Genomic DNA, 236501 nt, shown 5'->3' on the forward strand with positions numbered 1-236501 from the left:
AAAGGAAGTGAAAATCACCCATGAAAGCACAGCACACAGCTCTCACTATAAAGGGACTGGGCTGTCCCCTCCTTCCTTCCCACCCTGTTCTTGCAACAGGGTCCCTTATAGTCTAGGATAACCTTGAACTCCTTAATCCTCCTGACTCTGCCTCTAAGGGCAGAAATTATAGTGGACACCAACAAACCCGCAAGAGATGATATTTATTTTGAGCCAAATATGAATGAACCATGGTCCAGGAACACATTTGTGTGGTTTCCAATGACACAGGGCACTGTGGAAGTTATTTTCACATGATTCTTTTATAGTCACAGGAGAAAAGAAAGTCACAGGGGCTGGTGAGTTGGCTCAGTGGGCCAAGGCACCTGCCTCCAGGCCTGATTACTGGATTTTGATCCCCAGGATCCAAGTGGTGGGATGAGAAAAGTGACCCCTCACAGTTTCCTCTGATCTTGCCTGACATGTGTCATGGCACTAACACATGCATAGTACGCACACACATAAATGTAGTAATTTGGGGGCTGGAGAGATGGCTCAGCAGTTAAGAGCACTGACTGCTCTTCCAGAGGTCCTGAGTTCAATTCCCTGCAACCACATGGTGGCTCACAACCATCTGTAATGAGATCTGATGCCCTCTTCTGGTGTGTCTGAAGACAGCTACAGTGTACTCATGTACATAAAATAAATAAATCTTTAAAAAAAATAAATAAATGTAGTATTTTTAAAGGTATAAATCAATGTACTACTGTTCTTCAGATATGACAGATAATCCAAAGGCGTGTGGACAGAAGCATTTAGGGAATCAGAGCAAATGATAAACAGATTTATTGAAGAATCTGTTTTGTCTTAAAACATTGCAAGGAGAGATTCAGCAGGCAAATTCTCAGACAATCCTGAGAAGGACTGAGAAGTCTTTTAGACTAAGAGAACTTACTCAGTCTTACATGTAACTTGTGTGGCATCAGAATCTGAATAGATGCATTGCCAAACGCTTTCTCAAAATTGGCTGTTTGAGGTGAGGCACCATGGGGCACGAGAGGTTAGACTCCCAGCATTCATTTAGATGAGACTCCACACATCACTGATGTCAGGCTCCGAGTAGTCCGGATCTGATGTTAAAATATGGGAACGTCTGCTTCTGTTTCGGGCCATTTGGTTTTACACCTCCGCCTGACAGACCGGCCAGACCAAATCACTGATAAGGAACAAAGATTGTCTTCTGGAGCTTTAGAGCAGAGACTGGCATCGGGTGACATTAGTTGGCATTTGACTGATGGCTGATCTGTCCCAGTGCTGTAAGAGGTGCGGAAAGCAACTGTTGGGAGAGGTTGAGTGCTGGGTGGTGACAGCACGCGGTCACTGAGAGGCCCTCATTGGTGGGAGACAGCTGTCAATACCTAGTCATGGTTGATGTCCCCAAAAAATGTAAACAGACAAAAATCAAAGTCCCATATTATACACATTATACATATAATATGCATATTATACATTACCATTATTAAAGACTAATACCAAATACTAATGCAATGATGGACCTGTTTGTGTTCCACAACACAATCCAGTGATATTCTAACTTGATGGATGAATGAAGATAGCACGATATTAAAAGTGTTTTTCTGGCTGGGCAGTGGTGGCTCATGCCTTTAGCCTCAGTACTCAGGAGGCAGAGGAAGACAAATATTTATGAGTTGGAGACCAACATGGCCTCCAGGGTGAGTTTCAGGACAGCCAAGGCTACAGAGAAAGAGCCTGTCAAACAAAACAAAACAAAACAAAAACAAAAAAAACAGCAAAAACAACAACAAAAAACCCACCAAAGGTGTCTTCGCTCTTAAGCTTCCATTATGCCTGTAAGACTTTTCATTTACAGCACAAGGTACTGCAATCCTAACGGCTGAGAGTCTCAGCTCCGAGCCCACGTGTTTTGACGTCACTTGCATTGCCTGTTGTGGCGGCTGGCCCAGAGCAGGCTGATTCTTCCAGAGGCACAGCTTCAGTCATGAGATCCCTGAAGGAAGGTGTTAGAAATCCAGTCTTCCCAGATCCAGTTGGGAAGCCATCAGTTGAGAATGCCAACAAACATCTGAATCCCTTAAAAGAAGAATTGTGTGAAGTCTATTGGCCAGTCCTTGCCTGGTCGATGTCCACGAGGCTGGGATGGAGCCACTATAGGAGGGGTCTAGACCTCCAGGACGGTTCACAACATAGGACATTCGATAAATGGTTTTACAAAGGCCAGTGCCACCATACGGTTATTTGCAAGTTTCTTATAATCATATGGTTCCTTGGTGATTTGAGAGCATGGAGGGCCTTTTCTGGCTATCCTCAGATTTAAAACTTCTACTGCTAGGTCTAACCATTGACACTATTTTCTCTGGCTTGCAGCCTGAGATGGAGTTTAGCTAGTAACTCCTCTGTGGTGAACGCTTAGCTTCCTGCCATCTGCCTTCAGTAGTCCAGAGCTGAATGTGTAAAAGAGACGGTGAGGAAGCACAAGACCTTAGAGAAATAAGAGTTTTACCTGCTGGGGGAGATTAAAGGTGCAAGAGGCTTATGGAATATTGGCCCCTGGTAGGCTAGCTACCTTTAATAAACTTTTTTTTTCTTTTCCCACATGGCCAGCTTAGACAACATGGCCTTTCTCCCCACTTCTCCACGCTCATCCTCTAGGCTGCTGCTAGACTTACAGCTTGCCTATTTTGGGTTTTTTTTCTTTCACCTCCTGAATTGTCTCCGAGGCTTCTGTTCTCCCATTCTTTTACTAATGAGATTAAGGATCCCAAGAAGGGACCTTGATTTCCTGGGAATCATATGGTGGCTCCTCTGGAACTCCCCAGGTTGTCTGGTAACACTTTTTGCCCTACGTTTTAATTCTTTACTAAGTGGATAAAAGAATTTTCTTCCTGCATCCAGATAACATCAGTACTTTCTGCTGTGGACCTGTGGGCCCCTGACGGTAGGGTACTGAAGACCCCGGGGAAATCTTTGCTATGTATGGAGGCAGCGGGGCTTACTAAGACTCTTGTAAGCCGAAAAGGAGGTCCTCTGGAGGTCCTCTAAACGATGGTGGCAAGGACAGGGGCAACATCTGAGGACCGTAGGCTCAGCCCAGGAGCAGGACACTTTCCCCAGTGAAGAGGCTGTTCTGCAAAGCTACACAGCTCCGCCCCCCTTCCCTCTGTCCACTGACCCATCTCTCACAGCAAGATTCCCAGGGCAGGAACAGCTATCAGCACAGCGTGTGGGGGAAAGTTCAAGACACGGCCCTTTAGTTGCTACAAAAATGCCGGAAGCCAGTGCAGTTGACACTGTACCTGCTGAGGTCAAGCTCTTTGGTGAGGCCCAGGAACCTGGGGACCACTTTCAGAGGACTTTGAAGAAAAGAGACTTCTCCGCTGCTTAGGGGCTTAGGGGCTTAGGAGCAAAGCTGCTGCAAGTGGAAATGGGGAGAACCAATGGGAACTTAGTGCAAATAAACTCCCTTCCACAAGGAAGGACTTTAAAAAAAAAAAAAAAAAAAAAAAAAAAAAGCGCAAAAACTCTAAAGACACACAGATGTAGTGACGCACAAACTCCTGCAGAGGGCGCCAAGAGCTAGAAATTCCATTGAGCAAAATTGACCCTTCTGTTTTCTGCTTTTTTGTTTTTATTAATTTCATTCCGAGAGGGTGGCATGCACCGCTTTTCACTTCACCCCCTCTTTTCCTTTTTCCTTATACCTTTCTTTTTTGTTGAAGCTAAATTCACATAGCATAAAACAAACCAGGTTGGCACTTAAGACATTCACAATGTTTTTCAACTAGCACCTATCTCTAATCTGAAAATAAATTCAGTGCCTTAAAATAAAACCCCCAAATCACCGTGCAGCCCAACAGCTCCACACCCGATTCCATCCCCTCCTTTATCATGCCGTCTTAGCTGAATCCCTACTAGACTCTGCCTTTTATGCTCTCAGACTTAAGCTCTCAGACGGAGGCTGAGGCACGTGGCTGGGTGTCTCTGGCTCCCAGCTGGAGCCTCCGGACCACGCACCACCGTGGTTGGTGCAGCGCACGCAGGTCTGAGCAAATAATAAAAGAGGGCACGCTCTGACTCAGTCTCCGTGGGCCTGGGGGAAAACAGCCTAGACAGTGGACCCATTAAAATCCCGGCATTTGAGAGGCAAAAGCCGGAGGGGGAAACCTCTTTTGAAAATAACTTTAAATAAATGATAAAAAATGAATTCATTTTTAACTGATATATTAGGATTATGCATCATTATGAGTTACCTCTGATGTGATGACGTACACGTGTGTAACATCTAAATTGGGACGAGCACCTATTTCCTCAAACATTTGTTGTTTCTCTTTTTAAAAGGATATTTTATTATTATAAATTATGTGAATGTGTGGCTGAGTGCTAGTACACACAGAGGCCAGAGGTGTTGGATCCTCTGGAGCTAGAGGTATAGGTGGTTGTGAGCCACCCACCATATGCCCTAGGAACCTTACTTGAATCCTCTGGAATAGCAGCAAATACACTTAACCTCTGACCCATCTTCCAGCCCTGTCCACTGTTCCTATGTGTAATCTGCGCGTCTTGCTACTATGTAACACTTACCTCGGCATCCATTGATCAACCCTTCTTGTCTCCAAACTCCGCTCCACCCCATTCTACTCTCAACTTCTCTAAACTCAACATCTTAGTTTCCCTGTACTAATGGGATGGTGCCGTACTCATCTCTCTGTGCCCAGCTCATTTTACAATTAAAAAAAAAGAAAACCTCCAGTGCTGTCCCTCTTGTTGCAAATGATAGATTTCACTCTGCTCTGATTGCAGTTTCCCACTGCCTAGCCTTTCATCCTCCAGTGGAATAGATTTATTTAATTTCTCTTGGCTATCCAGACCAGGGCTGGCCAGGCAGTGTTGGCACACACCTTTAATCCCAGCATTTGGGAGGCAGAGACAGGTGGATCTCTGTGAGTTCAAGACCAGCCTGATCTACAGAGTGAGTACCAGGACAGGTAGGACTGTTAGATAGAGAGACACTGTCTGAGGGTGGGGGGAATGAGGCTGCAGTGAATGTGGGAGGCACCCGCCTTTTTTACATACTGGTGACGGGAAGTTTCATAGGGCAGTGTTATTTCTAATTTTTTTTTTGAGGAATCTCAGTGGTTATTTCTCTGTGGTCGAGATGAGTCAATTCAAAGCAGATTAGAGTATATTAAAGGCAGGTTTATTGGGAAGCTGGTCTCAGGTGGGCGAGTTCACTGGCCCCAAGGACTAAGGCCAGGGAAAGTCACCATGAGGAACAGGTGGAGAGAAGAGAGAGAAAGAGACCAAAATGTCTGGATTATATAGGGAAAAGCCTCTGGGGAACGGTCACTACGGCCTCTAGGCAGGAAAGTTGAAGGTGGGGGCAGGGTATGCCAGGTCGGGACTGGGGGATGCTGGGAGAACCTGGAGGCCAGATCTGCTTTGATGTGTAAAATATGCATCTCAGTCCCTTGTCCCCGGGTTCGAAACCAAGCACTTAGTACTCTATCATGGCTACTCGGGGCTTGCTCTAGATACAGTCTAAGTCCTCCGGTCTGACTCACAGGGACCAGGGAGATGAGTTGCAGCCGTACTGTTGCCTAGCTACCACAATTCATATTTCCATGAGCGCCCCCTGGTGTTTGTACATAAAATAACTTGTTCACCAGAAGGTGCACCCCAAGGAGGCAAGGAGAAAAGAACTTGGGGCTGAACTTTCATATTAGCTCCTGGCCTAGAGCCCCTAAGAGTCCTACACCATCTGCTGTGTTAAAGTGAGCACTCCACCCTGCCGAGCCGAATGGCTCTCCCTGGGAGCTCCTTTCTTATCCAAAGCCCCCAGGAACACAAGTCCACAAGAAGGAAGATTAGGTCAAATATAGCCTGGCCAGTACCTCACTCAAGTGACAAGTGTAAGGCTGGCTTAGGTGACGCTTCCAGGACCTTACAGTGATGGGGCAGAGGGAAGAGATGAGGAAGGGTTTGCCCTGGATTTCTGGACAGGAGTCCCTACAAGCCGATGCCAAAATCGGGCCACTTTTGATACCAGGTCACAACGTTCCCAAAGGGAGCGGCACCAACGTGGCTGCTCTGAAGGTCTCACTAACGAGAGTTTATCTGAACTCCCCAACTCCTACGGCTGGCAGGGATCCCAGCACGGATAATGTCTGTCCATCTTCTTTGGGCTCCTGATGTCCTCAAGTTGGCCCAGCTGCCACCCTCCTACAGGCCACCTCCTTCATGGCCATGCCATCCCTTATCCCTCTTACCAGCATCTTTATCTTCTATGCTCAGTACAACTGGCCACGCCCCTTGGGGGGGTTGAGAGGTTGGGTTGTTTTTTTTTTTTTCCTTTTTTCTTTTTTCTGTTGCCACTGCCCTAAAGGTAAGAGTTGGTTATTTTCTGATGGCAGTAGCTGGACTCAACAGAAGCTGGTGAGCTTGTCTGTTCTTCCATTTCTAAGCTACCCTCACCTATTGCCAGAAGACAGGCTTGATCATTTGGATCGTGCCCTGTCTATCTGAAGTTTTCAGGGAACCAAACCAATTCCCTCAAAGTCATCAGAACCTGGAAAGCAGGCAGCAAACTCAGAGGTAAGTGAGTGGGGTGTTTTTGTTTTGTTTTGTTTTTTCTCATCCCTGCCAAGGAGGGAGCTGTATCCTCTAACCCTAGCTGGAGAGTTCTTTCAGGGTAATTGAACAGTGAGAGGTGTTATAGGGTCTTGATGACCCAAGAATTGCTATTGGAGCTAGATTTTCTCCATGTAACTGCAAAGGGCAAGAGCTTGGCTAAAAAGTCACACAAGGGTGGGTGGCGAAGTGTGGTTCACTCACACACAGGGTCAGCCTCAAGACTCTGCAGGTGGAATCTGTGGGAAACGACCCTGTTTCTAGAACCAAGAATTCATGTGGTGGGTGAGTGAACAGCCATCTCTCCTAAGCGGTTTCTCCATTCTCCTATTAGATTCCTAGCTTCTCTCTCACCATAACTAACATGTATCTAATTCTGTGTGTCCCCCATAGATATGGCCAGGGCACACCATGGAGATGCTACTCTGCCAAGCATCTTGGTCAACTTCATCTTCCTGCAACTCCTGACTTCTGGATATGGTAGGACACCCCTCCCTTTCTGACCCTAGGGGTGCCCAGAGTCAGGCTGAGGCTTACAACGAAGCCCAGGACTAAGGGTAACTCACAAAGAGGAAAATGGGGCCCACGGGGAGCCCCTGCCTCCTGCATGTGCCCTAACCTAACCCTTCCGTTTGCTTCTCTAAGGAAAATCAGATTTCCGTGTCCTTGGACCTCCTGACCCACTTCTGGCCACAGTTGGGCAAGACAAAGAGTTGCCTTGCAAACTGTCACCCAACATCAGCGCTGAGGGCATGGAGCTGAGGTGGTACAGGGACAAGCCCTCGTCAGCTGTGCACGTGTACAAGAACGGGAAGGATGTGTACGACGAACAGATGACGGAATATAAGGGAAGGACCACGTTCAACGGCAACCGTGTGGCCAGGGGAGAGGCCGCCGTGAAGATACACAATGTCACCATGTTTGATAATGGGACGTATCACTGCGTCTTCAAGGAGCACACATCCTACGACCAGGCCACACTGTGGCTGAAGGTGGCAGGTGAGGGTTGGGGGGGGGGTCTTCTACTCCACTGAAGAGCTTCTCTCAGCATCAGCCAGGACCCCAGACATTGATCTCCAGAGTCCTGAGTCCTAAAGCTGGAGAGGCCTTGGTGACACCTGCTTCCAAGCAAAGCTATTTTTCCCACAGGCTCTGTGCATCTGTAGTTCCAAAGAGAAAGTGGTTTCCCATCTGCTATCTCTTCTTCTAGTATCAAAAAGAGAGCACAGATGTGGGGGGAGGGAGTCAAAGTGTGGAAACAGCTGGGAAGTGGAAAGAGAGAGACCACCTTGAGGAAGAGTCAGAAACAGAAGAGCAGTGAACAGGAGACAGAAACAAAGGGAGGAGGAGAACAGTGGGAAAGTCAGGGACACGGAGATAACAGCGAAACAGGGAGAAAGACAGAGAGCCTGAAACCACTAGGGATGGGGAAAGTGAGCGGGAGACAGGAGGGAGACTGGGGTTGTTTGTAGCTATGGAGAAGTTTTTCTAGATGACAGACCCTAGCTCTTTCCTCGTCTCATATTAGTAGGAAGCTTCGGGGTGTTTCCTTAACTCCCCACCCCCGTTTCTCTCAACTGTTTTATTTGGGATTGAAGGTGCTGCATTAGTGATGTCATCACACAGACAGGTGGTCCGTGAAAATTGTAGAACTTACTAAACCCCTGAAAAACCTCCCTCCCCGCCCCCACCCCCAGCATCAACTGTAGCTGCAGGATCTGAGCTGATGTCTCTTCCTTCAGGGCGGGGCTCATCCCCCAGAATCCGTGTGACTAACACCCAGGACAAAGGCATCCAGGCAGAGTGCACCTCAGCGGGCTGGTACCCAGAGCCCAAGGTGGAGTGGCTGGACCTCAAAGGACGACCAGTGCCTGCTGAAACTCACTTCTCAGTTTCAACCAGCACTGGCCTCCTGGCTGTGCTATCCATTGCGACTCCCCAGGACAGGGCTGTGGGGGGGCTGACTTGCTCCATCTCCAATCCCCTGCTCCCGGGGAAGGTGACTGAGACTTACCTGCTTGGTGAGTATCTGTTCAGTTCTACCATCAAAGACATCAGAACCAGGCCCTGGGTGCCAGGGATGTTAGAAGAAGGCTATGCAGGCAGAACCAGAGAAGTTCCTCCCTTCAGCCTGGCAAAGAGGGTCACAAGGATGTTGGTTTCCAAGACGTTGTAGAGATAGGGATGCAGGGATATCCACTAGGGAAGCAAGAAAGATACACCCCGATACTGGGAAAGATACACCCCGATACTGGCTTTTTCGTTGCTCCTGTTGTTTTAATAGATCTTGGGGTTTTTTTAGAGAAGTTTTAATTGATGGCAAATTTAATCAGAAAGTGCATAGACTTTCTTACTTTAAAAAAATGTTTCTTTTTATTTTATGTGTGTGGATGTTTTACTGAGTGTGTGTACGTACAGTGTGTGTCTGCAGTGCCCCTGGAACTGGAGTTACAGATGGCTGCAGTGAGACGCCATGTGGGTGCTGGAAATGGGACCAGGGTCCTCAGGGAGGGCAGCAGAGCTCCTAACCACTGAAATGTCTCTCCAGCCCCTGGATTTTCTATATACCTCACCTCACGGTCATAACTCTCCCAGTTATGAACATCCAGAAAGGGAACATCACAGGAACGAACAGGCAAGACCCAGCAGGCTCACTCAGCAGGGTGAGGGCTCGCCAGTGCTGGGCGCTCTGGGGTGTGGACACAGGAGGGTATCTACTCACCGGTACTGCACACTGCCTGCAACTCCCCTACACTCCCTCCTCCTACTTAATTCCTGGAGAACCTGGACCTTCTTTTCTTTCTTCACATTTTCCTTTCCATGATTCACCTTTGCCTGGTGTCTTAGTTACTGTTCTGTTGCTGCGAGGAGACACCATGACCAAGGCAACTTAGATTGGGGGTAAGCATTTAATTGGGGGTTTGCTTACAGTTTCAGAGGGTTAGTCCTTTATCATCATGGCAGGAACCATGGTGGCAGGCAAGCAGGCAGAAATGGTGCTGGAGTAGTAGTTGAGAGACCAAGTTGCAGGCTGACAGACAGACACTGAACCTGGCATGGGATTTTGAAACCTCCGAGCCCAACCCCAGTGACACACCTCCTTCAACAAGACCACACCTCCTAATCCTTCCCAAACAGTCCCACTAACTGGGACCAAGCACTCAAACATATAATCTTTTTTTTTAATATTTATTTATTATGTATACATCATACAGCTTTCTGCCTGCATGTATGCCTGCAGGCCAGAAGAGGGCATCAGCTCTCAATACGAATGGTTGTAAGCCACCATGTGGTTGCTGGGAATTGAACTTAGGACCTCTGAAAGAGCAGACAGTACTCTTAACCTCTGAGCCATCTCTCCAACCCCAAACATATAATCTTATAGAGGCCATTCTCATTCAAACCACCACACTTAATAAATCATTTCTGTGGGACTGAATAACTGTTCCACCACCGGGATAGATGACAGTTTACCTGTTTAGCTACTTAAGGATATATTTAGCTTGTCATTTAAAGTTTTATTTCTTTAAAATCCTTGTTTTGTTCTTTGACTTTTTGAAAAAGGTTATCACTTGTGTAACCCTGACTGGCCTGGAACTCACGATGACCATCCTAGTCACGGGGCTCTACCCTCAGGACTGTCCCATCTCCTGCCTGCATCACCATCCAAGAGGCTGGGGTTTCAATGTTTTGGGGTATACAAACATTCAGGCTGTAGCACTGTGTATTGGAAGACAATTCACTTTTTTCTGAACCCTTTTTAGAAAGGTCTATAAATATTGTGTTCCTTGACTTTGGAATGGTGTGTGTGTGTGTGTGTGTGTGTGTGTGTGTGTGTGTGTGTGTGTGTGTGTTTTCACGACCTGTTATTCCTGATGCCTTTGGAATCCCCTTAGCCCCCCTATCCAGAAGACTTCTGTCCACGGAAATCGGACCAGCTCTGCCTTTGATCCTCACGGCACTAGGGCTGGTCTCGGCAGCAATCGCCTGTGCCTTTGGGAAATGCCACACAGAAGAGCAAAAAACAAGTGAGGAGGAAGAAGAACCGGGAGCTGGGGATGAAGATGAGCTCTTTCATGGTGAGTGAGCCCTGACTCTCGCACCACAGACCTGCATGCCAAGCTCTGCTCTGAGGTGTGTCTTTGTGGCACCCAAACCGGCAAGGACAGAATGAATGGCTAGTAGGGCTATCCCAGCTACAGCCCTCCCAGTGAAAACCCTTCACCACCAAGACAGTCCTTGGTCCGTTATTCTTCACACATAATTCTGGGCAGACTACAGGGCCTCCTTCTGGGAAATGGGTAGACAAGAGCTTAAAGCTTGGGTTTGCCCTTTTTCCACTACTGAAACAAAACACCCGAAGCTGGGTAGAGGAATGTTTATTTAGCTCACATTTTGGGACCTAAATTTCCAAGATCAGGTGGTTCGTGTGTCGAGGGCTCCCTGACTATGTCGTATCACGCTGGACAGCAAGACAGAAGAAACAAGGATTTGGGGGACATATGGGAACTAACCAGGGTCCTCAGAGAACTAAACGATCTTCCCATGAATTCATTACCTTGGATGAAGCTCTGAGTCTTAAAACTTCCCCACCCACTACTACTCACACTGAAGACCAGGCTTCTAACACACAAAGCCTGAAGACACATGCCAGTCACATGCAATCCACGGAAAAGCCCACATGTGGAGTGCTGGCTGTGGGGTGTGAGTGTGAATTCCAAGTGTTCTCTCTGCTGGAGATTGTCTCTGTGTCGATTCCTCTCTCTGTGTCTCTGTCTCTCCCATACAGAGCCTGGCCTCTGACCTGGCTTTAGTGCACACTGGGAGCTCTTCAAGTATCCCTCATCCCTGCCTCCCTCACTGCTTGGGACATGGGGAGCAATTTAAATGGGGACAGTAAATGATTTCTAGAGAGGGATGGGGAAGCTTTCATGTAGGAGACAGAGCTTGGATCCACTCATCCACACAGGGCCAAGAGGGCAAAAGCCCCATGTCTAAGATTTTCTTTTCTCTACAGTGAGTCTGTCCCTGGACCCTGAAACCGCCAGTCCCAAACTCATGGTGTCCGAAGATCAGAAAAGCGTGAAGCGGCTGCTCTTTGACCTGGATGTGTCCCCCAATTCCAGGAGATTTGACCAGGACCCCTGCATCCTGGCTCAAGAGAGATTTGAGGCAGGGAGACATTACTGGGAAGTGGAGGTTGGGAATAGGAGGGCCTGGATTCTAGGTGTGTGTCTGGAGAGTTTGGTTCGGGAAGGAAGGATCCCCAAGTCACCCCAGCATGGCCTCTGGGCACTAGAGTTTTACAAGGAGAAACTCCAAGCCCTCTCTTACCCCAGGACTTGCCTGTCTCCTGCAGAGCCCCTCCGGCGGGTGGGCATCCTCTTAGACTTTGAAGCAGGGGAAATCTCCTTCCGTAATTCAACCAATGGCTCCCTGATCTATGTGTTCTCTGGGTTGTCCTTTTCTGGTCCTCTACAGCCATTCTTCTGTCTCTGGACCCATGACCCCAGACCCCTAACCATCTGCTCAGTGGTCAGGGAGACCAAAGAAGACACAGGAGTCTCTGGAGGTCCTGACCTCCCTGGGGACTCCTGAGATGTCCTTAAGAGAGAAAAGTGTCTGCCCTCTTGCGGCCCCTAGCTCCTGGTATTATTTATCCCATTCCTATATAAAGATATGACAAGACACCAGGGGCTGGATATGCTCCCTCTGCCAAACCCTGTGCCAGATGCTGACACCGCCTGCCAGGGTCAGAGATTTCTGAAGGTGTTGCAATTTGGAGATGAGGCACTGAAAAATATTGTGGTTACGGGGATTCATTGATGTACCTTAACCCCAGAGATCTGGTATTCTTATAAGAGGGGAGAGTAGGACTTGGAGAGATGTCAGTCACTAGTCAAGGAGACCAGCAATGCCCTGGTCCCATATTTGTAGCCCCTGGGACTTAGAAAGTGGTTCCTGCCAAGTGATAATCGTGTGAATCTCCTGTGTTGAGTTTGTTATGGCTGCCCTTTCTCAGTGAGGCAAACTATACAGTCAGCACACCAGGGGGCATTTTCGCCATGCTCTTAGAGTCATGTGTGCAGGTGTGTATGTATGTATGTATGTATGTATGTATGTATGTATGTATGCATGTATGCATGTATGTATACATGTATGCATGAATGTATGTATGTATGTATGCATGCATGTATGCATGTATGTATGTATGCATGTATGTAGAACGGCCAGCCCGGTGGTGGCTGTGTTGTGGTTGCATAGCAAATGGTAGTCTTACCCTTCCTTCTCACTCTCCCTCCACCTTGTCCATCTCTCACGCACCCACTTCTTTTCTTTCCTCTCTCTCCTTCCCACCTTCTCTTTCCTTCTGTTCAATGACTTTCTTATTTTGAATTGCGTAGATGTGTGTATTTGTGCAAATGTGTGCAGTGCCCAGGAGGCCAGAGGGCAGCATCCGATCCCCTGGAACTGGAGTTAGAGAGGCTATGAGCTGACAGTGGGTGCTGGGCACCAAACTCAGGTCTGACTGCAGAAGCAGTCAGGACCCTTAATCCTAGAACCATCTCCCCAGCCCCTCCCCTTCTCTCTTTTCTCTCTCCTCCAATCTATTTCTACCTAAATCTCTCTCTCTTTCCCCATAGCAGACTAGTTCAAGCCACACAAAGGCAAAGGTGTCAAGATCCCTAAAGCTTTGGTCAGAGTCCACTGAGGACAGAAACCACATCCACATATTGACAGAGAAAACAAACTAGAAGTGGGCTTTAATGGGCACCTGAGAACACAGGAGCACAGACAGACGCTGGAACCTCGGCTGCCTGAGAACCTTCCACTCCAAGACTGCAGCCGTAAGGAGAAAAGAACCCAGGCAGCGGGGTGCTGTTTCACAGTGCTCGTTCCATAGGGACTGAGAAAATGCTGTCTGTCTGTCTGTCTGTCTGTCTGTCTGTCTGTCTGTCTGTCTAGTGCTGTAAAGCTGGTGGCCCCAAGAGAAAGAGTCACACTATCCACCCAGACCCAACATTTCCTCTTGCTGCTTGTTGCAAGTTCAAGCAGGGTGATGGATCTGTGTGGTGGTCAGGACCCCACTCCAGGGGGCCTGGGCTTTAGGTTAGGAGCTCTGGACTAAAAGCCACTAATGACTCCTCCCTTTACATTCTGGAGACCAGAAGTCTGAACTGAAGTGTTGTCAGGGTTGCCTTCTCCTGAAAGCATGGGAAAAATCTAAACCAGGCCTCCCCCTTAGTGTCTGGTGGAGTCCAGGCCTCCTTAGCTAGCAGGCACGCCACTGCAAATGCTGCCCCTATCTGTCATGGGGCCAGCTCTTCCCTGTTTCTCCTCAACATTTTTCTCTTAGCAATCCAACTCACAGCCCATGTTAGCACAGGCTGGCTCCACCCAGAGGTTTGGAACTTGATTGCATCTGCAAGGACCTTTTTCTCCAAAGGATCCTGGTGTGAGAGGTCCTGACTCCCAGCTATCTGGGGGGGGGGGGGGTTGAGGGAGAACACTCAACCTACTCCATAGTGGGTTGGGGTTGACAGGCACTGGCCGAGTGGTGGGCACCCATTTTGCATTGGAATGCCTCCTCATAATGAGGAGATCATGGTCCCTAAGGACTGTAGTAGTCTGTACATGTGTAAGAGAGACAAGGTCTTCAGACCTTGATCACCTAGTGTTTCGGGTTCACAGTCAAGAGCAGTTGTGGTGAGTCAGTGGATTAGCAAGGAAATGTCACAAGCACAGGTGGCCCCTGAGCTGGGCTTTGGAGAGAGGCTGGCATTTATATGGAAAGGGAGAAGAGATGGACTCAGTAAAAGACCCCTAGCCTCATCACCTGCATGTTACAGTTTTTCAACCTCGGGGTAATAATGTTTTAACTTTTTCCCCTTATCAGTGAGATACTTATATGTAACAAATTTGCTAGATTTAAAAAATGTGTACATCAGAGAGTCACCTGCCTCTGCCTCCTGAGCTCTGGAACTAAAGGCATGGGCCACCACTGACTGGCTAGGGGATGTTTTGGTCTTTTTTTTTTTTTTTTTAAGATTTTTGTATTTTATTTATGTGGGTGTTTTGTCTGTGTGCATGTCTGTACACCAGGAGGCGACACATGCCTTTAATCTCAAAAGGCAGACAGATTTCTGAGTTTGATGCCAGCCTCGTTTGTAGAGTGAGTTCCAAGACAGGCAGGGCTACACAGGGAAACAAACAAAACCCAAAACTTTACGTGTCTGTCTCTCTCATGTGTGTGTGCGTGTGTGTGCGTGTGCATGTGTGTGTGCATGTGCCTGTGGAAGCCAGCACACTGAAGCTTGCAGCTACAGGTAAGGCATTTATGAACGGCCCGCCATGGCTGCTGGAGTCAGCACTCCTGTGCTTACGATGGTGCAGTAGGTGCTCCTAATTGCTGAACCATCTCTCCAGCTCCAGGCGCTCTTGTTTGAAGGGTGTAGCATGGGGAACAGAATGTACAGTCACATGGTAGCACGATCAAGAGTTCGGAGTCTTTCTCCCTAAAAGTTCCCTTGGACCTGCTGGAACTTGATCCCCACGTACGACTCCACCCTAGCCTAGGCACTGACCCTGTAGATTGTGTGTTTGTTTTGATTTTTCCCTTTCTCCTCGTTGGACTTCATTTGAAGTCAGTCCTTTTAAGCTGTGGAGTATTACTGATACCACTGAGTTGAGAACGTTCATTTTCTCTTGTTCTACGTGATGCGGCTCCGAAATGATCCCTTTTCGCCTGTTCTGGAATTTAAAATAAGTGTAATCATACTATCATTAAAAAAATTAAAAAGTCGGGGCTGGGGATTTAGCTCAGTGGTAGAGCGCTTACCTAGGAAGCGCAAGGCCCTGGGTTCGGTCCCCAGCTCCGAAAAAAAAGAACCAAAAAAAATAAAAAAATAAAAAAGTCTGTGTTCATTTCCTGTTTTCATAACAAAATACCTGTAGCTGGGAGACATGAACGTTTCTTAGCTCACGTTTATGGGAAGCTCATAGGAAGACAACCGGAAGAACCCAAAGTGGCTGGCTGCCCCCTTTGCACCATCCAATCATCAAACAGCTTTTCTCGCTGCTCCCGCCCTAGTTAGGCTTTTGTTCTGTTGTCAACGTGACACAGGGTGGTTATGGGAAGAGACTCAACCGAGAACATGCATCCATCAGACTGCCTGCAGGCGAGACTGGAGAGCATTTTCTTGATGATTGACGTGGGCGGGCCCCGTGGATCCCTCCCACGTGGATGCTGCCACCTCCGAGCAGGTGGTCCTGGGTGCAGAGAAGGCAGGCTGAGCAGTCTAGCGAGCAGCGCTCATTCATGGCTTTTGCTTCAGTTTCTGCCCTACTTTTCTCTTCATGATGAATTATGCCTGTGAGTGTGAAATCCTTCACGTTGCTTTTGGTCGTGGTATTTTATCACTGCAATAGAAAAGCAAAGCATAACTTCTCAGTTCCCTTATGCCGGCTGGACCTGCCTGAGTGAGAAACGCCCCACAGGCTCATGTGTCTGAACACCGGGTCCCGGGTTGGCGATGCTGTTTGGGAAGAGTTAAGAGCTGGGGCCTTATAGAGGACTTCTGTTATTGGGGGCAGGTTTTGAGGGTTTATAGCTTTAATCCACATCCGGTTTGTCCTCTTTGTTTCCTATGTGTGGCCGAAAAGGGATCCTTTAGCTTCCTGATCCAGCTGCCTACTGCCATGTCTCTCCTGCCAATACGGACCCTCCCTCTGAAACTGTTAGCCTAAGGAAAACTTTCTTCAATTTCTTCTGGTCCTGACATTTTATCACAGGAACTGAAAAGTAGCTAACGCAGCAGCTGAACAGGGAGGCAGAGTCCAGCTTTCTCTTGTTTTCTTGTGAGTTGAGATAACTAAGCTAGACTGGACCTTGGGTTCTCCCGCTTCTACCTCTGGAGTGCCAGTACTGGTTTAGGACGGAGCTTTGCATCCAGGCTTTTCTGTTTGCCGACCCTAGCTCCAGCGAGGCTCCGACCACACTGGGTAATGGCCGACCACACTAGTGGGGTGGGCTCTTCACCTGCTTATCACTTCTTCAGTGCACTGTCATGGAGACACAGCGCAACAGTATGTCACCAAGTGACTGGGCATCACTGCTCAATTCTGCTGGCACCACCATGGCTGGCTCACCCAGACTTCATGGAAAGGTAGAAGGGTGGCATCTCTGTCTATGAGCACACCCAGTGGATCCCATGGGACCTTTAGCCTTTTACAACGTTGCTCTATCCCGTTGCTATAAAGCCATTCCCCCCCATCCTATTCCCTGTCTTCCCTTAATTCCACTTTCTCTCTCTCTCTCTCTCTCTCTCTCTCTCTCTCTCTCTGGTGTGTGTGATGTGTGTGTGTGTGTGTGTGTGTGTGTGTGTGTGTGTGTGTGTGTTCTGCCTGCATGGCGTTTGTGTACCAGTGTACCATGTGCATGCAGTGCTCACAGAGCCTGGATCTCCCGGAGCTGAATACAGAATACATAAAGAACATTGTGATCATCTCATGTGAGTGCCACAAACCAAACCGTGGGCCTCGGAAGAGCAGCCGGAGTTCCTGACCACTGAGCCATCTCCTCTTGCCTAACTATGATCCACATTTATCAGTAAAATAGTCGGCCACAAATATTCTCAAAAATGATGACCACTTTAGGGGAGGGTGAAAAGCAGCGGGCTCTAAACACAGGGAGTGCTCGCTTCCACCTCTCACAATCTTAAATTTTACAAATTGATGGGAATGGGCTAAAAACTCAAATACTTTAATCAAGAGTAAGTATTAGTATGCACTAGTATGCATGTTTTATTTTTTATCCTAATGTGGATGTAATGAAATAGCAATGGGAGATACTGCAGTGTAAATTTTCTCCAAGGAGAGCACCAGATCAAAAGGGTGATGTTTAGATAAACACTTGAGGGGCCTAATTCCTTTGCTCTTTGGCAGAAGCTGGAATTAAATCAAGGAACTGGCACCTGCTGGTTTTGTTTTGGTTTTATTTTGTTTTTTTTAATTAATTTGAGATAGGATCTCACTTTTGTAGAGTTGGCTGACCTATCCTAAATTCTGAGGTCAAAGCTGGGAACAGTGCCTCCCGCCTGAATCAAGACAACTGAACCTGTTTAAGAGTCCAAGAACTGTTTGAAGGAACCAGAGTCCTTTATTTTGGACAAACCCGGCTGTCTAGCTTGCTGCACGGTACTATCTCGGCCAGGCCACCAGGGGGAGACTCCCCACTCGGTCTCAGCTATAGGAGTCCTTTAAGGCTGGTCCATTAAGCTACCCAGAGCCTCCGGTTCTCTGAACAGCCTTTGGTATTCACTGAAGGGCCCCGAGGGTGGACAAAAACTCAGTAGCTTGTCGCCTTGTGGCCATCTTTGCACTGCTGAGCACTGGATTAGACAGTCTTGTGCTGTGATCAGCTACGCAGTTCACAAACCTCCATGAAGGAGGCGACAGCTGCAACACCTAAGTCACCAGAGTCCTCAACCTGATGAGGGACCGAAGGGGAGAGGTGGGAGATCCAGGAAGGAAGCTGCCCACCAGGGATGAATAAACAGGTTACAGCACAACTGACTCTTTTAAACGGCCAGACCCTTGTGCACGAAAAGTGGCCCACAAAGGTTTTCGTTGGCTGCTCTGTGGAGACTTGCCCAATCAGAAGAGCCCAGGAAATCACTTCATTTGCATACTAACGGGGAACCTACAAACTGTTCTCTGTATTTTTATTTCAAGGCACTGATCCCTCAGAAATCCTTGCTTCTCCAGGTTAAAGACAGGTGGTTTTCCTTCTTTGCCAGAACACAGAGCTATCCATAAGGATAGGGTGCCTCAGTCTCTTGACACCTACTAATGAGATCTAGGAGTGCATATATACTAGCTTCATAGGGCAGAGTGGGTAGACCAGTGTGTTTAGGAAAGAGCAGGCCTTTGCAAAGAATGGGAGGCATGACCCTTTATGATTGACCCAGCACAGTGTTGATCTCAAGTCTGTAATCAGAGGTCACCACTGGGGTCACCAGGCACCCATGGAACATCTTCCTCTGGGAGAAAGTATCTTCTGTTCTCATTCCTGTTCTCTCCCCCCCCTCCCCCTCCCTCCCTAACCTCTCCCTGCTTCTCGATTTCCAGGGATTACAAATTCAAGGTGAAACCAATCCAGGCCAGCATATCCTGAGGTTTGTTCATGTACCAAGACAAGCTGGCCTCTTAACTTACTCAAAGGAAACCATCCTTTTTACTGACTCACTTGACCAAGCAGTGAGCTGAGCACAGGTCATCAGACACCTGGTAGTAAGGCAGTGTGCTCAGTAGGTCTGGTGTAAGGGCAAGCAAAAGGCTTGACAGAGGGCTACATTGAGACCGTCTTACAGACCTGTTCAGTCTGAGGCCAAGGGATTGGATTCAGGAAACCCTGGCCATCAGAATACCACCTTCACACTTATAAAAGGAATCACAGGGACTCAGAAGCTGCCTGTCAAAAGAAACAAAAATTCCTCCTGTCCTGCCCCAAAATATAGTCTTGCTAAAAACCAGACTGTATGCGTCTTGTGAGAATTCAGTCCTGGCTGGCTTGTTTGCTCTATCAATGGTAGGGCTGCTTCTCTTCTAAAGTTGTATCAGAACTTAGCCTTGTTTGTTTCCTAAAAATTCCTTAACGGCACATTCCTCTTCATGAATGACAGTTTAACAGTGAATCTTTGTTTCAACTCAGCTATCAGTCTCCAAATTAAAATCCTTTTGGAAATAAGCCACTTCATGTGGGCAGCAAGTGGCACAAAACTTGTGGGAGCCAGCCTCTCTTTCCCAGGATTTTTAGCAGTCTTCCCATTGGCTGGGAGCCTTTACTTGAGACTAATAGGTGGGTGTGAGAAGGGCCTTTGAACTGACCTGCCTGGGCACAGCTGCCGCCAGTCCTCACTTAACCAGGAGGTCACTGGAGTGGAAGGAGACATTAGAGCCAAAGCCAGTTTTCACTGAGTCTCACAGTAAATCCCAAAAGGGAGTTAAGAACTTCATCTGCAGTCTTCAAGGGAGGTGCTGCCAGAGAGAGCCCTTGGATCCTCAAAGCCCAACTAAATTACTTTCATGTTGGAATTCAGTCTACAGTCAGCCTGCTCATAGGTTGGGTTCCACATCTATGGATTCAGTTAGAGATTAAAATAATAATAATAATAATAATAATAATAATAATAATAATAATCAGGAAGGGGGACAACCAACCAAAACAACCCTCATCTAGAATGCATTTTATACTTTTGACATAATTTTCCCCCAAACCATATAAAACTAGTCTATAGTACTAGTTATATTAGACATTAGAAGTAACCTAGAGGATGTATAGAGTATGTTTGTCTGTGGGTTACAGACAAGGACTTATACTCTTAAAGTTTTTGGTACCAGCCCCCAATGGGCAGGAACTGAATACATGGAATTCTTTATGAATCAGCTGTATTGACCTGTTACCTAGCATGCACAAGTCTCTCACAAACTTTGCCCAACATGACAGTACTGTTGCAGGAAACCCAAGCAAGGTCAGACTGAAATATGCCTTAAAACCAAGCTGGCTTCCATACAGGGAAGCCCACAGCAAAAAACAACAACAACAACAAAAAAAACCCTACTTGCTTTTCTCCCCATATCCCTTAAACATATGACCATACCCCTGCCTCAGCATCCTGGGTGTGGCCATGCCGAGCTCTTCCAACCTTTCCTAACCTTACTGTCCAGTGATTGTTTTTTAGCTTTTTTTATTTTATTTTATTTTATTTTTTGATATAGGGTTTCACTCTTGAGATCTGCCTGCCTGTGGACTAAAGGCATGCACCACCATGCTCAACTGTCTTTTCAAAGTTTGGAAGGCATCCCAATTGTCTCCATTCCCCACCCCACAAGCACCACCAGTGGCTGACATGTTCTCTCTCTTAGAAAATCCATCCGGCACCTTGTTAATCATGTGCAGGCAGAAGGTACTTATCAAATCAACACGGCCCACAGCCAAACTGTACGTCTTCTGTATACAGTGTCAAAAGGACAGACACATGTACAGGCCTATTTTTGACTTAACCATGGTACCCTGAAGTTCCACTCATGAAAACAAGTCCGGCGTATCTGTCTCATGGGCTCCGTTCTCCCTCCACCTTCCTTCCACCTCCCTAGCAAAGAAGCCCTGCTGGCCTGTCTTGTGATGGTGTGGTGAGGACCTGGGAATGACATCTTGGGTCACTGCGCCTCAAAACTCGTTAGGCTGAGCTGCCACTCACCGGCAAGAAGGGTGAGGAGCAGAGCACGCCATCTTGGGGAGTACGCCTTTAGGTTTCTGCTGTGTCCCTGTGAAATCTCTCACACAGGGTTAGTGTTCTCTATGTACCCTGGAGAGTCCATTCTTCCTTCCCCATGGGGCATGAGCAAGTGTCCTGTGCGGCAGCCACTTAGGTTGCTGTTGGTAGCATGTGTGAACCACAGGCTACTAACTGGTGAGCAGAGCTGTGGTGCAAACCTGAGGTTTTAACATAAGACTGAACTTTACACATCCAGTCTGCTGAGTCTTGGGGCCATGTCCATGGGGGTGGAGGTGTTTACTCAGACAAGGTCTGGACCAATCTAAGATCTGAGGGACACACCTACCACTTGTTTCTGAGCTACCACCAGGTGGCCAGTTCTCCACACCCACTAGCCTATTACTTAACTATCCATTTTGGTCCCCAACAGAGATCACATTCTGTCACTAAGGGCCACACTACTCAGGGCTGCTCTTGCTGCTACCTGCATCTGTTTCTGCTTTCCCCTTCTTCCTTGGCACCCACAGGGATGCCCCACCCTGGGCATCCAGTCACCCCGGATATGAATGTGACCAGTCTGTCACCTTCCACCCTGGGTGCATCTGCCCAGCTGGCCAGCCTTCTGCAGGGCCCTTCCAGTGGACTAAGCCAGAGTCCCCTCACCATGAAGTCTCCTCTTATCCTTCTAGCTATCCATGGATCTTGCTTCCCAGATACAATTCCCACAGCTAACGTTGGATTTGGGGTGACACCCACCCTCTAATCCTGATTGTCTTAGTGACAGTTTGCTTATCTTGCTTTCAAAAGTATCAAAGACCCTGGAACCTGGTCAGGAAAGGGGGAAGCAGCTGTGTGGACAAAGACTAGGACGTATGGACACAGAGAGGCTGGAGCAAACCACTTTATTCAGCACTGAAAACCCAGCCCACCTGGGAGTCAAGCTGGAGCCGGTCACCACATCCAAGGCTGGGGCCTTCTGAGGACAGAACACTGTTCCCCAAACCTAAATCCATCTATGTGTTTGGCCCTGGCCTGTGTCTGTCCACTCTGCTGGGTTTTGTCTCTTGGACTAGTTATCTACACACAAGATGCTGCAGGCAACCACGCTACCGCTACGTCACAAGTTCTGTGAGATTCACCTACTGGAGAAAATGAGGTGAGCAAAAGCCAAAAATACAGCGAAGTGAAGCACCCGGTGGCCTGGAGATGCCACCCTGCTGCTCTTCTGCAGGGAAGAAGGTCCTGTCCATGAGAGGTGGGGAGAAGTAGGGAGCACTCTGGGGACGCCAGTGACACCCAAGGGGCACAAGCTGGGAGGAAAAGAGGCTGGGGAAGCAAGGCAGAAGATGGCTCCCAGGACCTGGCACAGTGAGACCCAAAGAGAGAGAAGAGGTCCTCTGGAGGGTGGAGAATACTTTGTTAATACTCGGTTCCCAGCCATACCCCAGGGCCTCCTACATCCCTATTCCCTGGCACTGACACAGACTGACTGTAACTGCTATGCCTCAGAGCCTTGCTGAGGAATGTCTAGTGAGCCAACCCGGCACAGGCACCAATAGGGAAGGCGCAAGGTTTGGTTCCTAGATACTAGAGTGAACGCCACATAAGCCAAGCCATGGCAAAACAAGAAGCAGGGGCTTCAGAGCTGCCAAGTGGTCTCAGGCAGGGTTGGCACACACTGGGAAAGGAATCCCAGGACAGGTCGGTCTCTATGTGGAACAGGAACAGGCCCGAGCACATTCATGCCCCAAAGAAAACAAAAAACACTGCTGAACAATGGAACTATGTGCATGGCCAAAGCAGGGCACCTCTGAGGCTTCATCCCAGGCCAGCGCGCTGTCGGTGTTGATGGAGATAGGGGTCTGTCCAGGATGAAGAGATGCCAGGCAGAGGCCTAAGGGATGTAGGTAGGGGTGCTGCAGGCCAGCTGTGGAAGGTGGTTCCTTTTGCCTCGAGCTCCAGGGGGCCAGCCTGCTGCGCCAGCGTCATCACTGCAGGGAAGGGAGAAACAGACAGAGGGGAAAGACGGGGAGACAGAGAAAGTGAAGGGAGATACACAAGTAAAGACAGTGAGACAGACTGCTGCTCTCCCGAGTACAACGCACTCGGAGCCAAGGTGACTTGACAGCCCATCTAAGCTGTGTCTCTGAGGCCGTATAGCCCCAAACAGCTGATTGGTCTGTGGAAAGGGGATGATACCTCCGTTACAGGTGGCTGCTGATGCCACGTTACAAACCCAGGTTCTGACTGCAGCCTGGTTCCTGTGTTGGCCCAACCCTTGGGGCATGAGGTGAAGATGGGAGAAGACAGAGGGATGCCCTGGCTACTCTGCCCAGAGCCTTCCCTCGGGCATCTCCTATCTTCGTCAGTCCTAAGTTCCTTCCTACCACTTTTCCCAACCACCTACTCATTCTCTGATACTCAGACCTGAGCCACAACAGGGGAAAGGTGGGCGGTGGCTCCGAGCTTGCTCACCTCGGAGTGTCTCTCCCACTGAGGCTCTGAGCTGACCAGAGAGGTGCTGAGGAGAGAGGTGCTCACCCTACCCCAGTGGTACCTGCAGAAGCATGCTAAGGCCCAGGTTACGGTGCTTCTTCTCCAGCTCTGACACCGCCTGCAGCAGCGACCGGAAGCGATCTGCCGGGTCAGCCAGCTCATCGTCATCAGAAGCACCCTCATCCTTCTCAGCCTCTTGCAGAAAGTGTTCCTCCTCCTCCACGAAGAAGGCCCGAAGCTTCTTATAGTCAGTCAGGGCCTTCTTTCTTCGGTCCATAACATGCCCCTGCAGGGTGAGTGGGGGAAGGGACAGCAGTTCACATTGCCCATCCCCAGTGCTAACGAAGGTGTCTAAAGAACACTGCTCTAAACACCCACCAACTCTCAAAATAAGTTGGCTGGGTCTTTTGAATTAAATTCACTTAAAAAAAAAATCACAGGTAAGAGAGAGATGCTGTCACCCTCACGGCGTCTCAGCTTGGTTCTACTGTGGTGATGTGTAGCTGACAGGGCTTTGAAGAGGTGGGGATGAAGGGACAGTGGTTCCATCACTCGTGTGTGGGTACACCCTCTGAAAGGATTGATGCTGGTCTCACAGGATACCAATTGGTTGCCAAGACAACAACAGCTAGCTGTTACAGAGAGCAGTCTTGGGTCCACTCACTTCCACAAGGGACACACTAGACACCAGTAGAAAGAGCCTTCTGATCTTTGATGTTTAGCCTCTAGAACTCATGACTTCCCTTCTTTATACAATGCTCCAGTCTTGGCTGTCTTGTTAGAGAAGCAGAACAAAGGCTAACTCCTACAAAGCAATTCCATCAAGGACAAACGTGAGGGGGAGAAGACGCCACACAGACCTTGTTAAAATGCTTCCTTTATGCTTCCCGAATCACTTTTTTACAACCTGCTAATTTCTGTCCAATATTCTCAGTGTATTTGTAAGATGTGACATTCTTTGGGTCATTTCCTTGTGAGGCCTCCTGTACCATTAGAACTTCTATTAAGATAACATTTGTCTCCCCTGCACTGTCCTTCATGACTGATTCCAGGAAAGGCATCCCCAAGATACTAAAGTGTACAGATGCTCAAAACCCTTCTACAAAACAGCACAGCACTAATACATAAGCTATCTGAATCCTTCCGGTGCCTCAGATCATCTCCAGTGACACAATTTACCTCACACGACATACATTACTTTGTGAAGAGCTGACTAGAAAGGAGTCTACGCATGAAGTACAACACACGACAACCACAGGCCTGCTGTCTATCTGTGGTGCTTGCTTTGCACATTCAGAGCCTCTCACAAGCTGGGCAAGCATCCCACCAACCGTTACATTCTCACTTCTGACTGAAGTCTGGTAAGTCCTCAGACATACAACCCACATATACAATGCTCAGCTAATGAGAAGACCCCACTCACAGCTTCCCAAAGCTGGTCTCTGGGACTAAAGTCCTGTCAGAACACCTCGCTACCTTAAACCAGCCATTCTTCCTACTATAACCTGTGGTAAACCTGAGAGCAAAACTCCATTCTGCCTCCCTCAGCTACAATTCCAGCAGCCTAACCTAGATAGCAGGACTAGAAAAGGACACTCCTAACCGCACTCAGATCTTCCTCTGATCCTGGACCTCACAACATGTTCCTGAGGGAAGAATGCTTTTGCTGAAAGGATATAAATGCCAGCCAGATGACTGCTGTCTGGCCAAGCTCCTCCCTCTGACTACAGGATCCCCGTCTTCGTATTAAAAACCTCTATCTGCTAGAATCTGTCCTTGGAATTACTGTGGGCTCCTACAAAACTAGGTGTCCTCGATGCCTTCCTATTTTTTAAGGGGTAGGGCAGGTGCCTTTAGCCTTAAGGTGAGGGCCATCTGAGAGCTTTGGGGTTTTTGTAGTCCACAAAAACACTTTGGTTTTATGTTAAAAAAAAGAATGGGGGGAGGGGAACTATAATCAACTTTAATATATAAAAGGAAAAGTTGCCAGAGTTTAAACTGTGTGTTTTTATCGACAAGTAACCTTAAAAAACCAACTGTAACATGTCGTCCTCGTGTTCAATGCCATGGATGGCAGCCGATGTAGGCCAGCTGCTGAGCATCAGCCTTGTTTGTTCCCTAACGCTCTGTGCTAAAACCTCTAGGCCATGGTGCTAATGTGTGAAGTGGTCGGCCTTTGGGACGTGGTTAGTCCCACCAAAGTAGATGTGGATCAGTGCCCTAGTAAAGGGGACCCTCAAAGAGCTCCTGCCCCACTCTCCATGTGCTAATACACCGAGAAAGGCCACGGGAAACTAGCCCTGACTTGGACTTTCGATGGCTTGCCTGTGGTTTTGTGTGACAGCCAGAAAACTGCATGTTCTGCTGGTAACAGCTGGGGCTGGTCAGAATCTAGAGTTCGAGAACACGTCCTGTGTAGAACAGGAAGCTGACCCTTACAAATCATCCTTATGAAAAGCACACAGAAAAGAGGCTCCCTACTGTCACTCTGTCCAGCCAGCCAGGCAAACCCCAGCAGCTCAGTTTGGTTGCCCTGCTAGTTCCCAATACCCAGGAGAGCCCACTTACCTTCCACACAGCAGCAGCGGATTCTGCCTGACCATGCAGGTCCCGGGCATCATTTAAGTCCTTCCTCATGATTTCCACAGAGCCCTTGTTCTCCTGGGAGAGAGAAGCTGGTTGGAGGCTGGGAAGGATTTGGACACCCAGAACAGCAGTCTGGCCACCGGAACTACTCGCCCGCTCTCTGCTGGAAAATGGCTGCTTTCTAAAAAGGTCTCCTGTGCTTCCCGCCTCATCAGAACTAGGTGTGCAGCAGACAATTCAAGATTGCCTATATGCTTCCAGGTTTTCAGGTAGGTCCCCTTTGGGGTCGGCTTGATTTAAGACAGTGGCTTTCCTGACTTCTCTGTGTCCTTCTTGGACTCTGTGGAGATTGCTGTCTTAGTAAGGAGACAACAAACTGTTCTCCAGAGGACCTACCCCAGTCTGGGGCCGAGATTAACACTGGCCTCCATCTCAAAAGTGTTCTTCACAACCTATTCCATAGACTCATGGTGCATCATTCCAGAACATAGGGCTAACAGCACCCTCAGACACACTAAGCTACTAGTTCCTCCTGTCCGACAGGGACCACTGCTTTTCTACCTCGATACTCAGAAAGGCTTTGGGTTTTTTTTGAGTTATCATCCCTCTCTGGATCAGTGATGATACTCCAGATCCCTGCGACCCAGCTTCAAACACATTCTAATGGCTGGTTTCTGCCCAGTGGCAGGTACCACATGCAATGACCAAGAGAGCACAGCAGAGAAGGTTCCAGAATGAGGTGGACCGACAGCCCCTCAAAGGGCTGCAAATAGTAACTAGCAGATAGAAGCCCACTCTCAGGTCTCCACAAGCAAGTGGATGGGCGGGGCTTGCCCCGATGAGGTCACACCCAGGTTGGATGAAGAGGCCTTGAGGAATGGGATTGGGACTTGAGAAGAATCGAGAAAGATCAAAGTCTAATGGTTGTATAGAGATAAGGCACAGCTAGCCCACAGACCTGGGATGAAAAGGGGATAGAAAAGCATGCTCTAGAGATAATAGATCGAGGAAAACAGCAGGGTCCGGGAGACCGATAATAGAGATGGAGGAAGGGAGAATTCACGGACTCCAGGATTCAAGAGTCCTAGGCATGGCAGCGTCCCCGGGGAACGGAGGGTGCTGAGCACCCGAGGGATGCGGGAGAGGAGAAAGGGAAGAGGAGGTCAGCACACTGATCAAGAGACTGACTCCAGGTAGGGCACAAAGATTGACAGTGTGCGGGGCCGCCTCGCGCACCTTGCCACGCAGCGCCTTCCTCCAACGCGGTTCCCACTCAGGCGGCTCCGGACCGGCGGCCATGCGGCAAGCAGAGCACAGCGGATCTCCGTCGGCACGGCATAGCAGCTGCAACGCGGCCTCGCTAGCAGGGCCATCGCGCGCCGGCGCCGCGGCCGCCTCCTCGAGCGCCAAGAGGCGGCGGCTCAGTGGTGGGCGGCTGGGCTCTACCGCGCGCTGCCAGCAGTCATCGGCACACTCGGGGCATGGGAAGGGCCCGTCCTCCTCGGCCCAGAAGCGCACCACGCACGCCCGGCAGAAACGATGGCCGCAGTCAGCGCGCACCGGTTCGCGGGGCGCGCGCTGACACAAGGCGCAGATGGCCTCAGCGGGGCCCGCGGGGAGCGCCAGGGCTGCGGGCGGCGGCGCCGACGAGGACGCGGGCAGAGAGGGCGCAGAAGGGCCGAGGACCGGCCAGAGAGCAAGGCCGACGAGCCTCAGCCGACGACTCAGCCCCAGACTGCGCCAACGCCGGGCACGCGCGCGCGGCGGGGCGGGGTCCTGGCTGCCGTGCGCTCTGACGTCCAGGTCCTGGCAGTTGCGCGTTCTTCCATCCAGGTCCTGGCAGCTGTGCTCTCTCCATTCAGATCCTGGTAGTCGCTCGTGGCCCTGCCCAAGTCTGAGCTGCTGCGCTGTCTTCCACCCTGGTTCTGGTAGCTGCTCACCTCTTTGTCCTGATGGTGTCAGTCGTGGACTCCAAACCCAGATCCTCACAAGCATACTCTCTTGTGTTCTGTGAGATTACTCATACTGCAGAGTACTGTCCCAACATCATAGATAATTGCCCATCTCCCACAGATAATTTGGGAGGTGGTCTGTTAGGAAAGGCTTTTCTAGGGTGATTGACTTATTCTATACCTTTAGCCCTGAAGCTAGATAAAACAGAAGTAGACCGATGCCTATGTAGTTTAAGCAAGAGTATGACCAAATTAAAGAACATAGCGAGCGACACAGAATGAAGGAAGGAATGCTCAATGTGCACACAGAATAGCAGCACATTTTGCAGGAAAGCACGCTAAAGCATATTGTATTAATGTAGGTGTAGTCAGCTATGCACAATTTATGACTCTTCAAATTGAGATGGAAAATATACTGTGAATGTGATTGCAATGGTTTGAATATGCTTGGCCCAGGGATTGGTACTATTAGGAGGTGTGGTCTTGTTGGAGGAAGTGTGGCACTGTGGGGATGGGGCTTTGAGACCTTCCTCCCAACTGCCTCGGAAACAGTCTTATGGCTGCCTTGGATCAAAGATGTAGAACTCTCAGCTCCTTCTCCAGCACCATGTCTGTCTAGATGCTGTCATGCTTCCTGCCTTGATGATAATGGACTGAACCTCTGAACATGTAAGCCAGCCCCGATATAATATCTTTTATAAGAGCTACATTGCCCATAGTGTCTCTTCACAGTAATGAAACCCTAAGCCAGTGACGTTGCCACTTATATGTTCCAAACACTGTGACAGCGGCCACATCTACACTGAAGCTATGCAGCACTTTTCTGGTCATTATTTCCTAAACAACAGGACGAAGATTTGCAGAGTATTCACATCCTGGTAAGCATCATAAGTCATCTAGAAAAATTAAATAAAAGGATGCATGTAAATATTATGTTTTAGCTGGGTATAATGGTACATGTTTTTAATCACAGCATTCAGGAAATAGAGCTGGCAAATCTCTGTGAGTTCCAGGCCAGCCAGAGCTATATAGCAAGACCCTGTCTCCAAAGAATGTGTGGGTTTGTGTGTCTCTGTGTGTGTGTGTGAAAGAGAGAATGTGTGTGTGTGTGTGTGTGCGTGTGTGTGTGTGTATGAGAATGTGTATGTGTGTATGTGTGAGAGAGAGAATGTTTATGTGTCTGTGTGATGTGGTGTGTGTATGAGAAACATTTTATCTGAGGGATTTGAGTGTTCTTAAATTGTAGTATCCTTGGGGGTTTAGAGCCAACCTCTTCAACAGATATGACATGTGTGCATATATTAATTAACTTAAATTAATTAAATTAAAAATCAGTTGTAATTAGTCACTTTCACACTCATCTAACTGACCGTGGCCATATCCAACATGGTTCTGAAATTGTTACTGAGGTCTAGTGCTCAAACCCAGGGCTTTATACACCCTCGACAATGACCGTACTTACAATCCCAGCAATTGGGAGGTGGAGGCAGGGAAACTGAGTCCTAGGCCAGTTTGAACTACATGGCCTACCTTGATGTAAAAAAAAAAAAAAAAAAAAAAAACCAAACCAAACAAAAATAACAGCAAAAGCATAGTGGGGATGGGAAGCAGACATACGTTGTGTCCCGGAAGCTGGCTCAGCACATGGGCATCCCAAACACTGCCTAAGTATCATGACCAAGGTGTACCTGAAAGTGCACTCTTCTAATGCCATGTTACATGGGAAGAAATACACGAACGGCTAAGCTTTAGGATTAATTGCCCTTACCAGAATTCCACTCTGGGGATCAAATGAAGGGCCTCGTATATACTGGGGAAAACCTTCCACCTCTGGGATACATCCGAGCCTATGAACTGCCTCTAATATTTGATTCTAAAGATAAACATTTTAAAAAAAACATTTTATCTGTTTGACTTAAAAAATTCAGCAATTCCCTTGAGAATTCCACACCCACTTGACGGTGTGTGCTCTAACTGAGCCTCTCTCTTCTTTTTAAATTGTTTAAATTTTAAAACGTTTCTTTTTATGTTATGCGTATGAGCATTTGCCTGCAGGCATGCATACATACCGTATGAGTGCACAGTACCCAGGGGCCACTCGAAGGTGTCAGAATTGGACTTATAGACAGTTGTGGGTCACCATATGACAGCTGGGAACTGACCTAGGTCCTCTGTGGCAAAGTCAGGTGCTCTTACCACTGAGCCATCTGTTCAGCATCCTCTCTCCTCTTTACAGCCTGTGCTTAAATGTATACTACAGCCTTTTCTTTAAAAAAATATTTCATTTATGTTTATGTGTATGTGTGGTACCTGTGGAGACCAGAAGAGGGACATCAGATACCATGGAGCCTGAGTTATTGGATGTTGTGAACCACTCAACATGGGCACTGGAAATCCAGCACTAGTCTTCTGAAAGAGCAACTTAGGTACTGAGCCATCCCTACAGCCCCCCAAACTGTGTAATAAAATATAGAGTCTGCTTCAAAGAAAATTGCATCAAGCCAGTTACCTAATAACTATTACCTTTTAAATATTTAAGATGTGGAAATAAATATTCAGATGTTCAAAATTCATGAAATTATTTAAGATCCTAAAAATCAAAAAGCCAGGCTGTAATGATGCTCCTCACCTTTGACCCTAGCACTTGGGAGGCAGAGCCAGGAGCTCTCTGAGAGTTTCAGGCCAGCCTGGTCTACAGGGTGAGTTCCAGGTCAGTCAGGGCTACAGAGAAACTCTGTCCTGAAAACCAAACCAATCCAAACAAATGAACAAAAATCCAAAAGTTCAACTATACCTATGGTGTTTACAAATATAAATCGCCAGCAGCAACAGTAACAATGTGAAGCGTTTGCATTGTTCTGTATCTCTCTGAAACAGTTCCCTCAAGCTGACCAAAGCACTCTGGGGTTTTGTTTGTAAGGGCCTGCACAGACGAACAACAGGAGACTAGAAATGAGTCAGTTATAGGACTCTGAAATAAATGAGCAGTTGACCATCAAGTGGATAGATAGAGAGCCCTCATTTTAATGATGAACGGGACAATGAAGTGCAGGGAGAAAGTCTCGCCTGGGTGAGAGACAGGATCCAAGTGTGTAGACAATACAGAAGCAGATGGATGACAGGGACCTATCCATGTACCTTACAATTAGAACAAAAGTATCTGGTCTGATACAATGTTCTATATTTGTGATGGCAAAAACCCAAGTAACAACCAAAAGGGAGATTTCCTGAAGAATAGTATTTGGAAAGGGCAGCTCATCAGGAAGGGAACACAAGCCGTTGTAAACAGGGGGGCTGAGGCAAGCACGTTTGAAAGGCAGTAGAGGAGCATCACATGAAATACCCCCAAACAGGACTCTGTGGCCACGAGAGAGTTGTGGGCAATCCCCCTGTAGTACTCTCTGTATGTGGTGGCAGCACCCTTTGAGCCTTTTGAGCTACTCTTCATTGGGCGCACTGCTTTAGAATTACATGGTTTGGGTTAGAGCTGGACAAAACATTGTGTGGCTTCCTGGGAAGATGTGAGGGCATGTCTGTTTGTCCAGATAGGGCACTGCTATGTCAAAGAAATAATTCCACCAAGCGCAATATGTTTATTGGAATTACTGACAGGACACGGGAAAAGGTAACTTATCGACCGTAAGTGAATTAAGAGTTATATTCTTAAAAAGTCCCACGTCACCAGGGTGATAACTCAGGGAGGCTTCATCCCCACGGTTCCCACCTCCAGCCAGCCTTCTACTCTATATACTCCAGTTGGAACCCCCAAGACCATTGCAGCACAGATGCAGATGCCCCCTCGTACTATGAGTGACTATTAGCATCCCTACTACCTTTATTATAAACCCAGATGTCATTTAGTCTTCAGGTCTCTGCTCCGTAATGGCCGATGATCTTGTCAGGCCCAGAGGAAGTCACTTCGCTACAACGAAGAGAGGCTCCATTTTTGTTTCTGACAGCTTTCACAGTGTCATTGATTGGTCTCCTGCTCTGTTGCTATCACCATACCTGAATTTAAATGTGTGTGTGTGTGTGTGTGTGTGTGTGTGTGTGTGTGTGTGTGTGTATGTATGTGTATATATATAATTATGATTAGGAAATACATGTGTATACATATATATGTATGTGTATATATGTAATTATGATTAAGGTGTGTGTGTATGTGTATATATAATTATGATTAGGAAATACGTGTGTATACATATATATGTATGTGTATATATGTAATTATGATTAAGGTGTGTGTGTGTGTGTGTGTGTGTGTGTGTGTGTGTTCTTTAAGAAAAGGAACAAGGGTTGGGGATTTAGCTCAGTGGTAGAGTGCTTGCCTAGCAAGCGCAAGGACCTGGGTTCGGTCCCCAGCTCCCAAAAAAAAGAAAAAAGAAGAAGAAAAAAAAGAAAAGGAACAAAGCCCAAGTGAGAAGCAGCAAAGTCTCTTGTCTGCAGGATTAGGACAAAGAACACTTGGTGCCCTGTGCACAGCAGGGCCCTACCAGGTGGAGAGAAGCCGGTCGAGCAGCTGTACCTGGGGCTGCAAGGAGACTACCAGAAAGATGGAGACTCCAGGGCAGGCAGGGCCTTATCAGGTGTTTTCTGCAGCTGTGACCGAATACCACAGACTGCAGTTTACACATATGGAGAAGCTCCTAATGCTACTAAATTCAAAGCTGAGGGCTGCATCTGGCTGTGGGGATTCTGCAGAGCACTCCGAGCATCCTGCAGCGAGACTGACCCAGCAGTAGCTGGTTATAGCAAAAAAGACTCCAGTGGTAACCCATAAATCCATGCTTCCAAAAGTGGCTTAATCCAGGTCTGAGATGATTCCAGTGTGTCGCTCTCAGCCTCAGAGCTGCTCCGGCACTTCCCAGGGCTGTCTCTCATCCCACCGCCTGGCAGAGGCCTTCAGTTTTGTTCCCTGGTGAGGAATTAGTTGTATTTCCTGAGCATTCGTACCTTCGTATTCTCTCTTGTTCATAGACACCACAGTGATTTCCTCAGATATGTGTGCTCTGTGGAGTGGGGAAAGAAGACCCGGGGCAGGGCAGGCTCTGGTAAGGCCTGAGATGTGATCTCATCGTGCTTAAGGCTGCAGTCATTCCTGACTGTCTCCCTTCCCACCATCCCCAGCCTTCCTCCCTCTAGAGCCACTGGGACCCCTCTGCTCCTCCTCCCATCCCCCCAGCCCCACCCCACCCCCACAAACACTATGTCTCTTGAAAAGGTACATGCTCTCACAAGTTCTGAGACTGCTCAAAAGCCACTGGATCACTTTCAGCAGTTCCTAAGACATTTTATTACTGTTCTTAGGGGGAGAAGCATGAATTACCTAAGGGCTAGAGGAGGAAGTGATCACTTGCACGGAAGAAAATGTCACCAGAGTCTGTGGGGCTGGAGAAGCGAGGCTGGTGCACAGAGACACCAAACTGGCTGCATGCGGTTTGCAGGGCTAGGGATGTAGCCGTGCTTTCCCGGGCTGCTGCATCCATTGTGACAATTGACCTTAACTGCTCATTGCCTTTTATAACATTTGCTGATGTAAAAGAGAAATGGTCACACAGTCCAGAGGAAGAGGCCAGCTCCCCTCCTCACATCCCTATTCCTCGCTGCTGTCAGCTAAAGCCCTTGGATGCACAGTCAGAGAAAACAGCATTCTTAACTGAGGGACTTTCCAGCAGCCCAGAATCACACCACACCATAGATGTCCCCGGAAGAAAGGCTTCAGTGTAGTGGTGAGCAGGCCTTTGTCCAAAGGATGCCAGCTGGGAACTGCAGAGGACGGAGGACCAGGAAATCTTGTTCCTACTTTTAGGAGAGGAGAGGACTCAAGCTCACCACCAATGCCTGCCTCTCACTCCTGCAGCTCCAAAGTCAAAGGCTCAGCCATGCAGCGAAGCCGGTAACATGCCCTCTGCATCCTGCAACCCCTTTCTCCCCCAGGGTGCCAAGTGTTACTGCTCCTCCAACTATCAGCCTCTTTCAGGGACCCCCCTCCCAAATGTACATCTCATCTATTGACCATGACAGTGTGTGACCTATAATTAATTGTGGAAATTTATAAAGAGTCCAGCCTCGTGGTTGGGTGAGATCTTGCTCATAGTAGAAAAAAATGTATGCAGAGCAGAACCAAAGAAATCCAGGATGTCAAGGTGCTTATTGATGCCAAAGAAAGTCATTCTGCATGGGACCGCCAGCCGCCAGTGCCAGACACTAGGCTTTAGAACCAGTAAAGAAAAAAAAAAGAGGTGCAAACAAAACAAAGGGTTTCAGCATCCCCTTCTAAAGCTACCACCAAACCCAAATGTATCTGCCTTTAGTGGCTGAAACAGAAGTCATTGCTTCCCAGACTTTCCTTTTTCATTTTCTTCTCTTAATTTTTCAGAGCTACATTTTGATTCACATTGTGTGCCTTTATGGGTGGTCAGAGGACAACCTGTAGGAAACCCTTCTCTCCTTCTGCCCTGTGGACACTAGCTCTGGACTCTAGCCTTTAGGACTTGACACTTGATGTCTTTACACCCATTGAGCCACCTCTGGTGGCCTTCCGTTCTCACTTTCTTGTCTTCCTTTCTCCTGGGTTCTCCTTCCTTTCCTTTCCTCTCCTTTCCTTTCCTCTCCTTTCCTTTCCTTTACCAACCCTTTCTCCTCTCCTCTCTTCTTTCTCACAAACAAAACCCTCCAGTTTGCCAATGTTTTGCCTATAACCCAACAGGTTGGTCGAGTAACAGCAGGAGTTCTCCAGACCAACAATATTGCTTTATGAAGAATGGGATCCTCCATGGGAGAGCCAAGTGCTGAAGTGGGAACCCATGTCCTAAAGTGAGCAATGAATAGAACATTCAAAGAAGCTGGAGCAAGGGAACAGTTTGTTGTTACTCTTGTTTGTTTGCTTGCTTGCTTGCTTTTAAAGACATAAATGAGGAGGAATGTGCAGGATTATTAAGTTTTGGTTAAACAATAATCTTTGGCCAAAATTGCCAACAGCAAAAGAGAGAGAGAGAGAGAGAGAGAGAGAGAGAGAGAGAGAGAGAGAGAGAGAGAGATATGCATATTAATATTAGGCTCAAACTGTAACTAACTGACCTGTGGCACTTAGTCCCTTAGATGCATTCTTTAAGGTTTCTGTGGGTTCTGTGGAAACTCATGGTTCTAGAGTCTTTTTGACTGAATTTTATTTGGTGTGTGAGTAAGTTAACTCTTCCTTCACAACCTGTCTGCTCCACACCTCCACACCTCCACACCTCCACACCTCCACACCTCCACACCTCCCTCCACACCTCCACACCTGTTAAGAATGACAGGAAGTTACTGTTACTCTGACAACTTTTATACTTTATACAATTCCAGATCCATTAGGTATGGATTTGGGGTTTTTTGGGTTTTTTTTTTTGTCTTTTTAAGATTTACTGCCTTCAGACACACCAGAAGAGGGCATCGGATCCCATTACAGATGGTTGTGAGCCACCATGTGGCTGGTGGGAATTGAACTCAGGATCTCTGGAAGAACAGTCAGTGCTCCTAACCACTGAGCCATCTCTCCAGCCCTGTTTTTTGTTTTTTTTTTTTTTTTTTTTTGTCGTTTGTTTTTTTTTTTTTAACCACATTAAATGAACAGTAAAATAGAACATTTTTATTCAGGATCAACCCCTCCCCCATAGAGGAGTGGCCACTGCAATGTGGCCTTGGAGTGAGGGAGAGAGGTTTTTGTCCACTCTGAACACAGTGTAGACACACAACAACACACTGCCAAGATGGATAGAAAGTGACTTAGATGTTGACATCAATGCAAGGGATACTTCATGCAGTCGTGCTTATTATTAAGTTTTGATGAATATTATTCTCCCTTGTTAAATAGCCTCTAAAACAACATTTAATGAGCCAGGTTTAGCTGTCAACTCAGCCCACTGGAGAAGGAAGCAAGACCATCAGAAATGCAAGGCTAGACGAGCTACAAGAGCTAAGATGTCCTTTTTTGTTCTTTTGTTTGTTTTGATTTGGTTTTTTTGTTTTTTGGTTTTTTTGGGTTTTTTTTTTTGTTTTGGGGTTTTTTGTTTTTGGGGTTTTTTTGTTTTTGTTTATATTTTGGTTTTTTTGTTTGTTTGTTTTTGTTTTTTTTGAGGCAGGGTTTCTCAGTGTAGCGCCAGCTGTCCTGGAACTGGCTCTGTAGACCAGGCTGGCCTCAAACTCTGATCTGCCTGCCTCTGCCTCCCGAGTGCTGGAATTAAAAGCATGTACCACCACCGCCCAGATGAGACTTTAACAGTAAGAATAGCAAGCTCCAGGGTAAAAGTGAGCAGTAATTGATTCTACTTTGTATCTTCATACGCATGGTTGAGCCTCATCTCTTTTATATATTTTTTTACACACACTGTTTATGAAACTGTCCCCTTTTGCTTGCAAACACAGTCGTTACTTTGGGAGACTACAATTGACAGTGGGGTTTCTGGCTTAGTGTAGAGAATCTTGATATTTACTAATTTCCTCAGTTTGTTTGGTTTTTTTTTTTTTTTCAGTGTAGGGCAGTAATTTCGCATGCACTAGGCAGCTCCGGCCACTACCACTTTAGTAGGTGAAACATCTACCGTTGTTTGAAGGAGCATCTCTTTTATGTTAGTTTGATAGTAGTGTTATTTTTCAAATTTCTCTTTCCTATTCATATTCTTAAACAATTGGTAATTTTTTCTCTGATGTATAGAGGTCTGTAACATTAACCTTCCCACTCTCAGTACTTGCAAATTTAACCCAAGATCTGTTTACGTTAAGTGTTATAGGAGGGTTGACACCCAAAATGTTTTTTTTTTCCTTAAGTGATTTTTCTCTGTTTGGTTGTTTGCTTGCTTTTATTTTTCAAGACAGGGTTTTTTTGTGTAGCCCTGGCTGTCCTGGAACTCCGTCTACAGACCAGGCTGGCCTCAAACTCTGACATCTGCCTGCATCTGCTCCCCCTCCCCACCCCTCCCCACGCCGCACCACCCCTCCCCGCTTCCTCCCCGTGCTGGGATTAAAGGAGTGTGCCACCATTGCCTGGCTCTAATTTTTTTTTCTTACAATATTGCTTTGAAAGCAATATTTCTCTTCTTGATAACCAAGAATATGTTGTTGACAAACGACAGCATCAAGATAGCCAAGGCACCAGCAGCCAGCTGAATAGGCTCCCAGGTTTGTTCTTTTACCAAGCATTGGCTGGGCATCTGCCAAGTGCAAAATTATCTTTCACCCCGCAGACACCGGAACGACAGCCGCCTCTCTGTGTGGGAGATTATAATTCTCTCTGTATTTCGGTGGGATATTAAAAAAAAAAAAAGACTGTGTGTTGACGTGAAAGGAGCTCATAGAAATTATGCACAAGTGTGTGCAGGGCACCTTGCCTGCTTCTTCATCCACATGAACTGACAGCATCTAACAGGCATTAAGTCATCACATGAAGAAATAGAGACGCAAAGAAGTAGATTGTCTGCCCCAGGTATGGAAGCTAACTGGCCTCCAGACCAGGATTTGTCAGTTTATAAAAGCCAGCTCTCCAAGTGATGCTGAAATGTGAGCCATGAGAATATTCAGCCTTTTTATTTTCTCTCAGTACCATGCAGAGGGGGGGCGGGGCGGGGGATGGTACGCGAGAGCGCGCGCTGGGTAGAGTGTGTCAACCTGCTGTGTCCTGTAATTAATACCCTTCTCCAAATGAAAGTCTACCCAGCCACACACACTTCCAGTGAAACATCCTTTGTTTGTTTTCAGATTTCCCAATGAACTGTTGGAATTTGGTCATAGAAATGTCTTTGCTTTTGTTTCCCCTGGATGGAGAGTGACTAGAAACAAATGGAAGTCAGAAGCTGTCACCTCCTCTATCTAAGCAGGCAACAAGCTTCTCCTTCATTAGCTGAGGGTGAGAACGAAATGGCTAGCGATTTAGCTTAACAAGGATCAGACCCGGGCTGCCTAGTTCCCTCACAGCCAGGTCCACAGTCAGGGGAGACGCTAAACCATCTATGTTAAAACAAAGGGTTCAGACAAAGATAAGATACCTGAGCTTGCTCAGTCAATGCACTTTCGGATTGGTTGGGATAGAAAACCAATAGAAAAGAAGAAGCGTGGTCACCTAGTTACAACATTTTATGCTTGTCCAATCAGACGCGAGTACTTTGGAGCCTTCATTTAAATATAAAGATGACAAATATCCCTGCCTTCCCCGTATCCCTGTTCGTCTGGGTGCAGCCAGTGCAGCAGGATGCCGGAACCTTCCCGCTCCACTCCCGCGCCGAAGAAGGGTTCCAAGAAAGCCATCACCAAGGCACAGAAAAAGGATGGCAAGAAACGCAAACGGGGCCGCAAGGAGAGCTACTCCATCTACGTGTACAAGGTGCTGAAGCAGGTGCACCCGGACACCGGCATCTCGTCCAAGGCCATGGGCATCATGAACTCGTTCGTCAACGACATCTTCGAGCGCATCGCCAGCGAGGCCTCCCGCCTGGCTCATTACAACAAGCGCTCGACCATCACGTCCCGCGAGGTGCAGACGGCCGTGCGCCTGCTGCTGCCTGGGGAGCTGGCCAAGCATGCCGTGTCGGAAGGCACCAAGGCAGTCACCAAGTACACCAGTTCCAAGTGAGGCGCGGCGAGAGCGCCCCCAACCCAAAGGCTCTTTTCAGAGCCACCTTCCAGGCTCAAAAAAGGAGCGTTCTGCCTAAGATTGTCATTCACCTGATGAACATTGGGATGGGGTGGAAGAGAGGGAGGGAGGGGTTGTACTGGACCGCGGGACCCTGAGATATAATACCTCTTGTTCATAATGGTACATTAATAAATTTGTCTGGTTCAATTTTGGCCAAATCGAATGTAGTTTAATAGATGGCTCCTGGAGAAATTTGACATGGGTTGCGCGGTTGGGGGGGGGGGGCTGTGTCAGCAACAAGATTTCTCTCCATTCCCCTCCCCCTGCAGAGTACTGTGTGAGGCTCAGGGTGCTGCGCTCTCAGAGCTGATGCTCTCGGAGCCATCTTGCTCCATCACCTTGCCAGGATTAAAACATTCTGGCCAAAAACAGTTTAAGCAGGTCTTCTATTGTATTCTACTAGAAATGCCTAACAGTGGGATGTACAGCCCCTGCTCTCCAACCTTACCTAATTAGGCAACAATCTTTCCGGTGAAGACTGGTATATTATCCATAGACGTATTTAAACAATGAAAGGTCCTTTTGTTTCATCTCAATGTATGCGTATGTGTGAGAGTATATATTATATAAATGTGTATTTACATTGACAGAACTCTAGTAAATGGTGAAGCATCCTTTAGAATAGAACCTTTAAAATAACAAAAAGCTACGCACGTTGTATTCAGTGTAGGTTGCATAAATGAGTAAGGCTTGCAAGAATAGTCCAGGGGCTGGGGATTTAGCTCAGTGGTAGAGTGCTTACCTAGGAAGCGCAAGGCCCTGGGTTCAGTCCCCAGCTCCGAAAAAAAGAACCAAAAAAAAAAAAAAAAAAAAAAAAAGAATAGTCCAAACTATCCTTCCTCTAAAATTCAAATATCGGTGGTTCTTCACTATATGTCAGAGAAGCCCATCTTTCTTGAACTCCTAGTTGCCCCGGGTTCCGATTTCATGTTGGTTTCACTGGTGAACAATGGCAGTCTTCCTCCTCACATTGCCTCCACTCGTTTGTCAACATTTAACCTCTTCCTGTCTCATACAAGAAAGACCAGAGTCTTTCTATTGGCAATTTCTTCTTAAAGAGACAGGTTTTTTTTTTTCACTCGCTCAAAATTCTTGGTTGGTTCCCTACTAATTAGTAAATTGGTTTTGAACATCCAGTAAAGAGCAGGGAACAGCCATCTTATTGTTTCAGACTACGTGCCTGCAAATCCTCACCCCCACTCCCAACCTCACTAAAATTAAGTTTTTCAGGTCCAGAGAACTAGCCATTTGCATTGTCCTAATTCTTACGATTGCAGATTCTCATATATGTGTTGTACACTCCTAGCATTCTCCAATTTTCAATTTCACCTCTTAAAACATGAAACTAGAGACATTAATTTTGTATACAGTCGCTCTCAGTTTTCTATATTATAAAATCTCAACAGCAGAGACAAATTTCTTCATTAATTTCTCTACTCCTTAATGTTCACATTCTACGAAAGGACAGATCTTCCCCCATTCTGAGCTGTGGCTGCCGATATAATATACCTGGGCAGCTTATTCTGAACTTCCAGCTTTTGTTAAACACACACACACACACACACACACACACACACACACACACACACAATCCATTGCATTAATGACAACTATAAATGTGCTGTTAGAGAATTAATTATACTTGGAAATTGTGTGCTAGATTTGCTCATTGCTTTTCCCCCCTCCCCTTGGTAGTAAACAATGTTTAGGTTCATCTTTCTTCTAGAGGGAAAGGTTTCATTTTATTAAAATCGTGTGTTGTACTGTACTGGATCTAGAAGAACAACTGTAAATACTCCTCTAAAATTGGATACTTGGGTCTGGAGAAATGGCTCCGGGGTCAAGAATATATATTGCTATTGCAAAGGACCTTGGTTCAGTTCCTGGTATCCATATGATGGCTTTACAACCATCAGTGACACTAGTTTCAAGGGATCTGGCTCCTTCCTGTGACCTCCTCTTCTAACTTCTGCACAAATCCTGTGCATATAAATGCAGGAAAAAAAAACACTCATAGTTAAAATTTAAAAATGAATAGTTGGCACCAGAGGCCAGCCATGCAGCTCTGTAGTAGCTTGACTGTCATTTGGCATCAGCTCACAGAAGATCACATTCTATCTTTTTTTGAATCCCATTTGCATTTTATTTGGTGACAGGGTCTCTCTATGTAGCTCTGGATAGCCTGGCCTTGAGCACACAAAGATCCACCTGCCTCTGTTCCTCCCAGCTGCTGTGGTTACAGGTCTATGCCACCATGTCTGGCTTTCAAATCCTCTATTTTTTTGAGACCATTAAGAATACTGACAGAGGGGTTGGGGATTTAGCTCAGTGGTAAAGCACTTGCCTAGCAAGCACAAGGCCCTGGGTTTGGTCCTCAGCTCCGAAAAAAAAAAAAAAGAATACTGACAGAGTGGTGGTGCATGCCTTTAATAACAGCACTCAGGAGGCAGAGAAAGGAGGTCTCTGAATTCCACACCGGTCTGGTCTACACAGTGCAGTCTAGACCAGCAAATCTTACAGGAGTAATTGACAACTCCTCTCTCTCTCCCTCTCTCTCTCCCTCTCTCTCTCTCTCTCTCTCTCTCTCTCTCTCTCTCTCTCTCTGTGTGTGTGTGTGTGTGTGTGTGTGTGTGTGTGTGTGTGTGTGTCAGAGAGAGACAGAGACACAGAAAGAGATGGAGACAATGTTTCTGAAGATGGATCACGGCTTGTGTTTTCCACCATAACAGAGGAGGAAACGGATTGGCTGAGTCAGTTATGACAAGGCTTCCTTTACTATGTGCTTATTTCTATCTTTCCTAAAGATGTCAAGTGAAAGTAATGCTGTATACCACACACTGACTGCTTGTACCCAGGAGTGAACTTGAAATAATAATCTGGGCAGGCAGACAGAAGAGGACTGAGCTGCATCTCAATGGAGAACTTTGGCTAATACTTGAGGTCTAGGGTTCAAATCTTCAGCCAACCCCTCCTCCCATCAAACCTCCGTGAAAGACTAGCTTCACAAATTACCGAAACTTAATGATTTATGTCTTAAATGATTCTGTGCTGCTCCTGTGTCCTTTTTTCCAAAATACTGAGATAACTAGGTTGGCATGTTAAAATTTCAATAGACAATCTGGAAGCAGCAGTGAATTAAATGCAATATACATACAACTGCTGTTGGCAGAATTTGAAGCAGAAGGAATATAAGAGAGACATTCTCAGTGACAATAACCTGAAATACCTTTTTAAGAACCGGGAAGGGGAATAACAATCGAAATGTAAAAAAGAAATACTCAAGTTAATACAGATTAAAAAAATAAAAATAGGGGTTGGGGATTTAGCTCAGTGGTAGAGCGCTTGCCTAGGAAGCGCAAGGCCCTGGGTTCGGTCCCCAGCTCCGAAAAAAAGAACCAAAAAAATAAATACATAAATACATAAAAATAATAAAGAATTATTTTGACCTGACTCTGGTGTTAAATTGATAAAGCAATGGGTGTTTTAAAGACTGATTTTAAAAAATGATTAAAAAAAAAAAAGAAAACCTCTTGCTTTGTCATTTGCATCTTTGCAGTTACTTGAACTTAGGATAAAAAATACTTCAGATGCTAACTTTTAAAACACAGGACGGTATCAAAACCCCTTTTATGTGAACCAAGCTGGAAAGCAGAAGGTGGCACAGCTACTGTAGAAATTCCAGCAGAGATATCCTTCCCCCAAATGCCTATTGACATGAGCCCAGATGAGAGGGGCTCCCTTTGACAACTTGGTTTAAAAAAAAATCAAATTTACATAGTATTCCCTGTTGGAGACGAAAGGATTTTTCGACATGTCTCATAACAGCTCAAATAATTACCATGAGTCCTCTTTTCATAAACAGAAGCCAAACCAAACATCCCCGATAAAAAATGGCATTCCCATCTGGAACACATGGGCACTGGAAAAAATTTCCTGAACAAAACACCAATGGCTTACGCTCTAAGATCAAGAATTGACAAATGGGATCTCATAAAACTGCAAAGCTTCTGTAAGGCAAAGGACACTGTGGTTAGGACAAAACGGCAACCAACAGATTGGGAAAAGATCTTTACCAATCCTACAACAGATAGAGGCCTTATATCCAAAATATACAAAGAACTCAAGAAGTTAGACCACAGGGAAACAAATAACCCTATTAAAAAATGGGGCTCAGAGCTAAACAAAGAATTCACAGCTGAGGAATGCCGAATGGCGGAGAAACACCTAAAGAAATGTTCAACATCTTTAGTCATAAGGGAAATGCAAATCAAAACAACCCTGAGATTTCACCTCACACCAGTGAGAATGGCTAAGATCAAAAACTCAGGGGACAACAGATGTTGGCGAGGATGTGGAGAAAGAGGAACACTCCTCCATTGTTGGTGGGATTGCAAACTGGTACAACCATTCTGGAAATCAGTCTGGAGGATCCTCAGAAAATTGGACATTGAACTGCCTGAGGATCCAGCTATACCTCTCTTGGGCATATACCCAAAAGATGCCCCAACATATAAAAAAGACACGTGCTCCACTATGTTCATTGCAGCCTTATTTATAATAGCCAGAAGCTGGAAAGAACCCAGATGCCCTTCAACAGAGGAATGGATACAGAAAATGTGGTACATCTACACAATGGAATATTACTCAGCTATCAAAAACAACGACTTTATGAAATTCGTAGGCAAATGGCTGGAACTGGAAAATATCATCCTGAGTGAGCTAACCCAAACACAGAAAGACATACATGGTATGCACTCACTGATAAGTGGCTATTAGCCCAAATGCTTGAATTACCCTAAATGCCTAGAACAAATGAAACTCAAGACAGATGATCAAAATGTGAATGGTTCACTCCTTCTTTAAAAGGGGAACAAGAATACCCTTGGCAGGGAAGATAGAGGCAAAGATTAAAACAGAGACTGAAGGAACACCCATTCAGAGTCTGCCCCACCTGTGGCCCATGCATATACAGCCATCCAATTAGACAAGATGGATGAAGCAAAGAAGTGCAGACCGACAGGAGCCGGATGTAGATCGCTCCTGAGAGACACAGCCAGAATACAGCAAATACAGAGGCGAATACCAGCAGCAAACCACTGAACTGAGAATAGGACCCCCGTTGAAGGAATCAGAGAAAGAACTGGAAGAGCTTGAAGGGGCTCGAGACCCCATATGTACAACAATGCCAAGCAACCAGAGCTTCCAGGGACTAAGCCACTACCTAAAGACTATACATGGACTGACCCTGGACTCTGACCTCATAGGTAGCAATGAATATCCTAGTAAGAGCACCAGTGGAAGGGGAAGCCCTGGGTCCTGCTAAGACTGAACCCCCAGTGAACTAGACTGTTGGGGGGAGGGGGACAATGGGGGGAGGGTGGGGAGGGGAACACCGATAAGAAAGGGGAGGGGGGAGGGGGATGTTTGCCCGGAAACTGGGAAAGGGAATAACACTCGAAATGTATATAAGAAATACTCAAGTTAATAATAAAAAATAAATAAATAAATAAATAAAATAAAAAAATAAAAAAATAAAAAAAATAAAAAAAAAGAAAGGACCTATCATGCTTCCCTCCAAAAGACCCAACAAGGAGCTGAAAGAGTCAGATGCAGATATGTGCACCCAACCAATGGGCAGAAGCTGCTGACCCCTCTGGTTGAATTAGGGAGAAGCTGGAGGAAGCTGAGGAGGAGGGAAACCCTGTAGGAGGACCAGCAGTGTTAATTAACCTGGACCCCCGAGATCTCTCAGACACTGGATCAGGCAGCATACACCAGCTGAGATGAGGCCTCCAACACAGATACAGCAGAGGACTCCTGGGTCTGGGTTCAGTCAGAGAAGGATGCACCAAACCCCTCAAGAGACTGGAGGCCCCAGGAAGTTTAGAGGTCTGGTGGGGTGGGTGGGGTGGGAACATCCTTGTGGAGCCTGGGGTGGGGGCAGGTATGGGATGTGGAACAGTTAGGGGTGGACCTGGAGGGGAATAAAATCTGGAGTGTAAAAATAAATAAATATTTTTTAAAAGAAAAAAAATGGCATTCCCCAAATAAATGCTGAGTGTGGACTATTCTTCTACTAATGCTTCACACAAAACAACGCAGCTTTAGGGGAGCAACTCTTGCTCAAAACAAACAAACAAACAAACAAAAAACCCACAGAATTCTTTCCCATCACCCATCCCCTAATCACTGAAACTGCTGCTGGCAGTTCAGGCAGAATACATCATAGCTCCTGCACACAGGCATTGTGGTGTGCCGCACCTTCCCCCGCCCCCTTTCCAACATACAGCCAGTGCAGATTTGTTGACATGATATGTCAGAATGGTCGTTTTCAGGGAATCAAGACGCTCTCTATACCAGAAGAGGATGGGAAACGTACTAAAGGGATTGCAGGTTCGGGGACCACGAAGGGGTCGCACGCCCAGAATACCACTGCACTGTGACCTCGCCCACCGAAGCTCCAGGCGTGGGGAGGGGACTTACGCCCCTTGCTACTCGCGCGGCTATCGTTCACTACGCTTAGGAAGAGCAAAGCAGCCACATCATATTCCCTCGCTCAAAAATCTGACTTGGCCACACCCAGTGTCAGGGAACGTCTCAGGCGAGGGACCATTATCAGTGACCCACACTGTGTTCAAGACCCTTTTAACGACTGTATGGGTGGCTCTGAAAAGAGCCTTTGAATTGAGGGCACCCTCGCCGCGCCTCACTTGGAACTGGTGTACTTGGTGACTGCCTTGGTGCCTTCCGACACGGCATGCTTGGCCAGCTCCCCAGGCAGCAGCAGGCGCACGGCCGTCTGCACCTCGCGGGACGTGATGGTCGAGCGCTTGTTGTAATGAGCCAGGCGGGAGGCCTCGCTGGCGATGCGCTCGAAGATGTCGTTGACGAACGAGTTCATGATGCCCATGGCCTTGGACGAGATGCCGGTGTCCGGGTGCACCTGCTTCAGCACCTTGTACACGTAGATGGAGTAGCTCTCCTTGCGGCCCCGTTTGCGTTTCTTGCCATCCTTTTTTTGCGCCTTGGTGACCGCCTTTTTGGACCCTTTTTTGGGGGCTGGAGCCGATTTGGATGGATCCGGCATAATGTCTAGTTGCACTGGAGAAACCGGCGCAGCCCTCTACTAAGTGTATTTGTATGTCTTGTATTCAAATGAAGGATCAGGCATCACTCCTTTTGATTGAATACAATTTCACATTACGTCATCTCGGGGTAAGGCATATGCAAATTAGGAGGGCTCGGGCGTCCCTTCTGATTGGCTTATATTGGCATCCAATAGGAAGGCTCAGTCTAGCCTCCCTCCTGATCATATATAAGAGCTTGCTGGCGCTTACAGATTCGTTTTTTGCCAGCTTTCTTCTGTTTCTGTACTTTTGGTCGTTAGGGGAAGATGTCTGGTCGTGGCAAGCAGGGCGGCAAAGCTCGTGCAAAAGCGAAGTCTCGCTCATCCCGCGCTGGCCTGCAGTTTCCAGTGGGCCGTGTGCACCGCCTTCTCCGTAAGGGCAACTACTCGGAGCGGGTGGGCGCCGGCGCTCCGGTGTACCTAGCGGCTGTGCTGGAATACCTGACTGCTGAGATCCTGGAGCTGGCTGGGAATGCGGCCCGCGATAATAAGAAGACGCGGATTATCCCGCGCCACCTGCAGTTGGCCATCCGCAACGACGAGGAGCTCAACAAGCTGCTGGGCCGCGTGACCATCGCGCAGGGCGGCGTCCTGCCCAACATCCAGGCGGTGTTGCTGCCCAAGAAGACGGAGAGCCACCACAAGGCCAAGGGCAAGTGAGGCCCTGCTGGTCGTTAGAGCAACTTTACGGACACCAAAGGCTCTTTTCAGAGCCACCCCCAACCTCATTAGGAAGTGCTGTACACTGAGCCTGTCGCCAGTTACTGGCCGGCCAGGATCTCCCGACTCCTTTCCATGCGTTCCGGCATCCCAGTGCGACGCCTGGGGAGCTCATGGGAGGCTAACGGCTTCGCCTGCGGTCAGTTGGAGACGTTCGAGTTTCAACCCCGCCACTTCAGTGTCAGACACAAGGTTTCAGTTAACGTTCGTGTTTGGACTTTATTCTGTAGGAATTCGCATAAGGTTCTGGTTGGTAGACACTATAGTGTTTGCTTCTACTGAAACAGTAAATTGAGATGCTCAAATCAAACATGAAGTCCACTTGAATTAGGATCAGTTTAACGCCTTGGGGCTTCCAAAGGTTTCTGAGGAGAGGCTTGGGTATTTCAAAGCTACTTGTTTATATAAACGTTTTGTTATAAGGCGATTTACAACTTTGGAGTTTGCTGGTTTCTTTTGTGGGGGTGGGGAGCAGGTACTTAGAAGTAGGATTACAGGTGAGCATGGTGGTCCAGCAGGCATTTGGAATTAGTTAATTGGATCACTTAAGTAGCTTAATCTTGGGAAACAATAATTTGTATGATTTTGGTAAAACTAGGTTTGAGAGTACAGCAGTGTCCTTTGTTATATATAAGGAGAACGGCATCACACTAAATGTTTAGAGAGGACTGTGACTTCTACAGCATGAAGAATGGTTGGAGTTCCAGGTAAATCAACAGGAGCATGTAAGTGAGAAAGGGAGAAGAGGGTTAAATGAGTTGCCTTTAAATCCTTTAAAATGTCACAGAATCGGGCCTCTTTTCCCTGTTAACTGCTGCACGCTATTTAAATTTTAGCAATACAGGTCATCAAGACAATTATATAATATTATATAATTTATATTCTACCAAAACTGGATCTGTTCAAGCCTGGCTCCTCAGACACCATCTATAACTACAAGTCTGCTTATAAACTACCAACGTCTCAACCCATTTGCCTAAGGATAGGCAATTTCCTTAACAGTGAGTCTCAACACAACAGTGAAAACTGCACATAGATTATACATTTGCAAATCCTGGTCTCAGTAAAATAAAGCCAGAGGGTTGGACCCCCAGAGATCTTTTCCTTATGTTTTTTTGTTAGAATCTCTGGTTCTGGTTTTAGTTTGTGTTCATAGGTCATTGTGGTTGCTTAAACGCTTGAGTGGTGGTTAAACTTCTTAGGAATTGGGTAATGTTACCATTTCATGAGGATAGAGACATTGTGGAGGGAGGTGTACTCGGGCAGTTTCTCATCTAGTCTAAGGCTGCTGTCAGATGCACAACCACCTCCCAAAAGGAGTATTTAATTTCCCATTAGGTAAAATGTAATGCAAAGATGCAGCTCATAAATTGCCCAGGCATACGTGGCTACTAAATAATTAACAATGATTGTGAATGTGTCCAAAATTATAGAAAGTTGCAATTGAAGCAGCTGTGATCTAAGATCTGATCATCTGGATAACCATTTCCAGAGATGTAATGTACCAACAGCAGCTACCTTGAAAAGAGAATGTTCACTGGATTCAGGCACCCTGTGATCCATTCCTAGGTATATGCCCAATAAAATAAGAGTATGCATATAACATAAGCTATACAGATGGGAGAAACAGTATCATTCCTAAAACCTAAAAGGTAGAGGAAACCCAAATACTCATCAGCCAATGAATAGATTAACACACTGCTCTCATAAGGGACTGGACAAGATGAATGTCCGGAATCAGACAATAGATACAGGAGCTGAAGGAGGGAAAGAGTCCATACAGACCTTCCTGGTGTGGTCATGGAAGAAGGCATAAGAAATGTGCTAAATGTCCCTCAGCTGTTCACATGAAAAGGGTCACCGTATCTTGTGAATTTCACCCAAGTTTGTAAGAAACTCAGTGACTAAAGACAGGGGCTGCAGAGGTGACACAGTGCCTAAAGAGCTTGCTGTGCAAGCATGAAGACCTGAGCAAGTCCAGGACCCATGTAACGCAGGGCCAGGTTAGCACTTGACTAGTTCTAGTGCTTCCAGGGAAGAGCGGGGAATCCCCGGAAACTCACAGGCCAGCTGCTGTGGTCTAGACAGCAGCTAACAAGAGACTCTGGCTCAAGGTGGAGGTTGAGATTGTCCTCATGAGGACCTTCATACATGAAGACACGCATGCATGCCTGCACTCACACATTCATACATTCATACATGCACACACGTGGGGGTGGGGGCATGGGAGGACTAAGGAAACCTGGAAGAGCTAAGGACAGAAAGAAGACTGAGATGTAGTGCAGCGCTTCCTTTATAGAATAAAACCGGCCTGCCTCAGGTAAAAGGTGAAACTCATGTACCACAGCTGCCTTCATCGGAGACCATGCGGAAGGCCGGTGTGGACCCGATCCTCACACGGCTGTAGGTCTGAGCAAGCCTTAGCAGATAAGCTTGCCAGGTTCATCCTGTGTGAATGTCGTGTGGAGGTCTTTCCTTGGCCCACTGTGTCTCTGAATACAGGCCTGTATTAGAATTATTTCAGCCACTCTCCATATGTCCCTATGCACTGCTGTTTATTGAAGGCAAGAAAGAAGGTTCCAGAAGAATGTAGCTTGGAACAACCTCGGAAATAACTCTGGACATTTGTTGCAGCGTGTGGGAGCTCTCTCCGTAGCATCCTGTGTTCCTCTTCTGGGTGTGTGGGTGTGGGTCTTTCCTCCAGCCCCCGCTTCCCACATTTAGTCTCTACTTGTGGGGCCATTTCTTGCAGGTTCACCCACATATCCAATAATCTCCCACCTCAACAAAACTAAAAATAGACCTAATAATATGTCCCAGCTCCCCTGCTCCTGGGCATCTATCCAGACAAAATGAAATCCGTATGTGGGAGAGACATATGTACGGACATCTCATTGTGGCACTGCCGACAGCTAAGATAGCTAAACATGGTACTAACCTGAATGTCTATGAAGGAGCAGATAGAGATCTCCAAAATGTGGTATATACACAGATAAATACGACATAGGCTTAAAAAAAACCAAAATTTCATTTGTTGTCACATGGAAAAGCCTAGAGGATGTTTCAGTGTCTTTTGGCATCACAGGATTGGTTCCAGGATCATCTTCCTGCCCAACCCCCAGCCGGGCAGGCACTGAAATCTATAGGTACCCAGTATCCTTATATACAAAGTCATAATATCTGCTTATAGCCTACACATGTCCTGAGTGTCTTAAAGTATGCCACCATGACTCCTTGTAAATAATGCAATGTAACTATAGGGTAAATAGTTGTACTAGGTTGATCAAAAATCATTTTCATAAAGCTCTGTGCATATTCAGATAACTCAGGAGAAGAAAGCTGAAGAGCCAGGAAAGGTCACTGGAGACTCCGCAGGGATCAGCTGGAAAATGACAAAAGCTTCTCTGGTAGGTTAATGAGGTAGTTCAAGGACCACCGAGGCTGCACTTTGCCATATTGTCCCTCAAACTAAGCTCTGGGGCTCATAACAAGCTCCAGGCCAGTTGGACTCAGGCTGTGTAGACAGCTCCTTTCCTAATATGGTGAGTGGCAAAGCTGGATGGGTGTCTAGGAGGCAGGGGCCTCAGGCCTCCTTGCTGCACATCACAGGTCTGGCTGCTGACCTTGAGGGACCCTCCCCAAACTGCATGTTTATAGTACCTACTGGATATTCCCACCTGCTAAGGGCAGCCTGTCGTCCTCACTGGCATCATGATGGCACAAAGTTTTCTTCCTCCTCTAAACAGTTCCAACACATACACATGATTCAATTCAAAAATGGACAAAATATACCTGTCTTAAGTATTATTGAGTTGCTACAACAAAAATTTACATACAGAAGTAAGATAGGAACATTAAAATGCAACCCACAGAATAGGGAACAGCATTTTGAAGCCATACATTTGATCAGACAATATCCAAAACAGCAAAGCCCTATAATTTAATAGCAAACAGCTCGAATTTTAAAGAGGCAAAAAGGACCCACATAGGAATTTCCGTAAAGACTCACATGATCTCTGAAATCGCTACAGTTGCTGACCAATCAGACCATCCTGATTAGGATGACTGTCAAAAACAAAACAAGAAACAAAAGGCATGCCTCCTCTCTTTTCCAGTACCCTGCGTTTCTGCTTTGTCCCCATTCCTGCCTTGGGATAAACTACAATTTTGTGGCCAGCTCACAACTAGCTGACATCGACGTCGAAGAGTGCAGAGGCACATTTATGTCTACTGTCACTCTCACGTGTTAGTACGCCTTGCACATAGTGCTAAATATGTATTTGCTAAGTTAATTTTAAAAAGGATTTCTTCCCTGTCTAGCCAGTGATGAAAAGAAATTGACCCCCCCACCAGCAAGCAACACGGAGCTAAGAGGGCAACGCTGTTCTACTGCTGAGCTCCCCGCCCCCATCTTCCACCCCAACACTAAACCTTCATCTGATCCCTTCCCATAAGGCATAGATATGGATCGGATAATGAAATAGGGAAAAGAAACTACAGGCTCCAGAAAGAAAAGCTCCTTCCCAGATTCTGAGACGCTGCTCTGCAGTTGCATGCAGTCTTGTATGGCGCGACTTTTCTCTGAGAAGCTCAGCGCAGTCTAATTGGAATGAAACAAAAATCAAAACTCAAACCAAACCAAAATAAAAACAGATTTAAGATTATAGCACTGGCGCCCGTGGGTGCAGCGCACAGCTCGGGAACCACCGCGGTGACGGCTGCAATTTGGCCTTCCGGAGGTTTGGGGTGCGGGAGTGTGGGAGCGTGCTCGCCGCGGGGTAGGGAAGGTTTTTCCCGCATCCTCTGGTGGGCGCCTCGGCCTTGGGAGAAGCAACGTGCTTTGCCCTCTCGAGCTTCGGAACCTGGGCTTGCTCAAGGGCGTTTTCCGATTGGTCGGTGTGAAAGCTCTGGCTGATCCCATTGGCTGCGTGAGATGCGGGGAGCGGGGGGGGGGGGGGCGGGGAGGATGAAGGACTCCTTTCTCCCTGGCTCCGTCAGGATATCAAACACTGTGTGTCGCTGAAGTCTCACAGGGTCGTGCATTCCGGTTAGTTCTTTCTGAAAGTGAAGCCATTTTCCCTGTCACTGTGTCCATAGCTGGCACTAGTGCCAGGATGCCCCGGTTCCCGGGCACCACCAATGGACTACCCATGTCCTCCGGTTGATGTAGCGCCTCCCCGCGACCGCACCCCTGGGCTCTGTTTAAACTACACGTATATGTTTAGAAGCAAAACACCATGATTGTCAGTGCATTCTGTTTTGTTTTGTTTTTTAAACCAAGTCCGTAAGGATGCACCGCAGTTTGATTTCTTTCCTTTACTGGACTCACGTTTTTGAAATTATGTGGATGACCTCTGAATTATGTGGATGACCTCTGACGTGGTCTAAGTAACTAACCATTATTACTATTGTTTGATGTCCAGATTGTGACCTTTGGGAGATCCTTGAATACAACCCATGCCATCCTTAAAATCTTTGCTTCAGAAATCTTTTATGATTTTTTTCAGATCTAAAGGTGCTTTATTTTGTTTGATAAAGTGTACACTAAGCCTCAAAATTGTTATCTTTCTGTTCAGCCACCGAGTGCTGAGGTTATAAGCATGGGCCACTGTCCTTTGAGTCATTTCTTTCTTTCAGATTTTTTTTATTAATGCATGTTAACTGTGCTTAGTAATGGCTTTCATTTTGATAACTTTACACACACAATCTTTGTTCATATCTGCACACACATCAGCTCTCCCCTTTTCCCTCTTCCCTCTGGTCACCTTTCTCTCCATAAGTACCCATCCCCATTTTTATGATTAAAAAAAAAAATCTAGCTTCCACATGCTAGAGAACCCATGCCATGCATTTCTTCCTGGATCCGGCTTACTTAACTCTGTGATCTTGAGTTCTTCCCATTTTTCCGGCAAATAACATTTTATTTTTTCATTTTTCTTTTATTGAACTTTTCTAATTCTACCCCCCCATTTTAAAAAAAAGTGCTTTAATATGTAACCCCAGTTAGCCTCAAACACACAGATATACACCGTTCTCTGCCTCCCAAGTCCTAGAATTAAGCTTAACTTCCGAGCTACCTCCCTCCAGCCCTCACCCATGTCCACGCCACCCCAGGGGTGTCCTTAAACCAGGTGGGGTTTTTTTGTTTGTTTGGTTGGTTGTTTGTTTGGTTGGTTGATTGGGGGTTTTGGGGGGGGGTGTTCTTGTTTTAGTATTCCAGAACTCAGGAAAACTATGCCTTGCTGCAGAAAGGTTCTAGAATGTTCTTTGTGTCTTGGGGTCGAGGCAATGTTGGGTTTTTTTTGTTTGTTTGTTTGGTTTTTTGTTTTTTTGTCTGTTTGGGTTTTATTTCTTTAAACAACAACAACAACAAAAGGCTCTGAGAAAACAACTTGAGTTTTTCTACAGTCCCCACTGCATTCCTACCGAGCCTCAACTAACGGCTCTGGAAGCCACACCGCTCAGAGAGAATGTAAGAGGCAGGGTGTAAAGTAGAGACCCCAGTAGACCAATCAGAGTGCAGCATCCCATAATGCCACCTGGCGGGCAACCAATAGGAATGCAGCTGGGTCTATAAAAGCTGCGGTGCTCGCCACCCTCTGCACCTGAGGAGAGGAGGGAATACGGCCCAGGAAGATGGCACGCACCAAGCAGACAGCACGGAAGTCGACGGGAGGCAAGGCTCCACGCAAGCAGCTAGCCACGAAGGTGGCACGCAAGAGCGCTCCAGCCACCGGCGGCGTGAAGAAGCCGCACCGCTACCACCCTGGTACTGTGGCATTGCGAGAGATCCGGCGCTACCAGAAATCCACCGAGCTGTTGATCCGCAAGCTACCGTTCCAGCGCTTGGTCCGTGAAATCGCCCAGGACTTCAAGACCGACTTGCGCTTCCAGAGCTCGGCTGTAATGGCGCTGCAGGAGGCCTGCGAGTCGTACCTCGTGGGGCTCTTCGAGGACACGAACCTGTGCGCTATCCATGCCAAGCGGGTTACCATCATGCCCAAAGACATCCAGTTGGCTCGGCGCATACGCGGAGAACGGGCTTAGACCTCCACAGGCACTGCTCATCAACCAACCCAACGGCTCTTTTCAGAGCCACCCACAGATTCGGAAAACAGTGTTGTAACCAAGATTTCTTTGATCTCCTTCACTTCTGGAGATCAAGACACAGTGGCTGGGGATCCAAGTGGCTTCCCAGGGATAGGGTTAGCGAGGTCAGCAGCTGATCCTTGCCCTGTGGGCTGTTCAGCTTAAAGTACATCCCATTCTAACCTGCCTTCTCTTAACAGGTATCGTGGCCTGAGCCTTTGTAGTGCAACGTTAATAGCTGTATTGGTGACTGTCCTTGTCCAATGAAGGCAGGAGCCCAGCTCCTACGGGTAGTAAACATACTGTCACAACTATAGTGTTCGCATGGTGGATAGTACCCAAATGCGTCCACAACAGTTATCAATCAAGTAAGTTTTGTTAATTGCCTAGTGTTTTGAGTCAGATTTGGCCTGAAGTTAAAAAGGCTAGCTGTTCCTGTGCCTTAAAAGTTAACTTTGCCCGTCTGTTACAGCGGTGGCAGAAGTCAGGGAAATGCTAACTTACATAATTCCAGGGGACACATCCAGAAAATTCTGTATTAGAGGATTCCTGTAGGGTAGGAAAGCCCAGCTATTGTATTGACTCAACCTGATTGGTAAGCAATAGGAACCTCTTATCAAGAGGATGTTTTGCCCTGTAGTTTAATTCTCTGGGTGTTAGTATATTGTCCCTACAAAGAGCTGGTGGTGTTCTGAGATGACAGGCATGGAGACTAACCTGCTTGCTTACTCAGAAATCAAACTGAGAGCCTGGTTAGCTGAACTGTATAGTAGAGGGCTGAGGGGGAATAGCCTGAATGTGGCTGTGAAGTTAATACAGAAAACTTTACTTCTGCTACATAGTGGAATCACTTATTAATGGCTTTGTTAAATACATAGCCAAGTACTGCCTAACGTTGAGAATACTAAGTTGTCCCATGCTTGATTTGAAGATGCTCAATGTTAACTGTGGCATGCTTTGGTATCAGTGGTATAAATTACTCCCAGGGTGTGCAGATAATGTAAATATGCAACTGGAAAGTTCTGAAGCCCATTGTGTCTCCAACACCCCCCCCCCAGGCTCCAGCCCCAACTTCTTTTCTTTCTCTCTTTCTCTTTCTCTTTTTCCCTTTCTTTCTCCCTCTCCCTCTCTCCCCCTCTCCCTCTCTTCCTCTTCCCCCCTCCCCCTCTCTCCCTCTCCACCTCTCCCTCTCCCCCTTTCTCTCTCTCCCTCTCCCTCTTCCCGGTGTGTGTGTGTGTGTGTGTGTGTGTGTGTGTGTGTGTGTGTGCACACGCGCGTGTGTACCGGCACGTGCGCTGGAGGTTGGGGTGGGGGGAGTCTAAAGGCAGTTTCTTTGTAGACCTAGCTGATCTAGCTATCCTGAAACTCCCTCTGGCCTCAAACTCAGAGATGAGCCTACCTCTGCCCCTCTGCCTGTCAAGTGCTGGAATTAAAAGCATGGATCACCACTTCCCAACTTTCAATCCCTAATTTCTAAATTTCCCCCTTTCCTTTCCTGGTCTCAATCCATGCAAATCCGACCACACTTTCCCTGCAGTCCCCACCTGAATCACCAAGTCCCCACCTAATCTCTTTCCCCTGTCGATCTATTGGTCCCACAACTCTAGGGAAGCCATATTTCTGTCACTTCCCCTGACCCCACCCTAACCAGCGAGGTCCCGCCTCCATCACCGCCCCCCACCTCCCTTACCCCACTCTAACCAGTGAGGCCCCGCCTCCACCCTTCGGTGTACCAGCCTCAACCCCGCCCCTGCGGCACCTCCACCAAGCAACCAGCCTGCGTGCGTTGACGCCACAATGCCGGTTTGCCCCAGCTCCTGGTCTCTCTCAGTGCTGTAACACAAACCCAGCCTTTCCCCCACGCTGCGCACTTGGCCCTGGCACCCAGCGCAGTGCAAGGCTCCTTCCTTGTGAGTACTCGCCAGACGCTAGGGGCCCCTTCTCTCCTAGGTCGCCTAGCCTTCCTGTCTTAGCCAGCCATCCTTTCCCCAAAAGAAGTCACATTTCATAAGCTTCAAACCGTGGACCACTCTGACTACATGGGTCTCCTAGATGAGCCCTCATTGACAAAAGACCTTAGGTGACCAAAGCCCTGATGTCTCTCTCTGCCCTAGGGGAAGCCAGGTGACCTCGCCCTTTTGGCCCTGGTGGGCAGTGGTGAGGCTCTTGAGCTTCGTTCGGGAGGAGCTGATGCCCTGTACTCTGCTCATAGAAAGTTCAGATGAAATTAACATGGCAGCCACTCCGGAATATCCAAAGATGCCTTGGCTTTCAGGATTCAGAACAGAGAACAAAAGGGGGGACACTGAGAGTGGACCTCATTCCCAAACTCTCAAAAACAACCTTGGGAAGCAGGATAGGGACAGTTCAGGGTCTCCAACGCCTGGTTTAGCAGGACTCAGACTTGAAGGGTACATGTATATGTGTACCTGTGCACATGTGTGTTGTATTTGCCTTCAGAGTGCATCCGTGTTCATATGCCTGTGCTTGTATGGTGTGTAAGTGTGCTTACACATGTTTTCTGTGTGGTCGTGTTCATGTGTAGTTACAAACATTTACCCGTGTGCAAGCTTGTATATGTACATGTGCCTGCATATCTACATGTAGGCCCTGTATTTGTGTGTGCATGTGCTGGTGTGTCCATGTGTAACCCCTGCATCTGTGGGTTGTGCTGTGTCTTTTCTGCACGGCACCTTAACTGGAAGAGTCTGTATTCCTTTCTAAGTTTCTTCGTTTTACCAGGGGTGAGTTAAAGACATTATTCTGACACTTGACTATTGTACTCTTTTGGGGTGGGGATGTGGCTCCAGGGCATTCAAAGGGCTGGACTAAAACACCGAACAGGAGGTTGGGGGATTTAGCTCAGTGGTAGAGCGCTTGCCTAGGAAGCGCAAGGTCCTGGGTTCGGTCCCCAGCTCCGAAAAAAAAGAACCAAAAAAAAAAAAAAAAAAAAAAAAACCACCGAACAGCTGGGCACAAAGGCACCGGAGGGAGCGTGTAGCTAAGCTGACCTAGACACCAACTCCAAGCTCGACAGCTGAGGTTCAGCGGTCTGTCTGTCTATCACTTGGTCAGTGTATTTGCTCCCACATTTGGACACCAGCTTTTGTCCCCATCTGTGAAGGATCAACAGAGCAGACACGCATGCTATACAGGAGCCCAGGAGAGTTGAGCAGGCTGCCATTCTGTGATCCTGCTTGCTGTGGGGTTACAGTGAAAACTTTCCCCCTGTTTCTCCCCAGGAGCCATGGATGCTGTGGAACTTGCCAGACGGTTGCAAGAAGAGGCCACATGTTCCATCTGCCTCGACTACTTTACTGACCCTGTGATGACTGCCTGTGGCCACAACTTCTGCAGAGAGTGCATCCAGATGAGCTGGGAGAAGGGGAAGGGCAAGAAAGGGAAGAAGAAGCAGAAGGGCTCCTTCCCCTGCCCTGAGTGCAGGGAGATGTCCCCTCAGAGGAACCTGAGGCCCAACCGCCTACTGACGAAGGTGGCTGAGATGGCCCGCCAGCACCCTGGGCTGCATAAGCGAGACCTGTGCCAAATACACCAAGAACCCCTTAAGCTGTTCTGTCAGGATGACCAGACCCCCATTTGTGTGGTCTGCAGGGAGGCCCAGGAGCACCGTATGCACAGGGTGTTGCCTCTAGATGAGGCTGCAAGAGAGTATAAGGTGAGTGCAGCACCAGGGGTTGCAAGTCCAAGATAGGGAGTGTGAGTTCAGTCAAGTTGGCCTCAATGGGAACCTTCGCTTCATAATAAGATTCCTGGCACTAACAGAGTGGGTGGGGGAGGGGGAGCCTCGTGGGAAGAAAACTGTCTAGGGACAGCCACAACAGGAGGAAGTATCCTTTGCCTCCAGAACAAAATAGGTGTGTGACTCATCCACATGTTCCCAAGACGGTCTACAGTACCATGTTTTTACCATGTTTATTAATGAGCGGCAAGCAAGAGTGAGAACACACAGTGAGTAGCAGATACAAGCAGTAGATAGATGGTCATCCAATGAGTTTACAACGTCCAGCAGAAGCAATTGAGGGAGGAGCCTGATTGAGAAAGAAAAGGTAACATTGTCAAATGGGGGGTCTTACACACAGGGGTCAGCAGAATTGACAAGGGAAGTTGAGGCTGCAAAGGTAACCACTGGTTAACTGAGCTCTCCATGGATGTGCTTCTGCTGACTGAAATTCGGGCTTCTTTTTTTTTCCTACTGGATGCATTTTTACATCACAGGATAAAAGATAGTAACCTCTGTTGGGAGTGGCTTGTCTTATAGTTTTTAAGCACATAGCATTTTTAATCTTGGGCTATTTTGCTGTTTGTTTTTTTACTCCTACTTGTAACATCAGAGTTTGCCTGGGTGTAAAATAGATATGTGAGTGTGTGTGTGTGTGTGTGTGTGTGTGTGTGTGTGTGTGTTGTATGTGTGTTGTTTGTGTGTGTGTGTTGTGTGTGTGTTGTTTGTACTGTGTGTGTGTTGTTTTTGTGTGTGTGTCTGTGTTGTGTGTGTGTTGTTTGTGTGTGTGTTGTGTGCGTGTTGTTTTTTTTTGTGTGTGTGGGTGTGGGTGTGGGTGTGGGTGGGTGGGTGGGTGGGTGGTGGTGGTGGTGGTGGGGTGGTGGGGTGGATGCTGCTTCCAAAGCCAGCTTCTCAGTGAGTTCAGGCAGCATAAACAGTTTACCAGTACAGTGTATATTACTGTGAGCTAACCTCCAAAACCCAGGTCAAGAAAGGTCATCTCAAGGGCTCCAGCTTGGGGCCCTTGGCATGGCATAGCCACTGGAATGGGAAGCTGGACCATCCTGTCTAGGAGGATCTCTGGGGTCTGTACACCCTCAGACACTACAATCCAGACGTAGGCAGAGATGGGATCTGCTGATTGGAGGCCTGTGTTTGTGTGTCCAGCTCAGATTGGAGGAGGACATAAAATATCTTCGGGAAGAGATGATGAAGACAGAGACACTGCAAGCCAAGGAGGAGCAGACCTTAACGGAGTGGCAGGTGGGTGCCCAATGGCTGCTGTCCCGCCCTGTGTGCCCATACCCATCCTCATCCGTGACAGGAAGTGCCACACAGGGCTTCCAGTGTCTCCTGGCGGGGGTGGGGTGGGGTGGGGGGCTTCAAAGAGAAATAGGTTAAAATTTTAAAAGTGAGTCTCAGGTGAAGCCTGGTGGGACACTTGAAGCTTGTCAGAACAAAATAACATATCTAAAAAAATTTTTGACAGGTTATTCATAAATTCAGGTTAGTCTTGAACTCATAGGCTTAAGAAATTCTCCTGCCTCAGCCTCCCCAATAGCTATGTCTATAGGCAGGCACTGCACCTGGCTAGTTCAAATCTTTCTTAAAAATTATCCTAGTTTTATGTGTATTGGTATTTGCCTGTTTATATTTATGAACTGTGTGTGCAATGCTCAGCAAGGCCATGAGAGGGCGTCAGGTCACCTGGAACTATGGAAGGATGTGAGGCATATGTGGGTGCTGGGAATCAAACCCTGGTCCTCTGGAAGAGCAGGTGCCACCCTCAACTGCTAAGCCATCTCTCCAGCCCCCTTTTAAAAGAATCTTTTTATTCAGATCTTAAATAGCTCTATTTCTTTATTCTAAAATCCAGACAATGCTTTCATAAAATAAATGTGGGCTGTACATTTGACTTTAAAGACTGAGAAAGGCTACAGATTGGTCCTTTCATTTCAAAGTTATCTTCCTTGTAAAGTGGGATCACGGAGACATTAGTTAGTTGGTTGACTGCAGATCATCTTGTGGTACTGCTGGGCAAGGATTGACTTCCTCCTGTTCACTGGAAATGGGCTGTTTGGGTCAAGGGGTGGCTTGTTGGTGCTTTTTTGTGATCCCAGAACTCAGAGGCAAAAGCAAGATCTGTGTTAGTTTGAGGTAAGCCTGGACTACATAACCAGTTCCAAGCTACCCAGAGCTATATGGGAAAAGCCTATCTCAGAAGAAAAGGAAGACAGACAAGTACATCACACACACACACACACACACACACACACACACACACACACACACACATGGGAGGAAACACGAGGGAGGGGGGAGGGAGGGAGGGGGAGAAGGAGGGAGGGAGGGAGAGAGGGAGGGAGGGAAAGCAGGGATGGAGGGGCCTATTTGGGAAGTTTGTTGTCTCTGAAACTCTGATTTCTTACTAATTTTGATCAACAGCTTTAGGGACATGGGTAACTCCAATCTCATGTTTAGCCTGGTTATTAGGAGGCCCCTGTCCTTTTTACGAATCATGCCTGTGTCTTCCTTTGAGTTTGCATGTTCTAAAGCCACTGACAGCAGGACACATGGACATTAGAATGCATGGGTGATATTACCCAGGGCCTGTTTGTGTAACAGGGCTGGTGTGGGGAATCTCTGTCAAAAGTCCTGATTCCCAACTTTGCCCAAGAGTTGTAGGTCACCAGGCGTCCAGAATTGCTGTGTGTCAACACTGAAGGATTCCATCCTTCCTGGGCACATCTCATAGCCAGTTTGGGGTCCCCATCCCATGTCCACAGGAGAGAGTGAAAGAGCGGAGAGAACGCATCCTGGAGGAGTTCCAGAAGGTGGTCTTGTTTCTGGTGGAAGAAGAACGGAGGCTCCTCCAGATCCTGAAGAAAGAGGAGGACGACACCTTAGGGAAGCTGCAGGATAGCAAGGCCTCCCTGGACCACCAAAGTCGCTCCCTGGACCTGATCCTGTTGCAGCTGGAGGAGCAGACCCAGCAGGAGCCCCTCCAGATGCTGCAGGTAAGGCCAGAGCATGCTGAGGCATTCACATCCTTGGGATTTTCCATGTTGCCACCAACCCAAGGGTGCACCATGAGGTGAGGTGTGGCCTGAAGGTGTGCACTCAGCTCGGAGCTTGCTGAATACAGCCAGACAGACAGCGTGAGGCCGGGCTGACGTTTGAAAGTCACTGACCCATCCTGTCCCAGCACCTTCACAGCAAATGGCTCACACCGTACACAGTACGCACACTCTGAGAGAGAGACAACAAATACATTCTCAAAAGGGGTTTTAGCCCAAAGTTCTGGAAGTCTGAGATGAGAGCATGCTTCTGCCAACTGTTGATTCTGCTGAAGGCCTCACATGACAGACAGCCCCTGCCGGAGTGGGTGAGGGCAGGCTGACTTCAATATCCTTTCTCATCTCCCGTCACCATGGTGGACCTGTGACTAATCACCTCTTAAGCACCCTCCCACATTCTGTCTGCTCCATACCGTGACACCAGGAATTAAATTCCAACCTGGTGTTGCTGGGAATGTAACATAGCTAGCCAAGGCAGGTGGACCCTTGAAGTGTTCTAGGCCACGATGTTAATGGTGCTTGAGAAGTCTGCAGATTCTGGGCTTCTAGAAAATCTCCAGGGGCCCTAGGCTGTCATACACACATACACCCCAACCCTTCTCCCTCCTCAAACCATGTCCACTGTACTCTTTTCTTTGCCCCTTTGTTCTGTGCACCCTAACTGGATCTGCAAGCTGCCAGAGTTCAGAGGAAACTGCTCTCTCCTTATCCAAACAGCTTAACTCCCCGGATGGCTTCATTTATGCTCAACCTGAAAATACCAAAGGGGAAAATCCAGAAGTAAACAATCCTTAAGTATTAAGCTACTCTGAGGGATACGATAAAATCCACCTCGGGTGTGAATCGCCCTTTGTTGGATATATCTATGTGTTATCACCAGTAACTGTCCTGGCTATCAAAGCTCCTGTGAGGTGACCTGTGGGTGTGCACAAGTAACACTCCTAGGAGCACTGGCAATTTATATTGCCTCAGAGAAGCCTGAGCAGCCTCAGGTGAAGCTCTGTGAAACTCAAGTGCTGGGGCTGCTTAGGTGGATGGAAGCACAGGCTCACTGTAGTCCACTGTTAGGGATGGCTGTGCTATGTTAGCATTCTCTGTGCCAGCCTCGTAGACAGCATCATACACACATACACAAAAGCGTGATATGTGAAGGACTTCCAATTCGGGGTTTACTGTTGCAAGAGAAGAGGCACTGGGTAAGGAGCAGGGAGGTGTGGCTCGCTCGCTGGTAGAGTGCTTGCTCAGCAAGGGGCCCTGCTGTCTGTCCCCACTACTGTAAGTGCTGATCAGGTTTCTCAGGACTCCTCTCTGCTGACCAGACCTCAGGCTTGTGACCATGGACTGAGCAAATGCTTAAGGTCTGCCGAGTAGGAGTGGAAGATTCCAGGGTGAGCACGACTTTGCTATCTGGGAAGGGACTGCTCTCCAGCTGAGGACATGTCCCAGAGTAGTGGACAACAGAGGTAGCTTTGACACCAACAAGCAGGACCAGCTCTGAGTGCTCCTCCCTGTTGCTTGCAGGATGTGAAGGACACCTTGACCAGGTACTGTCTCTCACTCTCAATAGAGATAGTGGTGGAGGTGGGTGAGGGCAGAGCACATGGAGAGAGAGCCAGAGGGGACATGAGCCCGTGTTCCCTGGAGGAAGGAGAGCCTCAGCATGCAGTATCCAGAGGTGGTCCTCCCCGTGGCTATCAAGACTGTGTGCAGAGTTCCAGGACAGATAGAGGTGCTCAAAAGTTTCCAAGGTAAGTGGAGACCCAGGTTTCCAATGACCCCAGTTCCCTGGGCACTGCTCTGCCTTACCCAGATGCCACCCGGGACCAGGGCTACCAACTAGAAATTAGTGTCTTAACCTGGGTTTACCATCTTTCCAAACCTGATTGCTGAATTAAGTTTGCCCCATTCAGCCCTGGTGACTCACCATCATCAGTATCCACAGGGATTTGTCGAGTAGAACCCTTCGATAACCCCAACCAGCTGGGACTGGTGGAGGGGAGGCTTTTGGGTGGATACGGAAAAGAGCCATTTGGCCACCGTGCCCCACCCTGCCCATCTTGAGGGTTCTGACCCCTCCACCTTGAATGACCCCTACTTTTCTCTGTCCACCTGGACCCTCTGCAGAGGATGTGGTGCCGGACCCCAGCACAGCATATCCCTATCTCCTCCTGTACGAGAGCCGCCAGAGGCGGTACCTGAGCCCGCCGCCAGAGGGCAGCGCCCCCTACAGCAAGGACCGGTTCTTGGCCTACCCCTGCGCTGTGGGGCAGAAGAGCTTTTCCTCTGGAAGGCACTACTGGGAAGTGGGCATGAATCTCACCGGGGATGCACTCTGGGCCTTGGGGGTGTGCAGGGACAATGTGAGCCGAAAGGACAGGGTGCTTAAGTCCCCAGAAAATGGCTTCTGGGTAGTGCAGCTGTCCAAGGGGAAGAAACATCTGCCCCTGCTACCCAATTCCATTCCAGTCACACTCACGGAGCCTCCCAGCCACATGGGTATCTTCCTGGACTTCCAGGCCGGAGAGGTGTCCTTCTACAGTGTGAACGACGGGTCCCATTTGCACAGCTTCTCCCAGGTTGCCTTCCCTGGGCCGCTGCTGCCGTTCTTCTGCTTGGGGTCTCCAAAGTCGGGCCAAATGGTCATCTCCACAGTGACCATGTGGGTGAAGGGATAGAGGCTTGGAGAAGGGCACAGACACTGGGTGTGCTATGGTTCCCCAGAAGGCAGGGCGCTTCACCACCGTGGCCACCTACCTAGGATTCTCTGGATTCTCTGGGGTGCTAAGAGTTAATACCTGTGCTGGCAGGGCAACTAAGCAAAATACAATCAAGATTAAAATGCTCAAGTGAGAAAGACGACTACAGATAAAATGCTAAATGGGGGGGGCTTTGGAAAGAGTCTTGATGATCAACTCATTTCTAAATATATACGTGCTCACCAGGCAAGTCAGTCTTCTGTTTTGCTAGCCTTCACCTCCCCCAAAGCTTAATATCTTGGTTCCTGGTGCCCTTCTCTGGCTACCGGTCCTTTACAGAGAAAGTGGGGTCCTACCCACTCCAGCCCTCTTAAGATAATTGAGGGTTCCTCTCCCCTTCTAACACATATCCTTTCCTAACATGCACCCCCAAGACCCCCTCACTTCCCATTCCTGTTAGAAGTTACCAGCACCCCAGGACTCAGGCAAGGTGGTATACTGGCGTAGCACACATTTCCACTGTGACCCTCATGGGTCCACGGTGTGACACGTATCTTGTTCCCCACTGGGGTCACTCAGGTCTACCACAGACATGAGGGTGGTGCTGCAGGCTCTGAGCTGTCCAGGGGTGCTGTGGGCTATAGACACAGGGTAAACATGCAAAGAGAAACCACCAACTCCTTTGGCTACCACTCTCAGGGGTTTCTATGTCCTTGAGGTCGTCTTGTGCATCAGTACTACTCCGCATCCCTTTCTCGTGTTTTTCCTCATGGCCCCTGCTCCCAGGATAACTCTGAGAGTCAAATATATTTACAGATACCTAGGCCATAAACTTTGGCTACTCCCTAACTAGCTCATAAGTTAATCATCCCACTATTTCAAGTTCTGCCCCGGGGCCAATTACCTGGTCCTCAGTTTTTGCTGCTGTATAACATCAGTGTTCAGGGGTCAATCTTCTACTGTCTCTATCCCAGCATCCACCACCTCCTGCTGTCTGATGTCCCACCTAATTTTCCGCCTCAGCTCATTAACCGATCAGCCTTTTATTGACAGGCAAATGCTTTTACACAGTGATTCTCTCTACGTTTCCCCTTTTAGTCCAATAAAAGCCTCCTTTTCTTACAGAATAAACTATATACAATAACAATTATGAAAACTACTGGGTAAGATTTACATTCATAATGTTCAGTCCATATGTTTTGGCAACCTTGGACAAAGTATTCTATTATCTATCCTATGTTGGTGAGTTCAGAGTTCTGTACCTAAATCAATTTCTATTACAACTTGCATTACCAACTTAAAATCCTAAACAATTTAGGCTTAATTGTGAAGACTGTAACTATCTAGTCTTCAACCCCAGAGAACTGAGAAGGAATACATATTACCCGAATGTATAGGGAGCGCAGCCAGGCAGCTTCCAAAACCAGAAATGACAGGCTGACTGCTTGGAGTCCCCCCATTCCTGTATGAGGTGTGAGCATCAATCTTCAGATTTCTGCTCAGTATATCTGACAGACTTGTCTGTGAATCAGGAATTACGAAGGACTTGCCTACCTTGTTCTTGCAAAGCTCAGCAGCTGAGTTCCCTGCATCCCAGTTTATCCATTTTAGACAGCATTCTGTCAGCAGCTGAAGCATGGACAGGAAAATAAAAAGGGCTGGAGAGATGGCTCGGTGGTTAAGAGCACTCACTGACTCCTCTTCCAGAGGTCCTGAGTTCAAATCCCAGCAACCACATGGTGACTCACAAACATCAGTAATGAGATCTGATGCCCTCTTCTGGTGTGTCTGAAGACAGCTACAGTGAACTCATATATAATAAATCTTAAAAAAAAAAACAAAAAAACAAAAAAAAACAGTTTGTTGCCCAGTGGCAGCTGGCCACATTTGAAGCAAACTCCATAGGGAGGCTCTTTGATGCTCATATTTCTTTGAAGTAGAAAAACGACTCCTGTCAGGAGCAGATCTACTTCACTGCCAAAAAGCCTTTTAATAATAAAACATCTTTAAATGTCATATTCTGTATATGACATTTATATCTCTGATGTTTCTGAAAACCATTTATAACTGAATTGTCTGTTTCTAGCTATTCACTATCTGATAAACCTTGAAAACACCTACAGGGGACTAAATAAAACTTATTTTGAAAATAACTAAGCTAGTACCTATAAGACCATATGTTTGATTACTATTAACTTGTATTAATTATACTAATAGCAGCTTTTAAAAACAGGAACTTAATATTGCATTTTAAAGATTCACCTAGGTATAATACCACAAATAAGATTTGAAAACATAGTATGTTGTAGCAAAATATTAACCTCAATTTTGCATCAACGTACAAAGATATATACCTTTGTACAACAAAATGTAACCTCAATTTTTGTTATGGTTTGTATATGCTTAGCCCAAGGAGTAGCACTATTTGGAGGTGTGGCCTTGTTGGAGTAGGTGTGTCACAATGGGCTTGGGCTTTAAGACCCTTGTCCTAGCTGCCTGGGAGTATTCTGCTTGCAGCCTTCAGATGAAGATGTAGAACTCTCAGTTCCTCCTGCACCATGCCTGCCTGGATGCTGCCATGCTCCCACCTTGATGATAATGAACTGAACCTCTGAACCTGTAAGCCAGCCCCAATAAAATGTTGTCCTTATAAGAGTTACCTTGGTTATAGTATCTGTTCATAGCAGTAAAACCCTAAGACAATTTTGTATCAATATACAAAGATCTATACCAATGTAAGATTTTTGGCTTGTTAATATTCTTTGGTCTAAAAGTAGATTTAATAATATACCATTATTCCTATACCCTCCACCCCACTTTCCCCTCAACACTAGATTAGAAAGATAGAGGAAAGAAAAAGAGAAATCCCTGAGTCTAACTGTTGTTTCCTCCCTGATCTAAGACCATAGCAACTTGTAACCACTCCCCTTAAATGACAAACATCCATAAGCCATCCAACTACCAAAACAATCACCCACCCCTGCCTTTGGGGAATGGGGCACACTCTCTTAAAATTGTCTGCTGATTTGGGGTATAGTTTCCTTTTAGGGGGCCCAAGAAAACTGGGAAAATGGTTAAATCCTAAGAGAGCTAGCTGTAGCAGTTGTCCTTTTCTATGTATAGAGGAAGTTCAGGGCTTAGCTGAAGTCCTGACTACAACAGAACAGTTTGATGTGACCAACTGCGGTCAAGTAGCTTTCTTTGATGCTATCCTGGATGCAGAATTTTGAAGAAACATCGTTGAGGCAGTCTGAGGTAGGATCAGGCGAGGTGCTGGAATAGATACTGTAAGGGTCCATGACTCGCCAAAGAATGACACCCCGAACTCAGAGTACACAAAAGCACGAGCTTTATTCTGCACAAGCACGTTAGGGCCCACTGCTTGCCAAGATGGAGATGCCCGGGTGAGCTCACAGCACTAAAAGCACATTAGGGGGAATTCCAGGGAGGGGTGGGTAACCTTATCTTAATTAGTTGCCTCTATCTCTAGGGACATTCCAGAACCATTGTGGAGGTTGGGAGAGCTGGAAACTGTTGCTGGGGAAGCCTAGAAACTGTTTCTGACCATTGCCCTTGCCTCAGGCTAGGTGATGGACAGCTACTGATGTTGGGTTAGTTTCTGATTGGCTGCCCCAGGCCTGGAGCTTTTCCAGTAACTGGCTTGCCTGGATGTGCCCAGTTCTTGGAAATAGAGATCTAGACCTAGTCTCCTGAACTCCCAATTTGAAGCCTGTCATGGAGTCAGTCTGTCTCAGTCCTCTCACTACACCTCACCATCTCAGCATCCTCAAGGTGAATCTTGTCAGGGCTGCTTTTCTGGTGGTTTCTGTGAGCACACAAACTGTCAAAGGTGTGAAAGGAAAATTATACAGATTTAAGGTTTAAAAATATGAAGTTAAAAGAGTATGTTTCAACTCAGGACTAAACACTGTGAAAAGCAAGTCCAGGCAGCCCCGCCCTGCCGCTAGAACTAACAGACCATAAAAGGAAAGGAATGCAGAACAGACCAGGAGTACCTGATCTGACTCACAGGCCACCTGGCAGGAAGAGATAAGCCCCCAGCCCCCGACATCCAGGACGCCCCAAACCTGCCAATGTGTGTAGCTATACCTTATTACCTCATCATGTGAAATAGCCAATCATATGTGAACATGTCTATGTGCCTCGTTTGAATCCACCAATCCCCGTAACTATACATCTGCTTCTGTACGCCCGCTTCTGCTTCCCCACTCCCTATAAAAGCCCCATGCTGGAGCTGCTGGGCGTGCAAGTCTTCCGAAGAGACTGTGTGCCCGCAGGTACCTGTGTTTTCCAATAAACCCTCTTGCTGATTGCATCCGAGTGGACTCGGCTCGGTCATTGGGCGCTTGAGACTCCTCCTGAGGGAAAGGTCCTCTCCGGGGGTCTTTCAGGTGTTATACATTTCCACATTAACATAATGAGTATTCCCCAACAATGTTACCCTGTCTCTGCTGATCTACGGTCACTAGTCCTGTGTCAGCCTTTGCCACTTTTTTTTTGGCATGTTTTAGAAGGCTGGGGCTTCTTTTTTGATTATCTCTAGGAAAACATTGTTTCTGGGAACACCTTGCCTATAATCCCTTTTGAAATGACCTTATTTACCATAATTAAAAATATCCGACATTTTGATTTTTCTTAAAACCTTTCAAGATTTTTTTTTTCTATTTTAAAGTGACATCTGTTTTTGTGTCCATTAATCCTTTGATCTCAAGTCCATCCGACTGTAATTTTAACTTTGGTCTCTCACCATTTATCATAGTTTGCCGCAATATCTGGCTTTTGGTATCTTCAGAATCCCTCTGATCCGTAAGAGCAGCTCTATCTATTAAATGGCTTGCTTGAGTTTTGGGCAGTCTGTTGTATCAGGCTTAGAGTTTTATTCTAAATGTTTTTCGGAAGGAAAACAAATGGCTCAGGTTTTTGGTTGAGCCCAGAGCAGAGCCTGTTTTCAGGTGTTAAGGAGTTGCTCTGCATTTCTTTGGATGACCTGCATTCCCAACCCTTACATCCAGTCGGTTCCTGCCAAGCCTTCCACATTTCAAGGGAAAGTTCCTCCCAGAATCGTGATGACTGAAGAAGGTATCCTTTAGGAACCGTTTGCTTCCAGTCCTTAGGGAACGACAGGCTGGTTCACAGGCTTTTTGTGCTGTGTCTGTGCCAGCATAACTGGACTGTCAGTATTAAACTCTATATCCACAGCAGCTCTTATCCATGTATAAAGTACAGATCTGGACCTTAAATGCCTTTTTGCATTCAGCATTCGCATTTTTAAAAGAGTTAACAATTCAATTAAAATCCCTCTAGTAGTTGGATCTGACCTTGCTTTACTTAGAGCCACAGTTAATCTTTGTAAAAAGCCAGTGGAAGGCATTTGAACCCTGGGTTATCTTTATAAGTGACTGAACTCTACCCTGTTGTTCAACCTCATCCCATGCATGTAAGGTTATTATAAGGCACTGTTTTGGGACAGCATCATCAAGGGAAATCTGTACTCTCAATTCCCAATACGGGGACCTCCCCTTAGTAACTGATCCTTGACAATATCAATGCCTCTTGTCCTATTTTGTGGATTCATGATTGAAGCCTCATCTTTCCATCATGTCAGCCATTGTCACTGAAGGCCAGGCCCTAAGATGGCTGGCATCAAATCTCCAGTGGTTTGGATTACATGATGTTGTGTGGCCCAGTTATTACATAAGGTGAATGTAAGCCACAGATCATTACTGCTTCCTTAAACTTTAAAATCCTGTGCCTCTGTAAGTTCCGACTCAAATTCTTGATAACCCTGTGGATTTCAGGTTTTTTTGTTTTTTTGTTTTTAACAGATAGAGACTGCCCTTTTCAGTCTTGTTACATGCTGGTGCTTGTTACATTCTGGCCTTCCTCTGTCTATCTCACTACCTCTCTCAATTCTAATTTTTTCTAATTTTTTTCCTAAGGCCCATCTCCATTTTTTTTTTATATTTTTCTACTTGTAGCTCTGCTATCTTAGTATTTTCTTCATTTTATTTATAAATCTTTCCAATTTCTCTTCTATGGCTTGTCTCCATTTCTCATATCTCCTCTTGTATCTCTACTACTATAAAAATTTCCTCATTTTCATTTATATTTTTTCTAATTTTCTAAGGCCTATAACCTACCTACAATTCTATCTTCCAGTCTTATCTAAGTCTGTTTTCTTTTGATCTCTTTTTAAAAGGATATATAAAATTTTAACCGTTATTAAAAAAAATAATTTCTATGCTGATGTGTATTGTGAAATTATACGCACTCCAGATGCCCTGTGCCATTTTGTCTCTTTCCACTTTTAACATGGAAAATATTTTTCCCTTTAATCTCTAACTCCGTAAGGACTTCGACTTCCCAATTTTAAATAATCTATCATGTTTTATATTTAGTCTCTTTCCTCTTTTATTTTCAAACTTAATTCCTTACCAGTTCAGAAGTTTGGGGCTTTTTAGTTCCACAGCAGCTGTGGGAAAAAAATGTCTCTTTTGCCCTTTAGTTTGCAGGCTCCACAGACCAGCAAGTGTCTATGGCATTTAACTTCACCCACTCAGCTCAGTTCAGGAGGCTGCCCATTGGTTCCACCTTCTGCTGGCCCTACCCAGGTCTTCCCCAACTGCAGCCTACGGTCTAAAGGCTTTAGGTCTTTATTTGCAGCCACCGGCCGGAAGCCAAGCCTACTTCCCCAGCTCTGGGTCGCAAACTGCGTTTGGCTAGTGCAGCTCTGAGAAGTTGCTCACCTGCGGGACACACCAGAGGCTCGTAGCAAGCCGCTGCCTGACTCTGCAGCCGCGGTAGGACCGCCCGGGCCGCCGCACTACACAGGCTGGGGTGCGTTCCGGCTTGCTACCCGCAGTTGCTCAAGTGCTCAGCCAGCCGCTGCGGGAAATCTTAAAGGAGCCCTGCCTGGCTTTCTAGTTCCCTGCCGCTGTCCAGAACTTTTCTAAATTGCTGACCCCCGCAATGTCGGATGCACTCGCGGCAGAAGTTGTGGCCGGAGTCGGTCATCACCATAAACTTTGGCTGTTTCCTGACTATGGCATAAATTAATCATTCTGTTATTCTATTCTAAGTTCTGTCACATGTAACTGATTACCTGGTCGTCAGTTTTTGCTGCTATCTCCATCGGCTCTTCTGGGGCCTGTGTGGATCCCAGCATCCACCCCGCACCCTCTTTTCCAGCTATCCCACCTTCTAATTGCCTGCCTAAGCTCATTGGCCAATCAGCTTTTTATTGCCAGGCAAATGTTTTTTACACAATGCCCAAGATCACCTACAGAACCCACGGCCAAATTTGGCAGGACCCGGGTCTGGGGGAGCGGGGACACCACCTGCGGAAAACTGTCACCATGAAAATGCGATCTCTTGCACTATAATTCGATCCCATTCCCGAGCCGTGTGGTAAACAGCGACTAATCCAAGACAAAAGCGGGTTCTAAAAGAATAATAAAAGCCAGTTTTCTGCTTCCGCCGCGGTTCCTATTCCGGCGGAAGTCTGCGAGCCCAGTGCCGGAAGTACCCACTACCCAGGAGGCTAAGAGTGCCGCTATCTGCTCCGGGCCCGCTCCTCCTGCGCTCTCTCTGCGGAATAGCTTGATTGCCCCCCGGCACCACGAAGAGCCTGATCCAGGCGCAGCCGCTAGCACCATGGCCGCTCCAGACTTGTCCACCAACCTCCAAGAGGAGGCCACCTGCGCCATCTGCCTTGATTACTTCACCGACCCAGTGATGACTGACTGCGGCCACAACTTCTGCCGGGAGTGCATCCGACGTTGCTGGGGCCAGCCGGAGGGCCCGTACGCGTGCCCCGAGTGCCGCGAGGTGTCGGCGCAGAGGAACCTACGGCCCAACCGCCCGCTCGCCAAAATGGCAGAAATGGCACGGCGCTTGCACCCGCCTTCGCCCGTCCCCCAGGGCGTCTGCGCGGCGCACCGGGAGCCGCTAACCACCTTCTGCGGCGACGACCTCAGCCTGCTGTGCCCCACCTGCGAGCGCTCGGAGCACTGGGCTCACCGGGTGCGACCGCTGCAGGAGGCGGCGGACGACCTCAAGGTGCGTTCCATCGGGTGCAACCGGCCCATGCCTGGTGCGAAGGGATGTCCGGTTATTGCCCTGCCCAGAGTTGAGGGAGTGTGAGTTACAGTTAACTTGATCCTGTAAGGGGGTCAGGATTTAGCCTGTCTTCCAGGATGAGATGCACCGGCATTCTGGGAAAACCAGGTGTTGGTAGTCAGTCCTGACTGAGCTGGGAAAACTTGTGAAGGGGCCTACTGGCAGATCAACAGTTTGGCCTATGTCAGAGTTGATACTTGACCAGTGTGTTACCATCACAGCATGAACTCGGGTAACCAGAATAAACCAGGCACCAAGTCAACTTTGCTTTGGGTTTTAGCACAAAGGTTTGGAGCTTCTAGAGATCGTCCCTGTAATTTTTCCTGTTGTTTGGTCCATACCCGTTTAACAATTGTTGTAGCAGGTTTACCTTCCTGCCACCACAGGCCCCTTGATGGTGCCACAAGTGACATGATAAGCCCCGAAGGGACAACACTAAAGCTACTCTGTTGCCAAAGAAGGAAACCTTTGTCCTCTACCCTGTCAGGTTCACTGAACTTAACAAACTGACTAGACAGATCAGCAGGAAAAGCCACAGCTTAAGTAACACATTAAATTTCTCTTGCATAGGTCTTCACACAAGAAAAGAGAAAGAAAACCAAAGAGGAACAGTTACCCTAGGCCTTTTATCCCAAAAGGTGTGGATCCCAGAAAGAGACCTTGTGAACTGACTAGGAGATAGGCCAAGGGCAGAGAGAATCTCCCTCCTGTAGAGTTGATCTCTGTCTTCTGCATGTTAGGCATCGGTGGCTGTTCAGTGGCCTCACCTCCATAGCCTCACAGGAGCAGATGTGGGTGTGGCGACACCACCTGCTTTCTGGTGACACCCGGAAATCAGCAGATAGCTTTTACCTGTGACCAGTGAGGTCTACAGTGAGCCATTCCTCCACCCACTAGAGCTTGGGATGGGAGTTCTTTAGGCCAGGCTGGCCTACATGGTTTTGGTGACAGGTTCATTCTTGGCCTCTGGCCCCAGGGCCATGAGTGAGTATCCAGAGGGGAACCTTCCATCCTCCAGCAGAACCAAAGAGATGGGAGGAAGGTTCACATAGGCAGGAACTGGCAGCTGAGGGGAGAGCCCAGGCCTATCCCAGGGCCTCCTGGAAGGAAGTCTGCACCCTACCCTAACCAATGGTAGGGTTGCATGCAACTAGTGCTTGAGGCCTTTGCGGACACGTACGCATGCTGCTTCTGCTGCCCAGCCATTTAAACTACCGTTCCTGACTTCAGCATTGAGATAGGGGCTGGCAAGATGGCTCAGGCAGTTAAAAGCTCTTACTGCTTTTCCGGATTGCCTGAGTTCAGTTCCCAGCACTTGTGCTGAGCAGTTCCCAGCTGCCTGTGACTTCAGCTCTAAGGGGATCTGACCTGTCTGGCCTCTGCAGGCATGCACACTTAAGTGCACATGCCACTTGCTGACATACATGAGCAAAATAATGAAAATATTAAAAAAAAAAAAAAAAGAGAAAATGGCTGGATGTGGTTGCTTCTGTCTGATATCCCAGCTACTATAGAGGCTGAAGCAGGAAAATCAAAGTTCAGGGCCTATATAAATTCAAAGCCAGTGTAAGACCCTATTGCAAACTTAAAAAGGGCTAGATGAAACTCCGCGATAAGGCACTTCTTCGAGTACACAAGGTCCAGGGCTCCAGGAGCAAACACTGGAAAGACTCAGGCAGAGCTTGGGGCACAACCAGTAGGTGTACGTGATGATGGGGGTGGATGGATGGGATAGGCCTGAATTTTCAAAAGTAAGGCAGCCTCTGGGATAGGCCTGTGGCTTCTACCACAGCCCCGATGAGGGCTGAGCCCCCATAGCAGCTAGATTTCACCCCTTCTTCCTGAGCTGACTTCAGGATCTCCCCAGCACCTCGCCCAGGCCTGGAGGTGATGAGGATTGGATTGATATCACAGACCCTAGAGGAGACAAGCATGTATAGAGGTGTTTACTATTCCGAGATGCACAAACCTGCAGGAGAGTGGAAAAGGAAACAGGACTGGGTCCTGCCTGGGAAGATACAGCCCGACCCTGAGGGGCTCTGAGGAAAGGCACTGTGGGAAGCCATATCTAGTTTGAACTCCCATGGTACATTCCCCACTCCCATCTTACAGACAGCTATGAACACACGCTCCTGCATGCTGTCCAGGGTCAAGACGTGTCTCCTAAGGGCCGTTTCCTGGCTCACAGGCGACTGCCTTCTTGGTGTGTTCTCTTGTTTCCAGAAGAAGGAGCAGGAACGCTCTAATCCCATCCAGAGGACCTTACTCTCATGTCCCAGTCAGTCACCTTCTAAAAGTCTAGCCCACCACCTGGTGGTGGAATTGGGGGTGGGGGGAACACTCAAGCCTTAGCCTTGGGTGACCCTTGTGACCACAGATGGAAAGAGGAGGGGACAGTGTCTTGAAGGGAGAAAAGCTGGGTCTTCAGTGCCAGCTTGGTAGTTGTGTCCTATTGAGAGAGCCTGGACACTCCTACCGAGCACAGAACAAGCTATCTGCAGAGGTGAGCAGGGCTGGCTCAGGGTCATGGGGCTGAGAACTAATAATAAGGAGAAACCTCAACTGTGACGTTCAATGAATTTGGGAAAGGGGAGGGGTCCTAGAGGGGATCCCGCCAAATCAGGAGGATGCCTGCTAGTTAGAGGGCATTGTATCTACCATTGTCAGGGCAGATTTCATTGGGTCCAATGGGGAAGAGGGTGGGATAGGAGGTTGGGAGGGGAAAGACAGACTTCTATGTCTGGGCCCTACCTATAGGCCTGATGCCTCTTGGGATTCTCATGGCACCGCCTGGTCTCCATCCCACCAGGGGAGGCTGGAGAAGTCACTGGAGCACCTGCGGAAACAAATGGAGGATGCGATGCTGTTCCAAGCCCAGGCTGAGGAAACCTGTGCCTTGTGGCAGGCAGGTGCTGGGTCTGGGTTGAGGGAGGGATCATTGAATCAGTAGCCAGTTGCCAGACTAGCCTCACTGAGACACGCCAGCTGGAATGTGTGCGTACATGTAAGTAATATAGGATACCTGCATTGAGTACCTCTCTGGGGCCCTGGCGTGCTTGAGTTCGGGGTTACAGAGGGAACAGACAGGAGGATTCCCAAGGGTAGATTTGGTTGGTGTCAGGGACAGGCTAGGTACAGGGAGGTCTCCAGCAGTAGATTTAGGAGTCAGGGAGATATTTGGCATTGGGGTAGATTTAGTCTGTTTGGCTGTGGGATAGCATCTTTGGCTGGCTGACACCTGGGGCTAGGCTTGGAGCCTATGTAACTGATGCTGAGTGTGGTTGGTCCCAGAAGTGGATCTTGGTCTGGGTAGCCAAGGGTGGTAGATTGAGGTCTGAGGGCTTGAGGGGTGGTGGGTTCGGGTTGTAAATGGCCCCAAGTGGTGTCTGGGCAACTCTAGTTGACAGATGGGATGTGCTGTCAGATACTGGGGTCTAGGCAGCTTCTGGTGGTATATTCTGTAATCAGCCTAGAGTGGTGGATTTGGGGTGTGAGCATTCGAAGGGATCAGTCCCTGGTCTAGCATCAGGTGTCTCCCTCAGCTGTCCCTCTTGTGCCCTGCAGAAGATGGTGGAGAGCCAGCGGCAGAATGTGCTGGGCGAGTTTGAGAGGCTGCGCCGCCTACTGGCAGAGGAGGAGCAGCAGCTGCTGCAGAAGCTGGAGGAGGAGGAGCTGGAGGTTCTGCCCCGCCTGCGGGAAGGAGCTGCACGGCTAGGCCAGCAAAGCACGCAGCTCGCGGCCCTCGTCTCAGAGCTTGAGAGCCGCTGCCAGCTGCCAGCACTGGGTTTATTGCAGGTGAGTGGGCTGGATGGAGTGTCCCGGAAGTCCCTAAGGGGAACATCAAGTGTACACCCGACCTCCAACCCCACTGCTTCCTATCCAGGCACGCAGCAGGCCCTGTACCTGCCTGCCACTGGGCTGCCACTCGACTTGCAGTACGTCCCCAAGTCCCAGCCACTTGCAAACCTTCTGCCTCTCCCACTGACCATGACCATGCTGCCGCCTAATGAGCCACACTGTGCTCTATGGAGGGAGGGTGGCGAACAGACAGACATACGGAGAGACAGAGAGACAGAAGGTTCAGAATGAGAAAGCATTTGTTCACAACAGACTCAAGTCTGCAGAGAGCATGCCCTCCCCATCTCTCCTGTACACTCCACAGCAGCTAAGGCAGGCACCCCAGAAAAGTGCTCTTGGGTCTCCATGGAGATGGGCACAGCGGGGATGCTCCAGTTCCTTGAATAAAAGGGTGTAGTGTTGGGTATCAGCCATGCACGCCTTCCTTCATGACTGCTGACCTGAAATTCTGAATGTTCTGATCGTGCTGCTGAGTAGCTGCTGTGAGGTTGGGATAAGGAGAAGGGCAAGCGCCACGTGTTCCGCCCCCGTGGGCTTTTACTTTCAGTCTACAGTTGGTTGAGTCTGCAGGTGTGAAGCCAGGGCATTCACTGAGGTGGGCCACGTAAGAAGTCCCCCTCACTCAGCTTCTCCTTTTCTTAAGCTGACCACAGTTGCAGGCCCCAGTGTACACAGCCACGTGGACGTGGCTCAGCCTGTGTGCTTTCAAGGGAGGGGCAAGATAGAACTTGTTTCACTGGAGGAGTCTTGACATCTTCATCCTTGTTCTCGACCCCTGAGAGCTCTCAGTAGGGACTTCTGGCCTACCCCTTTCAGCTTGAGACACTCTTAGACTCTCCACTCACCCCTGGATGTTCAAGTATCTTTGTAGGGTGCTGCCTCCCTTTCTGTTACAACGATGTGAGACAGGGGAGTCGAGGTCAAACAACAGCCTCTGAGAGGGGCTCTCAGAACCCTCAGGACAAATCACCTCAGGAAAATGCTCCTCATAATCCCGCATGGTAGGGAGTACGTTGTGATGTGCATCTGGAGAGAGATATTCAAACTGTAGCTGGTCCCTTAGCCCTCAGCATATCTCTCGCTCTCGCTCTCGCTCTCCCTCTCGCTCCCCCTCCCTCCCTCCCTCCCTCCCTCTTCTGCTCCCTCCCAACCCTTGACCCATTAGAATTATTCCCAAGATGTGAGCTCCAACCCTGCTCTTCTCTAGATCTTGGCTTCTCTTCATGTTCCCTAAACCAGACCACTTGGTCCCCCTACACTGTCTCAGAGTACTCTAGATGACCATGAAACATGACTCTTAGTTCTAGGGCCTTTTAGCAGACTCAGGGCTTCAGTCTCCCCGTTTGTCCAGTAAACATTGATGAGATTCAGGGGATGACTGCTGAGAGGTCACTCAGAGGCTGTGGGGTTCACCGTCCCTTCCTTAGGGGCTCAGCTTTGCTTTGTCCTCCCCCACGCCCCAGTGCCATCTACCTGGTGTATGGATCCAGGCATCTGAGACTGACTCTTGGCCTTCCATGCAGGACAGAGGCAGTGTGTTCCCTCTAGGGCCCAGATGTCCAGGTACACAGCAGGGACTTCCTCATTGGGAAGAGACACCTAGGGACTTCAACCTTTACCAAGCTGTCATGGTTAGAGCCTGACAGACAAAAGGCTCTGCGCTCCTGGAGGGAGAACTAGGGAAGCGGAGAGGACTGAAGACAGAGGCCTGTGTCCGTAAAGCTCAGTCTCTGACAGCCAGAAGTGAGGAGAAGCCCTGGGGTGGAGTGCTGAGTGCCGAGAGAGTTTTGTGTGTGTAACTGACTGCTAATGTGCACAGGTATTTTATTTCTGGGGTACAGTGTGATGTTTCCCCATGTGTGTACAGACTCTGCACTGATTAAATCAGGGGTGCCTCTCACCTGGTCTTTTTGTCTTTTTTTGAGTGCTGAACTCATTCAAATCTTAGTTCTGGGAGAAGGTCTCACAAGGCCCTACCCCTCCTTGAAGATGTCTATACTTTGCTGTATGTTGGGTTTTTGAGTGACATACCCACTGATAAGGTGCCCATACTCTTGTACGCAGCCAGGAAGGCTCACTGGTACAGACAGTCAATAGGAAAGACCAAACTTGTTCTGTGGTGCATCGGATGTGATAGGTGCATATAATGTTAACCACAGTCAGCCTCCTGGGCTCTCTTAGGAAGACGGGGAGGCTTGGAAATGGGGGTCTATGTGAGCACCAGGTTTAGACTTGTTGCTGTGTATGTGGTTTCAGCCATCCACTCATGTCTCACTACCAGGCTAGCTGCCACCTGTGTCCCCATACGTAAAGTACTTTACACACGGAACTTTATTTCCTTATGATTCTAGGCGCCAGAAGTAGAAGACCAGGGTGTCAGTGGGGTTAGTGTGTTAACTTATTTTGTTGCTGTGAAACGCCCAAGGCTGGAGACTGAAAGTCCAAACAGCATGCTGGCAGCTTGGCAGGGTGGCACCTTGGTGTGTCATGTTATGGCAATGACATCATACTTTAAGGACATGAACGAGGGAGATTGCTTAGTGAGACAGGAGGCTAGAGGAGAAGAAAAGGCCAATGTGCTCTTAACTCTTATAAGAGCTAACCAGGCTCCTTGTGAACTGTATTATATTAATTCCTTCCAACGGTAAGCCCCCACACCTTCTTTTAAATTGTATCTCTTAAACGCCACACCACTTCTTAACATCTTCACAGGGACCAAATGCCTATGCATATCTAGGACAGTTACCACAAACGACTCATAGAGGTTGGTGTCTCTCAAGGCCTCCGTCTTCTCCCATGTTCTCACCTGTCACTCCTCTGCATGTCTGTCCTTGTGCAAGTCACCAATCACAGTTGTCAGTCACAGATACTGCTCTAGAGAGACAGATTCTGGGGTGGCAGGAGCTTTTATGTCCCTTCGTGTTTGGCAGGGGCGAGCAGTAGCGGCAGGCAGGAGGAGGCAGCAGCACATGGCCCTCTGGTGTCCTTGATGGATAGGTCCTGGACCTACGAGCGTTCTGGTGGGCCTAGGGAGTGGAGACCCCTCTGCTGTCCTTGTTGCAGGCAGTGCTGCGGCTGCTGGGCAGGCCTGGGTATCAGGATTCCGTGACCCTCAACACCAGCCAGTGTTGAGCTCTTGTCCCAACGCCACTTGGCCCAAGGGTCACTCAGACCCTTGACCGTAAGGATTTGACATCTCCCTGGATCTCTTGGCCAGGACCTGAGGTTTCTGGTATCTTTTTTTTTTTTTTTTTTTTTTTTTTTTTTTTTTTTTTTTTTTTCGGAGCTGGGGACCGAACCCAGGGCCTTGCGCTTCCTAGGCAAGCGCTCTACCACTGAGCTAAATCCCCAACCCCTGGTTCTTTTTTTTTTTTTTTTTGGTTCTTTTTTTTTTTTTTTTTTTCGGAGCTGGATGGTATCTTAAACCCATTTGTTTTTTAGCTGAGTCTCATTGCCCTCTCTCTGTCCCTCTGCGTATTGTATTGCCACCCATCCTCCTCCTCAGCCACCTGACTGGGCAGCATCTGCTGTCTCTGTTGCTGCCTTTCAAATATCACCAGCTCAGCCGGTGTCGCTGAATGAGGTGAGAAGAGACCACTAGAAGAGAGTCTTGTTGGCCTGTTGGAGTCCTGGAGAAGCAGACAGGAGGGTGCCTCTGAAGCCGGCACGCCACGGGAGCAATACAGCCTATTTCTGAAGTAGAGACAGGATTTCTCTATCACTAACAGCTTTGCCTCCAAGCACCAGTCGCAGCGTCCTGTGAGGCCACCAGGGGGCGTGCTACCCCAGGTTCCTGAAGGAGAGTCTCAGAGGCTGTTCTTGCCTCAGGAGCAGGAGGGTCTGTTGCAGTGTTTGCATAGCTGGGGACTATGGAGGGCTGAGATGACATGGGTGGTTAGGGCAGCAAGGGGGAGTCCAACAGCTGCAGTTAGGGAGTAAACGGCCCATCCTTCAGCATCTTTTCGAGTCTTCAGGAAAATGAATGTTAGAAGTGCTTAACAGTAAGACTTGGAACGATTAATGCTAATAGTGATTTTTTTTTTAAAGAGATTTTATTGGTTCAATACACCCATGCAGTAGATCTTGAGCTTGTCCACTCTGACTCCCCTCACACCCCGGCATCCCCTTCCCCTCCCTCCCCCCAGCACATACTCTTGCCACCTTCTTGTCTTCTTCTCTCCCTCACTGTCTTTATTTAACCTACTGAGTCCAGTTCGTGTTGCCCATATATGATGGGCAACCTACCAGCAGCCTAGTGCGCCCCTCCCCCACTGGTGCCGGACTTCCCGACTGGCTTGGTCTCGTGCAGGTCACCCCAGCTGCTGTGAGATCCTAAGTGGCATGTCCAGAAGCAGCATTTCCCAGCCCTCCTCTCCGTCCTCCAGCTCCGGCACCTTCCCCTCCCCATGGCCTGTGACGGGGAGCTGGGTGGGGATGTGCATGCAGACGTGAATGACTCACTTAGGGTTGAACACTCAGTGGTCACTTACTCTCGGCACTCTAACTAGTGTTGAGGCTCTGCATTGACTGCTGCGCACTGGAGAGAGGCTTCTCTAGCCGAGGCGAGAGCAGCAGTTATCTGTGGATATAAATGTAAATATTTGAAGGTAGTCGACAAAGCAACAGTAGTAATTTGTATCCCTCTAGGGCCTGTGGCCTCCCCAGCCTTACCAGGCATGAATCCCTTCCTCCTGTGGAACAGGCCTCACACTCAAGAAAGCAGTTAGCTACCCCGTGGCCTCCATGCTGTCTTGCCTTGGCATTGTACCATGGTCAGCCTCTGAGTGAGGTCGTTGATTTCGGTGCTGTGGAAGCTTGCCCCTAGGAGAGGAATTTCTAGGGCAGCTCAACTTGGTTTTCTGTGACCCACAACCAATGTGTGTTGACTCTCCAGCAGTAGGGGCTTACCTTCTAGTTATGATGGCTAACCAAGAGCAAATGGTGAGCCTGTGTTTGGGGGGCATATGGGGCTTCTCTGTATAGGGATGTATAGAAAAGTAATTTTTGACAGACTGGCTCTGTCTTGAAATGCAAGGTTTGAGGGAGAGAGGGACAGAGCTTGGTCACTGACTGTGAAGTACTGTTGTGGACTAGATAAATAGACACAGAAGGAAGAATATCAAGGAATGGGGCCAAGCTGGGGCACCTGTGGGACATTGGAGAGGGCACTGGGGCAAGGGGCAAAAAGACACAGTAGGGCCACAGGCTGGACTCCTGGTGAAAAGCCTGACCTTACACAGCACACCCCATCTAGGAGGCAAGTACACAGGCCTGTCCTATCCTAAGAGTGACAGGGAATCTGCTTGGGATTCTGTAGACAGAGTAGACAGTGACCCATTGTTTGCTGTAGGTGAGAGGAAGAGGCCGAACTTGACGTAGGCCTGGCCTCTCCTTTCAGGAGATATTGACACAGGTCTCTAGGTCCCCTACAGTGTTCCTATGTCTGAGGCGTTGTTAGACCCACTGTGTGTGTCTGTCCCATGGGGCTGGAGTGACCTGGGGAGGACCAGGTAACAAGCCTTTGTACTGAGTGTACACTTTCTTCCCCCTACAGGACATTAAGGACGCCCTGTGCAGGTATGAGCCTGGGCATCTGGGCAGGATGTGGGTGGGGCCCGGCTGCTGGCCCCAAGCGTGAAGCTGAGCTGTCCCCTGTAGGGTGCAGGATGTGAAGCTGCAGCCTCCAGCAGTGGTGCCCATGGAGCTGAGGACTGTGTGCCGGGTCCCAGGGCTGGTGGAGACCCTGCGGAGGTTCCGAGGTGGGTGTACAGTCCTGGGAGCAGAGCTGCCGAGCCCCAGGACGTAACATGGACCCAGTATCTTAGAACACCAGTCGTAGAAACTTCCCTCTGCTTTAGACACTATACCATGTATGAGTGTGTTCTGACCGAGCATTCTCCACAGGACTGACCGGCTTCAGATTCTACCTGTAAGACCCAGGAAAGGCCCATATTTCCATTTCCCTGCTCTTACTCCAGAGTCCTCACAACCCCTGTCTAATGTTAGGTGATTTGCGAGGTGGCTCACAAAATCCAGGAGACATTTTGCTCAGTGTTAACAGTTTGCTAAAGAATCTGCAGCTAAGGAAGAGGTGGTGGGTGAGGCTGGAGGGCAGCGTGAAGCCTTCCTGCGCTCACTGCACACTACCCTCCTGCACTTTGAGGACTGGCCCCTTGGACCCAACCTTTGAGGAGCTTTAGGGATGTTCTGTTCTGTGGGCATAGTATGCCACACCATGGTGAGCAAGCTTGACCCCTGACTCCTGTCTTCACTCTGAAGTCAATGAATGAGGCTGAACTTTCTTCTGTCGCACAGCTGGCTTGTGGTGGCCAGCACCATCCTGAAGTGATCAACAGACCCCACCTGAGCCACCTTAGCAACCTAAGTTCAAGTGATGATGTAAGGAGACTCTTAGGATTGGCAAAGCAGATTTCAGGTCTTCTCTGGAGCCAGGGGTGGACTCTGCTGTTAAGTCCTGGTTGTCCGGGGGACTGCTGCCTTTGGTTCTAGCCAAAGGTCGACTGTCTGTGGGCCATGCCAGGCCTAGAGGTAGGTAGACCAGAACCAGCTGGGCTGTGGTCTGGGAGGAAACCCTCCTCCTGAGCAGCTCTGTGTTACCCTGGGAGCCACCAGAATGCTGTGGGCGTAGGGTACGGCTGCAACCCAAACCCACAGTCTTCTGATGGAGATTGAAAGAAGGAACAAATGTAGACAGTGTTCAGGACATATGGGGGCAGATCATCCTGGGCTACATGAACCCTCTCTCACATAGGAAATAGGAATGCAGTCAGAATGCCGATACCAGAAGCAGATGCAGGGCTGCTTTCTAGAGTATAGAGCTGGGTCTTTTTCCCAGAGGAGGGAGGCTCTCCATTGGGGCGGAGACCTATGGCTCCAGCAAATGGCCACGTGGGCTGCCAGGAAAACTTTGGCTGATTGCTAGAGCAATGGGGGTTGACTCGGGAGTCTGGTTGACCTCAGGCCTTTACACAGGTGACATAACCTTGGACCCAGACACCGCCAACCCGGAGCTGGTCTTATCTGAGGACCGGAGGAGTGTGCAGCGTGGTGAACAGCGGCAGGCCCTGCCTGACAGCCCAGAGCGGTTCGACCCAGGCCCCTGTGTGCTGGGCCAGGAGCGCATTACCTCTGGCCGCCACTACTGGGAGGTAGAAGTTGGGGACCAAACCAGCTGGGCACTTGGCGTGTGCAAAGAAACTGTCAACAGGAAGGAAAAGGGGGAGCTGTCCGCTGGCAATGGGTTCTGGATCCTGGTGTTCCTGGGGAGCTTCTATAACTCCAATGAGCGGGCCTTCTCCCCACTACGGGACCCTCCCAAGCGTGTGGGGATTTTTCTGGACTATGAAGCTGGTCATCTCTCATTCTACAGTGCCACAGATGGGTCGCTGTTGTTTATCTTCCCTGAGACCCCCTTCTCAGGTACACTGCGGCCTCTCTTCTCACCTCTGTCCAGCAGCCCAACCCCTATGACCATCTGCAGACTGATAGGTGTTTCTGGGGACACCCTTGGTCCCCAGTGACCCAAACCTTCTAGGAGAGTCCCTTCACCTCTCCTGGTCCTTTGTCCTGGCCATGCAGAGACCCAGGAGCCAGCTGGCACCCTGTGAAGATTAGGAGGAGCACACAGTGCCTTTCTGACCACATGTGGGAAACCACAAGTTCTCAGTCTCAGGCAGTCTGATTGAGAGTATATTGGGCTGGGCTCTGCCCTCATGCTGGGGATCATTCCCACCCCTGATGCCTCTTAGTGCCCAAAGCTCTCACCAAAGCACTAAGTCCCATGTGTCACCAGCACCTCAGATTCTAGGTTCCTGTAATGCCATAGACTTTTCCAGAAGTAGTCAAGGCTTGTCCATGCTGCTGTGAGCAGTCTGGTCTGCCTGCCAAGCACACCACACAGTCCCTGAAGTGATACTGGGTAAGGTTAGGTAGAGCCAGCTTCAAGCTCACCAGCATCTCAGGACTTGGTCTAATACATGGAAGACTGCTCAGAGCTGCTGGGTGTGGCTACAAAGAGAAATTAGAAGATAACAGCCTGATCCCAGAGATGAGACAGTCTGGTGGGGGCTAATCCTAAAGGAGTATTCAACGTTTGTATTCAGCACATAAGGGGCCCAGAAGTAGAACTCAGAAGTGACACTTGAACACACCCTTCTATTCTGAGACTTGTCTGGTTTTGCCCTCAAAAGGGCTCCCCTGGTGGCTGTGGTACACTGCCCCTGCTTTGCAGACTGAGCTGCACAGTCCGGAGTGCACAGGAGCCAGTAGTGACTGCTTTTGTATACACTTCCGGGAGTTTTATAGTCTATTTATTGAAAGGGAAACATTTAAATAAACTCATCTGAAATAGTGTCCTCTGCTTGTCCTTGGGTAAATAACTGAGACCTTGGGCGGGTAAAAACACTGTTTATTGCAAAGTTTGAACTGACTGGTTCCAACTTCCACTGAAGGGAATTACAACCCAGCTTCTGAGGGCATCTTCAGTCATGCTGTATAAATCCCTCTCTTCAACACACTACTAAAAATATATTTGAAAGAAAACGTAAAGGAAAAAGCTGACATGCCAGGCAGATAGGTGGTTACTGAAGAAGCAAGAGGGTCATAGGCCACCAGACCTAAGACACAGCTCTTTCACACACAGGCACAATAAATTGGGGGTTCCATCCATGTGTTCTTTATCACGTGTGTTGGATGTGTATGACACACCTAAAGGACTTGGCTCCCAGGAGTTAGTGGGGACTTTGTCATACAGCTCAACTAGCCCTTTTCCTGTTACCAGCTTTATTTTGAGAACACCCTATGATATTTCCATGTGTTTGTCCCAGGCAGGGGAAGCGTCACCGGTGAGTACAACACCTGGGTTATGCAGCCGCACTGGCTGTGACTTGTAGACAGTGCTGCGTTTGTGATGTCTGGGGCAGGAAACCCTGGCAAACAGATGAGACAGCTGTGTGGTTGAGACCAATGTGTGCTCCTAGCCATGGCTTTGGAGAAGAGCAGGACACAGGTCCTGAGGAAAGTTCATGACCAAAGCCAAACCTTGGCTTCTGTACGTCTGCTGAGATGGGCCTTGTCCAGGGAATAGACTTACAGCCAGGATCTCCCATGTCCTGAGCAGGAGCAGATGCCATACAGTGAGTGAGATGAAGGACAGATTAATTGAGTGGGTGAGCTCTGCTGGAGCAGGGTCCAAGTCCTTTCCCAGCAGTGAGGGAACTCTAAAATGAGACACTGCCAGAGAACCAGATGTTGGTTGGGAACAATCACACGAAAGCAGTGAAACCCTCCGAGCACAGAGAGACTCCTTAAGGTTCCTGGGAGCTGCTCTCCAGTCGTACTCATTCTTGGTTCCTCAGACCTAAGTCAAAGTCTTGTCACACAGATTCCCAACCACACAATTTAGCCAACCTAAGTGAATTAAAATATTAGAATTAGGGGTTGGGGATTTAGCTCAGTGGTAGAGCGCTTGCCTAGCAAACGCAGGGCCCTGGGTTCGGTCCCCAGCTCCGGAAAAAAGAAAAATATTAGAATTAAAAGACTTCTGTAAGGACAGCACGTGCTTTTAACCTCTAAGGCATTGGTTCTCAACCTTTCTAATGTCATTTAATTCAGCTCCTCCTGTTGTGGTGACCTCCAACCATAAAATTGTTGCTACTTAATAACTAGCTTTGCTTCTGTTACGAATAGTGATGTAAATATCTGATATGCAACTCAGGCTGAGAACCATAGCTCTAGGCCATCTCCAGCTTGTTTGTTTCCTTAACAAGATAGAACTTCAGTGTAGTTGCTATTTTGAGGCTGAGTTTCACTATGCAGACCAGGTTGGCCTTGAACTCACAGAGCTACAGGACTCTGCCTCCAGAGCCACCACAGCTAGCCCCTCGATGGTTTGCATTTCCTTAGTAGCTAAGGATATTGAATATTTTCATGTGTTTATTGGTTGTTTGCATGTCTTTTGACAGTTGTCTGTTTAATATTTTCATTGATATTTATAGTTCTTCAGTCAGTCTGGCTGCTGACCCTTTGTCAGATGACTAGCTGGCAAAGATGGCTCTCCTGTCCTGTCAGGTCTTTTTTCTGGCCATTACTTCCTTTGCTGGCCAGAGCTATTTGATTTTATGTTGTCCATTTATATTTCAGAAGGTTCCTATCTTGCCATGTACCCAGAGGCAAGGAGAATCTGACAGGAAAGTGAGCTCTGAGAGAAATGCTTGATGTTCCTGGAAAGCTTGTGGCTGACTGTTGAGAGAGCTCATACATCAGAGCAAGTGCGCTTGAAGTCAGGGTTTCCACAGTATTTTTGCTTGTGTTGCTTTAGCTGTAGAGGGACTGATTTCTCTTAGCCCGTTCTCCTCCCACCCTCTAGTTTTCATAATTAACTTAAGGACATTTCAATTTGTCCTCTTATCAGAGCTGTTCACTAAGAAGTGACACAGTCTGGGGTCCTCACCAGAGGCAGTATCAGGGGGCACAGACTTCGACTTAAAGCTCCCACACTAAGGGTGCATCATCCTTTTCACATATTCAGCAGCCCCGGGTGCTACATTATAACAACTAAGAACAAACTAGGGGTGTGTCTGTGTGCATGGATCCTGGTGAAATCACAGGACTGCAGGAGGGGCAGTGGGAAGACTGAAGGGTGGCCTAGTTTTTACAATGGCCTTGAACCAGCAGTCCCAAGACAACCTGGGTAAAGACTCCAGGAGGTTCATAGCCATCTTGGCATTTTTTATCCAAGAACTAAAGACCAAGAGATTCGGGCACACACTACACACAAGGGCAGGAGAGAGGCCAGGAGGTTCTGAAGAGCAATAGTGGAGGCCCCAGAGGTCAACAGATGCATGGGCAGCTGGGAGGGGTATGAGAGAGGAGCCAAAGGTCCTGCTGATCTCCAGTTATCAGTCTCTGGCAGCAGGGGCGCTCTAAAGAGACACCGGGGTCTCTTAAATTTATCACTTGACCCCAAAGAAATGGGAGTCCTCCACTATCTAGAGGGGACTCTTGTCTCTCAGATTTCAAACAGTTCTAACACTGTCAGAGCATTTTACAAGATGAACCTGAAACCCAGATGACTGTGGTGGATGAGGCTGCTTCTTGACCAGCGTAGATGTGCATATCCTTAGCCCTCTATTTAAACTTTAATCCTTCAGACTCTGAAGAGTATCTCAATGTCCCTCTTCCCAATGGAGCCACATTTTAATTGGTTTATTGAGGATAGGTGGCTGGACTCGACTTGGTGCACAAGTCGCGATTCCCCAAGTTCCATACATAACGCTGTGAAGATCCCAAACACCAGGGAGGTGACTCAATGAAGCAGAACACTCTCTGGCTGTTTTGCATCTTTTATTGGCGGGCACATCTTGCTCTGTAGGGCTGGGCCTCAGCGCACCTGAGCCAGGTTGTGCTTCTTGTAGAGTAGCGCCCGGCGCTTCTCGCGCTCGCGCACAAAGGCACGCAATCGCGCGGTGGGGAAGGTCACGGGCGTGGGCCGGGAACCGGTGGGGCCCTCCTCCGTCAGCCACCCGCACTGCAAGCAGGTGGAAGCGCACGGGCGACCCCTGAAGCAGAGAGTGGGTCAGCGGGATCTGAGGATTAGGCTGAATGGGGCAGGGGTTGGGGGGTGAGAAAAGCCAAGAGGGGAGGGCTGTACGGGGGCGGGGCTGGTGATGTGGGTTCGACAGGCCAGAGCAGTGAAGGGGGCGGGACGGAGCGGAGCGCTGGTTGAGCTACTTACCAGGGCCGAGCGCACAATGAACTCTGCAGGAAGGCTACCGCACCCCCTGATAATCCTGCATAGCAGCGACTCAATTGAATGAGTCCCTTGCGCAGGCCTTTCTGCAGGTCGCGAGTCCCCTCGCTGCTCACTGGGTACTCGCCACTCAGCCTGAGTGAGTGAGAGGCACAGGAGACTCAGTTACCCTTGGATGGACAGGAGATACTGAGACATCGAGCCCCCATAGAGGATGGTGGAGTATAGGAACTAAATTCACCTCTGGATCTATTTGTGGGGGTGCACAGGGCTTGGTGTTTGTGGCTTGACCCGCCCACCTAGCACAGATTCCCGGGACACTCCGGAAGGACTCACATAATGAAGGCTGTTACACCAATAGCCCAGATGTCTGTCTGTGGAACCGCCCCTTGGCCTTCCAGAAGTTCTGGAGCTGCAGAGAAGCATGAGTGGACACGAGGTTGGGCACAGTTGTGTAGGTCAGGTGGTAGATGTCAGTGGAGGAGCCAGGTGGCATGCAAGGGTATCTGGCCCAAGTGAATAGTCACCAGCATGTGGCTCTAGTGAGAGCCTGGTGGATGGGATGTCAGTGGAGCTGGGCGTGAGAGGGACAAGTAGGGAAGAACTTCCTCTCTGCCCCAACAGATCAGGAGACAGATCAGGAGTCTTATATGTACCCATGGTCTCTAGGTAGTCTTTGAAGTTTTCAGGAGGTGGGACCTTCTCTTGGCTGAGACTCTGGGCGTTACCCAGGTCTATAACCTTAAGCAGGTTGTACTCGGTGACCATCATGTTCTCCGACCTCAGGTCCAGGTGCAGGATGTGTTGGGCATGCAGGTACTGGGTGGCACTGAGCATCTGCCACAGGTAGTCCTTCACATCAGACTCTGAGTACGAGTCCCTAGGGGCACAGATGGCTCAGAACAGGCCCAAGGTAGAACATATCCTAGCAGGGCTTGACACACATGGGAAGGCTGAGAGCACTGCCCTGACAGACCAGAAGGGCCATCAGGCTCTGCTGAGTCTCAGCTAGATGGGGTCAGACAGTTCCCACAGTCCCTCCCAGAGATCTCTGCTTACATGACTGTCTCCCTGGCAGACCATGCTACCCCTCACCTCTCCGCCAGAGAGGGTAGCAGCTCAGGGCCAGAGCACAGCTCTAGGATGAGCACCAGGTGCCGGGGACTGAGGTAGGCAGCATGGAGTTGGGCCAGATGTGGGTGGTGCAGTCTCTTTAGTGCCTCATATTCTCTTAGTACAGTTGTCTTGTCCTCAGGCTGGTAGGGAACGATCTTAGCAGCCAGGGCCCGCCCACTTGCTTTCTCCCTACACTGCCTCACCACACTGAAGCGGCCCCTGCAGGAAGGAAACATGGGGAACTTGTGAGTAGTCCCCACACACTTAGAGCAGTAAGGACCAAGCTCGGGAAGCAGATAAGGTAAGGGGCCAATGACAGACACGCTGGGCAGTTGCACTGGAGTGTGGGTCATAGAAAGCCCCCAGGAAGAGTCGGGGGGCAGTCTCTACCTTCCCACCCTCCACAAACACCCCGCACCTCCGGATCTGTGTCTGGAAGGCAAAAGTCTTTGTGCTGGGAAGAAGCTGGGCTGGTCTCCCCCGGCTGCTTTCCTCCTCAGAAGCTGTGAGAAGTGAGACAGGGGATCTAGTCATAGAGGGACATCCAGGCAGCCCTATCCCTCCCACCATCTCTCAGTCCCTTCCCAAGCTCTACAAAAATGGCCGTTTAGGCTCCCGTGCATTCTGACCTCCCGTTCCTTGAACAACTAACTTTGTGCGTGTTGGAGGAGAAACTTGGATAGGGAGGGGCCATGGCGGAATCTGTTCACTAACCGCAAACGTGGTAATGGCAGAGAGCATTCCAGGATGGGACGGGATAGCAAGCAAACATCACCTACCGTCCGTGAGTCTACACCATCCATTTCTAATCTACCAGAGCAGCACTCTTCCATCAGATGCAAACACAACACCCCGTAAAGTCAAAACTGACCATGGTCAACTGCAGCCAGGGCAACATGAGGAGGGGTGGTGAGGGGAGGACAGGAGGAGGATGGGGTCCCCCAGGGAGTGTAGGTTCTGAATGCTGAATGCAGGCATGTAGATCATTCATGGACAAGAGGGTGTCTGTGCCTGATCTGATGGCCCCTTATCTGCCCCATCCGCCCCAAAGCTCACCCAGGTGGTTGGGTCCTCCAAGGAGGACCTGTTCTGAGGGGCTACTGTAGGGGCCCATTCCTGCTTTGCTGACACATGCTGTCCGGAAGGTATACATGCCACCCCGGGGCAGCTTGCCAGTGAGGTAGCAGCAGTCGGAGATGTCAGAGGCCAGGGTTGTCCAGCTGCCTCCTGACCACATGGGAGAGAGTAAGAAGCCGTTGTGGAGGACCAAGGGAACCCCTCTCCTGAGGGCACCCACAGACAGAGAGCAGACACACCCACTTAGAACCTTTCCATGCCAACCCTTCCCACGCCTCAGGAAACCTATACCTTCTATACAGCACTGCACAATGTAGGTCACTGGGCCATAGGATTCCACAGGCTTCCAGACCAGCAACACTGCATCCGTGTATAGTTCCCCCACCTCCGGGCGTGGAGAAGATGAAGGGCGCTCTGCAAGGGCAACTCTGTGGTCAGCACGGATACTCAAGGAAAACCCTCTGGCCACACCCATCTCACTCGCAGCACCTGCCAGGCCTACCTTCCACTTTCTCTGTCATTTGATAGAGAGGGGCCTCAAGCTAGGATGAATAGAAGAGGCTGGTGCTTCTCCTAGTGGGGGTAGGAGGTTCAGGGATACCTGCCTGGCAATCTCTGTCTAGATCCCTATTGGCTGGCCACCTCACCGGGGCACACTCGAGACCCTATGGAGTGGCCCTGCTTAGTGCCTCATCTCTGCTGAGTGTCCTAGCCCAAGGCTAGCAGGCCAATCAGTGATGGACTGGTCCCACAGCTAGCCCAATAGTCCCTGTCTTCATCACCCTAGATGCATCGTCGGATGCTGTGTGGACCAGAAAGCAATACAGGAAGATAGGTGGTACAGTCAGGAGAGGAAGTTTATATCTCAGGCATGTATGTGTAAGGCTTTCTGTCCAGCAGTGGAGCACAGAAATAGACTCTTCGGCACTAGGTGTGGCATTAGTAGCTTTACTTACTTCTTTGATTTTCTTGACTTCCCTATAAGCCCCAAGTTCCATGGACCCTCAGATAAGAAACCAGTATTGTCCTGCTCACTAAGCAAAATCAGATGCCCTGGAACTCCCAGCCTAGCCCTCGTGGCCTGGTTCCAGTGTGGACCACACACCTGCTTTCCGGAGGACACCTGTGGTGACTGCTGTCCCTAGTGGGTTGCTCACACAGCAGGTATATGTGCCCAGATCCTCCTCCGTCACCACCAGAATGGTCAGCAGCTGGAAGTTCTTCAGGGTGGAAGAGATGAGGAGGTGGCCGCTGCTCTCCAGAAGGGCCCCATCTGTGACAAGACAAAACCAGCCTTGACTTTGCCCCAGGAGAGCCACAGCATGCCACTAGGCCTGCGACTGCTGCTCGGCCACACCAATCCAGCACCCAGACTCTAGGACAGCTCCTTTACCTTTGCTCCAGGTAGCCTGGGCAGTTGGCTGGGCCAACACCTGGCAGGCCAGTGTCACTGATTGGCCCAGGACCACAGCCTCATCAGAGAGTTCTCTTAGGAAGGATGGCGCTGAGAGGGGGCAAAAGAAGAGCTGTGAGAGGAAACTGCCTGACCAGACAGCCAGGTCTGGACCCTGGTCAGATTTCCAAGCTTAGAGCTCTGTACCAGAACCCCACCGTGCTCTCACACTGTTGTGATGCCTGCTTACCTTGGTCCCTGCCCTTCAGGCCTGATAGCCGGAAAGAAGCTAGGCCTGCCTTCTTTCTGGGAGGCCCTTCCTTCTCAGGACCTGTGGAAGAAAGAGGCCCAGGAGCTCAGGGGGAAGCAGGAATATGTAGCGAACCAGAACCACGCTTGCTGAAGTCATCCCCAACATCCTTTGCAGCAGGCCACCAGGACACTGAGGCCTGCAGCATAAGGCAAATACAGATGCCTGAGGGGTGGCTAGGAGGCTGGCCCTGGGCTTAGGAAAGTCAGAGGTCATGGAGGCTCTGAAGATGAAGGAGATCTGGGGTCACCGAGAGCTGTCAGAAGATCTGGGTTTGGGTGGCTCCTGGGCCGGAGATCTGGGTTCTGGTTAATTGACCCATGGACCCTCTCTCTCATCAGAGGCCTGCCCGTGCTGTTAGCCCCAGGCCTCTGTAGCCGTTATGTATCAGTGATGGTCTCAGATACCCAGTAAGGAGGGGTGTCACGGCTGCAGAGGGGAAATCCTAGGATTTGAGCCAAGACATATGGGGTCAGGCTGGGAGGTGTGGGTCATATAGAAGAGGAAGAGGAGGCCAATGGGGAACTCGAGGGGGCACAGGAGACCTTGGTAGCCCCATGGAAGCAGAAGAAGGGACATGTGGACATGCCAAAGGATGGGGGAGGTCACCTTCCGGCTTGCCCTTCAGGATCCTGGAGATGTGAGCCATGGAAGCCTTCACCCTCTGGCGCAGCCCAAGCTCCACGGGCTCCTCCCCTGACAGGCACCTCCCAGGGAATTGGAAGAGGCCACGGGAGGGGGACCACTTGCGCTTCCTGCCCACAGCAGCCTCGCCCAGCAGTGCTTCCAGGTCCCCTGGCTCCTGTGGCTCCTCTGTAATCTCCAGACCAGCACGCAGTCCCAGCTCGCCTGGCCAGGGCCACACAGCCTCCTCCAGGAACTCCGCCAGCCCTTGCCCCTCTTCAGTTTCAGAGCCAGGTGACTCTGGCTGCTCTACAGGTTTGGGGACCCTCCTGAAGATCATGAACTCAAACGGGAGATACTTGATGTCATATAGATCGGAGAGGTTGAGGTAGGCAGGATCTACCTCTGAAATGTCCAAGGAGATGGTGTCGGCTGCTTCTGCATCACCAGACAGATCCCGGATCTGTACCAGGGAAACCTGCTCAACTTCCTCCCATGGGGTGAGGCTTGGCGAGGTCCTTAGGGGAACCCCACTGGCCTCAGCAATGGGCCCTGAGCTGTCCAGAGGTTGAGGGCTCTCAGTCGCTGCTTCATCTTGCTCTTCTGAGGACTGGGACACAGCCCAGGCCATCCTGGCCCAAAGGGGACCCTGCCCTAACATCCCCCCTGCATCCCCACCAAAGGCGAAGGTGCCATATCCTGCCACCCCTGCATAGCCCCCACGGGATTCCAGAGAGAACTTCCGGGTGGTGGCCTGCTCCTGAGGCCGCTGGAGAGGAGGCGTGAAGTCACATGTGTCCCCAGCTTCCGACAAGCCTTCGGTATCCAGGGATGCATCTACTTGGGAGGCTGACCCTGGAGAACTGGAGGGAACTGGACATGGCTTTTCAGGTAGATAGCTATCCTGAGGTTCCTTCTGAGAACCCAGAAGGGGGCTTGCTTGCGCTGGGAATGGGGCTGCCTGAGGCTGTTCTGAAAAGAGTGGGCCACAGGGTTTTGAGAGCTCTTTCTTCGATGACTGTGGAGGTAAGGAGCCACACAATTGTGATGATGGAGAGCCACAGCCCTCCTGCGGACCAGAACCCAGTTCAGAGTGACAGGAAGAGGCTGGTTTCCCTCTACAGCTATCCTGGGATGACCCCTCTTGCTTAACAGGCCTCAGGTCACCACTGGTAGGTGAAAAGGGGACAGACTCCTGCAAGAACCCTTCTTTGTGTCCCATGCCCTTGGCGGTGGTTTCATGAGTCAACCCCGAGGAGGGTGGGGACAGGTATTGTTCCTTGTATGCCTCAGGAGAGGGGCTGGCTGTGCCTGGTGGGTTGTCCAGGGAGCGGCTTCGGCCTGGGACCTCTCTGACATTGGAACTAGGTAGTCGCAGAGCGGTCTCAAAGGAGGGTGTCTTGGTCATCAGAGAGGCCTGCTCCTCATTAGCAGCCTCTTCCTCCAACACACTAAACTCCATCAGCGGCTCTCGTAGCCCGGGCAGGGCCCTTGCAATGTACCCGCCCTTTAGCAGGTGGCGTCTCCGAGCTGGGTGCCTCTTGGCGCCCAACGCTTTGCTCCCACGCTCTGCACCCTCACCAGCTTGCTGGTAGAACAAGCTGCTGATGACGCTGTGCCGGGGCACACAACCTGGGCTTGCTGGAGGCCCAGCACTCTGGGGGGGTGCCGGCATGGCTGCATCAGCAGTGGACATGCTGGCCTCTGTCTCCTCCGGGAGGCTGGCTGAAGGCCGCAGAAAGCCCCGAGGGTGCAGCAGTGGCGAGTGAGTGACAGGGGAAGGTGGCAGTGACTTAGCCCTGGCAAATGGGGCAAGCTCATTGTCCGAGGAAGACGATGAGCTAGAGGATCCGCTGGCTTCCCCTCGTAGGTGCCGGGCCACTCCTAGAGATGGACTGTCTGGAGGACCCTGGAGCAGCTCAGGGATGGAGCGCATCACCAGGATAGACTTGTAGCTCATCAAGGAACGCTGGAAATGGGGACAGGGGGACATCCATTGGGCATGTCTAGGCATGGCAGGATGCTCATTGCCTCTTTGATCCCGTAGGGCCCAGAGGGGACATCCGGGTCTTCTGCACCTACTATTGCTCTGCCCCACCACCTGATGTACTTAAGGAAACCCAGAATCATAGAGCAGGCCAGCCCTACGTGGGGCACACAGCTAGGTTCAGGTTCCCTTCCCTGGCCTCAGCACCTCTTTCCTGGGAAAGGGGGACTCACCTGCCAGCGACTGCGAGCAAGAAGGAACTTGAGCTGTTTGGTGTTGATGAAGTGGGCCTCCTCAGCAGGCATGGACTTCTGCAGGGGGAGGGGAGAGGCTGTGGTAACAGGAAACGAAATGGACCCTGGTGCCCTGGTGGGTGCCTTCCAGGCATGCAGGCCCAGCAGGGTGGAGGCAAAAACTCAGAGTCTCTCCTCTCAGACACTTTGGGGTCGGGACACTGCAAACCCCTCTCTCAGATGCCCAGCAAGGCAGAAGGAACCCCTTGTTGTTAACTGTGTAGCGACTTTGTCCTGACCCCCTTGCCAATATGAAGGCACGAGTGTGCCTTCTGAATTGGGGGGGCCACAGGCCAGAATAATCCAAACTGATGAGAACTCTTGGCCTGTTTCCCTCTCTGCAGAGCAGCGAATTGAGCTCTAGTTGGGCCTACTTACCAGGAACCAGGGGTGAGCAAGGCACTGGGAAGCACTAGGCCGGGCCCTGGAGGAAGAAGAAAGCCAGGTGGGCTAGTCAGTCTCTAGTCAGTCACTAGTCAGTCACTAGTCAGTCACTAGTCAGTTGCTAGTCAGTCGCTAGTCAGTTGCTAGTCAGTCACTAGTCAGTCGCTAGTCAGTCAGGACCCTGGGACAGGGCTGACTGGAGCTTGGGCAGGTGAAGGACAGTTGTGCACTCACCTGGGGGTCTTTTGCAGTGTGGCCTTGATGAAGTCCTTGGCATCCTCACTCAGATGGGCAGCCATGGGACTGCTCCAAGAGACCCGCCCCTCCAAAACATTGAGCAGGGTGGCACGGTCACTCTCTCCAGCGAATGGGGATGAACAGGTGAGGCTGAAAGCAGAGAAGTACAGAAGCTGACTCTTGGAGAAGATTCCCTGACCGAAAAGGCACCACGCTCATCCAGACCCGAGGGTTCTAGGAAATGTCCCAGGCTGGACCAGAACAATCCAGGAATAGCTTGGAGCAGGGATCCAGGCTTGGTTATGAGGGCTCAGACTGCGATGAGAATCCAGGGTTCAGGCTGAGGTGGGGATTAGAACTTGTCCAATAGCAGAGACGGAGGCTCAGCTTGAGAGGGAGACGTGAGGTAAGCCTGAGGTGGTTATCTTGGCTCTGGTTTAGGTAAAAATGAAGGCTCATCCTGAGGTGGTCACTTGCCCTTGTCCTGACATGGAGACTCATATCCAAAACAGGACAGAGATATAGATTCAGCTTGCAAGATGGACATAGCCTTAATTTGAGGTAGGAGTTTGGGTTCAAGCAAGGTATCCAAGGTCAGTTTGAGGTGACGCCTAGCCATAAGCTGTGGCAGAGCCTCAGGTTCAGGATGGGAAGAAACTCAAGGTCTGCTTAGGGTAGGAACCAGCATTTGCCAAGGAAGAAATCAAGAGTTCAGCCTGCACAGGAGATCCAAACTTGAGCTATACAGCCCTTCAGGAGATCAGTGGTCACCGAGTGCCCCACAGTCAAGCCCCGAGACCTGCAGGGAAGTGGCTAAGCTCTGCCTCGTGACAGTGAGGTGTTAGTAAGAAGTATTAAGCAACACCTTTTTTATCAGGGTTGGCCTACTGCCTGTTCTCAAAATAGCCGCCTGCTATGTTTCGGGGCTGATCTGGGGAGCAGCCAGCCGTGTACTTACACTGAAGGGTCAGCTAGGAAGAGGTGATGGGGCAGGGTCTGCTTACCTGAGGTAGGAGATGACGCCCATGGCCCTGCAAGAATGAAAACACCACGTTTGTGAGTCACACCAGGCCTGTCCCACAGGCAAGGGGTACGCATGTGGGGGTTGGAGAAGCCTGGGGCTGGAAGAGGAGGCAGAGGCTCAGAGGCTCCTCAGCTGCCAGGCAGACACACATGGAGGACAGAGAGGTTCCAGATCAACAGCCCTCCTGGTGGGCCATCCACTCACCAGATGTCTGAGCCCTCACTCACAGGACTCTGCTCGATGATCTCTGGGGACACGAATTCAGGTGAGCCATACTTGCTGTACTGTGGCTCTGACGGGGTGATCTTTTGGGCAAAGCCAAAGTCACAGATCTTAATGTCTTCCCGAGCTGGGTGGACCATCAGGATGTTGGGGGGCTGTCAGGAAGAGTTGGGAAGTTGCTGAGGGCTACTTCATGAGAGAGGTAACTCTTAGCCTCTGGGCCTAGGAGAGCACTGGAGTCCTTGCAGCTAGTAAAGGGCAGTGGGGAGTCCCCGGGTCTGACAAGGCATCACATCTACTCCATCAGAGCCAAACCCTTCCGGCAGGCTGGGAAGCAGTGAGTTCCCTATCCTTAGAACCCAAGCACAGGCTGGCTCCCACCTGTCCCCACCCTCAGTTCTGGAGGTACCATGAGGTCAATACCTTTATGTCCAGATGGAGGATATCATGGCTGTGCAGGTAGTGTAGGCCTTCCACCAGCTGCTGGATATAGACCTTGACCTGTGGTAAAGGCCTGGTTCAGTTTGGAACCAGCCCCCAAGAGGCCGGCTCAGGTACCTCCTGAAGGCCTGGCCCAGTAAGGGGCCAGCCTTTGCCCCCTTCTCTATTCCATTCCAGCTTGCTCCCATAGTCAAGCCTTCTTCCTCTTAATTCAGGCCTCCCAGGTCAGGTGACCATCAAAGTCACAGGTCAGAAACCCATGAGCCCCAGGGTTGGGGGTTTCCCAAAGGCGAGCTGAGCCTGAACAGTCAGGAAGCAGTGGTCTGTTCCGATCAGAGAGGGGCAGACGTCACTAGCACAGCTGGGCACGTATGTTCAGGAGGGGTAAGAGAGGCTGGTTATACCTGGGTAGCTTGGAAGCTACAAGGTACTCAAGTCAAAAGAGTGTGTCCAGGGATTGGGATGTGGGCTCTGACTCTAGGGGGTCACTCAGGCCAGGAGAAGGTAGCGATTACCTCAGCTTCGGTCACTACAGCCTTCTTGAAGAGGCGATCCAGCAGCTCCTCGGATGAGCACCTGGGTTTAGTCAAGGAAAAGCTGCACCTGGTTGGAACCCACCTGACTTGAGGGCCTGAGCTCACAGAGAGATACCCGGGACCCGAGGTTCCTGTGACCCAGATCTAGAGGTGCTGGTATTCCGATGAAGGAGAGTGGAATGGAGACCCCTGGGGTCCCAGATGGTTCCCGTGCCTGAGAAAGGGGCCTTCAGAAAGATCCTCTGCTGACTGAGGCTGTTAAGCAGCGGCCTAATGAACTGGGGCACCCATTCACCTCTGCACAGAGCCCACTCCAAGCACCCCTTCCTCAGGATCCTAAGACACAGCTTCAGGAGCACTAGAGCAGCCGGGCTGTGAAATACATAACAGCCCCCAAACACATCCCCATGGGTGTGCCAGAGACCGAGAAGAGCTGGAATGGGAGCCCCCTCTCCACTATCCAAGAGGTCACCTCTGAGAGGGATCCCAGGCTGTTTTTGCTGAGAACCTGCAAGATCAGCGCACAGCTGTGGTGGCTCCCATCTGTGACCCACAGAAAGGAAAGATCTCATGTCCAAAACCCCAACCGTGCCACTTCAGGTTGTAGGCTCAGGAGCTACCGTCACACACAGTCACAGCATCAGGAATGGGGTGCTCAAATGTGAGGCTAGTACTTGCCACTATAGAGCCCAGGTCCAGGGACCCTGCACTCAGCAACCCCAGCCCCAGTCTGGGTCCTGATGCCTTTTGAACTCTCTCAGAGGTTCAGGTGCAGGATACAGTTCCAAGATAAGGATGAGAGTCTTCTGGGTCTCAAATTGATCCAGGAGCCCAGTGACCAGTGGGTGGCTGAGGGTAGCCAAGATGTCTCGTTCCTGGTATGCCTGGGCCCGAGTTTTGCTCCGCAGGGGGATGAACTTGGCAGCACAGGACATCTTGTTTCCTTTATGCTGAACTCTTTTCACAAAACCAAACACACCCCTGGGGGTGAAGAAGGAGAGAGGGGACCCTTGGTAGGTACCATGCTGAGGGTGTCCTGGGAAGGACTGGAGATTGTAGGGCAGGCGAGGAAGAGGTACCTCCCAATCTCTTCTTGAACTTCATAGAAGGAATGCAGTTTCCTCCGATAGGCTTGCTTTTCAGCATCTGACTTGTCCCCTAGTCAAAGCACAGGACATGTACAGTATAGGCAGCCATGAATGGACCCCACTGCTCTCCCAGTGCAATGACAGGGCCAGGGAGGAGTCAGTCAACTCACCCCCATAGACCAGCAGCTCTGCCTTGCACAGCACCTGTCCACCTGCATTCTGGGCAACACAGGTGTAGACACCGGCATCGTGTGGAGTCACGTCCATCAACACCAAGGAATATGTAGTTCCACCTTGCTGCTGCCTCAGCCGGGTACCGTTCACCAGCTGGTTGCTGTCCTGGACAAACAGGGCTACCATCAGCCTATCCTGGGATGTGCCAGCCCCCGACTCACACACGCTTCCTGGAGCAGCACTTCCAATACCTGCTGTGTGCCCAGCCCCAGGGGCAGGCCAGAAGTGGGATAGGAAGGTACTGAATTGGGCTGCAGGGGGGGCTTTGGAGTGGGGGGTTGCAGGTTGCATGATGGGGTGCATGAGCCCCATTCCACACGTCCACTTAATCTCACCCATGCCCTCCAGCTCCTGAAGCCTGTCCCCTCCCCCTGCTGCCTGGGCCTACTCCTCCTACCTTGTACCAGGTCACTGTTGGCGGTGGGTTGCCTTCAATGACAGCATCAAACTGTGCCATGTCACCCACTTGTACTTGTAGGTCCTCGATAGTGACCTGCATGGATGGGGCCCCTGGGAGAGGTGGGAAGAGAGCCTGTGTGGAGGGACCCTCGGGAATTCATAGCCCTGGGTGCACAGCCCACTTAGGTGTACATCTGTGGTCAGTAAAGCCTTGACTTATGTCCCTTCAGCCAGAAAGTCCACCTCCTTCCCTGGTGACAGTGACCCCAGCCTCACTGTCTAGGCCCCTAGCAGTTGTGAAGTGCTTCCCACAGTACAGCCCCTGTTCTTCCTGCTCTAACTTGAGCTAGCCAAGCAATCACACAGACATCCAGCCAAAGAAGGCAGAGCGCTCATCTCCACTCTCTAGTACAGAGCCTGCAGCTACCACATCTGCTGCTGTTTGACTCTTCCCAGAGGGGTCTAGAACCTCCAAGGGGACACAGGGAGAATAAAGGGGGAGACATGGACTGAGGCATCGTGCCTTGTGACTTAATCAGGTGCTCACAAAGTGCCCCCAGTGCCCGGCATGGGTGTACCCCCGTCAGGCTGGCCCACTTCCATACTTGTGACACCTGTGTCAGGAGCTTGGCACACATAGGTCCTCTGTGTGGTCTCCATGATGACTTGGCTGTGCACATCCAAGAGCAGCTGCCCAGTGCCTCCGCCTGGCCAGGCCGTGCCCTCCACCCTGGAGTCAAGACAGGGTGGTCTCTGCTCACGGAAGCACCTTGGACCTCTCTGGGACCTGAGCCCCAGGATAGGATGAGGACCCTACCATCTCTACTTGTGGGGTTAGATGTGTGCATAGAGGACCCCGGCTTCTCCCCAGAACCTTGTGCTCTAGGGCGAGTCCCTCTTCCCTCCCCTGCCCACCAGCTTGGGCTGGGGCCTGTAAGAAGTGTGCTGAAGAGCTTTTAAGTCTATCCCGCTAATCTTCAAGCCCATGAGGCCAGAGCAAGTGGGTTCTGCACTGCCTGCCCTGGGGGTGTCCCTTGGAGGGCAGTTTTGCACATGACCCATCTGGCTCAGGAGGTTACCGAATGGGTACATTCCGTTCCTGGGATCCAGAAGTTGTTGTCATCCCCTGCTCCAGGCCTTTGTATGTGCCGGGCCGTGAAGCCTCTGGGAGTTTGCCTGATAGAAAATAGGGAACCTAGTGAGTTAAGTCCTGACTGGGGTGGGAAGGACATTCAGACATTCTTTAACAAGCATGGGTTCCCCATATGACCAGTGTGGGGTAGATTGCAAAATCGAGCAGCTCCAGGGCCAGGATGAAAACCCGGAGTGAGAACCAGGCAGTCCTGGGCCACCACAACCTAGTACCATATGCTGGCAGCCTTGCTAAAGCCAGATACGAGACCTCTCCAGTTTCCCTCCACGGCAACAAGCCTGGTACCCCAGCCCACCAGCCAGGCTGTCATTGAGATGTAGAAGTTCTGCCCCCTAGGACCTGTATATCCAGCCAAGCTGAAGTTACGGTGACATGATAGCAGGACACGGGTGGCAGTGTGGGATTTAGCTGAGTGGACAGATGACACATCTGGGGAAACTGAAACTCCGAATGGAAGCGAGCATCTCTGGGTCCTTGTACATGCACAGTGGGCCCAGTTCACAGATTGGGAAACCGAGGTCAAGTTAAAGGCGAGCCACAGCCAGGCAAAGTACATGATGACACATAAAGCCACAAAGACACCAAGGTGCCCCAGAGCTCTGCAAGCTTGTAATCATGGCATGGGCAATCAAGGTGACCCTTTGGATCACATGGCCTGGGATGGGGTGGGGTTAGCAAAGGAGAGGAGGAATCTTTGTGGTCAGCTCCCTACCAGGCCTTACCAGGTGTTCCTGAAGTTGTGCCTGGGATCTGGGGAGCAGCCTCTTCTGATGTGGGTGGCTCACTTTGTCTGGTGTTGGGGAAACCCCCTGGGGAGGGGCTGAGGGCTTCTGAGCCCAGCAGCCTCCAAAGGACAGAAGCGGCTTGTTGGTCAGCTCCCTCCTGAGTGGGGTGGGCAGAGTCCTCCATGGAGGCGTCTGTGGACAGGAGGGTGGGAATACAAAGTAAGTCTGGACGGGGCATCGGAATCCCTGGCACAGGCTCGGAGTGCCCGCCCCAGTTCTCAGAGATTGCCTTCTTGCACCTGACTTGCTGCTACCCACTGTTTCTTGCTTGGGAAGCCACCTGGACGGGGAGGTTCAGGAGGATATGAAACGTTGAGGAGCACCTAAATGGTCTAAGTTCAGACAAAGCCAGTGTCCTTACCCAGTTCCTAGTGAGCAGCCCCCAGCACTCCTCTAAACCTCTCCTGGGTGGCTGTGGAGCCTGTACTTCCCCTGTGCCTCTTTTCAGACCTGGATACCTACGTGGGGGCCCAACACACATGCCCCAGCACTGCTGACCACCCCTTTGCCAATAAACCCCCTCCTTGCCCAGATCCTCCCCAATATGTGGGGATGAGGCATTTCTGACATCCCCAGACACAACCTGGACAGCTGTCCTCTACCCTACCAGGCCAGAAGCCCCCTTAGAACAGGCCCCACGGCTAGAGGTTTCCTGGGGCCCCACTCCCTCGCAGACAAGTGCTAGTGTCCTGGGCCGCCACCTCTGCAGATGGTGAGATTGACCCCTATACACCAAGAGCTTAGGAAATGAGGGTCACCCACTCTCACTCCCGACTCCCATTTGTCCTACAATGACCTCAGCTATCCAGGGATTAGGAAGGCCTGCTCGGATCCTAACAGGCCAAAAGTGATTGTCATGGCTGCTCTGGTTACATTGTGAATCCCAAAGACCAGCTCTAAAGACGGTCAAGGACCAATTCAAATCCTGTCCTTCATCTACCTGTTATGGTCTGTATATGCTCAGCCAAGGGAGTGGCACTATTTGAAGGTGTGGCCTTGTTGGAGTAGGTGTGTCACTGTGGGTAGGGGCTTTGAGACCTTCATCCTAACTGCCTGGAAGCCAGTCTTCTGATAGCAGCCTTCAGACGAAGACGTGGAACTCTCAGCTCCTCCTGTACCATGCCTGCCTGGATGCTGCCATGTTCCCACCTTGATGAGAATGGACTGAATCTGAGAACCTGTAAGCCAGGCCCAATGAAATGTTGTCCTTATAAGAGTTGCCTTGGTCATGGTGTCTGTTCACAGCAGTAAAACCCTAACTAAGACACTACCCATGAACCTCAAGGTAGGCTGGGATCTGCATGCACTTCATCAGGGCACACAGGTAATCAACAACCCTAGAAGCCTATGTGACCTGAGATGTAACCTTGAAGAAGTGAGAGTAGGTCTAGCAGGTAGCTACCAGAGGAGGGGACCCTGAGCTTCTGGGTAAACAAGCAAGAAAGAGCAGAGAGGAGGGTATGGGACTTGATTTATTGTTCTCATCAGGGCAATGGCCAGGGATTTCCCCCCACCCTACAGCCGTGTCCACCACAGAGGTGGCCCTGAAGAGCTGCAGAGCTGGTGAGTCAATGCATGTCTTGGGAGTAGCACTAAAGAAGACCCTCAATGGGGCTATGTCTCAGGGCAAACACCCAAGTCCACATCTTGTTTCTAGAGCCCCGCAGGGCCTGAGAGGTGGAGTCCAGAGTCAGAGTCTTGGGACTGCTCCTGGCGGGGGCTCTTCTGAAGTGACATCGGCATATGCCAACTCTGCAGGTACTTCCTCCATCCTCCCGGCAGAGATCAGGTCCAGTGAGGTAGACGGGACCGGGCAGGAAAGCAAGGAAGGCTCAATCCCAGGCTGGAGAAGAAGAGGGGGTGGGAGGTCCCCGAGGTAAGCTGTGGGTTCCAGGGTTGATGCTGGTACCTGCAGGGTCCAAGGCTCTGGGCCACTTGCCTTACCTTGTTGTCCCCATGCTGTGTCCCCAGTGTGTGGCATCAGCCCTGGGAGGGGCCTGGAGCCTCTCCACCATCTGGGTCAATATGCAGAGTGACTGTCTCTCCTACAGCCCCGAAACTGACTGTCTGGGTGGAGACCTCTGTCTTGAAGCTCCCATGGCCACCATCTACAGAACTCTGGACATGGGTATGGAAGGAGCTTGTCCAAGGGGCGGCACTCGCTGGACCTGTCCAGGCCTCACGTAAAAGGAAGGAGACGCTCTCAGGGCTGTGAACCTGGGAACTTGGCCTGAAGAAGCTGGGAGTGGCACTGGGGCCTGGAGGACGCCCTACATTGAGCAGGACAGGTTGCCCCACGGTGAGCTCGCCAATCTCTCTCTGGAGCACTGAGACTTCACAGGGAGGTTCATCGGGGGCGCTGGGGGTGGGGTCCCCACAGCCAAAAGTCTCTCCTTCCTGGGGTACATAATCTTCCAGGTCAGCCAATGTCAGCACCCGGCCATTGTGTGTGAGGATTTTGGGGTCACGGCCCTGAAGGCTGTCTGTGTCTTGCGGCTCTTCCATCAGGAAGGTATTCTCATCTCCATCACTGCCTCCTTCCTCCTTCTCAACGTTCTCTTCCTCCTGGGAGGCTCTGACCTCCTCAGACTCAGGGCCAGCAGCTGCCCAGTCCACATTGCCCACTGAGTCCACTTGGAAGACGAAAGGCTCACCAACATGGACCACAGCGGGACCCCAGGTCCGAGCTCCCTGGTACACACTTTTGTTGTTGGAGTTATTGGCATTTGGGTCCCTAGCAGGGATCCCACCAGGCAGTGTGAAGAGGATTCCCTCTCCATGGCTGGTCATCTCTCGGACAGGAGATGCACCCCGTGACCCTGTCTTCTTTACCCGGACTTCAATGGTTTCCTCCACCTCTAACCACTTGGGCTGGGGCTGTGAGGCTGGAGTGTGGGCCTCAGCTTCTGTCACATACAATGCAGGCACTGGGGCCTTCCTGCCTTGTTCTACTTCAAGCCTCCGGGATGGGCTGGTCCCTGGTGGGTACAGCATCTCAGGGGCCAACAGCCCTGGCCTCCTCGGACTGGCAGACCGGCGGGAGGGTGAACGGGAGGGAGACTTGCTGGGGGACTGTCGTCGGCCACGAGGACTCTTCACTACGGTGGTGATGGTCTCCTCTCTGGTAGGGGGAGAGGGCCCAAGAAGAGATGGCCAAGAGACCCACAACCTCACCCAGCATAGTGCCATCCACATGTGTCAGAGCCCAAGTTAGTGCATGTGTCAGTGAGCAGAGGATAAGACAGCACAAACTCCTGCCCATGCACTTGAGGTCAACCTGCACTACCCTAGCTAAGAAAATAAACCAGAAAAACCAAAGAAACAAAGCACAAAGTTCCAGTGGCCAACCGCAGGCTTGGGTATATGATCTTAAACAGGAGTTCTAGGTGCTTCCTGACACAAAGCGAGTTTCTCCTTGTGCTGGTCTGCATCCTTTCCACCCCCTGAGCAGGCTTTGTGCTTTGTCCATAGGGATAGTACCAGGCTAGCTCTCAGTGCTGGGAGCCCCTCAGTTAATAGGGACTGATGGCTAGCGGATGCAGGGACCACATGCACAGTATGAAGCTCAGGATGCAGCTGTCTCTGGCCTGCAGTCCATGCTCCTGGTTTCCGGGTTTGAGGGGATGAGAATAGTAACACCTTACCAGGCCAAGGAGTACACCTGAATTGGCTTAGCTGTCACAGGTCTTCTGACTTCTCCCATGCCCTGTCCCCTGTCTGAGTTCTACCCTTCCAAAATGGGAGTCAGAGCAACAGGGGGAGGCAGAACTTGGGCACCAAGGTGAGTGGCAGGCATTGGCTAGGACTTTGCGAGATTTGAGTCTGAGATTTGCTCAGTCGCATCTTGCTCCCAGCAGAGACATGGATAGAAAAATGGAAAGACCAAGAATTTTCCCAGAGCTATGTCACAAACACTGGTTCTCTGGGGTCTCCTCTGGCACCAGGGACCCTGGTCTTGATGCCTCAAAGTGTTTTATAATACTGGTCCCCACGTGGCAGGTATGGATAACCGTCTATGCCAAACTCCAGCATGGGCCTTTCTAAGACTAGGCTGGTGGCACAGGCTGGGTGGCACCATGGGAGCAGCCCACCTTAGAAGGAGAGAGGTAGATGAGATGGCCTTCCTGCTTCCCAGAGCTGCTGCTTTCCCATTTTCCAAATGCAAGGTCTAGGCTTGGGGACACAAAGCCACAGGGCTATGGCACCCACCACTGTAGCATTATTTAGTTTAGATCCAACGAATAAAAACTGGATCACATTCAAGATTTGCTTCCCGTTGCAGTAAACATATCTAAATACTGCGTCGGGCAGGGCAGGTTATAAACTGGAAATCCATTGCTTCAGGAACCCTATCACCAAAATTCCCTAAATTCCCTGTCACTAAAGGGCAGAAGTCTGTCTCGAGCCCATTAAAGGGAAATGGCTTTCGTTGCCAGCTCTCTCCAACTGCTGGAATGCCACCACCCTGGTGAATCACCATGGGGTGTGTAGAATCTTGCCATCCTGTGCCACCAGTGTGCTCTGGAGCCAAGAAGGGAGCTGTGGTGTGTGGAGGTTCCACAGACAGTGGAACGAGGCTGAGAGTGCCTGTAAGAACTGGCAAAGTGCTGATGACCCATGGGGGGTGTGAGGTTGTATGCACAGGCAAGCAGGCAGGCAGGCAGGCAGGCAGCAAGGGCACCAGGCTGGCAAGGTGAGGGGGGTAGTAGCATGCGTGGGCACGACAGTCAGAGGAAGGTTAGAGTCACATCTGCACTTACATGATGACGGTTTTCTTGGGGACTTTTGTCTCCTGCTCAGTGACTACAAAGAAAACAGTCGGAACAGCAACCGTTACAGACTAGCAGCGCCTGGGGGCCAAGCTAGCTGAGTGGTGTTGGCAACATAGCAACCTGCTTGGTGTAGGTAGGAGCATGGTCTAGTTCTGCCTGTCTGTGTGTTCCTGGGGAGACATTTGCTTATCTGTGAAATGGGAGCAATACCTGTGCTATGGGTGGGGTCACCCTCACAGGTCACATGAAGAAAGTACCTAGTGTCCTTAGGGTACCACATGTCCTTAGGAGCTGGGAGGCAGGTGAAGTCTACCTCTGCCCAGAACTCTCACTCTTTGCTCAGTTCATAGGCCACAATGTCCTGTGAAGGTGTCATACAAATGGTTCCATCTCTCAGATACAGAATCTGGGCCCAGAGAAGGGAAGGGAAGGCCTGGAGCTGCACAGGGAGCCAGCAGCCACACTAAGGCTAGACTAGGATGGCTGATCCTCTTTTTAAAAAAATCACAAAGACTAAGAAGGAGGGTGGACCCTGGATTTCCAAAGATGGCATTCACAGTGGGGGACCCCCACACATATCTTTCTAGGAACAGTCCTAGACAGTGCCACAGCATTGGAAGGGAACCTGTCTCTCCCAACATAGACAACCCCGTATGTCCCTCACAGTCAGTAAATGGGACCTGCAGTTCCCATCTAGTATATGGAGCTCTAGGTTCAGAAACAAGCTGTGTCTGTCTCCATCCAGCCCAGCAAGAGGGCTCTTCCCCTTTGGTACCCTCAGCTGGTGTCTCAAATGCACCCCACCCAAAGGCTTGGCAGCTGGGCAGTAGGCAGACTGTAGGCCACTTGCACCCTCACATCTGAGTAGCCTTCTTTACAATCTTGGGGGCAAGGAACTGCCTATGAGTGTAGCCTGGGACATTGACTCATGACTCCTGGTTTGCTGCAAGGCCACACGGAGGAAGGCAACAGAGAAGCTGAAGAGAACATGAGTTCAAGTACCATCAGTGTTTGTGTGTGGAAGATAATTTGCTATGTTTATATATAGGCGCATACATGCATATGTCTTGCACACAGGCACATATATGCTTATAGATGTATATAAATGTACTTCTACACACATACATACATTGTGCATATGTACATGTATGCATTGTGTGCATGGATACACACATGTCACACATATGTGCATGCACATGTGTGTAGGTGTGTGTGTGTGTGTGTTTGTGTGTGTGTGTGGGCGCGTGCGCGTGCGTACGCATGTAGATATCCTCTATTGGGGAGGGATTCCACAGAGAGAGTCTGGGACCCAGCCACAGAGCTCGGTGTTCCCCACCAGCTAGAGCACCTTCACCTTCCATAATGGATCCCACTTTACTACTCTTAAGGATAGTGGGCACAACACCTCTGAGAACATTTCTGGTTCTTTTGCTCACAGCCCAGCATTGAGCCTTGGTGTAACTGGCAGTCACAGGCAGGCTGCAACTGTGCAAAGCAGGGCTCCCAGCCTGATGCAGGACAAAGCAAGAGGGCAGCCAACACCCACAGAGTTCTGTCAGGACATTCTGGCTGCAGAGCCGCGGAGTTAACAGGAAGCAGGATGGGAGTTAGGAAGCAGGTTGGCAGGACTCCGGCTCCAGGGTCTTCCGGGACCAGCCTTCTTGTCTCCCCAAGGCATTGATACACATCCAGACCCAGTGAGTCCCGAAGGCCTACTCTTCCATACTGTCACCCCCTCTTCCATCCCAGAAAAAGATTTATCATGGCAACAAATACATGAGTAGATAGGCTGTTCTTGTGCACAGTAGGAAGCACACAACACAGTAGGTGCACGGGAAGTGGATGTTCCGGTGACAGCAGACGCAAGTACACAAGGTGCTTCGGTTGTGAGGTTGTGGGAAATCACAGAAAAGGGTTCATCCACTTGCTCATTATGGAAGGGACCTCTAAGAGGACAATGGAGGACATCACAGGTCCCAAGGCTGAGCTGCTGAGCTCTGACTAGCTCAGTTCTGAGAGGGACTAAAATAACAGGGCCACAAAATGCCAGGAACTGGTCCCAGTGGCCGAGGGACCATGAGTCAGCGTTCGGTACTTGAAGATACATATTGCACCTCTTCTACTGTGGAAATTGTGACTCACTTGGTGTTGGTCTGGTCTCTGTTTGCATTCCTCCTGGTTGTGAGGTTCTCTAATATCTGGGAGCACCTTCCAGATGGGAGAGTATTAGATGGTCCCTCCCCATCCTGACTGTTCATGCAAGTATCTTAACTCTCCTTTTATAGCCATTTTCTCCAAATCAAAACACTTCCCCTTGGAGGGAGGTTCATTTAAGGCTGAAGAATTCAACAAGATTCCCAAGACACCATTCTGCTCCCAGGTTACCTAAGCAATACCAACTGCTGGGGAGGGGAGACTTTGACTGGCAGACCTGCCATCAGGTTCTTCTGAGAGTTCCTAGGACTTCCTGCTCTTGCTGAAGCAAGCTCCCAGTGACACCTGCATCTGTGTCCTGAGGTTTGACTTCACTAATCTCGCTAAGCTAGACTTGGGTAGAACTGTGTCTGTCATCAGTGCCACTTCTGGGACAAACATGTCTCCTTTCACTAGTTAAAAGCCTCACAACATTAGTGGTGCTTGCACAGGGGCCAGGAGAGCCAAGATACTAAGTGGCCACATGGATCTTGTGATGGGTGAAGACATACGCAACTCAGGCTCCATCCCGGTAAGGTCACCAAAGGCAGGGTGATGCATAGGGGTCCTGTAGTGACAACAGCACCTCAGGATGGAGGGATCAGATGGCTCATGGAAAATGCCTGTGAATTACGGAAGACTAGATACTGTAGCACCAGATGAAGCTATGATGTATCTGTGATGAAGTGGGACATAGAAGTGATGTGGTCTTTTTCTACCATATTGATGACCATTTACTGTGTTCCTCTTTCAGTACACCCCTGGTTGACCAAGACCACTTGGCACTTACTTGGAAGGGATGATGGTCAGCCTTCAGACCCACCCGCCCTCTGTAAAGAAAAGGTTTCATCATATAATGCTGACCCCTGAGGAGAGTCTTACAGATTTGTTAAAGCATCCGGAAGGGCAGTGACAGAGTTCAAACAAAAGCACCTGCGAGCACGGGAAGACACTAGTGGAAGCACACGGTTGTTGGCTAAAAATCCCAGTGTCGGGCGTGGGCTGCCTCTCTACAAGTTGTGATCTCTGGAGGCTCCCCTGGGCCTTACAAACCACAGAGGCTGCTGTGACTGCTGTGTATCAAGGCTAAATAAAGGTCCTGTTCCTGAAACTGTCCCTCTTTGCTGGCTGGTCCCTCTTGGACCACTGGTAAGAAGTGTCAGGGACAGTTCTCCTCAGCTCCGAATGGCTCTGTGTGCTACAATACTAATATGCCCAGTAGATGTGCTTGCTAGTATAAGCATGGCGTGACCGTTATGGGGACAGCCACCTACTTCCTTATTAGATTTAAAGTCTGCTCCAGGGGAGGGATTCACACATGGCGGAGCAAGGAAGGGCAAAAGCCTGTGGTCCCAGAGGGGAGGCAATGCTATTATTTTGCTCTCTGGCTAGATGTTCTTGTCAAATTCCCTTCTAAACGTTTGCATTTATACCCACCAGTTACTGCTGCTGCCAGCTTTGCTCAGTCAAAGAGGAAAACTAAGTTTTTCCAATGAGGGGTGTGCTCTAGAGACCCACATTCCATTAGCTCCTGAAGCCAAGTAACTGTTTCCCTGCTACGCTCAGCCATGGATGGGAGAAAATAATCCTATACCATCCCTTCCAAGACCCAGGGAGCATCCAAAAGGGGGGTCAAAATGGATCTAAGAGCCCGAGGAAAGGGTAGGGATACTATATGGCTGTGTCTTCCAAACTGAAATGTGCCTTTAACGAGGGAAACCCATGGAGTCACAGGAAGTGAGCGAAATTTACAAAGCTCAGAAAATAAGGTCATATAAGTAGTAGTCATTACTAAGTCAACCCACGGAGGTACCTGCCAAGTGTGTGGCACGGGTGACATGTTCCAGGGATGTAGCTTTCAAGATTTGTACACCTTGCTGGGATGAACCGTAGAGTGAAACAGCCGCCTTTGAATTATCCATGCGTCTGTAAGTAACCCCTCACTTACACTTCTCACCCCAACAAACTCGTCAGTTTACCAAGACTTGCGTAGAATTCCTTCTATTACTGACGCCCTATTGTCTACCACTGATGGTCTATCTGAAATGAACAGACATTTGCTCGCACCTTCCGGAATAAGCAACAAAACTCAACGTCTGTCCGTGATCAGGCTTGATTATTTTGCTTTAAACATTTGTTTTGCTTCTGGGTCTGTACATGTGAGCACTGACGCTCACCGAGACAAGACGGTGTCAGATACCCAGAGCTAGATTTGTAGGCAGCTGTGAGCTGCCTGAATGGGTTCTGGGAACTGAACTCGGGTCCCCTGCTAGAGCTCATAACCACATGCTCCAGCTCCTAGTGAGGTTTATCTTATAGCTTACTCCTACCCCCACACTGGTACCCCAGGAACATCCCTGAGCCAAGACAAGGACTTCACTGTGTATGTGCCTCTCATGGGGATTCCTTCCCCGTCTTCTGCATTGGTGTGGATTCGTCACCCCCTCCTGCTGCCACTTACACAGAGCCTCCATGAGCACTACCAGTCAAGCCATGCTATGTCCTTTCTGCAGACACAGTAGGACGGTGGGATCCCCATTATCCAGGGCAACTTCCAGCTCTCATTCTGGGTTCATGACCTTCCAGCACTTGCAACTGCATACATGACCCTGCAGCCCCCCACCCCCAACCTCATGGACAGCCTCCCCAACTTTCAACCTCCTTCTTTCTCCACCCTGAGATGCTAACCCCCTCCTTCTAGAAACAGAGATGACCGTTTCAATCCACCAGGCTCTTTCCAGACAGTGGAGGTTCCAGCCTAGGGCTAAGAGTCACTGAGACAGCAGAGACACAGAACCTACCTTCCACAGCAGCCACAAGCTGTTCCCGGTGGTGCTGGTCCCAGGCACGCAGTGCGGGACTCTGCATGTATAATTCTCCGCCACAACGTGTTGAGCCCAACCGGTTCACCAACTGCCAAAGGGACAGCAGAGGCTCACTAGAATGCAGGCTCCTCAAGGAATATGAACCCTCAAAGGAGTCTATACCACTTTGTTGGTCTAACACGGGGTCACTACCTTGCTTTGTAGTACCCAGTCAGGGGTTCCCCTGGCCAGGATGTGGCTGTCCTATCCAGGCTGAAGAGAGGGAGGGTGAGAATACCTGAAGTAGTAGAAGCCTAGAATTGGAGTTTGCTACAACTGATTTAAGTCACTACATGGCCCCTGGCGTCTGTGCTATCAAAACCAGAGTTAACTCTGAGTACCCTTGCTTCAAGGACATCTTAGGGAAGTCAAGTGCTCTAAGACCACAGTCAAAGCCACACAGAGGAGACTGACTTCTGGACAAGAGCTCTAGCAGGAGCTGGACACAGGATTCAGACTGCACTCTACCTCAGATCTGAGGACAAGGAGCACAGAAACGGATGTCAGCTTGCATGGGCAAGGCTGAGCTCTGTCCTGTGCAATGCCAGGAACACCAGGTAAATAACACTATGTTTTACATCAGTGACTGACAGCTGAGGTCAGCACCAGGTCCCCTCCAACTGGCCAATGCTCAGCATCATCTTGAAATGGTAAGGACAGCGGCAAGGGGACAAGATAACAGGACCCAGACTAATGTGAAAGGAGAGGCTACAAGGCGGAGGACAGGTGGCTGGTGACGGTGGGTGACAGCAGTCTGATGTCCTCTGGTCAGCCTAGAGCACCCACACCTATACAGTGGAGCCTGGGCTCCATCAGACCCTGGAGGATGGCTATTGTCCTTTCCACAGTGCCTCACCTCACATTCATAGTGTCCCAGGTCCTCCTTGCTGGCTGCCTGGATCACCAGCACCAGCATACCACTGCGGGGCTCATTCACCATCCGGTACCTGTTGCCCAGGGTTAGCAGGGCACCGTCCTTGTACCACCTGGAACCAGCCAGAAAGTCCTGTAAGCCAGTATTCTGCCAGGGCCATCTCCATGGTACCCTCAGGGTGCTCAGAGAAACCCCAGACAAAGCTACCCAAGCTTAGAACCCCTGCCAGGCTGCCCCAGATCCTTAGCAAGTTCCCTTTGTGAAAACCACAGTTGAGCCACATCTTCCGAGCGACAGAAGGCCCTATTTCCAGCAGGCATCACAAACCCATGATACCCACTTTTCAGTAGGATGGCATCAGACATGGTAGGAGGAGGAGGAAGAAGAGGAAAAGGAGGAGGAGGAGGAAGAGGAGAGGAGGAAGAGGAAGAAGAGGAAGAGGAGGAAGAAGAGGAAGAGGAGGAAGAGGAAGAGAGGAGGAAGAAGAGGAGGAAGAGGAAGAGGAAGAGGAGAGGAAGAGGAAAGGAGGAGGAGGAAGGGGAGGAGGAAGAAGAGGAGGAAGAGGGTTATTAGGGAACTGCTCCTGAAGGATCTAGATTTGGGGGTAGAGGAGATTGAGGGAAGAGGAGTTCACATCAAGTATGCGGGACATTTGTCACCATGTAAGATCCCTGAGGGGTGCAGTCATCCGATTCCACATCTCCCACATCTGACTCCATCACACACAACCTTCCCAGCTCAGGAGACCACGCTGCTCAGCCCTCCCACCAGTGGCAGGAGCTGCAGCCCAGGCCTCACCTGATCTGAGGGTACGGAGCTCCTTCCACTGTGCAGGTGATCTGCGCGTCCTCTCCCTCCACAAAGGGTGTGGCTCGGACCTTGTTCACAAATCGTGGGGGCACTGTGGGCAGAGGCAGGCAAGGGCAGGAAGGACAGCAAGACGTCTGTGATGGAGCTGATGGAGCCCCTTGGGCGGGAACTGGCTGCCCTCACTTCCAGCAGTGACTGTCGTCTGGAGTCTCAGGGAGGCCCTGAGTCACCCCACCCGCTCCACACCCACAGGCTCACCCCATGTACCAGCCCTACTACAGCCTGTACTCTGAGCAGGGTCCATACCACTGACTGTGGACTGTGACCAACACACTAGACAAGCCCCTCTGCTCACCTTGTACTAGAATCTTCCCCAAGGTGCTGGCATTGCCAGCAGCACTGGCCGCAAAACACATGTACTGGCCAGAGTCTATGCCAGTAAGGTTGTCCAAGATGAGGGTACAGGAGCCATCAGGGTCTTCAATGAGGATGTGGTGTGGGTCCACCTCCACGGGCTTCCCATCTGGAGAGCAGGGGAAAGCTTTCATGGAATAAGGTCCCAAAGGCTGATGCCCAGGACTCAAAGGCTGGTTGCAAACTGTCTCCATGTTGGTTCCCCCTCCCCCTCCTGCTCTCTCTCTCCTTCCCCTTCCCTCCCTTCTTCTCCCCCCCGCCCCCATCTCTCAGTGTCTCCCCACAAGGGCCCTGACTCAGATAATCTGTCTCTGGCCAACTTTGACATTCTAGCAACAGAGGCTGGTGGGCGGACCTGAACTGTAGAAAACACTCATAGAGAATCCACTGCCCTTAATATTCAAAACAAGTAAAACTAAACAGATCCACATATCCCGATGGGTCTGGCTGTATCTCTCTGGAGCAAGAGGGTTGGAACCCATCATAGATAGCGTGTGGGGATCTTGAGAAAGAGTGTCGGCTTCCCAGCTCTGCTGGACACAGATTCCACATTCCAGTCCTGCCCAATCTGACACCCAGAGGCTCCCTTGGAGGGCCAAGGCCTTGCCTTCTACCTCTGGATGCTCAGAATGTTTGTGTCTCTCCTCTATGGACAGATACACTACTCAGGGGGACAGACACCATGTAGAAAGGTGGCAGCACAGGAGGTCACTGCTACCCAGCCCAGCCTCCTTGTCCCTTCCAACAGAGACAACACAGAACCTAGGAAGAAAAAGTGTCCAAGGATTCATGGAGGTCATCATGCTCTGTGCCCTTGTACGACATCAGGGAGTCAGCTACAGGAGATGGATTAGCTCAGTTAGGCCAGACTCTGTCTGTGTTACTCCAGTTGATGTGGACTTCCTGGTCGGGACTGGCAGCTGCTGACGGCCATGTTAGGGATGCCAGTTGTGGCTCCTTTTTTGTCTTGGATAATAAAGACCAAAATTCCTTTGAGATCATGGGACAAGGTATGTAACGTACATCCAAGGCACCTCTAAGTCTGGACGTAGTGCTCTGAATTTCACGGTTTTTGATCACCTATTTCTGCTGAATTATCGCTCTTCCGGTTGGTAAGTTAGAAACATCTGTCTCAAATACCCAGACTTGCAGAGGGGTAGGCTGAGAGACCTAAGATTCAGCATTCTGTTCCCATGCCATGGAGTGCCTCAGAACTACACCAGCATTCACAATAACAAATCTTTGTCTTCTGGATCCTCTGACTTCCACAGGAGGACCAACACCTTATAGGATAATAGGAAGATAATGTGTGCCCCACCCATGTCTTCTCTATGATCCCAGCCAGTTTGGAGTTGGCCTGAGGAATTCCCAGAGGCCTGCAGCTTGCAGTAGATTTTCTGAACCCCTTTGGGGAGGGCGCCTTTGAACTCTGCTATGGTTTCAGGGTTGGTTCCTTGAAGGCTCCTGTAGTGGAAGCTTGGTCTCCAGTGTTAATGATCCTGAGGTGGTAAAACCTCTCAGGTGGAGGGCTCAAGGTGAAGTGATTAGGCCACTGGAGAAGGGGGCTTGAGAAGGGATTGATTCTGGTTTCTAGGAGTAACTCGATTTTTCAAGAGTTATTCTGAGAGCAGGCCCAGCCCAAGTCCCTCTTGCTTCCTGTCTGCCATGATGGCTCCCTCCATCAGCCATATATTCCCATCATGATGCCACATTGCACTGCAGCCAGACAACTGGAGCCTCACTAGGTGACACTGTGCTTTTAGGACTCTCACCCTCGAAACCTTCATATCTAAAGAAATCTCTTTCTTCTCTAAATGCAGACTCCAGTAAAGAGTAACAGCAAGTGAAAGCTCTGGTGTTAGCAGGCTTTTGCATGGTCAGGGACAAGCTCTAAGTTTCTGAGTCACCCCTTTGCCAGCTGAAGTCCCCAGCATGGGAACCATAGCTTGGGGCTTGGATCTGACCTCTTTCCAACATGGCCGCTAGGCACATCGCTCTTGAAAATCAACTCTTTGTGTGTGGGGGGCTCTGATGGAAACAGGATGTTCATTCAATTCAGTGATGTCCTAAGGGTTTCTTCTGAGATGAGGCAGTTTGGACTCCAGGACAAGCACGTCAAGCAGTGCATATCCAGCCTTCCTCTTCAAATAAAAGAGATGATTTCCCAACTTTGATTCCCAACTTGAGCAGGTGGCTACCTCCCAGAGTGGGGTGCTCTGTCCCTCTTGTTCTACCCCAATGTCAAAATGCACTGGTCCCCTGAGGGTCGGATCCACGAGTCACTCATCCAGATGAGCAGGAAGTCGGCAGCACACACAGCTCTGCAGCTGGGTGGAGAGAGGTCAGGCTCTCCTTATAGCTTTGCGCCTGTTATTGCCTTAGTGAAGGCCGTTATGTTCTTACTGATCCAGCTGTTGGCTCTGCCACATAGACAACTAGAGTGGCAGGTTACAGGAGTCCCTCTTTGGGGCCACAAAGCATGGATTAAATAAAGATGAACACATGAAAAACTGAGGATACCTCACTAGACCACCAGGACTCTTGTATGGAGTCACCACAACACCACATCACTGGGACCCAACCCCAACTAGATACAACGCTATGCTGCACACTAGAAAGAAAGCTATGGAGAGATACTCTCAAGTCTACAGAGAGTGTGGCTGCCTCATGTGGGATATCCACACCCCTACCATGGCAGATGATCTCAGAAAACCAGTCATTCTTCTTAACATACAGCTTTTGATCGATGAATGTGGCCTTGTGGCCAACAGGAGCCACATGGTACATGTAGTATACATATGCAAACATGTATGTATCTGTGTATGTGTGTACATGCTAGTATGTATCCATGTATGTATGTATATCTAGTGTGTACTTGTGAGCTATATTTATGCATTTGACGTGGTTCAGTATGCACTGGTATAATGTTCATGTTACATGTGTGCTATGCACATTCAAGTATGTGCAGTGTGTGTGTGTGATCTGTGATGGGGTGGTCCACAGCTGTTGGGCATGGAGGCACATTTTCATTCTCAGGACTGGCTCTAGGTGCTCTCAGTCACTGCCAAGCTGGTCATCTGACCTCATCCTTACTGAGGGCCCTTCTCTCTCTTCTTCTCACTGTTCTTAATCTCTCCAGATTCTGGACGTCAGAGGACCCATGGAATCACTGATGCCAGTGATACATGGTACAAGCCATGCTCTAAGCCACAAAGACACCTCACATCAATAGTGTCTGTGGTGGGCACTCAGCCTTTTGATGGTGTCAATGTGACTTCAGACTGAGGTTGGCTGTGTGAGAAGTTGGGCATGGGCACTGATCCAGACCCAGTCAATACCCTGAACTGGAAAGCTCAGCTGATCATCCTTGCTACAACACTGTTCCTCTCTGTATCGTGCACTGATGCTGGGCGACAAGGGAGCTGACCACAGGACTCCACTGGGAAGGATAAATCAAAGCTTACACATGGAGACTCACGGACTCTGCCCAGCTGACTTCAGGCTGGCCCCTTCTGCTGCAGTAAAACACAACCTGAACAGAACCACTCTACTGAATTTCCGTCCATGGAGTGAATGATTAAACTGGAAGAAACTCCTGGGACTTGGAGCCTGCAGCAGGTGTCAGAAAAGAGAGGACTCTGGGGGTTCCCAAACTTGGCACCAGAATCGTGAGTGTTCTTGGGGACCTCTCAACCCACAGCTGATAACAGGAACACAGGTTCTAGGGAACCCAAACTTGCAAGTGGTGTCAGCAGTAAGATTGATTGGAGACTCACACCTTCACCACTCCTGTCACAGCTGAGCATTACAGCTGGGCATCACAGCTGAGCATTACAGCTGGACATCACAGCTGAGCATTACAGCTGGGCATCACAGCTGAGCATTACAGCTGGGCATCACAGCTGAGCATTACAGCTGGGCATCACAGCTGAGCATTACAGTTGGACATCACAGCTGGGCATCACAGCTGATCATCACAGCTGAGCATCACACTGGGCATCATAGCTGGGCTTCATAGCTGGACATCATTGCTGGGCGAGGCGTGTGCACCATGACCCTCAATCCCTGCACTGTCAGCCAACCACCTCCACCCTCATAGCTCTACTTCCCCATGAGACTGCTTGTTGTGCCATGTGACATGTTGACCAGAGCTGCTCCTCAGTTTCATGACTATTGCTTACCCAGACTCTCGTAGTCTACCTCTCAGTCCTGCAGAGACATTCAGACCTCTTATCTCAGAGGGCTATCCCGGTTTTCATCACTGCCCCAAGCCACTAGTCCTCTGGGTGGCCACAGCACTACCTAGCCTTTGGTTTATTTGTCTATCACCCGTGCCCCACCCTACGTCATGCTCTTGATCAGATCCTGTCTCCTGCCCCTCGTGGACCACTGGCTAGATCCCACATCCTTCAAAGATTCACCATGTTGCAGAGCCAGTGCCCCACAGTAAGGCTGGCCGTCCTCATCCCTGGGGTATACCTTTGTACCAGCTGACAATAGGCTTAGGTGTGCCAGTCACTCGGCATGCTAGCTTGACTGTTTCACCCAGCTCGGCTGTGCAGTCAGCTAGTTCTTCTTCAAACTCAGGGGGACCTGAGGATACACAAGGGGGTCCTCAATGTTATGTGTGTAGCAGGCCAGGCTTACAGTCTGAATTGCACATACCCTGGCAGGTTCCCCCTACCCGATGTTAGTACCCCATGTCCAACAGTGTGGCTGCTACCATCTGGGCTCTGAACTTAGAGGTGAGTGGGGCAAGCGGGATGCACAGTAGGAAGGGATGGGAACCATGGTGAAAAAGGAGGAGTTTGGGGGAGATCATTCAGTAGGTAAAAGCATTTGTTATGCAAGCATGACGATCTGAGTTTGAATTGCGATCATCTGCATAGCCTCATGTGCCTATATCCATAACTCTGTAGAGGCAGAGACAGGCAGGTCACCAGAGCTCCCTGGCTGGCCAACATCCTCAAAAAGGTAAGCTTCAGGTTCACTGAGAGACCCCGTCTCAAAGAAATAGGCAGAGTGAGTGATTGAGCAGGTCACCTGATGTCTTCCTCTAGCTTCAGCACATGTGCACAGGCCCACATAACAACACACACAGGAACATACATGTGCACATACATGCATATACCACCAAAAATTAATTAATAAATTAAAATCCGTATGGTTTGGATGATTCTGTTCTGACCGAGGAAGCTGGTCTAGGGTGCAAGCTTCCCTGATACCATCCAGATGGATGCCCTGAGCTCCCGGTTCCTGTGTAGGATCTTCCCACCATGCCCCTAAGTGCCCTCTCCCTGGTCATAGGTAACTGGATACTCTTCCTAGACTTCCCCATGAGGATGTAGTTATTATATCCCACCGAGATCTGACAGAGGAGAGAGTAGAGCCCTTTGTCCCCCCAAAACACCCCCTTCCACGTACAGTAGTCAAGGCCCAAGGCAGTGCTACCCAACTACCAACAAACAGGGTGCAGCCCAGCCGGACGAGTAGGGTAAAAAGGTCATGTCCCCACCCTGTCACGACCACTAGGGCCCACAAAGGGACACTCACGCCACACGGGCTGGGCAAGGCGCTGCTGGATGCCACAGATCTCCTTCACCCATGAGTTTTTGATGATCACTGTCCGCGCCTGCAGCAGGTACTTGCGGACAGAGTCTTCCCGCTCGTGCCACACCTCAAAGGCACGGTCATCCCCCTCTACCTGGTCATTCAGGTCGATGCTATTCAGCTGTGAGGAGAATGTGACCACCCTCAGATGATGTGCGATCCAGGCGAGACACACGTAGGCTACCCCGCAACAGTGGCCAAGAGACTGGCCACCAGTACCCACCCTAAGGCTTGAGAGGCAAATTGGCCTCCACCCACTGCACATCACGGCAGCCCCTGCACCTGCAGACCTTCATCATGTTCCGGAACACGTAGCTGAAGGTGTCCGTTCGAGAGTCTCTCCGGGGCTTGCAGATCACCAGGTGGTTTCGGAAGAGGAAGACATGCCGGTTGTGGCCCTTCCAAGGCATCCGGGCTCCTGGAGCCCCCTCCCACACTATGAAGTGACCCTGGAAGTGTGAATGGGCTCTGGTTAGCCACGCTTCCCCCATGGACGCGGGCTCCACTGACAGCCATGTATCCAGCTCCCTGTCAAAGCCATGTAGTCATCCACATGCTACCACCTCCAAAGGCCTCACACGGTGCCCCTCCCTCGGGTCCCCTCCAACCCAACAGCCCCACCTGGCGGATAGGTTCTCCCAGGGCCTCCAGGGTTCCCGGGTAGTTCTCCATGAGAGAAACGTGCAGCTTGTTCTCAGCACGCTGAGGCAGGGCAGACACCACAGCGTAGGCCTGCTCCAGCAGCGCACAGTTCTGCCGGTTGCGAGCCTTGTTGCGGATTAGCTCCTGAGGTAAGGACCAAGAGTCATGGATCCAGAGAGTGCTCTGAACCCAGGAATCCCCTCTCCCCCAAGCAGGTGCAGCCTGCACTTCGAGGCCGGAGCATGTCACCTTCAGCAAGGCCTGGTATTTCTGCACCCGTTCCACTGGCTGCTCCAAGTAGTGCTGAAGAGGAGGTGGGGGTGGCTGTGTGGGGTCCTTGGCTGACAGCATCTCTTCTGCATATTTCTGTAGGAACCAAAAAATTGGTTTTGTGCATGAATGCATGGTCCCTTGATGGCTGGAGTCACCTCGATCTGGAGGCTAGGCTCCAGGAGCGTCCCTCTCCTCAGTTCCTGCACAGCCCTGAACCCCTCCAAGCATGGCTATGTCCTCTGAGAACTAAAGGATGATACCAAGGGTGCTGATGCACAGCCCTGCACCAAGTGGCACTGGGTCACCATGTCACTGGTGGTGGCATAGGGCTTGGGCAGCTTAAATAGCAGCTGAGGTGTACTGAGCTGTGGGAACTCCTGTTGCATTTCCCACTAAGCCAGGACACAGGAAGGCCGTGGGTATGCAGTGACGTGGGTTGAGGAAGATGAACTTGGACTGACCACATAGACCAGTGGACCTTAGAGAACATCCAGCAAGAACTGGGGCCTGGGAGTGAGCAGGGTGTGTGGGCTTGAGACAGATAGGAAGCACCTTGTAGAACTCCTGGACTGGGGTGCTGACGACCACTGATTCCGCTTGCACCCGGCCCACCAGGAACTCAAGGTACTTCTCAAAGGCCTCCTGGTTCTTGATGAAGCACATGGCTACATCATCGTCGGTGCCACAGCTCTGCAGCTCCTTCAAGAAGCTGCCACAAAGAGGACAGTGTCAGCACCTCCCACTATCAACCAGCTCCAGACCCTCTTCTTGAGAAGAAGACCAGGATCCTAATGAGGGACCGAGTCCCAGGAAGGAGAGTATGTTGAGTCATGTGTGCAAGAAGTGTGTGGTTGTGTGCCCATTTGCCTGTGCATGAGTATGAACATACATTATATGTGCACATGTACAAAAGCAGTCACGTGTGGGTGCATACTTATGCAGGTTTTCTAATAGCATTCTTGCATATACACATAAACATGCACAGATATGGACACATGTATGTGTAGACATTTTGTGTGTGCAACGTAGTGTGCACATTTGTGGTGTGCATGCATCTTGGTATGGGTGTGTACATGTGTATTTTCATGTACACTTGTATGCCTAGGTGACAGTGCACATGTATAGAAACTTGTAAATATGTATACATGTTGGCATGTATGCTGTGAGGTATGTACAGGTACAAGTTGTGAAATGTTCTGCATATCTATGAGCAGGCATGTTAGTATGAGTGTGCATATGTGTATACAAGTATTCACATACACGTCAAGAACATGGGCATGCTGTGTGGTAGCTATGCATCTAAACATGTATGCACTTGCATATGTGTGCCTACACATGGAGTCTACATGCATATGGGCTGTGTACACATGACTCAGAGGCAGGAATACTGCCGGATTTACCCTGCATAACCAAGATACCCAGTAAGGGAAGTTCTGCCTTGTGACATATTAGCACAGGCTGTCCTCTCCTCATTTCCTGCCCACCCTCCATGAGACCTGGCTTGCAAAGTAGGGGCTGTGTGCTCATATTCACATGTGCATGCACACGGCCCCACCCTCCCACCTGCTGTGGAAATGGCTGATGTCCTGCACATTACGAAAGATGACCGTCTTCTGGCTGGCCACAGCTGCGGGTACACGGGGAGATCGGTCCAGGTGCTTGATGTGGTGGCTCTCCAAGAACTGTAACTCACCCACAAAAGCCTGCTCTGAACTCAGCAACTCCTGGATGACAGAGCTGGCAGAAGGAGAAGCCATTAGGGGACTCAGTGACCACAGGCTCCTGTCCCTTTCAAGGCCCTGAGAACAGCATTGTCATAGGACAGCTTACTTTCGTATAGCCCCCATCCCCTCAGCAGCTAAATTCGGGTACTTTTTGCCTCCTGAAGCCCACGGTCAACTTAAAGGGGGTGAGAAGGGTCTGGGAGGAACCACTCACTCTCTGCATATCTGCCCCTCCCCCCAACCCCGACCAGGGAAGTGAGCTGGCATAGCCCATGTGAGGACAGCTGTAGGATTCAGTGTCAAACCAGTACCGACTCTGTTCTCTACCCCGACCCATCCCTGACACAGAGTAGGCATTCACAGGCCCCATAAAAGCAGCAGATCAGCACTCCATATGGACCCGGAAAGAGGGCAGGCAAAGGGTCCCTGTGAGCAGTGGGCCAGACAGGAAAAAGCTCTACCAGAAACTCACCTCAGCCTCGTTCTATACTCATCCTCAGACACAGCCTCGCCAGGGAACTCAGGGGCCTCAGTGGGCCCCCACTCAGGAGATAGCTGGAGAGGAATAGGTGTCAGTTAGAGGTCTGAGCTCTGGCTCTGCCCCTGTGGAGGCTGGGGGCTCCTGTCCTCCTAATGAGGACAATGCCAGGGTCCTCTAGGTTGGTGACCTAAAGACCCTCTCCCATGAGTCCCCCAGCCAAGTACCTTGAGCCTCTTGTCCAGGTAGGCAGGTGACACCCAGCCCTGCCTGGAAGGGCTGGATTTGGTGGGCTTGGTGCGTACAAGCCAGCGCAGGGGATGGGCTGAGTCCAGGACCTCCACATACTGGCCTTCTCTCAGGATGATGGCATCCTGCTCAGCTCCCAGGGGCAGATAATCAGCTGTGACCACGTAGATGTCAAAGATCTTATTGGGTAGGGAGAGAAATGAGTTGGGGGTGGGGAGGATAGAGTTGCCAGTTATGCCTCTCAGGAGCTCGCAGCAACCACCAGGGAGGGGAAGGTGGGAAGCCTCCCAGAGCCCTGGGTATCAGCCAACCCTGTCAAGTCCCAGAATACAGGGCAGAAGTCTTGGGGATATTCAGTGCAGGTACTGGCCCCAAACCCACCCAAATGGCAGGAAGCTGAACATTCTCCCTTGGCTTCACACACTCAGGAACTCTAGTTGGGGATACCTGTACTATTCATTGACATCTTATTACCTGGAACCTAAGAGGATGCCTGCTACACCACAGGGAGATGGGGAAAGGAGGAGGAAAGGAAGAAGGGCGGGTGAAAGGAGGAGGGAGGAGGACTCAGAAGAAGCAACCGGGTAGGACGGCCTCCAATGTATCTTCGGAACAGAAAGCAGACCCTGCTTCCCTCAAGCCAGGAGCTCATCTCCTGACGCCCAGTAACACACTCACGTTCCAAGACTTCTCTGGGGTCCTTCCCTGCACCTCTCATCTCTATACCATCTTCCAGGAGCCTCTTTCCCACCATGTTCCCCAAGAGCCCAGGCCCACCTACCTCACCACGGGAGTCTCCATCCTCTGACTCTGAGGAAGACTCTTGAACACTGGAGGAAGGACGTGACCGGCCGTGCCGAGGAGAAGCAGATGGTGTCTTAGACTCCTCATCACTGTCACCTCCAGGCACCTGGAGTTTGGCTGGATGGGCACAAGAGTTGTGATGTCCCCCCAATACCCAGACAGTTTCCAGATCTCAGAGGCAAGGGAGCCCATGCCTCTGCTCAAGGGCACTTGACTCCAGCACCCCCTTGAGACACACACTACCGCCTCACCCTGCGAGATCTTGGCTGATACCATCTCGGTGATCTGTGAGGTGAGTTTCTGCAGGAACTCTTCTGTGCCCACCTCAGAAAGGGACAGGTGACTGTGGGCCTCCTCAGCCACCAGGGACTCACCTGGGGTGATAAAAGTGAGCCTCAACCAACCATCCTCCCCCAGGTATCTACGGAATATTTCCTACACCACAGGTCCAATTCTGGCCCTAAGGGATGGCAGACACACAAGGCCAGGCTTCCTGATGGTGCTGGGGTTGGAAGAGGAGAGCAGCCTCTAGAGTGGGGGTGGTGAGGCTAGCCATATGAAGTCATAGAAGGCTTGCTGTGGTCTGAGCCAGTGTGGCCTAACGACAATAACAGAGCAAGCCTGGGCCGAGGGGACATAGTAGATGCAGCTGAGGAACCGTGTAGGTGGCTAAGGATCAACAGGGCAGACGAGGGACAGCAGCCAACTGGGGAGTAGATGACACAGCTGGGATCTGGGTTATGACTTGGGCACAGTAGGCACAGTTGAACAGCAGGTAGCTTGTGGACAGCGGACACACCACCAGCAGGTGGCCATCATAGTTATGAGGTAGAAGGTGAAAAGAGGACAGCTGCATAGGGGTCAGATCTTGATTATTAGGCTGTGGGGGACCCAGAATATGGTTCATGCGACCTCTATTCTTGATCCAGGCTTGCTGGCCTCCACTGGGAGTGAGCTCTGAGTCTAGTCTAGGATTCCCTTGGGACCCCACGGGTTCCTAGATCCACTGAGGTCACAAATGGCTCTGACTCCAACTGACACTCAGCACAGGAGTATGAGGACCCCTGACCCAGCACTGTTGCCAGGCAACTTCTTTTTGCCCTGGCCTGGCTTGGGGCAAAGGGCTCAAGGTGTGCCCACCCTGCCTGTACCTTTCCTTTGCCCGACAAGATCAGCAAAACTTGCAGATTCTGACATCTGGGCTGAGACAGCTTGGCTCGTCCTGTGGAAACAGGGGCATCGTGAGAGGCCTGAGGTAGGAGCTACCACCTTCCACCTACCACCTTTCACCCTTGGACAGAGGCTCCTGACAGGAAAAGGGTCTGGAGGCAATGGTCTAGGACCCCAGTCATCATCCCCACACCAGAAGGATCCTGAGAAACCCTCATTTTACACTGGAGAAACTGAGGCATGGGAGGGAAGGGATGAGCCCAGGTACATAGCCTGTGCAAGCCACAGCTGGTCTGTACTGCGGGACACGCCGGTCACCAGCAGCATAGTTGTGCTGTTCCCAGTTTCCAGGCCTGGACTGTGATCTTGGCCCTGCAGCCTTCGGAGAGCCTCACTCACCCTTGCAGGAAGGAGGAAATGAGAGCCTCCTTCACTCTCTCCTGCTCCTCTTCTTTGGCCACTGTCAAGAGAGTAAGGAGCAATCAGCATGAATTCCTGGACCCTGAGGCTTCTAATCCCTGGTCCAGATATCCTCAGGACATTTGAGCTGCCCTGGGATTCTGCACTGTATTCTCTGAACCCTGAACGGGGACTGTTCTCAAATGGTCCTGCGCCACTCCTGACCGTGGTAACCAAGAACATGAACCTACCCTCAGAGTGCCAGCCCACAGAGGGTGGGGTGAGCCTCTGAAGCTGAGAGCTCAGCTCACTCTGGAGACCCCCTCTCCAGAGCAGGTGTGAGTGCTGGACCTGAGAGACCCTGAAACCCCACACCAAACTCTCCTGTACCATGAGACCTGACATGCTCTGGGGGTGTCCTGATGGGAGAATGAGAGGGGATAAGAGAAGTCTGGTCCCGGTACAGATGCTTAAGGTCAACGTGCCCACCCCCCAAAGGCCCCTGAGTCTGTACACTGTCCAGCTTTGGCGCCCCTCCCATGGACATGATCCTGCCTACCCCCTGACCCTTCACTCACAGCCAGAGATGTGCAGACTGGCAGAGCAGAGCGCCTGGCCAGCAGCATTGGTGGCAATGCACGTGTAGGTGCCCTGGTGCTGTCGGCCTACGTCCAGCAGGACCAGGCTATGTTGCTTGGAAGAACTGGCCATCGTGTAGCCAGGGGTATCAGGGCCAATCCACAGGACTCCCTTCTCTGCCTCCTCCTTGAGCCAATGCACACTGGGGGCCGGGTGTCCTAAGGGACACAGGGCAGTAAATCCATTCCTGATCGAGACAGAACCCCACCAGGAGCCAGGCCCTCCCCTGGGGACAGAGCATCATGGGTAGCTGTCATCCTGTGTGTGAGTTAACTCACCTTCCACCTTCACTGAAAAGGTGATGCTGGAGCCCCTCTTCACTTTCTTGGGGGTGAACTTCTCCAGGATTCGGGGTGGCACCAGCCTCTCATGAACATCTGGAAAGACATAGCCAACCCATAGGGATCAAAACAAAAGACCTTACCTCTGGTGTTCTAATCCCAGAGGATCCCCTGAAACCTGTGCCCACTGGTTATCCACACTTCTGTGGCAGCCAGCCCCAGGTTCATGCCCTCTGGCTTCCTGTGCATGGTCTACTACCCTCTCATGCCCCTCTGGAGCTATCTCACCTGGTTGTGGCTTCTCTTCTGGTTCACTGGGACCTGAAAACAGAGAGTCAGACTCTCAGCACACATGGGTGCTCTCACCCCTAACCATGCATGGTGCTGCACTGGTCCTGGTAGGCCATTCCCAGGGCAAAGATACCCAAACCTCTTGAAACCTCAGCCGGAGAGCATGAGGATGGCCACAGGCCACAGGGACCTGATGGGTGGCTTACTGTTACCCATTCCTGTTACCCGCAGCCTCCCCAGACCTGTAGCCTTTCTCCTCGCCCAAAAGCATGGACATGTGCACAACCCAGCAGCATAAGAGCCACATGTTCCCAAGCTCTGGCAAAAGAAACCACAAGAAGAAGCACTGAGTCACTCATAGCAAGATAGATCTGGGGCAACTTTGGAATTCACTTTCCATGTTCAGGAAGAGGTGGGGGCTCAAGGCCACCGTGGTCACCAGTTCCCTGCAGGGCTGAATCCTGCACATCTGAGTCCCTCTGCTCACTGGAGCAATGACTGCAGAACACACGCCCTGAGGCTGATAGGGCTTGCAGCTCACCTCTGCTTAGTCCTTCAGGACACCCACCTCGGACCAGCAGCCGGGCTGACGAATAGGCGGCACCCACAGCATTGCTGATGTAGGCCGCGTACTGGCCGCTGTCCTCTCGGGTGATGGAGACAATCTCCAGGGTGTGCAGGGTCTTTTTGTCAGTCATGCGGATGTGGTCAGATGTGGTCAGGGGCTGGCCATCTTTGAACCAGTACAGTTTGGGAGCTGGATAACCTGAGGAAAACAAAGGCAGATGGTCATCCCAAGGCCATCTCCCAGTGATAACAGAAGACGCAGAACACAGGTCCCTCAGAGACCAAAGAGACGGGACACACATGACCACCCCAACACTGCTGGCTGGGACCCCCTCCCAACTGTGGCCTCTGTTCAGTGGGACAGTGCCAATCCTCACCAACTCCTCACCTTTCACCTTGAGCTGGAACTTGGCCAGGCGTGTGCCAGGGGCCACCTGGAGGTCTTTCAGTTCCTCCAGCACCTGGGGAAGCTGCCCCTCATCTGACTCCGTCCCCTCTTGCTCCCGGCTGGCAGGAAGGACAAACAAAGAGACATTCATAAAGCAGTAAGTAAGAAGGCTCAAGGCAGGAGGGCCACCAGGGTGATGTCAGAATTGCAGGGATAGTGATGGTCCCCAAACCGAGAGATGGAGGTTGGAAACAGAGCTGCCATGGCTTACTGGAAGTCACCAAGATTTGGCTTGCCAATTCAAACGCCCTGACTCCCACCCCCGGACAGCAAGATTGCCTCTTCAGAGGCCCTGGGAGAGTCAGCCACTGGACTATTTCATCTCTGAGGGATCCTACCTGGACAGGTATCCCTGGGCGCTGAAGTAGGATGAGGTCTCGGTAGCATCAGCAGCAGTGTCATAGTCTGTGCTGGTCACTGGAGAAGGAAGGGAGACTCTGGTCAAAGTCTATAACACATGTGCACCAGGTCCACCTTGTCCCTATGAGGCTCTGACCATGCTGTCTTGAGGCATGCTACCTGCACTCAACATGGACAAGGGCAACGGCTTCATACAGCTGCCCTGCCCCAGCCTGTGACTGGGCCCACACTTGCAGGCTGTTACTAACTGCAAGCCTCTCCGGCCCAGTGATCTATAGCTGTCAATTTGCAGTCTTCATCGATTACAATGGCACATGTAGAACCTTCTGGTTCCGTGAGATAATGGCCTCAAAACCAACTGCTGGGGACTTTCTACAGGAGATAGTAAGAGGGACAAGCTTTCTCTATGGTTACACTGTTACACACAGAAGGTTCATGCCTCAAGACATTAATCTTGGGCTGGCCAGGTGGATGGTGCAGTGGGTAAAGGTGCTTGCCAGCAAACCTAGTGACCTGAGTTCAATCCCTGGAACCCAGTTGGTTGGAGGAGAGAACCAACTCTCACAAACTGTGCTCTGACAACCATACAAGTGCCATACATTCACACACACACACACACACACACACACACACACACACACACATACACACACACACGTGTGCACACATGCATGCATGTACGCACGTACACCCACACAATGTATAAAAAAAAAAAACCAATCAGTGTGGTATTGGCATTAGGAGTTGGGTCTTTGGGAGCTGATCAGACAGTGGCCAAGCCACCCTAGAGACACCAGCTGAGTCCAGCACGCACATTCCACACGAAGCTCAGCCTTGGTGGAGGAGACGCCCATGCTGTTCTCCGCCAGGCAGCGGTACACTCCCATGTCTGCCGGCACCACGGCTGTGATGATGAGCTGGTGACCCCCCTGTTGGTCCTCGTTGATCATGTAGTGGTCATCCTCTTCTAGCAACTTCCCGTCCTTGAACCAGCGCACACTGGGCACAGGCTGGCCTGTTACCACGCAGTCGAAGCTCATGGGGTATCCGTCCTGCACGTCTTGGTTCTGCAGCTCCGTCAGGAACACTGGGGCTGGCACAGGCAGAGAGAGGGCGCTGAGAATCAGCCATGGGGTGCCCATCATACCCAGATACATGCAGGTTGCCACCAGACGGTGGTGTGAAACAGCAGCCTTTCCTATAAGGGGTTTCCCAAACTCCACAACTAGACACCCCAAGCTTTTCTCCCTTCCTCGCTCTCTAAACATTTGTTCTTGGTTCCCAACTATCATGAGTCTGAGAAGCGGATAACTAGAAAAGGCAGACAGAAGAGGGCTACAGGCTAGAGCTTCAGTGGGGCCTTAAACCCAGAACCCCCAACCTGGGAAGAAGTCCCAAGACCCAGCACTGAGGGTCATTCATTATAAGCTCCACAGTGCACACCGATGTTGTCTTACTTTCAGTAACTGACATGGAAACTACCATAAGGAACGGTACCCCTAGTAAAAGACAGAACTAAGGTTCAAATTCAGCTATTTAACCTCAAAGTCAGAGCTTTGCCACCGCCATAGGCTGGGAGACAACCAGTCAGAGCTCCCTTCTGCCTCAGTCAGCCTCCACCCTCTTCTCTACCCTCCCTCAGGCCAAGCTCCCCACCCCAGGCCGCTGCAGCCCACAGACTCACTCACCAGCATCTGAAGTCTGCAGGCCAGGTGTCTTTGCAAGTGGCACCGCAGGGATGACAGTGGGGGCCACCTTGCCAATGCGCATCTCCACTCCCCGGGGCCCCTGCTCCCCTAGGCTGATCTCCACCCCGATGCCCATGGTGGCAAACATGTCACGGAAGCAGGTGACTGCCCGGTGGGCCTCTGCAAGTGACTCAAAACGGATGCACACAAAGTTTTCATCCTCTCGGTATGTTTGCCAGTCTGCAGGCTCCTCTGGCTCCATGGGGCCTTCGTCAGCACTGAGGAAGAGCTCCTCTTCTGAAAGCTCAGCTGGGCTCTTGGTTCGGAAGAGACGATGCAGGCGTCGTGCTGCCCGGCGGAAGGCATCGTCCAGCTCACCTCCTGAGGAGCTCTCAGCCTCACTTTCTGTCCCACTGACCATTACGCAGGCACTGTGGCTCACGCTTCCAAACTTGGTGCTCACCTGACAGGTGTAGCGACCAGAGTCAGTGGGGCCCAGGCCAGTGACCAGCAGAGAGCAGGTACCGTCCTTGAGCTGGTCTATGTGGTAATGGCGCCCATCTGTTAACTCTACGCCATCCTTCAACCAGCAGGCCCGCACGTCAGCCTTGGTGGACACCACACACTCCAGCCGCAGCGCATCCCCAACCTGTGCCTCTGTGTCCCCAAATGTCCGTGAGAACACGGGGCCTCCCTGCTGCTTCATCTCCTTCCTCACTTTGTAGCCCTTAAAGGCAGCCTGGATCTTCACAGCGGCCTTGTCCAGGGATGGATCCTTCAAATCTGCTGCGTTCAAATCTCCCGGCAGTGGGCATGTGGGCACAACCCGCTCCTGCTGCTTTTGTGGCTTCACAGACGTGGCCACCTGGGCCTCATGCTACAGACACAGGATGTGAGGTCAGAGCAAGACAGGGACATGAAGACCAGAACACTCCAGGCCCAGGACCCCTCCAGCACACCATGTCTCCAGCTCAGTGGTCGCCCAGGCGCTTGCTGGAGCCCTGCTACTTCTGCTCTGCAAAGCAAATGCTCTTCCTAGAAATCAAGGGATGGGGTGACCCAGAGGGGGACCAGCAACCTTATGGGGGATATCAGAAAGGCCATTCTCATCTCTTCAGGGAAATGTAACTGTTTAGTAGGTGTGGGGGTGGGTATATGGGAAATGCAAAAAAAAAAAAAAAAAGATAGTCACGCAGCTGGTTGTGTGGTTGGATGGGTGGTGGGAGGGTAGCTGATGGTGGACGGATGGAAGGATAGTTGGGTAGATGGGTGGGTGCACACGTCAGCAGAAACATAAATGAACAGGCGAGCAAATACAGGAATAACTAGCAGGTGAGTGGTGAGTGGAGGACAATGCACAAATGTCTGAATGAAGGGAGGGACAAGCAGATGATGGATGGGCGGATAATGGATAGATGGATGACTGAGCAAACAGACAGCATAAATGGATAAAGGGATGATCCAAAAAATAAGTACAGGAGGTATGGATAGAAGATTGTTGGACAGGCGGGGGGAGTTGGGTTGACAGATAAGTGGCCCAACAGTCCAGCATGTTCAGAAGTGATGGAGAGTGGGCAGATGGGTGGACGAATTGGAAATAATGAACAAATGGGCAGATGGACGGACAGGGCTAGAGAAGGATGTGTGGATTAGTGGACAGACCGATGTACAGATGAAAGGAGAGACGGTGAGCAGATCATGTGGATAGACGGATAGATGCAGATGGAGGAGTGGACGGTAAATGGATGGATGGATGTTAAGATGAGAAGGTTATGAGCTATGGGTAGATGGCATTGAGCCTGATAAATGGATAGGCGAGTCACGGGATTTGAGATGGGCACAGAAAGGGATGGTGAAGATCTGAGACCTCCCGGCCCCCTTCTTGCCGCCAACTAGGAGGCTCACCTTGCTGGCCAAGGGTGAGATCCCAGGACCCCCGGCCTTCTTGAGGTAGGTAATTAGGGAAGGGGTGCCAGCCCGAGACTCGTCATCAGAGCTGGTGTGTGAGAGGTCAGCTTCTCCTGTGCGTGCGAGCTCATCGGCTGTGGAGTAGCCCTCAGAGAGGTCAGGAGCCGCCTCTTCTGCCTCCTGCCGCAGATGCTGCACACGGCTGTCTTCCTCGGGCAGCTCACTGATGGAGTCCAGCGTGGGCTCCCGGCTCATGCGACGCTTCCGAGCAAGGGCCTCCCAAAGCAGATGCAGGTCACCCTCCTGGGCTGCCTCGGGAGGCAGGCTGGGCTGTGCAGGGACCTCATCCTCCGAGCCCGAGGTCACGACCACTGAGGAGGGCAACAGAATAACCACCAGGTGAGGTCAGACAGAGCCACCAGCCCAAGCCTGCCTATGCTGCTGCGTGGGGTCTGACCTGGCTGTGGTCACCCAGGCCCCTGTTCTCCATCACGCACCAGGTACCTTTACCTATTCTGAGGTGCTCCAAGCCTCAGATCCTTACCCCCATTCCTTCTCTGCCTCAGTCTACCTCCTGCAAGGGGCCTACAGTAAACTCAACCAGGACAGGAAATATCTCAGCAAAAATAAATTAGATCTCTTTCCACCTATTCAGTCCTGCTGCTGGTACAGGAGCCCAGGTTCACAGGGACATTGGCACTACATAGAGAGGACACTCGTACACCGGAGCAGGCTCAGTGCAGTGGGGAAGGCAAGAGGAGGAGACCCTAATGCAGCATGTGGTTCAGAGTGCAATGGGTGAAGGAGGTACCCAGAACACAGAGGGCTCTGATCAGGAGGGCTGAGCTAAGGAATGGAACAATTGGGAGAGCATGGGGTGAGGGGCAATAGATTCTTGGTGTAGGTAGGACCTCAGGCACAGGGGAGCAGGAGAAGGTTAAGAGAAAGGGAGGGTCATAGTGGGGACGTGCTAGAGTGCAGAGGGAGCTTCTCAGGGTGATGCTCAGAGTTGGGTGGGTGACAGTGCTGACAATGTGCAGTGTTGGAGCGCCTCAGAATGCAGAGTACACTGAAAGGAAGCCATGATCCAAGTAGAAACAGCTTTAGAAAAGGTCTCCAAACTCTTGTGGGCAGGGGTCCCAGAACTTAAGAAATCCACCACCAACCTTACTCAGGGACATGGGGCTGAATAATTCAGTCCCATGAGACCTGGCTCATCTGGCCAAGCCTTGGTTTCTCCGCATCTCAAGTGGAGTTGTGGAAAGAAATCTCAGCTTTACCTCCAGAACACATCAAAAAGAAAGGCCAAATCAATGCTTCCCCACTCCCAGAGCATCCAGCTCCAGAGCCCAGACGCACCATTGAAAGTAGAAGCTCCTGAGGAGGGCAGGCCCTGGATGGGACCACAGCGGTACTCCCCCTGGTCTTCGGTCCTAAAGCCCTTGATCACCAGCATCTGCCGCTGACCCTGAGAGAGGACCTCAAAGTGCCCACTGGGATGGATGCGCTCTGTTCCCTTGTGCCAGACGACCTCGCCAGCATCAGCTGCCACTTCCAGCTCCAGACACACATCTTCACCAACCACTGCTCGCCGTGTTGCTGGGGCTGGGGCAGGGGCTGGGGCTGGGGCTGGGGTTGGGGTTGGGGCTGGGGTTGGGGCTGGGGCTGGGGCTGGGGCTGGGGTTGGGATTGGAGCTGGGGTTGGGGCTAGGGCAGGGGCTGGGGCTGGGGCTGGTTTAGGTTCCATTGGCTCTGCTAAAGAACGGTGTCCACAGAGAATAGGCCACATCAGCCAGTGTCACCGGCCCACCCTATAAGGCTCCCTCCGTCCACCTTGCAGAGCTGAGCATTCTTGTGGACTGGAAGCCATAACTCACCTATCTTGACCATCTGGGGCAGATGTACAGGCTCCCCAGCTCCTGCCGGACCCACGGCTGCCACTCGGAAGCGGTAGGTCTTCCCAGAGACCAGGCCGTCCACCACACACTCTGGGCCAGGTACCAACTCATGGCACAACTGCCACTGGCCTGTGGATGCCTCCTTCATCTCCACACGATAACCACATAGACCGCCGCCGCCGTCACTCACGGGAGCCACCCAGGATAGGGTCACAGAGTGGTCACTTCGACCCACTACTTCAGCATCTTCAGGGGGACCAGGGAGAGCTGCACGGAAGAGGACAGGTTAGCATACACACTGGGGCCTGCAGCCCTGCCAGCGGTTGCTGGGCTCCAGGACTAGACTTGGCATACACTTTGGGGGAGACTCCTGGATGCGTTCTGTAGGAGCCTGAGCCCAGTGGCACAGACTGATCTGGGAAGCAAAGGCTTCTGAAGCCTCCAAGGGTTGGTGTGTGCAGCGTGGCATCCACCACTAAGGGCAGCCATGGGGACTGGAAGACCTCCTTTTTCTTGACCCTTCCCCCCAAGAGCAGGGCTTGGATCTGCACTAGACAAAGAAGAAGGGGACAGAGTAAGATCTCAAGGGACTCTGGATTCAGGCAGTGCTCAAGGTTGAGCACAAGCACCTCTAGTCAGTCACCCTACTGGCCCTGCAGGAGACACTACCCTCAGGCTCTGAGGGTCTAATGGGACCGCACAGAATCCAGCTCTAGATGGTCACCCATCTGAGGCAAAGAGGTTTGGGGGTTAGGGAGGTGGGGCTTGGGTGTGCCTCAGACACAGACTATAGGGAAGGGATCGCTGCCAACCACTCACCCAACACAGAGAGGCGTGCAGAGGCCACGGCGTCACGTGCTGCAAATGTGACCTCTCCTGCGTGCTGGGGCTGGGCGTTGCTCAGCGTCAGGGCATGGTGGCTGCCATCTGCGGTGACTATCCAGTCAGCGTCATCAGGTTGGATGGCAGCCCCGTTGATGTACCAAGTAGCCTCGCCCACAGGCAGGGCCTCACTTAGTATGCAAGTGAAGCAGACCTGCGTACCAGCTTTCACAGATGCGTCTTGTGGGGGCTCCAGGACCTCCAAGCGCCAGCCTGCGGGGAGCAGGATGGATGAGCACTTGCAGATGTGCATTTGCAGAGGGCGGGGGTGCTCCAGATAAGGAGTGCAAGGCCCCTGGCCCTTACAAAGCCTCCTTCCACCCAACCTCAGGTTGGCGGTGTCTCAGACTGACAATTCACGTAATTCTCCTGGACCAGGAAGGCCTCATGTTGGGAAGTCTAGAAGGTCAACAACCCTCACCCACAGGTCCCACTGTCACTGCTCTGATGGCCCCCAGAGCCTCTGAGGGGGGAAGTCCTGAGAGATCTCAGGTAGGTCCATCAGGAAGGTGTCTTAGAGACTTCCTTTGCCTCTCCATTTCCTTCCCCACTCTCCAGCCCACTGTCTCTAAATCCCTGTAGACTAAGGAGGTCCAGCCACCTATGGGAAGAGTCTGAAGACAGCCACCAACTCTCCTAGCCAGGTAGAGCCTTTGTTGGAAGGGATCCTAGAGACATCGCTCTTCTCACTGGGGTCCCCACCCCTGAAGAGTGGCAGTTCCCAGCTGTCAACTGAAAATCACTCTGGAAAGGACTGCCTCACATGTGGCTCTCATCTCTGACGTCAGTCCTTCCATCCTATTCAGTTCTGCTGGGCTAACAGGACAGTTTGGGAGGCAGGAAGAACGCAAATCCAACACTCTTCCCTTCCTGCACAGATCTGAGGGATCTCAGAGGACAGCTTCCCATCCGACCCCCTTCACTACCGCCTCTGCTCACAGCTCAGCCTCCAGTGGAAGAGTCTCATCCCATCCCATCGACCCAACAGAATCCTCCCTCAGTCTGGCACCTCTCACAGTGAGGAAGGCAGACGTGACCACGTCCCCTGCCAGGAAGGTCACTCGGCAGCTGTCCTGTGGCTTCAGGTTTTTGAGCAAAAGCAAGTGGCGCAGTCCGTTCTCAAAGTAGACCACCTCCACGTTTGCTGATGTGTGCACAGGCTCATCGTCTAGTAACCAGGTGTGGGCAGCCACTTCCGGCTGGGACAGCTGACACTCGAACAGAGCTTCGCCGCCCTCCAGTGCATCCACATTCTCCAGGCCACGCACCACTGTGTTCTTGGCTGCAGAGGAAGTCGGGCTTGGAGTTTTGTGCTTCCAGCAATTCTTCACTACTGTCTCTTGCAAGAACTCCCCCCGCCTCCCAAACTATCAAGAGTCAAACAGAACAGGATCCCAGCAGCCACCATGGAGGGTGGCATTCAGGGTCCCCAGGAGGAGGTGTGGTTGTCCAGCCCACCCATCCCATCACCCTCTCCACATTAGCGTTGGGCTCCACATCACTGAGGGCATCCCGTGCCTCACAGATGGGAAACCACATAGGTGTTCACAAGCCAGAACTTCACGAACCCAGACTCAGGCCCTCTGGGGATGCAGGGCTGTGTTCTTTCCCACAATGGGGTCTGCAGCTTCAAGATGGGGGCCACACCCTTTCCTCAGGTCCCTAACAAGCACCGCTAGGCCTGTCCTGATGCCTGGGATGCTTTCCTCAAATTTGTGTCGGCCGGAGACCTCCCAAGTTCATACCCCTCCCCTCTTGCCAGCTTTGTTAGCCACTTTCTCATAGCAGCCGCAAGCTCACGAGACTGTGCCCTAACTTGATATAGCTCCATGTCACCACCCATATAGATGTTCTCAGGGTAGAGCTCATCTGCATCACGAGGCTGTCGGCCATTGCCTGCCTTCCTACCACGATTCTGTCAAGCCTGCCTGCCAGGTGGCCTCACCTTGCACTTGGAGCAGTGCCACAACTCGAGTGCCCGCAGCCTCACAAGAATAGATGCCACTGTCACAGGGCAGGGCCGGCCTGAGGGTCAGCCTGGCTACGGTCCAGTCCTGCTCTATGATGACACGGTGCCCATCCGCGCACACCTCCCGCTCGTTCATCTTCCACATGGCCTGCACGGGCCGCGAGTACTGGCAGAGGAGCTCGGCCGAGCCACCCTCCTCCACCACCAGGTCCTGCATGGCACTCACCACCTCCACTGTGGGATCTGTCGGCCAACATGCCACACGTGCATCAGCCCCTGGGACAGTGCCACCATGGCCCACCCGCCTTCTGCTGCCCGTGTTAGTGGCTTCAGCCGCTGTAAGCATGGCGTTTTGGTGGGCAATGGCTTAGCAACAGGTGCCTGGCAGGTGGCCAGGAAGGGGGAATCCATCATGGCTGCCCAAGAGCCCTGTACACCAGACATGCCTCATTCTGCCCATGACAGATGACAGTGCCAGGCTGTCTGTCCAGGCTGGGCCCCTTTTGCCCAAGGTGAACCCATACGTCCCATTTTAAACACACCTGGACCCCAAGTCCTGGCAGTCTGAAGCTACAGACCATCTTGTCCCTCTCCAAGAGTGTAAAGCCACTTGCTGATACCCTTGGGTCCCCTCCCATCCCCACCTGTCGAAATCCTACTCAACCAATGGCTATTCATCCTGGCTCTTTCTACGAGGGCTTACAGGAGGCCTTAGGCTGAGGCACTGGATGAAAGATTTGGATGAGCTGTTTGGAGTCCCTGGCAGCTGGAGTCTTCTGCCTTCCCTGCCCAGCCAACTCCTCCCCAGAAGGGTGCCCACAGGAAGAGAAGCAGTGTGCACAGGGGCAAACCAAAACCAGAAGCAATGGTTTCTCCATCAGGAGCCCAGGAAACACCACCCTGCACACCGCCTTTTCTGGCTGGGATGTCTAGCCGGTACGGTGGTAAACAAGGTCAGTGTGCGCAGGTCCCACATGGGGAGTGTACAGGCCGGTCTCCAACTAAACAATTCATGGAGACTAAACTTCCCACTCGGGAAGTGAATGGAAGCTCCTCTTCTGCCCACATGGAGCTATTCTGGGTAATGGTAGGCACGGAGCAATGCCCAGTCTATGACCCTTGGGGTCAGTACTTGACACTCCTCAATTCCCTGGAACTCTGCAGAAGGCATGCGGGGACAGCAAGAGCAGAAGCACCAGCGTGGGGAGGTCCCCATTGGCCAATACCTTTGACCAATAACTTGGCTGTGGAGACCAGGGGCCCCGTGCGGAAGGTGATGGTGCCTGAGTCAGCCACCCCCAGGCCCGAGAGCGTGAGGGAGTGAACAGTACCCTCTCGTACAGTCATGGCACTCTCAGGGCTGTTCTGAAGCAGGGTGCCATCCAGCCACCAGCGGGCCTCTGGCCCACCTGCTCGAGATACCTCACAGGAGAACGTGGCCACCTCCCCCGCGAAGACATCCACATTCTGCAAGCCTCGTACCAGGCACAGTGCTGCCTCTGTGCAAGAAGGTGAGAAGGAAGTCTGGGCTGGGGCTCCCTGGGGCCTATGGGGTGGGGGACACCCTCAGGGGCACTGGTGTGGGAAAGTGATCCAACAGCCAGATTGTTCTCTGTCCCAGTTCTTAACACAGAACCTTCCGAATGTCGCAAGTGTTCTTATACATAGCCAACACCTACTGATCACATCAGAGGCTATGCTAATGAGGTGCGAGCTTCAGGAAGGGGCTGGTCACCAGAAAGACCCAGTGACAAGAGGCTTCAAATCTCTAACCCTAACCACCAGTCTCGGGGAGAGCAACAAGGCTGGAGGTAAATGTAAGCGAATCTGATGAACTTCAAGATTTGGGGTACCAAAGAATGGAGCATGACCAATGGACAATGGAAGGGTCACCTGTCGACCGCCCCCCACACCAGCTGGTCTTGGTTGCTAGGTGGTGTCCTGTGTGATGAACCAGTAACCATAACCGTTTCATGACTCTCGGCTGTCCTAATTGGCAAACCTAAACTGGGCAAACCCAGGTGGAGAGTGCCTGCCTCACTCACACTCACGTAGTCCGAAAGCTTAGGTTTGCAACTGACTTTGCTGGTGGAGGCGTCCTGGTGGGACTGAGCCTGTAACCAGCGAGTCTGTGCTCACTTAGGGTGGTGCCAGAATTTAATCAAGTTGGTATCTGTTGGAGAATGGCTTGGTGTGTGGGGAACCCACTGTTCTAGTCAGGTGTCCTGCGTTGTACAAACTGTAGAGGGGGAACTGCAGTAAGAACGTCGTTCCCAGCAACTGGGGTCCCAAGTGGCTTTACTAGGACAATCTTGAGATTGACTGATATGAGCCACCAGGGATCTTCTGGGATCAGGTACTACCCAGACCAGAACAACTTGGACCAGAGCTCCAGAAATCCATCCCAACCAGTTGGCTGGGAGAAAAACAGATGATCCACACCCAGCCCACCAAAAACCGTGAGGTAATGAACACCCACACACAGTCAGAGCACTCCTGCCTTCATCCTCAGGAGGCCAACCGCACCTATCTGGCATCTTTTCTGAAAGAACAAAGGATAAACGCTACATTTGGGGCTCTTTCTGACAACACGTGTCGCTTCTAACCTAGTATGGGCAAGAAGGGGGAGTCCCAGGACCTGTTGCTCCCTGAGTATAGGGCTGAATCAGTCCCAGGACCTGTTGCTCCCTGAGTATGGGGCTGAATCAGTCCCAGGACCTGTTGCTCCCTGAGTATGGGGCTGAATCAGTCCCAGGACCTGTTGCTCCCTGAGTATGGGGCTGAATCAGTCCCAGGACCTGTTGCTCCCTGAGTATAGGGCTGAATCAGTCCCAGGACCTGTTGCTCCCTGAGTATGGGGCTGAATCCCAGGAAGTAGCTTTGCATTCGGGGGGCGGGGGAGGGTAGAGGCAGAGGGGAACGCTATCTGGATGTCCTCCAAGACTCTGCCAACCTTAGGACTCAGGGGCCTTATTTGCTGGGTACACTGCACCCCAGCACACAGCAGGCTCCAAGCTCAGGAGCCTCACTGGGGTAAATGCCCTCCACCTGGTTCCCTTGCATCCCATCCTCTTGAATGGGCATTTGGAGCAATCACAGCAGGTGGATGGCCAAAGCACTCCAGGGCATTAACGATTTCATTGCTGACTTTCCCATGCCCCAGGCCAGACAGGAAAAAACCAGCAGTCTCTTTCAACACTTGCTACCTGGAGGCAGGCAAGGAGGATGCCACCACCTCCCTCTGTTTCTCTCTGAACGTTTACCAGATGCCTTCTCAGTAATTGAAAATTGGCAAAGTCCAGATCCCTCTGTTTCATTTGCTACCATAGCACGAATGAGGCTGAGAAGAGTCATCCAGGATCCATTTAGAAGGGCATCAGTACCCAGGAAGACAGGATAGCCCCCAGGATCACCCCAGAATGCTCCCTTAGAAGTCTCTGCATGCAGTCTCCCAACGACTGTCCTCTAACACCAATTCCCAAGCCCGGCCATCACAAAGCCACCTGTATGCTCACTTCCCCTTAGGCCCCACAAAGCTACAGACGGGGCAGCTCTCTCAGAATGGGAACATCTAGCTTAGAGAAGGGCTGAAGCACATCCTGCAGTTCCATGTCGTCCCCCGAGTAAACACAGGTCCTTTCTGCCCTGCCCCTACACAAGACAACCATGAAATTCTTCACCAGTCAACTTAAAGGCATTGGCACTTGGTAGCCTTTCTCGGCCCCTCAGGCCATGTTGTTGACTGTGTCGGGCAATCTCTAAAGTTCCAGGGGAATGGGATTCAGAATATGCTCTGTTCTCCACCTCCAGCTCCCCTCAGCAGCTGAGGGTTCCATTATAGCAAAGCTACACCCATCCCGAGATCCTAGACATGAAGGGTAGGAGATCAGAGGTTTCATCCCATGGTGAATAGATAGTTTGGATGCAAATAAGGGTTTGAATAGATGTGGAGATGAGTGGATGGATGGTGGGAAGGTAGATGGATGAACGGTTGAGTATTAGGCAAGTTAATGGGTGTATAGATGGTAGATGGGTGAATGGTTGAATGATAAGTAAATTAATGGATTATAGATGGTGGAAGGGTGAATGGTTATATGTGTGAATGATATGAATGGAAGGTAGATGGATGGACAAACATGAGTAGCTAGATAAATAGGTAGCATGATGTGGAAGATGGATAATAGATGAATGGAATATTGACGAAGGGTAGGCTTCGGTGGGAGACAAATGGTGACTGTAAATGGATGGATGCATGGGAGATGGGTAGAGGATAAATCAGTGAGACGTTGATGGAGGCACCGGTGGGATCACACTGAGAACAGGGCTAGGGCAGCATGGGAAGGTTGCTCAAAGCCAAGCTCTACTGGATGGACATATTCTGGGGACAAGGTGTACTTTACACTGAAGGTTCCTGAAGTCCTGCCTGCCAGGCACAGGCCACATTTACAATGGTCACAACCACACGTGTGTCATGAGTGATCTCTAAGCGTTTTGAGAGAGTAAATGGACATCAACATGGACATATATGCATGTAAAAGGACCCGAACCACACAGTTGACCCTTGCCTCCATGTGAGGCCCAAGCCCAGGTTAGCCAAACCCTCTAACACTTCCAGGAGGCAGTGGCAGTTCTGGCCTGAGATAGCATATACTGAAAAATTGCCAGCCCTACTGTAAAACTCACAGCTGGGAGTCTTGGGCTTCTAAGCCCTCTGCAGCAGCTGCAGTGCTAGGAGACAAAGGACGTCCACTGGGAGGGGCTGAGGTAGGATAGGGTGCCCACCTGTGACCTTCAGCTGGGCCTCTGAGGAGCATGAGCCCACTTGGAGAGTGATGGTTCCGGCATCCTCGAGGGTCACCTGAGGAGGCAGGAGGAAGATGCTTGGCTTACACCCAATCCTGACCAAAAGGGGTCAATCCATCTTCCCAGGCCCCAGTGAAAAGGACTTGTCACCTCCCCAACCCTATACCCTGGAAGAAGATCTTCCCTAATGAACTCAGAACTTTCTATGCAGGCAGGAGCAGAACCCCACCTTGTGCAGAGTGAGCGAGTAGAGTGTGCCCTGCTCCACAGTGATGTCATTCATCTCATTGCACTGCAAGGGAACTCCTCCCAAAGCCCAGCGAGCCTCCTGGCCCGAAGCCCTGGACAGCCGGCACTGGAAATGGGCATCCTGGCCCTCGCTGAGCTGCACATCCTTCAGGGGCTCCAGAACGGTCACCTCGGGGACTAGACATGGAAGCATAGTCATCAGTCTTTGCATCCAGAATGTTCCCTCAAATGATAGAGCTCCCACACCCCTGGAGTCACAAGCTACCTCAACCCAATCCCCGAGAATAATCCCATAGGAGCATGCTACCAACCCCCTCTCTAGATCCATGTCAAGAACACACCCCGGGCTCAGGCCCACAGAGAATCTAGATGTAGCCTAGGGCTTGGACAGTCTGAAGAATCTCTGAGGGATAGTAGGTAGGTTCTAAGCACCAAGACTATATGAGCTTCTGGGAAGCCCACTGTACCTGCCTACCGGCCAGATCCGCCTGTGAAATTACCACACAGGTCCTCCTCACAACCAGAGCCTCAGCCTCCAAAGAGTGTTTATCTGTATTTTCCAAATTTGCCTAGGCCTGGACATTCTCCTCCCAGGAGAGGGAAGGCCAGACCCACCAGAGCCAGGTACCTCGGACTATGAGCTGAGCAGAAGATGAATGGCTGCCCACGTGGAAGGAGACAGTACCAGCATCATCCAGTGTCACACCCTTCAACTGGAGCACATGGGTACAGCCGTCTCCAAGAACAGCCACCTCTGTCACTTCATTGCTCTGCAGTGGCAGACCTTGGAGATGCCACTGCACATCTGTGGCTCCTGCCTGTGACACCTTGCAAGTGAACTCCACATCCTCATCAGCCTGCACCTCCATGTCCACCAGTCCCTGCACAATGGTCACCTCAGGCTCTAGGGGAGGGGCAAAAGAGGAGAGAGGGTCTTTATCAGTCTGAGCCAAATCCCAGTGGCCTCCTTTCCCAAAAGCCTTCCTTGACATCCAGAGCTCTTCTGCTACCCAGCACAACAGGTCACTTGCTGGGCTTGCAAGCATGGGAGCTGAGATGGGACACTTGTTTTCCCATTGTCCAAGAGGGAAACTGGTTACACAAGGCTGTGGTTGATATTGCTGCCAGCCCTATCTTGGCTAGGTCACCATGAAGCAAAACCTTCCATAGGAATAAATAAGGGCTCAGAAATGCCCCAAAACAATGCTGAATTTCTTGCTGGCTGAGAAGAGGAGGCAGGGCCACTGTTGAGGCCTCAGGTCTGTCCTGGCTGCTAAGGCCCATCAGAGAGTTAGAACTGGATGTAGCATAGGAACGAGGTAGAGAAGGCTATGGTGTGTAGGTCCTGGTCCCAGTGTAAGCTGCACCCAGGAGATCCCCAAGGAGTGGGCATGGTAGGAGGGGCTCAAACTTCCCACCCGAAATCTAGCTACTCACCTTTGACTCTGAGGGAGGCCAAGGTCTTCTGGCCACCCACCACGCAGGCATATTCACCAGTGTCCTTGGCCTCCAGCTTGTGGATCAGCAACTCACACATAGCCCCTTGGCACCGCATCTCGTACTTGGAGCTGACATGCAGCTCCACCCCCTCTTTGAGCCATTGTACTGGAGTCCCCGACTCAGCTTCGCTCAGTTGACAACACAGCCGTGCTGTGCCACCTGCTTCTTGCTCTTTGCTCTGTAGGCCGGTCTTGAACTTGGGCTTGGGGGCTGAGGACCATCAAAGAATACTTAGAGCCATGGGTTCCAACTCACTGACTCTGACTGAATAAGGCCCCCTACTCTTCAAGGAGCGGAAGAGGGCTGGGGCATACACCAACCACAGACAGCTCACCTCGGACGGAGAGCCTGGCAATGCTCTGCATGTGTCCTGCATCGCAGGTGTATTCCCCTGCATCCTCCTGCTCCACCCCATGGACTAGCAGCTCTGCAGTTGTGCCCTCCTGCACCATCTGATACTTAGCACAAGGAAAAAGCTGCAAGGAGCCCTTGCGCCATTCCACACTCGCAGCCTCCCGGCTCAGCTCACAGCGCAGGCGTGCGGTGGTCCCTTCATCTACGTCCTGGGCCTGTAGCTCCTGGAGGAACCTCACAGGAGCAGCTGCAAGGTAAGAGACAGCATGAGAGCAGGTCCCTGAATCAATAAGGCTATTACAATCAGGGAACCACACACAGTAGATCCGTGGTCAGGATTCACAGGGCACCACTGCGGGGAGGAACTGGGGAACTGCATATGACAGTGAAAGGGGTTTCTGCACCTGCTCAAGAAGCTACCAGGGAGAGGAGAACATATGGAGGGATATCCCTGAGGAGCTACAGAGAACAGGAGCAGACAAGGTCACAGGGACCTGAAGTGAAACTATAATATAATCCAATATGTGACAGAAAGAACAATGGGACAGATATGGAGAATGACAGAGGACACAGAAGACTTGGGTCACCTGGAAAGACAGTGGAGAAGCTACCATAGTAAAGCAGGCATGAACAATGTCCCTGAACAATGACAGGATGAAGGACTTGCTCAGGAGACCCTCAGAGGTCCAGCTACTGGTGAGGGAGGCAGACCTCAGGGTCACCCATTTGAGTGAGTTCTGGCTGAGATCCATGAAACAGAACTGCGACTGTGAGGGTCTGCATGAAAACTGTACCCACACAGCCAGCCCCCAAGACTGCAGTCAACCAGCCTCAAACACCCACCTGTGACCATGAGTGTGGCACTTGTGGTCTGGGAACCACAGGTACAGCTGTACTCGCCCGCGTCCTCACGGCGCACGTCCCTAAGCAGCAGTTCTGCAACGCAGCCCTGCTGCCGTGTCTCTCGGCATGTGTCAGCCTGCAGCTCCAGGCCGCCCTTGCTCCAGACCACAGCAGTGTTGGGGACTGACAGCTCACACCGCAGGCTGGCTGTGGAGCCTTCTTCTGCTTGCAGATTCTCCAGTAACTTCTGGAACACCACCTGTGGAGCTATGAGAAGATGAGAGGCTAGCAGACTCAACTCAGCCTTGCCTCTGAATAACCTAAAGGTAGCCAGACAGGGTGACACTGAGCTCCTCTACAGTCCCAAGGCAGCCCTGGAGTGGATGCATGATGGGGACATGTGTCTAGATGGGCTTCGGGGTAAGGGAGCTGGTGAGGAGGTTAGAAAGTACTAAAGATCTAACCCTGGGTACTTGCCTCCCCACATAGACAATCCAGTTCCTGCAGGGCTATATACAAAGGACCCAGGAAGACACTCACATCAGACCACCCAGAATAGAATCGAGTCTAGTCAAGTCCCTACAGACCAGAACCCAGAAGACAGCTTTGTTCTCCAAGATCATGGCCTCAGACTAGACCCTGGAGCAGAGCCTTATCCTTCCCAGGCCGCTGAAATAGTCTTGTCCCTCTGATACTAGGGCACAGTGTGTCCCATAGACCCCAGGAAATAGCCAGACTTTGTGAGATCAGGTAGGGTTCTGGAGCAGCCACTGGCCACACAAGGAACATCTCTCCACTCTTCAGAGAATGGGACCCAGGGGTAACCCAACTGTCCTTTCTGCATATCCAACTTACCCCCCAGAAAAGAGAGTATCTGACTAAACATGACACATGGAAACTGGAATATGGATGGCAAGGGTAGAACATCTGAGGACATGGCAGGACTCTGCCCCAGCATGGTGGACTTGTAGTGTGAGGACATAAGGGTTGAGGTACAGGCACTAAGACCATGGAGAGTGCTGTGACCAAAACCAGTCATGAATGAGGCAATCCTAGGGTGACCCTAAGTGGACAAGGTAGATCTAGAGCAAGAATAGAACTCTAAGACCATCATGTGGAGACATTTACCCATAATGCTCAGTGTGGCTGAGGTCCTCTCCTTCCCACATGTGCATGAGTACTCTCCAGCATCTTCCACAGTCAGGTCACGGATCTCCAGCTCACACACAGCACCATCCTGTCTCAGGCTGTACCTGGCCCCATTTTTCAGGGTCTCAGACCCTTTCCTCCACACCACAGGGGCCTTCTTGCTTAGCTCACACCGCATTGTGACTGTTGAACTTTCCGGGACCTCTTGGCTTCTCAAATCTTCTATGAATCTGGCTGGAAGGGCTGGGAAGGACCAAGGAGTCACTGAGAACGTGACACTGGAGGACTTTGTACACAGAACATACACCCACAAAGAACTAGAAACACCACAGAAAAAAACAGATAAAGGAAGGTATAGAGGGTGGATGGAAGGAAACAGTCCACGAAGAATGGAAAGACAGTGAGATGGATTTGAACCTGAGAATATGTCTTCAGCAAGCAAAATGACCCAAGCTACAAGCCAGATGGCCACTGGGTCGCTACAATAGCTGTGTCACATATGAAGTCAAACATAGCAATGAGACAACATGGAGACACCAAGCCCCAGGTTCAGGTGGCCACAGGGGATCTTTACCCTTGACACTCAGTGTGGCTGAGGTCTTCTCCTGCCCACACACACATGAGTACTCCCCAGCATCTTCCAGAGCCAAGCCTCGGATCTGCAGCTCATACACGGCCCCATCCTGCCTCAGGCTGTATCTGCCCCCATCTCTCAGGGTCTCAGACCCCTTCCTCCACTCCACAGGGGCTGCCTTGCTCATCTGGCACCTTAAAGTCACCATGGTGCCTTCCGTGGCTTTTTGGCTTCTCAAGTCTTCTGTGAATCTGGGGGGCAGGGCTGAAAGGGCCAAGCAGACACTGAGAAGGTGAACTCAGAGGACACCACACACAAGACACACAACCCACAAAGAATAACACACTATAAAAGAACACAACATAGCTGGAGAGATGGCTCAGCAGTTAAGAGCACTGACTGCTCTTCCAGAGGTCCTGAGTTCAATTCCCAGCAACCACATGGTGGCTTATGACCATCTGTAATGGCATCTGATGCCCTCTTCTGGTGTATCTGAAGACAGCGACAGTGTACTTATATATAATAAATAAATAAATCTTAAAAAAAAAAGAACACAACATGCACATGTGAAGGAAGGTACAGACAGTGACAGCAGCAACCTCATGGGGAACAGAGTGGACAGTGGCAGGGTTGTGAACACAAGAATATCTCCTGGGCATGCAGAGAGCATAGATGGAGATGCACAGATGACTGTTGTTGTAGAACAGACGGCCACTGGGTCACTACAGGAGCTTTGTCACATGGAGAACAGGCATAGCAATGAGACAACATGGAGACACCAAGCTTCAGGTTCAGGTGGCCACAGGTGATCTTTACCCTTGACACTCAGTGTGGCTGACGTCTTCTCCTGCCCACACAGGCATGAGTACTCCCCAGCATCTTCCAGAGCCAGGCGATGGATCTGCAGCTCACACACGGCCCCATCCTGCCTCAGGCTGTATCTGCCCCCATCTCTCAGGGTCTCTGACCCCTTCCTCCACTCCACAGGGGTCACCTTGCTCATCTGGCACCTTAGAGTCACCATGTTCCCTTCTGTGGCCTCTTGGCTTCTCAAGTCTTCTATGAATCTGGGGGGCAGGGCTGAGAGAGTCAAGTAGACACTGAGAAGGTGAACTCTGAGAACACCACACACAAGACACACAGCTCACAAAGAATAACACACTATAAAAGAACATAACATGAACATGTGAAGGAAGGTGCAGACGGTGACGGGGGCAACCTCATGGGGAACAGAGAGGGCAGTGGCAGGAATGTGAACACAAGAACATCTCCTGGGCATGCAGAGAGCGTAGATGGAGATGCACAGATGACTGTTGTTGTAGAACAGACGGCCACTGGGTCACTACAGGAGCTTTGTCACATGGAGAACAGGCATAGCAATGAGACAACATGGAGACACCAAGCCTCAGGTTCAGGTGGCCACAGGTGATCTTTACCCTTGACACTCAGTGTGGCTGACGTCTTCTCCTGCCCACACAGGCATGAGTACTCCCCAGCATCTTCCAGAGCCAGACCACGGATCTGCAGCTCACACGCGGCCCCATCCTGCCTCAGGCTGTATCTGCCCCCATCTCTCAGGGTCTCTGACCCCTTCCTCCACTCCACAGGGGCCGCCTTGCTCATCTGGCACCTCAGAGTCGCCATGTTCCCTTCTGTGGCCTCTTCCTTTTTCAGACCCTCTGTGAACTTGGGGGGCAGTGCTAGGAAGGTCAGAAAGACATGGGCACGGTCATTATATCAGAGCAGGTGGAAGACAAAACACAGATCACACAGAGAAGACACAGAACTCAACCAAAGGGCACATGTGAATCTGCTGAGAACTTGGTATGCTATTCCTCAGGCTAGCCTGTGCACCTCTCCACATTGCCTAATCCACTGCCTCCTCAGCCTTTAAACTGCATATGAGCCTGGCATGTAGACTCAAAGGTAGTCAGAATCATATGGAGAACCTCAGATTTTCTAGAGAATACTGGAGTTCACGATATGACAGTTGAGACAAGACACACGGGATCCAACAACAGAAACCCCACAGCAGCACAAGGCCATGGGCAAGCTCCTGCAGACACTGTTGTCTTCTGGGTAACCCAACCCAGGAGGCAGGACGGGATCTTGCACAGTGATGGACAAGATGACCTTCATATTGGGGCACTGTCACACAGGTCTGCTTAGCCAGTTGTGGGCTTTACCCCTGATCGTCAGCATGACCGTCGTCTTTTCTGCCCCACACACCCATGTGTATTCTCCAGCATCTAACATGGCCAGGCCGTGGATTTTCAGTTCACACGTGACTGCCTTTTGCTGCAGCTTGTATCTGTCTGTGTCTCTAAGGGTCCCTGTTCCCTTCTTCCCCTCCACAGAGGCCTTTCCGCCGAACTGACATTGCAGAGTGGCCGTGCACCCTTCCCTGACCTCCTTGGACTTCAGTTCTTCCATGAATCAAGTGGGCAGGGCTAGAAAGAACCAGATGGATAGAAGCTATGAAACTCCATGGAAGTTTTGACAGTCATTATCTGAGTATCCACGAAGGAAACAGAAGCAGAAGGGCTGAGGATCGTGGGAAGAGACAGATCCAAGTGTGTGAAGTGAGGCTCCTAGGCCGTGCCTGCTAAGACGCGGGTTGAGTGGCAGATGGGTATCGCTCCAGACCCGTCTTCTCAATGGCACCTTGTTCTTCCTATGATCTCCCATCACTAGGAGACATGCCAAGCATGAGATCAAGCCATGCATGCAAAGACATCTCCCATCGGACCTTCACGGCAGGCATCTCACAACTGTGATGCCCTCCAGCCACATAGATGGGATGCCCTTTCACACAGAGCCTCCAACCCAGCATTGTCCATGCTTGGACCCACTCTTACGGGTCACCTAAGGCCATAATTCCTCTACATCACACTCTTGTCCTGACAATACTAGAGTCACACTCCAGCCAGTGCTGCCACCTCCCTGGCTCATATCGCCTGGTCCCTGACAGACTGCAGCTGAGACCTCCTAGGCATGCCTTTGAACCTTGGATCTGTCCTGCTGTCCTTCCCACTGATTGATCAGAACTGACCCTGGTTATATTTGAAATCGGCTGTACATCTCCAAATGCATACTAAATCAATACAATGTCAGAAAATGACTGTACTTGGCAATTGGCCTTTAAAGAGGTGGGAAACGTAAAATGAAGTCATGCAGATGAATGATTAATCCAATAATAATGTCCCCATAAAACATCTGGACACAAACAAGATGGTTGCATAAAGACTCAGGGATTCCAGCTGCCTGGGACCCAGTGAGAGGCCTTGGACAGAGCTAACCCTGTTGGCAATCAGATCACAGACCTTCATTAGAGGAAGGTAATTAATTTTTGTTGTCATCTACTGTTCTTTGTGACAATGACCCAAACAACACAAATCTGAGAATGCTATTGTAACAAATACCTAAGAATCCGTGGCTGTCTGGCAACAGGTAAAGGGTAGAGGCTGGATGACTTTTGAAGAAGAATATATTAGAGAAAATCGAGATGGTTGGGAAGAGTCTGTGGAAACATGGACACTAATGCTGCATCTGCCTCAGACAGAAATGGAAATGAAACTAGAAAGAGGAAGGTGATTCTTGTGACAGTGGCAGAGAACTAGTGCCTCGTGGAATGCAGAATTTGGAAACAGTAAAACTGGGGCCCCTGAGGAAGTTTATATGCAACATATTGGAGGTATAATATGGTTTCCTCTTTCTGCTTATAGTAAAAGGGGGAAAATAGAGAGATTAATCAAGGAACTACTAAATAAAATAGAAAAGGAACTGAAGATTAGAGGATTTACAGCCTATCCATGCTGCTGACAGAGCGAGAGCGAGAGCGAGAGCGAGAGCGAGAGAGAGAGAGTGTTGTGAAGAGAACTTCAGGATGTATCATTTCTGTGAACACCCCAGCTAAAGAGGAAAGGCCCCTTTTGTGACTCCACAGGAAATTGAGGACTTTGAGAGTATTTTACCAGTCGAAATATCACTTAGACTAGAAGTGACAGAGACCAGAGGGAAGAAGGTTGTCAAACTTCTGAGAGCTATAAGATGAATTAAACAATAGAAGCATCCAGCTGCTACATGTGAGATCTTTCAAGAAGATGGCCATGGCTGGGGAGTTGGTGACTCGTGCCTGTAATCTCTACACTTCAGATGCTAAGGCTGGAGATGTCCTACCAGAGTTCCAGCCCAGACCGTTCTACACTAAGATTTTCAGGCTAACCAGGGATGCACAGAAGGCCCTGTCTCAAAAAAGCAAACAAGTTTTTAAAATGGACTGACTGTGAGATGGATCCAAGATCAACAGGGATGTCATTGTCACCAGGCACCCCAAAAACCATAAGCCTGGAGGGTAGGTGCTTTCCTCCTTGACCCTTGGTCATCTCTCCACCCAGAGCAATGAGAACCAGTCTAGAGGACAGGAGATTGAGCCACAGAAAGTTCTTCTGCCTTAAAATCTAGTAGAGTTGCCCTGCCTTCCAGATTCATGAGACTCCTTGTCCCATCCTTTATCCCAATTTCTCCCTTCTTTGGTTAAGAACATCTAAAGAAAGCCCGTCCCACCACTGTCTAAAAACAGTACTTCTCAGTTTTCCTAATGCGGTGACCCTTTAATACAGTCCCTCACTTTGTGGTGACCCCCAACCATAACATTATATTCATTGCTACTCCATAACTGTAGCTTTGCTACTGTAATGGATCGTAATGTAAGTATCTGATATGCAGGATACCTAATCTCCCGTGGAATTATTGTTCCTGTGGAAGGATTGTTTAACCCACCCAGGTTGAGAACCACAGCTCCAGAAGCATCATTCCGCCTGGTTCTGACACTTTCTGGGTAGGAGGTAAATTTGACTCCGAGTGAATGATATCTAAAACTTCACACTTAGAAGAGACATTTAGACATTGGGCCGTGTGGACTGGAAGAATGAATTTTACATGTGAAAAGAACATACATTTGAGGAGGCCAGAGGTAGAGTGTTATAGGCTATGATGGTTTGAATGTCATGGTCCCCATAGCCTCTGACATTTAAAAACTTAGTTCCTAGTTGATGGCAATGTTTGAGTGGGTTTAAGGGATTTGGCCTGGATAGAGTTTGTCACTTAGAGACTGTAAAGACTCACGAGAATCTAGTTCACGTTCTTCCTCATGCTTGCAGTCCAAGATTTTAGTCCCTAGCTTCCAGTTCCAGCCGCCCTGCCTACTGCTTATTGTCCTGTCTCCCTCTCAAAATGGAATCTTATCTCTCTGGATAAGACCAAATGAGCTCCTTAAGTTGCCTTGGTCATGGCGTTCTCGGAGCCACAGTAAAGTAGCTAATTCATGAACTAGATTGCCACCTCCCAACTCACACATGTAAGCTCCAGCTTGCCCAATACCTCAGGAAGTCATTCTACTTCCAAGAAGACTACTTATATAAATAAGCTGAAATGAGGTCAGGCTAGGCTGACATCCAAAATGGGTTTACATAAAAAAAGATTAGGATACAGATATAAGGAATGACCTTGTGAAGACTAGGAGAAGAGAGTCACCTTCAGGAAAAACTACACTGCCTGTGCCTCGGTGAAGAAATCCCAGCCTCCAGACTTCTGAGGAGACTAAGGCAGGAATCCTTCCAAGTCTGGCATTATACCAAAGAAGCACTGAAATACTCTTGCTGAGTTCAGAAGTGTCTACCTGGCCACCTCGTGCCAGGACCACACATCGCTGTGCATGTCTGTCAAGGAACAGACATTGGTTGACTCTACCTGGAGCCAAAAGACCCAAGATCTCCCTGGACCTTAGCAAGATGCTAAGGGCTCCAGCAGATCTCTCATTGGACAGTGATGCAATCTGTTGGTACCTCCCTTAAAACTGAACACAATTCTTTCATGGGGTTCATATCTTAGAAGAGACATTAGACAAGACTTACACAGGATGTTTTGGGGGAACAAATCACACACACGGGTGACTGTGAACATGACATGCTGTCACTGAGGGGCATAGGAATGCTACAGGATACATGGAAGATATAGGAGAAAGCAGATCAATCAGGGGACTACACAGAGACATTACCATCTACAGTCAGTGTGGCTGATGTCCTCTCCTGCCCACACACGCACGAGTACTCCCCACTGTCTTCTACAGCCAGGCCACAGATCTGCAGCTCACACATGGCCCCATCCTGCCTCAGGCTGTATCTGTCCCCATCTCTCAGGCTCTCAGACCCCTTCCTCCACTCCACAGGGGCCACCTTGCTCATCTGGCACCTCAGAGTCACCATGGTGCCTTCTGTGGCCTTTTGGCTTCTCAAGTCTTCTATGAATCTGGGAGGCAGGGCTGAGAGGGCCAAGTAGACACTGAGAAGGTGAACTCAGAGGACACCACACACAAGACACACAACCCACAAAGAATAACACACTATAAAAGAACATAAAATGAACATGTGAAGGAAGGTGCAGACAGTGACGGGGGCAACCTCATGGGGAACAGAGAGGGCAGTGGCAGGGTTGTGAACACAAGAACATCTCCTGGGCATGCAGAGAGCGTAGATGGAGATGCACAGATGACTGTTGTTGTAGAACAGACGGCCACTGGGTCACTACAGGAGCTTTGTCACATGGAGAACAGGCATAGCAATGAGACAACATGGAGACACCAAGCTTCAGGTTCAGGTGGCCACAGGTGATCTTTACCCTTGACACTCAGTGTGGCTGACGTCTTCTCCTGCCCACACAGGCATGAGTACTCCCCAGCATCTTCCAGAGCCAGGCGATGGATCTGCAGCTCACACACGGCCCCATCCTGCCTCAGGCTGTATCTGCCCCCATCTCTCAGGGTCTCTGACCCCTTCCTCCACTCCACAGGGGTCACCTTGCTCATCTGGCACCTTAGAGTTACCATGGTGCCTTCTGTGGCCTCTTGGCTTTTCAAGTCTTCTGTGAATCTGGGGGGCAGGGCTGAAAGGGCCAAGCAGAAACTGAGAATCGAGGACCCTTTGAAGGACACGCTACATAAGGAATACATAGAGACAACATTCTGAAGAGGAATTTGAGACAGGAACAGTGAACCAGGGAACAGATAGAAAGGAAGCAAGACGCCAGGGATTGGGGTGGACATGAACATGAGAACATTATGAAAGTTGAAAGTAGTGATGGAGATTTCCAGATGCCCCTAGTTACAGGACAGATGACCACAGGGTAACTACAATAACTGTGTCACATATGAAGTCAGACATAGCAATGAGACAACGTGGAGACACCAAGCTTCAGGTTCAGGTGGCCACAGGTGATCTTTACCCTTGACACTCAGTGTGGCTGACGTCTTCTCCTGCCCACACACGCATGAGTACTCCCCAGCATCTTCCAGAGCCAGGCGATGGATCTGCAGCTCACACAAGGCCCCATCCTGCCTCAGGCTGTATCTGCCCCCATCTCTCAGGGTCTCTGACCCCTTCCTCCACTCCACAGGGGCTGTCTTGCTCATCTGGCATCTTAGAGTCACCATGGTGCCTTCCATGGCCTCTTGGCTTCCCAAGTCTTCTATGAATCTGGGAGGCAGGGCTGAAAGGGCCAAGCAGACACTGAGAATGGAGGACCCGTTGAAGGACACGCTACACAAGGAATACACAAGGAGACAGCATTCTGAGGAAGGATTTGAGACAGGAACAGAGAGCCAGGGAATAGATGGAACGGAAGCAAGACACCAGGGATTGGGGTGGACATGAACATGAGAACATTCTGGAAAGTTGAAAGTAGTGGTGGAGATCTCCAGATGCCCCTAGTTACAGGACAGATGACCACAGGGTAACTACAATAACTGTGTCACATATGAAGTCAGACATAGCAATAAGACAACATGGAGACACCAAGCCTCAGGTTCAGGTGGCCACAGGTGATCTTTACCCTTGACACTCAGTGTGGCTGACGTTCTCTCCTGCCCAAACACGCATGAGTACTCCCCAGCATCTTCTAGAGTCAGGCCTCGGATCTGCAGCTCACACACAGCCCCATCCTGCCTCAGGCTGTATCTGCCCCCATCTCTCAGACTCTCAGACCCCTTCCTCCACTCTACAGTGGAGGAAGGTGCCTTGTTCATCTGGCACCTCAGAGTCACCATGGTGCCTTCCGTAGCCTCTTGGCTTCTCAAGTCTTCTATGAATCTGGGGGGCAGGGCTGAAAGGGCCAAGCAGAAACTGAGAATCGAGGACCCTTTGAAGGACACGCTACATAAGGAATACATAGAGACAACATTCTGAAGAGGAATTTGAGACAGGAACAGTGAACCAGGGAACAGATAGAAAGGAAGCAAGACGCCAGGGATTGGGGTGGACATGAACATGAGAACATTATGAAAGTTGAAAGTAGTGATGGAGATTTCCAGATGCCCCTAGTTACAGGACAGATGACCACAGGGTAACTACAATAACTGTGTCACATATGAAGTCAGACATAGCAATGAGACAACGTGGAGACACCAAGCTTCAGGTTCAGGTGGCCACAGGGGATCTTTACCCTTGACACTCAGTGTGGCTGACGTCTTCTCCTGCCCACACACGCATGAGTACTCCCCAGCATCTTCCAGAGCCAGGCGATGGATCTGCAGCTCACACCCGGCCCCATCCTGCCTCAGGCTGTATCTGCCCCCATCTCTCAGGGTCTCTGACCCCTTCCTCCACTCCACAGGGGCTGCCTTGTTCATCTGGCACCTCAGAGTCACCATGGTGCCTTCCATGGCCTCTTGGCTTCTCAAGTCTTCTATGAATCTGGGGGGCAGGGCTGAAAGGGCCAAATAGACACTGAGAAGGTGAACTCTGAGAACACCACACACAAGACACACAACTCACAAAGAATAACACACTATAAAAGAACACAATGTGAACATGTGAAGGGAGGTGCAGACGGTGATGGGGGCAACCTCATGGGGAACAGAGAGGGCAGTGGCAGGGTTGTGAACACAAGAACATCTCCTGGGCATGCAGAGAGTGTAGATGGAGATGCACAGATGACTGTTGTTGTAGAACAGACGGCCACTGGGTCACTACAGGAGCTTTGTCACATGGAGAACAGGCATAGCAATGAGACAACATGGAGACACCAAGCCTCAGGTTCAGGTGGCCACAGGTGATCTTTACCCTTGACACTCAGTGTGGCTGACGTCTTCTCCTGCCCACACACGCATGAGTACTCCCCAGCATCTTCCAGAATCAGGCCACGGATCTGCAGCTCACACACGGCCCCATCCTGCCTCAGGCTGTATCTGCCCCCATCTCTCAGGGTCTCTGACCCCTTCCTCCACTCCACAGGGGTCACCTTGCTCATCTGGCACCTCAGAGTCACCATGGTGCCTTCCATGGACTCTTCATTCCTCAGACCCTCTGTGAACTTGGCAGGCAGGGCTAAGAGGTCAGAAGGCACAGGAATTATGCTCAGAGCATGCAAAGCAGACAGGGTATGATGCACACAAGACCTGAATAGCACAGAGAAGTCACAAACCTCACTAAGGGTGGATCCTGTGCTGCTATGCTGAGAACAGGCTATGAATCTTAAGTTCTCTTACTACCAAGCTCATGGCCCTTTCCATAGATCTGGTATGATGATTAGAGGTGGGTCTAGAAACACACAGGGGTGTCTCTTTCTCTGTAGAAGTTTAGCAGGCATGATTCAGCCTGGATGACAACAGGACATAGAATCTACCAGAAAAAGCACTTTACTCATGAAGGCCCAAGGTGGAGGGAAGGCAACTATGGGTGTGTTTTCTCCTATCTCCTAAAGCTTCCCAAAAGTCAGGACTCTGTCCAGTCATGAAAGGATGTGACACACAGACAAAGGGGCAGACTATGGGATGAGTGAGATAAACAGCCTGCCTGCCCATAGACACCAAGACACAAACCCAACTGGCCACACATCTTTACCATTAATATTCAGTGTGGCCGAGGTCTTCTCCTGCCCACACACACATGAGTACGTCCCAGTATCCACCACAGCCAGACCACGGATCTGCAGTTCACACACGGCCCCGTCCTGCCTCAGGGTGTATCTGTCCCCATCTTCCAGGATCTTGGACCCCTTCCTCCACTCCACAGGGGCCGCCTTGCTCAGCTCACATCTTAAGATTGCCGTGGCCCCTTCCATGGCCTCTTGGCTTCTTAGATCTTCTATAAACTTGGCAGGCAAGCCTGGGGAGGGCCAAGAAATCACTGAGAACACGGAACCCTCTGATGGTATCTGCATGAACATGGAACCCACAGAGGAGCTGCACACATTGATCAGGAGCCACAGTGTGAGTAACTGAACCATATACAGATGGGGAAGGAGGCAGGTAGCTGGGGAGGGACAGCAGCAGGAGGACCTGCTTGAGTAAATGGACAGACGGCCACAGGGTACTGCAGGGGCTGTGCCACACATGGAGGCAGGGGGAAGTGACAGGAGCTACACAAAGACAAACCATCCATCTTTACCCTTGACAGTCAGAGCAGCTGATGTCTTCTCCTGCCCACACACACATGAGTACTCCCCAGCATCGGCTGTGGTCAGGCCACGGATCTGCAGCTCACACACAGCTCCGTCCTGCCTCAGGCCATATTTGTCTCCGTCTCGCAAGGTCTTTGTTCCTCTCTTCCACGTCACCGGAACCGCCTTGCTCAGTTTGCAGCTCAGCGTGGCTGTGGTTCCTTCTGTGGCCCCTTCATTCTTCAGACTTTCTATGAACTTAGCCGGAAGGGCTGGGGAGGTCAGAAAGACACAGACACAATCACACCCTCTGAGAACATGGACGCCCCTAGTTGAGGATGGTACAGGGAAGACAGGAAGCCCTGCTGCACACAGGCCACATGCTGGGCATGCTAGACACGGCTGACGGTGGGGCTTCCCTTCATCTAGACAATCCATTCCACGGTTTCCACAGGCCTCAGACTGTACATGAGTTTAGCTTGGAGGGCTGAGGACAACACCAAGATCATCAAGCTCTTGGAGCGTGCTGGAGACAGGACATGACACTCAACAGTGAAATTCACTCTGGAGATCACAAGGAAACGAGTACGGAACAGCACGGGGGGTGCAGCACATAGACTGGTCAGCCTGACCTTGGTGAAGCAGCAAAGACAGAGGACCTCAATCCAGGAGGTCTAGACAGACCGCCCAGGACCTGCACAGCAGAAGCATTTACAATGGAAGCATCCCTGTCCCCAGGTCTTCTGTGCCTGCCAGCCCCTCACACAAACTCCAGGCTCAATGGCTGGCCTGTCTGCTAGGTCACAGTATGGCCCGGTTGTGAGTTCCTTCTGTGGTTCTTGTGCCATCATTTTGATTGCACTGAGAGAGCACATGGGGTGTCTGAGCCCCTCCCCCATACAGTCATAGCAAACCCCGCTTCTCAGAACAGAACGGACCAGGAAAAAGGGACAGCCTGGCTGGGTGGGAAGAAGTCACAAGCCTCTTCCTGGAGCTGTCAGCCTGGAGTAGGTGACCACGGGGCTCTGGCCCCATCTTCACAGTGCAGGCACACACTCCGATGTGTGAGTAGAGGCAGAGATCTACGATTGAACAAATGGGTTGAATACGTGTCCTCAGCTCCTATGTAGGAAGTGGTCACAGAGAAGAGGAGGTAAACTGGATCATGTTTATCAATTGCTGGTTTGCTTCCTCTGGCTACCAGGCCAAGACTGAAAACTCTTGAATACCCATCTCTGTGTGCTTGGAGGTCTTTAAGGACAGTGGCTCAGAGTATCCTCAGGACTTTATGGTCCAGGGTAGTTTTGAAAATGCAGCAGTCTTGAAAGATAAGGCACCCGTGTGCATCGCTCTTGTTGGGTGGGGGAACCTAGTTTTGAAAGCAGCTGGTTGCCAGGACCCTCCATACCTCAGGCATCAACAGCATGTCCCGGGGTTGGGTACAGGAAGTGTGTCTTCCTGTGACCTCTTTCTAACTCCGTAGCCATGGAGCAGGCCTCACTCAGGTCCACCCTTCTGCCATCCTTGGAACGTCTGAATACACGATGGCACCAGGCCCCTGCGTTTTGACCCCAGGCCTCTCCAGAGGGCAGCTGGTTTTCATTCAAGTGTCTCCAGTGTTTGTGCATGTAATAGGGGTCACCTGCCAGGCCTCACCATACCTGCCTCTCCAGTGCCCTCAGTAGTCGGTTCTTCATGAGAGAGCAGAGCCCATCAGGACACGGGCTTCTTGCACTTGCAGGAGATTCATTCCAGCCTCAGTCTCTGGGACGCCCAGGGCCCTCCAACAATGTCTGTACGTTCCCTGCCTCAATCTGTGAGTGCCTCCATCTCTGATCTCCGAAGCCTTCCTCTTCACTTCAAGGAGGCACCTTTCTCTGTTCACTCTCCAGGGAGGCACCTTCCTCAGTTCACACTCCAGGGAGGCACCTTGCTTTGTTCTCACTCCAGAGAGGAACTTCTTCTGTTCACTCTCCAGGGAGGAACCTTCTTCTGTTCACACTCCAGGGAGGCACCTTCCTCAGTTCACACTCCAGGGAGGCACCTTCCTCAGTTCACACTCCAGGGAGGAACCTTCTTCTGTTCACACTCCAGGGAGGCACCTTCCTCAGTTCACACTCCAGGGAGGCGCCTTCCTCAGTTCACACTCCAGGGAGGCACCTTCCTCAGTTCACACTCCAGGGAGGCGCCTTCCCCAGTTCACACTCCAGGGAGGCGCCTTCCTCAGTTCACACTCCAGGGAGGCGCCTTCCTCGGTTCACACTCCAGGGAGGCACCTTCCTCAGTTCACACTCCAGGGAGGCACCTTGCTCTGTTCATACTCCTGGAGGGGCCTAGTTCTGTTCACACTCTAGGGAGGCACCTTGCTCTGTTCACACTCCACAGTATGACCTTACTCCCTGTAATGTCCTCCCCAGGTCATTTGTCCACAACTGGGAGGGATACACAGACACAAAGACCAATAAATTCTGTAGCCATAGACAAAAGTGGGCCACAGACACTACATTACATATATGACACAGGACATGTAGAGTGGTCAGAGTAGGATCAGCAAACCCTTCTCCAATGGAAGGATCTAGAACTGACCAGGGAAAGCCCAGGAAGGATGGGGTCAGGCTCACCCCTGCAGACTTGTCTTCACATCTCCTCACCACCACAAGACAGGCCCTTACCCCCACCCTGACTCCCATGGGTTCACCTTCATCTGATTCCTTTTACCTTTGCCTGACCCTTCATGATGAATCCTCACCTTCACAGTCAGGCACATGACAAGGCCGTCCTTCCTGTATTCCTGTTGTGTGCACCATTCCTCCATTTCCCACCTCCCTCGTTTCCTGGTGTGCCCTCAGGACTTGTAATTAAATCTTGGTAACTGCTCTCTCTTCTCTCTCTCTCTCTCTCTCTCTCTCTCTCTCTCTCTCTCTCTCTCTCTCACACACACACACACACACACACACACACAGAGAGAGAGAGAGAGACCACTCATTCTAGCCAGGACACTCCTGAGGTTAAGAAACACCCAATTGTCCATTGTTTTCTGGCATCTAAAGTAGGTCCCATACAAGAATGAGAAATATCAGCTACTGGGATAAGATGTGGCAGAAAATCAGGAAAGGTGGGTGGAAAAGGTTCAGGCACAGTGCCACCCATACACAGGGACACCCGCACACAGGAACACACGTGGTCTTTACCCCTGATGGTCAGTGTGGCTGAGGTCTTTTCCTGTCCACACATGCACAAGTACTCTCCAGCATCTGCTACAGCCAGGCTGCGGATCTGCAGCTCACACACGGCCCCATCCTGCTTCAGGCTGTATCTGTCCCCATCTCTCAGGGTCTCTGTTCCCTTCCTCCACTCCACGGGGGCCGCCTTGCTCAGTTCACACTGCAGTGTGACCGTGTCCCCTTCTGTGGCCTCCTTGTTCCTGAGCCTTCTGATAAAGTGGACAGGAACGGCTAGGAGGGTAAGACAAAGGAACATCAGATCTGCTACAGAGCATGGTAAGACAGAATGTGACAAAGGACAGGATAGGGAACGTGACCGAACACAGCATAGCAACAGGAAAGAACCCATCAGCACTCAGGAGTGGGAAGCCAGCTGCAGATGCTGGTATTTTCTGGTTTATATATATAATGACCCAAGGAGTAAGGTAGGATGCATGCACAGTAGGTGCACAGGGATGGGGGTGGGGGAAGCCATGTGTGCTCCTTACCCTTGACAGTCAGCGTGGCTGAAGTCTTCTCCTGCCCGCATACACACAAGTACTCCCCCGCGTCTGCCACAAGCAGGTTACAGATCTGCAGTTCACACACAGCTCCATCCTGCTTCAGACTGTATTTGTCCCCATTTCTCAGGGTCTCTGTTCCCTTCTTCCATTCCACGGGGGCCTCTTTGGTCAGCTCACACCGAAGTGTGGCCATGGTCCCTTCTGTGGCCTCCTTGTTTCTCAGTTTTCCTATGAACTGGGCAGACGAGGCTGCAGCAGGCACAAATACAGAGCCCATCGTTATTCTCCTGCACTGGGCTGAGGTTCCCATGGGGCCCTAGCACAGTATGGACCCGGCACACTTACTTTTCACTGTGAGTGTGGCTGAAGTTGTCTGGTCCCCAAAGGAGCATGAGTACTGCCCGCTGTCCTGGGGCTTCAGGTCTCGGATGACCAGTTCCAGCACAGCACCCTCTTGGCGCAGGCTATACTTGTTGCTGGATTTCAGGACATCATCTCCGTGACGCCACTCCACAGGTGCAGCCACGGATGACAGCACACAGCGTAGTGTGGCAGCCTTGCCCTCTGGCACCTCCATGTCCTTCAGGGACTCCCTGAACCGCACTGGCCGAGCTATGAACAAGCGGAGTCAGTTCAGTCTCCCGGAGGAGGAGACTGGGGTCCAGAGGGAAGCAGCTACCGGGGGTGGGACAACTCCAATATTGGATGCCAGTGGCAAGGACCCAATAACCTCTGGGGAATATAGATCTGATGGTATGTAAATTAAAAATGTGGACCGTGGCCAGATGAACATAAAGGCAAAAGTATTACAGTGGGAACTGTGTCCCCCAAAAGTGCAGACATTGAAGCTCTAGCTTGGGGTCTCAGAATGTGACTGCTTGGCATTGTAGACTATAAGGAGATAAAATAGAATACGGTTGTTGGGATGAGCCCTTGCTTCACCGCTTTGGCATCCTTAACTAGAATACCAACAGAGAGGAATAGCCATCTAGAATCACAGAGATGATGGCATCTGAAAGCCAAGAAGACAGACCCCCGGAGGCCACCCAGTCAAGGACCTTGATCTCCTACTTTCATTCTACACAGCAATGGGGACAACGGGCTCCCATTGTACAAGCTGCCTATCTGTGCTGCTAGCTTAGGGAAGTCCAGACAGGCAAGCCAAAGGCAGGAAGAGGAGCTCCAGAGGGGTCCACCGAAGCCAGTGCAGGAATGGGCCACAAGCAAGGATCAGGAGACCAAGAGAGGGTAGAAGACTACTGGGGCAGTAGAGACCCTGAGACACCAGGAAGCCAAGTGCCCAACACAGCAGATGGGGATGGAGGAAAGGAACCAGGAGCTGCTCTGGGGACCCTGTGCCTCCTGCTGCATGAGTTCATATTTTTACTCTTGCCCCAAACATGGCCACCTGGCACTCACCGTGAACCCTGACAATGGAGCTGCTGGAGGCTCCGCCCACCTCACATTTGTACCGCCCGCCATCCTGTAGGGTAGTGCCAGTGATGACCAGCTGGGCCTGACAGCCTTCGCGGTTCAGCTGGCATCGTGCAGATGGCCTCAGTGTCTTCCCATCTTTGGTCCAGCGCACAGAGCTATCCGGGGTGGTGGTTTCACAGACGAGAGTCAGGTCCTCGCCTTCTGTGACTGTGACATCTGTGAGTGGCCGAGAGAAGATGCTCGGCTTCTCTGGAGGAGAGAGAAAAGGCAGAGGTAATCGGGACTGCGGGGCCTCTAGGAGAGGACTAACACAATGGGCCACGCAAGGCCTTAATCGGTATCTGCATGCTGCCCTCAGGATGGACCCAGACAGAAACTGAGGGCACGAGGCAGGCTCTGTACAGCTTCCATTTATTCTGGACACAATAGCATCCTCCACAATTTCCTAGTTTAGAAAGTAACCAACTCAGTCTCCCGAATCAACTCCCTGAGGTAGGAGACCCGCACCCACATGCCATCGGCTACCTCCCTCTTGCCACTGACTGCCAATCTTCCCTTTCCATGAGCCCCAGGACCACACTGTGTATTCGACAGAGCTCACGAAGGAGCTGTCACCTGCCCCTCTTCAAGGATCCTCTAGGCCACGTAGTGTCCCCATCATGGATGGCCCTTAGACACAAAACCCACCAGTCACCCGCAGGGCAGCTGAGGTCCGCTGGTCACCCGCCTCGAAGTAGACCGTGCCTGAATCCTTGAGCGTCAGCTGCCGCAGGGTGAGCACGTGGTAGCCTCCGGACTGGACAGTGATCTCGTTCAGCTCGTTGCTGTGCAAAGGGGTCTTATCCAGGAACCAGTGCACAGGGCCGTAGTCAGCAGGGGAGATGCGGCAGCAAAACTTGGCAGAGGAGCCCTCCTGGACAGCGGTGTCCTCTAGGTCCTCAATGACTCGTACTTTCTGGCCTGATAGGCAAACGGACAAGTCAGAGTTCCTGTAGCCTAGGGCCAGATTCAGAGAATTCTTGTCAGTGAAACTTAAAAGCAGACCTGAGCCGTGCAGTCAGCCTCTGAGCCGCAGACCTATATCCCTCTCTGAAGACCTTTTGCCAAGCTGGTGGAAGGCCCACAGCCTGCTAAAGCTTGTGCACTCTCTCCTGCCCTTTGTACTAAGCTGGACTTGCTAACAGATAGGTTGCCTGCTCCCAAAACTGCTTACACCGACTGAGCTCGCCACAGTACAGTATAATTCATGCTGCAGTCTACCTCACATTGACAGATCATAGATGGATGCAAAGAGGTCACAGGTACCCTACTGTGCCGCAAAGATTCAACTGACTCCAGCCTTCCTTTTCCTGATCCGTTTGGCCCCTTCCATTCTCCTCTCTGGTTCTGTGGGACAGAGTTTTCAGCATCCACAAACGAGAAGAATCTGTGGTACCTGCATCCCTGTGCCTGGCTTAGCTCATTTGCATTTCAAAGACCCAAGGGACAGCTTAAAGCCTCTCCGTGGACTGAAACGATGACTGCTCACGTATGGAAATGCCTGGTACCCTGATTGGGTCACTATAGGCTGGCTACACATACACAGTTATCATACTGTATCACAGGTAGATCCAAATATTACATATTAATTGAACATATTAAAATAAATGCAGAGTTCTGAATACATTAAAATGTAAATTGAAGGCTGGAGGGGTGTCTCAGTGGTAAAAGCAGGAGCTGCTCTTCCAGAAGACCCAAGTTCAAATTCCTAGCACCTACAGCAGAGGGCTCCCAACCACCTGCCACCCTAGCTACAGAGTATACACGGCCTCTAGCCTCCTCAGGTACCAACACTCACATGAGCATACTCACACCAAGACACACACACACACACACACACACACACACACACACACACACACACATCCCTAGGAATACTTTGTTGCTGTTGAATTAAGAATGGTAGATCCATATAGATCCTACAGACACACAATTGCACCCACAAATGTATTGAATGTAGGGCTCCACTTGGAAGACCCCAGTACTGGATGGGACAGATAGAAGGGGCTCGGATCAGTAGGCTGTCACCCAATGAATGACTCTACTCCACCCACAGGCCAGTCGGTCTACACTTAAGGTCTACACTTTACTGATTTTCTTTTTTGAGACAGGGTCTCTTGTATTCTAGGTTAAACCTGAACTCGCTAAGATCTTGAGCTTCTGCTCCTCTTACTTTCACCTTCCATAGTCTTGATGGAGAGTTGGCCTGGAATCGCAGAGATTTCAAACTCATACATTCCCTGGTAGGCTTTAAATAGCGAACACAATGGAGGTGCTCAGTGTAGTGTTACACTGTATCATACAGGAGTAGGAGGAGGAAAAATGGTCTGTATCCATCACAGCCATAGTTTCTTTTTTTTCTGTTTGCAGCAATGTGCCTGGGTGTGCATGCATGCATGTCTACATGGTGAAGGCACATATGTGGGCATGTGCACACACATGTAGAGGCTCGAGGTTGATGTCAGGAACCTTCCTAATAGTTCTTCCATCTAATTCAATGAAGCAGGGTCTCTCAGTCAAGCCCAGAGCTCACTCATATAGCCAGTCCTGAGATCCAGACTGCTGAGCTCTGCCGTCTCCACCTTTCCCAGCAGGAATTACATGTGGGTCCCAAACACCTGCATTTACTTGCATTAACTGCATTAACTTGCATAACTGCATTTACTGCATTAACAACTGGGACATCTCCCCAGCCACACAGTTTCTTTGTCCACACGTTTTTAATTAGCAAGGGGCTGGATTTGAAGATGCGGAACCTATAAATATGGAGTTACCCTCTTGTTACTTCTAATCACTGACACTGAGGCTTCTCACAAACATGAGTAATGTTATTCCCTGAAGACAGATCTCAGGAGAGGTTTCCAGCAAACCCCATCCTGGACTCTGAACTGAAGAGCTGGTTGGAGGCTTCGGTCATCTCTGAGCCACGGTCATCTCTGTTCTGATACTAAGACACATCCCTACAACCTAGACTGACCGCCACTTTCCTTCTCTACAAACCAGAGAGGACAAAAGTTCACCTTGCATTTTGGATGGGAATGGCGTTTCATAAGTGAGAACAAACAGACAGCAAAAAAAAAAATGAACAAACAGAACAACATCAATAATGAACTGTAAATTTTGCTGAAATCATTCTTATCAAACCTGACAGAGCTTCGCCTGGTTTATGCAAACACTTTCTTGAGGCCCTAGAGAAATCCCCTCCTGTTCCACTCACACCCACGTTCCACATCCTTGTCTCTTGGCACAGATCATACCGAAGTTTACCTTTGACCTTCTCAAACTCTGCAGCAGTTAAGAACAGAGGCCCTGGACAGACACCTGCCCAACAGGGACACCCCCAGCGACCACAGACACTAGGCCCCACCCCATGTCTGCAGAAATGCTGAGCTCCATGAGCTCCACAAGGCTCATGCCCGTCTTCTGTGCCTCCTTGCCCTGTGATGCACCCTGACCTTCTATCTCAGTGCCGTGCATTCCCAATGGAATGACTGTCCTTGAACAACACTGTCTCTAGTCTTTCTAAACTGACACTATCATATATTGACCACACTGACAGACAGACAGTTCTCCACTGGAGCCACCTAAAGCTCCTTAGTTGCCAACAAGCATGGTTGAGTTGTCCCAATAATGCACACAGCGTGTGTCCGAGCACACGTAGAGCACACGCCCTGGGACTCAGGACGGGCCTGGACACTTTAGAATACACAGCAAGTGCCCACTGTATAAATGAAGACAAGCAATTGGTTGCCTTCCAGAAGGTCACACTGGGAAAGTCTGAGATGCCCAGGTAATCTGCTCTACCATTAGACATACAGAATCTGAGGCTGGGCTGGGCTAGGGCAAGCAGAGTCCTGATGACTAAGCACTTCAGAGCTTCCCTGGTCTACTTCAGACAAGCTGGACGGTACACCCATTAAGGAGCCAAAACCAGCATGCAAGCGAGGGCTGCCTCACCATGGACGAGGAGCCGGGCCTGGGTCCGGGCTTGGCCAATGTCACAGGTGTAAGTGTCACTGTCTGTCCTCTCCAGGGCATTGATAGTAAGCGTCAGGGTCAAACCCTCCTGGCTGGGGACATGCTTCCCTGAGGCGCGCAGCTCCAGGAGGCCTTTGCGCCAGGTCACAATAGATGCCGGTTGCTCTGTCTTGCATGTGAACACAGCTCTGCCCTTCTCTTCTACCTGCAGGTCAGCCAGCTCCTCCGTGAACCGGTTTGTCTTTTCTGGGTACGAAAACAAGACAGGTGGGGACAGATGTGTGAAGCTCCTATGGCCATGCAGGTTCTGACACTTCTACTGGGGCTTTGGGGGTGGCCCCAGGCATGCTTCAGGGGAGATTGTGGCAGGGCAGTGTCCGGTGTGCTTACCTTCCACACACAGCCTGGCAGTGCTTCTGGAGGCTTCTGTCTCACAGGTGTATTCTCCAGAATCCTTGAGCGAGGCCTTTCGGACAACCAACACAGCCTGTGTGCCTTCAATGAGCAGGTCATACTTCTGACTCTTCCGGATGGCCTTCCCGTCTTTCAGCCAGCGCACGGAGGAGCCTGCCCTAGAGAGCTCGCAGCTTAGCATCACATCTTCCCCAGGCGTAGTGTGCTGGTCCTCCAGGGGCTTTGTGATGTCCACTGGCTTCTCTGGAATAAGCAGAGATGGTCCCCGTGAGGCATGCTCTTGGCCACAGAACCAGACATTAGCCACATAGTCACTGCAATGTTCTTTAGAAACAGCCCTTGGCATTGAAATGACAGTTGCCAAGCCTGCATGGGTCTGTGCTAGGCCGTCTGTTGTAGATGTTTAGCTTGGGGTTTTTGTGGGACTCCTAAGAGTGGGAATGGGGCTGTCTCTGACTCTTCTCCTGCTCTTGGGACCCTTCCTACCTTTATGTAAGAGTTCGCTCCTAGTCTTATTGCTTCTTGTTGTGCTATATTTGGTTGATATCCCTGGGAGACATGCTCTTTTCTGAAGGGACACAGAGAAACAGTGGGTCTGTAGGAAAGGGGAGGTTGAGGGGAGGCAGGGGACTGGAAAGAGTAGAAGGAAGGGAGGCTGTGGTTGGGATGGATGTGTTGCATGAGAAAAGAATAAATAAAAAGAAGAAGAAAGAAATGGCCTTAACCATGGCTAGGGTGAAGATAGACAGGCATTTGGGAGCATGCAATCTCTAGAGATCAAAGCCACGTGACCTCTAATCGTTGATTCCACAGACTCCTAGAGGCTCAAGACTTCTGGAGCAAGCCCTCACTGTCATGGTGAGACCTACAACGCATGGGTTCTAAGGACGCCTCATTCAAGGCTCATCCCAGGGTCTGGCCACAGCTTGGCTGGTCCCTGTGCAGATCCACCCATGAGCACCAAGTGTTTGTCAGAAGCACAAGCTTTGAGACATCAGAGGCTACTTCCCAGCCTTCCCGGACTCTGCTTAAGTGTCAGCCTGACTGAGTGAGCTACATGCACTGAGAGTTGGACTATGAATGAGAGGTCAGAACTCTGGCTTGCTCTAGAAACTCAAAGATGCTCAGGCAGGAATATCACTCCCTTCAATAATCTAAATACCCACCCCCAGCACTCCTGATATTCTGAGTCCCCATTGTGATAGGGAAATGGTCCCTAGAAGCACCTCAGCTCAACTGTACCCCAGTTCAGTGTCAGGCTCCTGGCTTCAGCCACAGGACCTACCTCTGATGATGAGCGAGGCCTTGGATGTGAGGCCCAGCACTGAGAAGACCACCTCTCCTGCATCACTGAGGGCAGCATCTTTGACTGTCAGAGTGTATTTGCGGCCCTGCCGTACGGCCTGGAAGTGGTCAGAACTACGCACTATCTTCCCACCAACTGTCCACACTGCTGGGTCACTGGGACTCTCATGGGAGAGGACACACTCAAAGCTGCAGCTCTCTCCCTCCAGCACCTCCACCGTCTTTAACCTCTTGGTGATGCCCACATGAAGGTCTGTGGAACATAAGAAGCAGGTCACCAGTCAGTCCACAGATGTCAACCTGAGGGAACAGCCGTGTCCCACTGTCCCTAGCTCCACACCTGATGACAATGCATGCCATCAGTGAACTGGCTCCAAAGGTCTTGCTTGAAGCCGCCCACGCCCTGGTGTTTGCATGATTGACAGCTGTGCAATCAAGGTGGTTGGGAGGAGGATCCTACACATCTCTAACCATCTTCTAACACCAGGAGGGAAGGGATAAGAGCCCCATAAGTAACCCCTTCCAGAGAGAGCAAGCCCAGTCCTATGAGAAGTTAGTTCGCTGTGCTCCCTTCCTGTAAGGCTGTCACGGAGCCTCTGGGAGATCATGAACGAACAGGATGCGAGCCGATCTCCTCCAAGCTAGGATACCAGACCTGAGCCAGAGCAGTGTGTGGCTTCCCAAGCTGAAAGACGCAGGCTCACAGGGACTAAACTCTTGAAAACAATAGTGCTGCGTGGGGCAGCAGCTGTGAGCGTAGGGACATTCTGTAAGGAATGGGAACACAGACTGTTCGCCTGCAGGAAAAGACATCTGCCCTTGGCCTGGGAGCCCTCTTAAGGCTGTCTGCTGGTCACACCTCTTACTGCCCCCACACATGCCTAGCTGATTTCCTTTCAACCCCATCACATGGTACAGAGCAAATGTCAGGGCTCTGAACAAATCCGTACCAGCCCCACACTGTGAGGCTCTGTAGACAATTGTCCCTTGACCCATCTGCCTGTTCCCAGGACCTCACTGTGACAACTGCCCCTTGGCCCTTCTGCCTGATCCCAGGACCTCAAAGGGCCACATTAAGCCCTATGTGCTACAATTTCTTTGGTGCCTGCTTGAAACACTGAACAGCCTTTCAGGCTTAAAAAGCAGCCTGGAGCCTCTAGATGGAAAAAGACCTATCCTGGCCAAAAGCCCTGGCCACTCACCATGCACGCTGACCCTGGACTGGGTCTCCTTACTGCCCACCTGGCAGGTGTACAGTCCAGCATCCTCGTGGCTCATGTCATGGACCGTAAGGCTCCGAACACCTGCCTTGTGTAGGAAGTCATACTTGTCGCTGGGACCCAACTCCACACCATCTTTGCGCCAAACCACACGCGCCTCCGGGTCGGAGACCTCGCACTGCAGGGTCAGCGTGCCCCGCTCTTCTGCAGATACGTCATCCAGTGCTTTTAGGAACACCACTGGCTTTGCTGGAGGAATGGCACAGGCCGGTGAGGGGAGCTGTGCCCACCCAGGGAGAGGGCACCCCACAGATTCCCCACAGCTCTTCTCACCTTTAACCACCAGCCGGGCAGAAACTGACACCTTGGGAGAGGTGGCACACACGGTGCCCGTGTCAGCCTGCCGGACACTCTTCAGCACCAGCGTGTGGAGACAGCCCTCATGGCTGATCTCGTGGAAGCTGTCCGAGTACAGGGGTGTACCATTGAGTGACCATTCGATATCCTCGTCCTTATGAGATAGCTCACAGGAGAAGCAGACCCGGCCTTCCTCCATGGCTTCCACATCCTGCAGTGGCTGGATCACTGTCACCTCCCGAGCTACACGGTACACATCAGCACCTCAGCGCCGTATTACCAGCCACCCCCTGCCCTGCAGTGGGGTCCACTGCCCCCCTTCCCAGCTCTCTACCTTCCACAGTAACCTCGGCACTGCTCTGGGCACTACCCGCCTGGCACCGGTAGACCCCAGCATCAGCTGGAGTAAGCCGGAGTATACGCAGCTCTGCCATCTGGCCCTCCAGCACCATCTTGAACTTTTCTGACGGGGACAGAGGTGTATCCTCCTTGTACCACTGCACAGCCTTGGGGGCTGGCCTGAAGTCACAGGACAGGACGACCGACTGCAGCTCGCGCCCTGCTTTGGGCTCCAGAGGCCTTGTCAATACCACAGGAATGTCTGGAGAGAGGGATGCAAAGGCAGGGCTGGGAGCCACGAGAAACCAGACCACCCTGCCTCTCCTAGGTTCTAAGCCGTTTGCATCCACAGCCCATACAATGTGCCTGACCCTCTCTCTCGGAAATGCTCTCCACATGCCCCTCACTGCCAGCACACAGCTCTGTCCCAGCCAACATATGCTATCCCATGCTTTCCTGGACCACAGTCTTGCTGTGCCTTAAAGCCCAGATCCTGCTTGTCAGGCCTCTGCCACAGCCCTGACCCCCATGCCAGCTCTCACTAAGCCCACCCAGGTGCCGCCCTGTGCCCATGTCCTGCTACACATTCTGTAAAGCCACTGAGTAGTGTCCACCCACAGCCTTGAGCCCAAGTATTGCTGCTTTGGTATGGGCCACCTAAGCCTGGTCACTTTTCCTACGTCCTGCTGTGCGTGCCTTGGTCACTTCTAACCTACAAGCCCCTGAGGCATAGCAAACCACAACCCCAAACCATGTCCACCCATGGCCCTAAACTATGGCCACCCACACCCCTGAGCTGTGCCCGCCCTCAGTTTTGCCCCACACTGTGTTCTAACCTGAGACAACAAGCTGGGCAGTGGAGCGGGACTTGCCGATGGTGAAGTGCACAGGCCCGGTCATGGTAGAGCAGGTCTTGTGAAGTGTCAGTCGGTGCACAGTACCGTCTTGCTCCAGCCCCACGTTCCCCCCTGCCTGTAGCACAGTCTTACCAAGGAGCCACTTGGGTGGCCTCACAGAAGGAATGGAGGTCTCACATTCAAACCAGGCAGGGGCAGGCTCCATAACTGTCATGTCCTTCAGCCCCCGCACAATAGTGATGGATTGCTCTGTGGATAGAGGGCTGGCTGGTCACCAGTAGAACCCTACAGGAGGGATCGGTCTCCCCCTCGTACATGCTGTATATTCCTTCTTATCTCTTCCTCCCACAGCTGCCTGGGTATCCCCAGGCAAACTCCTTTCAGAGGTGGCAGCCTCCAGAACCTCCAGAGCAAGCCACAGAAACCACACACACCCCTCAAACCCAGGAGCACTAGCCACCCCTTTTTTCCATACCTTCCACGAAGAACTGGGCACTGGTCTTCACATCGCCAGCATCACAGGTGTAAGTATCTTCGTCCTCGGGCTGCACATCATTGATGACCAGTTTGCGGTAAAGGCCGTCGCTGACCACCTCATACTTGGGCCCAGGCTGCAGCTCGACTTTGCCCTTGAACCACCGCACCTGGGCACTAGCCCGGGACACCTGGCACTCAAGCACGCCACGGTGTTTTTCCATGGCAATCTTGTCCCGTAGTGGGCGCAGGAGGGTCACAGGCAGTTCTGTGGACACAGTTGGATGGTGTCAGGATGGTGACCTGGAAGATTTGCCTTGGCAAGCTCCTAGGAGCCAAGAGACTGACCCTTACTCTAGACCAGCAGTCCTTGCTTCCAACTGAGCCAGCAGGTGGCCAAGTCAAGTGTCCCACCCAGGGCTCATCTAGAATCCACTGGGTACAACTGACCCCTGGCAAAGTGGAGCCTGCACTCCTTCACCTCCTCTTCCTGAGAAGACCATACTCCCTACCTTCTTGGTGAGTCATTGCTGCCCTGTTTGAGGGGTCCCAAGGTACCCAAGGCCTGTGGCAGGCCAGCTGTCTGTAAGGCAGCTCACCACATCCAGCCCTATCTCCCCTTCCTCACCTTTCACTCGGAGGTGAGCCCTTGATTCTGCATTTTCAGCTACAAACTTGATCTCCCCCGCATCTTCTGCCAGTACCCTCCGGAAGATGAGAGTATATGTCCTCCCTGGGGACAAAGGACACTCAGTACTGCTGAAAGAGAGGGAGGCAGCCTGGGGACCCCACCCACTCTGCTCTGCTGCCCTCGGCCCTATTACCTTCCTGCCGGATGCGCACATTGTCACTGGGCCGTAGCTTAGTGGCTTCTCGGAACCATATGCCAGGAACCTCATCATGGGACACCTCACAGGAGAATGTGGCACCCTCCTTCTCCATCACCTCCACATCCTCTAGGGGCTTCATAATCTGAACACTGCGTCCTAGGGGAGGGGAGAGAGGGCCATTGTGGTGGTGGTTTGAATCAAAAAGGGCCCCCAAAGGCTTATATATTTGAATGCCTAGGGAGTGGCATTAGGAGGTATGGCCTTGTTGGAGGAAGTGTGTCACTCAGGGTGGGCTTTGTGATTTCAAATGCTCATGCTAGGCCCTGTCTGTCTGTCTGTCTGTCTGTCTGTCTGTCTCTCTCTCTCTCTCTCTCTCTCTCTGTGTGTGTGTGTGTATGTGTGTGTATGTGTTCCTCTGTCTCTGTCTCTCTGTCTTTGTCTCTGACTCTGTCTCTCTCTGTCTCTGTGTCTCTGTGTCTCTGTGTCTCTGTCTCTGTCTCTGTCTCTGTCTTTCTCTCTGTCTCTCTCTGTCTCTGTGTCTCTGTCTCTCTCTCTCTCTCTCTCTCTCTCTCTCTCTCTCTCTCTCTCTCTCTCTCTGCTGCCTGTGGATCCTGATATAGAGCTCTCAGTTACTTCTCCATCACCATCTGCCTGGACTCTGCCATGCTTCCCGCCATAATGACAATGGGCGAAACCTCTAAACTGGAAGCCAGCCCCAATTAAATGCTTTCCTTTATAAGAGTTGCTGAGGTCCTGGCATCTCTTCACAGCCATAGAACAGTGACTAAGACAGCTGGCATGCCCAGAAGCATAAAGGACTCCCAGCATATTACCAGCCTGCAGCCAGGCTGGTGGAAGCAAAGGCACAAGAAAGCACTCTCTCGTGCCTGCCAGCTTTCCCTGCCCACCCTCCCCACTCTGTCCAGAACTCACCCTGCACCCTCAGAGAGGCAGAGGTCTGAGCATCCAGAGCATCACATACATAGACGCCCTGGTCCCCAGTCTCACACCGGTAGATAACGAGACTCCTGCAGGTTCCCTGAGCCACTATGCCTATGGCCTTGCCTGCCCGCAGCTCCACACCATCCTGTAGGGCAGAGAGGACTGGTCAAGACTAGCGTGGCTCAGGACAAGGGGTTCACCTCCTGGATGCCCACAGGGGAAAGCAGAGAGGAGGGAGAAATACCTTCAGCCAGCGCACATCGACGGGCCGTGACAACTCACACTCCAGGGTCACCTTCTCCTTCTGAGTGGCCACCACATCCTGTAGCAGTCTGGTGAAGCTCACGGGCAACTCTGAGACAGGAGGTAGGGAAGGAACGCATGGAGTGAGAGGTGCTTTCTGATCAGGTGGGCTGGAGATAATCCCACAAAGGGGTTTCCACTTCCCTCCTGGTCCCATCTGCCTCCCTGGAGCGCTTATGGAAATGAAATGGTGTGCGCTGGAGTGGGGCTGCCAGCCCTCACCTACTCACCAGTGACTATGAGCCGTGCAGACGTGTGCACGCCCTCAGCCCTGAAGGCCACCAACCCGCTGTCCTGTGGCTGCAGCGCTGAGAGTGTGAGGATGTGGACAGGGCCTTGTACGGCCAGGTGGCATTTGGGCCCCGGCTGAAGTCGCAGGCCATCTCGAGTCCAGCTGCCTTCCACGTCAGCATGGGACAATTCCACATCCATCGAGGCTGTGCCCTGTTCCTTAGCCTCCACCTCCTGCAAACCTCGAACCAGCCGGACCTGCCGCACTGTCAGGGAGCGGGGGCTCTAGTGAGCTAGTGAAGTGAGACCCTCCAACCAGACAGGACTCAGATGCTGGTGTGAGTTTAGCCAGAGGAAGGGTCTGGACAGTAGCTTCCAGTGAGCACCTTTACCCGGCTCAACCCAGTCGATCCCCAGGGCCTGACCCTTCCACCCTCCATCTATTCCTTCCTTAGAGTCACCTGACAGAACCAAGGTGACTACCTGCCTCTACAAGAGGAAACCCTGCTCCACCTCACAGCCAACACAAGGCCACATCTTCCACTCCTAAAGGAGCCCCTCTCTCCCTCTTAAGTCCCAAGGGCAGCCTTACTTTCTACGTTGAGCTTGGCCTGAGTCTTGTCATCTGGTGTCTCACAGCCAAAGAAGCCACGGTCAGCGAAGCCCACGCTTCGCAGCACCAGACGGTGCCGGGCACCCTCAGCGTGGATTTCCACGTTCTCGCTGGGTACCAGGACGGCAGCATTCCGCGTCCACTTCACCTCGGGCCAGGGGCGAGTCAGCTCTACTTCCAGGGTCACAGGGGTCCTCTCCTCCACCGTCTGTGGCTCAAGCTTCTTTTTGAAGAGGACTGGTGCCTCTGAGACACAGAAGGGCAGAGGTCATCCCGGACACTTTGGGCCTGCCCAAGCCCCACCCCTGCACCCAGCCTCAATCTAGGCCCAGAGAGCCCCACCACATGACCAGGGCCACTTTAAGCAGAGCCCCAACTGCACTCCTTACATAAGTTTATTTTATGAGGGGAAGAAGCTAAGGCCATTCCTTCTTCAGCCCCCCTCCCAAGTCCTGCTGCCTTGCTCCGGTCATCTGTGCTGAACTCCCAACTGTGGCCAGATACCATCAACAGTCAGTGGGTAGGGCCGCTTCACAACCCCCTCAGCCACTGTCCCATTGTCTGCCCTTTAACAAGGCCCAAGGAAACTCATTAAAATATATGGGGAGGACAAAGGCTCCAGTGTGGGTCTAGCTGTCCCACCCTTCCCCATCCCTGGAGAGGTACACCCAAGCCTCATCACTCCCTCCCTCAAGAGCTAGCCATCCTCAAGCATCCTCAAGCAAAGTCCTGGCTCTCAAGCACTTCCCTACCTCTCGCTTTTGAGAGCACTGACTGCTAGCGCCCCTCCCGCTTTGCCATTGCAGACTCATCCAGAGACAACTTCCTCCAGAAGGAGGCCTCTCTGGGTTGTCCCAATCTTACCCCTGCCCCTGCTAAGTACTCATAAAGAGAAGGTACCTAGTCCTCCCACGAAATCACCTCTGTGGACAGCTGAGAGAGCTCATGTCCCCCTGACGTCAACCAGATCAGCCCGACACAGCATGGGACTCGCTCACCAGCTCATGAGGAGGGAAAGACACCTATTGTAAGGAGCCACTGGACATTCTGGAAGTCTGGGCAGCGCCCAGCTTACCTCGGACCCGGAGGGCAGCAGATGATGAAGCACCCTCAGCCTCCACAGTGACATGCCCAGCATCCTCCAGGGTCAGGCCCAAGATAGTCAAGCTTCGGCTGGCCCCACTCTGCACCATAACAAACTTCTCGCTAGGCTGCAGCTGCGTGCCGTCCTTGTACCACATGACTGCTGCATCGCTGGGGGACACGACACACTGAAAGGTGGCCTCTTGGCCCTCCTCTGCCGCCATGGCACTCAATCCGGATGTAAACTTGACCACTCGGGGAACTACAGAGGAAAGGTGTGCATGAGAGTCCAAAGGAGAGGCTCCACAGAGACCGCCCCCGCCCCCAGACAGACACATGGAAGGATGTCTCCCCCAGGAAACCACCTTAGCTCACCCACGGGTACCTTTGACAGTGAGCCGTGCACTGGTGCGGTCATCCCGGCTCTCACACACATACTCCTCTGCGTCGTCCTCTCGAAGGCCAGACACGGTCAGTGTGCGCCTAGACCCCTCAGCTGTCATCTGGAAGCGCTTGCCCGCCCGCAGCTGTGTGCTCCCACAGCGCCACACAACCTCAGCCTGTTCCGGGCTCAGCTCACAGACCAGCGTCACAGTGCCACCCAATTCCCCTTCCACAGGCTCCAGGGGTTTGGAGAACTTGGTGGCCACCTCTGAGGGGAGAAGAAGGTGTCAGCGAGTGATTGATGCAGATGGCCCTGTGTCCTGAGCCCCACTCTGGGCCTGCTGTGGAACACTGCCTGCTAATCTTTGGAGCAGACTTAGAGATATGGGGCGGGGAGGCGGGGTGGGGAGATCCAGACGCCTGGCCTCCCAGCCTCTGCTTACCTTCTACCTGCACCGGGAAGTCCTGACCTTCCTTGCCGACACGGCAGCTGTAGATGGCACTGTCCAGAACCTGTGCACCTCTCACAGTCAGGGTATGAGTATCACCCACACTGGTGGTCTCATGCCGCTTGCTGCGGCGGATCTCCACGCCGTCTTTGAGCCAGGTCACAGCAGCCACAGAGGGTGCAGCTATCGTGGCACTCAGGACAATGGTCTCATGTTCCTTGATAACCAGAGGCTCCCTGCGGCTAGGCCTCTGTGGAGTTTGGGACTCAGGCTCTGGTTCTGAAGAGAAGTAAGTAGTAGGCATGAATTAAGGACCAGCATGCACCACTCTCCAACAACAGTGAGAGCTAGTTGCTGTCACTCTGTTGAGCCAGCAAGGACATGTCTCTCCTAAAGACCATCCTAACCAAGAGCCCAGCCATCCTAGCCTCCAGGAACTTCAACCCACAGGCCAGCATGGCATAGGAGAGAAGCACTCCAGAGCATGACAGACAGGGCATGGGATGAGATTGGAAGGCCATAGAGGAAGCCCGAGAAGGTAGCCTAGGGACAAAAACACTATTGGCAAAAGGTAGGGTGGGTGTCAGAGGAGACCGAGGTGGTTCAGGAGCGCCTCACCCAGCAGCTGTCCTTAAAAGACCCCGTGCTTCAGCTGTAGGGGGTGTCAAAGGCTGTAGTCAGAGACAAGGACAGCTAGGTGGACGTGGTTGTAACCAATTCCCAGCCATCACCATGGCAGCATGCTGCGCCAATCTCTGTGAGCCTTACAAGGCAGTGCCAGGCCTGCAAACACATCCCCGTGAGCCTTCCTGGAAGTGGGAACATATGGGGCGATAGATCCTGAGATAGTTAATTTCAAACGTCTGCCTGTTTGACTCAAGAAACATCTAGAGCATCACAAAGCAATCCTTTCTGAAAAGATTAATTTTATGCATGCGTTTTGTGTGTTATTGAGAAATATGTATGTAGTGTGTGTGTGGTGTGTGTGTATTTGAGGTGTCTGTGTGATGTGTATGTATGTATATCTGTATGATATGCGGTGTGTGTGTATGTATGGGGTGTAGGTAGTGTGTGTGTCTGTGTGTGTGGTGTGATATGTGGTGTGTGTGCGTCTGTGTGTGGTATGTGTGTATGTCTGGTGTGTATGTACATATATGTGTGCTATGTGTATATGGGGGGGAAGGGAAGGAGAGAAGGAGGGAGAGCGTGTTCCCTGAGAGGTTTAGGTGGAGGGAGACCTACCCTGCATGTGAGCTGGGAGCCCTGAATGTAAACAGAAAAGGGGGAAGAGAGCTAAACACCAGCATCCTCCATCTTTGTCTGCTTCCTGGCTATGGGTGACAAGCTACCTCATGCTTCTGACACCATAGCTCCCCCTCCCATAATAGACTGAATGCCCTCAAAGAAGAACCAAGAGAAACCCTTTCTTCTTCAACTGTTCGTCAGGTAGATGATCACAGTTACCAGGAGACAATAATAGTCCAGGCCCCACATTCAACAGGAAGGAGTGTAGAGGGGAGGGAAGTAGGTGTGTGGTGGACAGTAAGGGCTGGAAGAGCAGGAGAAAAGGGGACAAGGCAGAGGCAGGTCATCCTGGCCCAGCAGCAGGCCAAAACAGGCTTCTAAGCTGGGACCATCACACAAGACCAACCTACACTGAGCTTCCAGGACTCCAGGGCCATGATAGGGCCCATAGAGCTGCCACAGGAAGAGCAGGCCCTGAGCCTCAGGCTAGGACACTCACAGCCACAGGGACTCAGAACTGGGCCTTTCCCCCAGAACTTGAGGGCTAACAGCTCTTGAAGCTGAAGAAGCTGCAACAGAACTGGTGATGAGGAAGGCAGTGGAGGTGGACATGGGAAGGAGCTGTTGGGAGACACCGGAGGGATGTGACAAAGAGGCTCTGTCCTCAGAGTACAGTGGACGGTAGAAAAATAAAAGGGACAGAGCCTGGGCTGTAAAAACCAGACAAGGAAGTCTTTGCACCCCTGAGTGGTCAGCTGCATCTCTGCCCTAAACACAGTGACACCCACCTGCCACGTCCAGGCGGAAGGAGACCTTCTGTCCCCCGGCCTCGCAGCTGTACTCCCCAGCATCCGCCTTGCCCGCCTGCTGCACCACCAGCCTCCTGGAGCAGCCCGAGGCCTCCACGCGCACCTTCGAGCTGGAGCTCAGCTTCTTCCCATCCTTGAACCATGTCACCTCAGTCTGGGCCTGGGCCACCTCACAGCTCAGTGTGGCACTGGCCCCGGCCTCTGCCTTCACCTCGCTGCATGCCTGCTGCTCCTTGGCAAACATAAGTTTGGTGTCTAGAGATAAGTGGGGACACACAAGGATCAGAGAACTGTTTAGGTCAGAAAGGCCACACGGGGGGGGGGGAGGACTGGATGTGGTGGTGGTCGTGGGACAGAGCACCCTCCAGGCTCTGCACTTGATGTGCTTAAGAAGTCCCAGCATCCCTCAGCACACAGCCACAGTTCAGCCACACATCCCACCATGGTAAGATTCTGCTACATTTCTGTAAAAGGCAAGGGACACATCTGCCCTACAGTGACAAGGGTATGTGTCCCCCGGACTGTGCAAGGTCCATCCTCACCAGTGCAACAGTTCCTGACGCTCCATACCCTTGCCTGCTCTAAGAAGACTGAGCCGCGGTGTTAAGGACGTAGCCTCCACTCTCTATGGTTCTACCTGGTGTTCTGCCTCATCCGGTGGAGGACCACTCCTGGCTCTGGCCACTAGTGCTCGATCTTCTGGGGTGTGACGTTTACTCTATGGCTAATAGTGCTTCTCTGCCCCATTCACAGTTTTAGATTTTTTTATATATCCACATACTATGGCTGTGCCTGCGACATTCCAAGTGTCTTCCCCATCCGACATGAGTCAGGTGGAAGGGACGCTAATGCAAAGCTTCATCCACGATGAAAGTGTTGACCTTTCCATTTGTGTTGCGTGGATTTATACCATATTTAATCTTATTGTGAGATTTTTCTTCCTCTCTTTTTTGGTTTTTTGAGACAGGATTTCTCTGTGTATCCTTAGATGTCCTAGAACCCGCTCTGTAGACCAGGCTGTCCACGAACTCATAGAAATCCACCTGCCTCTGCCTCCCAAGGGCTGAGATTAAAGGCATGGGACACCATCACCCAGTTTATTCTGAGACCTTGAAGAATCCATTGTGTGCTCAGAGCTTTGCGCCTGATACGGCCAGGTGAAGTGCCCACTGGTCTTTGGCAAACATCGCTAAGGTGGAGACAGGAGCATTAGGAAGGCGCTGGGCAGAAGCAAACCATGACAAAGATGAAACTCCCCGACCTAGAACATCACTCCAGACACACGGGAAGCAAAGGACCTTCCAGGACACCCTTCCCTTTCAATGTCCAGCTCCACACTGGATTAAACATGGGGTGGGAATGGGGTGATATGACGAGATAATGTGTAATAGAAAGACCACAGGGTCAGCCATGGTCGGTCATGGCTCACCATGGCCCTAAAGTACAGAGGATTAAAGAGACCAAACTTAACAGAGGCACAGACTCAGTCACAGACATGAGCCAGTCATCACGTTCACACAAGACTTAGTATCTTGACACCCACCTGGCACATCCAGACGGAAGGAGACCTTCTGTCCCCCGGCCTCGCAGCTGTACTCCCCAGCATCCGCCTTGCCCACCTGCTGCACCACCAGCCTCCTGGAGCAGCCTGAGGCCTCCACGCGCACCTTCGAGCTGGAGCTCAGCTTCTTCCCATCCTTGAACCATATCACCTCAGTCTGGGCCTGGGCCACCTCGCAGCTCAGTGTGGCACTGGCCCCTGCCTCTGCCTTCACCTCGCTGCATGCCTGCTGCTCCTTGGCAAACACCACCTTGGGCTCTGGGGACAAGAAGATGCACAGAATCAGAGACACTGTCTAGGTCAAGAAGGCCACATGGGGAAGCAATTTGAATGGGTCGGCTGGAGGACAGACATAGGCTTTGCCCAGGAGAAGCCCCAAGGCCTCACAGTATAAAATCAGATCATCCACACAGGACACTGCAGAAGGGCATGTGACAGGTTCCCTTTTCCATTTCTGAAGCTGTTGCCCTCACCTATATTGAGAAGTTCGCCTGTCTCAATGGCAGAACAACCCTGGGCATCTAGCAGATGAAATATCCTTTCATTATGACTCCTATGACTCCACTTGGAATTAACTTATCAATTTTCACACCACCCAAAGATCTTCTCTTTGACAGTCATCAAGACCAAATACCTCTCTTGGTCTGGAGAGATGGCTCAGGCGTTAGGAGCACTGGCTGTTCTTCCTGAGGATCCAGGTTCGATTCCCAGCACCTACGTGGTAGCTCATAACTATCTGTAACTCCATTCCAGAGACTACAATGCCAACTTCGGATTCATCTGACATTGAACACACATAGCGCCCAAAGCATTCATTCAGGCAAAACACTCATGCACATAAAATAAAAATAAACCATTTTAAAAAGAAAAGAATAAATGTAACTAGTTCATCACACCGCTGCTCTGTTCCCACTTCTCCCGAAAAGAAGTTCCCCTCAAAGGGCTAAGCATGCCTCAGTGGACTCGGAATCAGAACCAGAACAGACAGTGCTCCTGCAGTTCTGAGCTGTGCTTTCCACTGTATCGCCCATCGCCTGTGACATCTTCCTTTAAGACAAACGCATTTCTTAATGTGTGCTCTTCCTTGGTGCTCCATGTTGGATATGCATTGTTACAATAAGGCTCTTCTTCACTGGAGAGAAGCCTTACGTGACTGCAGCTCTCGTGGTGTCTGCTACTCTGAGTAGCACCCTTCAGGCAATGTAGGAGTCTCCTTTATCCCTACTTTAACAGGATTTTGCTTCGTTTTGTTTTGTTTTGGGGGGGGGGGTTGTTTGGTTTGGTTTGGTTTTTGGTTTTTGGTTGGTTTTGTTTGTTTTTGTTTTTGAGGAGCAAAGGTCTGAGGACTGCTAGGCCAGGCTCTATCACAGAGCCGCGCCGCCACCAAAAGAATGTTTTATGTGAATGCACACTAAACTTTGTCTATGATATACGATGTAAAATTTTACCAAACATTTTGTTCTGCATTTATTAAGTGCACAAGATCTTTTTCTTTAAAAAAAAAAAAATAACGTCACATTCATGTTCACATTCTAATGTGAAACCAAACCTTGCTGTCCTGGATTAGAGCCCTTATCCCTGCATACTAGGCTCCTAGCATAACTTCCTGTTCGCCTTGTCAAGGCTGCGTCTGCTTGCTGTCCTCAGTGTGCGTGAGAGAATGCTGGTCTCAGTTTTTAACAATGTTGTTTTACACATGAACGCTCTATTGTCAGCATAAAGTGAGCTGGCCGTGCACGTTGCCTTTGTGTTCTCTAAAGAACCACTGTGACCACGCACTTACTTTCTTTCTAGAATATCTCATACTATTTACTCATAGTTCACTGAACTTGACTATTTTCCTATGCCCTTTTTTTAAAAAAAGGTTTAATTTCTTTAAAAGTTACAGAAGTGGGCTGGAGAGATGGCTCAGCGGTTAAGAGCACTGACTGCTCTTCCAGAGGTCCTGAGTTCAAATCCCAGCAACCACATGGTGGCTCACAACCATCTATAATGGGATCTGATGCCCTCTTCTGGTGTGTCTGAAGACAGCTACAGTGTACTCATACATAATATGAGCTATTTATAAATTTAAAAATAATAAATAATTTTTAGAAGTTAAATAATAAGCATTTTAAAGATTATAGGAGTGCACTGGGTCAGGTGACTCTGTAGATAGACCTCTGTGTTCCTACATCAAGATGGGAGAAAGAGACAGGAGGATCCCAGGGAGCCCGTGGGTCAGCCTTGCCTACACAATAGTGAGCTACAAAAGGATCTGCCTCAAAGACCTGAACCTGAGGTCGCCCTCTGACCTCCACACATGCACTATGGCACACGCACACACACACACTCACGCATGAACATGCACACACAAGCCATACATACATACACACAACCCACAACACACCACATAACATTAAAATCACAATAGATGTAAAGTAAACGGTTACAGAGCTGGTTGGGTTCCCAGGGCCTTTTTCTCTAAGATTTATGGTCATTTTTCAGGAATTGGCCAATTTTGTAGAACTCTTGGAACTTACCTACATAAAATGACGTCCTAGTCCTTTCAAATCATTTGTCAAAAAGATTCTCAGTGGGTCTTTCATTTGGCCCTTTTACACAATACAGTTGCAGACTCACCTCAGAGGGTGGGGAACCACACCCCAGCCTGCCATACTTAAAGTCTCTGAACTTTGAATGGGAGAGCAGTGTCGCTCCCGGACCATGCAGCAGCCTGGGCAGGGAATGACACATTCCTGAACTGACAGAAGGGGACTGTGGGTGTAGTTTGCTCTCCCGACAGTGCTGCCTGCCGTAGAGCATGTCCTCTCTCAGTTCACAGATGTGGCATGAGCCTCATAGTTATTCTCGAATCTAAGTGTACTCATTAAAATCTTAAGAGGTGTTAAAAAGGATGCTCTGGCTGACGAAAATAAAAAAGATTTGCTTCAAAGAGAGACCTCCACAGCTCACAGATCTGTGTCACTGGACCGGATCCACTATTAGCCTTACATTCTTGGCTCCTCTACACAGACACTGCTACAAGATACACTTGTGGACAGTTCCACACAGGATAACAGCTCCCAGTCACTGACAGGCTCACCGCAGGGGATGAGAGGGGAAGCATGAAGAGACAATGTATAACAAAGCCAACAAGACGGAACACGAGGTCAGTCGTAGGCATGAGCCAGTCATGAACCACCACAAGGACAACATAGTGCCTTAATACCAACCTGCCACGTCCAGGCGGAAGGAGACCTTCTGTCCCCCGGCCTCGCAGCTGTACTCCCCAGCATCCGCCTTGCCCGCCTGCTGCACCACCAGCCTCCTGGAGCAGCCTGAGGCCTCCACGCGCACCTTCGAGCTGGAGCTCAGCTTCTTCCCGTCCTTGAACCACGACACCTCAGTCTGGGCCTGGGCCACCTCGCAGCTCAGTGTGGCACTGGCCCCTGCCTCTGCCTTCACCTCACTGCGTGCCTGCTGCTCCTTGGCAAACACCACCTTGGGCTCTGGGGACAAATGGGGATTATAGAGTTAGAGACTCCACCTAGCTCAGGAAGATAACATGGGGAGAGAAGCTCTGAATGGGGCAGTTGGAGAGCAAACCACCCTCCAGACAGTGCTCCTCACTGTGCCCAAAGCCTGAGCACCTCTCAGCATAAAAGCACAGCACAGCCCACTATGGTGGGGGGGTGGGGGGCGCCATGACAAGAGTCTCCTGCAAAAGGGGACTGTACGTCAGGTTACAGGGACACTGGCCCTAAGTAACAACGAAGGATCCCCTGGAGCTGTACAGAGCCTCCTTGGAGTATCATCTGCTGCTATGCTAAAGAGGTGGCCTGGGCCATCAATAAAGATAGAATAAAATTAAATCTTAATATCTAGTTGATGAAATGTTTTTAGATTCTTTCTTTAGAAGGTTTTGGCTCCCACATTCAAAAGATTATCTCTTAGACAGTTACCAGCAATGGACCTCTGGATTTCCCATCCCTGGCTCACCACCAACGTACACTGTCACCATTGCTCTCCCCTGTCCCCCTGAAGTAGGTCGCCCGCCCCTCTGAAGCCTAAATATGTTTCCTTAGACACTGAATGAAAAGCTTCACATTTGCGATCTATGACAGTTCTTCTTTTGTTTTTTTTTGTTTTTTTGTTTTTGGTCTTATTGTTTTATTTTGTTTTTTGTTTGGGGGTTTGTTTGGGGGTTTAGGTTTAGAAGTGGTTGTTTTGTTTTGTTTTGTTTTGTTTTGTTTTGTTTTGTTTTGTTTTGTTTTTGAGACAGCTGGCTGTCCTGAACTCCCTCTGTAGACCAGGCTGGCCTTGAACTCACAGAGATTCACTTGTCTCCGCCTTCTGACTTCTGGGATTAAAGGCGTGTGCTCCCATGCCCAGTTCGGCTGTAACAATTCTTTTATGATATCTTCTTCAACCTTTCCCCTAGTCTATCAATACAGAAATGGTAATCATGCAATCTGTGACATCTACCTTCTGTACACTAAGCTGCTCTGCACTCTTTGTTGAAAGAGAAAGGTCATGGCTTTGTGGTCAGCTCACATCTGCTGCTGTCCATGTGAGATTTAGGGAGCCCTTGAGTTTTTTTCTAGTACCAGGGTTTTAGGGCTGCCGTGTAAAGGGCTGTATCATAGAGCCACATCCCCAACACAAGAATTTGTTTGTAATGTAAGTAGATGTTATATCTTCTAGATATAAATGTTAAAAAAAAAATATTTGAGACGAGGTTTCACTATGTAGACCTGCCTGCCCTAGAACTTGATTTTTAGATCAGGCTAGTTTCAAACTCACAGAGACCCATCTAACTCTGCTCCCTACCCACAAGTGCTAGGATTAATATGTGTGTCCTCTCACACCTAGCTGCTTTTTACACGTTTTTAAACTATATTTATTTTATTTATTTTATTTTTAATTGTGTGTGTGTGTGTGTGTGTGTGTGTGTGTGTGTGTGTGTGAGGGCCAGTCCTATGGAGCCCACTTAGAGTGGAGTTGCAGGAGGTTGTGAACTGACTGGTGTGGGTGCTGGGAACTGAACTCAGGTCCTCTGCAAGAGCAGGTGGCACTCATTCTCCTAACATCATAGATTTTACAGACTTTTGCATTCTAATATTAAATCAACCTTGTATTCCTGGATTAATAAATCCCAGTACACTCCACCCTTAGCATATTGCTCCAGTTTGTCAAAATTTTGTATGGATTATTCCAGCATCCACAAGGCATTGGCTTGTGCTTTCGGTTTTTAATACTGTATGTCATTTTGGTATCAATATTGTACTATTTACATAACTGAATTAGAACGTATATATGTCCCTTTGAACTCTAGAGGAATAAGAATTACACAAAATTATTTGTTTCCAATGCAGTTTTAACAATTTATCTACAGGCTACTGAACTTAGCTCTTCTTCTATACTATATTTTTTAAAATCTATGTGCACATGTACGTGTGTGCATATATGTGAGTGTGCATATTTGTGTGTAAGTGTATTTATGTGTGTACATATGTGAATGTGGGGGGCTGTATTTGTGTGTGCCTGGGGAGAGGGTGGGTATGTATGTATGAGTGTGTTGTGTGGGTGTGTATGTGTGTGCATGTGTATGTGTATGTGATATGTATGAGTGTGTGTAAATGTGTATATGCATGAGTGTGTAAATGTATATGTATGTGTGTGCATGTGTGAGTGTGTATGCATGTGTGTGTGTATGTGTGTACGAGGGGGGTACACACAGGCACATGTCTGTCTGTCTGTCTGTCTGTCTGACTGACTGACTGACTGCAGGTGCTCAGAGTCAGAGAAGTCAGAACTAGAGCTTGAGTTCCGGACAGTTGTGACCTGATGTAGGTGTTGGGAATTGAACTCAGATCCACCACAAGAGTAGTGTGTGCTCCTAACAGATGAACAATATCCCCAGCCCCCCTCCTAGAACATTAAACTCGTGTTATCAATATAAAGGGCTATGTGGCTATTTGGAGTCCCAGTTTTTTCTTGTATCTATTCTGATAACATCTCTAAGGAATTGCCTGGTTTAAAGAAACTCTTCAAAATGTGTCTGCATAGATGGTGTCATACTCCCTCACACCATTGATCAACCAGGACCCTTCACTGGGTCCTCCCAGCAACGAGGCATCTCATGGAGAGCAATGCCAGTCTGCCATGTGCTTGTGCCTCAGAGTTGAGAGGAACTTCAAGCCACCCTCTGCAGGCTAAACTCTTCTTTTGCAACATTATTAATATGGGACATGCTACAGTGTGTGTGTGTGCGTGTGTGTGTGTGTCTGTGTATCTGTGTGTGAGTGTGTGTTTGTATGTGTCTGTGTGTGAGTGTATGTGTCTGTATGTGTCTTTGTGTGAGCGTATGTGTCTGTATGTATCTGTGTGTGAGTGTGTGTGTTTGTATGTGTCTGTGTGTGAGTGTGTGTGTCTGTATGTGTCTGTGTGTGTGTTTGTATGTGTCTGTGTGTGTGAGTGTGTGTCTGTATGTGTCTATGTGTGAGCGTGTGTGTGAGTGTGTGTGTCTGTATGTGTCTGTGTGTGAGTGTGTGTGTGTGTGTGTGTGTGTGTGTGTAGGTCAGAGGATGGATTGTAGGAACCCCTTCTTGCCTTCCACTAGGTGGGCTGGGGAATTGAACTACAGTGAACTTGGTGGCAAGGTCCTTAATCTGCTGAGCCACCTCACTAGCTCTCAGGCCTGAATTTTCTCGCAAAGGAAAGCAATGTCAGCTCACATATCTCTCTGTGCCCCAGCAGGGAGAGACAGGTGCCTGAATTTCCAGACAATTTGGGGGATATTGTAGAATATTTTGGAACAAGATTACGTTCCTGATAGGGGCTGTCATATGTGGAATGAGATACATAATCTTTAAATTTTCTGAATGTATAAAACACATGCTTAACAGATACAATCCATGCATAGGGCTCTGGCTGAGGGAAAAGTAAAACAAGGTTAGCTGTGCGGAGAGAGCCAAAGCTCAGAAGTATGTAACACGGGGGCCTTGCGGTTGGTCCTCCGCACAGGCACTGCCATAAAACACAGATGCTGGCACTACCACACTGTCATGCACAGAGGACTCCGTGAGAAAGGTAAAGGAGTGCCCAGACACCAAACTTTGGGTGACTGAAGCCCAAGATGGAGATGACTGAGTATGATTAGAAGGTAAAACTTCCCCTCATCGCGTTCAGAGACACTGAGGGAGCTCTGAAGAGAGAGCTTGCTCTCAGGTGCACGTGGGAGCCCAGCACAGTCCAGAGCAGCCTGGATACAGACAACTAAGGACACCTGGCCTCACCAGGTCAAAGGGATGGACCCAAGGAGCAGTGGGAAGGTTCTGGGGAGGAACAAAACATGACAAAGAAGGAACTCCCCAACACGAGAGTATCTCTCCAGGCACACAGGAAGGAAAGGGCCTTCCTGGAACACTCTTACCATACCTTGTCCTGTTGATGCTGGACTAAAAATGGAGTTAGAAAAAAGGAGAGACTTGAAGAGGTGCTGTGCAACAGAAGGCATGAACAGTCGGCCCTGGGCATGAGCCAGTCACTGAACCCCCACAAGGACAACATAGTGCCTCAACACACACCTGTGACGTCCAGGCGGAAGGAGACCTTCTGTCCCCCGGCCTCACAGCTGTACTCCCCAGCATCCGCCTTGCCCGCCTGCTGCACCACCAGCCTCCTGGAGCAGCCTGAGGCCTCCACGCGCACCTTCGAGCTGGAGCTCAGCTTCTTCCCATCCTTGAACCATGTCACCTCAGTCTGGGCCTGGGCCACCTCGCAGCTCAGTGTGGCACTGGCCCCAGCCTCTGCCTTCACCTCGCTGCGTGCCTGCTGCTCCTTGGCAAATACCAGCTTGGGCTCTGAGGACAGATAGATGCACAAAGTTAGGTATATCATTGATCGGGAAGGCCACGCCAGTGAGAGAGAGCATTGGATGGTGCGGTGGGAGGCAGGACATTGTCTAGGTTTTTCACTGGCTGATCCCAGGAGAAGCCACCATCCCTCTCAGCACAAAACCACAATATGTCTTTGAGTTTTCAAAAACCCCACCATTTCTAGTGAGCCCTCTGCCCTGTGCTTGCAGATCAGATGTAAGATCTCAGCTACTGCTCCAGCACCGTGACTGTCTGTCTGCCGCTGTGCTCCCTCCATGGCGACCACAGACTAATCCTCTGGGATTGTGAGCCCCAAAATTAAATGCTCTCTTTTACCAGTTGCCTTGGTCATGGTGTCTTTTCGCAGCAACAGTAACTAAGACACTCTCCTTCTGAACGCCTATGTACTCTTAGTACCTGCTAACCATTCTTGCATTGAGAAACTGTTGTCTTACTGTATTAAACTGGATTAGATTTGGTCTAGAGTGGTTTTTTTTAATCCACTCTAATGTATCTTGAAGTGATCAGACTATAAATTACTCTTGTGACAAGTCCCCAGGTTCCTTAATAGGGTCAGACAAGAGAAACCCCAGCTAAGCAGACAGACTGTCTCTACCTCACTTCCCTTTTCTGTAGGCCACTGCCTCTTCTCTGGCTGTAAACACAGCCTGCCCATGTTCTGGGGCAGAGACATCCCTGAACTAAATTCTAGAATCACAAATAAGATTCGCAAAACTAGATTGGCTGTGATCCTTCCCCACCACCCTACCACCACCTCCCTTGTTTTTATATGCGTATGGGTGTTTTGCCTGCGTGTATATCTGGGCACCACATGCATGCAGTGCACACAGAGGCCACAAGAGGGCACCATATACCACTTCCAGATAATTGTGAGCTGCCCTGTGGGTGCTAGGAACTGAACGTGGGTCCTTGGAAGAGCAGCCAGTGCTCCCAACCATCTCTCCCACCCTTGCTATCATGTCTTACTAAAGGCGTACAATACCCCCATGGTGGTCTTGTATAACTGCTTACCACCAGCTCTCCTCCCAGCAGTGCTGGCTGTAGCTGGCCTGAGAAACTCGATGTCATTTTCAACCTGTCCCACAGCAATTGTCCCATCCTGAAGACAACTAGACACCTTAAACCCCATTTCATTTCTATCCATCCCTGTAGAGATTGACATCTCTCAAGAACGTTTAGTGATCTACCACACGGAGTCTCTCCCCGCCTGAGGCTGGCATTATAAACATGGTACTTCTGAAGACACTTTAAAGCTTTTAAACTCACTTTGCAAGATGCTCACTGCCGGCATACAGTGAAGAATGGCCTTTTCATTGGTCTTCATATGTGGGCCTTTCTCTATCCATGTATCTTTTGAAGAAATCTCATCATCTGTGAATCCGTTGGGGTGGGTTTTCCCCCTAACCTTTGTGTGTTTTTTTGGATGTCCTTCCTGGTTGCTAAAGGATGTGGGGACAGCTGGTGACAGCTGGTCTCTTTATGCTGTGTCTGACCTTGGAGCAAAGTAAGCCAGTCCTCAATTTGCATACCGTGCTGCTTACCAAGCCATGAACGAATTTATTTAATGACGTTTGTTACACATTTTATGACATGGCTGGTGGTAAATTTTGTCAAATACTTCTTTTTAATTTACATCGCTGAGGCTTATCCTTTTTTTTTTTTTTCTTTTGAGATAATTTCAGTTCTCGGTCAATCGGATAAGGTCAGGCTGAATACTCACTATCTACTCTTCAGGATCGCTGGTCCTGAGTGGTGATTTTCCTCACAGGGGATGATCTCGTGCATATGCCCCTGAGTTCATCTCATTAGTATTGTATTTCACAGACTGTCCTTGATACCCAGAATAGGTTGACCAAAAATATGAATTCTTACATGAGTTCTTTAGTGTGCTATGCTACCTACATACACAGAACTGAAGGCTTGCCTCCTTTTCAGTCTCCAAAGGGATAGTTTTTTGTGTTGTTGTAAGTCTTTTAAAATTTCACCTTCCACCAGTGTTGTCGATACAATAGACAGCTAAAAATGTTCTCTACATGTTGACTTCGGGGTTTGTTTATATATATATATATATATATATATATATATATATATATATATGTGTGTGTGTGTGTATATATGTATATATATTATCTATGCTTTAACTGAAAGTCGGAGCTGTGTATTATGTTAATGCTGTATTAGAATCCAGCTGCCACTCAGGCCATTGTGCCCACAGCAGCAGCCTTCCCCTCCCAGAGACACTGGCAGGCTCCCGACCGAGATGCTGCCATGAGCCTCTAGCCAAGAGACTCCCAGGCAGGCTTTCCCTGCCTGGGGAAGTGAGTTTACATCACAGTGGCTGTTGGTGGCCATGCCCTCTGCCCCCCAGCCCCTTTCCTGACTCACCCGACTGCAGAGTCCTGCTCTAAAACCTCTTGTCCTCAGAGAACTGAAAGCAGAGACTCCCGGTCAGCCATGTGGACCCTGATTCCTCCTCTGAGCACCCGCCATGCTGTCTCTGGTAGTATAGTCTGAACTCTCTTCAGAGCACCTGCCATGCTGTTTTCTGTTTGTCCATCTGTCCACAGTGTTAAAGTAAGTCCTAATGCCTCAGAGAACAGTTTCTGTCTCGGTGTCCTCTAGTGTACCTGACACCTTCCAGACTCGTGTATAGAGCATGATGTGACATCCTGATGTGTGCTACAGCAAGGAACAATTGAGTTGTTTAACAATTAACATTTTTGTGTAAACGTTTCAGCTGTTTTCAAGCACAAGGCGCATTACTATTGCTAGAGTCACATGACTCGTTTCTCCTGTCCTGTGCTGGGAGGTGGAGTGGTGGCTCATGTGATGAAAGTTTGATCCTTGGTGTGCAGATACTGAGGTCCAAGGGCCTCAAAGAGGTGAGCCTGGCTCACTGGGTCCTGGGGATCAGATTAACACCATCGGACTTGGTGTCGAGAAACTTTGCCCTCTAGTTCATCTCACTGGTTCCTTTTCTTTTCTTTTTTCTTTTTTCTTTCTCTTTTTCTTTTTTTTTTTTGACCAACAAATAATAATTCATAGGGCACAATGTAATCTTTCAATAACCTGCTTCCATCATAATCAAAACATGTTGATCAATATATCTACTGCACCAACTATTTATCATGTCTTGTGGTGAGAACATTTTAAAGACTCTCAGCTGTTTGGAATTATTAATTATTAATATTATCATATTATTGTCAGGTAGAATCATCTTACTGTGCAATAAAGCACCAGAACTAATAATTACCTTCTAGAATCTTTGGTATGATCTATCCACAGCCCTTGTACTAACGCCCTCTTCTGTAGTAAATTACCTTTGGGGTTTTGTCTGTCTTTAGATCGGTTTATTACGTGCATGTACGCCTGCGTGCCAGAAGAGGGCGCCAGATCTCACTGCAGAAGGTCATGAGCCACCCGTGGTTGCTTGGATTTGAACTCAGGACCTCTGGAAGAGCAGTCAGTGTTCTTAACCACTGAGCCATCTCTCCAGCCCTGATAAACTATTTTTTATAATTATAAGAATATTATAATTATATAATTATCATTATATAATTTTATAATTATTATAAAATATTATAATTATATTTCAAAAAAACGCTATAACCTTTCAAAGTCTCTGCTCCTTTTTGTGTCACTTATGCAACTTCTAGAAAATAGCTGGATATTTTTATTTTTTTTTAATTTTTCATATTTTCTGAAAATAAAATTTAAAGCTCATTCTTTCCTTTTTTTTTTTTTTTTGTCTTGTTTTGTTTTGTTTTGTGGGCATGTTTATTCAGAAACCATTTCCTGCTGACGAGATACTGGACATGTTATCTAGAAACACCCAGAGGTCACTGTAAGAGGAGACTCCTCAGTGAAGGGAGACAAACGCACATCTCAGATTTCTAATGAGTTGGGGAGGTGCAGACAGGTGAACTCCTAAGGACCCTGTGGACAGAGAACCCCACGGCAGGAACTCACCTTGTCTCTCAAGGGCAGAAAAAAAAAACCCAAATGCTGCATCTCCCTCTTTTTCCAAATGATGCTCCAAGGAGAACACTCTTACTGACCAGTTTCCTAACCGGCCTTTAGAATATAAGACTCGGGGTTGGGGATTTAGCTCAGTGGTAGAGCGCTTGCCTAGGAAGCGCAAGGCCCTGGGTTCGGTCCCCAGCTCCGAAAAAATGAACCAAAAAAAAAAAAAACATAGAATATAAGACTCTGCCCACGGAAAGCTGTCTACAGCAGGACACCCACAAGCCCTCTGCTCTTCCGTTACCCACACAGATGCCGCAATACGATGTGTGTACACTTAAGTACACACAGAGACCTTTACATCTCAGAAATCAGGAAAGAGGAATCAGGTACTGGCACCTGAAACTATATAAGCCAGCTTTTGCTGCAAGAAAGTCCAATTATGATTAGGGGATAAAACTTTCCCTAGTTGTCTTTAAATTGAACAGAAATTTTCCTGTGAACAAGAATATTCATTCTGGATTAGGGCATACAGGACCTGCAGACACTTGGGCATCCACAGAGTTCCAAGAGACGGATCTCGTTTACCCCCATCCTAAACACCAGGAAAAGCCAGAAATATCCCTGAGCACCAGACGGCAAAGCAGAGGATGCCCTAGATGTTTTTGGATGGTAAATGCTACCACATAAGAACTAGGACTCAGCTCTCCTGACTTATTCATATCGGCTTCTGCTCACTCAGCCCAAGCCATGGATGAGAAAACAGAATATGAAAGATTTAAGGCTCTCAGAGGGCAAGTCCCCTGCAGTAGTGCCAGGGTCCCTCAAATTATTAGTCAGTATAAGCATCTCATCCAGATGAGTAACATTAGTGCCCTCAAACAACTGACCTGTGACGTCCAGACGGAAGGAGACCTTCTGTCCCCCGGCCTCGCAGCTGTACTCCCCAGCATCCGCCTTGCCCGCCTGCTGCACCACCAGCCTCCTGGAGCAGCCCGAGGCCTCCACTCGCACCTTGGAGCTGGAGCTCAGCTTCTTCCCGTCCTTGAACCATGTCACCTCAGTCTGGGCCTGGGCCACCTCGCAGCTCAGTGTGGCACTGGCCCCGGCCTCTGCCTTCACCTCGCTGCGTGCCTGCTGCTCCTTGGCAAACACCACCTTGGGCTCTGGGGACAGACAAGGACACACAGGATCAGGAAGGCCACACAGAGAAAGGATCTGGATTGGTGGCTGGGTGGTAAAATATCCCCCATGCTCTGTAGTGGCTGTGCCCAGGAAAAGCCCCAGTATCTCTTGGGACAAAACCAGTTCATCCACAAATTCAGGGGCAGCCCCAGCATGTTAGTTCCACTGCAGGCGACGACACCCATATGGCTAATGTGCTCATGACCTACTCAGGAAACTGCTATGACCCTGGAGCCATAAGAAAGCTGTAACCATCGCCACAGTCCTGCTTTACCCTCACTTTGACATCTCTAACCACCTGCACTTGGCTCTTCAGGTAGGAAGAGGACAGCCAATATGATTTTATTGTCCTGGGTTCCATGTACCTCACAAGTCACTGGCTCTGGGGAGACTGAGGGCAGATCTGCTTATACACTGTTCTGAGCTCACGCGCTAACTATTTAGATCTCATTGTTGCTTTAGGTCTCACTTTAGATTTTGAAGCATCTTGGTATCTGGTATAGCAAGCGACCCCACATAGACCTTTGACTGACTTGACTCAATATTTTCCCACTTGGACAGAAGCCTCCCTTGCTACATCTGAACCAAGAGTGATCACCTGCAGGTCTTCCCGATGGTGTGCACTTAGTTTGTCTTGTTCACGGTCACTTCAGAATGTTTAATTTTCACAAAGCATGCCGGCCTACCTTGTAGGACTCGGGACTGGTAAGGCGATGCTTTTGATGTAAGTGTAAATCTAAAATCGTCACCTCCTGTGCCAACCTGTGCACTGCCTGTGGTCTAGAAATCGTTCTCAAGTCCTGCACTAGTAATGATTTTGGCATAAAAGGGCAGCACAAAACAGCACCACCAAAGGACCATAACTCCTCAATTACTGAGTTCGAAGACACCAAAACGGCTGAAATGCTAGACAAATAATTTAATCTACCCGTAAAGATAGTCGATGAGTTCAGGGAGGAAACAAACAAGCAAATGGATAAGGCAAGGAAATCGGTTCAGGATACAAATAAATATGCAACACAGAAGAGATGGCCAGCAACGTGCCTGAGGAACTGAGCAAGGGCATCGAGATCTTGAAATACGTACATATATACATTCATACAAGCTTACATGCATACATAATGTGTGTGATAGAAATGAAAAATTCAATTAATAAAATCTGAAGTGCACAGGGAAGCACCACGAGTAGGCTAATCAAGCACACGAACGTCTATCACGGGTGGAGGAAACCAGGGAAGGCCACAACCAGACAGCAGTAAAGAGAAGAAAAGCAGCATGCTCACAACGTCCAAGAGCTCTGTGATGTGGTCAAGAGACCAAGCCTATGAGTCTATGTGGCAGGAAAAGATGAGATACAAACTAACGGTGTAGAAAATGAAGTCAATGAAATTATAGGTTAAAAAAAAAAGCCTCCCCAACTAAAAAGACGTGAACATCAGAACATGGGCATTTACAGCCCCAAATGGACGTGACCGGAGAGCCTTCCCTGTGATGTATGATAAGGAACGTGCTAAAACTCAACAAAGGCACCATGGTAAAGGCTGTAAGGGAAGCAGTAAGATGGCTCAGCAGATAAAGGGCTTCCTGCCAAGCTTGGCAGCCTGAGTTCAAGACCCAGAACCTGCTTGGAGGAGAAAACTGACTCTTGCAAGATGACTCTGACCTCCTCGACACGTCTGTACCGTGCGCTTGCACACACAGCTTTAAAATATAATAACTTCTGGAAAGGCAAAGCCACTCGAATAACCTCAGACATCTCGGGGGAAAGCCCCATCCCTAGGAAAACAGGGGGTTGTATATTCCATGCTCTGGAGGAAAACTGAGCCATAAGAGTTATTACAGCAACATTATCTCTTAAAATCAACAGAAATAAAGACAGCTCAAGAGAAACCAAGTAAGATAACTCATGACATCCAAGACAACACTCTCTTAAGACTCTCATAGGAGTCCTAAATACTGAGGAAAAGAGTCTTTCAGTAGAGTGAGGAGTAATACATCCCATGAGAAGAGTGGATGAACAAAGGAGACTTAGAAGGGATTCAGTCAGGGTTGGGGATTTAGCTCAGTGGTAGAGCGCTTGCCTAGCAAGCACAAGGCCCTGGGTTCAGTCCCCAGCTCAAAAAAAAAAAAAAAAAAGAAGGAATTCAGACATGACCAATCCTGTAAATGAGTAAACCTCAGTAACAAAAACAGGGAAGGGGGAAGAGAGCCAAGAGTCAGGCGAGAAGACTCAGAAGTTAAGAGCAGAAGACCGGGGCTCAATTTCCAGCACCCCATGTGGCAGCTCACAACTATCTGTCACTCCAGTTCCAGGGGATCTGATGCCCACTTCAGGCCTCTGTGAGCGCTGCATACATGCAATGTGCACACGTGCGTGCAAACACTCGTACACATAATATGAAAATAAATCTTAAGGGCTGGAGAGATGGCTCAGCGGTTAAGAGCACTGACTGCTCTGCCAGAGGTTCTGAGTTCAATTCCCAGCAACCACATGGTGGCTCACAACCATCTGTAATGGGATCTGACGCCCTCTTCTGGTGTTCATGAAGACAGCTACAGTGTACACATAAAATAAATAAACCTTTAAAAAGACAACTGACTTGCATTTTACAAAAAAAAAAAAAAAACTTAAAAAAATGAATACTAATCCAAATAAAAGAGCCAACCAGGAAAACAATCAATAAAAATGAAAGAAACAGAAAACACCTCTCAATGATAATCCTATGTGTAACTGATCTTCACTCCCTGACAGAGTAGCCTATTGGATTAAAAGATAAGATCCAGGGACTAGAGAGATGGCTCAGTGGTTAGAAGCACCAGATGCTCTTACAGAAGAACCAGGTCCAGCTCCCAGCACATACACGGTGGCGAACAACCATCTATAATTCCAGTAATGGAGAATCTGACACCTTCCTACCTCCACTGGCACCCAGAGCACACCTGGTACACACATTCAATCAAAATGCTCATACGCGTAAAACAAAATAAATTAAATCTAAAATGATTTTAAATATGCTACTAGTTGTTTTAATACTGAGCTCTTGTAGTTTAGTTTAAACACACACACACACACACACACACACACATACACACACACACACACACCCAAGACACACACACAATCACTGGTAAATTGAGATTTGAGAACAGATGGATCAAAAACAAACAAATGAACAATGGGAGCCCAAAGCACAGGGCTCATTAAGGAGAGATCATGGCAAAATTAGTCAGAAAATACAAAGACGTCCACTATGCATTAATAGGAAAGCAATTCATTACATCAAAAAGATGTGATAATTATGAATACATACTCGGATTGTTCCAAAGAACTGACCTGGCACATCCAGGCGGAAGGAGACCTTCTGTCCCCCGGCCTCACAGCTGTACTCTCCAGCATCTGCCTTGCCCGCTTGCTGCACCACCAGCCTCCTGGAGCAGCCCGAGGCCTCCACGCGCACCTTGGAGCTAGAGCTCAACTTCTTCCCGTCCTTGAACCACGTCACCTCAGTCTGGGCCTGGGCCACCTCGCAGCTCAGTGTGGCACTGGCCCCGGCCTCTGCCTTCACCTCGCTGCGTGCCTGCTGCTCCTTGGCAAACACCAGCTTGGGCTCTGAGGACAGAAAAAGACACACATAGAGGGTCAGAGACACTGTCTAGATCAGGAAAGCCACTGACGGAAAGATTGGATGGGGCAGCTCCAGGCAGAACATCACCCAGGCTCTACACTGTGTCCAGGAAAAGCCCCTGGTGCCTTTCAACACAAAACATCAGGTGACTATCCTGTCACCACTGCTGGACCACTCAAGGGGAGACATGGTTATTATAGTCCTCCATGGAGAGGCTGCCGGTCATGACACATGGACCAGTCCCACCGTGGAGATGGAGAGTCTCCCCAACACTTGGTAGGACATGCCTCACGGAGCTAAGAATCCTGACCCTCCATACCTTTTCCTTCTCTGAGTAAATGTCATCTGTGGCACCTTTAGGGAGCTCCTGGGCCATCTATGACCCTCTGCTGTGTATCTCACTGATGTCTTCCGCCATGAATGTTTGCCTTCCTCTGTACAGCCCGCTTTTGAAGGGGACCTACTGTTGGTAGTACTGTTTACTCTTCATATTTATTTCAGGAGTCTGTTTACATATTACAGCACTTATCCTCTCTTGTATGTATGGCCTGCGGGTCTGATCCGAGTTACAGATGCCTAGATGTGGCTTGTATCCTGACGTTTACGTGTCGCAAGTTTGATCCTCACATCCTGGTGCTGTGGTGAAAAGCGTTTTACAAGGCAGAAAATTAGGGGACCTTCTGGACCACGCAGACTCCACTCTCATCAGTTAACGCTGATCTGGAGAAACCGGAGGAGTCTTACAGCAACAGAGTATCTCTCACAAGGGCTGAGTGTCCTCACGCCTGTGTGTTTGACCCTTTCTGTCCATAACAAAGCTCCCTCTATTTCTCTGATGTGCTGTGGAGCTCCTGCACCGGGACTCCAGAACCTTCTCTCTGAACCTTCCACGCAGCAGAGCCATTCGTCCCTAAGTTGTAAGTTACATGGCCTCTGTTGTTTTGCAATAGCTGTTCACAGCCACTACATGTTCTAACGGGTCTGTGTCCCTGTGTAATGTGGCCAAGTGTATCATTTTCCCTCCACTGTGGTTCACGCTCTGCTTTCCTGAAAACTCTTTCCTTATCCTGAGGACTTTAAGCAACATTCACCATAAACCATGTGACTGTGGCTTAACTGGGACCTTAGTGTCTCTAATTCGCCTGGAATTGACCTCTGCGATGGGAACTAGCAGACCACACTTTCTTTTTGTGTGTTTTAACCTCCCAAAAGCTCTCATGAAAAGTCCTTTCTCCCTTTCTCCAGTGAGAAAGACCAGGGGGAAAGGGAGGATTGGGTTTACACACAAGTGTGTTTCAGAACTCAACGCGCTGACCTTGTCTTCTACGTCTATCTGTGCAGCGAGGGCCCAGGATCTAATCACTATGTTGTGTAACAAAGCTAGAGAAGATGTCCATGCTTTCTTTAAGGGCCTGGGATGCTAGGCTGGCAAGGCGGCTCAGCAGGTCAAGCCCTTGCTCTACGAACCAGACAAACGAATTTACCCCTAGAACCTGCAGAAAGCTAAAGGGAGAGGACAGATGACCACGGAGTTGACCTCTGACACGCAGCATGGCATGCCCGCCCACACAGGCAGTAGTAATAACTAATTAAAATACTCTCATGTGGAACTTTCCCCCTACACAGCTCTCAATCAGACCATAAAATGCAGGTGATCTGACTAAGCCTGGAAAATCATCTGAACTGACACAGGCCACAGGCCAGACATAATGTATACAGAGTCTTGAGCACCACACCCCATCAGGGGCCCTGGACAGGTATGTGTTCTGACATAAATAGCTAAGCACAGCTATGTAGAGGCAAAGAAACAGAGGTTGTTAAGGTCTCTCAGTTGACTGGCTCTGAGAGACAAGCCAGGAATTCCTGGCTGACAATCGGAATTCTGATGTAACTCAGCATTTGCGCGCGCGCGCGCGCGCGCGCGCGTGTGTGTGTGTGTGTGTGTGTGTGTGTGTGTGTGTGCGCGCGCGCGCGCGTGTGTATGAAACATGGTGAACAAGATCCTGAAAGCATCCAGTGAACTGTGCCTCAAGTCCACCTCCACGTGACCAGTGTGTCCCAAGAAGCCCTTTGTCTGAACAATTGTGTTTGTGTTTAACCAGCATCCCTCCCAGACACAAGCCTGCACAGTACACTGAGGACAGCCTCCTGTGTCAAGAACAAAATTCTATGGGTTTAAAAAAAAGGGTCGGAATACACCAACACCTACTTTGGCTAATTTTTAAACTCACTTGCAGATTAAGTAAATCCAAGGGCCCCAAATCACAGACACAGCCACAGGCAATGTGCTCCTCCACTGGTGCCAGCACGGGACTCTCAAGTGCCTCTTGGCTTACTGTTCCCTCTGCTTCATCAGTAAACTGGCTAATTCTATAAAGGACCTTTTGACATCTCTGCAGGGCCACTCCCCTCTCCCACATCCCCAGGGATCAGACCGCACTGCTCACAGCATGAAGTGCATTTCCTGATGCAGTTGTAGAGACAGCACTAAACTGCTGTCCCTCCTGCTAGATCCCCTGAGCTCAGCCATAAGTAGCAGAACTAGAAGCAAGAAGGGCTAAAGGGTCAAGTGGAAAGAGGGGAGAGCAATGGCCGGGAAGATGCTTGTCGATAGAGTACATCACACTCTTGCAGAGGGCCCAAGTGTGGTTTTCAGCACCCAAATTGAGCTACTACTCCTGGCTGCCTATAACTCAAGCTCCAGGGGATCCAATGCCCTCTTCTGGACTCCTTGAATACCTGCACTCATGTGCACACATCCACACACATATACACATGGTTTAACAGTAATAATAAAGTCACTCTCTAAAGGGAACAGGACCAGGAGCTGTCTAAGCCATAGCCAGCCTCCAATGTCTCCACACAAGGCTAACTTAGTTCTCTAACACCCACCTGCTACGTCCAGACGGAAGGAGACCTTCTGTCCCCCGGCCTCGCAGCTGTACTCCCCAGCATCCGCCTTGCCCGCCTGCTGCACCACCAGCCTCCTGGAGCAGCCCGAGGCCTCCACGCACACCTTCGAGCTAGAGCTCAGCTTCTTCCCGTCCTTGAACCATGTCACCTCAGTCTGGGCCTGGGCCACCTCGCAGCTCAGTGTGGCACTGGCCCCGGCCTCTGCCTTCACCTCGCTGCGTGCCTGCTGCTCCTTGGCAAACACCACCTTGGGCTCTGGGGGCAGACAGTGATACACAGGGTTAGAGACATTCTCTAGGTCAAGAAGGACACGAGGAAAAGAGGTGGCTTGGGCAGGGAAGGACTACTTTCTCAGTCTTAATGGAACACTAAGACCCTAAGGTTTCCTGCCTCTGCTCAGTTGACCCTGTCAATACTGAGCTGTAGATTTTACCTGTGAGAGACAGCAGATGGCTCTTTGGTTCCTGCATTCATCCCACACTCCTTGTCAGATCTCCATGTCAGTGCTTTGCCAACTGCATGAAACGACCTACAAGCTCACTCCCTTGTGCAGTCTCCACGAAGGTCCCCGTGAGCATGGAACAACTGCTCTCAGTACTATTTGATACGTTTTCTCCAGGAAATTATTTGAAGATTTGGTTGCTATTCCATTTATTCAAAACGCATGAGAATTATTTTCACGCAGTTTACCAGTAACCAGCCTGATTTATCACCATAAAATGTCCTGTTGGATTCTTTTAAAAATAGCATTTCCACGGAGACCTGATAGCATGTTTCTCAATATCTAAACACGGACAGCAGTTCTCTGTGTGTGTTGGGGGGAGACGGGAGTTCTGACAGAGCACGGCTGTCTGAGAGCACTACAGGTCAGTCAGGATTGCAGGCCATTCTGTAAGTCCTCAAGGCCAGTGGCTGGCTGGCTGGCTGGCCAAGGCTTCTCCCTCTGAGGACATGGAGCCCGGCACTAACATTGACAGGAATGTGGGCTGACTGTGCAGGAAACAGGGACACTCACTCCTCAGTGTTCCTGAGTTCAGAGTAGGAACTCTATGGGGATCTCTGATACACCTACCCAAACTGAAAGCAACGAGTCTGGTATTTGCTGTAAACTCTGTTGTGTGGGAGGGGAAGGAGGACTGAGACCATGCACAAGGTCCAGCCTGAGTCCCAGATCTCACACAACAGCAAGATGGTTCTGGGAATGTGCGACTACAGATTACCTCATAGTAACCCCACTCAAGGCTTACAAAACAGACCCCTCCTCCACCTTACGTATTCATCCCCAGCCTGGTTGCAGGGGAGGAGGAAGGCTGGAAGTGTGAGAGATGAAGGCTGGGAGTTAGGGCAACTCATCTGTCAAAGGAATTAGTCAGGCCCGCTCCACTGTGTCATGAGGACAAATAGGTACCTGTGACGTCCAGGCGGAAGGAGACCTTCTGTCCCCCGGCCTCACAGCTGTACTCCCCAGCATCTGCCTTGCCCGCCTGCTGCACCACCAGCCTCCTGGAGCAGCCCGAGGCCTCCACGCGCACCTTGGAGCTAGAGCTCAACTTCTTCCCGTCCTTGAACCACGTCACCTCAGTCTGGGCCTGGGCCACCTCGCAGCTCAGTGTGGCGCTGGCCCCGGCCTCTGCCTTCACCTCACTGCATGCCTGCTGCTCCTTGGCAAACACCAGCTTGGGCTCTGGGGACAGACAAGGACACGGCGAGTCAGAGACACTGCCCAGGCCAGGAAGACCAAATTGGGGGGAAATTCTGATGGTACAGGCACCACTGAAGGGCAGAACATCACCCAGACTCCACACCCACTGTGCCCTGAAGCCAGTGCCCCTCAGTACAGAACCAGATTCACACGCCCTGCCTCTGCTGTGGGGCTGGTCTGGAGAGCATCTCTTCAAAGGCTATGTGCGGTGTCTCCGTGGTGGAGCCCTGACGTTCTTGGGCCCCTTCATTTGCCCTTCAGTGGTATTGGTGTCACAGGCTGACCTGGTTTATACTCCCATTGTACATCTTCAGATTTTTGGAGCTTTTTGTGTATTTGAGTCCTGGCGTCCTACCAGGTCTGTGTATTGTAAATATATTGTCCACATTCTCCCGGTCTGTGTGCCTCAGCTTCTCACTTTGTGTGTGTGTGTGTGTGTGTGTGTGTGTGTGTGTGTGTGTGTGTGTGTTCTGGTTGAACCAATTATTTTCACAATGCAGCACATCTACTGGTTCCTCGTAGCCATGTGCTGGCTACGAAATCATTCACATGGTAACACCCCAGCACCCTCAGCTGTGAACCGTGTTATCTTTCTCTGAGGCCGCCACTCCACACACTGCTGGCTGCAGTCTGTGCTTTGGAGGAGACTTCCAGGGCTAATGCACTTTCCCAGTGTGGAATGCCCTTAGCACCGCATGGGGAAGGTGGGCCTGTCTCTACACCTCACACTTGTACCACAGGAAAGGAGGGACTGTGATGGTGGTCAGCCAAGAGCTGGGAGAGAGGCCACTCTTGCTCTGCTTCTCTCAGTTGTTCACCTGAGAACACACAAGGCTTTTCAATCTGCTTGTCTGTCAGCGTCACGCTCAAACACAGACACATCTTTTTATCTATATTTGGGTTCTGACTAGGAATGCAAGTAAGTCTTCTGTGGTTTCTAGTAGTTTCTTCCGATCTTTGTCACAATCCTTCAGAAACATTTGACCGTTTCTTCGCTGGGCTTTAAATATTATTTTGGGAAGGTTATCAGATTAGAAAACAGATGCTTCTGAAGTTTCTGTAAATACTGTAGAAGTTCATTTCCCAAGCCTCCGCTGCAGTGTCCTCCCCAAGCTGTCGCTGCACCCTTTACCTCGGGGACTTTCTTAACTGATGACTGTAATACCCACTCCTGCTCTCCTACACTTGTCCTGTTGCCGTTTCAACAATGAATCTTTCTCCTGAAGTTGCCATGTTAGCTGCTGCTTCCTGTCGTTCTGTTTTTCACCATAAGGGAGACCTATTGGTTGCGAATAGAATTCATGATAAATTGTATTGGATATTTTTCAGGATATAAAATGGTAATTGGTTTTTAGTTTGTGTGTGTGTGTGTGTGGGTGTGTGTGTGTATGTGTGTGTGTGAGTGTGTGTGTGTGTGTGCGTGCATGTGTGTGTGCGTGCGTGTGTGTGTGTGTGTGTGTGTGTGTGTGTGTGTGTGTGTGTGTGTGATCTCTCTGGGTGCCAGGAATCAGATCCTCAGACTTGGCAACAAGTGCCCTGTGCACTCAGCCATCTCACTGGCTCAGAGAGTGAACATCACAAAATGCTTTCATTCTGTGCTGACTGAGACCTCAGTGGTCTCCCTGTCATCCTGCTCTTCTGTGCCTACCACTGAGCCGACTCCTCACGGTCCTTAAATCCTGCACAGCAGCTTTCTACCAGGCATTCCCTACCCTGGCCTCCAAGTGGCTGTGGCCTTTTAGTTTTGCATATTTTCCTGGTAAGGTATGGTTCCCAGTGTTACATTGTTTTCATGAAATGTCACATTGTTTCCGTTACATGGTCCATCCTTCCTCTTCTTGTTGCCAGGAGAACAAAGTAAAGAATGATTTGTTTCTAGAACTTCTGGGATGATGTTCTGCTGCCCCCCCACCCCACCCCATTAAACCAGCTCTAAAAATACTGTCTCCATTTGGTTCAAGTCACAGAGTTGTTTGAACTTTTCAATTTCTTCTTTTGTCAAATTTTGACATAATTTTCTAGGAATTAGCAAACTGTCACAACTTGCAAATTTTTTAAACCATAAAGTTAGCTCCCATACTCTCCTCAACTAATATCTCACAAAGAAACAGCGGGCTTTTTTGACAGTTGTCCGTGCTCATAATTGACTGTCTAGCTGGCTGTCCTTGCCATGGATACAACAGCAAGTAGAAAATGCATGGGCAGAGCAGAACTTCGTCTGTGGGAATCACAGGCTTCCTTCCTGTCGTCAGTCCCCGGATAACACAGAAGAGCAGCTGGCAGTGCTAACCCTGTACTGGGTACAGTCTACCAGGAGACAAGTGGAGACGTAGAGAGGGGAAGGGCTGTGGTGACTCCACAGTGAAGAGTGCTGTCTGCTCTTGCAGAAGACTCAGGTGCAGATCGAGAACCCACATGGTGGCTCACAACCACCAGGTCCAGGTGATCAGATTCTCTCTTCTGAACAACATGGGCAGCAGGCAGGTACATGGTACACAGAGATACATGCCGGCAAAATGTTTATAATCATGAAATAAATGAATGTGTGTTGGTTTGGGGTTTGGGGTATTGCTTGGTTTTGTTTTTGAGTGAATAGATAGAAGAGGTGGCTCGACAGTTAAGTGCTTAATACTCTACTGAGTTCGAGCAGCTCAAAACTACCTACACCTCCAGCTCCAGGGGATCTGCACGAGCGCACACACGTGCACACACATACACACACATACACACACACACACACACACACACACACACACACACACACTTTTTTAAAATAAAATAAGGGACTGAAGAAATGTCTCAGTGGTTATATCCCTTCCTGCTCTTCCTGAGGACCTGAGCTCCCAGCACCCACACTGGATGATGACAATAGCTGTTATGTCCAGTTCTGGGGGGTCTGAAGACCAGTGACTGTATTCACATGCTTCCACACATAACTAAAAATTAACAATAAAAATAATTTTAAAAACAAATAAAATAGATCTTAAAAGAAGAAATTGTAGGGGTTGGGGATTTAGCTCAGTGGTAGAGCGCTTGCCTAGGAAGCGCAAGGCCCTGGGTTCGGTCCCCAGCTCCGAAAAAAAGAACCAAAAAAAAAAAAGAAGAAGAAGAAGAAGAAATTGTAGAGAGCTTGCGTGCTGCTTTCGTGGAAATGTGGCATCATCCCACATATAGGACTGGCACGCCTAAGGATTTCACATCTGCAGTGGCGACCTGGAACTAACTCTCAGAGACACCAAGGACCCAACACAAATCCAGAGGCCAAAAGCAGGAGTGCAGCCTCTAGTGACTTAGCACTAAGTCTCCTAATAAAAGGAAATGCATGTGCTCCTCAGCGATCTCTATGCACCAGCCAGAGGACCGGTGACACCATTCACCGGGGACATACTGAGCGTTTGTTCAGCACTCCAGTCGCTAGGAGATGCCACAGCAAAATGGGGGCACATCGCATCAACACTTCCTCACACTAGCTTGGACATCTGCTTCCAAGGGCTAATGATGGGAATTCTCCGGTTAAAAAAATAAAAACCGGGGGCGGGGCCCCAGGGCATGATTGACAGGCTCATTCCACCCTGACGAGTGGAGGTCAAAGCATGTGATTGGTCTCTACTCTGTATGCATCACCATAGCTGTGCGCCCATCTACTAACAGGCATTTTCCTACAGGCAGTGTATAGGAGGGCATCTTCTAACTCCCCCGAAAAGGAGGGAAAGGGACCACAGAAAGCCAAAGCTGAGAATACAAGGAAGTCCTGAGACAGTAACAGTTGTAACAAGTATCTGGACTGTGGCTTCTCCTCACCCTGAGTCAGTGGGATGCAAACAGCTCAGGCCGTGGAGAACAACATGTGGCTCTGGAAGAGAACCTACAAGTTTCCAGTTCCTCCGATCCAAGCATGATCACTCTCCCAGGTGACGGTTGCATCGTCCCCTTACAACCAAGAACCAACTGACTCAAACAGAACCAATCAAAGGGCTCTGAGCAGGCTCTCGAACAAGCAGTGAAGTACTACTGTGTGGACACCACTCGAGGTGTCCAAGAAAGGCCTGCCCCTGCCTGTTTTGACTCACTGAGCCCACGGAGGTAAGATGGCAGGACACAGGATGGAAATACACAAGGTTTAACAGAAAGAACACAGTGGTCAGCCATGCAAACGATCCACCCATCCCCTCAACACAAGACAAACTGGTATCTCAACTCTAACCTGTGACGTCCAGGCGGAAGGAGACCTTCTGTCCCCCGGCCTCACAGCTGTACTCCCCAGCATCCGCCTTGCCCGCCTGCTGCACCACCAGCCTCCTGGAGCAGCCCGAGGCCTCCACGCGCACCTTGGAGCTGGAGCTCAGCTTCTTCCCGTCCTTGAACCACATCACTTCAGTCTGGGCCTGGGCCACCTCGCAGCTCAGTGTGGCACTGGCCCCCGCCTCTGCCTTCACCTCGCTGCGAGCCTGCTGCTCCTTGGCAAACACCACCTTGGGCTCTGGGGACAAATGGAGACACTCAGAGTTAGAGGCACTGTCTAGATGAGCAAACTTGCAACCAGAAAGACCCTGGAGGGCAGAATGTCAGCAATCTCTGCACTATGCTCAGGAGAAGCCCTGGGCCTCTCAGCACAGGGAAGGTCATTCTCCCTATCCACCCAGAGAACATCCCAAGTCCTGCAGGGGGTGCCTCAAATGCAGATAACACCAAATACAATGCATATGCTTCTCCTGAAGTGCCCCTGATAACGTTTACTTGATAAACCAGGCAAAGGAAGAAATTCATAAGGCAGCTATGGTGGTGCATGGCTTAAAACCAGCACTCAGGAAGCAGAAAACGGCAGAGGCTAGCCTGGTCTACATAGCTGGTCCAGGCAAGACCAGCCAAGGATACATAGTGAGACACTATCTCAAAAAAGAAAAAGTTGACGTGGCTATGCACACCCTTGAATCCCAGCACTTGGGTGGCAGAGGCAAGTGGACTCTATGAGTTCTTGGCCAGCCTGGTCTACAGAGTGTGTTCCAGGGCAGCCAAGGATATGTAGAAAGACCGTCTCAAAATAAACAAACAAAAAAATCACAACAATTAATGATAAAATAGAAAAATTAAAGCAACACAGTATAACAAAAACCCACACTCTGGGCCACTATTAATTAAAATACAGACCATCTGAACAGAGGTGATGTGAAGCCCTGACAGCCCACCTGATGAATTATTTCTGGAATTTTCCCTGTATTGTAGAGCAGTAGAGGGCAGTGGGGAAATAAATCCATGGTGTGTTACTCAGGATAAAAAGAATGACCGTCACAGTCAGACACATGCCACACCGCTCCTTTCTGGTGTCACTAGACAGAATGTTAGCCCAATTTTTAAAAATAATTCTTTATTTTTATTTTATGTGTTTTGCCTGCGTGTATGTTTGTATGTCTGTATGTCTGTATGAGTGTGTCGGGTCCCTGGAACTGGAGTTAGAGAGTTGTGAGCTACCACATGGTTGCTTGGAATCGAACCTGGGTCCTCTGGAAGAGCAGTCAGTGCCTTAACCACTGAGCCATCTCTCCAGCCCCGGTACAACTTTCACCAGTAATGTCTTTTAGGCACGAAGTTTAGGATCTCTGTACATATCTTCACAGTAGAGAACTGACAGCCACAGGCAGGCCAGACGCTTCCCGTGTTTCATTGCTTGTCTTTCTCATCATGTATGGAAGTCTCTGCTGAATCCCTGGGTTTTTAATTTTTATTAAGCTTTATCGTTGTATGTGATATGGGTAGGAGGTATTCCACTGCTCACACGTGGAGGCCAGAGGACAACTTTGTGTCGTTAGTTCTCTCCTTCCGTATTTACATGAACTCCAGGGACTGAACTCAGGTCGTAAGGTTTGTTCAACAAGTGCTTTTCCCCGCTGAACCATCTCACCAGTCCTAAACCACAGTTCTAGATTTCACTGTATTTGGATGTGTTTTATGGTGGTCACTGTGTTTATTCTATGAAAGAACTTGTTCCTGGGTTCTGGGTGGCTCAGCAGTAAGGCTGTGCTTAGAATATGCAGAGCTCTGTAGCTCTGTATTTCATTCTTAGCATGAGAGAGAGAGAGAGAGAGAGAGAGAGAGAGAGAGAGAGAGGCAGAGACAGAGAGAGAGAGAGAGAGAGAGAGAGAGAGAGAGAGAGGCAGAGGCAGAGGCAGAGGCAGAGGCAGAGACAGAGACAGAGAGAGGTCTGTATTTCATTCTTAGCATGAGAGAGAGAGAGAGAGAGAGAGAGAGAGAGGCAGAGGCAGAGACAGGTCTGTATTTCATTCTTAGAGAGAGAGAGAGAGAGAGAGAGAGAGAGAGAGAGAGAGAGAGAAACAGAGCTAGAGACAGAGACAGACAGAGAGAGAGAGACAGAGCTAGAGACAGAGACAGACAGAGAGAGAGAGAGAGACAGAAACAGAGCTAGAGACAGAGACAGAGAGAGACAGAGAGACAGAGACAGAGACAGAGAGAGGTCTGTATTTCATTCCCAGCACAGTACAGTGTGTGTGTGTGTGTGTGTGTGTGTGTGTGTGTGTGTGTGTGTCTGTTCCATTGGCATTCTATAAGTTCTGGTATTCCCTTAGACCCTAGAGTAACTACTTAAGTACTTCATGATAACTACATGGGAGGATCTTTGAATGTCTCCAAAACATAAACACAAGAGGAAGTGAAAACGTTGACAGCCAGAGTGCGATCAGTGCACATCAGTGCACATCACAAACTATCCGATTCCACACTGCACCTCGCCGAGTACCACTCTACATTGGCTAAAGATGATGAATTCAACCCTGAAGTAGAATCATGGAAACATCTGCATGCCACCTTGAGGGTTTGTGTTTCTCCTTTTACTCCGAGTCTGGGACTCAACTAGAGTTGGCTTTGTACGTGCTGATTCCTGCACTGTTTTTTCAAGAGGGTCGAATGGTCCAAAATCTTCCACAAAGCACAATCACACTGTCTGCAGGCCTTCCTTGAGTCCCAGAGGAGAGAGGAGAAGTGTAGTGGGGTGGGGGAATCACTGCCGTGAGGGGACATTTCTGCTCCTTCAGTCTGGCTGCCTGTCCCTGCACTAAGATGTCTGTGTCTTCAGTTATTGATTTTACTATATTCTAACACATGGCACAGCAAAGACCCCTACCTTTACTTCAGGTGTGCTGTTTGGATCTGAAATCCTCCCCAAAGACCCACATGTTGGAGTCTTGGTCCCCAGAGTGGTGCCCCAGGTAGCTGTACTATTTAGGGGTCTAGTCGAATATTATTGGTCTCTGGGTGCATGCACTCCAGGAAGACTGGGGACCCAGCCCGCTTCCTCTCCCCTGAACATTCCAGCATGAAGAAAGTAGTTTGACAGAGAAGAGGGCAGACGTGTGCATCGACAGGATCACCTAGACTAGACCACCAGCCCATCTCCCACCACATGCCAACAAGCAGCCTTGATACCTGAACACCCACCCACCTGCCACGTCCAGGCGGAAGGAGACCTTCTGTCCCCCGGCCTCACAGCTGTACTCCCCAGCATCCGCCTTGCCCGCCTGCTGCACCACCAGCCTCCTGGAGCAGCCCGAGGCCTCCACGCGCACCTTGGAGCTAGAGCTCAACTTCTTCCCGTCCTTGAACCACGTCACCTCAGTCTGGGCCTGGGCCACCTCGCAGCTCAGTGTGGCACTGGCCCCCGCCTCTGCCTTCACCTCACTGCGTGCCTGCTGCTCCTTGGCAAACACCACCTTGGGTTCTGGGGACAGTTAGGGACACACAATGAGAGATTCAATATAGTACCTATTTCTCAGACACTAATTCTCCTGGGTTCCATGAACTGTGTGCTTGAGGACATCAGGTGTCCAGTGGGATTAGACATGTCTTCACAAACTGTGACTTTTGTCTCCGTGACTCAAGGGAACATTTGGAAGTTAACCTCACTCACGGGCAACTTCAAGTCCAGGGGAAAGGAGCTGGGCTACTTCGGCGCCTTTACCTATGGTTTACCGTCTCTGCCGAGCTCATGGCAGACTGTTGCTCCCAGAGCTGGCCTACTGTGCGCTCTGCAGCCTCCATTCCCTGATGGTTTTATCCACACATAAAGTAAGCACAGGCACTTGTTCATCTCCGTGAACTTCAAATGTGCCTCTCCCCATAGAACCCATACCTAGGAACAAAGCATCCCAGCTCCCCATCCACACAGACTGCCTCTACACTGGCACATACACACACACACACACACACACACACACACACACACACACATACACACACACACATACACACACACACATACACACACACATACACACACACATACACACACACACATACACACACACATACACATACACACACACATACACACACACATACACACACACATACACACACACATACACACACACATACACACACACATACACACACACACATACACACACACACACACACACACACACACACACTGTTCACACACAGCCACGACTCTGACTTCTGTCACCGTCAGTTACTCCGACCTGGGCTTTGAGTTCACACCAGTCAGGCCAGTTACGTGCTCTGTGCTGATGCTCCTCCTGCTCAGTGACTGACCCCAAGCTAACCACGATGGTCCCCTAAGGCAGTGTGGCTCAGCAACATGATAGCTGCCTCAGTCTGTGTGACCCACACAGTGGGGGAGTCAGCCGACCACCAAGCCTTCACCACATGTATCATATTATATCTGGGGTGTCTGTGTGCTTCAGTTTGACTCACCAACCAACCACATTACATAGTACTTGTTCATCTAATCCAAGCATTGTAGTGCACTGCTTTAACTTGAGAGGCAGAGACAGGCAGACCTCTGTGAGTTCCAGGCCAGCCAGGGGCACACAGTAAAAAGAAGGAGGAGGAGGTGGAAATAGAGGGGGAGAGAAAGGGCAGAAGTTTGCTCCTTCGAGCTGCTGCATAAACACCACGACTGAACGACTTTCCCTTCTCCTTCTTACAGCTCATTTGGGCTGTTTACCTGGAGATGTAATCGGGAAAGTGTACTTGGGTGGCTGGGGAGATGGCGCCATGGTTAGGAACTCAAAACTGTTCTTACAGAGGATTAGAGTTCAGTTCCTAGCACCCCTTGTGGTGGTTTAAGAATAACTTCCACAAGATCGAATATTTGGACCCCAGTTGGGGGAGCCGTTTGGGAAGGCTGGGACGTTTGGCCTTGCTATAGGAAATGTGTCACTAGCAGGCTTTGAGGTTGCAAAACACTCCCACCGTTCCCACTGTGCCTCTCTCACTCGGCCTCCTGATTAAGATCAAGATGTGAGCTCTCAGCTACTCTGGCCAGCATACTTGCTACCACACCACCCTACCCTGATGGACCAATCAAATGCTTCTTTTACAAGTTGTCTTAGTCATGGTGTTCTGTCATAGCAGTAGAAAAGTAACTAAGACACCCATGCTGAATGGCTAACAACTGCCTGTAACTCCAGCCCCAGGGGATCCAAAACATTCTTCTGGCCTCCTAGCCCATCCACACTATGTGCACAGACCTATATGTAGGCAAATATACATATGCATCATATACATATACACATACACATATATAATACATCATATGCATATGCATCATATGTTAAAAATATCCTTGGATACTATCTTGGGTGATGGGAATGTCAGCACAAAGGGCTTTGTGTGGCTTTAAGAGATTGCTTAAACTGTTAACAAGTTCTCCATAATCATTTCTACATCTGTCGTCATCCATGTCCTTAACTGTGCATGCTTCATCCATCCCTAACTGTGATGGTTTATATATGCTCGGACCACGGAGTGGCACTATTAGAAGGCGTAGCCCTGTTGGAGTAGGTGTGTCAGTGTGGATGTGGGCTCATCCTAGCTGCCTGGAAGCCAGTCTTCTAGCAGCCTTCAGATGAAGATGTAGAACTCTCAGTTCCTCCTGTGTCATGCCTGTCTGGATGCTGCCCTGGTCCCACCCTGATGAGAATGGACTGAACCTGTGAACCTGTAGGCCAGCCCCAATTAAATGTCTGAATATTTGCCTTGGTCATGGTGTCTGTTCACAGCAGTAAAACCCTAAGACACTAATGAATTCCTATGTCATATAACTCCAGCTTCCATGATCCTGTTCATGTCCACATCTGTAAGAGACCTTCATTTAAAATTAAAATGGTTTGTCCTTAATTTGGAAAGGTAATTTAATTACACTAAAATTAAAATGAATATTTTATTAAGACAACTGACTTAGGAAACTAATTATTTCACTAGAATAAAATCTTCAAAGGCCCGTGTGACACGGGAAAGTGCAGGAGAAGGTCGTAGGGCCTCAGTGACTCCAGATGAACTCGCGTTCATTCAATGGCCACCACTGCCGAGGTGAGCAGAGACCTCCTGGGGGTGGAGCTGGAAGGTCTGCAGTGAACAACAGAGGCTCACACTCCACCTTCTCATGGGCAGGGCACAAATACAGACCATACGTAGCACATTGGTCCGTGAATTAGAGATGTCATCTGTGTTGGTGTGGTAGAAGAAACAGATGACCTAGACTCTGTGGTGCAGGAAGACCTCGGTGTGCTGTGGTACTTAAGAGACTCACAGCCAGACAAGTAGGACATGGAGGGATAACTACCAGAGATCTGCACTCATGACCGAGAGCGTGGGTACCTGGGCTGTGGCACAGAGAGTGCTGGGGAAGGTGTCTGTCACCTCTGGCTCCCCAACCCCTGCTTTTCCATACTGGATAGAGTGTGACAATGAAACCCAAGCCTGGGACTAGGCTCAGGGCTTCTCCAAGAGAAAAGAGCTGTGAGGGTTCAAAGCCAGCCTGGGATACAATAAGACCCAAAAAGTAAATATGCGAAGAGTAAATAAACAAACAAGAGGAAGGACCAATGAGATGGCGGATATCTCCTTTACATAGACTCCAAATTTATGATGCTAACCTCCAGTGAACCAAGATAGCTGAGGCCCATAAGCTAGCACTTTCCCTTCTGTGACTGAAGGGTTGTGGAAGACCTGTGGTAAATGGCTACACAGCCAGCTGAGTCTGCTGATGTTGCCAGAGCAAAATGCCTGAGGCTGGTACTTCCCTAAAACAAAAAGGTTTGTTCAGCTCACAGTTCCAAAAGTTGAAGGAAACGCCTTGACAGCAGCTAGGTTCTAACGAGGACCCATAGAAGGTGGCACCACAGTGACAGGAGAGGAAGGAGACTTGAGAGGTGCCAGGCTCACTCCGGAGTGCCCATTCTCACAGGAACCTGGCGCACTGCACTGAGCTACTTAGAAGCCCCACAAACCCTATTCCCATTGGGGCCTGCCCTGTAAATGTTTCCCCATCTCAACACAGTAGGAATCAAACACCAGCACATGAGCTTCTGTGAGAACCCACACATCCAGACCAGAGCAGAGACCAGCAGAGACACTCTGAAGGCTGGGGTGGACACTTCAGCTGGAGGGTGGCTGCAGGACTCCTTGGAGGACTGTGGCCAGGGCTTGAATAAATGAGGGTTAGGCAAGGCCGATCAAACTGCAGCAGGCCCGGAATGGCTCTGATACTGAGTGTTCCCCACTGCCCAGCAAATAGAGGGTGCTCCTTGCTCTGGAACTAGGGAATATCATCACAATCAAATCAAGCATAAAGTGTGTAGAAGTTACTAAAAAAGAAATTCTAGGGTGCCGGAGAGATGGCTCAGTGGTCGAGAGCACTGACTGCTGTTCAAAGGTCCTGAGTTCAATTCCCAACAACCACGTGGTGGCTCACAACCATCTGTAATGGGATCTGATGCCCTCTTCTGGTGTGTCTGAAGACAGCTACAGTGTACTTATATATAATAAATAAATAAATCTTAAAGAAAAGAAAAATTCTCTGTCACAACAGGACAGGAATGGATATGAGGAAAGCCCCCAACTGCAAAAATGGCAGGGCCAAGTGGGAGGTGGTGATGTCATGGGGGTCCACCTTCGGGAACAGCCCCACCATTAGAGCTATTGGACAAGGGTGCAGCCATAGGGAGATGAAAAGACACAAGTGTGGGCAGGTTACTAAGGATAGAGCTCGATTGCAGAGGATATAATTAGGATGGGAAAGGCCCTGGATTCAACACCAAAATGTGTGTGTGTCTGTCTGTCTGTCTGTCTGTCTGTCTGTGTGTGTGTGCGCGTGTGTGGGTGTGGGTGTCTCTGTGTCTGTGTGTGTGTGTATGTGTGTGTTTGTGTGTGTGTGTATCTGTGTGTGTTTGTATGTGTGTCTGTGTATGTATGGTGTGTCTGTATGTGTGACTGTGTGTAAATGTCTCTGTGACTGTGTATATATGTGTGTTTCTGTATGTGTGTCTGTGTGTCTATGTGACTGTGTGTTTCTTTGTATATTTATGTGTCTGTGTGTTTGTATATCTAGATGTCTGTGTGTATCTGTGTGTGTGTGTTTATCTGTGTGACTCTCTGTGTCTATGTGTGTCTTGTGTGTCTGTGTGTCTTGTGTGTCTGTGTGTTTGTGTATCTGTGTGTCCGTGTGTGTATGTGTGTCTGTCTGTGTGTCTATGTATGACTGTGTGTGTCTATGTATGTCCGTATGTGTGTGTCTGTGTATTTGTGTGACTGTGTTTGTGTCTACATGTGTCTATTTGTGTGTCTGTGTGTCTGTGCATGTTTATGTGTCTCTGTGTCTCTGTGTGTTTGTGTATCTGTGTGTCTGTCTGTGTGTGACTGTGTGTGTCTCTGTGTGTCTGTGTGTGTCTCTACGTGTGTCTGTATGTCCATGTGTCTGTGTGCCTCATTGCATTGTGTTTTCTAGAACAGACGACTAGTGAATGGGAAGATGGGCCAAGAGGAAATATGTACACTAAAGCGAAGAGAGAAACATGTCTTCACAAGGAGAAGACATGTGTCCTCATCACCGTCTGTCATGAAGGAAAGTTGGGCAAAAACTCAGGGCAGGAAGCTGAGGTAGGAGCTGACATGGAGGCCATGGAGAAGTGCTCCTCGTGGCTTGCTCAATCAGTTTGTTTCTTTCTTTCACCTATGTAAAGGGTTTTCATGTCGTTTTTAATGTACAGAACTAACCCGAATTTTTAATTGGGATTTTACATGTGATTCCTTCATTGTCCAAGTTCGAGATTTCTGAAGATAGCCCTTTCTCAAAGAAAGATCTTAAATCCAGTTGTGCTATCGACCCACGATTCCTTTATTCTTTCATCTCTCTTTAAATTGAAGACATGTACTCAGGACAACTTCCAACTTCTCCACCAGAGGCTCTCTGGCAATTTTTTTCAACAATTTACTTCAGGAGTCATTTCAAAGTAAACCTGCCTTTTGCTTGCTGACCCCCACCCTCTACTTCTCTTAAGAATGATTTCAGATCATATTCATTCCTGACACTCTCAGAATACTAATCTGTATGCAGGATATGCCAGTGCCACTTAAATAGGCATCCACTCACAGGTAACTCCAGCTCCAACCTCACGGTCAAGACAAGCCTTGTGGGCTGGAGAGATGGCTCAGTGGTTAAGAGCACTGACTGCTCTTCCAGAGGTCCTGAGTTCAAATCCCAGCAACCACATAGTGGCTCACAACCATCTGTAAAGAGATCTGATGCCTTCTTCTGCTGTGTCTGAAGACAGCTACAGTGTACTTATATAGAAAATAAATAAATCTTTAAAAAGAAAAAGAAAAAGATAAGCCTCATTAGTAACAACTAGCATTCTTTGAGCTGTCTTGTGTGTCAAAACTCACACTGAACAGTCAGTCCTGGGTTGCAAAAGATTTATTTATACAACTGTTTTCTATATCTACCTGCTTTTGTAAATACCCCAGGAGCACTACCCGGGGTAGGCACTCCACCTGGTGAGCTGAGGTCTCCACATCAATCACTAATTCAGAAGATGCCCCACAGGCCTGCCTACACCCCAATCCTACAGAGACATTTCACAACTGAGTGTCCTTCTTCCCAAGTGACTCTGGCTTGTGTCAAATTGACATGATATTACCAACACAACTGCCAAAAATCAGTGTTTTCAAACAAAAAGAAATTTCAAAAACTCACACCCCCAGAGACCTGCTACAGCAGACACCAGTGGAGCCAAGGTCTTCAGGGGGAACCTAACATCCACCCAAATCATGGCTCTGACGAAGCAAGTCAGAGCCCATCTGTGCCTTGTCTTAAAATGGCAATGGTCAGGACTCTCCCTCGTAGAGTTGCTGAGAAGTTTGAAGTCTTTTAAAAATAAGAAGCATCTCACAAAATCAAGGCACCTGAATATGTTCGGCAATCTCTAGCAGTGATTATAGGTCAAGCTCAGAGAGCAAACAGGTCACAAGGCAGCAGTGTCTCACATTAATGTCTAATATGCACACTACAGAACATTAAAAATAAAGAAAAAAGAAAGACCCACCTGCCACATCCAGACGGAAGGAGACCTTCTGTCCCCCGGCCTCGCAGCTGTACTCCCCAGCATCTGCCTTGCCCGCCTGCTGCACCACCAGCCTCCTGGAGCAGCCCGAGGCCTCCACGCGCACCTTGGAGCTGGAGCTCAGCTTCTTCCCATCCTTGAACCATGTCACCTCAGTCTGGGCCTGGGCCACCTCGCAGCTCAGTGTGGCACTGGCCCCGGCCTCTGCCTTCACCTCGCTGCGTGCCTGCTGCTCCTTGGCAAACACCACCTTGGGTTCTGGGGACAGATAGTGACACAGAATCAGAAACCATTTGAGTCATGAAAGTCACACAGAGAAAGACCTGGATGTGGCTGCTGTGAGTGGTGAACACCCTCCAGGCTCTGTACTCACTGAATCCAAAAATAGCCCTGGGCCTGTTAGCACAAAACCACAGTTCGTCCACACATCCCACCACTGCCTCAGGGGCAGTTCAGGAAGAGCAGAGACACTGGGGAAAGACTATGAATAAACACTACTTGATAACGGAAAGTCAGGGCTGCCAAGTGAGCTGCAGCCCCTTGGGCTGCTCTGTCCTTTTCACCTGCAACCATAAATCAGACTCAAAGGGGAATTCTCATACAGAAGACTTCAGTTTGGATGTGGTGAAGCAGAGAGGCAAAGCACTTACCTAGCATGCACCAGCAGGAAGTGCAGGCATGCATGCTGTATGCTCTTTCTCTCTCCCTCTCTCTCTCCCTCTCTCTCTTTCTCCCCGCTCTCCCTTTCCCTCTCCCCCTCCTCCTCCCTCCTCTCCACCTCTCCCTTTCTTTCTTCCTTCCTCTTCCCCTCCCCCTCCCTCCTCTCTCTCTCCTTCTCTCTCTCTCCCTCTCTCTCTCTTTCCCTCTCTTCCTCCTTCTCCCCCTTCCCCCCCCTCACACACACAGCACTGCACAGACTAGGGCCTAGATGATGTCATAGACTAGGGCAGCCTGCTTGAACTGCCGAAGCTAACTTATGTGGGTTATAAGGGAGAAGGGTCCTTGGTGACTAGTTAAGTCACTAGTCACTCCTGACCATCCCATAGACTGGGAACTAACTAAGAACAACTTATAGCTACTTCTTGGTAGCTGTGAGTTTAGCATGAATAACATCACTTGAGACACCTGCAAGGTCAGAGGACAACATCACCAACCGGCAGGTGGCAGGCCATCAGGGTCAGTAAGTATGAGCTGCAGTCAGAGGTAGCAGAGGAGGCATTTTGACCTCTAAGCGGGCAGGCAATGCAGGCGATCTCTTTGGTTGGACTAGGAGTTCAGTAATAGGCTATGGGGCTCTAATTGGTTAACTAAAACGTAATTGCCTCAGTCTGTGCCCAGTTTCTGCCATAAGTCCTATAGAAACTTCCAGACAAAGATCAATGCCTTTTCCCCTCTGAGAACCCATCCCACTCTGGGGACTTTTACTTTTGCCTAATGTCTCTTAGCGAAACCTGCTTCTACTTTGTTTTCTCCCACAAGTGTCCAATCTCTTATTTTCATTGGCATGAATCAACAAACCAAGAGCCATTGTCTCACGTTGACTTTTGGTGGTTACTGAGTTTCCGTTGCCTTAAGTCTCAGCTCAGCATGACTGGGCTGAGAAAGGTCTTGATGGTCTCAATTCTGCTTTAGTATCCAGGAGAAGGGCAGAGAGTATTTCAGAACACCTAACTGAACCCCCACAGCCCGTGGCTCAGAGTTGATACAGTTTCAAATATGATTATGTGATTAAAAGTCCTCCTTACCCTGGCTGAACATGAATTAAAATTTCCCTTTAATAGATGCCTCATGTGGGACTGGATGAGACCATAGAGAGCTGTGAGTGAGAGAGACCTCAGACAGAGAGACATTGGTCAGCTGAGCCCTGCACACAGGTAAGACCAGAGCCCATGGCACTAAGGTACAGTGGTAGACCTGAGCAGGCACTGAGAACATGAAATGGGACATTACAGCATGAAGACACATCATGAGGCACACGGAGGCCCTGGCCAAGAGGAACACATCCGCCAAATGGGCCAGGATCAGGCACAGGGATGCGACTGGCAGGGGATATGAGATAGGAAAAGATGGTGCTCAGTGGAGAAACCAGTGGGCTGCCTGGCCATAACCAGGCTCCTAACATTTGTAAACACCCACCTGTGACGTCCAGGCGGAAGGAGACCTTCTGTCCCCCGGCCTCACAGCTGTACTCCCCAGCATCTGCCTTGCCCGCCTGCTGCACCACCAGCCTCCTGGAGCAGCCCGAGGCCTCCACACGCAGCTTGGAGCTGGAGCTCAGCTTCTTCCCGTCCTTGAACCATGACACCTCAGTCTGGGCCTCGGCCACCTCGCAGCTCAGTGTGGCATTGGCCCCGGCCTCTGCCTTCACCTCGCTGCGTGCCTGCTGCTCCTTGGCAAACACCACCTTGGGTTCTACAAATAAACAGAGACATACAGTTGTTATAACTAAATTAGAGTCCACCTTGGATCCCAAAATCTGTTGACTCTAAGACAACATTCTGTTAGTCCTGATTAAGGTTTTCACTCTGAGCAGTATATCTGTTGACAATTCTCTCGGTGAATGTTTTTTGTGAGTACTAAACTCTCTGAAGGTACCTTTTGAAACAGTGTTATTTTGCCTTCACTTCTTAAAGACAGTTTAGCTGGGTATGGAATCTGAAGTTGACCTTTGTTTGCCTCAATACTTTGGATACTGTGTCATCACTGTTCCTCTGTTTCTTGTTGCCCAAGTCTACACTGTACCTCACAGCTCCCTCTTCCTTACTCTCCATGCCCCTTGGTGTTTGTTCCACTCTGCAAGAGCTCTCAAACCCCTGCCTCTTCTCTCTGTCACTGTCTCTCCCCAGACCTCATCATCTCCTATCTGGAGTAAGGAAAAGCCTCACACTTGGTCTCCTCACCTTCGGTCTCCCCTTGTCCAAATCAGTTCTCCATTTAGTCTCCTAAAAGCCAAATGTGTCACCTCCATGTCCCTATCTCCAGGGATCTAAAGGACAAAGGACAACTCCCTTTGGTGGACATGTCTGGCTGTCTCCAAATGCTCCCAGATGTGTAGGATGGCCCGACAGAATGAGCATGAGCTTTTGAATGCACTTCCAATTACAGATTTGTAGCTCCTTTTCCATTTTTATCATAAAAGCAATTGAAGCAGTAGCTCCTCCCCTCCTGCTATAAAAAACTTAAATTTAAAAAGTAGGAGGGACTCTGAAAATGGCAAAGGTTTACAGTGATCTAAGGAACAATAGATGTACGGTCCAGAAAAACAACTGAGTACAGGTCACAACTGCCAGATGTGAGGAACTTAATATCACTGGTCCTCAGCCCCTCCACTTCAAGGGGTCCTTAAACCCAGCAGTGCCTCAGCAGCCCCAGACAGAGCAGGGCAGGCCAGGTCCCCAGACAACTGGAATTGTCTGGCATGTGTGGTGACCCCTGCATGGCATGCACAGACTGTCTCCACTGAGTTTTCAGTGCAGAGCACTGTCCCCAGCAAGGACCATGGAGCAAGAGGAGGTCTTTACTGAGTTCCAGGCTTCCCTGGATGGTGGAAGACAGGTTTTAGCAAACAAGTTAGGGAATGAAATTCTACCACGGGCTTGGAAATGTGTCAGCATCTCTTAGCACAGCCACCATGCAGAGAAAGGCATGCACACCTGGGCTACCTCAGGGCTCTGAGGAAATATTGTATCCATGGTTACTGACTAGCACTACCATCCTGTGATGAGGAATATGTACTGTACAGCCCAGCTCAGAGAGGCCACTAACACTCAAACACTACCAGCAAACAATGTTGGTGACAATTTTAAATAAACTTTCTTTTATAAAGAGAGCGGTGCAGAGATTCAAGGAAATAAAAAGTTGATTCTTTGGAAAAGATCAATAGAGCTGACTAACAATCAGCTAAACTAGGAAAAAAACAAATAAGAAATAACTCAATTTATCAAAATCCAAAATAAAAGCAAAATATCAAAACACTCTCTACAAGTACAAAGGTTTTCAAAAAATCATCATGAATGACTGTGTGTCAGCAAATAAGCCTGGTGCACACCTTTGATCCCAGCCCTCAGAAGGCAGAGGCAGGCAGATCTCTGTGAGTTCAAAGCCAGCCTGATCTTCAGAGTGTATTACAAGGACAGTCGAGGCTACACAGAGAAACCCTGTCTTGAAAACCAGAACGGAGAGATAGATAGATAGATAGATAGATAGATAGATAGATAGATAGATAGATAGATAGATAGCATACATACATACATACACACACATACACAAACACACACACACACACACACACAAAACAAATAAGATAACCTAGAAAGTTTCCCGGAAAACTCCACATTGAGAGGAGAAAGAGAAGACAGAAATCCTGGAGAGCCCACAGTCAGTAGGACTGAGTCTGTAACCTAAACACAAGAGCATCCAGACCAGAAGTAAGTTGTACAGCCCTCTCTACCATCAGGAACAATGGCCTACCTACTACCTAGAAATCCTCAGGGATTCACAAGAGAATTTAGCACTAAGAAGCAGCTTCGGCCCAGTTGCAAGTACAAGATGAACACGCAGAAATCAGGCTTCTTCCTGTGCATCAGCCGGGTGGCCATGGTATCTGATGGCTATTGAGAGCTTAGGAGTCATTGTTCTTTGAGAGCGTCACCGGTGCTAAGTTACCCCTGCCCCAGCCGACGATGGTGAATGCACATGCACACGAGGACAGCACTAACTGAACTTAATGGGGGGAGAAAAGAAGGAAATGGAAGATCTGTTGGGTGGGGTCAGGAGGAGCTGGGGGAGGGAGTGCAGTGGATATGATCATGATATGTACAGGTAGGAAGTTTTCAAAAGAATAAGGGGCTGGGTGGGGTTGGGGATTTAGCTCAGTGGTAGAGCGCTTGCCTAGCAAGCGCAAGGCCCTGGGTTCGGTCCCCAGCTCCGAAAAAAAGAAAAAAGAAAAAAAAAAAAAGAATAAGGGGCTGGAGAGATGCCTCAGTGGTTAAGAGCACTGACTGCTCTTCCAGAGGTCCTGAGTTCAATTCCCAACAACCACATGGTGGCTCATACCCCATTTGTAATGTAATGGGATCCGATGTCTGATGCCCTCTTCTGGTGTGTCTGAAGACAGCTACAATGTACTCATATGTAATAAATAAATAAATAAATAAATAAATCTTTTTTTAAAAAAATAAGGTAGAATTAAGGAAGAATTCCATCATCGTGGTGACACTAATTAGTAATAAGTTCATGAACAACTGAAAGTCTGGAACTATCCAGATAAATAAATGGATGGAGAGAGGCATTACCACAATCACAGATTTAAGTCTTCATCTTAAAATGGCAACATTCCCAAGCCTGACTAGTGCGGTCATATAAACCATATACCCTTACTTTGTACAGTTTGAGAAGTGACATTCGAGTTAACAGGGAAAGTCAGGGTACCTTGGATGGCCTATGCTATCTTTTTAAAAAGAAAGAGAGAGCTGGGTGGCGAAGAGTACTAGCTGCTCTTCCAGACGCCCTGAGTTCTGCTCTCAGCAGCCACATGGTAGCTCACAGGCATCCTTAACTCCCATCCCTGGGGATCTGATGCCCTCTTCTGGTCTTCATGGGCACCGGGTAGGCATGTGCTGCACAGACATATAGTCAGGTACAACACCCATACAGATAAAATAATGTCTAAGAAAATAGACAAATCCATTTTCAAAAGAGAAGGGAATAAAACTGGAGGAATTCCACTCCCCGATTTCCAAATCCACTATAAAATTACAGTTGTCCCGGGCTAGAGGCATGGCTCAGCAGTTGGGAGCGTGTGCTGCTCTTGGTAAGGACTGGAGTTTGGTACCCAGTGCTCATAAGACAGCTCACCACAAGCTGTCCCTCCAGTTCCAGGGGCTTCCTTCCCTGTCTGTACCCCCGCGCTACACATACATGGTAGGCATACATATGTGCAGGCAATATTTAATCACTGTGGTTTTCCAAGCATGGTAACACATGCCTTTAATCCCATCACTTCAGAGACAGAGCTGGGCACATCGCTATAAGTTTGAGGCCAGACTGCCCTACATTAGAAGTTCCAGGGGGCTGGAGAGATGGCTCAGTGGTTTAGAGCACTGACTGCTCTTCCAGAGGTCATGAGTTCAATTCCCAGCAACCACATGGTGGCTCACAACCATCTGTAATGGGATCTGATGCCCTCTTCTGGTATATCTGAGGACATCTATAGTGTACCCTATATATGAAATAAATAATTCTTTAAAAAATCATCTACCAAGGAGTCTTCATCTTAAAGATGCAGCGATGGTTCAACATGTATAAATCTGCAAATGTAATCTGCCATATACACAACTGAAAGACAAAACTGTGTGGTCATCTCACAGATGAAGAAGAAGAAGAAGAGGAAGAGGAAGAGGAAGAAGAAGAAGAAGAAGAAGAAGAAGAAGAAGAAGAAGAAGAAGAAGAAGAAGAAGAAGAAGAAGAAGAAGAAGAAGAAGAAGAAGAAGAAGAAGAAGAAGAGAAGAAGCAGTAGTAGTAGTTGTTGTTGTTGTTGTTGTTTCAGGCCAGCCAAGACTACATAGTGAGAACTTCCCCCCACAAAAAAAAATTTTCTAAAAAGAAAAGAAACAAAAAATTGACAGTGATTGATCAAACAAAAATGTTTCAAAGACCTAAGCAAAAGGTCAGAAGCCATGAGGCAACTGGAAGGAAGCATGGGAGAACATTTTAGTCAGTGTATTGATACAGGACCCTGAAAGCAAAGGAAAAAACGACTAATTTTAGCTTATGCATGTGCATGTGCGCACGCGCGCGCACGCACACACACACACACACACACACACACAGAGAGAGAGTGAGAGAGAGAGAGAGAGAGAGAGTGAGAGAGAGAGAGAGAGTGAGAGAGAGAGAGAGAGAGAGAGAGAGAGAGAGAGAGCTCTAATTCCCAATCCTTCCACTTTTAGATGTTGAATGTGATGTGTGATGGCTGGGGGCACAAGAGCCATGTGTGACCCTCAGGCAGAGATAAGAGGAAGACAGAGAGTAGAAGGAAGCCTTGACTCTGTGATAAAAGGTTAAAAAGACCCTCCATGATTAGACCTACCACCCCATTACCCACAGCAGGGTCTGCTTCTCTATGCTCTTGAGACCAGGCAAGCCTTTTGCTCAGCTCTGAATAAGCCACAAGCAGAGGTAACATTGGGTGCTCCTGTACCCTAAGGAAGAAGATCTGGTTACCTCAACAAGAGGCCCAAGTGACCCTCATGGAGACCACCACCCTGGCTACAAGCTGTTGTGAAGCAAGAGAGACCGCAAAAGGAGACTAAGGTCTCCAAACACAGCTCTGAGGTCAGCCCCATTGCTACAAAAGGGTCTCCTCCTCCCACACGACTACTTCCATCATGGATGTCTCAGTGGCGACATCAGACGCAAGCACAAGTCCAGCGTGGATTCCCAGCCCTGGTGACAGCACGCTGGATAGGTGAGCCATCAGTATACACCATAGTACCTCATGCCCATGGATAGGGGAGACAACAGCATACTGATCCTTTCTGCCTCTGAGTTTGAAGTTACTTGTCACTTAAGGAGAACTAGCTAATACATGCCCTCCAGAATCCTCCAGAATCCTCTACGACACACCCAGCACCTGGCCCGCACTGAAACACTTCCCCCAGGCTTGTCCCATGACATAGTCAAATGTCTAACCAACTGACCTGTGACGTCCAGGCGGAAGGAGACCTTCTGTCCCCCGGCCTCGCAGCTGTACTCCCCAGCATCCGCCTTGCCCGCCTGCTGCACCACCAGCCTCCTGGAGCAGCCCGAGGCCTCCATGCGCACCTTCGAGCTGGAGCTCAGCTTCTTCCCGTCCTTGAACCATGACACCTCAGTCTGGGCCTGGGCCACCTCGCAGCTCAGTGTGGCACTGGCTCCTGCCTCTGCCTTCACCTCACTGCGTGCCTGCTGCTCCTTGGCAAACACCACCTTGGGCTCTGGGGACAAATAGAGACACTCAGAGTTAGAGGAACTGTCTAGATGAGCAAACTTGCAACCAGAAAGACCCTGGATGGGTCGCTGGAGGGCAGAATGTCAGCAGTCTCTGCACTATGCTCAGGAGAAGCCCTGGGCCTCTAAGCACAGGGAAGGTCATTCTCCCTATCCACCCAGAGAACATTCCAAGTCCTGCAGGGGGTGCCTCAAATGCAGATAACACCAAATACAATGCATATGCTTCTCCTGAAGTGTCCCTGATAACGTTTACTTGATAAATCAGGCAAAGTAAGAAATTCATAAGCCACCTGGGCATGGCAGCATATGACTTTAATCCCAGTACTCAGGAGGCAGGGGCAGGCAGATCTCTGTGAGTTTAACGACAGCCTGGTCTACAACATGAGTTCCAAGAGAGCCAGGGCTACACAGAGAAACTCTGTCTCAAAAATACAAAAAAAAAAAAGAGGAGGAGGAGGAGGAAGAGAAAGAATAAAAATGAAGAGAGGGGAGGAAGGAAGGAAAGAAAGAAAGAGAAGAAAGAAAAAAGAGAGGGAGAGAGGGAAGGACAGAGGGAGGGGGGAGGCAGGAAGGAAGGGGGCTGGAGAGATGGCTCAAGGGTCAAAAGCACTGACTGTTCTTCAGAGGTCCTGAGTTCATCACTTCTCAGCCTTTTGGCTAAGATCAAGTGCAGAGGTCCTGATTTCAATTCCCAGCAGACACATGGTGGCTCACAACCATCTGATGTGAGCTCTGGTGCTCTCTTCTTGTACTCTGGGCATTCAGGTGTACATGCAAGAAGAATGCTGTGTCCATAACATATAAAATAAATCTTAAAAACCTTTAAGAAAGAAAGGAAGCAAGGAAAGAAGGGAGGAAGAAAGGAAAAAGGAAGGAAGGAAGGAAGGAAGGAGAAGGGAAGGGAAGGGAAGGAAGGAAGGAAGGAAAGAAAGAGGAAGGGAGAAAGAAAGAAAGAGAGAAAGAAAGAAAGAAAGGAAAGAAGGAAGGAAGGAAGAAAGAAAGGAAGGAAGGAAGAAAGAAATTCACAAGCCACGTATGCTGGCACATGGCTTTAATCTTACCATTTGAAAGGCAAAGAAAAGCAGATCTCTAAGTTTGAGACCAGCCTGGTCTACATAGCAAGTTCCAGGCAAGGCTGGCCAAGGTTACAGAGTGAGACCCTGTCTCAAAAACAAAAACAAACCCACAAACCATAAAACAAAAACAAAACAAAAAGCTCCAGGAAGATATAAAAATTATAAATACATACGTGGATTGTCCCAAAGGACTGACCTGCCACGTCCAGGCAGAAGGAGACCTTCTGTCCCCCGGCCTCGCAGCTGTACTCCCCAGCATCCGCCTTGCCCGCCTGCTGCACCACCAGCCTCCTGGAGCAGCCCGAGGCCTCCACACACACCTTGGAGCTGGAGCTCAGCTTCTTCCCGTCCTTGAACCATGTCACCTCAGTCTGGGCCTGGGCCACCTCGCAGCTCAGTGTGGCATTGGCCCCTGCCTCTGCCTTCACCTTGCTGTGTGACTGCTGCCCCTTGGCAAACACCACCTTGGGCTCTGGGAACAGATAGAGATACAGTAGGTCAGAGACTCTAGACTAAACATAACCCTTCTCCAGGGCCCAGGGTTCATCAAAGTCTAGCGATTGCCAAGGCAGCACTGCCCATAATTGACATGACAGCATGTGATCATAAACAAGTTCTGTACCACATGTGACCCAAGCCATGTGCTGTCAAGCTTCATCTGTGGAAAACTTGGATACGCAGTTTTGTCACTGCCCTAAGAACCTCCAGACCCGCTCTGATGTTTGCTGGCAGGTGAGCTACTATAGCCTCTGAGGCCATCACAGTCAGTTGCCTTTAAAATATTCCCTGCCTTGGGTTCCCAGAAACTGCAGGCCATCATAGCTTCCCAACTCTCCTACATGCAGAGACCATAGACAGCAGGAGGGAGGGATAGCTACCTCATCCCCAAGCCAGCAACCCACATCTTTCTGGACCACAGCGAAAGCAAGTACAAGAGAATGGAATGCAGTTGAGTCAAGCAAGACAGAGTGGCTACAAAGTCAAAGTCAGAGTGGAAGAGATCAGATGCACATCTATGGTCACATGGGAATTATGACAGAGCCAAGTAAGGACTCCCGAAGCCCTGGGGCCCAGCAAATAGGAGTTGACAGACAGAAGGATCACCCGCCATCTGCAGGACTTGCTCTACAACCAGAGGACTCCGTCCATAGTAAACAGACTAGAGCCACCACATCTGTTTGCTGTGCAAGCTCACCACCCCAGGTTGCTGTCAGCAGGGAAACTCCCAAAGATTGGCTCAGCCATCATTCTGTTTTGATCTTATGGTGGCCAAGTTACTGGACAGAGCTGAAGACTCACCAACACTGAGGTCTAAGGGCAGAACAAATACCAGCCCACGATACCTAGACATGTCCTCCAATAATCCCACTGGGCGCAACCCCAGCACCCACCTGTGACGTCCAGGCGGAAGGAGACCTTCTGTCCCCCGGCCTCACAGCTGTACTCCCCAGCATCTGCCTTGCCCACCTGCTGCACCACCAGCCTCCTGGAGCAGCCCGAGGCCTCCATGCGCACCTTCGAGCTGGAGCTCAGCTTCTTCCCGTCCTTGAACCATGTCACCTCAGTCTGGGCCTGGGCCACCTCGCAGCTCAGTGTGGCACTGGCCCCAACCTCTGCCTTCACCTCGCTGCGTGCCTGCTGCTTCTTGGCAAACATCAAATTGGCCTCTGGGGACAGTTGGACAAGGATAGAGAATCAGATTCAGAGAATCCTAACAAATTCCTCAGTTCCGGATTCTGATTAACAAACTCTGGGCTCTGCACAGCTCCAATTCCTACCACGAAGATCCTCCATGGCCTGTGGCTTGACTACGGTTTTTCTTATACCTGAATGTGTGATGGCCTGCTCTTCACTGGCCAGAACAGATCAGCAGGGAAGGGCCACAAGAAATGACTGGGCCAATCCTTACAGGCAGAGACAGTGTCCTCTCATTCCCTAATCTGCCCAGCTTCAGAAACACTTTCCACAGCGCAGAGGAAAGTCCCATTCATGAACACATCCCCGGTTTTCTCTACTAACCAGAGGCTGACCGTGGCATGACTTTTGCTTCTGGGTACGGCCAAGCTTACAGCCATGCACATTACTAAGAATTCTGATGCACGGAATGTATGCATTTGTAGGTTTTTAGAGCCTGGGTGAGACATGGCCGCACATGCCTCTGGAAGAGAGCAAAGAGTTTTCATCTATGGAGATATGTGTGGACCCCGCCCATGCAGTGATCCAGTTTGAGGAACCCCACTGCCCTGAAGGCTGTCGTTATCTCTGCCAGACCTGGCAGTCTGCAGCATCTTCTTGCAGGGAGCAATAGGAGGTCCCCTTGCCCTGCCTGGTGTCCAAAGCTGCTCCCAGACAGTGCCACAGTCCCATGTCATACTGCAAGAAGCAGTAGCAAGAGGGACCCAAGCATCTTGCTGTCTTTGCCCCAGCACACTTGCGCATGCCCCTGAGGTCCAGCTGGGCACCCAGTCACAGTATCCACATAGCCGTCTGCTATGTCTGTGAAGCCTACATGGTATAGATGTAGGTGACCAGACTTAGACCACACAGGACCCTGACTCTTGCCCAGACCAGGGAGGTTCCAGCCACAGCTAGCAAGTCCTTCTTCCTATAGAACTGAGCTACCCACCATCACTAACACACACACACACACACACACACAGACGCACACACAAACCCAAGCACAAGTACAAACCAACAGAGGCACACACATGCTCACACATATCACGCAGGTGCACATGCATGCACACACAGACAGGCACATCCACACAGATGTGTGCACCCACATATGCACACACACAGACACACACACATGTGCACACATATGCACATGTGTGCACGAGCGCGCACACACACACACACCAGAAAACAGCTACCCCACTGCCCTGAACCCCTCAGAGCATGCCTGGAACTACAGACAGAGAATAAACATCCAGAACCACAGTGCGGCACAAGGACAGATCTCAGCCCTACTGCCCACCTGTGCTCACCTTGCACCAACAGCTGGTAGGTGATGCGGCTCCCACGACTAACACACTCATAGAGCCCAGCGTCATCCTGTGCCACATCCCGCACCAGCAGTGCTTGCTTCCCAGCCGACACCTGCATCTCATACTTGGGTCCTAGGGACAGCTCACGACCATCCTTTAGCCAAGTCACAGCCGCAGCCTGGTCTGACAGCTCAGCCAGCAGCTGTGCCTCCTCATGCAGCTGGGCCAGCACCTCCCGGGCAGCCACGGCAGGAAGCTTGTTGCTGGGCAGCCCCAGAGCCCCTACACATCAGAGATGGTTTAACAAAAGGACAAAGAGACCACAAGAAGGTGGGCAAAAGGAGTCACAGACAGTGGAGGAGAGGAAAGGGGATGTGAGGGTAGAGAAAGAGAGATAAAAGGGAAGAGACCCAGGAAAGGGGGTGGGTTGGAAGCAAAGAAGCAGGTGTGGAAATCAAGTCAGTGGGAGGCAAGAGAAGAGAGGGGGATAAGGAGGAGTGGGGAGAAGGGACCGGTGAGTGCAGGATACCAGTAAAAAGACAGAGAGCATGGGGAAAACCAGTGTGGGGGGAGAGGAGCGGGGAGAGAGAAATAGGCAGAGAGGAGATAGACAGAAGAGAGAATGAGAGAAGAGGCAGTCAGAGATATGGTCCAACCTCAGGGACACGCACACACACACACACACACACACACACACACACACACACACACACACACACACCCAGCCTCAACTGCCAGCCTAGGCTGAACAGCCTCAAGCTACCTTGCCCCCTTTATCACATTGCCTCCAGACAAACCTTCTCTAAAGACGATCCCTCCTGCCCACCACCACACTGCAGAAGTAAAAAATGGCACTCTGGGACTCGGGCCTACCTCGGACCACCATTTGGATGCTGGTTTCAATGCCATTAGCCACAAACTTCAGCTGTGCCCCGTGCAAGCTGGCAGGCACCTCTCTGATGGTGAGCATGTGCCGGGTACGGTCACAACGGATCACGTATGTACTGCTCTCTTTCAAGGCCTTCCCGTCCAGGAACCACTCACCCGAAGACGCCACCGTGAGGTCCACGGAGAAAGTGACCTCACCACCCTCCATGGCCTCCACCGCCTTCAGAGGTGTCTTTACAGCCAGCGTGGGGACTGCAGAGCGAGCAGCATTAAGGGAAGAGTTGGGGACTGAAGAGAGCACAGTCTATCTTTCCTCCTCTTCCCTGTCCCCACACAGACAGAGTAGCTAAAGAGTCCCTGAGACTGGTGGGACCTGGGTCCTGTCTTAGGATACCCAACATCTTAGGGGGCTCCAACTTCTCCCAACCCATATCGAGAGTCCCCTTAAGATCATCCAGGCTCTCCTGGAGTCAGAATCATGCTTTGGGGTCAAGTAACTCAAGGGCAGGTGGCAGCCCCACCCCCACCCCCGTGATGTTACTAAATGGTCTTTACTCACCCAAGTGCATGGTCCCTGGAAACTCAAGGTAAGGACTGTGGCCAAAGTGATTGATGGCTGACACTCGGAACTGGAAGTCCCCTTCCTCAGCCACGCCAGCAATAGTAAACTCAGTTGTGGCCAGCCATTCTGCTTCATGACACCTGCTCCAGGCATAGGCACCCAGCTTCCTCTTCTCCACCACATAACCATCAATAGTGACAGGGCGGTCCCCATGGGGTGGTGGGGACCAGCTAAGGGTCACAGAACTCTCTGTCTTGGCCTTCACAACAGGGTCAGCAGGAGGGTACAGGGGTGGCCTCCTGGGTGCTGTGTGGAAAACAGGTTGAGCTCGCCAACTGAGAGCTCCCTCTCCCAGTCTGGGGTCACCAGAAAGCGAATGAATGGTGGAACTTGAGTCTCCCCCTGGGCACTGCTCCAGTGGATGGGATGGTAGCACACCCCATCAGTGGGCTCAGAAGCCTTTCCCCAGACCTGCTGCCACCCAGTTGAAGTGGGAAGTCCCTTCCTCAAGAGAGGAATTAACTTGGAGTGGAGGACACACGACCACCCTTTTCTGCCACCCTTGGACCTCCACTGGTAAAGGACGCCTACAGCATGGAGGGAAGACAGGAGTGTGGGTGTGTCCCTGCAGGCAGGGCCACGCAAAGACCATCCTTCCAGCCCTTACCTGATACACAGAACTGGGTAGTCGTTCTGCAGCCACCAGCCACGAAGGCCACCTCACCCATGTCCTCCAAGGTGCACTGGAAGATGGTCAGTGTGTGGCAAGTGCCTTCTGCAGTGATGGCAATCCTGCCCCCTGCCACCATCTCCTCCTGGTTCCGTAGCCACTGGACAGGGCCTTCGGGGACAGCCAGCTCCACCCAAAAGATGGCTGTGTCTCCAGTCCTCACTGCTGTTTTCCGAGGCAGCTTTCTGGTCAAGTTTCCTAGAGTAGGAAGATTGTCAAGATTGTAAGACAAGCCTCCTGTGGACCCCACTCTCCTTTTGCACACCCCCTACTCTTGGGACCTCCATCCCACCTTCCTATGTATCCAGCCCCATCCTCCCACCTGCTTCTCATGCACACGAGCTCTCTCTCTCTCTCTCTCTCTCTCTCTCTCTCTCTCTCTCTCTCTCTCTCTCTCTCTCTCTCTCTCATACACACCTGCCCAACCTCCCTCTATGCACTGCCAGGCTCAACTCTCCCCAGCCCCATACCACTACAAACCTCCTCCACGCCCTAGAACCTCCCCACCTACTGACTCACTGCTTGTACCCTCTTACCTCTCTGCCCGCCCCCTACACCCCAACCTTTCTTTGCCCCAATTCTTGTGAACACCCTCTTGTCAATCTCACCCATCACACATTCACTCAACCCCACCCCCAGCCCAGATCCTAGATCCCCTCTGCCCTGCCCGCTGTCTGCCCCTCATCCTGGCTCCTCTGCTCTGTCCCTCTCAACTTAGCCCCAGTCACCTGCCTTCTTGCCCACACTCAACTGGCCCCATCAGTACCCCTTGGTTGAGAGTCCTGCCACCTCTACTCCCAGGTTTGTTTGCATTCCTGGCCCCGCCCAGCCCAGCCCAGCCCCACCCGCCTGCCTTTAACTGAGAGCTCTGCCACCGTGCGGCTGCCCTCTGTGGTCTCGCAGATGTACACCGCGTCGTCGTCTGCCGAGACGTTGCGCACAGTCAGCCGGCGCTCGGTGCCCTCCTCCTCGATGTCGTACTTGGCGCTGGCCCATAGCCGGGTCTCCTCCTTGAACCACGCCGCCTCGGTGGCTGGCTGAGCCACCTCACACTGGAATGTGGCAGACTCTTTCTCTCGCACCTCCAGGTCCTGCAGCCGCTTCTTGAAGGGCACCGCAGGCTCTGCGGGAGGGGGACAGTGTGAGAAAGAGGGGCCAATGGCGGGGCTCCGACAGGAGTAGGACAGGGCAAGCGAGCAGAACGGGTGAGGAGGAATAAGAGTAGGGAACCTGAAGCTAACGGATAGAAGGAGGCAAGGGAGGAGTCCGGCACATAAGCGTGGACCATCGGAGTTGGCGGGCGGGGTGAAGGGGAGGAAATGTCCTCAACGGACCAAGGGACCAAAAGTGAAGAAGGGGCATGGTCGAGTAAGTGAGCTGACGGGACAGAGTGGAGAGTAAGAGGAGAAAGTGGAACACGGAAGAAACAAGCAATAGCTATGTGAGGTAGGGGTGTGCAGGGAGGGATGTAGGGATAGTGACTGGGACTACGAAGGTTCAGGCCAGAGGCCATCTTCGCCCGTGTGTTTTGGGGAGAGTCACCCAGACCTCCACCTCAGGATGTAGACACCCGACCTTAGCAGATCTTTGCACCAGGTTATCTCCTGGAAACGAAGCTGGTGCTCAAGTGAAAGGATGAGGTGCCGGGAGATAGGGGGAGTGGTGGTGGGGGAGATCGGGAAAGAGCTTCAGCCTTGCGCATGTGCAGGGCTACAAGTTTGCTCACCTCTCACGACCACCAGCACCGAGCTGTAGGTCTGGCCCACGAGGTTGGATGCTGTGCAAGTGTAGAGGCCGCGATCAGACTGCTTGCAAAAAAGAATCTTAAGGACGAAGTTCTCTTGCTCATCCTCATATACTACGTGTCTCCGGCCCTCGTTCACCAGCTGCCCGTCCTTCTTCCACACTGTCTCGGGCTTGGGCTCGCCGGTCACAAAGCAGCTGAGGCGCGCGTGTTTGCCTTCGGTCACCGTGCAGGTGCGCGTGCCAGCACCAGGTGGAGAAGGAGGGACGCCCTCTGCGCGCATGGCCTCGCGCCGCTGCTGCAGGTGCGCCAGGAGCGTGGCAACGGAGGTTCCGGGTGGTCCGGCAGCCTCGGCATCCGAGTCCACCACGAGAGCGGCGGCAGCGCTGGCGGAGCCCAGTGGGTTCTCTGCTCGAACTTCGTAGGTGCCACCATCGCGAGGCCTTGCCGACCGGATGCGAAGCGCGCTCGCCTCTCCGCGATCTTCCACGCGCACGTGGGGGGCATCTGGTGCACCTAGGCGCCGCCCATCTTTGGACCAGCTCACAGCAGGTTGCGGTGAGCCGCCGACGCGACATCGGAAGGTGGCGTCTGCGCCCTCGCGCACACGAATGGAGGTGGGCCGCAGCAGAAAGTGGGGCGCCTGCTCGGCACACGTGCCCTCCGAGTCCACTCGCAAACCTACAGCGGCGAAGGCCTCCCCTATGGCGTTCCTCGCTCGACACACGTACTGCCCGCTGTCACCTAGAGCCAGATCGAGGATGGTGAGGCGGTACACATCCCCGTCCTGGGCCAGGCGGAAGCGTGCTCCTGCCTCCACTGGCTGCCGGTCCTTCTCCCAGCTCACGTGTGGCGTGGGGTTGCCCACGATCTGGCAGCTCAGCGTGGCATCCTTGCCAACAGATACCACAAAAGCCTTTGGCCGCGTCAGGAAGCGGGGTGCTCCGCTGAAGGAGTGGTCCATGATGTTAGCAGGGTTGGGGGACTGCAAAAGGCAGAGATGAAGGTCGTGATGGAGTTGAGATGAGCCAGTTGCCTGCACCTCTTCCTCATCCAGTGTTACCAGGAGAGGACAATTTAACCGAATGGACACCTCCACATGGGCTACCTCTCCATTCCTCCTCCACTCCCAACCCACTCTAACAGCTCCAAAGTCCAGCAGTTCAGATTGGCCTTTTTCTGTGACTTGAAAAATCTAGTGTCTTCAATTACTTTGGTGTGCCTCTACTCTATGCCCAACTCCAGTCTCACAACCCAAAGTGATGTCCCTTAAGTTCCAAACCAGGAAGTCCTCTTGACTCCCAAGGGGACATGTTCTTCAACCAATAGGAAAGGAGAGAAGCCATCACCCTCACCGGAAGTGGTGCTCATGCCAAGAGAGGTGTCCTCGCTAACTGGGCGGAGATAACCCACTGGCACCTGTCTGTCCTCAAACTGCCAATCCTGCGGGAAAACCTGGCCCCAGGTAAGAGCAGGATGTAGGAGCAGTGTAGCCAATGGCTGCAAAGGGCAACAGGAGGGTCCCTATAGTCTAGGACCAGTACAACCGGCTTCTCTCTACAAGAGCTGGGGACCAGCTGGACCTAGCTAGCCCAGGGCCTGATGATGGCCTTGTCACTATTCAGTCCTTAGCATGGTTCTGTCAAATTGGACCACCCCCCCCTGCAAGAACACGATTGCGTGCCTCAGTCCTCCTAGGAATCATCAGCACCCAAATAAGGCTGGCCTCTGCCCACTCAAGGCTTAGCCCCAGCCAAGCTGCCACTGGTCCAGTGAGTGGGTGAAATTACCTGCTTGCACCAGGCCTTATATAGGAACAATGGGCACTGCAGCTGGTTCAACAAGCTACCCTCCTCCACCCCTGGCAGACATGGGTACTCTAGAACAGAGACCTCAGCCTCTGCATCTGCTGTGCTTGGACACAGCCTCCAGTCTCTCAGCCTGGTCTGCCTGATACGGGACTGGCCAGTTGATGGCTTTGTGCTCCCTGACCCTCCAGCTCCCAGTCCTGTGAATCAGGTAGCTAATCCCCTAATCCTCTTCCAGGAGACTGATCCTGAACCAGGCTGGGCAGCACTGGCCGGTTTGCTGACTCACTGTCCAGTCAGCACATCTGTCCCCCACCCACAAACAGGTTAGGATAGTGCTGTCAGGCAGCACCAACTGGGGCCAGCCCCTGGAGCTGCCCTTTAGCATCCGTTCCACAGGTCTGCCCCCCAGCTCAGTCTGTAGGTCCCCAGAAGAAGGCAGGGCACCTTATGCCTCTACCCACCATCCTATGCATAGCCTGGAGTGGCCCAGCCAGAGACGCATGAACAAGAGCGTGCAAACAGCCTGTCACACACATATTTAAAGGGAGCTGGGTCCAGCCTCAGCAGGTCCACAGACCCTGGATTGGAGATTCCAGAGTCTTCCTAGGCCTCAAAGGGGCTGGAGGTTGCATCTCCTAAGCAGAGGGGTCCAGGTGGTCATCCCCAACCTCTCAGAGGAGCTTCTTCTTCCTAGGAAGTCAGCTCTTCCTCACCCCTTCCTCACCCCAGCCAGTGACTTGGACTCCTCTACTGCCTAAGGTGGTTTTCAGGAGCCCCTGCCACTCGCTCTTGCAACTGGGCCAGGCCATAACCCACACCCTCCACAGCTTTAACAGAACTTGGCTATTCTGCTTCTTGCAGGGTGGGCCAGTTTTCTGAATGAACCAAGTGGGAGGTGACACACAGACTGGGCCTAGCAAGCCTGGGGCCTGATGGCCTTCTCACCATTCAGTCCTTAGCAGAGGACTACCTCCCTCCCTGGAACTCCATCTTGCTGGCCTCCCTCTTCTCCACACCACTCCAAGAGAGCAAGCCTGTGGCCCCCATGCCCTTCTAGAAAGAATTTCCAAGGGCAACCCCTGAGCTACCTCAGCCTCACCTTAGACCCCGGCCTGTGACTTCCCCCACTCCCCGGGAAATTCTTTCCTGGAGTCAAGTGTCAGTGCCCCTCTGGCTGTCCCCTCCACTGAGCCAACAGGCCCAAAATAGCCCCAGCTGTCAGCAGGCATCCATCTCGGAAGAGCTGGGGGCAGGGACACCAGACCCCCAGGCAGTAGGGAGACTAAGGGGTAACCCAGCCAGGCAGTGGTTTGCATAGTGCCAGACGCAGCCCTCCCAGACCCCTCAGGGCAAACTACCCCTTCCCTTCCTGAGATCTCAACTCAGAGTCACAGAAGGGCCCAGATCTGGCATCCAGCCCACTCTCTTCTCAGGGAGGGGCCCAGGATGACTGGACCCCTAAAGTCCCCAAGTTCCACGGGACACCATGACCTTCAGCCCATCTGACCTCCAGGAACGAAAGATGGCCCTCCCGGCAGCTCTGCTTCCTCACCTGTGTCTACCAGGGGTTGGGGCAGCACCCAGGCAAGGGGCACAGATGGTGAGTTGGGGGGCTGCTGGGTCTGCCTCCTTCCTGGGGCCCAGGACGACGTGGTTCCCACCCAGCAGCCCACACTCCAGCCGGTCCTCAGACTGGACAGGGACGAAAGGACAGGCAAACGCTGTCAGCTGAAGAAGGCTGGGCCCGCCCCTGCCCCACCCCCATTTCTGGTCAGCCCAGCCCAGCCTAGCTCCAAAATAGCCCTGGTGTCACTGTCCAGGATTCAGTTTCACCCTCACCCCCAAGGAGGCAAAGGGCAGGTGGTCAGGAGCAGGAAGACGCCTGTGTCCTCCCGGTGTGATGAGGGTAGCGGGCAGAAGGGTAGCTTGTCCAGCCTTCCGTGGGGAAAGAGCTTTGGGTCCCAGAATGGTGCCAAGAGGGTCCAATCAGCAGTCATAAAGACTTGGCACTGACTAGAGAGGGGACCCAGGACTACATCTAAAGGATCACGGGACCACGTGGAAATCTAGAATCAGCCTAGCACAACCAACCAAAAGACTCAGGAGCACTTTAAAGGAATTCATGGACACACAAGAAAACCATACAAAGACTAGGATGAACTCTGGGACCCAAGTCTGCCCTAAGAAGGATTGAAAATCGAGTTTACTCCGAGGGACTAGGGCAACCCGCTCTGCTCCCCACCTGGCCCTCCCAGGTCCCAGCAGTATAAGGGGACAGTCAGAGGCTCTATACACTGATCCCTGACTCATACCTACTTTGCCCTGTCCACACCTATGACCCAGGCAACCTTGGTCCTTGTGCCATGTTCAGGTTATCTGGATCTGTGGGGGCTTTAAATGAGACTGGAACCCTAATGAGACCCAACCTAGTGAGGACCAAGGGGGCTAACACCTGGGTAGAGCTCAGGACTGACACTGCCAGCTGCTTCGTGCCCTGGGCAGGCTTCTTCATCCTTCCTTTGTGGACTTTGGCAGTGCCTGCTACTTTGTGTCCAAAGCAGGACTAACTGCACATTCCCTCAAACCCGGGAACAGATGCGGACATTGTGTAGACCCTGCCTAGGGAGAAGATGAGCTGGCATCAGGGAAGCCTGGGGTCAGGGATGGGGATAGCTGGTGAGATCCTTGGTCTTTCCTAACCGTCTGGGAGCCAGGAGTGAGGGAGGTGTACAGCTCTCTCCTCAGGCATCTAAAGACACGGGGAATCAGGGCAGGAGGAATGTCAAAGCTCGTCCCTTGTGGCCCACATTCTCTCAACTAGTTGCCAGTGCCGTGGGATCCAGAGGAAGAATCATCTGGAAGCAGTTGGCTGCTTCTTACCTCCTGCCCTCCCCCTACTCTGGGGACAAGGCCAGGGTTCCGGGTCCCTGCCAGCACTCTGAGCCTGAGCTAAGGACCCTCTTCTAACTTCCCTAAAAGTCCCATCCCCTAATATCAGTACTACAGGGGAGGGGGCAAGCATGTGCATTTAAAGGAGATAGTGCCTGATCTCAAAAAGGAAAGAAAGAAATGGAAGATACCAGGCCCAGGAACAAGATCCTGAAGAGGCATAGTTGTTGCACAAATATGAGCTCTTCTGGGTATGGGTGTGTGGTGTGTGCACGTCAGTGTCTGCACCGGTGTTAGTCCACATGTGTGTGCGTGGGTATGGAGACACCAGCTTATGTGGAGGCAGGCATGCCTCACGCCCTCCCAGGGCATGCATGGCAAGACAGGGGAAACAGCCAGGCTCCCTGGCTGCCTCCAGGGCCTCTTGGGAAAAACAGGATCCTCTTTTGTTTGGCGCCTTGTTTTGTAGCCTGGACTGGTCTTAAACTCACTCATAATCCCCCTGCCTCAGTCTCCTGAGGGATGGGATTTCAAACACATGCTATCAGGCCCCGGTCCTCTTACGTCCAGAGCAGCCCTGGTCTCTTGGTGGTCCTCACTATTATTGCACTGGCTCATTCATGAAGTACCACCGTGGCTGGGTTTTCTGTCCCGCAGCCTGAGTCTGAGTCTGATTCCTAACACTACCATGGCCCACGCAGCCGTGTGTACCGTCCATTTATCCGAGGCCAGGGGAGTCAGTGCTCAGCCCAGGACCTGTTCCCATTCCTTGCTTGAGTCTTTTGACAAAAGGGCTGTTCCCCGAGTCTCTCTAGTTGTATGCAATAGAAAAGCAAGATTCTGACTCCAAACCCACGCCGACCGAGTCCCATACACTTCCAGGGATTCTCACCGCTGGGATGGTTCTCAGGAGAGAGGCTCATTGATGGAACTGAAGGGAACATGGCCACCAGGAAGCTGGAGCACTACTTCTACGCCATAGATGGCAGGCGTGGGAAAGGCCACGAGAGTGAGACTCTTCGCTTGGTGGGCATACCCAGACTGAGAGGCAGCATGCGGACCCTGAAGGAGGAGTTACAAACACAGGGCTATAGGATACTCATCCTATGGGACAAAAGCAGAGAGGCTAGAGACATGCAGGACCGTGCTGTCACAGCCCCAACGGGAACCAACCATTTCCACAAGGCCTAGAATCTCCTGTCCTTCACAGCTTTCTCCCTCAACTCTGTCTTCCCACTCAATGCACCCCTCTCTGTGTAACGCCTCCCCTTCTGCAGCCCTGGCCCCCTCTCTTACGTCCTTTCCTCCAAACTGGATGAGCTTCCAGACAGTCTTTCCCTTCTCCTGCCTGGAAGCTAGCACTTGTAGTGGCTTGTACCACTCCTGTGTCCTCAGGATTGGGGTCACCTCTCTTGCTGTGTATATCTGTGTTTCTGTCTGTCTGCTCAGGAGCCTGGCCGCTTCTCTACCCCAGCAAGGACACAGTCACACACACTGCAAAACCACAAGCAAAACATGAACCCATGCCCCCTTGCCAGCTCTCACCAGCCCCCTTTGCTGGCCCCAGCACCTAGGCTGCCTCTTTGGATTTTTTTTTTATTTCACATTTGAGGGATAAATCAGCACCTATCACTCTGTATCCTCCATACACTTGATAATAACCGGGAATTTTGTCTTAGGTTGAATAGGATTCCACCCTGTGAATGTGTTTAACCCCAATTTAACATTTGGACTCCTCATCCTCAGATTTGATTTGATACACTCAGATTTAAAATATTAAAAAGAGCTAGCTATGACCACACACATCTTTAACCCCAGCACACACATGGCAGAGGTGGTTGAACTTCTATGTGTTTGTGGTCACCCTGGTCTACACAGCGAGTTCCAGGTCTGCCAAGGCTGCATAGTAAAACTCTGTCTCAAAGACAAATAAGAAAAGCATTGTCTGTCTTGGACATGTATGAACTGTTCTTGTTATTAATTCCTCTGGCGGGGAGCAGACAGCTATGTAAATGTCTCTTACATTGCATTAGGTATTACCAGCCAGCTAGAGATGAGTTAAAGTATTAAAGAATTAGAGAAGAAGTATTAAAGCTGGATACGGTGACACAGAACTATTATCCCAGCACTGGGAGGCTGAAGCAGGAGGACTGTGCATGTGAGGCTCTATGGACATTCTCTGCAATCCCTAAGCCGTTTTGAATCCGGGACTTGAACATTTGTGGACTTTGGCATCAGCAGGCCGGGGGCAGGGGATCCTGGAGCAAAGAGCCTGAGGATATCAGATGACAACAGGACAGCCTACAGTTTTTACCCGCTGGTCAGTGGATGAGCACTTGGGCTGTTTCTGTTCCTTGGCTACTAAGTGCTGCAGCCCACACAGTTGTGCAGAAGCCTCTCAGACTAATCTGTTTGGCTATGTCCTCAGGAAAGCCACTGCTGGCCTAAAAATGGATCTATTTCTAACGTTTAAAGAAAATGAGGAGATACAGACCAAAGGGTACAAAAGATAGAAGGATAAGTTAATTCTGTGCTCACCTCTACAGGCCAGTGTCCACGTTAGTGAGACTGTACCGCGTGCCTGCTTCAGCTCCCAGAGAACCTGCCTGAAGTCACACAGAGTGGGGAAGGTGGTGGGTGCACTCACTAGCCTGACCAGGAATTCTTCCCTGGTGTATATATACACTGACTAGCCCCATGCCATCCCTAAAAGGCATGTGATCTTTATGAGTTACACGTCAGCAAAGTAAAAGTGGGGTTACAGAAAATAAATTTAGAAGAAACAAACCAAATTGACCTCCAGGGTTTCTGGGACTCGTTCATTATATGTCTTTTCTCTTGATCTGGTCTGGTTTGTTCTGGTCTGATCTGGTCTGGTCCGGTTTGGTTTTTTTTTTTCTTTTTAAGATTTATTTATTATATATAAGTACACATTCACTGTCTTCAGACACACCAGAAGAGGGGATCAGATCCCATTACAGATGGTTGTGAGCCACCATGATGTGGTTGCTAGGATTTGAACTCAGGACCTCTGGAAGAGCAGTCAGTGCTCTTAACTGCTGAGCCATCTCTCCAGCCCCTGGTTTGGTTTTGAGACAAGGTTTCTCTTGTGTCCCAGCCTTGGCTGTACTGGTACTTGATTTGTCAGTCAAGCTGACCTCGAACTCACAGAGATCCTCCTGCCTCTGCCTCCTGAGTGCTGGGATGAAAGGCATGTGCCCCCACACATGGCTCTATATGAACACCTAGAGAGGGTCGACGTCTGTGAAGAAGTTGCATGCTCTGGAGGGGCTCGTGTTTAATTCCATTCTGGATGCTTTATTT

General features: G+C 50.4%; 9 protein-coding genes and 2 long non-coding RNA genes across 43 annotated transcripts; 7 read left to right on the forward strand and 4 right to left on the reverse strand.

Moving 5' to 3' along the window:
- The first annotated feature begins 6352 nt into the window (after nt 1-6352).
- Btnl10 (butyrophilin like 10) lies at nt 6353-15445 on the forward strand. 3 transcript variants are annotated; one of them, XM_003750838.6, is made up of 7 exons: nt 6389-6609; nt 6856-6930; nt 7039-7125; nt 7291-7644; nt 8388-8666; nt 10542-10724; nt 11663-15445. In XM_003750838.6, exons 3-7 carry the CDS (start codon nt 7041-7043, stop codon nt 12241-12243), a joined length of 1482 nt encoding a protein of 493 aa, XP_003750886.1. In that variant the 5' UTR covers nt 6389-6609; nt 6856-6930; nt 7039-7040; the 3' UTR covers nt 12244-15445. The 3 variants fall into 3 exon arrangements, with proteins under 3 accessions (XP_006246596.1, XP_003750886.1, XP_038943145.1); XM_039087217.2 differs by lacking the exon at nt 6856-6930 and having other exon boundaries at nt 11663-11817; nt 13293-15445; XM_006246534.5 differs by lacking the exon at nt 6856-6930 and having other exon boundaries at nt 6353-6609.
- Nucleotides 15446-21809: 6364 nt separating this feature from the next.
- Rnf187 (ring finger protein 187) lies at nt 21810-27709 on the reverse strand. Its single transcript, NM_001164264.1, has 4 exons — nt 27243-27709; nt 25989-26081; nt 23482-23706; nt 21810-22915 (listed from the first exon to the last, which is right to left on the reverse strand). The coding sequence occupies exons 1-4, from the start codon at nt 27630-27632 to the stop codon at nt 22913-22915; spliced, it is 711 nt and encodes a 236-aa protein (NP_001157736.1). The 5' UTR covers nt 27633-27709; the 3' UTR covers nt 21810-22912.
- A 10441-nt stretch (nt 27710-38150) lies between these two features.
- Hist3h2ba (histone cluster 3, H2ba) lies at nt 38151-38780 on the forward strand. The gene has a single exon (NM_001111127.1). It carries the CDS (start codon nt 38181-38183, stop codon nt 38559-38561), a length of 381 nt encoding a protein of 126 aa, NP_001104597.1. The 5' UTR covers nt 38151-38180; the 3' UTR covers nt 38562-38780.
- Nucleotides 38781-45047: 6267 nt separating this feature from the next.
- H2bu1 (H2B.U histone 1) lies at nt 45048-45795 on the reverse strand. Its single transcript, NM_001109641.1, has one exon. The coding sequence runs from the start codon at nt 45709-45711 to the stop codon at nt 45331-45333; it is 381 nt and encodes a 126-aa protein (NP_001103111.1). The 5' UTR covers nt 45712-45795; the 3' UTR covers nt 45048-45330.
- Nucleotides 45796-46012: 217 nt separating this feature from the next.
- Nucleotides 46013-47565, forward strand: H2ac25 (H2A clustered histone 25). Its single transcript, NM_021840.2, has one exon. The coding sequence runs from the start codon at nt 46018-46020 to the stop codon at nt 46408-46410; it is 393 nt and encodes a 130-aa protein (NP_068612.2). The 5' UTR covers nt 46013-46017; the 3' UTR covers nt 46411-47565.
- Nucleotides 47566-53011: 5446 nt separating this feature from the next.
- H3f4 (H3.4 histone, cluster member) lies at nt 53012-53572 on the forward strand. Its single transcript, NM_001109642.2, has one exon. The coding sequence runs from the start codon at nt 53107-53109 to the stop codon at nt 53515-53517; it is 411 nt and encodes a 136-aa protein (NP_001103112.1). The 5' UTR covers nt 53012-53106; the 3' UTR covers nt 53518-53572.
- A 1845-nt stretch (nt 53573-55417) lies between these two features.
- On the forward strand, nt 55418-63234 carry Trim17 (tripartite motif-containing 17). The gene is made up of 7 exons (NM_022798.2): nt 55418-55469; nt 56802-57235; nt 58466-58561; nt 60085-60315; nt 61897-61919; nt 62020-62123; nt 62500-63234. Exons 2-7 carry the CDS (start codon nt 56807-56809, stop codon nt 63048-63050), a joined length of 1434 nt encoding a protein of 477 aa, NP_073635.1. The 5' UTR covers nt 55418-55469; nt 56802-56806; the 3' UTR covers nt 63051-63234.
- Nucleotides 59689-69973, reverse strand: LOC102555997 (uncharacterized). Of its 2 annotated transcripts, XR_010055626.1 has the most exons (3): nt 69839-69973; nt 64626-64700; nt 63476-64533 (listed from the first exon to the last, which is right to left on the reverse strand). It is a non-coding gene; the product is annotated as an uncharacterized LOC102555997 (long non-coding RNA). The 2 variants fall into 2 exon arrangements; XR_005490249.2 differs by lacking the exons at nt 63476-64533; nt 69839-69973 and adding an exon at nt 59689-60177 and having other exon boundaries at nt 64626-67562.
- On the forward strand, nt 67749-83441 carry Trim11 (tripartite motif-containing 11). Of its 2 annotated transcripts, NM_001399546.1 has the most exons (6): nt 70604-71150; nt 74020-74115; nt 74775-75005; nt 80623-80645; nt 80727-80827; nt 82062-83441. In NM_001399546.1, exons 1-6 carry the CDS (start codon nt 70746-70748, stop codon nt 82607-82609), a joined length of 1404 nt encoding a protein of 467 aa, NP_001386475.1. In that variant the 5' UTR covers nt 70604-70745; the 3' UTR covers nt 82610-83441. The 2 variants fall into 2 exon arrangements, with proteins under 2 accessions (XP_038942233.1, NP_001386475.1); XM_039086305.2 differs by lacking the exons at nt 80623-80645; nt 80727-80827; nt 82062-83441 and adding an exon at nt 75094-79666 and having other exon boundaries at nt 67749-71150.
- A 2974-nt stretch (nt 83442-86415) lies between these two features.
- Nucleotides 86416-232005, reverse strand: Obscn (obscurin, cytoskeletal calmodulin and titin-interacting RhoGEF). Of its 28 annotated transcripts, XM_063270104.1 has the most exons (120): nt 231841-232004; nt 228460-229462; nt 227587-227856; nt 226671-226931; nt 226001-226309; nt 225427-225693; nt 224554-224835; nt 222958-223233; nt 221763-222038; nt 220199-220474; nt 214638-214913; nt 212484-212759; nt 205577-205852; nt 202328-202603; nt 197830-198105; nt 196401-196676; nt 193217-193492; nt 189588-189863; nt 184423-184698; nt 180067-180342; nt 176834-177109; nt 175270-175545; nt 173231-173515; nt 172789-173055; nt 172396-172665; nt 171300-171566; nt 170707-170973; nt 170418-170527; nt 170165-170318; nt 169226-169387; nt 169030-169134; nt 168403-168669; nt 167907-168176; nt 167066-167332; nt 166708-166974; nt 166357-166623; nt 165135-165407; nt 163826-164092; nt 163415-163681; nt 160106-160378; nt 159401-159667; nt 158327-158593; nt 157967-158230; nt 157446-157709; nt 154263-154526; nt 153717-153980; nt 152937-153200; nt 152317-152580; nt 151708-151977; nt 151102-151365; nt 150499-150762; nt 149879-150142; nt 145257-145520; nt 144637-144900; nt 143821-144084; nt 143226-143489; nt 142098-142364; nt 141235-141501; nt 140838-141110; nt 140029-140304; nt 139381-139577; nt 139131-139206; nt 135575-135847; nt 134325-134591; nt 133389-133661; nt 132317-132592; nt 131477-131764; nt 130959-131354; nt 129597-129970; nt 127692-128568; nt 126818-127096; nt 125982-126060; nt 125584-125702; nt 125197-125394; nt 124626-124658; nt 124335-124433; nt 123996-124214; nt 123418-123478; nt 123000-123070; nt 122100-122222; nt 121826-121965; nt 121023-121223; nt 120790-120872; nt 120157-120330; nt 119146-119302; nt 118570-118686; nt 118300-118464; nt 117969-118127; nt 117622-117799; nt 116548-116661; nt 112010-112177; nt 111643-111745; nt 110827-110956; nt 109908-110019; nt 100079-100273; nt 99283-99379; nt 98809-98933; nt 98202-98314; nt 97741-97909; nt 97562-97640; nt 97263-97463; nt 96462-96522; nt 95929-96006; nt 95488-95660; nt 95264-95290; nt 94257-94409; nt 94017-94062; nt 93579-93656; nt 91344-93327; nt 90675-90755; nt 90425-90535; nt 90137-90304; nt 89323-89445; nt 89011-89181; nt 88373-88457; nt 87934-88173; nt 87495-87718; nt 87175-87250; nt 86824-86973; nt 86416-86647 (listed from the first exon to the last, which is right to left on the reverse strand). In XM_063270104.1, the coding sequence occupies exons 2-120, from the start codon at nt 229439-229441 to the stop codon at nt 86470-86472; spliced, it is 27900 nt and encodes a 9299-aa protein (XP_063126174.1). In that variant the 5' UTR covers nt 229442-229462; nt 231841-232004; the 3' UTR covers nt 86416-86469. The 28 variants fall into 28 exon arrangements, with proteins under 28 accessions (XP_063126174.1, XP_063126182.1, XP_063126179.1 ...); XM_063270112.1 differs by lacking the exon at nt 221763-222038; XM_063270109.1 differs by lacking the exon at nt 205577-205852.
- On the forward strand, nt 94407-101352 carry LOC100911111 (uncharacterized). 2 transcript variants are annotated; one of them, XR_005490248.1, is made up of 3 exons: nt 94407-95548; nt 97803-98042; nt 98153-98432. It is a non-coding gene; the product is annotated as an uncharacterized LOC100911111 (long non-coding RNA). The 2 variants fall into 2 exon arrangements; XR_594723.3 differs by having other exon boundaries at nt 97803-101352.
- Nucleotides 232006-236501: the final 4496 nt, after the last annotated feature.

Source organism: Rattus norvegicus, chromosome 10 (genome assembly GCF_036323735.1).
Source record: "Rattus norvegicus strain BN/NHsdMcwi chromosome 10, GRCr8, whole genome shotgun sequence".
In the NCBI taxonomy this organism is placed as follows: domain Eukaryota; kingdom Metazoa; phylum Chordata; class Mammalia; order Rodentia; family Muridae; genus Rattus; species Rattus norvegicus.

Bases quoted from the DNA above. Each gene is read 5' to 3' on its own strand.
- Hist3h2ba (NM_001111127.1), top strand. From the start codon at position 38,181: ATGCCGGAACCTTCCCGCTCCACTCCCGCGCCGAAGAAGGGTTCCAAG.
- H2ac25 (NM_021840.2), top strand. From the start codon at position 46,018: ATGTCTGGTCGTGGCAAGCAGGGCGGCAAAGCTCGTGCAAAAGCGAAG.
- H2bu1 (NM_001109641.1), bottom strand. From the start codon at position 45,711: ATGCCGGATCCATCCAAATCGGCTCCAGCCCCCAAAAAAGGGTCCAAA.
- Trim11 (NM_001399546.1), top strand. From the start codon at position 70,746: ATGGCCGCTCCAGACTTGTCCACCAACCTCCAAGAGGAGGCCACCTGC. The intron at 75,006-80,622 runs GTGAGTGGGCTG...TTCCCCCTACAG, and splicing joins CAGCACTGGGTTTATTGCAG to GACATTAAGGACGCCCTGTG. The intron at 80,646-80,726 runs GTATGAGCCTGG...TGTCCCCTGTAG, and splicing joins ATTAAGGACGCCCTGTGCAG to GGTGCAGGATGTGAAGCTGC.
- Trim17 (NM_022798.2), top strand. From the start codon at position 56,807: ATGGATGCTGTGGAACTTGCCAGACGGTTGCAAGAAGAGGCCACATGT. The intron at 57,236-58,465 runs GTGAGTGCAGCA...TTGTGTGTCCAG, and splicing joins AGGCTGCAAGAGAGTATAAG to CTCAGATTGGAGGAGGACAT. The intron at 61,920-62,019 runs GTACTGTCTCTC...TGTTCCCTGGAG, and splicing joins GTGAAGGACACCTTGACCAG to GAAGGAGAGCCTCAGCATGC.
- Obscn (XM_063270104.1), bottom strand. From the start codon at position 229,441: ATGGACCACTCCTTCAGCGGAGCACCCCGCTTCCTGACGCGGCCAAAG. The intron at 169,388-170,164 runs GTGAGTTCTGGA...CCCCTCCCCTAG, and splicing joins TGCCTCTCTGAGGGTGCAGG to GACGCAGTGTTCAGATTATG. The intron at 124,215-124,334 runs GTGAGTTAACTC...TGTGTCCCTTAG, and splicing joins CTTTTCAGTGAAGGTGGAAG to GACACCCGGCCCCCAGTGTG.
- Btnl10 (XM_006246534.5), top strand. From the start codon at position 7,041: ATGGCCAGGGCACACCATGGAGATGCTACTCTGCCAAGCATCTTGGTC. The intron at 7,645-8,387 runs GTGAGGGTTGGG...CTCTTCCTTCAG, and splicing joins ACTGTGGCTGAAGGTGGCAG to GGCGGGGCTCATCCCCCAGA. The intron at 8,667-10,541 runs GTGAGTATCTGT...GAATCCCCTTAG, and splicing joins GACTGAGACTTACCTGCTTG to CCCCCCTATCCAGAAGACTT.
- H3f4 (NM_001109642.2), top strand. From the start codon at position 53,107: ATGGCACGCACCAAGCAGACAGCACGGAAGTCGACGGGAGGCAAGGCT.